General features: G+C 48.4%; 7 protein-coding genes, 1 non-coding gene and 1 pseudogene across 10 annotated transcripts in view; 6 read left to right on the top strand and 3 right to left on the bottom strand.

The window, feature by feature from the left end:
• Positions 1 to 33758: 33758 nt before the first annotated feature.
• SLC2A10 (solute carrier family 2 member 10) lies at positions 33759 to 49498 on the bottom strand. The gene is made up of 5 exons (XM_039249448.1): positions 49433 to 49498; positions 40367 to 41638; positions 39782 to 39904; positions 37386 to 37521; positions 33759 to 35044 (listed from the first exon to the last, which is right to left on the bottom strand). Exons 1-5 carry the CDS (start codon positions 49434 to 49436, stop codon positions 34966 to 34968), a joined length of 1614 nt encoding a protein of 537 aa, XP_039105379.1. The 5' UTR covers positions 49437 to 49498; the 3' UTR covers positions 33759 to 34965.
• TRNAR-UCG lies at positions 46571 to 46655 on the bottom strand. The gene has a single exon. It is a non-coding gene; the product is annotated as a tRNA-Arg (tRNA).
• A 7231-nt stretch (positions 49499 to 56729) lies between the features above and the next one.
• Positions 56730 to 59173, top strand: TP53RK (TP53 regulating kinase). Its single transcript, XM_039249366.1, has 2 exons — positions 56730 to 57040; positions 58584 to 59173. The coding sequence occupies exons 1-2, from the start codon at positions 56755 to 56757 to the stop codon at positions 58967 to 58969; spliced, it is 672 nt and encodes a 223-aa protein (XP_039105297.1). The 5' UTR covers positions 56730 to 56754; the 3' UTR covers positions 58970 to 59173.
• A 14422-nt stretch (positions 59174 to 73595) lies between these two features.
• Positions 73596 to 149288, top strand: SLC13A3 (solute carrier family 13 member 3). 3 transcript variants are annotated; one of them, XM_039249384.1, is made up of 13 exons: positions 73596 to 73735; positions 99570 to 99835; positions 102344 to 102504; positions 112547 to 112613; positions 116580 to 116762; positions 119422 to 119547; positions 122596 to 122691; positions 123560 to 123664; positions 127822 to 127919; positions 133252 to 133364; positions 141265 to 141426; positions 144599 to 144736; positions 147554 to 149288. In XM_039249384.1, exons 1-13 carry the CDS (start codon positions 73625 to 73627, stop codon positions 147728 to 147730), a joined length of 1803 nt encoding a protein of 600 aa, XP_039105315.1. In that variant the 5' UTR covers positions 73596 to 73624; the 3' UTR covers positions 147731 to 149288. The 3 variants fall into 3 exon arrangements, with proteins under 3 accessions (XP_039105315.1, XP_039105316.1, XP_039105317.1); XM_039249385.1 differs by lacking the exon at positions 119422 to 119547; XM_039249386.1 differs by lacking the exons at positions 144599 to 144736; positions 147554 to 149288 and adding an exon at positions 142696 to 143500.
• A 5644-nt stretch (positions 149289 to 154932) lies between these two features.
• Positions 154933 to 163729, top strand: LOC120243309 (osteoclast stimulatory transmembrane protein). The gene is given in 6 exon segments (XM_039249439.1): positions 154933 to 155007; positions 155854 to 155910; positions 156638 to 156774; positions 158442 to 159435; positions 162904 to 163283; positions 163285 to 163729. Coding segments are annotated over 6 exon segments (1836 nt in total). The 3' UTR covers positions 163478 to 163729.
• Positions 163730 to 174292: 10563 nt separating this feature from the next.
• On the top strand, positions 174293 to 178826 carry LOC120243308 (thyrotropin-releasing hormone receptor-like). The gene is given in 4 exon segments (XM_039249438.1): positions 174293 to 174680; positions 174683 to 174712; positions 174715 to 175061; positions 178512 to 178826. Coding segments are annotated over 4 exon segments (1080 nt in total).
• A 71843-nt stretch (positions 178827 to 250669) lies between these two features.
• On the bottom strand, positions 250670 to 251806 carry LOC120243307 (annotated as a pseudogene).
• Positions 251807 to 277445: 25639 nt separating this feature from the next.
• Positions 277446 to 277601, top strand: LOC120243274 (60S ribosomal protein L39-like). The gene has a single exon (XM_039249367.1). The coding sequence runs from the start codon at positions 277446 to 277448 to the stop codon at positions 277599 to 277601; it is 156 nt and encodes a 51-aa protein (XP_039105298.1).
• Positions 277602 to 284728: 7127 nt separating this feature from the next.
• The window catches only part of ELMO2 (engulfment and cell motility 2), a 41482-nt gene continuing 40172 nt past the window's right edge, over positions 284729 to 286038 (top strand). Inside the window, exon 1 of the mRNA XM_039249398.1 lies at positions 284729 to 284779. The gene's annotated coding sequence lies outside the window, so the exon portion shown is untranslated. The remainder of the gene's footprint in view (positions 284780 to 286038) is intronic.

The following is a 286038-nucleotide window of genomic DNA, read 5'->3' as shown; positions in this document are numbered from 1 at the left end:
TGCCGGTCCATTGGTGCCTGGCTTATTCCACTCAGCATGACGTCCTCAAGGCTCATCCAGGTTGCAGCCCTGGTCAGCGTCTCCTTCCTTTCTTTTTTTAATGTTTTTTTTTCTTTTATTTTTGAGAGAGAGAGCTGGGGAGGGGCGGAGAGTGAGGGGGAACAGAGGATCAGAAGTGGGCTCCGCGCTGACAACAGAGAGCCGGATGTGGGGCTTCAACGTACCAATTATGAGATCGTGACCTGAGCCGAAGTCGGACGTTTCAACTGACCGAGCCACCCAGGGGCCCCAGGATTGCCTTCCTTTTTAGGCTGAGTAATATTCCATCGCATGGATAAACCACATTTTGTTTATTTATCTATGACGGACACTTAAAAAAATCTTGCTCTTCTTACATAGAAAGCACCGCTCTACCCACAGCACATTACCAGACACGCAGTATATACAGTATTGTCGTGTGTTAAAATTTCATTTGGGGAGCAGTTAGAAAGACTGTCTAAAAGGCTTCCTTGAGGGACAAAAACAGCTCTGGACATTCATACCAGATGATTCTCTGTTGTTAGGGCCACACCACACACTGTAGTGGGCTACGCAGCGTCCTGGCCTCCACCTGGTAGAGGCCAGTAGCACAACCGCACTTGTGACAATCAAAAATGTCTCCAGACATTGCCGAGTGTCCACTTTGGGGGGCGAGACTGTCCTGGCTGAGAACCACTGCTCCGGGCTCTGGCCCGGGGAGCCGATGTCCGTGTCTCAGAGCACACACACAGGTACTTTGTCCTGGCACTGCTCGGTCGCTCTCCGTGTGGCCACCCTCCAGCCAGGGTGCCCAAGGATCACTGTTTCGGAGAAAGCTTTGTGGAGGAGCCTGGGCCTAAGCATGCGGCAGCCCCGGAGTCTGGAGGGCAGGAGCCTTGCCAGGTTTGGCACAAAACACTAGGATCTAGTGGCACAGAGTTCCTGTGAACTCTGGGTCACCTCACCTAGCTGTGTGATCAGAGACGGCCAGGACTGTGGTCCCATCCCGCTCCTGGGCATCAGGCTCCAGACGGTGCCTGGAATGGGCGAACGTCAAGTGTTTGCTTCTAACAATACCCAGCACCCCTCCCCTGATACATTCTGGCCCTTTCGCAGCCCCAAGTCTTTGTGTTCTGTCATTCTTTCAACTGACAAGTATTTATTGAGCACCTAATAGGTGCCAAGTACAGTGCCAGGTTCTGAGATATGACCATGAACTAGACCAGCCAGTTCCCCACCCCACCCAACCCCACCTAAGAGCTTTCAGGAAGCTGTGGGTGCTCAGAAGGCTGTCCTCCCCTCTGGCCCGGGCAGCCAAGAAACTAATTCTGGAGAAGGAACATCGAAACTGAAATCCCAAGGGTGAGCCCAGGCTGTTTGCACAACCTCTGAATAATGGCAACTGTAACAACCACAACAGTCATCATCCGGGTTGAATATTTACCATGTGCCGCCAGCTCTTACGCCACCTGCCCAGGGGGGCCGGGCTCACTGGAGGAGAAGCCAGGGTCCTCACTAACCTCTCTCCCAGCTCATCTACACTTTCCCTTCGCTCTGTCCTTCCCAGCCACGCCGGCCTCCGTGCCCAGAGCGCATCGGGCCTGCGTCTGCGGCTGGGCTTCTGCACGTGCTTTTCAGGTCGACTGGAATGTACCTTTCCTCTTCTCCATCAGGCCGTTGCTCAAATGCCACCCATTTGTCATTCAACTGCTGTCATAACTGTTCCTTCAGTTCCCACGTTGGGGCGCCGCTTTAGTTTTCTCCTCTCGTCCTTACCACTAGCACGTCCATATTTTGTGGAGTTGTCTTACCTAGTTTCCCCATCAGAAGGCCGATCGTACCACGGCCGGGGTTGTTCGATCATGTTCGCAGCTGTACTCCCAGCATTTGCCATGGAGCCTGGCACATAGTAAGTGCTCAGTAAATATGTGTCAACTCAATGATTTGCACAAAGTCCTCAAGCCCGGGGTGGGGTGGGGGGAGATCTGATTGATACTTCTCAAAATGTAACACATACACGAATCACTTGAAGATCTTGCCAAGACACATGTTCCGGGTCACTGGGTCTGGGGCCACATCTGAGAGTCTGCGTTTCCCTAAGTCCCAGAGGAGGCCGATGTGCTGGTCGTGGCCACACTCCGAGCAGCCAGGACTCGGCTTCAATGACCAGCATCCACTTTACAGATAAGTAAAACCAGGCTCAGAAAGGTTAACGAAATGGCTAAAGGCCCAGCTTCGGGGGACGGGCGGGGTCTGATACCTGTCACACTCCCAGAACCAATGTCGATGCTAATGACCCCTCTACCTCATTGCAGACCCCAGGGCTGAAAGCTGTCTCCCAGGTGGCTTGCAAAGCCAAGCTTTTCCTGAACTTTCCACATGAGAATAGAGTGGGTGCGACTGAGGACCAGCACCGGGAGGCCCACCCGGGGTGGAGCGCTGTCCCCAGCCCTGACCGAGATGCTTTGCCCTAACCCTTTGCATGCTCTCTTGAAGCTCTGTCTTGTGCTGAGACTTGGGGAGAGGGTGTTGAGAACCTTCCAGATGGCTTTCTTGGCTCATTGATGAAGAAGGGAGCTTTCCAGGCTGAACCTTGCACTTGGTAAGTATGAGCTGGTAAACTTGGTGAGTAGATCCGGGGGAAATTGACAGCATCATCTCATTAGAAGGTCAAGGGCCTTGATCTCCTCCACATTATCTGCTCCCAGAGCTCCATCGGGGGCCTCCGGAGAGGAAGGCAAAGGTGGCCATTTTACCCAGAGCCTTCGGATCCTTAGGTTCTGTTTGAACTTGATATCATAGAGAGACACTTTTCAATGAGAGGCTCTCACATTCCCTCTCAGCTCTTACCACCGGCTAATTACCCAGGCCGCTATTCCCAAATCGAACTAGCTTTGCCCACGATCAAAGCCGAGTCTCCCAGTCAGGCAGATCTATCGCTCAGCCTGCGTGCTTCTCTCCCCACCCCTGCGCTTACCGCAGTTGCTGAGCTCACGGGCCACCACTGCTTTTCCCTTTCGCCGACTGGCCCCCGAGCTATTCCCCAGAGCCCGAGTTCTGGGTTCTTCTCCAAGCAGCCCCATAGTTAAAATAAGCAGGGAAAGTCTGGAAGACTCGATAGGTCACAGGTCGTAAACACAATGCCTAAAGAGGACAGGCAGGTAATAGAAATAAGAAAGGGGGACTGGGGGACCCAGTGTGGCTTCTTTTCTTTTTTTTTTTTTTTTAATTTTTATTTATTTCTAGGAGAGAGAGAGATAGACAGTGTGAACAAGGGTGGGTCAGAGAGAGAGGGAGACACAGACTCTGAAACAGGCTCCAGGTTCTGAGCTGGCAGTCAGCACAGAGCCCGACGCGGGGCTCGAACCCACTAACTGCGAGATCACGACCTAAGCGAAAGCCGGATGCTTAACCGACTAAGCCACCCAGGCGCCCCCCCAGTGTGGCTTCTTAAAGGTAGTGGAGGGACAGCTCCTCTGGGCCGGCTGACAGTAGCCACCAGGGATGGCCCTGTGGGGCCAGATCTGAACTTCCAACGTGAGTACCTAGTTACAGGATCTCTCCCGGTGGGCAAGGGTTGCAAACTAAGCTGAAAGAGTCTTCTAGCCCCTCGTGGACTGATTCAGCAGATGCCGCAGCCGCGTTCAACCCACAGGGGCCGTCAGTTTGCCCCTGTGGCTTAGAGAGCCAAGGAAAGAGTAAATGTGAATGACCGGAGTTCTTGATCATTCAGGCTCCAAGGACCAAAGGGGACACAATGAGAGGGGCCGTTTGAAGGGAGCTTTTAACTCACAAAGGGCGGGCAAGGGAGGGGGGAACAGAAGCCCTGGCATAGGGCTCTGTCATCATCCCAAGGCCCGGATGCTGGAGAGGAAGAGAAGCAACTGGAACATGGTGAGGAGAGCCAGCACAGGTGGCCGCAGGGCTGGGAGGTACGCGTCCTGACCCCGCCCTCACCTGCCCTACTGCTCGAGCCCCCCACTGGGCGCCAACGTGAATTCGGCCAGCCAGGGGGCTCCTGGGCAGACAGCAAGGTGGAGGAAGGGAGGGAGGGAAATGTAGCACAGGACCCCCAGCTGTGGCCACACCTGGCAATCACCGTGGTCGCCAAGGTGACCCCCTCTGTGCAAACGGATGGCGATCGTGGCCTCTGCGTCAATGTCACCTCTCAGCGTTTCTGCATCTCCTCCTGTGTGGTCAGCCTAGTCTTGTCCTTCAGATGTGATACATCCTATGCCTCCTTGGCTCCGACTTTGGATCCTTTTTGACCTGGAGTATGAGTTTTAGGGGCTATAGAGATAGAAGTGAGCCTTGGTGTCCAACGGTCTGAGTTGAACGCTGGCTCTGATGCTCACCAGCTGTGTGATCCTAGGTGATCAGTCAGCCTCTCTGAGCCTCGGTTCCCACTCTGTAACAATAGTGAGGGAGGAGTCCCTCACAGGGATGTTGAAGGCTTGGAGATGGTGGCCGTATGGTGCTGGTACACTGCCTGGAGAGTTATAGTTAAATTTAGATCTTATTATTATTTCATTTTTTTTTAAGTAGGCTCCATGCCCAGAGTGGAGCTCAATGTGGGGTTTGAATTCACAACCCTGAGATCAAGACGCGAGCTGAGATCGAGCGTTAGAAGCTTTACTGACTGACTAAGCCACCCAGGTGCCTCTAGGTTCTATTATTTTAAATAGTATTCTTCCTCATTCTCCTCCTTACCTGCTCCAATTTAGATCTTGGATAATACCAACTCTCTCTAACCCATACTCCCACCCGATCCTCCGAAGTGGTCAAGTTACCTCTCCTTCCAGTTCATCCGGATGCCCTTTCTCCTTCGAGTGTCCTCTTCACCAGAGGGCACGGTGCCCAGCCGCAACCCTCAGCCCCACTTCAAGGACAAACCTCTCTTCCTTGCAACGGCTCATTGCGTCAGATCACTGACACCAATTCCCTGGGCTCCCAGTTGCAGAAATCTCCCTGAAGTTAACCCAGGGAAAGAAGCGACATTCAGTAAGAGTATTTGAACACAAAGCTGTTCACGTCCATGCTACTTACCTCTGTGGAAAATCAGGAACCCTCTCAAATCTACAACAAACCAGGATGGGCTGAGTGGGAACACGATGAGGGTGTAGCCTGCTGGCCGACTGTGTGGTTTTTAGAGATGGTATTTGTGGAGAGTTTGTGAAAACATAGAAAATGCATGTGATATCACTAATGGACAGAGCGGCGTTAAGGTGATCTTACCTGGTGTGGCTGGAGCTGTACACACAGCAGGTTCACGTGTACCCACTACATGCATGTGAACTCACCTGTACTCGCTTAATCGAAAACACTGAAAAGGGAAAAAGAAGAAAAAAAATCATTTAAACAGGGCAGGCAGTTCCTCTAATGGAATGACGGATTTGCCGCTAATGGAGCGTGGGAAGGGACAAGAGTGTGGAAAAGCATCCTCGGGTCCTAACTTCCTGAACCAGCACCACACTCCGCCGCCCCAAGAGATACGTGATCTCCATTGCAACATGCCTCCTAAACACAGGCCTGATGCTCCGGGTGTAGACAAAACCATCTGAGAGCCACTGAGCAGGCTTTTGTGGGCATTTCTGCATTTCTCTCCAGAGGCATTTATGTTTATAACCTGACTTCTGCGGATGGGCGACTTTTCTATAGAAATGAAAACAAAAGCCTATACACATGAAAAGGAGGAGGGAGGGGGGGAGGAGGAGGAGAAAATGTACCAAAATCCTACCAGGGGTTGAACATGAAGAAGTGTGTGTGACTTTCTCTGCCTGCTTCTTTCATTCATTGATAAATATTTATTGAGCATCTATTGTAAGCTGGACGCTATTCTATGCACTGCAGAAGAAGCAGTAAATAAAAGAATTGCAAAACTCCCTGGTGGGTGGAAACGGACAATAAGCACCCGGATAAGTAAGATGGAGGGCAGGTTGGGGACTGCTGTGTGCTCAGGAGAAGCAGATAAAGCCGGGCCAGGGGGCAAGGGAGTGCCGGGTTTGGGGGGCAGGGTTGCAAGTTCAAGTAGGGTGACAGGAAGTCCTCACTGAGAAGCTGACAGCTGAGCAAAGATTGGAAGGAGAGGAGGGAGGGAGCATATCTGGGGGATGAAGTTTTGGGGGAGGGGGATAGCAGTGTAGACATGTGTGCAAAACAGCAAGGCAGCCTCTGGTGCTGAAGCGGAGCGAGCAAGGGGGCAGTGGCTTGCTGCACTTTCTGTACTTGCATACAACCTGTATAATAGAAATCAGAGCCCTTGGGGCCTCCGGGTGGTTCAGTCTGTTAAACGTCCAACTTCAGCTCAGGTCATGATTGCGCTGTCTGTGGGTTCGAGCCCCTCGTTGGGCTCTGTGCTGACAGCTCAGAGCCTGGAGCCTGTTTCAGCTTCTGTGTCTCCCTGTCTCTGTCTGCCCTCCCTGCTCACGCTCTCGTGCTCTCTCTCTGTCTTTCTCAAAAATAAACATGAAGAAGGGGAAGAAGAAGAAGAAGAAGAAGAAGAAGAAGAGGAAGAGGAAGAAGAAGGAGAAATCAGAGCCCTTTATCTTTAAAGGAAGAGACAAGGAGAGAGGGAGGGAGGATGTCTCCCTATTCCTGGCCAGGTGGAGCTAATGGCTTTTCTCCTCGCTCAGGCCTTCTGGAACAACAGAGCACCCCTTCACATCTGCCTTCCCTGGCTTCTCGCAGGGTCAGCTGACAGGTACCACTCCCCAAGGGCTCTGGGCTACAGACGCCCCCTGATTCCCTCAACCCCCTGACTGCCCCCCCCCAACCCCACCAGCTCAAGGAACACAAAGAAGTGTGAGCAAACCTGCTGGCCCCACACCTCCCAAGGGCATCCAGAGGTGATGCCAGCCCTGGGAAGGAGTCACCAGTAAAGATCCGAGGTGCTAATGAGGAGGTGTCAATCCATTAACTTCACCAGAAGGGAAGAAAAAAATTTTCAATTACTGGTAACGGGAAACAAAATAGTGGGAAATCACAAATGACAATCTTTTTAAGACAGCCCTGGGGCCACTTCCAGCTGACCCTGTGCATTAACCTGGCAGGGAAATATTTTACTCAGCTGCTCCCTCCTGTGTCCTTAATAGCATAAAATAAAAAGATTTTAGATAAGATTTCATTCTGTGAATCAATTGGCAAACCACACCAGGCTTCACGGGGCATTCTGGCCTCAGTCTAATGGAAATTATTCGTGTTTTTTTTTTTTTTTAAGAGAATATCAATAGTAAACTGGATCCTATCGCAGAAAGTGTATACAAAGGGTTTTATTTCAAGTAGTGATGTCTAGCTTCTTTGGAGCTTTGCTTAAGCTGCTACCTGCCGGCATCTCAACCAAAAGGGTGGGAAAATTTGGTGAGAGAACAAAATGCGAAAGCCCCTCGGTGACAGCACAGACAGGAAGTTGTTGGTCTTCACTGTTTTTCCACATCCATCTTTGATCCATTCCTCAGACAGACCAGGTGCACCCCTGGCGCTTTGCACTTGCCGTTACCTCTGTCTGCGTCATTTTTTCCTATCGCCCTCCTTTGGTTTCCTTCTCAGCCTTCAACTTCAAAACTCAGTTGTTCAGAGAAGCTCGGCTTAGCCACAGCCCTCCCCCATTATCACGGTCAGACACATCACAACCAGAATTACGTGCAAATTTCTTTCTTTTATGTTTTTATTTTGGAGAGAGGAGGAGAGAGTGCAAGCTGGGGAGAGGGGGCAGGGGGAAAGAGAGAGAGAATTCCAAGCAGACTCCAGGCTCGGCGTGGAGTCCGATGTCGGGCTCGATCCCACCACCCTGGGTGGAAATCAAGAGGCAGACGCTCAACCACCTCGGCCATCCAGGCGCCCCCATGCAAATGCATTTCATGTTTCTGCTACCTCTGCAGAGACGGGGGCACATAAATGCATTAGTTGATTTCGAACTCTTCTTTAGCAGTGGCCGGTTGTTTGAATCAGGAATGTTTTCTCTGGGAGGCCGGATGGTGGGCACGATCCCCTATCAGGTCATCAGAGAGACCACACCCACAGGCAGCGGCCTTGATGGTTCCTCCAGCTTTCTGTTTGGTCAACACCAGAGGCTTGGCTAACTGGCGCGATGAAAGGGACACAGAAGTAGCCACCGGTGAAAGTCACGGCTGAGGATGAGTGGGGGCTGTTAGAAACGCGCTCTCCTCCTCGCTCTTCAAGATAAGGGGAACAGAGAAAGTATTTGAGAGTGGCTCCCTGCTCTTGAATGAGCAGGAACTAATAACCCGGGGCTGTGCTGTCTGATAGAGCTGCCACAAGCCACGTGGCGGCTACTTCAGTTTCATTGTAAATTAACCAAAATTCAAATAAAATGGGTAATTCCGTTCCTCGGTCACACTAGCTACATTTCAATGGTTCCAAAGCCACAGACGGCTAGAGGCCAGAGTACTGGACAGCACAGGATGGAACATTCAGTCCTTGCAGAGTCCTGTAGGGCAGAGCTGCTCTGGGGGCTTACGCCCTCAAACCCGAGGTTTGGTGCCTACACGGCCTGACCCCACGGATGCCGAACAAATCCCGCCGCTAGAATCCTGTTGCCTTTGTTCCAGTGAGTCTTTTCTGCGAAGCATTTTCTGAGCCTCAAAAAGGACAGGGTTGTGGGAATTCGCCGAGTTTCCAGGCAGGCTTGTCTGGTTCTGCTGCCTGGTAATCGGGGTCTGCTTGGGTAAACTGGATGTGGTCTGAGACTTGAGTCCATCAACACCTGGAGGCCAGCTCCTCCCTTTGTTTTCCTATTCTGTCAGTGGAGACTTACTGAGCACCTACGGTGTGCCAGGCACCTTTCTGGGAGTTGGGGGCAGAGCAGAGACAAGGCAGGTAAGTCCCTGGGTTCGTCCCCCCGCTGCGAGCGGGGATGGGAAAGAAATCAAAGAAGTAAGCTCGATCTTCTCAGCAAGCCACAAGCATCACGAACACAATCAGGCGGTGGGGGTGGGGAAGAGCTTCAGAGAGCGGGTCGAGGGAAGGTTTAATGGAGCAGACAGAACATTACAGCGAAATCGTTATAGAATTCCTCCGTTCTACCATGCCCGGACTCCCAGGCTCCCAGACGTCTACACTGGAAGGGAAACCAAAGTTTCTTCACCTGTGCGACCTTAGCAAGATCGTTGGCCTACCTTGGGTCTTCCTCAGTTTCCCCATCTGTAAATCGAAGGCTTTAGGCCTGCTGATTTTCAGGCTGTGAGTGGTGACCCATTAAATGGGCCATGCACAAGTGGGTGGGTGGTGGCCACACTTAAAAAAAAAAGTGAAAATGGGGCGCCTGGGTGGCTTAGTCGGTTAAGCGTCCGACTTTCGCTCAGGTCATGATCTCACGGTTCATGGGTTTGGGCCCCGCGTCGGGCTCTGTGCTGACTGCCAGCTCAGAGCCTGGAGCCTGTTTGTCTGTGACTCCCTCTCTCTCTGACCCTCCCCTGCTCACGCTGTCTCTCTCTCTCTCCTAGAAATAAATAAAACATTAAAAATTTTTTTAAAAAGTGAAATAAAAAGCTTGGAAAGGGGAGCTCGCACGCATGGAGGGGAAGTACAGCCCCGGAATGTGTCCGCGTCCGTCGTGGCGCCTGCGGGCCGTGCTGGCAGAGAACCGGAGGCTCAGCGGCGGGCCACCTCTCTGGGCCATCGAGGCACAGCCCTCCTAACCCGCGGGCCCGCACGACCTCACACCGTGTTGAGCAGCAGAGTGGGAATGGACGCGGGGAGTGCGCTCTGAGCCGACTTCGCCTCGGTTTTCATTGCTCCCCAAACGCAGAAATCACATTAAGGCCACATTTAAAAACCTGTGATATCGCGCGGACGCTGGGTGGTTCCCGGGGCCCTGTTCCTACACTTGCATCCCCCGTGGGGCGAAACTTTGGAAACCGGCTGGGGAGGGCAACTTCTCCAGTCTCCTCCCCACCCACCCCACCCCCACGCCGGCTCTCGCTCCCTGGCTTCTCAGCATTCTCATTCATTCATTCATTCATTCATTCACTCATTCCCTCTTTCCCTCCCATGCTCATTCATTGCATCACTTAGCACCACGGAGTAGAGAGATCCGATTCTCAGGGGTTGCAGCCACCTGGGGCGGGGTGGGGGGGGTGAGGGCAAGACAGATAATCAGGACACACATCAGGGCCTGCTCTCCGGTGTGGTAGGAGGCGTGGAGGGGATCCACAGGATGGTGGCAGAGGCAAGGCGGGGGGAGGGGAGCTACACATTCACCTCAGCTGCCTTCCTGCCTGCATTGCACCCACAGTGAGTCATTCTCAAGACCGAACTCCTCTGTATTCCACGACCTTCGGAACTCCCATTAATCCTCTCAACAACGCTGGGAAGAGGCCCCTCTTATCTTGCCCCATTTTCCAGATGGAGAAACTGAGACTTAGAGAGCCTTGTTGACTTGCCCAGGATCATCCAGCTTACCTAATGGGTTTAACTTGGGCTTCTGGCAAACTCTGATTGAGAAGCCAGTGGACTGGGTTTACGCTGGAGCCTCACTGCGGTTCGACTGCTAAGATTCCTCTTGTTGAATCCCTGCCTCTGGGTTGATCTCCTTTGCCTGTTCTGACTGATCCCTTGGGGCTGCTGGGGACTCACTGCCAATGAGAAATCTGAAGCTGCACCGAGTGCAGACTTCATCCATTCAACAAAGATTTATTAAGCCCCTACTGCATGCCAGACCCTGTTTGAAGCATTTTGCATTCCTTGGCAAGCAAAACAGTCCTCAAATATTCCAATGAAAAGAGACAATAAGTAAAATAAACAGGGAAATCATAAACTATGCTCGAAGGTGAGAAGTGCAGTAAGCATGGAAAGGGAGATGGTCGCAGGTTAAAAGAAATAGTGAAACTCAATTCCTCCCTTGGCCTGCTCCTCCTCATCCATTAAATCCCAACTTAAAGGTCACCTCCTCTAGGAAGCCTTCCTTGACTGCCTAAGGGTCTCTATTCGGTGGGATCATGGAGACTCATTATCCCCTGTTTGGTGCAGATCTGTATTTTACAAATGTTGCCCCAAGGAGTAGTCATTATTTTTGCAATCTTCAAAGTGAAGTGTAAAGGATTCCTTGCCTTGAGCCTTATTATCCTCTGTCAGCACTTTGTCCTTTATTCTCACTATGAAGCCAAAAAGCAGATGCCCTCCTTGGGCGCAGGCTGGTGAGCTCCTGGCTGCAGGGAGACAAGCAGTGAGCAGGGGCGCCTTCCTTCTCTGGAGGTACAGAGAAGCCCAGAGACACCCCTTACTGTCCCTCACATCCCATCCCTCACCGGGCCCCAGGGATCTTTTCCCAAAGCACATCCTAAGTCTGATCACCTCTCTGTCCACTGCTCCGACCTGGTCTGAGCCAGGGTCACTTTAGTCGGAGGACGGCCCCAGCCCCCAGGTTTTCTCCTTCTGCAGCCCCCTTGCCCCAACAGAGTGTGAGGAGCACATCACCAGCGAGCGTCCGGCCCCCAGGCCAGCCCCCACGGCTCTTACAGTGAAGACCTCTGTCCCCGCCGCTGCCGCCCCCAGGGCCGGCCTGGCCCAGCTGCTGCCCGCACTGCCCTCCCTTCCCTGGCCTCCAGCCGGGTGCCTCCTGCCCAGCCTATTTATTCTTCAAACATGCCAGGCGTGTCCCTGGTGAAAGGGATGAAGTTTTGAGGTGGGCTGGTCCGGAGCCAACAGCCAAGAAAGAATTCTAGAAGACGTCTTTGGTCCAAAATGGTGATTTTATTAAAGCCCGGGGACAGGAGCCGTGGGCAGAAAGAGCTGCACGGGGTTGCCATGGGCAACTGATTTTATACCCTCGGTGGGGGGGGTGGTCAGGGATAGAGCAAGTCTCTAAGGTATTTTGGAAGCAAGATTTCCAGGACCTTGAGGGGCCAGCTGTATAAGAAAATGCCATTTATTACCGTTTAGTAAAACCTTAGTCATGAGTCCCTTCAGGTGTCTATCAGGGGGCCACACGCTTCGAGTATGATTGCCGGCAAGGATCTTGGGGGAATTGAGATAAAGAAAGTTTCCGAAGGAATTTTTATATGTTAAAGTAGCCTTACAGGTTCCGGTGGGGGGGGGGGGGGGGCAGGTCAGGATAATGTGGAGCCAAGATCCTCTGGTGCTCCTGGCCAAGTGTCATCATCGAGGCAGCTGAGCTCCCAGAGGGACGTCACTGCCGCTTTCATGGACTTGGCAATGGGCCGTAGGCAGTAAGGGAATTTAATCTTTCATTTGCCTCAGTTCCCCACACCACCATGGCAAGCACCTAAACTCCTTTCCTTAGTTCTTGGGTATCTGGGAGCATCCGAGGAGCATCACACAGATCCCACCTTGGGGGTGGGGGGTGCTGTTACCCTGTCCTTTGCCCTCAGCTTGCTCCCCACTCCCTCATCAAAAGCACCCCCAGCAGCTCCTTCTTCTCCGAGCTGACTCCTTGTCACCATCCAGGTCCCAGTTCAGATGTCCCCTTCTCTGAAAGACTGTCCCGCGGGCCACCTCCCAGGGGCTCCCCAACACATCGCCCTGGTGATGTGCTCCAGATCTGAAATGCCCTGGGTGTTGTCTGTCTCCACTGACCTCACTCTCCTTGCTGCTTACGACCCCGCCTACAGAGCCTGGTACACAGTGGCTAAAAACACCCCGCTCCGTGGCCGTCACTCAGCGACTCTGGGTGGTTTGAAGAGCTGGTTAGACGATGCAAACGTCTTCTGATATAACACGCTGTGAGAATCCAGGCTACAATTTCACGTGTGCGGGGTGAGCACACCTGTGCCAGAAGGCTAACAAAACAGAAAGCGTAAACAACTTTGCCTCGGAAAAAGGAAGGAAAACGCTCACTATTTAAACGTCTAGCTGCCCCTGGAGGGGAAAACGTGGGCAACGTCGATCTCTTTGTTCTGCCTTTTTTGTATTTTCCGCATTTTCTCCGAGGCAGACCTATTTCCTTTACAACGAAAGAGAGCAATGGAAGGGCAGCGAAGGAACTCTCGCGCCCTCTGCTGCTCATTATCTGGTACTGCAGGGAAGCTCCCAGGAGAGGCCCGCAGCGGAGCATTTGGGGGTGACCGGAAGGTGTCCCGCCAAAGTACGGAAGCGGGATTTCCGTGCATTCGAAGTGAGCGAGACTATGGATCATGACAGACTCCCTCATCCCCCTGGGAATCTTTCCAAACTCCCCTGCCCTCATCCTCTGTGGAAAGCCCCCCGGAAATCCAACGCCCTCCCCCCACCCCCCACCCCCCACCCAGCTCTGAATGAGCCCCTCCCTCCCAGCGCCCTCACCTTCCACGCCCGTGAACTCTAATAGTGGGAGGCACAGGCTTTCTGAGTTCAAAGAGCCCCGACCTTTCATGCCTGTGTGTCCCTGGTCATGTTACTTGGCTGCTCTGGACCTCAGTATCTTCTTCTCACGCAATGGGATGGTGAGAAATCGGGGTTCTTCAGCCTCAGCACTGCCGACATTCTGGGCCAGAACCTCCTTGTGAGGGGCTGTCCTGTGGCTGTAGGAAGGCTGGCGGCAGCCCTGGCCCCCGCCCCTAGATGCCGCGGCACCCTGCCCCTGGTCCTGACAACCCAGAGGGTCTCCAGGTATGACCGGGTGTCCCCTGGAGGGCACGGTCGCCCGGCTGAGAGCCACCGCCCTCTCCGTGTCTATTCTCGCACCCCCGCAGTCGCTACAGGTTTCTGCTGTCAGAAGGGGCTCGGAAATGCCAACGTGAATTATTGAAGAATAATTTAGGAATTATTTGCTCTGATAAGAAAGGCAGGAGGGAGAAAGAAGAGCAGAGAGAGGTGGAAAGCAAGCCGACGACTCCCGCGGGCCCGCGTCCTCACTGCGGCCGCTGCTGCCCCACGCCGGTTAGTTCGCATTCCTGCCCCGCACGTGCGCTGTGCAGCTCTGCCCGGACAGGCCCGGCCCCTGCGCTGGGCCTGTGGCGCTAGGGGCCGTCCGCAGGCCAGGATTGGACAGTGTGTCCGATTAACCTGGAAAAACAATAGCAGAAAGGGTCCGGGTCACAGGGAAAAAGCAAAGGTAGGGAGAAGACTCTGCAAACAGGTCCCCCCCCCCCGGGGGTGGGGGTGGTGAGCGAGGCCCAACAGCCGAGCCAACCCGGGAGAAACTGCCACAGACGCAGGTGGGGGGGTGGGGGGGCATTGGTGGCCCCTCAGAGGGACAGGGCGAGCTGGGAAAGCAGGGGTGCTCCGCTCCTTGCCTGTGGACCTGCTGGTGTGGAGGTAAGGAAAATACAGGGGGACCCAAGGCCCCCTGGGCTTCACCGTGGCTGGAGCAGAGAGAGCCAGATTCAGGACGTGCTTGCGGGCGTGGGGGTCCTGTGGGGGGGGGGGGCTCTTACCTCCAGTTCTTGGGGAGAGAAGATCTTTCTATCCCCAAAGCCTGGAGCTCAGGGAGCCAGAGATCAGAACAGAGGAGGTGGGTGACCTGGGGACCTTGTCCTGTGGAGCTGGGGACTCTGCCCCTGGGGACAACAGTGACCTTCAGGTCCTGAGCGCATGTAAGGGCCAGGCGCCTTGCCCCGCGCTTTACAAACCTTACCCACTAGATCCTGATAACCACCCGGTGTGACGGTTTCCGGCTCAGCCATTTATCATTCATTCAGCAGATACTCGTGGAGCACCTACTGTGTGCATGCTCGTAGAGCGCCTACTGTGCGCCAGCCTCTGTGCCGGGTAGTGGAGACACAACGGTGAGAACTTAACAGGTGTGGGGACGCAGAGCGGCCACTGGCCCCCTGCCGTGCTGGTGGGGGTGGGAGGTGGTGCAGGCACTCTGGACGGCGGTCTGCAGTCTCTTCCGAGGCTAAACCCACACTTACCATACGACCCAGCGATCCCACTATGGGTGTTTAACCTGCAGAAATGACAGCCCTACGTTCGTGACTGCGGAGGGAAACTTATTCACCATCATCCTAAACGCGAACCAGCCCAGATGCCCTCACCTGGAGAAGCTGCAAACAGCAGCTGTTTGCCTGGGCCGAAGTTCAACAACACGAAAGGAATAGACCACAGATGAAAGCAACGACACGCATGAATCTCAAAGGCATGATGCTGAGTGAAAGCAGCCCGTCTCAAAAGGCCACAGACTGTACGGCTCCTTTCTGTGGGCTTCTAGAAAAGGCAAGATTTGAGGGGCAGAGAACAGGTCGGTGATTTCCAGTGGGTGGGGTGGAAGGAGGAGTTGGCCAAGCACAGATGTTTCTGGAGGTGATGGAACAGCTTTGCAGCTGGATTGGAGTGGTGGTTATACGACTGTATGCAGCAAAACTCGTAGGATTCTACCACCAAAGGAGTGAATTTTACTGTATGTGAAAATAAATAAAACAACAGGTATGGACCCTGCTGTTGTAGAGATTGCCTCTTAATAGTGACAGAGAAAAGAAACAAACAGGCCACAAATATACACCCAGCGGGACAGGATATGGGGCAGGAGAAGGCAATGTCGGGGGAGCAGAAGTTAGAGGGGGCAGGTTATTAGGTGAGCAATCAGGGCGGGCCTCACTGAGGAGGTGACCTTTGAGCAGAAGCCAGGAGGAGGTGAGGGAGGCAGCTAGGTGACTATCTGGAGAAGACGGTTCCAAGTAGATGGGAGGAGCCTGCTTGGTGCACTCGAGGAAGAGGAAGGAGGCCAGTGTGGCTTGAGCAGAGTATGTGCAGCGTAGGGTGAGCTGAGGTCAGATTTCCACGAGCCATGAAGGCCACTGCAGGATTCAGCTCTTCCTCTTCCTCTGAGGTAGGAGCAGTTGGGGGAGGGGGGGTTTCTGAGCGGAGGAAGGACACGATGCTTCTTTGTTTGACTGCACGGAGCATTAGGGGTGAGGATGGACGCGGGGACCGGTGGGGAGGTGGCCGCCATGGTCCAGGAAGGAAATGACGCTAGCCTGGACCGGGGTGTCGGCAACGGAGGTGGTGGGAAGTGGTCCGATTCTGGGCGCACCTTCAAAGCAGAGCCAACAGATTTTTCTGATGGACTGAGTGTGAGGTGTGGGTGAACAAGAGCCCACACGGGTGATTCAAGTCCTGGGGGCCGACCTTCTGGAAGATTGGAGCTGTCACATATGGGGGGGGGCTGTGGAGAAGCAGTTTTGAGGGGAAAGCCGGGAGTTCTTTTCTCTTTTTTTAAATGTTTTATTTATTTCTAGGAGAGAGAGAGAGAGAGAGAGAGAGACAGCGTGAGCAGGGGAGGGTCAGAGAGAGAGGGAGTCACAGACTGAAACAGGCTCCAGGCTCTGAGCTGGCAGTCAGCACAGAGCCCGACGCGGGGCCCGAACCCACGAACTGCGAGATCATGACCTAAGCAAAAGTCGGACGCTCAACCGACTAAGCCACCCAGGCGCCCCCAGGAGTTCTTTTATCAGATTCGGAAGTCGTGCAAAGAGACCGACTCACTGGCCTGAGGTCACATGGCCAGCACGGGACCGAGATGAGACTAGAAACACATCTGCCTCCCTCCTGGGCTTTCCTCGGCCTGCAGGCTCCCCTTCCAGCTAAGACTCAGCTGAGATAAATGTTGCACAAAATGGGGTTCTCCGAGCTCGTTCGAAATGCAAAGTCTTGCATCCTGCCCAAGAAGGCATTTGGCATCACCTGAGTCTGTTCATAATGAGCTTTGTATCATCAGAGGTGATTTTGGCTGCAAGTAACATAGCATCCACAAGAGGTTTGGGCTATATGTTTTCTAGAAAGCATATCATATAACAAGAAGTCCTGAATCAGATGGTCCCAGGGTTGGTGGATTCAACAGCCCCATTTTGTCGGACACGAGGATACAGGCTTCTGCAATTCTCTTGATCTTTTCCTCATGGTCATAAGATGGCTGCTGCAGCTCCGGATATTTCTGACAATGTCCAAAGACAGGACAGACAGAAGAGAACTTTCTCAAGGCCTTTGTCTTATCACACAGGAGAATCTCTCCCAGAAGCCTCCAGGAGACACCCACTTACTTCTCATTGGCCAGAACCAGAACATATGCCCAATAATAAAGCTGTTGCCAGCAAAAGGGAATGGTTTAGATCCATTTCAGCTCACCCCCTGGGACTGGGGGTAACTCATCTCTCCACTGAGCACACTGCCATCTGCTCCGTGCTGGAGCAAAGCGATAAGGGCAGAAAGGGAGGGCAGCTGTCGAGCAGAGAAGCAATCTGTCTGCCACAGGCATTGGAGAAGGATTTTATGTGTTATCTTTAAATAAGGTTCTCCCCAAGTCACAGAGGAGCGCCGCCAGCACTGAATTGATAGCAGAAGAAATCAGAGAAAATCATTAACCTTGGGTCCCCTGTCAGACCTCATCAGTGACTATTTTTAAATGAATCCCACCGTCTCTGCCTCTACCTAACATTATTGAGTGTGTGTGTGTGTGTGTGTGTGTATTAAAGGCATGAGTTTTAAAATCTGATCTTATAAAAATGACTTCACTTTTGGTGACTCTGTTTTGGGCATTTTTTTCTTTCTTACTTCTGTGTTTTTTTTTTCTTTCCAGTTTTTTCAGTACCAAGAGTCTCTGAAAGTTCCTGCTCAATCCTCACAGCAGCCCAGCAAGGTGGGTTTTATTACCCGTCCTGCGTAGATGAGAACACTAAGGTCTGGGTGTAGGAGGACCTCTCCAGGGCTGCTCCAGCTACAGTAGCTCCCCTCCCCGTGACCATGGACAGTGGACTCTCCCCCTGGCTCCCCTCCCCGTGACCATGGACAGTGGACTCTCCCCCTGGCTCCCCTCCCCGTGACCATGGACAGTGGACTCTCCCCCTGGCTCCCCTCCCCGTGACCATGGACAGTGGACTCTCCCCCTGGCTCCCCTCCCCGTGACCATGGACATGGACAGTGGACTCTCCCCCTGGCTCCCAGCAGGGAAGCACTCAGGAAATGAGCCCTGGCATTGCACTGACAAGGCTGGCCCACTGAACCAAGATGGAGCCAAGAATCACCCTTGTCGTAGGAGACTCCCAGGATTTTCTCCCCCACCCCTGCACTCTCCGAATTATAGCCTTTGTAGCCTCCAGCAGGTAACTGATGCTACGAAACCCTTCAATAGATGCCTGGCGCGCCCTCGTGTGTCTCTGTCGTGTAATAACATGTAGCGTTTTCTTTTAAAACAGTTAACAAGGATAATAATTCAGAATGGCCGATGTGCCAAGCAATGCATTAAGAAATTTAAACACCACCTCAATTCTCATATAAAGTTTTCCTTCAGAATAAGTTATGTATGACTATGCTAAAAAAAAAAAAAAAAGAATTGACACAGCACACAAAGGTAGACAGTGAAAAGCGATCTCCCTCTTCCACCATCTCCCATGGTGTGAAAGCTGTCTCTCAGTGTTGGGCAGTGCACAACCTGCCCAACCTTGTGATGCAGCCTTGATAGGAGTCTATGTGAAAATGTATCTGCAGGGTAGATTCTTAGACATAGAACTGCATGTGCATGCTGTCCTTTCCAGGGGACGATCTGCACCGTTTGAGTCATAGCACTGGCACCGGTTGCTGGGCAGACATTTTCCCCATTATTTCCTTCACTCAGTAAACTCTGATCGAGCGCCTCCTGGATATGAGGCATTGTGTTAAGCCACGTGAGAGACTCCAGGGTAAGTCAGACTCACTGGACCGCAAAGCCATGATTTCAAGGGTCCCTAGGAGGCAGAGGGGCTGCTGCCCACCCTGCCTTGACAGGTCTTGCCAACCTGCTGCGGGTGGTACAGCTTGTGCCCTGCTGCTCTGGGAGCTCGTTCCCGGGATGTGATCCAGCAAGCAAGCAGGCATTGGCTGGCAGCGCCCGCACCTCTCGGAGCAGTCAGTACAGCCTGATGGGAAAACAGGGCTTGCAGTCAGACGCACACGGTGGCAAAGCTCCAGCTCTGACATTCCAGCGTGTGACATTGCACGGGTCTCGTGTCCTTGCCGAAATCTGACCTTCCTTCCTTATACCATCTGAATGGTAACAGTTACTTGGGGGTGTCGGGTAAACTGAGGTGCTTCAGAGATATTTGCTGACTGCATAAATTAATGAAAAATTTTTAAATGTTTATTTTATTTTTGAGAGTGAGAGAGAGAGAGAGCAATAGCGAGGGAGGGGCAGAGAGAGGGGGAGAGACAGAATCCAAAGCAGGCTCCAGGCTCTGAGCTGTCAGGAGAGCTTGGGACTTGAACTCACCATCTGTGAGATCATGACCTGAGCGGGAGTCTGGCCCCCAACCGACTGAGCCACCCAGGCTTAATGAAATTCTTGATGGGAGTTAAGCTAGGAGATACTTAATTCCATTTATTTTTTTTAAGTTAATTTATTTATTTTGAGAGAGAGCACATGAGAGTGGGAGTGGGGAAGGGGCGGGGCAGGGGGTGGGTAGGAGAGAATCCCAAGCAGGCAGGCTCCAGGGTGTCAGCACCAAGCCTGATGTGGGGCTTGAACTCGGGAACCATGAGATCATGACCTGAGCCGAAGTCCAAAGCTTCACCGACTGAGCCGCCCAGGCGCCCCCGTTAGGAGACATTTAAGACTAGGGCTGTTTCAGACGAAATGCTTAATCATGTTTCCTCCTGGGATGTGATGCTTCCTCTTTCTGAATCAGCCGGGTCCCCGGATTGCAAGTGAAAGAAAAAGAGAACATGAACTGGCTTAAATGAACACAAAGAGATTCGTGGGCTCATGGCTAAAATGCTTTCTCTTCACCCGGCCTTCCGCGATGGCCGCATTCGCAGCCAGGCCCTCCCTGGGTCTCAGGAAGCCAAGACCCGGCTCTAGGCTCCATCCTATCCGCTCAGCAATCGAGTGAGAAACGCGGTCTCGGGAGACTTGAGAGTCATTCCCAGCGGGCAGTACCTTGGCTCTGATTGGTTTAGCCTTGGCCACGCCCCCACTCTGGAGCCAATCGCTGTAGCTGGGGAGGTAGGGGCTGCAATGCCCTCATTGGCCAGGCAAGATGGGCCCCAATGAGAACAGGAGGGTGAATAGAAGTGGGCGGTGTCCGAACCACCCCCACTCCCTCCTGCGACTCCGTCCTTCGCAGAACAGCGTGGGCTCCGCGTTGTAGGAGTGGGGCTGTCAGCAGGGTCAAGGGAACGAAAAGAAAATGTAGCTGTTTTCCATACTGGAGTTGATCCGGGCGGGAGATGACAGCTGAAAACAAGTGTTGAAAGAAATAAAAGCGAGGCGGGTGTGAGAAGGGGACTCTTCCTGCCTTCAGTCTGGCGGAAACCCCAGAGGCCAGGAGTCACCCGGTGGGTAGCAAGTGCCCTTCCCTCCGCCTGGGCCGGAATTGCAAAGAGGATGCTGGAAATCGGCTTTGAGACCCCCGAGCTCAGGGCCGACCTCGAGGAGGTGGGAGAAGCTGAAAGAGAGGACCGACCCGGGGAGATGCTGCTTTGGACACTGCTGTGCACCTCCAGTCTCCTGAAGTGCCAGATCCAGGCCTAGAGAAGTCTAGGAGACGGAGATGGCGGGCGCTCAGCCTCTGCAGGGAGATGGATTACCGCCAGCCGCAACCGGAAGTAGCCCTCGAGTGGGTCAAAGGTGTGAGTTTTTTCCAGGAACCGGTTCTGAGTCCCGCGGAGGCAGCTGGGCTGGGGTCCCTTGGGAGGCCCAGTGGATGCCCACCTGGAAATGGGAAGGGAAGGCGCCGGACCCCAGGATGCCAAGGGTCTGCGGGCCAAATGGAAAGTGGCCAGTCAGAGGAGACACATCCCCTGCTTTTAAGGAGGCTCATTCAGAGGCTCCCAGTGGGTGGCGCTGCCAAGAACCACACACACGTGTACACAAACACACACACACGCACGCATACAGACACAGAGACACACAGACACATACAGACACACACACAGAGACACACAGACACACACACACTAATAACAAAAGAAATCCACTGCAGACACCACCGAGTCCAGAAAGCACGATGCCACATCCTAACAGCACCGGCCACTGGAGGCTTTCATGCCCCTTAACTTCCTCGCGGCCAGGTGGGGGGTGGGGAGGATAAGAAGGAAGAGTGGGGTAGGGGAGAGGTGTGACACGAATGAAATTCAGAACCTGCATGTAAGGTGACATGTTCATTGCTGAGTCTAGATGGTCGTTACACTTGACTGTTCTCACCGTCATATTGCTGTCTACCATTATCTAGAAGTGAGCAGAAAGCCACGGGAATGGCCCCGCACATCCTGCAGACCAGGAGTGTGGGTGGGTGGGCAGGGGGAGGGAAAGGAGAGCTGCCGATGCACCTGCTGACCTCCGCTCTTTCCGTGGCCGGTGACACAAGCGCCGAGAGCAAGCTCGAAGATGCAGTGACACTTGGAGGCTTCAGATCCGTACAGAAAGGCCTGGAAGCCTGGAAATCTCAGGTGCTGACGTGGGGGGTACATTGCGATTGTCTTCAACAATTAACCCACGGTGGGATCAGAGAAGTTAATCTGGCCATTGGTGTCACACGGTCAGAAAGCCTTAAGTGCAGGTCAGATCGGAGGATGTTGGTAAAAAGGGCAGTGCATTGGGAGCGAATCTGTCACATCTCTTGCCAAGAGCTACCTGATCTGGTTTCCACCGTCAAGGACCTAGTGGGAACTTACTTTGTGCCCAACACCGTGCAGGTACATTTCAGGCAGAAGGCAGTGAACTCTGGCTTCCAAATTCAGTGCTAAGTGCCAAATTCTCACCTCATGGGTTGTCCTCTGATTGGCAGACGGCCTCCAAGAAAGTTTTTTGGTTCATATCTCAGAAACCGCCGACCCAGCCTGTCAAACCCAAAGATTTAGGATGGCATTGGACCCTAAATCTGGAAGAACTTAGCAGCCTCACGGTGCCAAATCCAGAGGGGAAATATGCACACAGAGAAACCAGAAAAGCTTGGAACGATGGGGAGAGAGAAGGAAAATGAAAACACTCTGTTTCCACTGGCAGGCTAGGTCTTTGCCAGGAAAACTGGAATGTTGACTTGGTACGCGCATAATTCAATTTTCTACACACTCAGAAGTCGAGAAAAAGCCAGATGCTGGGAGAAATTGCTGATACAGTTTTTAACATTGGCAAAGGCAATATGTATATGAATTCAGCCTCATGTGAAATCCTCAGCAGTCTAAAATGGCAAATGTCACAATGTTTTATACACAGTGTGGTCTCAATGATGTGGAAATATCCACCTATCCAGATGTCTGTCTTTGTTTCTAACCAGCCTGATTTATCACAATAGATAAAAGATTAGGTGAAAATATACCAAAATGCTGTTGGTAACTGGCAGGGCACAGGCAGTTTTTATTCTTGATCTTTATATTTTTCAGTCCTTTGCCATTTTTCTAAAGTAAAACAAAATGTATTTTTCAGTAGTTTTTAAAACCTAATTGGTGCCTTCATTATACAAACAAGGCACGTGTACCTGACTTCGTATATAAATGCTCTCCGAGCGTACAAAGTTCTAAATGAGCTACTCATCTTTCCCATCTTTTCAATGCTCCTAGGCCCTACTGATTTGAGAGAACTACTGTTAGAATTGCTTGCTTCTATTTTTCTTAGTTTCTTACCGTTAAATATTTACACCAGGAATGAAAAACCCGGAGAATCTACAGCAAATTAAGGATTCAAGCCGCATGTAATGGGAGGGGCTGCTACTCTGCGCCACCTGGTGGCTGGACTCCAGAATCAGGCCCAGCGTAGCCAGATCTTTTTTTAAGAGAAACAGAGCTCTTCTATATATGAAATATCCCAAATTTCAAAACTTGGCAACTAATTCGAAAATTTTTAAAGCAATGTCTGAACTGTGTAGAGTACAACTGAGGGCCTCTGCTTTAAGGAATAAATGTAGAGTGCTGTTTCTTAAATTATTGACCCCAAAAAAGTTCCAGTGACAAGAGAGATAAGGAATTCTCTTCTCAATACATTCTCTCCACTACCGCTTCTTCCTTTAACCTCCTTGCTTTTAGTGATTATATTATTGTTTGTTCTACCAGTGGCCTTTATTACTTTGTACATTTACCTTCCATTTAAAAAGTTTTTTGTTTTAGGGGCGCCTGGGTGGCTTAGTCGGTTAAGCGTACGACTTTCGCTTAGGTCATGATCTCGCGGTTCGTGGGTTCGAGCCCCGCGTCGGGCTCTGTGCTGACTGCCAGCTCAGAGCCTGGAGCCTGTTTCAGAGTCTGTGTCTCCCTCTCTCTCTGACCCTCCCCTGTCCACGCTGTCTATCTCTCTCTCTCCTAGAAATAAAGAAAAATTTTAAAAAAAGTTTTTTGTTTTATTATTATTTTTTTAATGTTTATTTTTGAGAGACAGAGCATGAGTGGGAGAGGAGCAGAGAGAGAGGGAGACACAGAATCTGAAGTAGGCTCCAGGCTCTGTGCTGGCAGCACAGAGCCCTCTGTGGGGCTCAAACCCACGGACCATGAGATCATGACCTGAGCCAAAGTGAGACGCTTAACCGACTGAGCCACCCAGGCGCCCCACCCCCTTTAAAAAGATTTATCAACTTTTTCTAGTGTATACAAATTCTTTAACCTCTGTGGTGCTGTTCCCTCTATTATGTCTCTGAAACATTCTACATACTTTCACCATTCACTCATTTAGTCACTCATTCAACAAATATTCACTGAGCGTCTACTTATGTGCCAGGCACTGTTCTAGACACGGAATCTCCGGTGGTAAATGAAACAAAGAGGCCTGCTCTTGTGGGGCCTACTTTCTAGCAGGGGGTGTGGTTAAGATATGAATGAGTACGTGAGAACTCAGGTATATGGTATCTCGGACAGTAAAGCAGGGAAGGAGGAATGTGAAGTATCAGTGTGTGCGTGTGTACGTGTGTGTGCGGGTGTGTGTGTGTGTGTGTGCGTGTGCGTGTGTAAGTACAGAGCCAGGGAAGGCTTTCCTGAGAAAGTGACTTTTGAATCTCAGACACGGGGAAGCAAGGGGGTGGGCCACGCAAGTACCCGCCCTGTGTACATTCCCAATGAACGGTATGGAGAGAGCCAAGGACGGGAGGCTGAGTGTGTACTCTAGGTGACAGGTGGCGGTGGTGGTGATGGTGACAGAGGGGACAAAGAGAAAGGCCGAGCTCTGTAGGGCCTATAGGATTTGCGGGCAGATTGGACGGAGGAGACAAAAAGAGCTGTCAGGGATGCTCCCAAGGTTCTCATCCGAACCATTCAAAGGACAAGGTTGCTTTTTATGTATCTTCCTAATCTAACTGGCGTCATTTGTCTTCAGAGATAAGAGATTGAATGCATGTGCACCAAGATGCTGTTACTGGCTATACTTGAGTGGTAGGTATGGGTTGTTTTTTGTTTTCTCCATATTTTTCAAGATTTTCTTTTTCTTTTTTTCCTTTAAGAGAGAGAGAACATGAGTGGGGGAGAGGGGCAGAGGGAGAGGCAGAGAGAATCATAAGCAAGCTCTACTGCCCAGTGCAGAGCCCATCTCAGGGCTTGATCTCACAACCCTGAGATCATGACCTGAGCTGAATTCAAGAGCTGGTCGCTTAACTGACCGAGCCACCTGGGTGCCCCAAGGATTTTCTATTTTGGAGAACAACGGCTATATTATTATTTTATCTTAGGGCTTTTGGGCATGGCCAGGGTAGACTCAGTGAGTGACGTAAAAACACTTGCTACCTGTTTGGACTCTGTATTAGTCAGTACTTGCTGCATAACAAACAATCCCAGAAATCTTAATGTTTCTTTTTTGCTTTCAGATGTTTGAGTCGGCTGGCACAGCCTTGCCTCAGGTCAGGTGCAGGTCTGTAACAGGTTTCTCATTCTGCAATCAAGCAAGATGGGCTGGAACAAGCCCATTATGAGAGAGAGGAAACACCCAATACCTCTCAATCCCTAGGCTGAGAACTGGTGCCTTGTGGCTTCAGCTCACCTCCTTTTGGCCAGAGCACATCACATGACCAAACCCAACCTCCCAGAGCATTAGGCTGAAAAACACACAGCACTGAGAGTGGGCAGGGAGTGAATGTTTGCCAAGCATAAACTGAATCTACCATGGCTTCACTTTGATCTTAGAATTTGTAGTATTTTGAGTTTCTTTTACATTTTTATTACAAATTTTCATATGGTTATTTTTGAAGTGTCTGACAATGCAGAGAAGCATAATTAGCCATATTAAAATCCCCTCTTATTCTACTATCTAGGGAGATAAACATTGTGAGTATTGTGGTGAATTCCATGAACAATAGAGAATTTGTGCGCACAGCGTGGCTGCAGCGTTCAGACAAGAGTGGGCATTTGGCATCAAGTTCGCCTTTGTCTTTTGGAAAGTTGAAGAGACAAATGCCCACTTTATAGTCATTTTTGGCATCCCTAAAGCTGTGTCACCAATGGTTCTGTAACTGGGTAGGTGTCCATCCATCTAATCGAGGAAGCACATAACACGTTGTATTTATCTTCTACGTGTGATTGGAGGCTTTAAAAGTCTCTCTGTTGCTTTGGATATTAACATTGTATTGATCACTTTAGAAATAGATGTCATATTTATTGCTGCGCGAATAACAACAGGGCTGAGCAAACTTTGGGGATCATATCTTAGTAACCACCAATCCAGTGTGTCCAGTCAGGAAAGCTGAGATGGCATCGTCGGGAAGACCTGAGCCAGTTGGTACAAAGTGCCCAATCCAGTGGGAAACTCACATTCACAGACTGTGGAAGGTATGGACTCTATGTGCAACATTGTTAAAGATTATCAAGTGTCATAATAAAAAAGAAAGATTCCCATGAATATAACTTTTTGTATAATATTCTGGGGTGCCTCCCTTCATACCACTAAATAAAATAATTCTTAAAAACTAAATTTAATTATGGGGAGCCTGGGTGGTTCAGTCGGTTAAGCGTCCCACTTCGGCTCAGGTCATGATCTCACGGTTCGTGGGTTCGAGCCCCACATCGAGTTCTGTGCTGACAGCTCAGAGCCTGGAGCCTGGTTTGGATTCTGTGTCTCCCTCTCTCTCTGACCCTCCCCTGCTCACGCTGTCTTCCTCTCTCAGAAATAAATAAAACATTTTTTAAAAAAACTAAATTTAATTAACGTTGTTTTATTTAAAATATGAAACTTTCAACGTAATAACCTACCCGGGACTCTTCACACCTTGGGAAGATCAGTTAAAAGCAAAATGTCAGCTTTTCCACTTCAAAAGTTCACCAGGTGGAAAAACTCCAAAACCGCATACCAAGCCATCCATGATTATTCTTTTGTTCCCTGGACAGGACCCAGCACGTGACGGTTTGGAAACACTCTCAAAGCACGACTCTGTGAAAGTTGTGTGTCTCGTCGAAATCCCAGCCTCCTCCTACGCCGCTTGGAAAAGTTATTTGTGCTGGAGAGCAAAGTGAACCATCATGGAAACTGAGTCTGGCCCTGGGTCAGAGCGGGAGCTGGGGGCACCCTTGGGTGGGGCAGGACACCCCGCCCACTTCTGAGGGGAAAGCTTTGCAGGATCCCCACTTTGTGTGGGTGCCCAGACCTTCACAGCTTGGAAAGTAACTTCCTATCTGGCATTTCTGTTTGTCCAGCAAGCCTCTGAGCCACCTCCATTTTACAGATGTGGAAACTGAGGCTCACAGAGGCAAAAATCACTTGTCCAAGGTCACAAAACTGGCGAGGAGCTGACGCAGAACCTCAAACCTGGGCCTCTTGCCTCACACATTGTCCACTTTGTGGGCCCCCCTCTTGACCAGGTCACCTCTTTTCTATGTACCTCATTGGCACCCCCGCCCCTCCCCTCTGCAACTTCTTTAGATCAGCTTTGTGCCAGGGAAGCCCCTGATCCTTGATCAAATAAAAACCAAGGTGGTAAATAAAAGCTATGGTGAACACCAGGGCAGGTCACCCCCGAAGATCACCTACGTGTGCAACAGACTACCTGATTCAGCAGTGATCCCCCCATCCGCCGGGGTGTGTAAGTAGGACTGGACACACACGTGGCTGGCATGGCATGGAGAAGCGTGCTAAGTGGTAACCAGCATCGAGTCCTCTTCTCACGCCAGGGGGACCCTGATTTTCCTTTGAGGTGTTCACCTTGTCCCCTCTCAGCCTTAGGGTTTGGGGTGATTAACTCCTTGACTGGGTTGAATAGCATCCCCTCAAAACTCATGTCCACCCAGGACCTGTGAATGGGACTTTATTTGGAAATAGGTCTTTGCTGGGGCCCCAGGGTGGCTTAGTTGGTGGAGCATCCAACTCTCGATTTCAGCTCAGGTCGTGATTCCAGGGTCTTGGAATCAAGCCCTGCATTGGACTCCATGCTGAGCATGGAGCCTGCTTGGGATTCTCTCTCTGTCTCTCTGTCTCTGTCTCTGTCTCTCTCTCTAAAAATAAAACAACCTTTATAAAAGAAAGAGAGAAGTATATCTTTGCTGAAATAATCAAGGTAAGATGAGGTCATGCTTCATTTAGGTAGACTTTCAATCCACCGACTATGGCCTTCTAAGAAGAGGGAAATTTATTTTTTAATTTTTTTTTTAAATTTTAAATGTTTATTTATTTTTGAGAGAGACAGAGCTTGAGCAGAGGAGGGGCAGAGAGAGGAGGAGACACAGAATCCGAAGCAGATTCCAGGCTCCGAGCTGTCAGCACAGAGCCCGATGCGGAGCTCGAACTTGCAAACCGAGAGACCATGACCTGAGCTGAAGTCTGACAAGGCTCACCTCCTAAGAACTAAGAAGAGGGAAATTTAAAACAGAGACAGAGCGGCGGGGAGGCAGGGAGGGGAGGACGCAGCGACAGGGACCGCCAGGCCTCAGGGACAGCCAGCAGGCGCTGGGAGAGGCAAGGAAGGGTTGTTCTGAGACCCTTCAGAGGGAACTCGGCCCTGCTGACCCTTGCTTTCAGACTTCCAGCCTCCACAAATTCCAGTTGTTTGAAGTCACCAGTCTGTGGTACTTTATAAGGGCAGCCCTGGAACATTAATACGCCCTCATGTCCAGCTCCTGCCTGATGTAAGCTAACTTGTGCTTATACTCGCCGCCCACCAGGACTTGCTCAGAAATGGACACTTAACCCAATGGGAACCAGCAAAATGCTAGAATGTGTTTGCTAACGTTCCCAGCGCCTGTGAACCTGGACGTGGCAGCCAGAGTCACTGCTGGAAGGAGAGCCTCCAGCCAGACCGACCTGTGACCTTCCGAGCACAAATCCCCTTGTCGCTTATGCCTGGTCAGTTTCAGCTTCTGTGTAAAAGCTTTCCAACCGCTGCGGGGAGTAAGAAAGCATTGAATGGCGATATGAGTGAGAAAGCATTGAATGGCGATGTGGCCCAAACAGCCCCGACGATCTGGGTGGTGGTGTTTGTTTGCTTGTTTGTTTGTTTCTTCTCTTGACCGTCTCCTTTAATGAGCCTAGAAATGAATTCTGGATTCTTCTGGCCATTCCCCAACCCTACTCCTAAAGAGGGCAAATAATTGAGAAGGCAATGTCACAAACATAGATACAAGACTTACCGGTTAGCCTTAGCTCACCCTGGCCCCAGAAACCAGGGCTGGGGGTGAAATGGAGGAGTCATTTGCTGGAGGAAAATGTAAGGGGCTCTCTGATGCATGGACACGACTATAGACACGTTTTGGAGGAAATCTCCCTGCCGGCCTGGTGAACCACAGATTGTCACCAGAGCCTCCTGTGACTGCCACTTCTGAGCTCCAGGGTGTGGCCATTTCTGTGGGACCCTGGGGGCAGCTGGTGGAGGGGGGAAGGGCCAGGGGAGGTTCTCAAACTGCAGCTCCAGGGACCTGAGGACACTGAGCTCGAAACTCCTCTCCTATCCCAGGTTGATCCAATTTCAGGGACTCTTATTTGAACCAACCAACCAACCAACAGATAACAGTTTTATAAACTATGGTTCCAAAACTAAATAATATTTAGTTTTGGGGGCGCCTGGGTGGCTTAGTTGGTTAAGCGTCCGACTTTTGCTTGGGTCATGATCTCGCGGTTCGTGGGTTCAGGCCCCACGTCGGGCTCTGTGCTGACTGCCAGCTCAGAGCCTGGAGCCTGTTTCAGTCTGTGACTCCCTCTCTCTCTGACCCTCCCCTGCTCACGCTGTCTCTCTCTCTCTCCTAGGAAAAAAAAAAAAAGAATATTTAGTTTTGGAGAATATTTCTTTTTTTTTTAAATTTTTAATGTTTTTAAATTTATTTCTGAGAGAGAGAGAGACAATGTGAGCAGGGGAGGGTCAGAGAGAGAGGGAGACACAGAATCCGAAACAGGCGCCAGATTCTGAACTACTGGTCAGCACAGGGCCCAATGCGGGGCTCGAACCCATGAACTGTGAGATCATGACCTGAGCCAAAGTCAGACGCTTAACCAACTGAGCCACCCAGGCACCCCAAGAATATTTTTTTAAAGCAAAGAGATCGCCATAAAACAGGCATGTTAAAAAAAGCTGGCAGATGCACAAATACCCCCCACTCTGGAAGAACAACTCGTTATCAGTCGTGTTGCTATTATCTGCCGGACCCTTCTCTGTTCTCCTTGTTTTACCACATTTTTGATACATGGTCTTTTCTTATGACAATAATTTCACAGGATCCTTTTCTCTAGAGACAATACAAAGATAATGAGATCTTCTCCTTAGCATGGTGGCTTGAAATTTGTTTTGTTATTATTGATGTTACAGAACAGTTCTTTGAGATTCACAACTTACTGAGATGCCAGGCCCGTGGCTTCCCCCGCTGGGCTCGGGTGCTCCCCTCCCGGGGCGCGTGCAAGGGAACTGGGGCCCCTTGACCTCCATGTTGTTCCTCTCTCTTCTTGCACCATCCAACTCCCTCCAGCCCTGGCTCCATCTCCCTCCTGGCTGGTCTGGGGGATAGGGCATGGGTGGACTGGCCATGACGACCTTGACAGAGGGGCCCGTTGGCCGGAATTTAGTCACATGACCCCTTCCCTTGTAAGGGAAGCCGGGAAATGTCATCATTAGCTGAATGGCCATGTATCCAGCTAAAACAAAGGAATTTCTGCTGCTAAAATGAAGAAAGACAGGGTGGATTGGGGGGAACAGTTAGTCTCCTCTGCCACAGGGCTTGCTCGGATATTGTACCCCTCTCTTCTGGCCACTCACAGTGACCTGCACTCGGTCACTTGGCCACGTCTGGCCAACAAGCGTGTTGTTTTGGTTTTGAGGGGTCTTTTTACTTTATTGAGAAATAATTGACAATCGTCGTACATGTTTAAAGTGTACAGTGTGGTAGGCTGATCTACATACATGCTGTGGAATGAAAACCAGGATCGAGGTTATTACACACGCATCACTCACAGTCAACTCTCTCATGTATGTGTAAGGACAACGCCTAAGGTCTACTCTCAGAAACTTTTTTTTTTTTAATTTTTAAAAATGTTTATTTATTTATTTTGAGAGAAAGAGAGAGAACGAGCAGGGGAGGGGCAGAGAGAGAGGGAGAGAGAGAGAGAATCCCAAGCAGGCTCCACACTGTCAGTGCAGAGCCCAACGCAGGGCTCGAACTCAAGAACCATGAGATCATGACCTGAGGCGAAATCAAGAGTTGGGTGCTTCACCGACGGAGCCCCCAGGTGCGCCTCTGGGCAACTTTCAACCACACGATACCACATTATTAGCTCTAGGCACCAGGATGTAAATAAAACCTCAGAACTTACTCTTCTTATAACTGAAAGTTTGTACCTTTTGACCTCCACCTCCTTATTCCCCTTCCCCACTCCTGGTGACCACCATTCCACTCTCTGCTTTCATGAAATGGGCATTTATTTATTTTTTTTTAAGATTGCACATATAAGTGACACCGTACAGTATTTGTCATTCTCCATCTGGCTTCCTGCACTTAGCATCGCGCCCTCCAGATTATCTGCCTTGTTGCACGTGGCAGGATTTCCTCAGTTTTCATGACTGAATAAGATCCCCTTATATATATACCTACACCACCCCGTCCACTGAAGGTAGGTTGTTCCCATATCTCAGCTACTGTGAATGATGCTACCTTGTCTCTCAGAGATTTCATTTCCTTCGTGTGTGTACCCAGGAGTAGGGTTGGAGGACCCCATGGTAGTGCTACTCTTAATACCCTGAGGAACTTCCGGACTGTTTCCCTGGCGGCTGCACCAATTTACATTCCCACTAACAGCACACGAGGCTTCCTGTTTCTCCACCTCCTCGCCAACACATGTTCTCTCTTGCCTTTCTTAGCATAGCCGCCCTAACAAGTGTGAGGCGTTATCCCAGTCTGGTTTAGACTAGCATTTCCCTGATGATGCTGGGCGCCTTTTCATATACTACTGGCCATCTGTATGTCTTTGGAAAAGTGTGTACTCAGGTCCTTTGCCTATTTTTCTTTCTTTTTTTATTTAATGTTTTATTTATTTTCGAGAGACAGACAGAGAGTGAGCAGGGGAGGGCAGAGAAAAGGAGAGACACAGAATCTGAAACAGGCTCCAGACTCTGAGCTAGTGGTCAGCACAGAGCCCAACGCGGGGCTCGAACTCATGAACAGTGAGATCATGACCTGAGCCAAAATCAACCACTTAACCAGCTGAGCCACCCAGGTGCCCCACCTTCGCCTATTTTTCAGTTGGAGAATTTGCTCATTGGTTTCTAGGAGTTCTTTATGTAGTTTGGTGGTTAACCCTTTTCCAGATTTATTGTTTGCAAATATTTCCTCCCAATCTGTAAATTGCCTTTTAAAACTATTGAGTGTTTGCTGTGAAGAGGAAGCACTGGGAGGGCGAGCGAGGTTTGCGCTCAGGAATTTCAAGTGAAACCTCTTTGTCAGGTTGTGAGTCTCCTCCTACGGCATTCTCTGCCCAGGTACAAGCAGAGGGAGGACGGGATTAGCGTGACTGAGTCTGCGAAGGGCGCGGGCGGGGGTTGATAAGGTGGGGACACGGGATCCAGGCTGGACAAGTCAGACAGTGAACCCTGGGAGCCTCCCCATGGATGCCAAAAAAGCAGTAGGGTTGGGGACTGGCATGTAGGGGTCAAAGTCTCAGTGAGGTCAGAGAACTGTTGCCTTTGGGAACATTAGAATATTAGCAGAAATGGGGGCGCCTGGGTGGCTCAGTCGGTTAAGTGTCCGACTTCGGCTCAGGTCGTGATCTCACAGTTCGTGATCTCACAGTTTGTGGGTTCGAGCCCCGCGACAGGCTCTGTGCTGACAGCTCAGAGCCTGGAGCCTGTTTCGGATTCTGTGTCTCCCTCTCTCTCTCTGCCCTCCCCCCTTGCTGGCACTCTGTCTCTGTCTCTGTCTGTCTCTCAAAAATACATACACGTTAAAAAAAGAATATTAGCAGAAATGTTAGGATATGGTGATCAGGAAGTGGGACATTTGAAATAAAACGTTTAAAGTATGGGTACTGTTGGGGCACCTGGGTAGCTCAGTCGGTTAAGTGTTCGACTCCTGAAATGAGCTCAGGTCATGATCTCAAGGTTGTGGGATCCAGCCCTGCGTCGGGGCGTTTACGACCCTGACCAAAATGGGGGGAATCCAGTCGAAGACTAGAAAAGCATTTTCTATGCTGACAGGAAAAGGGAGCTGAGATGAAGTTGTAGAGAGATTTGGATCTGAATGGCCCAGAAGGACAGATAGAAGGTGTGGTGTGCTCTGAAACGTTTAACGACTGCTCTCCAGGAAAACAAGTGTGTGTGTGTGGGTGGGTGGGTGTGTGTGTATGTGTGTGTACAGATTTTACTGGGCGAAAGGATGGGTTTGTTGCACCGAAGTCACAAATAATAACAACACTTGGTTGTAAAGATCCTTTATTACAAATTCCACGTAGCCAACTCCTTCCCACAGACGGATGCCACAGATTGTTTGCCAAATTCTCGTCTCCAAAGCCAACTACTGCTGCAATTTAGCCCCGAACTGACAACATCGCCCTAATAAGCGCCCGGGGACAAAGGGGACCCCACGTCCCCGAAGAACGAGTGTAGTTTCGGCATGAAATGCTGGTTGAAATTTTTGTCTACGTTCGTAAGACGACAGTGAAAACGCGGGTCAGAGCGCCTTCATCAGCGGCACCAGCCCCGGTCTGCCGCGTGCGGGGCTTGAACACTGGAAGAAGGGCCCCTCGGCTCAGCGCCTCTCACGCGTCGGCCGCAGACGCGGCAGGCACGCCTGCAAAGTGCGTTCCTCGCGTTTCCCCCATCGCGTTCGTAAGGCTGGGACATCAAGGGGGCAGGCGGTCAAGCCCCGCCCCGCGGCGCCCCCCCAACCTGCCGGCGACAAGACACCCCGCGTGCGCGGTTTCACGTGACCACGTGGCGTCGGGTACGCGGAATCGGGAGGGGGCTGGGGTCGCCCCGAGTCTCTGCTAGTAAGATACGTAAGGAACCTCTAGAGCGGGGTGAGATGTAGCGAGACAAGGAAGTGACGGGTTTTTAGTATTTACTTTGGTTTTTAATAGAATTTATCGAATTTAATAGCGTTTAATAGAATTTATCGAAGTCTGAGCTTAAATAATTTCTCTAAATGGCCATGTTTAACAACCGGCTGGCAAAAGTCCTGAAAGCGTAGGGCTCTCACAAGCTAGGATGAGGGGGATCCTGCACAGCACTAGGTACGAGGGAAGCATCTAGAACGAGAGGCCAGAGTCCTGTGGGTGTGGAGCAGGCACAGGTGACCAGGATCGTCCCGTATCAGCGCCCTGGGTCTGCTTCAGCTCTTCATTTTCCTCACATCCAGGAACCCATATTTCAATTATTTAATTTATTATTTTTGAGAGAGGCAGCGAGCATGCGTGTGAGCGGAGAAGGGGCAGAGAGAGAGGGGACAGAGGGTCCAAAGTGGGCTCTTTGCTGACAGCAGAGGGCTTGACGTGGGGCTCGAACTCACGAACCGTGAGATCATGACCTGAGCTAAAGCCCCAAGCCCCACAGTTAACCAACAAAGCCACCCAGATGCCCCAGAACCCACTCTTGCCAGGCCCTTCCTCTGGTGACCTCTGGACTGAGCTTCTAGCTTCATATCTGACTCACCCCCTCGGGGACTGACCCCAAACGGTGCCTCAAAGTGGGTAAAATGAGGGTGAGCAGAAACCCACCCCCCCCAGGCCCTGACTAGCTGGATGGGACCAGCTGAAGACCCTCCTGCAGTCAGACAGAGGTTAAATACACCCCCAGGGGCCCAATCATCCCCATTTAGTAGATGTGAAAACTGAGGCTAAAGGGAGTTGTTACCCAAGGTCAACAGCTGCCAAGAGACAGAGGCAACACCAGCGTTCAGGCTCGTCAGCCCCCAAACCCATCTCCTTTCTGTAGAGTGTCCGGCACCATCCTAGAAACTGCTCGCAGGGCTTGCTTCACGCACCGCGGCAGCTCTTGGATTTTAGTGCATACGATTCCAGAATTATAATTAAAACTTACATCCCCTAAAGAGACGGCCAGCAACTTGAGAGCAGGGCTGTGTTGTATTCGCAGCATTTAGAACTCCAGCTCATGGGCATCAGGTGTGACCTTGAAGAACTCCTTGCTCCAGGTCTCCCATGGTACATATCGGGGAAACTGAGCCCCATGGCCATGTAGCAATGACACAGAGAAGCAGGACTAGAACCCAGGCCTCCTATCAAGCAGTCTGAGTTGTGGGTGAATGATAGAGGCAGGCTTCCCTCTCGCCAGAAAGGCCCAGCCAGACGGAAAAAGCGAGCTGAGCATATCGTATATCCTCATCTGGATTTGGGGGTGATGCCAGAAGAGACTTCCTTCCAGGACTGGCTCCCTAGAGGCTCTTTGAGAAAGCCCCCCGAGCAACGGAGGCTCCATGGGATGTTGTCAATATAGGTCCTGCAGGGATGTGCAGAGACATCGGGGAAACTGAGGCAAGAAGGCAAATCTTCAGGGACCCTCAGAACCTGAGATCCGAAACAAAGACTTCTAGGTTCTCAAACTCTCTCCTCTTTCACCCGGGCCAGACAGAGCTCTTCTAAAGCAGGAGTGACTCTTACAGAACTACCTAGAACTTGTGAATCCAGGGGCCAGGCAAGCAGGAAGCTGGAGACTGTCTGCTAAAGTCGTGGTTCCAGCACCTTCCAGGCAGATGGAGTCCTCAGGAGGCTGCAGAGACCTCGATGCGGGTATACGGGATACCAGCAGAGCTCTGCTGGTGGCCAAAGCTCAGGGTGAACCTGTCAGGCAGAGAGTGGGGGGGGGGGTCTCTGTCTCTCTCTGTCTCTGATGTCAGGGACTGAAGTGGTGACTACCAGACCCTGTGAAAGCCCCACATTGACATGTCTCTTCCTGAGACATTTCAGGGCAGACCCAGCTTCCTCCCCCGCCCCTGCAATGTGACCCCAAGTTGCCGGCCTGTGCCCGCCTCCTCCCTCAGCTGCAGTTACGTCCTGCTTGACCCAAAGCTGCCTTCTCCTGCCTTTCTTTTTTTTTTTTTTTTTTTTTTTATTTTTATTTATTTCTAGGAGAGAGAGAGAGAGACAGCGTGAGCAGGGGAGGGTCAGAGAGAGAGGGAGTCACAGACTGAAACAGGCTCCAGGCTCTGAGCTGGCAGTCAGCACAGAGCCCGACGCGGGGCTTGAACCCACGAACCGCGAGATCATGACCTAAGTGAAAGTCGGACGCTCAACCGACTAAGCCACCCAGGCGCCCCTCTCCTGCCTTTCTGCCTCCTTAGCTCCTCATCCCAGAGGAGGGGTCTGGAATCTTCTCCCAAGAAAGCCCGTGCGGTAGAGATTCCATGGCTTCTACTATCTGTACCTCCCTTAAGCCCCGTACGAGTGGCCTTGATTCTTAGCTGGGGACGTGGCTCCCCAGATTCAAGCTCGTTTCTTTCTTTTTTTCTGTAATCTTTTTTTTTTCTATGTTTGTTTATTTTTGAGAGAGAGAGAAAGAGAGCGCGAGCGGGGAGAGGCAGAGAGAGACACAGGATCCGAAGCGGGCTCTGCGCTGACGGTCGTGGGGCTGGAACTCACCAACCGTGAGCTCATGACCTGAGCTGAAGTCGGACACTCAACCAACAGAGGCCCCCAGGCGGCCCTAAAGCCTGTTTCTCAGCCTCCCCTGCAGGCGGGCGGAGCCAGGCTCTGTACACAAGATGCAGGTGGGGGCTCACCACCCAGGCTGGGTGGGAAAGGTGATCTCGAGAGATGGCAGAGCAGAGAGAGGAACGGGGACCCTGGATGGCCTCTGGGGGCACGGCGGCCTCCCCAGCCCTGTTCCAAGCAGCCAAGTCTGTTTCCTAACCTATAGGGCGGGGCTGCTGAGGGCTCATCCAGCAAACGGGGGGTGCTCGGTGGGCAGAGAACATCAGGGCTGGAGTGGAGCAGGTGGGAAGCTTTTACACTGGACTAGGTGTGCGTCCCTTCCGGGAACCAGGTCGGGTGGCACCTGGCAGGCCAGGCAGCTGTAGGAGGCAAATTCTAACTCAATTTAGAATGACTTATATTTTTGAATCATTTAGGGCTTCCCAGGAATAGAATGGCCAGTCAGATGTTGGGGACTCCCTTTACTACAAGGAGTAGACAGGGGCATTTGCCAAGGATATGTAGGATGATAGTGTTTTCCGGTCCCTTCTGATGCCCCTGTTCCTCGCTTCCCTTATTTGAATGGCCCAAGGCCCCGTGATGCTAGGATTCTCAACTCCTCTCTATGATCTAAAGACCTTAGGTGATCAAGCTCCTATACACTGGGATGATGTCATCTTCTACCCATCCTGCCCCCTCCCGCCCACTGTTCCAGCCACCCTGGTTTCCTTGTGCGCTTCCAGATACACTCCCAACCTCAGGGCCTTTGCACTTGCTGTTCTCGCTACCCAGAATGCTCCTCCCCCTCATCTTTACATGGCTGTGTCCTTCCCACCAACTGAAATTACACCTGCTCAGAGAGGCCTCCCCTCTCTGACCACCCGCTCTACTTTGGCCACAATGCCTTGCCCCTCTGTCCCCCTCTCTGCCAGTCAGGCCTTCTCAACAGATTTCACTCTGTTTCATATTCTTCCAGCCACATACCACTAACCAAAATGCTCTTGCCGGTGCATTGATTGGCTTGCTGATTTTCTGTCCCCTCTTCTCCCCTCGAACAGACCTAGGACCTTTCCCATTTTACTCTCGGCCACTTGTGTCTGTTTCTGAAGGCCCACACACTGCCTGGCACGTAGTAGGGGCTTAATAAACATCCACTGAATGAGCCCACAGTCCTTTGTGTGTGACTTTAAAAGCCACAGTTATAAAATTTTTCTCTGCGTTTCTACGAGTCTAAGATTCTGGGGCATTAGGACTCTACTATTCTAACCTCATGTGATTCCATAATGGCACGGTTTTAAAACTCCCTTGAGCCGGGCCTTAAAGTCAGATGAAATTCTGCTGTAGAAAGAGACCAACTGACAGCATCCAGGCATTTAGAGTGTCAGGAAGAGGAGAAAAACTCTCCTGCAAAGGGAGAGTGTGACAACTGGATCCTGAACAGACTTGCTCCGAGTCTGATGTGACTCTTTCCCGAGGCCCAGGCCCCTCTTACCGTCTCCTCTGGAACTGCTGGTCTATCTCTGCCAGTGACTGGCCTTTCGTTTCGGGGACAAATAAATAGATGAAGGCTAGGCCGAGGACGGCGGCCAGCCCGTAGAGCAAGAAGGTCCAGGACAAGCCGATGGTGCCTGGGAACAAGAGAGCGAGAGCGTGGGCAGGGGCCCGGCCCGGCCAGTCCACCCGAAGCGAATTCTCCAGATGTTTGAGTTGTGTTTATCTGACACAGGCTGTCAGACCAACCCCTCAAGGTGGGAGTAGGCCCGGTTGTCTCAGAGGCGGGGGCCCCGGTCCACAAACACAGAGAGTGCATCTTGTGTGTTCCGGAAGGCCCACCCACCCACAGGTAAAACGCAGAGCCCAGCACCCACCCCCCAAATGCTCAGAAATTCCACAAACCGGTTATTGGGAGAATGAATTGAGCATCTAGGGAATGGAGTCTCGGCTCATGTGACCTGTGTCTAATTCCCAGACTGCCCCCCTGTCCCAGCCTCTTCCGAGCCTCACCCAGGCCTCCAGGGAGGGCCAGGGTCTCAGGGCCAGCAGCCGGGACCTCCGAGGTGACCCTTGTTCCTTTGAAGTGTGTCAGCCCAAGCCGGGGAAAGGAGACCATGAGGGAAGGGCCGTGTGGAGACAGAAACACAAATTATATTCCAAAACCATTGCCGTCCTCACCTCAGAGGCCATGACCTCTGGGCAACCTCCCCGAACAGCTTGGCCTCCACTTAATCGTCATCCGAGCAGCGAGGGAGCCGGCCTGGGAGTCAGGAGGGCTCGGCGCCCTCCCTACCTGCTGGCCTCGGGAAGGACGCATTGCCCCATATGTGAAATGGGGATGGTGAGAATATGATACAATTTCGATAACTCCCTCCCTCCTCTCCCCTCCTCTCTTCCTCCTTCCCTCCCTTCCCTTTCTGTCTCTCCCTTTCTCTCTCATTTATTCCACAGAAAGGGGATGCTTGAAGGCTGAGGCAATAGTTAGCAGCCTGGCTTCCCTAAGACCGGGGCTGGGGGGCAGGCACAGCGGTGGATTCTTCTACCAGCCTCTCCCACAGGCCCCAGGGTGGCTGTGCCTTTGAGGAGGAAATGCTTGGCGGCAGAAAACGGGAAAATAACTGAGCCCTAAGAACTGTGCCTCGGGGCTCACGGTGATGGAGTCCTTCCCACTTTGGCCCTGGTGACCAGTGGCCTTGGGCCAGGAGCACCTCAGCAACTCAGAGTTCCCTTCTGGATGTTCTGGGCCCAGAACATTCTCCCCACCCCCCATTGGCTCAGGCTGGGTTTGAAGGCCAGGTAGGAAGAGATAGTGTCACTCAAACTAGCGGAAGAGCTTCCTGCTGGACGGTGGGCACGAGCCTGTTTGAGCACAACTCCTATACCCGTGGGTCTCAGACGCATTCCCACTAGTGTGGGTGTAGACTGACACCTTTTATTGGGCCTGGAGAACTTTACATTCTGCACTAAGCTTGATTTAAAGAATAGTTCTGTTGCTACAAGTAGGAAACTTTTTTAAGAAACTCCCCTGCTTTAACGTTAAGGGCCTTTGGGCTACAGTGAAGGAAATGGACTTGCTGTGGGGGGTATCGGAGTCCCACACTCAGACTCCTCCATTTCCCCACCGGAAGCTTGTTCCTTACCCACCCCACCCACCCCGGCCTTCACATGGGTTCCAGACTTAGGACTGGCTGCTTCAGCTCTTCCCTCCCTCAGCCCCAACTCCCACCTGTCAATCAAGCCGGCCTACTCATTGATGGGACCTGGAATGGGGCAGAAGCTTCCAAGGTCATGTCTCCTCTTGTCTTTGTCTGCCAGCCTCTCCTCCCCCCCATGGCTGATACCTGATACTAGCACCCTGATACCTAGCATCCTTTGACGAACCTTCCTCCACCCAACCTCTGTCCAGGCGGTTGGGTGAAGTGGTGCCCCACCCACCCCGGCTGCAGTGGGAGGTATACACCCCTGGCCTGGGCATCAGAAGCTTGCAGCTGTCCAGGCGGGGATGGGTACGCCACCTCGCTGAGCCAGCAGGAGCCCATCCCACGACCTGGGTAGGAACACCGGGAAAGAATCGCTCTCTTTCGGTTGGGGGTGCCCGGCTGCGCCACTTGCAGGTGGCCGCCTCTGCCACCAAGAGGCGGGGCTGCCTGAGAAGCTCTGGGCCAGCAGAGCAGAAAGAGGGGGAGAGCTGGTGACAGCCTGGTGGCAACCGGTGGGTCAGGGGTGCCTGAAGCCTGCCACCCTCTTCTCTGTGATTTAAGACAAAAATCCTCCCTTTGGTTCATAAGCTGGTTTGCACTGGTTTTCCTGACACTTGGGCCCCGACAGATACGGAAGCCCCGGCTTCCCGGATCTAGAAGGAACAGGACCTCGGAGTTAGGTCACAGGACTCACCGATGAGGTCGAGGAAGGAGAGGCTGACGAGGAGGTTGCTGGCCCAGTTGAAGCTGTTGCAGAAGGCGAAGGCTCTGCCTCGAATCTCCACTGGGTAGATCTCACTGAGGACGAGCCAGGTCACTGGGACAGGAGAGCAGGGCGGCGGGGCGGCAGCGGCGGGGACAGAGCCCCGCACCACGGCCAGCGGGCAGCCCCCCAACAACAGAGTGTCAGGCCACGGCGCCCCCTCCTCCCTCCTCCCCCCTCCTCCCGCCCCCTCCCCACTCTTACCACGGCCTCCCCCTCGGACAGCAGTAAGAGCCCCTTTCGAGTAAACCCCGAGTGATCTATCCAGGGGCAACCCTCGGGTTTTCTGAGGCCTGATGCTTAAATAATTTGGGGGCCTTTGTAAAAAAACAAAACAAAACTGCGAGCAGAAAATCAGGCCCCGTCCTCGGAAGGAGGGCCTGCAAGGAGGCAAGGCCGGCGGACACTTCCCTGGCCTCAGCGCTCAAGCCACCTCTGGCGTCCCTCCGAGACCCTGACGGACACGGTCCCCAACCTTTCCGCTGCACAGTCACCTGCAAGAGAACCGTCCCCTACCTGGTCCAAATCCGAAGGAGAAGCCAGTCACAAAGACCATCATACAGGCGAGCGCGGCCCAGCGCAGCAGGCCTCGCCCTGGGGCAGAAGGGGGTGTCGGGGAGGCGGGGCTCAGGGCGGGCAGGGCAGGGGCCGGGGGGTCCCCAGCTCGGGCGTGAGGCTGGATCGTCTCAACGGTCCACGAGACTGGCCTCCCCGGGCTCTCACTGGCCGTGGGCAGCGGAGGCGGAGTCCCTGGCCTTGGCAGCCCTGAGTCCCCAGCGAGGCGGGTGGCGTTGGGCCCTGTCAGGCAGCGTGGGCCGGGGGCTGGGGGCGTTGCAAAGCTGACCAAGCCTATGCCGCTGACCGACAGGGCCATGAGGCCGCAGCCTGCCAGCAGCAGGGCCCGGCGGCCCGCCCGCTCCACCAGCCCCATGGCAGTCAGGGTGGCCAGCACCTTCACAGCGCCGAGTCCCACAGAGGCCAGCACAGCCGAGGAGCCTCCACAGAAGCCCACCGCCCGGAAGATGGTGGAGGCGTAGCTCAGCACATTGGGCTGCCCCGTTAGCTGCTGGAAAAGCACCAGCCCCAGCCCCACCGCCGTCCGGGCCCGCATGTTGCCCCGCGCCCTGAAGAGGTCCAGAAGGGAGTATCCGGGCCTCCCCAGGCCTGGCTTGGCGGCCTCTCCTCCCTGGAGGGGAATGAGGTCCTTGAGCGCTGTGGTGTCGTTAGCAGCCGCCGGGAGCCAGAGGAGGCCGACGGACTGCAGGAGGGCAGGGGCAGCCGCCCAGCCGAACATGTGCCTCCACCCCCGGGGGGCGCCAGCCAGGGCGTAGTTGAGCGCATAGGAGAGCAGGATGCCCACGGTGATGCCTGCCTCGTACAGGGACACCAGCACTCCCCGCTGCCGCGGCCCCGCCAGCTCGGACACATAAATGCAGCAGGCCATGGAGGACAGGGAGATGGCGAATCCAGCTGCCACGCGCCCCAGGACCAGCCAGGCCAGCGAGCCAGCCAGGCCCAGGCACAGGCTGCCGGCCAAGAGCACCACGTTGCTCCCAAGGATGGCTTCCTTCCTGCCATAGCGATCGATGAGGATGCCGCCCAGCAGGGAGGCGAGGAGAGCCCCCAGGAGCAGGCTGCCCACCACCAGCTCCTGCTCCGAGCACGACAGCCCGAGGTCGAGCTGCAGTGGCAGCAGGGTGCCTGATACGACCGCCAGTTCATAGCCGAAGGTCAGGCCGCCCAGCGAGGACACAGAGGCGCACAGGGGCACGAGCAGGTGGGGACGGCCTGGAAAACAAAAGTGACAGGAGCAGAATTCAGGAAGGCTCCGTGCCGGAGCAGCCATCCACCCAGCTTTCATAAGCTCCGTCTGTCATCCTCTCCACCTGTCCATCCAGCCGCTCTGTCACTCACCTGTGCATCCATCCACCCATCCATTCAGTTATTAATCCATCCATCCTTCACCCATTCATCCACTCCTTCCTTCACCCACCCACCCCTCCATCCATCTACCGTCATTCTCTTATCTATCCATTTGCTGTTCCATCTATCCATCCTCCAATTCATTCATCTGTCCATCCTTCATCCATCCATCCACTCTTCCTTCATCTTTCCCTCCATCCCTCCACTCATCCATCCATCCACTCATCCATCTACTCACATATGCATTTATGTATCCATCCATCCATCATCCATCCATCCAGCATGCATCCATCCACTTCATTCTTCATCCATCTCTCCTTCACCCCCATCATCCATCATCTGCCCATCTGTCTACTTCATCTGTTCACCCATCTATTTATTAATCAATCTATTCATCCATCCTTCATCATCTACTCCTCCATCCATCCATTTGCTCCCTCTACCACATATTCATCCATCCATTTGTCCATTCATATATCCCTTAATTCACCGTCCATGTATTTACTGATGCATTTATCCACAAATACAGCCATGCATCCATCCATCTTTGTATTCCATCCCTTCTGTACCCATTCACACCCTTACCCATCCATCCATGCATCCAGCCAGCCAGCCATTCAAAAATGTATTTGGCATCTACCACATGCCAGACAGTGTTCTTGGGGCTGGCAGTACAATGGTCTTGTCAAGCACCTGACATTCTAGTAGTATTCTTCTAGTAAAGAAAGGAAGATGTCACATTTATAGTTATATACATATGATAGATGGTGCTCAGAAAGGTGCATAAGAAAAAGCAGGGAAAGTAGGTTGAATGTGATGGAAGAATTTGGTTTTAAATAGGCAGTTGGTTAAGGCTTCTCTGAAGAGGGAAGATTTGAGCAGAGATCTGAATTAAGTGAGGGTGAAAGCCACGTAAAATCTGGGAGAAGAACACTCTACAGTGGGAACAGCAAAAACAAAGACACCGAGGCAAGGCAGTTTTTGGTATGTTTAAACTATAACCATTAATACTAATAGCTAGTGCTTATATGGCACTAAGTGTGTTTTAAGAACGTTACGTGCACTACTCATTTAATTCTTACCGCAATCCTATAACATATTGTTATTAGCATCACCCTCCAAGGCTCAGTGAGGTTAAGAAACTTTCTCATGGTCACACAGCAAGTGGTGGCAGTTGCAGTCAGAGAGGACAGGCTTTTTTTTTTTTTTTTTTTTTTTAAATTTATTTCTAGGAGAGAGAGAGACAGCGTGAGCAGGGGAGGGTCAGAGAGAGAGGGAGTCACAGACTGAAACAGGCTCCAGGCTCTGAGCTGGCAGTCAGCACAGAGCCCGACGCGGGGCTCGAACCCACGAACCGCGAGATCATGACCTAAGTGAAAGTCGGACGCTTAACCGACTAAGCCACCCAGGCGCCCCAGAGAGGACAGGCTTTTAATCACTGTGCTATCAGCAGAGAGAGAGGGAGACACAGAATCTGAAGCAGGCTCCAGGCTCTGAGCTAACTGTCAACACAGAGCCCGATCCGGGGCTCAAACCCATGAACTGAGATCATGACCTGAGCCGAAGTTGGACATTCAACCGGCTGAGTCACCAAGGTGCTCCAAGGAACCGCATTTTTAATTTTATTTGATTTTAATTAATTTAAATGTAAAAATTTATGGCTAGCAGCCACCATATTGGCCGTGCAGTTACAGGTTACTCTTAATTCTTTAAAAAGATTTTTTTTTAATGTTTATTTATTTTTGAAAGAGAGAGAAAGAGAGTGCAAACAGGGGAGGGGCAGAGAGAGAGGGAAACACAGAATCTGAAGCAGGCTCAGGCTCCAAGCTGTCAGCACAGAGCCCAAAATGGGGCTCAGATTCACAAACCGTAAGATCATGGCCTGATTTGAAGTCAGATGCTTAACCGACTGAGCCACTCAGGTGCCCCAGTTACTCTTAATTCTTAATTCACATACTTACACTTAGATATTTCTAGATGCATCTAGACTATTCCAGCAGCATCCATCTCACCCACGCCCACCCTGGACCTGACTAGAACACTGACAATACAACAGCCAGATTCGCTGAGTGTTTTCTCTGGACCAGGCACTGCTTTGAGCACTTTCAGGGCAATAACACATTTGACTCAATATAACTTCACGTGGTGGGCTTTTAGATGATTTATGAATGAATAAACTGATCACCAGAGGTGAGGTGACTTGTCTCAGGTCCAAAGTGGCTGAGCCTGGATTCAAAGCCAGGCAGGCGGTCTGACTCCACACTCCGCGCCCTTAATCACTCCATTACAAAACGTTGGTAGATGATGATTTTTCTCTCTTTTCTCCTACGTCTACCTCTCCCCATCTCTGTTAGGCAATTTTTGTGCAGGGGGAGGAGTTTCATAGGTGAAAGGCTCATCCCTCATTTCTGTTCCCCCTTCTCCCTCACACCCCGCCCCCTGGGAGATAACCCCTACCTCTCCCTGCCTGGCCCTGCGTTTCCTGCTCATGACCGTCCACAGACCCCCTAGCAAGATTATGCTACCCAGGTCCCACCCCGTCTTCACCTCCTTTTGCCCCATCTCCCTCGGTTCCTGGAGTTTACTGGCGGGAGGGAAGGTTCTTCTAGGCCATGTGAAGCAATCAAGTGAAAACAGAATTTATTTGCCATTTCCTCACTTCCTCTTGAGTTGAAAGGGAACCCAGCCAAGGGACTCAGAGGCAAAGTTGACTGTCTACAGGTTCCGCTGGAAAAGGCATCAGGGCGGATTGGGGTCACGGTGATAAGAGCAGAACAGCAACAAAATAGCGATACTGACAGGTGTCATTGACCGAACATCACCCCTGTGCAAAGACTTCAGCGCCTTCTCTTAACTCATCTTCATAACCGCCCTGGGTGGTGCAGGTGCAATCGTCCCCACTTTACAGATGGGCAAATAAGGCTCGGACTCTTCTCACAGCTGGCAAGCCACGGGATCAGGCCTCAGACACTCATCCATCCGACTCCCAAACCCATATACTTAACAGCTCTGCTGAACCGACTTCGAGCAAGAAGGACAGTCAAAGGGAGGTGGGGGGTGAGGAAGAGCAGGGGTGCAGGGTCGGGGGGGTGCAATACAGATGCGTTAGCTCTCAGGGAAACCCAAGTCACGGGCATAGTGAAACAAGAGCGCCCGAGGGAGCCACGAAGGAGAGGCCCCAAGGAGTCAGGGCCTTGGAAAGACTAAGGAAGCACATTCCCTCCGTAGGGGCTCCCATTGCCTGTCACTCCTTAGCAGGTCATCCCAGGCCCTACCTGAGCTGGCGGCCCCTCCCCCCTCCCCAGTCACTTTCCCTCCCGGCTCTGTCCCCGGCTTCCCACCGGCCTCCCACCAGCCCTGCACAAAGGGTTCGCAGCACACACCACCCAGTTTCACGCCCGCCTGCTCTTCCTGCCCCGCCTGGGTCCCCTACAGGCCCACGTAGCCTCTGTCGGCCCGGCTCACGGTCACCTCCCGGAGGGGGGTTGAGTTGCACGGGTCTGGTATTAGGCCCGCCCTCCCCCTCCTCTGCTGGGGCTCTGCCCTTCCCTGCCCTTTGTCTCTCAGGCTCCTGGCTGGGGCAGAAATGACCACCCCCACCCTCACTGCCTAGTCCAGGGCGGTGGCCGTGACCTCGATCTGACCAACCAGCAAGTTCCCAGGCCCTGGGCAGTGATGAAAGGCACTTGGCTGGGTCTGGGCCAGTGTATTTGCTTACTGAGGGTGTTAAGCTGGCAGTTTACCTGCCTGGAGCAGCTGGGGGCCATCTTCCCACTTGGTGGGTCCCGAGCCTGAGGCCATGGAGTTTTTATTTTTCTCTTCCTTTTCTTTCTCTTTTTCTTTCTTTCTTTCTTTTTCTTTCTTTCTTTCTTTCTTTCTTTCTTTCTTTCTTTCTTTCTTTCTTTCTTTCTTTCTTTCTTTCTTTCTTTCTTCCTTCCTTCCTTCCTTCCTTCCTTCCTTCCTTCCTTTCTTTCTCCCTCTCTCTCTCTCTCTCTCTTTCTTTCTTCTTTTGCTTAAGCTAGTTCAGGGGAGGCCCTGGCTAATTCCTATACCTCTTCCTCAACTTTCTAAGCCACGTTTTTCACTCCCAACCAACTCTGTGTTCCCCCTTCCTTTGCTTACACCCTCTCGAGGTTGTTGGTGGGTCTTCCTTTATTAAACTGGGAAGGGCAGGGACAGAGACTTCCTGTCTGTGCCTCCTGAGCCCCAGCCCCACGCTGCCAGCCAAGAGGGGCTCCGTAGGATTTCTGCCGAGTGAACCAGTGACGAAGCTGGGGACTAGGGAGGTGCCATGTGGTGGGGCTGTGTCACATACGTGTGAGCCTAGGATAACACTCTGTGACAGCCGCAGGGGTCCTGTGAAAGCCTCAGCCATTCCGCTCAGAGCCCTCAAGGCTCCCACCCTATTCTGAAAAGAGCCCAAGTTCTGATGGTGGCCTTCAAGGCCCTGTATGATCCGCCCACTCTCTTGGCTCCATGCCAGCTTCCTTGTTCTTCCTCCTCATTCCTGTGTGACTCACCGCAAGGCCTTCTACCAGCTGTCACTCTGCTGGGTGAGCGCTCCCCCTCCATCCCTTCCCTCTTTCCCTCTGGTCTTTGCTCAAACACCACCTTCTCATGAGGCCTTCCCTGGGCCTCTGCTTAAAACTGCAACCTCCCCATTGCATCCAGCACTTTTTTTTTTTATGCTTATTTATTTTTGAGAGACAGAGAGACAGAGTATGAGCAGGGGAGGGGCAGAGAGAGAGGGATACACAGAATTCGAAGCAGGGTCCAGGCTCCGAGCTGTCAGCACAGAGCCCGATGCGGGGCTTGAACCCACGAGCCGTGAAATCACGACCTGAGCCGAAGTCAGACACTCAACCGACTGAGCCATCCAGGCGCCCCTCACATCTAGCACTTCTAATGCCCTTCCCTGTTAATTTCTCTCCCTGGTACTTCTCACCCTCTGAAAGAACTATATATTGTACATATTTATTGTTCTTCCCCAACCAGAATATTGGCCCCAAAGGAACAGGAATTGTTTGTTTGTCCTTAGCTGCTGATGCCGAGGACAGTTCCCGGCATTCAGCAAATCTTGTTGAATAAATAGATGATCGAATGAAGGAATTCTGGGTCGCTTAGGGAACCCAGAGAGAAAGGATCTTGGCTCTCGGGTATTTGGAGAGGTCTAGGGTCCGGAAAGGGCCACACTCCACAGAAAGTAGAGTCGACTCTGGCCCCCAAGTCAGAGCCCAGCCTGGGTTTGGGAACTGCTCTCCCTGCTATGAATGATCTCTCTAAATATAGGCTGTCTACGAGGCTGTCCCACACGGGAGGAAACCCCTTCATCCCCGAGGCCCCTCCCTGTGGAGGACTGGGTTTCCCAGGGAGAGAAGCAGGGAGCAGCGGAAGGCAAACGAAGTCAGGTATGGGGGGGGTGCCTGTATCACCCGCTGCAGGTCCCAGGGAGCCTCGGGTGGGTGACACGGAAACAGCATCTCAGCCAGAAGTCACAATGCACAGGGTCCCTCTCATATCTGCCCTGGCTTTCCGGGAAGCTCCAGGGAGAAGGCAGAGCAAACTTGAACTATGCAAATACCCTCATCCGGGAGGCGGGCCTCCGAACGTCCCAGCACAGCTAATAAATACATAAGGCACACTCACACAGCCCGCCGGAGAGCCACATCTGGAAGCTCTGTGTGTATCCGCTGACTTAATCCCTACGGCAAGCCTATGTGAGCCCTGCTGTTGTTCCCATTTTACAGATGAAGCAACCGAGGCACAGAGAGGGGAAGACATTTTGCCCAAGGTGGCAGTTTTGTAAGTGACAGCGCAGAGGGTCACCTTGGCCAGTCTTGACTCCAGAGTCCCAACACTGAGTGTGATGAAAAAGAAAAGCTCACACTGAGTGGCCATTCACCATGTGCAGGTGGGGAGCTGAGCACTTTTTGTTCATTCGCTCGTCATTCTCGCGGCTGCCTTGTGATTCGCATCTGGTGCGTGGGTCGTTTCATAGATGAGGAAGCCGGGGGGCAGGGAGGTGGACGAGGTGATGGACCCAGAAGTTCGGGAAGGGGGGCTGGAACCCAGGTCTACACACAGGACCCAACCCCTGAGAAAGCGAGCCAAGGAAAGCAGCCCCAGGACCTCTGGGGAGGACGGAGCCTGGTGCCAGCTAGTTTGTACCTCCCTCCTCCCCACTCCCACTCGGCCCCAGTTCTGTCCTTAGGAGAGGCTTAGTCAACAGCTGTTGGACTCACTTAGGAGGCAGCAAAGGGATAGGAGGGCCGGGTGCAAGGGACCAGGGTCAAGCTGAGTGTTCTTGGGAGGACCTCTCTGGGCCTAGGCTTCCCTCAGGCTCTGGGGCAGTATGCCTTGACGGTTAAGCACACGGACTCTGGAGTCAGAGCTGGAATTGGTGACCAGTTGTGCCATTAGCTCTGCATGAGAGGCTGGGTGGTACAGTGGTTCGGGATGCAGACCGGAGCCCGAGTGTTGGGGTTCCATCCCAGCTTTTCTACTCCACAGCTGTGTGACCTTGGGCAGCTCACTTTACCTCTCTGAGCTTCCCTATCTACAAATCTGGATAATAGTCCTATCTGCCTTGCACACCTGCCTGGCTTATAGCCACTGTTAGCTATTAGGATTCTTCATAGAATGATCCAGCGTGAGTTTTTAAAACACAATTGGGGTCGCATTCCACCCCAGCTTAAAACCCTTCTCCAGCTTCCCTTGTCATTTGGAATAAAATCCAAACTTCTCACCACGGTCTACAAAGTCCTACACAGTCTAGCCCCTGCCTAACTCTGAACTCCCCCCACACCCCACACCCCCGTTCCCCTTGCCCACTGTGCTCCAGCTACACTGGCCTGAACATACCTGCTCACTCATGCCTCAGGACCTTTGCACTTGCTATCCCTCCCCCTAGCAGCTCTTCTTACAAATCTTAGCAAACCTGTTTGTTCTGAGGATGTCTCAGCTCCAGTGTTATCTAGCCGCTGCTATCTACTGACCTAAAGAAGTTCCCTCCCTCGCCATTATCACACGACCTCATCTTTTGTGTCCACAGCTTCTTAACCTCTCTTGCAGATTATTTTGTTCATTTACTTGCTTGTCCAGCTTCTCAACTGGACTGTCAGCTCCGTAGAAGAGAGGGCTACCGTCTACTTTGTTCATCCCTGAGTCCCCAGCCCCTGAGTGGCCCCTGAGTGGCCACAGGAGGCTCTGGATCCAGCCACCCCCAGGGCGGGATTCCTGCCTCCTTCTCCCTCATGGAGTATCCGGGAAGCAGAGGTGTTGCCCATGTTGTTCGCAGCGGCGTCGGGAGGCCTGGCCACAGAAGTGTTCAGCAAACTGATGGATGAATTTGCTCCTCTCGGAACCTCTATTTCTCTATCTGCGGAATAGGCGCGCTCTCCCTTGCGGGCGGCGGATGTAAGGCTGGGAGCGGCCGGAGGGGGCCTGCCCGGGGTCCGCAGCCCAGTGTCGAGTAAAGATCACTCTCGGGTCACTTTTCGTCTGGGCAGAAAGGAGCCTGGAAGGAAGTGCGCCCGCGTCGCGTCCCAGCGCCGGGCCAGGCCCGCTGTCCCCACCCGGGTGGGTGCTGGGGGGCATGGGGGGTGCGCACGGATGGGGTCGCCGGGGCTCCCCCGCGGGCAGCGCCCCATCTCCACTTACCCATGGCGAGCTCGACTCCCGTGCGAGCGGGGGCGCCGCAGCCGGGCGCGCATCCCCCGCCGGAGTCCCCGCCTCTGTCGCCCGACAAACTTTCCCGGCCGCCTCGGCCTCCCTCCTCCCGCCTCCGGCCCTCCTCCCCGCCCTCCTCCCGGCCCGCCTGCTGCTGCGCGGCCGCCACGTCTTCGGCCTGGCCCCCCCCGTCCAGGGAGGAGGGACCGAGGGGCGCCGGGGACGCCCTGGGCCTGGCTGGGGTCCCCGCCCCCGGCGCTCCTCCTGGATCCCGCCCACTGTCGTCCCTGTTGGGGGGGACCCCCCCCCCCGCACGCTCCCCTCCCTTGTGCTCCCTGCAGCCCCCATATTACTAGTCTGGCCTCTCCAGCGTGTGTGTACTACACACACACACACACACACACACACACACTCAGGTGCCCACACCGACACAGACACTCACATACGCGGTTCGGCCGCTCAGCCCCTCCCTGGATTCCCGGTCCATTCATTGGACATTTGGGTCGGGACCCCCCTCCCCCCAAGTACCCACAGGCACATGCGCCTTAGCCAAGGGCTAGAAGAACAGGACAGAGTTATTTTGTGTTTTGGTAATTATTTTTTTAAGTTTTTTTTTGTTTTGAGAGAGAGAGAGCGCGCGAGCGAGAGAGGCTGATCATGACCTGAGCTGAAGTCAGACGCTTAACCAACTGAGCCACCCAGGTGCCCAAACAAGACAGGGGTGTGTGTGTGTGTGTGTGTGTGTGTGTTCTTGTGGAGTTTGCTTCCTAGTGGGGAGGAGGCGAAACTCGAGGGAGCCAGAGATGAAGTGGTGAAGGCTGGGCAGGGAAGGAAGCCAGGCCGCCAGGTCGCAGGCACAGGTGGCTGTTCCATCGTGGGGTCCCCAGCCCACGGACGGCTGCCCTCAGGGGGGATATGTGGGCTGAGACCTTGGTTTCCAGGCAAAAGGCGGAGCAAAGGGAAAGGCCTCCAGGGAGGGCGCTGGCAGAGGATAAAGAACAAGGGAAGTGTCTGGAACACAGGGGCTGGTGGGGAGAGTGGAGGGAGATGGAGCCCAAGGGAGGGGTTGGCAAAGGCCAGATCCTTTAAGGCCTCGGCAGGTCAGGGTAGGGAATGTGGATTTCATTCCAAGGGACACAAGAAAGAATTGGAGAGGTCTTGTAGGTTACAGGGAGCAAGGCAGAAACGGGAACCGAGGGATGGAGGCTGTTGGGAGGTGGGAGAGAGGCTGCTTTGGGATAAGGGAGTGGAGGGAAGTTGGCAGATGGCAGATAGACTCAAGAGGGACTTACCAACTGGGAGAGGAGCAGCTTGGGGCAGAGCTCGGGTCTGGCTGTGTGTCAGTCAAGGTCCTCTTTAGGCATCCATGTGGAAATAGGCCGGCAATTCCATCTATGAGCTTGGAGCTCTGGAAAGGAGCCAGGCAGCGGACACCCCACTAATTCTCCCTCTCAAGCAAAAGTGCACGTATAAGGTCAGCACTCACATGGCCACAGGCTTGTCCAGACTCTCAGTCGTGTTCACACAAACACACTCACCCATGGGCATCTGAAGCCACACTCTCCCCCAGCAGGGATGGTGCGTGCGCCCCCCACCCCCACCCCCACCCCCACGCAGGCCATCTCAGCAAAAAAGAAGTATTGACAACTACTTCTGGGCCAGGGGACCCTTGTTCAGTTCTGAAAATAATAATGGCTGGGGCAGCTTGAGAATGTGGCCCCCAAAATTCTTTGTTCCCTCCTTTGAAATCTAAGTGGGCTTGTGAGGGCTTCAACCAGTAGGTGGCTCAGAGTGGCCCTGTGTGATTCCTGAGGCTGGGTCACCGGGACACGGACACTTGGAGCCCTGAGCCTCTAAAAGTGCAACTACCCTGCTTGCTGTGAAAAAGCCCCAGGCACACAGAGAGACTGTGTGGACACCCCAGGGGGCAGTCTTCTCCTTGAAGTTGTCCAGCACCTGTTTCTGGAACGCGCCTTTAGATGATCCCAGCCCCTGGGCGCCTGGGTGGTTCAGTCAGTTAAGCGTCCGACTTTGGCTCAGGTCATGATCTCACGGTTCGTGGGTTTGAGCCCCGCATCGGGCTCTGTGCTGACAGCTAGCTCACAGCCTGGAGCCTGCTTCAGATTCTGTGTCTCCCTCTCCCTCTGACCCTCCCCTGCTCACGCTGTCTCTCTCTCTCAGAAATAAACATTAAAAAAAAATTTAGATGATCCCAGCCCCTAGCCACCAGATCTTTCCAACTGAGGCTCTGGACGCTGCAGAGCAGAGACAGGCCATCCCTTCTGTCTCCAAGTCTAGATTCTGGACTCCCAAATTCCATGAGTATAATAAATGGGTATTTTTAAGGTGCAAAGCTCTGGATAAATTATTATGCCCAATAATAATATGAACAATCGATGAAACTATTGACAATTATATACTTTGCATGCATTAGCTCACTGTTAACCTTCACAACTGCTTCATGAGATAGTAACTGTTACAATGTACTCCCATTTTCTGACTAGGAAACTGAGGCAAAGGGAGGTAAAGTAAGTTGCTTACACAATAGACAAATAAGTAAGATATGCTGTGCTCAAGGACTCACACCAGTATACAGTTGAGCCGGGAGTCAAGCCCACTTACGGGGAAATCGGGTCTTATCCTCACACTCTACTGCCTTTCTGGCATGGAGAAGGGACCAAGGAGGTCACACAGCCATGGTCACGTGACAACTGCTCCTTCATCTGCGAGTACCTAGGATTGTCACCGGGCTGTCAGCGAGCCCTCTTGCTCAACTACGCACCCCAACAGTTAAAACCAGAAATAGACAAGACCCCTTGACTCATGCTCAACCTGAAACCCACTGTTATTTCTTATTGCACTTTTTTGCACTGATGAAGTTTTGCAATGACCGGAACATTCCAATCTCCAGGCCAGAAAAGCCAAGGGATACCTAGAAGACCACATCCCCTTCTCTGCCCATGACCTCGTGCTGAACACATGCCAACCCCCTCTCAGGATCACACATTCTCTGTCTGCTGGGTCAGTACTTCCCTGAACCCTTCCCTAAGCATCTCCAGGTGTCCAGCTTGTCGGGGGAGGGGTCAGTCGTGAAGGCCTGAGCCTACCGCCTCCCCTCTCTCTTTTCCAAACCCTCGTCTCTTGAGTTTTTGGCTTCTCTTATGACAAGTTAGTCTGAGTTTGTTTGGCAACGGTGCCGGCAGACCCAGCCAGGAGCTCTGCTTCCATTTGTCCAGCCCCCACGGGATTCCTGGGAGGGAGCTGTCGGCGGGGGTAATGCTCACCCCTTTGTTTCCTGACTTAGTGGCTATGATAGATTGGTGACATGGGGGCCTAGTATGGCAAGGCCTGAGCTGTTCCATTCCCATGAGATAACCTATAGAAGTCGTATGAGAGAAAGGGCACACCTGGGTGGCGAGGTCGGTTGAGCATCCAACCTCGGCTCGGGTCATGGTCTCACGGCTAGTGAGTTTGAGCCCCGTGTCGGGCTGTGCGCTGACAGCTCAGAGCCTGGAACCTGCTTCTGATTCTGTGTCTCGCTCCCTCTCTGCCCCTCCCTCACTCACACTCTGTCTCTCTCTCAAAAATAAATAAACATTAAAAAAATTTTTTTAAAAAGGGCATGAAGTCCCTAGATGATCTCTGTGGCTTGCATTAAAGTCATGAGGGTGAGTGTGTGCTTGCTGTTGGCCTCTACCTACCCTAGAGAACAGAGACTCTCTCTTCATTTGTTGCCCCAAATGAGAAAGGAAATTATCTAATTGGTCCTTTGGGTAAGGGTCTTCAAAAATGGCTTCCCTTGAAGGTGGGCAGGAGCTACTAATTCATTTCCTTTACAGCAAATGATGAATGTCATCTTAGAGATTAGGTTAGAAGAGATGGTGATTTCCTTCTTGCTCACCCTGTCCCGATCTCTCACTCACTCTCTCTGATGAAGCCACCTGCCTGTGAGGAACTAAATCCCGCCACAAATTAAATAGTCATACAAACGAACAAAAAAGGAAAGTCTGTGACAATGCAAAAAAGAGGCACCGGAACTTATAAAAGTTGGATTTTTCTCTGCTCTGAGAAGTCAGGGAGGGCCTCCCTGAGGGAGTGACATTTGAGCTGAGCATTGAAAGATGTCTGGATGGGTCGAGGCAACAAAGGGAGGGAAGAGCATTTGTGGCACAGGAAACAGCAGTGCAAAGGCCCTGGTGCACGAGGGAGCCTGATAAGAATGAGAGACTGAGAGAAAGCAAATGTGTTTGGAGATCAGAGAGCAAACGTGAACTTGGTGGGAGATGAGCCTGGAAGAGGTACAGAGGGTCCCACGCAGGACCTTGTGAGTTTTTAATCCTAAACACAATAGGGGACGGATGAAAGGTTTTAAGCTGGTTTTCCTACCATAGGAGCCAGAACCATTCTGACCATAGCAAGCCTGGGACTTGTAACTATGTTTGCACAGTGGATTTTCCAAAGGAGGGGTTCAGACAGACTTGGTAACCATGGAGATGGCGATGTGGATGCTAACAATTATGATAATGAAGCCACAAGCTCGGGAGACTGGACATTATAAACAGAATTTGTTCTGGGTGAGCTTTGAGTAGTCTGGGCTGATGACAGGTGCTGGAAACCACATTGTGCCAACATAAAGGGTCTGATGTCTGAAAAGGTGGCTTGCCCTGTGTGTGAATGGCACACACGGACCGCAGAGCTGAGGGTTGGTGCCACGGCAACCCTCAGACATAAGGGTTCTTCCCCAGCATTTCAAACAGGGTCCTAATGACGGGAGAAGGACAGTGACCATATGCAGAGTGTGTGCTAACCACGCCCTCATAAGAAACATCTTATTTACTGTCAATCAGCAATTGCCACAATACAACCAATTATCTCCCTCCCAGGATGAGGAATCTGCACCTCAGAGAAACGATGTCTGTGCCTAGTTCCCTGCCTCCTTGTTTCTAGAGCAGGCCTCTGTCTGTACAGGCCAAAAATGCCAGATCCTGGGGCACCTGGGTGGCTCAGTCAGTTAAGCATCTGACTTCAGCTCAGGTCATGATTTGGCAGTTCATAAATTCGAGCCCAGCGTTGGCTGCTGTGCTGTCAGCTCAGAGCCTGGAGCTGCTTCAGATTCTGTGTCTCCCTCTCTCTCTGACCCTCTCTCTCTCTGTGTCTCAAAAATAAATAAATGTTAAAAAAAATTTTTTTAATGCCAGATCTTTACTTTTCCCGCTTCCTCTGCAGCTAAAGCAAAGACACATGGGCCAATGGTGGCCAATGTCCTGTAGAGGAAGGCTGGTGTGAGAGGAGGGACTTCCAGCAAAGGGTTTTCTCTCAAATTAAGAGAAGTGTAGAGGACACAGCACCTCTCTTCTTTAGACAGACGTGTTTGTGTTCTCATATCGCGTGTGGAACTTTGGTGGCCAGCTTGGGGACCATAAGATGACAAATGCAGGGACCAAAGCTGAAGCTGGCCAAGGGCATGGGGATAGAAAGATGGAAAGACCTTGGGTCCCTACAATAAAAAAGTGACTGAAGGGGGTGCCTGGGTGGCTCAGTCAATTAAGCATCCGACTTTGGCTCAGGTCACCATCTGGCAGTTCATGGGTTCGAGCCCTGCATCGGGCTCTGTGCTGACACCTCAGAGCCTGGAGCCTGCTTCAGAATCTGTCTCCTTCCCTCTCTGCTCCTCCCCTGCTTGCACTTTGTCTCTCTCTCTCTCAAAAATAAATAAACATTTAAAAAATAATAATAAATTTTTAAAAAGTGACTGAAGGATGCTTGGGACCCCTTACTGCCTAAAACTGTGTTCCGTCAGATAATAAATGAGCTTATTGTTTACCCTAAGTAAGCTATTTAGTTGACTAATCTGCTATTTGCAGCTTAAAATATCAAAACTACAGCAGTCTACTAATCATACTCTGTTCTAATTCCTCCCCTGCTTCCTTTTAGTAATAATCTCTCAATGTTTTAGCTGAGTTCATGGCCACTCTGCTACAGGAGATGTTTTCCAGCTTCCTTTTCAGCTTCAGGCACCCATGTGACTGAGTTCTGGCCAATAGGATGTGAGTGGAAGTAATTTGGGAGCCATTATTTTTAGGTCACTGTGTCAGTGACTCACCTTGGTCCCTAACAATAACCAAAACATAAAGTCATTCAGCGGCGGGACAAGTCAGGGTTCTGGCTGGAAGCCACACAAGCCACCTCATCCTGTGTTCGAGCACTGGACATGGCGTAACAGAGGGTCTTCCACAGTGCAATGTGGGCCTGACGTCCCCGCGGGACACAACACAATAGGGAGCCACTTTCCCTCTGAGTAGTGGTTGGATGCTGGGAGTCAACTTACAATAGCTATTGTACTAAGCCCTCCGTAAATAATAACAGCTTTTATCTACCAAATGCTTATCATATGCCTGGTATAGTTCTGTGCGTTTCACCTCTCGTTACTCATCGAATCTTCACAAAACCCTCTGTGACGGATAGAATTTACAATCTTATTTTGTAGATGAGAAACTAAAGCACAGAGTAAGTTAAATAACTCGCTCTTGCGCAAACATGCCAAGTACTCTTCTCCCCCAGGGCCTTTGCACTTCCTATTCCCTCTGCCCAGAATGCTCTTCTCCCAGGCATCCATTCACAGGCTCCGACATCACCTGTTCATAGAGGCCTTCTTTTTTTGCATAGAAGTCTTCTTAACTACCTTATTTTAAGAAAAAAAATTTTAATTTATGAGAAAGAGACAGAGCACCAGCGGAGGCGGGGCAGAGAGCGAGGGAGACACAGAATCTGAAGCAGGATCCATGCTGGGAGCTGTCAGCACAGAGCCCTACGCGGGGCTCGAACTCGTGAGCCTGAGATCATGGCTGAGCCGAAATCCGATGCTTGACCGACTGCTCTTTAACTATCTTGTTTAAAATCTTACCACTCCCCGCCACCCTCCACTCCACTACCCCTTCGGTGACCATATAACTGATCACCCAAACCAGCACGCTTTTAAGAGTAAAGAGGGGACACCATTGCTAGTTACACTATTTCCGGAAAGAGCCGAAGAACCCGCGGGAGCTCTTCGATTCCCCACTGGGAGGCGGGGCCACCGAGGCCCTTTGGAGGCTCACTGCGCGCGCTTCAGGAGAGAGTCCGGGAGGCCGAAGAGCTGCTTACCGAGAGCGGCCGAGGGCTGACGGAGACAGCCGAAGACGAGGGAGGCGGGGCCACCTCCGCCGGCCGGAGCGTGGCCGAAGAGGGCCGCCGGCTTACGGGACTGGCCGAGAGGCGCCGGCAGTTTCCGGAAAGAGCCGACGGGCTCCGAGCGGCGGCGCCGGGGCGCAGTCATGGCGGCCGCCTGCTCCGCGGCGGCGGCCGCGCGGGGCGAGGGTGCGTCGCCGGAGGCCGAGGCGCTGGCCGCGGCCCGGGAGCGGAGCAGCCGCTTCCTGAGCGGCCTGGAGCTGGTGAAGCAGGGCGCCGAGGCGCGCGTGTTCCGCGGCCGCTTCCAGGGCCGCGCGGCCATGGTGAAGCACCGCTTCCCCAAGGGCTACCGGCACCCGGCCCTGGAAGCGCGGCTCGGCCGGCGGCGGACGGTGCAGGAGGCCCGGGCGCTGCTCCGCTGCCGCCGCGCAGGTGAGGCGGCCCGACCCGGGGCCCTGGGAGGCCTGGCGCCGCGGGCGAGGGTCCCCTGAGCGCCGCGCCCCGCTTAGCCTCTCCCTTTGCACCTTCTGCGGGAACTTCTGGTGGGAAACGGCACCCGTTCATCCCTGTCTTCATTCGTTCTTAAAGGAGCCGCTTTGGCCTTGCACCCGCGACGGGCATGTGTCGCGGACCCATTGCTCCTGGTTCAGTTCCCGGCTCTAACTGTGGCTCGACGCCGAGCATGCTGTTTGACTGTCCCGAGCCTCGGTTTCCCCATTTGTACCATCTCAGTGTTCGATCGTTACCTTTACATTCATTACTTTTAAGAAGAGGGCGCCACTACAAATACTTGCTGGGGAGGCTTTTCGGGTTCAAATCCCGCCACCCTTGCTTTAAATGTAGCCTTGCAACGGATGATTTACGCTCAGTTTCCTACCTGTAGAGGGAAGTCTTAGTATGTTTGAGTGTGTGATTGGTACGTAGCACTCGGTAAGTTTTAGACTCCCAGAAATTGTTAATTTACTTTTTCATTTCACCCTCATCCCGCCACCAGGTACCCCTTGCCCTCATGAGAAACTGAGGCTCAGGCAGGAGAAGTAACTCGCCCACGGTGACACAGCTAGTGAGTGACCCAGCCAGGCCCTGACTCAGGAACATGGGCTTTTCACTTTCACACATCTTTTCTTTTGTTAATAGGTTGCTTTACCCCGGACACTGCTAGGTGCTGGGTGCTAGGTGCTGGATGCTAGGTGCTGGGGGCGGGCGGGACTCAGCAGCACATAAGCTGACAGACCTCTTGCCCTTGCTTGGCTGTCATGAAGCTATTTGTGTGTTCCCGTCTTCTGTGTTCATCTGCTCTAGCATGTAAGGTCCACTAAGCAGGGACATTGACTACTTTCTTCTCTGCCTGTCCCCACTGATAAGTCTCCTGCATCTAGAAAAGAGTCCTGGGCCTGATTGTCATTCAGGAAACATTCATTGAAACTCGAATTCAGTGAATTCCTATTGGAGGTATCAGGTCTTCTGTTACAGAAATAGAAACAGAGGCTTGGAGAATTGATGTGACTTTTAGGTTATAAAACTAGTAAGGAGTCAAACCAGGATTTGAACCTGGCCTTTGCGACTACTAAGACGAATCTCTGAGCCAGCACACTGCTTGGCCTGTTTGTGTCCAGGTCGGGTGAAACTGCTCTGACTGGGTGATGCTCACCCTTCTGGCTCTTTGTTTCATTTTGTTTTTAGGGAGTAAGCACGACAAATGCAATCCAGTCATAAAGGGTGGAAAGGAGGAGGGGGTTTTCCCACTACGGGACTCAGCTGTGGGGTGGCTGAAGGCACAGCCCTCCAGGGCACAATCGGGGGAAATTTCCAGATGCGTTACACTGTACTATTTTTCAGTATTCTTAAATCTTTTCTCTTTTTTTCTTCCTGAATAAGCAGATATGCATCGTGAAAGCCTGGCTCCGTCTTTTGAAAATTAAGCTCAACATTAAGAAAAAATCTAATCCCATAACCATTTGCATCTTGATTGCAGGGATAGCTGTGCCAGTTGTCTTTTTCGTCGACTATGCTTCTAACTGCTTATACATGGAAGAGATCGAAGGTTCTGTGACTGTCCGAGATTATATTCAGTCCACTATGGAGACTGAGAAAACGCCCCAAAGTCTCCTGGGCTTAGCCAAGACAGTCGGGCAGGTTTTGGCTCGAATGCACGACGAAGACCTCATTCACGGTGATCTCACCACCTCAAACATGCTGCTCAAACCCCCTGTGGAACAGCTGAACATCGTGCTCATAGACTTTGGGCTGAGTTTCGTTTCAGCGCTTCCGGAAGATAAGGGCGTTGACCTTTACGTGCTAGAGAAGGCCTTCCTCAGCACCCATCCCAACACCGAGGCTGTGTTTGAAGCCTTCTTGTAGAGCTACTCCACCTTCTCCAAAAAGTCCAAGCCGGTGCTGAAAAAGCTCGATGAAGTGCGTCTGAGAGGAAGAAAGAGGTCCATGGTCGGGTAGCCGAGTCTGTCTGCCAAGTACCGATGTTTAGGCCATTTATGTCAAAGGGAATTTGCAGGAAGGGCCCGAACATGAGATTAGACCTAAATAAAGGTGTTGAGATTCTTTTAAGGGCTGGCTGTGATCGTGCTTGTTAAGCGTCGTTATCACCTGCGGCTGGCTACCACTTCCTGCAACAGAAGACAAGTCATAGGCAGAACTGGGTATTTAACAGAACTCTAGAACAGGCCTCCTCTTCAGCTGTGCCGCGTGTACGTTGGGTACTTGGGCACAGCACCGCAGAACGTTGAACCACGCGATGAGAACATTACTCTTTGGTCTTTTTTTTTTTTTTTAATGTTTTATTTACTCCTGAGAGAGAGAGAGAGAGTGTGAGCAGGGGAGGGGCAGAGAGAGAGGGAGACACAGAATCTGAAACTGGCTTCAGGCTCTGAGCTGTCAGCACAGAGCCCGACGGGGGACCCAAACCCACAAACTGTGAGATCATGACCTGAGCCAGAGTTGGGCGCTTAACCAACTGAGCCACCCAGGCGCCCTGACTCTTCAGTCTTCTGGGTGAGGTGAGGACAGAGTCTCAGCTGGTGACAAATGTCTTTATCAGCCTGCTACTCCAGCCTTCTGTTGCTGTTGTGTACATATTCCACTTGAAACCAATGTAATGGGATGCAGCCAGCATTTTAAAAATGAACTAGAGGGGCGCCTGGGGGGCTCAGTCGGTTAAGTGTCAGACTTCGGCTCAGGTCATAATCTCACGGTCTGTGAGTTTGAGCCGCGTGTCAGGCTCCGGGCTGACAGCTCAGAGCCTTGGGCCTGCTTCAGATTCTGTGTCTCCCTCTCTCTCTGCCCCTCGTCTGCTTGTGCTCTGTCTCTCGGAAATAAACATGTAAAAAATAAAAACGAAGTAGAATCATAGGCTAGAAAATATCAGAGTGCCTTACATGTAAGTATTGTTTAATAAAACTTGTTTCAAATATATGTATAGACGAAGGTATCTACTGGATTTTGATGTAAGATATATTTCCTTTTGAGGGTCATGGCAGAAAAGATGACAAATACTGCGTAACTCCAGTTAGTCTAGTTTAAAAAAAATGCAGGCTCGGGGCACCTGGGGGACTCAGTCGGTTGAGTGTCAGACTTCTCAGGTCATGATCTCACAGTTCATGAATTTGAGCCCCGCGTCGGGCTCTGTGCTGACTGCTTGCAGCCTGGAGCCTGCTTCGGATTCTGTGTCTCCCTCTCTCCCTGCCCCTACTCTGCCTGTGCTCTTTCTCCATCTCTCAAAAATAAATAAATGTTAAAAAATTTTAAAAAAAAACAAAATAAGCTCATAGCTTTCAGGGAACTGGAATTCACGTAATTTTATGCACTGTTGTTTTTACTTTTGTTGCTCTGTATTTTCATGGGTACCCTTCTAACCAACAGGTGAATGATCTAAGGTTGCTTTTAGTTTATAGGGGCAAAAAAAGGTGAGTTGATCTATATCACAGATGGTAAGCACATAGAACAAAAGAAGTGAAATGACGTGGGAATGACTATAGTTTGATGAAGCCCGATTTAAGGGAAGGGCAGGAAAGCTGAGCTAAGGTGCAAAATGCCACTAATTCGCTTGCACCTAAAACCCTCCCCAGCCTCAGTTTCTTCCCCAGAGACGTGTGTCTGTGGGAAGGGAGGTATAATAAAGTACCTTTCCTCCTTGTCCGCACCAGCTCATATTTTGAGTGCCTTCTCCGTGCCGGCTTTCACACTGGGTACCGGGTACCTGGAGTGAGCATTGCCGTGGGTCCCGGACTGTGTGTTTCACTCACCACCGTCAGCCCTGTGCCTGTGGCGCGTTCCCAGGGAGGGATGATCACTTCCCTTCCTGGGTCCTGGTGACCTGTTGGAAGGAGAGTTAATACCGTTGCCTGCTCATCGCTCGTCAGAAACTGTCCCGGGGGTGTTCATATTGGATCTAAAACAACTCTCAGGTATTGTCCCCAGTTTGTAGATGGAGAAATGGGCCCCCAAAGGGGGGAACTTGTCCAAGATGTCACAGGTAGCAAGGGATACTGTTACCTGGGTCCAAGCCCTGGTCCTTCCGCTGATTGTATAAGAAACCAAGATGCTGGAAAGGATACATTTTTGATATATCTTGACATTGTGTAACATTATTTTCAAAGAATTTCAAGGGCCACGGGGCAATAATTTTTTCAAGGAATATGTTCAACATGACCGAGCTGTCTGCCTCCCAGTGAGAACGACTGGCGGGCTCGCTGTGGGCCGGGCCCTGGAGATGCTGAGGGGACAGAAGGCTGTCCTTCCTCTCCTGGGAAACAATGTCGTTGGAACTGGTATGTGAAGGAGAAACAGGGGGCCCCTAGGTGGCTCAGTCAGTTGAGCGTCTGACTTCCGCTCAGGTCATGATCTCACGGTTCACAAGTTGGAGCCCCGCGTTGGGCTCTGTGCTGACAGCTCTGAACATGGAGCCTGCTTCAGACTCTGTGTCTCCCACTCTCTGCCCTTACCCTGCTCACGTTCTGTCTCAATAAACATTAAAAAAAAAAAAAAGATCTGGGGCAGGGGGGGGGGTGGGTGTGGAGCATGTCCCAGGCCAAAACCCCATCAGGGGCAAAGTTGGTGAAGGAGGAGCATCTGTGGGCGGCAAGGCCAGGGTGGCCGGTTTGCAGCGAGCAGAGCAGAGGAGGAGCAGGGCATGAGATCAGAGAGGTGGGTAAGGACCAGCTCGGGCCGGGCCTTGTAACAATCCTGGGGTTTGTTCTCAATGCAACTCAGGGTTTTGAACAGGGAGACGTCTCATTTAGATTTTGAAAGGATCACATTGGTAGAAAATGGGGTAAAGGGGGCCTAGAGGGGAAAGGAAAAGGCTTCACAAGTGGCCAGGGCAGCAATAGCAGTAGCCTGGGGTGGAGTGTGCAGTGACCCACCCCTACCCCCACTCCACCCCCACTCCCCATTGGTGTGTGTGACACGGTGGCCGGAGCAGCGGGGGCAGCGGCAGCAGCAGCAGGGAAGCCACACCAACCTTTGCAGGCACTGAGGGAGAGGGAGACCCTGCAGCAACCACAAGTGTTCCCGGGAGAAGTGTCCATCTATGTGCTCAGCCCGTGTTCCTCGAAGAGCTGCGGATTCCGTCCCGAGTTCAGCGTCTCCCAAAGGACTAAACAACCCTCTGCAATCCCAGCTTCCTCCAAGTCGACGTGGGGACAGCTGGCCCTCTGCAGCCGGGAACTGATGGCACTAGCAGCTCTGTGTGAATAACCACTGGAACCCTCCCAGATGGGGCTTAAAAAACGTCATTCTACAGATGACGAAAGATGCTCCACGATGCCAAGTATCATGTCTTAGGGTCACACAATTGGCAGAGCTGGGATTCAAACCTACGTTTTTAGCAGCAGCTGTTCACTGTCGAGCAGTTACTAAGTTCTTTGTGTGCATTAACCTATTTTACAGAGGAGGCGATTGAAGCACTGAGAAATTGAGCCTCGCCCAAGGTCACACAGCTAGTAAGTGGCAGAGCTGGGGAAATGTGATGTGATACTGAGGTGCGTCCAACACTGAAAAGGACACATGCCCACATCTTCTAGAACATTAAAAAGAGCTCTTGTGGGGCGCCTGGGTGGCTCAGTGGGTTAAGCATCTGACTTCGGCTCGGGTCATGATCTCACGGTTCGTGTGTTCGAGCCCCGTGTCGGGCTCTGCACCGACAGCTCAGAGCCTGGAGCCTACTTTGGGTTGTGTGTGTCTCTCTCTCTGCCTCTCCTCTGTTCATACTCTCTCTCTCTCTCTCAAAAAGTAAATAAAAACATTTAAAAATTTTTTAAAAGAGCTCTCGTGACTGGCCCATGGGCCACAGAATGGAGTCACCTACGCTGGGCACAGTGAATACTTCTTATGTAGGCGAGCTGACCACGCTCACAGCGGGTGCCGGGCGAGGGGATCCGGGCACACCTGCACTCGTGAAGGGCTGTGCGTGTAATCTCAGGTGTGGCCCAGAAAGGAAACCCGGTTCTAAAAAAAATGTGTTGACAAAACCAGGCAGGCAGCTTGCGGGCCATCCTTTGCCAAGTTGAGTTTTTAAAATATTGCATTAAAATATTTGTCTTGATTACTGAGATTTTAGGTGTCCCCTTGAATCAGCGCCCTAGCGAGAGCCTCACTCACCCCATCCTGGTCCTCACCCCGCTGCCACTGTCCGCTAGCAGCCCTGGCTGTGGGAGCCCAGCGGACAGGGCCCTGGGAACTTGCTCCTTGTGTCCTGAATGCAGAGGACCCAATTCCCCTTCCCTGAGCCCAGACGAGTGGCCGTCTTTGCCAGTAGAGGTCGCAAGTTACCGTCATCATCTGTGCAGAGAAGCTTCCTTCCCCTTCCTTCTTCTTCCCTTCCTCTTCTTTCTCCCTTCCCTCCCTCCCCCTCATTTCTTTTCTTCTTCCCTCTTTTCTTCCTACCTCCCTACCTTGAACTTGGCTCATTTATCCACTCAACACCTAAGCGTCCCTATATGGCGAGCAGTGTGCAAATCACTCAGGCTATAGTGAGCGAAGACTGCGATGTCTGGGTTCCTCCTGCCTTAATTTGGTCATGCATTCTCTCCCTTCTTTGCTCGCTCATTCACTGGGTATTTACTGAGCACTAGGCCTCTGTCTGGCTCTGTGCTGGATCCCAAAGAAGCTACGGGGATGAGAAAGCCCAGCCGCCACCTGGAGCCCCTCGCCCTCTCCCCACGCTGCTGCGGTCAGTGGTTTCCCCACTGTGCTCCTCTGTTTCCGCCCTGCCCACCCCACCCCCGCCCCATGTTCTTCCCCACTCAGCAGCCAGAGGCACCCGTGTAAAGCCAGCTTCTGCCACTTCTGACCAGAACCTTGATGGCTTCCCGTCCCAGGCCTCCTTGCTTACTGGCTGCATGATGAGGGTCCCCTCACCGCAGCGCTCTGAGCCTCAGCGTCCTCATCTGTAAGATGGACTGACAGTGGTGCCTACCTCGTGGAGCTGGTGTGAGCGCTTTCAGGGGTCGGATGCCCAGGAAGCAGACTCTGAGATGCGGTGTGGCTCAGTGGATGTTTACCGAGGCGTACCCTCAGGGGCCGCCCTCCACGGAAGGGAAGGGGAGAAGGCAGCCGAGGGCAGGGGGAGAGTGGGAGCTAAAGGCAGGCCCAACAGCAGCCTCGGCTGACCCCGTGGGGAGGGAGCTCCTTGCCTACCGTGGCCCCGCAGGGATGCCCCAAGCTGGGCTGAGATGAACAGGCCCTCATAATCCCACATCACAGAGTCATCGGCAGGCCAGCCCCGGAAGGACACGAGTGTGGGGGAGGCTGCCCGCTGATGGCTGCCCCCTGACCACACTTCCTGCATTTGGGACAATCGGCCTTTCCTCCAAGGGGATCTGGGTTGCACATCAATGCCCACAGCGAGCATCAGTGAAATAATGCATGTAGGGTGCGTGGTACATTGTAACCACTGGCAATAGTTATTGTTATACAACAAGTTCCCAGGTGACCAGGGACTGGAGGCTACTGTTCTGAGAACCCTCGCCCTAAAGAAAATCAAGGTGTTCATGAGAAGGGCAGGAAATAGATGCTGAGAAGACAGAAACACTAGTTATTCACTAGACCCATTTTATGGAGGAGGAAGCTGAGTCTCAGAGATGCTAAGCGACTTGTCTAGTCATCAGCCTGTAAATGACAGAGAGTGTGCCGGGCACTGTCTGTCGCCTACCAAGAGCCACACTCTTTATTCCTTTTGGGCAGAGCCTCTGTTCGTCCTGGTGTTTATTAGGTGAGAATGGGTTCATCTCAGGGAAGGTCAGACTGGTCCCTGATCTACAGGTGGGCGGGTGATCCTTCCTGGCCAATAAGCCAGAAAAGCGGATCTGCGGAAGCTGCTTCTGGGGAAGATTTTCTTTCTTATGGAAAACCAGACGGTTGTGAGAATTCTCTCCATGCTCGGACTCCAACACACCCGCATCAGCAATTCCTGCCTTTAAGTGCAGCGGTGATAAGTGGAGTTTCAGCAGCCATTTTGAGACCAGGAGGCTGATGGTAAAGCACCAGTGAGGGGAAGACAAAGGAGTGAAGACCAGGCAGGGTGTGAGTCTGTCCTTAGCGACGCCAGAACTCGAGACCTCTTTTCCCTGACTTATCACTTGGATAAGTAAACATCTTCAAAGCTGAAGCTGCTTTAGGCAGGTTTTCTATCACTTGAAGTGAAGACCCTTCTAACCAGAACGGATACAGATCCCCACGTCCTTGAGCCGTGCTTGTTCACTGACCGCTTGCTGCCTTCCCGGGTCGGGTTGGCATACTGGGCGGGACAGGCCTCTCGCCTGAGATCAAGGTGAAGGAGCAACGGCAGGCAGTTTCCAGCCCCTTCTCTTCCAGGGCTGGAAGGTGAGAGCACCAGACTGAGATTCTGAGCAAGACCTGAGGTGCCGGCACCTTCCTCTGTGTGCCTGGCCCCTCCTGCTGTTACTTTACCCCGCCTGCCACGCTGTTCTCACAACAGACGCTCCTGCTGCTAGCTCAGGGGTCTTTGTACTTGCTGTTCCCTAGGCCTGCAACACTGTTCCCCGCAGACCTTTAGGTGGCTTTCTCTCTCACTTCCTTTAGGTCTCTGCCAGATACCACTGTCAGAGGTCCCCTAGGAGCACCCCCTCTAAAAGGTGATCCCCCATCCCCAGCCCTCCCTGTCCGTCCCCAGCTCCATTTCCATGCCATCCGTGAGCACCTGCTATCTTTCAGAGTCACCTGCTCATTTGCATCCTGCTCCCTCCGTGGGCAGGGGGCCCGGTTGTCCACTGCTCCAGCCGTGGTTTCTGTAATGGTGCCTGGAAGGGAGTAAGTCCTCCGTAAACATTCACCGATTCGAACTGAATTCCCTCGTGCACACGTGTAGCCTGCTTGTGGCAAAGAAAATCAGGGAGCCACGTGAGCCTTCCTTCCACCCCCCCCCACCACCTCACCCCCACATGCCAACTACCCACAGTCTTCCCTGCTGGAGGCAAAGCAGAGTATGCTCCTGGCCTGCGGCTCAGAACAGAAAACATTCAGAACCCTGGGGTTTGGTGCTGATCAAAGCGCCCTCGTGTTTGTAAACCGTCACTCTCTGCCCAGGATACAGAAGGTTAGGGGGCGGCCCGGAACCTGGCCAGGGGCCCCCGGGCCTGCCCCTTCCCCAGAGTGAGGAAAGGCCCCCAGGGCCTAGCTGCCTGAACCCAGCCAGGGAGCTAAAAGGGGCAGCGAATCCTGATCGCAGCCTGAGGCCCACCTGCCGGCCCTTGGCTTCAAAGCAAATATTACCCTTGGAGCTAGAGGCCTGACCAAAATGTCATGCTGAAAGATGCTGATGGTGGCCCTGCTCCACGGGGGGGGAGGCAGGAGGGAGGGCTCTGAGTGCTTCCCTTCCATGGAGGGGGGTGGAAAGCTGGTGCCAACACTCCCTACATACTCTCCCCTCCCCCAGCTTTATCTTTCTTCACAGCGCTAAGCACTACGGGACATGGGATATATTTCACTCACTTAACTTATTACGGAGCAAATAAAAGGGACAGTCTGTGAGACCAGAGACCTTCATCCTGTTTGGTCACTACTGGAGCCCCAACGCCCAGAATGACACCTGGTATACAGTAGGTGCTCCATCAATACTTGTGAATGTGAGCTGCCTGGGTGGCTCAGTCCCTTAAGCATCTGACTCTTGATTTCAGCTCAGGCCATGATCTCACGGTTTCTTGGGTTTGAGCCCCACATCGGGCTCTATGATGGCAGGGTGGAGCCTGCTTGAGATTCTCTTTCCTTCTCTCTCTCTCTCTCTCTCTCCCCCCTCCCCTCCCCCACTCAAACTCTGTCTCCAAATAAATAAGTTAACTTAAAAAGAATAGTTGTAAGTGATAGTCATGATTTTGGTTGATGTTCACCTTAATAAAGTACAACGATTTACAACACGTTCCATTTTTCAGTACTTACCGAACCTCTGCTGTATTCCAGGTGCTGTTCCAGGCACTGAGGGTGTGGTGAGGAATAATGTGGACTCCTTGTTCTCAGGAGTTTAATCGAGTGGGGAGTGGTTTCAAACGCTGAGTCATGCTGTGAAGGAAAGCCCTTGGGGCAGACTTGATACAGTGTGTGATGTAGAGTTGAGGAAGGTTACATTTCAGTAGGATTAGGTGGTTGGGGGGGGGGGGGTCCTTGGAGGAGGTGACGTTTGAGTGAAGACCTGAGTGAGAAGGAAGCAGCCACTGAGGGGGGGGGGGGGGGGGGGGGGGGGGGGGGGGGGGGGGGGGGGGCGTCCAGGCAGAGGGAGCAGTCCATGCGAAGAACTTGACAAGTTCAAGGAGCAGAAAGGAGGTCAATGAGGGTGGCATGCAGTGGTTGAGGGGAAAGCAGGTAGGACATCGGGTCCAAGAGCGAGGCATGGCTCGGTCATCCAAGTCAGTGCCCAGCTCAGCGCGTGGCACACAGCAAGCCCTGAAGAGCTGGGCTGGTGGCTGTAATCAGTATGTACGCACGTCACATAGATGGTTATTTTCCTGTTAGAAATGGGGAGGGGCAGTGGCGGTGTGTATCATTGGAATTTCAGCTCTGCCATACACTAGCCATGTGACCGCGAGCAAATGTCTTAATCTCTCTGAGCCTCAGTTTCCATCTAACAGACACGCCTAGGAGAGAATGAAAATAAATGGTAGTCACACCATCCACCAACTGTGGGACTTGTTCAAGAATTCTCCCACATTAGGTGGCACCTGGGTGGCTCAGTTGGTTAAACATCTGTCTTTGGCTCAGGTCATGGTCTCGCGGTTTGTGAGTTCGAGCCCCACGTGGGGCTCTGGGCTGACAGCTCAGAGCCTGGAGCCTGCTTCGGAGTCTGTGTCTCCCTCTCTCTCTGCCCCTCCCTGCCTCCTCTCTCTCTCTTAAAAATAAATAATAAATTAAAAACTTAAAAAAAAAAAAGAATTTCCTCCCACATTCTACTTCTTTCGCAGCGTAAAGGGGGAAGAAACAAAGAAAGGGAGTGCCTGGATCCAGCCTTGGAGCCCATGCAGGGGCTAAGGTCCAAGCCATCCAATGAGGGGCCTCGTGCTGTGTGGCCTCTCCTTCCCAGTAGAAGCTCTTCTTAGAGGACTCAGCCTATTCAAGTCCTGGTCAGTCTCTGCCACCAGCTTCCTCTGTGAGCTTGGCCACTTCTTCTGTGACTCTACCCCCACTTGCTCATGCTGGCTGAGAAAAAGAATAGTGGTTATCGATTGCCGTGTAACAAATTGCTCCAAAACTTAATGACGTAAACTCACTGTTTGTTGTGCTCATGGATCCGGTGGGTCAGAACTTTGGACAGGGCAGCGTGGGGATGTCTGCTTTCTGTTCCACCACGTCTGGGACATCAGCTGAAAGATTCAAAGGCTGGGGGCTGGGATCACCCGGAGGCTCCTGCGCTCACAGGCCCGTTACTTGTTGCTGGCTGCTCATTAGAAGCCTTGCTCTCTCTCTGTGGTCTTCCTGCTTGGTCTAGTTTGAAATTCAAATATGATGGCCGGTTTCAAGGATGAGAGTCCCAAGAGCGAGGGAAGCAAGCAGAGGCTGTACCCCCGTTGTGGCCTCGGAGATCACATTGCATCAGTTCTGCCGTGTCCTATGGGTTGGCTCGGTGCAAGCCCGCACCCGCTTTCGAGAGGTGGGAACATGGACCGCCGAGCCTCAGTGGAAAGAGTGTCAATCATGCTGAAGAGGAGCAGACGGGAAGCACATGTAGGATGGAAGAGAGAGATGGGTGCCATCCTGGGAAAGTAAAATCTGCCACAAGCTAAATGATAATCGCTGTTGTCGCCTGCTGAGCGCTGACTATGTGCAGCTACCGCACCACGGCCTTGCTTATGAATTCTGCCAATGTCCTTGTGAGCCACGTACCATTTCAGACAAGGAAACAGGCCCATAGGAGTTAAAGCTCTTGTCTAGGGTTGCATAAGAGGTGAGCGGTACAGCTGGAATTTGAACATAGCTTTGTCTCATGCAGGGCGACAGACTCAGAAGGGAATGCAAACAGATTACTGTACAGATTAAATGATTAAATGAGTTAAAATATGTAAAGTGCTAAAAACAGTGCCTGGCACAAAGTGAGTACAGTATAGTGCCATTATTATTATTATTATTATTATTATTATTATTAATTCCATTTAAGCCACTGGATTGAAACTTCTGCCCTAATACTAAGTAGTTACTGTCCTTTTAATCTCTTAGCTCCCTCCAGAACAAGGGGGCCAGTCCAGGGGTCCTGGCTGCGATATACCCTGGTCCCAACCGCCTCCACCCAGGCTTTGGGGAGCCGACCACGGTTTCTATGATGTCAGCTGGACTGAGTCCCCAGGAGTGGTTTTTCGGGACTGAGAACTGTGTCCTCCTGTACCGGCTGTGAATGTCCAGAGCATTCCCCGCAGGGCCTCACCCTCCACCCGAGGTTGTCTGACACTAACCTGGCTGGAACCTTTGATGAAGCCGGCTCTCGGGCTGCCTCAAGGTCAGGTACGCGATCTGAAAGGACGTGAGGGAAAGTTTCATCACAGCCAGCAAAGGGTCCATTGGGAAATAACTTGGCCTAAGGGCTTACGGGAAGTATGGCAGCGTGTGACCCACATAGCAAGGGGCGCTGCCCCTCTTTCTGGTCCACATCACTATCTTTTAATGAAAAGCATTTACATTTTATTTATTTTTTATTTGTTTATTTAGAGAGAGAGACAGCACGAATGGGGAGAGGGCCAGAGAAGGAGAGAGAGAGAGAGAGAGAGAGAGAGAGACTTAAGCAGTCTCCATGCTCCATGCAGAGCCCAAAGTAGGCTTCGAGCCCATGACCCTCAGATCATGACCTTAGCAGAAATCAAGAGCGGGACATTCAACTGACTGAGTCACCCAGGCGCCCCAAACCATTTAAATTTTAAGTGAAAAGGATGCTCATTAGAATGGCCGTAATAACAATAAAAAAAAAAAAAAAACTTGGTTAATAATAAGTGTTGGCAAAGATGTGGCAAATTTAGAACCCTCCTCCATTCTTCATGAGAACTGTAAAAGTATGGACTCTTGGGGAAATGGTCCAGTAATTCTTCAAAAGGTTAAATATAGAGTTAACAAGTGACTCAGCAATTCTACTCCTAGGTGTGGACCCAAGGGAATGGAAAACATGCCCGTACAAAAATACATACAGGAATGTTCGCAGCTGCAATTACTCGTAAGAGCCAAAAAACGGAAACAACTCAAATGCCCACCAGCTGATGACTGGATAAATAAAATGTGGTTATTCATACCATGGAATATTATTTGCTCATAAAAAGGAGTAAAGCACTGATCCGACACACTAAGTCAAAGAAGGCAAACACAAAGGACCATGTATTGTATGAATCCATTTACGTGAATTGTCCAGAACAGGCAAATCTCTCCAGATAGAAAGTAGATTCATGGGACATTGGGGTGACTGTTAATGGGTATGGGGTTTCTTTTGGGGGTGATGAAATTCTCTGCAATTGACTGTAGTCACGAGTGCATGTGTGAGTATACTAAACACCATTGAACTGAGCACTTTGGTTGGGGGAGCTGTATGCTATTAAGTTGTTATTTTAAAAATGAGGGGCTCCTGGGTGGCTCAGTCAGTTGAGTGTCTGACTTCGGCTTAGGTCATGACCTCACAGTCTGTGAGTTCGAGCCCTCTTTGCTGACAGCTCAGAGCCTGGAGCCTGCTTCAGATTCTGTGTCTCCCTCTCTCTCTGCCCCTCCCCCGCTCACACTCTGTGTGTGTCTCTCTCTCAAAAATAAATAAACATTTAAAAATTTTTTAAAAATTAAAAAAAAATGAGAACAGAACCTGCCCCTTTGCCTAAATCCCTACAGTGGCTGCCTTGTCATCTCAGCGCAGGTTTACCAGCCTTCTAGGCTTTCTAGACCCCTTGTCTAGCTGCTGGCCATCCTTCTGACCACACCTCTGCATCTGGGTTCTGGATCATTCTAAGTCACATGGTTTATTCCTGCCTCGGAGCCATGACACTCGGCTTTTCCTTCTTCCTGGAATGCTCTCATTTCGCTCCAGTAAATATGGTGCCGATTGTGATTACTGAATTGTACAAGAGATGAATGTTTCTAAGATACTGATGTATTGTTTTCCAAAGTGGTCAGATAAGTGATCATGTCCCATAGGCATCTGCGAGACTTCCGGTTGCCTAGAGTCCTGCCCACACTTCATGTTAGCATCTGTTTAACTTTGCTATTCCAGTGGGTTTATATCACACTGAGCTTCCAGTTTGTATTTCCCTGATGACTTGTAATGCCGAGTGTCTTTGTATGTGCTGAACGGCTACCTGGCTATTTGTATGTCTTTCTTTCTTCTTCTTTTTTGTTTTTTTTGGTGATATGTCTTCAAATATCTTGCCTATTTTGAAGTTGGTCTGTTTGAGTTCGGATTGTTGAGTTGTAATAGATTTTAGAATAGAGGTACACGTTCTTTGTCAGATACAGTTTTGAAAATATTTTTCCCAGATTATATGAAATTTATATTTCAAATGCTCATCTTAGGAAAGGGGAAAGGTATACAATAAATGATTTCTAGCTTAAGAAGCTAGAAAAAAAAAAGAGAGAGAGAGAGAGAGAGAGAGAGGAGAGACGAGCCCAAACTAAGTAGAAAGGAGGAAATAATAAAATGAGAAGAGAAGGGCTTCCACTTCTGGGGAGACAGTGTAGACCTAGTTCTTTCTATCCCTCCTGCTGCTTACAGTGGGAACCCTGTAGAGCACACATGAGACAAACAAGAATACTTTAGAGAGTGGAGAGATGAAGGCAGGGACTTGGGACCCCAGGAACCACCTGGCGGTGGGTTTTCTTTTTGGCGACTCTGTCTCAGACTTGGAAGAAGCAGGCAACTTGGCAACACCAGCAGAAGCTGCTAAGCCCTGATGGAAGCTGCACTCTGTGGCCAAAGGTCCAGGAAAGATCAGCCAAGTGAGACCATTTTTAGACAAAACGGACTCTACTCCAGCTGCACACCATGGAAAAAAATGTGACCTCGCTCCCGGCAGCATAGGCTGAGCGAGGAGCCCTGACTTCCATCCTCATCAGGCTACTGTGTGCCCGCTTCCTTCCCAGGGTGGTGTCAGGGGCAGTGGAGGAGGGGGCTGGGACTTTTGTGCTCCCGGGCTAGTAAGTAAGGACCCTCCTCTCCGGGTACCCTATAGCCGTGTTTGCTGGTTTTGTTGAAAGGACGGAAAGAGAAGCGATAGCCGGGGAGGAAATACCTGCAAGACACGTATGGTCCCTAGCATATATAAATCACTCTCGAACCTTCATAGCTTAAGGCAAACAGTCCAGTTAGATCGGGAGCCAGCAGCGGGAAAAGAGGATTTCTCAAAGAGGGCGTGCAAGTTTAAAAAATAAGCACAGGAAAAGATGTTAAACCTCTTCAATCACGAGGAAAACACAAGCTAAAACCACCACGAGATATGGCGACACCTCTATCAAAATGGCTAAAATACAAAACAGGGACCACACCAAATGCTGGCAAAGATGTGGAGAAAGTGGATCACTTATTGCCAGTGGAAATGTAAAATGGTGCCAACGCTCTGGAAAATAGTTTAGCAGTTTCTTTAAAAAAAAAAAAAAAAAAAAACTAAGGGGGCGCCTGGGTGGCTTAGTCGGTTAAGCGTCCGACTTTTCGCTTAGGTCATGATCTCGCGGTTTGTGGGTTCGAGCCCCGCGTTGGGCTCTGTGCTGACTGCCGGTTCAGAGCCTGGAGCCTGTTTCAGCCTGTGACTCCCTCTCTCTCTGACCCTCCCCTGCTCACACTGTCTCTCTCTCTCTCCTAGAAATAAATAAAAATATTAAAAAAAATTTAAAAAAAATAAAAAAAAAAAAAACAACTAAGGATTCAGCTACCATATCACTCAGCAGTTGCACTCCTGCGCCTTTATCCGGGAGGAAGAAAGAGATTCCTCCAAGCTCCCATCTACAGATGGGTCACCCACCCTGGGAGAGAGTAGAAAGTAAATCCACAGCAGGTTGATCAACAGGTGCGCGCTCGCTCTGTGCTGGGCATTGAGCTAAGCATCAGAGGGTCATCTCACTTAACCTTCCCCACGGACCTCTTGTTTGGTGGAGACCATGATCATCATCGCCCCCACTTTCTGGATGAGTAAACTGAGGCTCCAAGGCCGCTGCTCAAGGCCAGACAGCTAGAATGTGCAGAGCGAGGAGGATTCGAACCCAGGGGAATGAGACCAAGCGCTTTATTCCTCACATGGTCATTACCGCCTGGTCGTATAGAAAGAGAAGCGAGGAAAGGTTCGGTGGCCGCAGGTTAGACCCGAGGTCGCCCTGCCTCGAGGGCTGGAGTCCGCCTGCCAGGTCTGGCGCCTAACTGCCCTTGAATTTGCCGGGCCTCCCGCCCCCAGTGCCGGGGGGCGCAGGCACCACCCCGCCGGAGCGGGGGCAGGGCGGGCCCCCGGCGCAGTCCCCTCCCCGGGCCCTCCCCCGGGCTTTAAGCCGGCGCGGGGGAGCGCGGCGCGGGCAGTCCCGGGCCGGCTGTGTCTCCGCCCGGCGATCGCGCAGATGGCGGCGCTGGCGACCGTGGCCAAGAAGGTGTGGAGCGCGCGGCGGCTGCTGGTGCTGCTCTTCGCGCCGCTCGCGCTGCTGCCGGTGGTCTTCGCCCTCCCGCCCCAGGTAACGCCGCGTCCGCAGGGGCCCCGCCGAGGGCCCAGCCGCGCCGGTTCCACCAGCTCGCCCCCATCGACCCTTCCCCGCCCCCCCTCCCCACCCCCGGGCCCTGCCTCCAGCCCTTTCCCTGCCGCTTCTTGGGGTCCGGCGCAGCCTTCGGGATGGTCTCCCTTCCACGGGAGCGAGTTCTCTGCTGGGCTCTGTGTTGGGGCGAACGTTCCCCTCGTTGATCACAATGAGCTGTGAAGGAACGCCGAGCCGTAGGGCCTGGGGCCAGTCACTTCCCTCCTCTGGGCCTCGCTGTACTTCTTGCGGCATACGTTAAAGAGCGCCATCTATGTAAACCTCTCCGCGCTGAGCCTGGGACGCAGCAAGTGCCCCCGACCACCCGCGGGTCATCCCAGGCCCCTCACCTGATGGGAGCAGCCAAGGTGTGAAGGGCCCTGTGCCGGGGCCAGGCGCGGTGCTAAGCCTTAAGCGCGTCATTTTATGTAATCCTTTTCGGTGACCCCCCCCCCCCCGATCCTTTTGGTGACCCTAGGAGGGTGACGATTATTTATGTTATTTTCTAGAGAAGGAAAGCGAGGTCAGATCAAGTGACTTGCTCAGAATCACACAGCAAGCCGCTGGGCAGGGATCCATTCCCGGGCTTGTCAGAAGCCACAGCTCTCAAAGAAAGTAAGCCTTCGACCAAAGGCTGCGGGTGGAGGTCAGGAATGTCACGAGGAAAGTCGACACCAGTGGGGGCTGGGTGAAGACGGTGTGGCAGGTCCCTGTTGCGTCTGTCACTGGTACCCAGCCCTTGTGGGGCATCATGGGAAGGCATAGGACAAGGCTCCTACCTCCATTCTAGAAGTTGCTTCACTGTCTCTCAATGTGATGTTAAATGTTCATAAAAAAAAATAAATAAATAAAAGCAGAGAGAGTGTGATTTAGTTCTACATTACCTAGCACCCCCCGGCAGAGGCCAGAGGAGCTGGGAGAGGTATTCAGAGAGGGCTGCCTGGAGGAAGGGGCCCTCCTTGGGCACAGGGAGAGAGGAGGTGATACCAGCTGGTGCCGAAGAGACCCAGAGCTAATGTACAAACAAGTTCTTTAGTGTGGAATTACCTCAACTCTTAGACTTTTTGGACACGGAAGAAAGAAAAGCAACGAATGCCGGAATAAGGATGAGGTCACTTTCAAAAACCATCCCATTCCCAGCCAGGTGCCGACCTCAGGACCTCGGACCAACTTCCTTTCTTCTTGGGGGTCTCACTTTCCTAGTCTGTAAAACGGGGCCATCAGGGTGCTGGCTTCTGAGAATTGATGTGAAAGGTTGAGCGAGGAGGTTGCCTCACTTGATGGAGCCTTCTCAGGGGAACGTGGCTGGGTCTGTGATGTCCCCAGCGGAGCCGCAGGGAAGAAAAGACAAAACACACAGGGTCAGGGGGCTCTGCAATCTTCTCTCTGCTCTGCCCTCTAGCAATATCTGTGAGCTCCGGGGCAGATTCAAAGGTTGTGGGGCCAGAAGCAAACAGTATTTGACAAGTGCCTTTTAAGAAAAACTACACAGGTAGCAACACGGATGGACCTTGAGGGTGTTATGCTGAGCGAAATAAGTCAGGCAGAGAGGGACAGATACCATATGTTTGCACGTATAGGTGGATTAGGAGAAACTTAACGGAGGACCGTGGGGGAGAAGAAGGGGGGAAACAGAGGGGGAGAAGGAGGGAGGCAAACCATGAGAGACTCTTGAGTGCCGAGAACAAACTGAGGACTGCTGGGTATAGGGGGGAGGGGAAGGGGGGTGATGGGCATGGAGGAGGGCACTTGTGGGCATGAGCACTGGGTGTTATATGGAAACCAACTTGACAATAAACTATTAAAAAAGAAGAAAAGAAAAATGACACAGATTTACACAAAGAGAATTCAGTATACGGCTTGGGGGGGGGGGGCTCTAAACCTTAAACTTCATAAGCTTCATGGTGAATGTGCTTCCCTGTGAATCCTCACGTGCCCAGGGGGAGAGCGTTCCCTGTAGCCTTCTGCAGGGTGGTAAGCCTGATAAGGAAGGTGTTTTATTGAATGCTTAGTTCTTAGTACGAGCCAAGCACCGTGTCAAGGGCTTCTCAGGGATCGTCCTCTGTAAATGCACACACCTGGGGAAACACCTACTTTTAGCATCCCTACTGATCAGTTGAGGGAATGGACGTCCGCAAGGTTAGGTGACCTGCCCAAGGTCACACAGCCTGTATAGAGCCAGGGGAGCTGGGAGAGGTATTCCGAGAGGGCTGCCTGGAGGAAGGGGCAGTCATCATTGCACTGTATACTCTTTCCTCAGTTAAAATTGAACAAGAACCTTTCCTGTTCCCTGCAGATCCTGGCGGGGATGCTTTGGGTGACCCTAGATGTCACTGCCTCTTTAAGTGGCTGATAAATGAAGGCCTCCTCCCAGGAGGCAGGTCTGGCTTTTGGGGGGATCTTAGCCTCCCTCAAAAATTTGTATCAGCATACTCAAAGCCTCACCCCAGATAATGATATATATATCATTATTTTATTCTTGGGTAGTTGGATACTGGTAACTGACATGCTTCTAAGTCTGCTGTGCCAAGCGAATTACAGCATCCTTAGAGAACATTGAACAGACAACATTGCTGATTTTATTGATCTGGGACAGACATTTAAAGCAAAGAGTGGGTGTGCTATGCAAACACGGCTTCCAGACAATTTCTGTAGTAATCTTAACCAGTTTCAACCCTGGGCTAACTTCCCCAAACAAAGCTTTGGCAGGGGGTTGGCGGGGAAGGCTAACAAAAACTTTATGTTTGCTGTGCAAATGCGGCTTGGAGGCAAGTATCCTGAGTGTCCTCTCCCACCCCCAACGTCACATCATCACTTCTAAGCCTCTCCCCATAGAAATTCTGGAACCGGGGCGCCTGGGCGGCTCAGTCGGTTGAACGTCCGACTTTGGCTCGGGTCATGATGTTGCAATTTGTGGGTTCGAGCCCCGTGTCGGGCTCTGTGCTGACAGCCCAGAGCCTGGAGCCTGTTTCAGTTTCTGTGTCTCCCCTTCTCTCGGCCCCTCCCCTGCTCATGCTCAGTCTCTCTGTTTCTCAATAATACACATTAAAAAAATTTTTTTTTAAATTCTGGGACCACCACCAGGGCAGGGTATGTTGTATGTATGGGTTCCCCAAGCTTTGCAGAGATCAGATCAGGAAAAACAATGGCGATGCTTGGCATTTGCCGTTTGCCCGTCTTTGGGTGTTGATGGTGTCTCCCGGCCACCACTCCTCTGATGTTCTCGGAGTCTGTGGCGGGCAGCGTTGGCCCTCAGGCACCTGTCCCCTGGCTGCTGGTGAGCCTGTCTGCGGGGAGGTCAGGGTTAATCTGAAGAGTGGACAGGAGGGGGGAACAATTCCCCCATTATGTCCTCCCGGCTTGGGAACGGAATGCTACCAGCAGGGATGAACGGAGTGGGATGCCCTTCTGGAATGCGGTGGTTGCAATTCCCAGTTCCACCAGAGAGCAAGTCTGCCCCTTGCTACGAGAGAGCGCCGGAGACTTAGGAAGTCAGGATGCTGCTGGAGGGACCGCCTCGACATCTTCCAGGAGTGGCCGTTCCGGGACGGGGAAGTTTAGGGACTGGCCTTGGGCAGCTGGTGGGGATGGATGAGGCTGTCAGAGCGGCTTGTGAGTGAGAGCTAGCTCCATTTGCTTGCAGGGGAGTCTTGCCCCCTTTCCTACCTTACACCCGCACCCGCTGAAAGCAAACGTAGCCAGACTGAGCAGGTGGCGGGATGAGCTCTTGCAGTGGGTACTCACATGTGACTCTTTCTAACAATGCTTTGAAGAGGAGGGGTTTGGGGATATTCTAGGCAGCGCTGCTACAAGGCGTTGCACAGGCTGTGCACTGCAAAAGAGGCCTTGAGTTGACAGTGAGATTGGACCAACCTGCATTCTACCTGCCAAACTATGTATCCTGGTGCAGTGCTAGATCTGCCTGAGGAAGAACCTCCCCCACCCTCCCCACTCCCCTGCCGCCATCCTAATTTGCACAAAGGTATCAAGTCTGGCCAGCAGCAGACTTGTTCTGGGGTGCTGGATCTCTTTAGGGGATGGTAGTGCACCCCTAAGGTCAGAGGCCCTTTGGCATTTTCCTAATTCTTGTGGGTGGACTTTAGGTGGGTGATGACGAAAATGGTCATTTCGTTCCCAGTTTTGAGTCCTTGGAATCAGAACTGGAATTCTCATTCCACATATTTGCTCTGTGACCCTGGGCAAGTCATTTTACTTCTCTGGGCTTCAGTTTCTTCACTGAGAGTGTGGCCACAAGATCACCTTCCACCCTGGTTATTTTTTGGGCCCAGTGAAATCATATATTGTGGCTGTGCCTTAACTTTCTACTTGTAAATTCAGTGCGCAAGGTAGGTCTCCCTCCCTCATGCTTTAGCTGAAGAAACAGAGACCCAGAGAAGTCAAATGAGGGGTAGAGCACCAGCCTAACGACCAAGAAGACCTGTGATTGGGTCCTGGCTCTGAAACTCTGAGACCAGAGGCTTTGTATCTCCGAGCCGTGGTTTCGTCACTTGTGAAGTGAGGACTCACACCCTTCCAAGGGCTTTACAAGGCTTAATTAAGAGAATATACAGAAATTGTCCTGTGCACCACGAAACGTAGTATGTTTATCATAACTGTCAAAATGTTTCCCCATTTATCCTATGCTGACTTACACGCCTTTCAAATTTTTTTATTTGATATATATATCAAGTTTATTTACTCTTCGTATCACCTTAAGAAGAGGAAACAATGATTATCCCCATTAGTACAGAGGAGGAAAACAAAGCACAGAGAAGTTAGGTCATGTTCCTGAGGTCACACAGCTACTAAACATTATTTTGGTCACTTGTGTTGGTCCTGGGTTTTGGAAGATAGGTTGGCTGGGGTTCTTAAAGACCCCGAGTCGTCCCTTAAGAGAGGCTTCCCAGAAACTTCCACGGAGTCAGCACTGTGGGTCGATGAACTTCTCTGGCCAGATACTGCCCTAATATTTTTAACTTATATCATCTCATTGAACTAAGAGAGCTTGGACAGGGAACCCCCCAAATAGACTAAGGTCTGATTTTGTTTTCAGTGTCCAAATACCACCCACAACACTTTGGCCAGATCCCCTTACCTCGCTCAGTGTTACTATATTCTTATCACCCCTCTCTTCTTTTTTACATTATTACTGGGTTACTCCCCTCCCCTCCTTTTCAAAAAAACTTATATACAATGACTTCAAAAGAAAATTTAATGCCGAGACCATGTAATGAAAACCAGGATCGCAAATGACTCATAGAAGAAACGTCGCAATAGATATCCAACGTTGGTGACTTCTGACTGTCCACTGCCGCCTGCTTGAAGCCAAGGGCCTGAGACTTGCCTTTTCTGTGTTGCGCAAGCGACTGGTCAAGGAGGTGGTACAGACAAGCGAGTATGAAGCTGAGACTCTGTTCCGGAAGGAACGAGAGAGAGGAAAGACTGAAGAGTGTCTTCACCTCTGAAATGGTTCCCCATCCGATAGATGGATTTACTCATAGTCCTTTCCTCCCCGGATTTTGTGATGAAGAATAGGTTTATGTGCAAAAACTACATCTCAGATACACCTGAATTTTGTTTCTTTTGCGTTCTGTCTTTTACATGTTTTTTTCTTTTTTTTTTTTCCCTTGGAGGGATCTTTGGAGCTAATGGGGGGTGGGGGAGATGCTTCTGGTGTTTGGCTGAATGAGCTACATTGGAATGGTCAGTCCTAAGCCTCAGTTTACTCATATGGAGATTGGGTCTAATAATACTGAAATGGGTTCATATGCTTGAGGCACTTCATGTTTTATCTAGCAATATTTCCTTCAATCTCTGAAGCTACCTTCTGGATAAGGGGTTGGGGACATTGGAGGTCAAGCTCCCTTACTTGTGTTCAGATCATGTGGGCCCTCAACAAAGAATAAGGACAGCTAATACTTATTGAACACTCACTAGGGGCTCTGGTCCTCTCTCTCCATCCGCTCCCACATTGACCTTGCTGTTTCTTAAATTTCTCAAAACTGCTCCCACCCCAGGGCCTTTGCACTTACAAAGACCCTCTGTCTGAACTGCTCTTTCCCCAGCTATCTGCAAGGCTTGCTTTCTCGCTTCATTCACCTCTGCTCAGAAATGAACCTCCTCGAAGGTCTTCCTTGACCTCCCTACCTAACATAGGAAACAAAAAATCCTTTACGCTCCATTCTCTTCCCTGCCTTACCTTTCATCAAGGTCTTTAGCGCTGTCTGGCAGTATATTATGTATTTAAGGAATGGGCAAGTCAGAGTAAGCGGGTTTGGCATTATCTAAATAATTTAGGATTGGCTAAATAATTGGCTAATAATTGCCACGCGCTCTGGGTCATAGGCTGTCGCTAGCTGTCTGGTATCTGGCCCTTGGTGACTAAGGCAGGTGGATAGTTAGAGGCCTGGAGTGAGGAAGCCCAATAAAAGAGGTGAGTGGGCTCTGGACTGGTTGATTTACATTTGAAAAACACGTGAGTTGTTTACTCTCTCTAGGAATTAGCTAGCCCTGATAGGTGCTGAACTTCCAGAGTTAACAAGGTCCGAAGATGTCAGAGGATCAAATTCAGAAACTAGAAAACACGCTTGTTTCAGTCTCCCGTTCCCTCACTGTAATCCAGCCTCACAGGCCTTCATTTGGTTCTTCAAACTACCAAGCTTGTTCCTGCTTCAGGACCTTTGCACTTGCTGTTTTCTCTACCTGGTGTGCCCTTGCCCCTGATCTTCCTGATCCTTCTGCATCCTTCTGGTCATGCAAGTCTTAGCTCTAATAACACCTCTTCTGAGGCGTCCTCCTTGATTACTCCTTCTCAAGAACACTTGTCTTCCTTACCCCACAAAACACTCTCTAAAGCAGCCTCGTATTTTATTTCCTTCATGGAATTCATCCCAGTCTGAAATGGTCATTATGCGTCCCTGTCTGCCTCCCCAGTGGGGCTGTGGGCAATGCAAGGGTATGGCCTGTTCTCTACAGCATCCCTGGTGCCTGGGACAGCATCTGACACACAGTAGGTACTCAGTAAACAAGTGCATGACTGCATTTGGATTTAAACCTAGCTATCTCTGATTTCAGAAAACATGCACTTTGGGTTTTTTTTAATTTTTATAAAATTTTAAATGTTTATTTGTATTTGAGGTGAGGGGGAGAGGGGCAGAGAGACAGAAACAGAGTCCAAAGCAGGCTCCGGGCTCTGAGCTGTCAGCACAGAGCCTGACGCAGGGCTTGAACCCATGAACCGTGAGATCATGACCTGAGCCAAAGTCAGACGCTTAACCGAGGGAGCCACTCAGGCGTCCCAGAAAACATGCACTTTGGACAATCCCAGAATGCTGCCCATTTCTGAAAGGTTGGAGCTGGAATCCATATTCCCAGCTCCGCCCCCCCCCCCCCCCCCCCCCCCCCCCCCCCTTTGCGCAGGGCTGAGGGTCCAGTCACCAGGGTCGGGTCAGGGAGAGGAGGTGAGTCGGGGGCTGAAAGCGCAGCAAGCTGACCCCCCCCCCCCCCCCCGTTTTTTCATTTGGGAAGGCTGAGGCCTGGAGAGGGCCTGGAGGGGCTTTCCCAGCCTGTCCCAGCCAGGTGGCCCCAGGACCGCCATCTGCGCCCTTCCTCGCTCTCCTGGTGGGTCTGACCCGTGGTGCACACAGACCCCTGGGCCTCGGAACCGCTCCTCTGAGGCCCGGCCAACTTTCCACTTTGCTGGAGCTCCAGCCAGGTGTGTAAACAGGCCGATGCGAATCCCAGTGATGCAGCAGGGAGCACACTCGTTTCCTGACCAGACTCAACGGGACAGTGCCCTTGGACCGACAGGCAGGATTTTCTGATACCCCCAGATCTCGAAGACACAAAGTCAGCACCTTAGCAAGGCCGGAGCCGGCGGGCCTGCAACAAGTCACATGCCACTCCCTCCAGCTAAGATGCATCAGGGAAGAGACCACAAGGCCACCGTCCAGAGCACCCCCTGGCCAGGCCCTTCCCTTCCCTGAGCCTCAATTTCTTCATCTGCAAAGTGAGCATAAGGACCTCCAACCTGCTGGGAAGACTTGAAACTTCTGACGCATAGTAGGTGCTCAATAAAGGAGCCTGGCTGCTACTGTTATCTGCATAATAGGGGGGCCAGGCTCCTGGCTCTGCTACTTGTCCCTGAAGTTTATAGGGTGAGGGGCAACCGAGGGGAATGAGCCTCTGTTATCGGGTTGGGGGAAGCATAACACACAGGACCCCACAGTGATCCCCAGTCGATAAAGAGGTCAGAAAAGGGCCGGGGACAGATTTGATTTCAGTCATATCAAGCTCTCCTACAGAAATGTGCTGGTCCCCAGGAGGCTGCAGGAAATGAGTTCAAGTTTGTTGACGTCCTGGGCCATGTGCCTTATTCATGCCCTCTTCACTGTTCCCCGAGAGGCTCCTGAGAGTCATAGCCAACACCTCCCCAGCACAGCCCATTTGTGCTTACTGTGGCTCTGGGGGGCGGGCGCTGTGATTGTCTGCATTTACAGATGAGGAAACTGAGGCACCGAATGGGTTAACCTCTTGCCCGAGCCCCCAAGGCTTGGCAGTGGTAGAGCTGGGATTCACACCCCGGCACTCTAATGCTGGAGTCTCTGCTCTTAGCCACGATGCGGGACACAGGCGATAGACCCATGCGTTAAGTGGGGAGGTCGAGGCTGAGAAGTGAAGCAACTTGCCAGCACCTCACAGTCACTGGATGGGGTGTGGGGCTGGCATTTGAGCCTTGGTCTGTCTGGTTGAAAGCCCACACTCCGTGGTTCGTGGAGGCCAGAGGCCAGGGGGGAAGGAAGGGACTGTGCTGGATTCGCTGGGACATCAGGAAAAGCTTCTCAGCTTGGAAATCTGAGCTCTCTGAAGACGGGAACGAACACGGGAGTCCAGCATGATGGGTAGGAGCTTGGGTTTGGCTGCTTAAGTTCAAATCCTGGCTTTTTAATATGCTGTGTATTCTTAGGCCAGTTACTTAGCCTCTCTGTGCCTCCGTTTTCTCTATAAACAGATATGATAATAATCGATGATGTCTGTGAAGATTGCAACAGATGTTGGCCGACTTCACGGACAAATCACCTACTATGTTCTAGACTCTGGGAAGTGCTTTGAATCGGCGATTCCCAAGCATTTTGCTCCCTGGGAGACGATCGACAAAGTCTGGAGACACTATGGGTTGTCACAACTTGCTGGAGGTGCTACTGGCATCTAGCAGGCGGGGATGCCAGGGATGCAGGGAAGCACCCACAGCGCGCAGGACGCTGCCACCACTAAGTCCTCAGGCTCGAGAACCCGGCCTTCAATGTGTTCATTATTTTGCTCCCCGCTGCCCCCCTCCCCCAGCCTGTGAGGCAGGCACAGTCGAGTCCCAAGGTCGTAAGGGGCCGTGCTGGCCTGTGGGCACCCAGCCTGGCTGCAGACGGCCTCACGGGGCCCAGAGGATTTGGAAACGGAGGCAGCTTTGGGCAGGACAAAGCCCAGGCCACCCAGCCCAGCTCAGAGACCAGCTCCAGGCGGACGGAGCTGGCCCGCTGGCCCCTCTGGCCTCCGGGCTCTCGGCGGTGCGGGAACAGCCACCTTTCCCTCGGTCGGGAGGAACAAGGGAAGCTCTTGTTCACTGCCACCCACAGCCTCAATTGTCCCCAAGCTTTCACAGGCTGCTCGTACCTTCCTCCCCTGATGAGTCGCTTTCCCAGCTGGCCGGGGGCCTGGAGGCGAGGGAGAAAGCGCCTCTGGCCCCTGCCCCTCCCCGCGGCCCCTCTCTTTGAAGAGCTGGGACTTAGCAACACTTGGTGGTGCCTGAGCGGGCCGTGTGCCCGCAGAGCCCCAAACACGGCCGTGGAGTCGGTGGGCCGGGGAGTCTCTGCGGGGGGGCGCCGAGGCCTGGGACTAGGGTGGGGGGTGTGGGGGCCCAGGGAGCCCGGCAGAGGTGCGGGACCCTGCCCACGGGCCGGCTCCCAGCTCTTGTAGGGGGCCGGGGGGCTGAGTCCTGTTCCGAGCGCACCTCCTCACCCCTGCTCAACTGACCGCCAACCTGGCAGGCCTGGCTCCGCTTCCTGCTCCTGACCGTTTTCTTCTGTGGGACCTGGGCTTCCTCCAGACCTCGGCTTTCATCCCCTGGAAAAGGGGTCCGCCCACAGTCACTGGGCTGGGGTGCTTGCCCCCAGACTCACTTTCTGAGCGGGAGAGGGCAGAGTCCTAAGAGTATGAACCCTGGAACCAGACCTCCTGGGTTCCCCTTGCTCTACCTCTTCCTGGCTGTGTGACCCTGGACACGTGACTTGGCTTCTCTGTGCATCAGTTCCTCCTCGATAAAACGAGGACGCTGATAAGACCTACCTCATGGGGGCCTTGTGAAGATTGGCTCATAAACCTTAAAGACTTCGGACTGCGCCCAGAACAGAAGAGGTCCTAGGTTAATGTCTGCTAGTTGGGTATTAGTAGCAGTGGTATTTGCATTTACAAAGGAGCACTTGAATCCAGAGGGCTGGAAGAGCTTTATGGGAGGTGAGGCTTGCTCCGGGACCCCCTTGGCCTCCTCCCTTTACTCGTGCGGGTTCTTGGGTTTTCTGAGCCTCTGTTTCCTCCCTTACAAAATGGAGTAAGTCCCTCTCCTAGGGGCTGCTGAGAATATTAAGTGAGCAAGTGCTTATGAGAGAAAAACTTCTTTTCTTATTCTTGGCCTGAAACCTGGAACCCTAGAGGCCTGAGAAGTGAGGGATCGTGGGCAGTGGAGGCTCATTGTCAAAAGGGGCTTGGAAACTCCACCGGTCAGGCCTCAGCGGCAGGGGCCGGCTTCCCCCCATCACGCACCACATGGACTCCCGGGGTGCCTGGAGCGGCCAGCTGGCCGGAGTCGGGGGTGATGGGGGGAAGCAGACCTGAGAATGTTAGGAGCAGGGCAGTCCCCGCCCCCCCCCCCCCCAGGGCCGGAGGGAGGTTAGGCAAAGTAGCGGTTGTCGAGAACATGACCTTAGCCGACCCGGGATGGATGCCAGCACGGCCCAGAACTTGATCTGGGAGTGGGGGGAGCAGAGCCCTCGCCAGCCTCAGTTTCCTGATCTGTTTTGTGGGCCACGGTGAGGATCCAGGGACACCAAGGGCTTTGTAAACAGTAAAGTGCCCTGCAGATCATAAAATACAAGCAGGGACCCTGTCTGTCTTGTTCACCCACGCACCTTCCAACACCTGGCACACAGTAGGTGCTTAATAAATATGTCCGCAATAAATATGGGATCAAAATGGGTATTTCTTCAGCGTTTCCTGTGTGCCAGGCACTGTCCACAGCAATTAATACATTCAGTCGAAAACTATTAATTGAGTGCCCACTGCATGCCGGCTGCTATTTTAGAGGAACATGGCAGTGAACCAAAGAGTCACAAGTCATGACTTATGGAACTGACCTTCTAGAGAGGGAGACGTTGAAAAACCCCCACAACAGATAAATAAGTAAGTTCTATGATATGCCAGATAATAAGAAGTACTCTGGAGAATGAAAGCAGGGAAGGGGAGTGGGAGTTGACCATGGGGGGTGGTGCAGTTTTAGAGGCGGGAGGGCTGCATGGAGAAGGGATGTTTGAATAAATACCAGAGATGACGTCTGAGCAGAGCTGAGCACATATAAAGGAAGAGTAAGGGATCAGCAGGTGCAAAGGCACTGAGGCAGAGTGCAGCAGGCGTGCAGGAAACATCAATGATCTTCCTGGGTCCTCAAGACAGTCCTTCCCAGGAGACAGACCCCTGTCCCCCTGATCACGGAGAAACTAAGTTCAAGGGCCGAGCTGGGATTTAGAGTCAGATCCTACTCCAGTGCCTTCAGGCTGGATTTCACTTCAGCCAGAGAAAGGGCTTCTGTTTGTGTGGGCCCCCAAAGACATGAAAGGGACTCTGAGGGAGAAGGGTGAAATAAGAAGCTTTAGGTGTACCCCTACCTCATGATGGGGACAGAAGGGCCCTCTGGACAGATAGGGAGACAGGCCCAGAAAGGGAAAGAAGCTGCCCAAGGGCACGCAGTGGTGTTGCCCTCTTTTTCTGGAACAATGTGTTCTATCCTTCTTGGGCGGAGTCAGGCCCCTGGGGCCTCGTGGGTAACAGTGGGGGCTCCCCCCCCACCTGTCTTGCTCATGAATGATTAGTGAAGCTTGGGCAGCTGTGTTGTGTGAGTTGCCCCGGGAACACTTTTAATGAATGGCTCCAAAAACTTGAACTTGTTAGAACATCTGCTAATGAGTCCAGGGGTCTAATCCACTCTGGTCCGGAGGAAGGGATGGAGGATGGGTGGCTGTGGCCTCACAGGTCTCCCGAGGTAAGTCACCCCTCCACTTGTTCCTCTTCTACCCTTTGCATCTTGGCTCCCGATGGACACAAGTGACTCCTAACGGCTTTCTTGGGTGTTTTCGGGCATAGGAGAGGGGAGGCGGGAGCCCTGGCTGGAAACTAGAGACTAGACTTCAGGGCTGCCTCCATTCTTTCCCCCTGGGCTAGTGTCTGGCTTAACCTTCCATGCCTTGGTCTCCTCCGGAAAATGGGCATGCTAAAGTCAGCTCTGATTATCCTCAAGACTGAACGGACCCAGAGAGGATGTGAAAGGGCTTGCAAAGTGCCTTTCTGTTGAGTATCCCTTCGTTTTCTTGAATAGAACCTTCCAGACTGTGTGTGGACCACAGTCACAGTAAGCGTAAGGAGCTCAGCCTGGCACTCGCGTGGAGTAAGCTGCTTAGTAAGTGCTAGCTGTACTGTCACTGTTATTCTCAGGGCTGAGCCTGGGTCAAGGGCATGGGCTCGGACCATGTGGTGGGAGTCACACTTCCTCTGTGGCTGGAAGCGTACACGTGGATGAAAGAGTCACGGAACCTTTATGGGTCTGTTTTCTCCTTTCTAAACAGGGTCATGTGCCAGGCAGGTGGGTTAGTGCGTGTCAAAGGCGTGCTTGGTGGCTGGCCAGGGTAGGCCCTCTGTAAGCCGTGGCTGCCTCAGCCTCATCCACCGCTCACATTGAGACAGTCTGACCTTGGGCAAGTCACTCAAGCTCTCTGAGCCGTGGTAGTCTGGGGATAGCAGTTGCGGCTGCCTCAGGGAGCTGTGGGTAGTTCCCGTCCGCGGGAACCCGTCTGGCGTGGAACAGCGCTCAGTGCATGTGGCTGTGTCTAGGAGCAGCGGTATTGCTCTGAGGCAATGAGGGAGAGTCCCTCAAGACTGGGGGCTGGGGGGTGAGGGGGGACATGCTCAGGGCATTGCAGGGCTTTCAAAGAAGGGCCACGGCCACGTTCCCTTTGCTCTCTCTCCCAGCTCTCTCGGGATGGCATAATATGCCTCCCCGTTTACAAATGAAGACCCAGAGCTCAGAAAGGACACCTGCCCGTCCAGGGCTTACAGCCTGGTGAGTGGTGGGCCAGGGTCTGCTCCCAGGCCCGCGTGACTCCCGGCAGCCTGTGCCCCTGAGCCTCTGCTGGCTTCATTTACCTCCCTCTTTTCCAGGGAGGCCCCATGCCTGGTGCTTCTTGGCCTCTCTCGGGTTCTCTCTCGTCTTGCTGGGCTGGGCCTTTTCCCTGGGCCTGTTGTGTGTGTGCCCCACACTCCTTCCCCTTTGGGGTCCATATCTGTGTCCCACTTAGAATCACTGTTCGTCCTTACATGGCAGACGGAAGGACCTTACGCACCATTGGGATGAAATCTCAAATTTCAAAGGGCAAGAACATGAAAGAAAAGCAAAGACGGCAAGAAACGTGCTCAAGACACGGAGCTCGTCAGTAACGGGCCACGTTTTGTGAAATGCTGACAGAGAGCCGTCCGTTCCTCCCAGCACTTCCCTGATATTAACCTACTTTATCCTCGAGATAAGAGCTATGAGTTGAAATCCTTCTCATTGCCGCCATCCCTATTTTACAGATGAGGAGACTGAGGCAGAAAGTTAAGTCGCTTGCTCCAGAAAGCAAGGGAGGCAGGATTCGAACCCAAGCACCCTGGCTCGGGATGCCAACAGCATAGCTTGTAGGGCCTTCTGCTTTGGGGGAGACCAGGCCCCAATTTCAGCCCCCAAGTCCTAGCTCCCTGTCCGTGTCTTGTTCTAACTGATCCCATCGGCTCCTGCCTCTGGGGGGCTGGCCTTCCTCCATGTGCTGGACCATCCTGGTGACTGTGAAGCTGTCGCTCTCACGTCATCCGTGAGGACACTGAGGCCCTGAGTGGGGAGGCGGCCTGCCCACCAGTAGCGAGTGCCTGAGCTGTGAAGCTTCAAACCCTCAGTGGCTCCGGTGGCTCTGGTCACTTCACGGGCCCTGAGCTGGGGGTCGTGAGAGAATGCCGGGAGGTTTAAGGCATGGCTTTTGCGCCTTGCTGGACTTCAGGCTTCCCACAGTCGGCCCAGCACACTCCTGGCCAAGGGAAGGCACCACCGCGGGCAGCTGGCCCCAGTCCTGCTCCCTGCAGGGCTTGCCGAGCAGCTCTCTGCCGGGCGGGAAGCCAGAATCAGTGCCCGCTGAGCCTGGCCATGGCTCAACGCCCCGCCGAAAATGCCTGCTGCAAGCAGGGAGAGCGGGCGCGGGAGGGATGGTGGCCGTGGACGCGGCTTCTGGACAGCTCCTGACCCCGCCCTCAGAGAACAGACCATTTGCTGAGCGAGACGGTCAAGCCTGGGGGGTCCTGGGGCGAAAGTGGCCTTGTGTCTGCCTGGAAATCGTTCCTCAGCTCAAAAATTAACTGCCTGACACGGCATTTTCTTCTTTCTCCCCCACTCCTGTCTGGGTTTTTTGTCTGCAGACTTTAATCCCTGTAGTAACGGACTGGCTAACCCCGAGAGGCTGGGATTCTTCCGGGGGGGCGGGCGGGGTTGTAAGGCTTCCTGTAAGAAACACCTGGGTTGGATTGGTGTGACTAGGTCAAGGTCAGGGACCATGGTGACCAAGCCCCCTCCTCCCCAGCATCCTTGCTCCCACCCAGGGCCAGGAGGGGTGTAAGCCAGTTGAGGCATCTGTGGAGCAGAGTTTAAGCGGGGCTCCCCTCATCCAGCCCTGCCCCTGACTCATCTGCCTGGCAAAGCTCAAGGCATGACAGTCTCTCAGTGAAGCAAGGTACAAGTCCTTACTTCTCACTTGCTGTGTGACCTCAGGCAAGTCACCTTCCTTCTCTGGGCGACCATTGCACTAGGGGATAGTGTAGAACAAGGTTTCTCAGCCTTGACACCAATGGGCACAAGTAATTCTGTATCGTGGGACCCGCCTGTGCATGGTGAGAGGCCAGCATCCTGGCCTCTACCCACTAGATACCAGTAATGCCCTCCCCGTCATGGCAACCTCAAGTTTTCCCAGATAAGTGCCCCCCCCCCCCCCACGGACAAGATCCTCCCTGTGGAGAACCATTGAATTAAATGATCTCAGGGGCCACCTGGGGGGCTCAGTCGGTTAGGGATCCGGCTTCGGCTCAGGTCGTGATCTCACGGTTCATGGGTTCAAGCCCCGTGTCGGGCTTTGTGCTGACAGCTCGGAGCCTGGAGCCTGTTTCAGATTCTGTGTCTCCCTCTCTCTCTGCCCCTTCCCTGCTTGTGCTCTCTCTCTCTCTCTTTTTGTCTTTCTCTCTCTTAAAAATAAACATTAAAAATTTGTTTTATAAAATGATCTCAGGTTCATCCCAGCTCTCATCTTTTAAGATTTATTTTGAGAATTAAGAACAGCATTTTTGAAGGCTTCAAGAAATTAAACTTGTATCCTTAAAAACATAGTAACATTACTCTATGCTTACTACTAATAAATAAAACATAACAACTCATGTGTATTGAATATTCTCACATAACTCTTGCTGGGTCAGTGCTTATATTACATAAAATAAATCACTTTTTGAGGCAGGAACTAATATTTTAAAAAATTTTTTTAACATTTTTATTTATTTCTGAGAGAGAGAGAGAGACAGCATGAGAGGGGATGGTCAGAGAGAGAGGGAGATAAAGAATCTGAAGCAGGCTCCAGCCTCTGAGCTGTCAGCACAGAGCCCGACACGGGGCTCGAACCCATGAGCCGTGAGATCATGACCTGAGCCAAAGTCAGACGCTCAACCGACAGAGCCCCGCCCCGGGCGCCCTGGCAGGAGCTAATATTATGGGCCTACAGCAGATAAGGCAGCTGAGGCTGAGGCCAGTTACGTGACCAGATCACACAGCCACCGTGTGGAAGGGTTGCGTTTCTAATGTAGGCTGGCCCCATCCCCACGACCATGCAATCCTTCTACTGCATAGAAAGATTAGAAAATACAGATTAACGGATGGCAAGACAGTAGTTTCTGAGAACAAGATTCCTAGGTGGAGAGCACTTCCTGGTTAAGTTGGTGGGACCCAGGCTATTCTATTTCATCCCCCTTTCTGGAACAGTCTGCAGCAGCAGCAAAAAGCGGCAGAGGGAGAACAGGCCACCCTGAGGAAAGACGGAAAGACAGCAGACGCCACCGCTGCACTGATGGTGGCAGTGGGGTTTGGGCCACACCGCAGGGGGCCACGAGTGAGGCGAGCCTTCGCGGTTCCCGGGCAGAGTACACACGCTCCCCAAGTATCTTCCAACTCCCCCAGCCCTTCCGAATGCTGGCGAAGCCTGGGACACGTGCGATGGGGAGGCTGAGTCCCCGAGACGCAGGCGACATTGCAGATGAACTGGATAAGGAGGCTGGAAGACCCTTGGCAGGAAGTAGGATGTTGTAAGGATGCAGGAGGAAGCCACAGGGTGGATGGTGCCCAGCTGTACGGTGGTCACCGGTCTCGTGGCCTCAGCCAAAGAGACCCCAAAGAACTGGGACGTCCTTGCGGCTTCACATTTAGTCCCCACACTGAGCCCACTACTTCGAGTAGAGACGTACTTCAGGGCAGTGCTGGTGAGACAGGGTTCCGAGAAAATTCGCAGAAAAATGCCTAGACACCCGCTGCCTGAGCTGCCCCCACCCTCCCCTCCCCCCACGCTTGCCTTTCTCAAAGAACTCTTCTGAAAAGAATGGTCCCCACTCTGTGATGATGTTGAGGAGCCAGCATGAGAAGTAAGGCAGCGTGAGAAATAAGGCAGAGGACTTCCATTAAAAAGTAATCAATAAATACCGGAGTGGCTGTGGTACCACGTAGGAGAAACTACTGAACAGACATTTCTCTGTGAAGCACGACACATTAGAGGAATGATGGCCCTCCTACAATAATCCCAAGGGCATGAAATAAAAGGGTCAGAGAAGAGACCTTTGAAAAGTAGAAGGGGGTGAAAAAAAAGCCAAGTTCCGGAAGTGTGTGGAAGAGAAAAAAATGAAGCTGTTGTGTTCTAAAAGCCATATCAGAAACCAAAAGGTGGGGAAAGATTAAAAACATCATCAGGGACATGATACAGAGGCTGAAGAAGATTGAACAAAGTGAGGAGGAAAAGAAAGCAAGAAAGGATGAGAGAAAAACGATCAAGACGGGATCCAAAGGAAATCTGACTTCTGCCTAATTGGTGGGGTTCAAGGCAAAGTAAAGAAACAGACAAATGAGGCAGAAAACAGCGCAGCTCTTCTCCACTTACATCCCGATGAGCCCCTTGTAAATTGAAAATATCGAGAGTCGAAAACGCATTTCCTACACTTCACCTACGGAAGGGCGCCGCTTAGCCCACCTGCGCTCGGAACACCTACATCAGCCTCCAGTTGGGCGAAGTCACGGGACACGAAGCCTATTTTGTAATAACGTGCTGAATATCTCCTGGGGTTTATTGAACACCTTTGTGAACGTGCAAAGCAGAATGGCCGTCCGGATGCGTGGAGGTTGCAAGTACGTGAGGTCGCTGACCCTCGGGATGGCGGTGGCCGAATGGCAGTTGGGCTCACGGCCTCTGTGAAGCATGACGAGAGAGCTGTGCAACATCTATGGCTAGTGGTGCCGGGAAAAGATCAACATTCAGCGCTCAAAGTACTGTCTCTGCCAAGCGTGTGTTGTTTTTGCACAATCCTAACCTAGAAAAATCTTAAGTCAAACCGTCGGAAGTTGGGGACCATCAGCATTAGAATCTCTAAGTAGAAAAGTGCTCTGAAACTAAAGTTAAACATATACATATTTTCTGCCTCCCAGAAAAAAAAAAACACTTAGACTCACCAACACTGAGATGTATATATCATGGTAACATTAAGGGACTGGAAGGTTAAACAACAAATCTTATGGATACACAGGCAACAAATTCTGCTGAGCCATAAGGAGGAAGAAATCAGGTTGGCCTCACATTTTTGCACTAGAACAGTGAAATATCTAGTAATCTTCAGAGAGAGGAGCACAACCCCAGTGTGTTGCAGAGCTATTACTTGTGTGTGTTTAGAGATTGTCTTCTTTAGGAAGAAACCACAGGAGCCTGGGTGGCTCAGTAGGTGAAGCATCCGACTTCGGCTCAGGTCATGATCTCGTGGTCCATGAGTTCATGCCCTGCGTCGGGCTCTGTGCTGACAGCTCAGAGCCTGGAGCCTGCTTCAGGCTGTGTCTCCCTCTCTCTCTGCCCCTCCCCTGCTCGCACTCTGTGTCTCTGTCAAAAATAAATAAACATTAAAAAAAGGAAAAAGAAAAGAAAAACCATATTTGTAGTTGAAATTTGGAAAGTAGGGCAAATAATGAAGAAATAGAAATGTATTTATAACCTCATTCTGAAAACAGCCTTCCTGTCAAGTGCATATTCCAGATGCTTTCACACACGTTCATTCTGATGGGATCCTCTCTGATGTAAGATCCCAGTGGGCAGGTGGAGGAGCTCAGGCTCAGGGCGTTCAGAATTCTGTAGTCACGCCCAGGCTTCCTGGCCTCAAGTCCAAGAGCAGCTCTGTCCAACAGAGCTCTCTGTGATGATGGACACATTTGAGCTGCTCTGTCCAGAACGGTAGATACTAGTCTCAAGCAGTGAGATGTGCACTTGAAACGTGGCTCACATGACCAAGATACTGGAATTCTAGATTTCATTCCATTTTAATAAATTCAAACTTGTGTAATAGCAACGTATGGCCTAAAGCTCTGTATTTGGCCAGCCCAGCTCTAGAGATTTCGGTGGCATTCTTTTCCCTTCCAGGAAAAAAGCTGACCACTTTCCATTTCAGCATCTCCCCCAACCCACATCAAGTACGTCCAAAATCTGGCCCGTGCGTCAACCGTGATAATCAGGACCTGCAAGGGCTTCTGGCACCTGTCTTACTGGGCCGCCGCCTCCTTCAAGGAGGCTTCAGCTGAGTTGTGCCAACTTCTAAGTGCTGAGGGGACAGGCCAGGTGTCGCTGAGAGATATTTCACCTGAGGCCTGATCCCATCTACCCCAGGCCACCTTAGAGAGATGACCCCTCCTGAACAAAGTGGCAAGGAGGCAAATTGCTGACTCTGAGATGACCCTGAAAGTGAGTCTACAGGATCTGACACCCGCCCCAACCAGAAGTTAAAATTCAAAGGAATGAGTCCTTGGGATCACGTGACTCTATGCTTCGACCTGAGTCTGCCCTTGAGGGATCAAGGGAAGTCTCTGTTTGCAGACCTGCAGACTAAACCTCGTGCGGCCTGGTGGCTGGTCTGAGTGGAGGGCCCAGAGGCAGAGGTGGGACAGATGTGCTGTGCACTGCAGTAAAATTGTGGATCCGCCCGGACCCCACTCCCTGGTCCACTATTTAAATGGTAACCAGACCTGGGTGTGGTGAGATCTGCTCTTGTGTTCTGCCTGGTCCTCAAGAGATCACTGCTCCTCACCAGACCTCAGCTTCCCTGTAAACTAGGAATTTTTAAAGGGAGCAGAGATTTTGGGGCACCTGGGTGGCTCAGTTTGGTAAGCATCTGACTTCGGTTCAGGCCATGATCTCACAGTTCGTGAGTTTGAGCCCCGCTTCAGGCTCTGTGCTGACAGCTCTGAGCCTGGAGCCTGCTTTAGATTCTGTATCTCCCTCCCTCTCTGTCCCTCCTCCACTCGCACTCTGCCTCTCTCTCTGTCTCTCTCTTTCTCTCAAAAATAAAACAATTTATATAAAAGAGAGCAGAGATTTTAAATATAGCATTCTATGATCCCTAGTACTCTGTGAACAACGTGACATTAGATTCGGAATTGGGTCTGTGAGCACTTTCTGGAATTTTACACCAATGAAAACGGTTTAAACTAGAGATCATAGACTGGTGACTATGCGTTTACTACTGTTTGCAGATATGGGCTTTTTGTTTTTGTTTTATTTTGCTTTGCCTACACTTTACTCTTACTAAGCAAATCTTCTAAAACTGGGAGATTTCACATAACAGCACAGTTTCAAGCTTCCTTTGAAGCAGGAGATCCGGCATCATGGGGCTCATGTTCTCATGAACTGGGCAGCAGTGGGTGTTCTTAGATGGGCCTGTGCTCCCCATTTGTTGCAGTCCCCAACTCCTCCCTGCTGTGCTCAAGACGCTGAAGCCCCTCGCCAGCCCTAATTTATCCCCAAGCTTGGGCTTTTCCGCTCCCCCTACCGAAGGGATGGTTTTCTGTTCCCACAGCACTGTCAGAAGTGCAAGTCAGACTTGAGAAAACGACGCGACTTTTCTTATGCCAGCCCACTTCCCTCACTCACTTGTCCCCTGCACTTGAGTTTGAACCGTCTGATTTGGATCGTCTCTTCATTCATTTACCAGATATCCACTGAGGCCCTGGAGATAGATGTGAACAAGTAAAGGCAAGGTTCCTGTTTCTTTGGAGCTTATGGTCTGGTTGGGGGAAGAGAGAACAGAAAGTGAGCCAACAAGAAATACTCGAGCTATTGAGAAGCGTTTGACGAGAGCAAGGCCGAACAATATGGAACCAGACCGTCATCAATAACATGGTCGGAGTGGGGATCCCTGAAGAGGCGACCTTTGAGAGGAGGGCCAAACGACAAGCAGGAGCCGGCTGCACCGAGGTCAGGGTCGAGGGGACCAGGCAGAGAGAATAGCAGGTGCGAGAGCTGGAGGTGGGAACTGGCTCAGTCTGCTTGGTCTCTGAGAGCCCACAAAAATCTGGGAGATTTTTGCTCTCCGGGAGTCAGTTCTGTCCTCAAGGCCTGGCAGGGCTTGGGGGGTGAAGGTCAGTAGTACATGTTCATTCCCCACCAGATGGAGGTCTGAGATCCAGCTGGCAAGGGTGAATCCATTTGCCCACAGGAAGCCCAGCTGGGGCAGGCAAGCTATTTGGGGTCACCTCGGCCCTGCTCCAATCCCTAACCAACCCGCAAGGTAATGAAACACACTCTTGGCCCACTTACTGGCAAAGGCCCGTGCCGGCCAAGGATCAACTTCCCAATTCCTGCTGTTTGCCTCGGGTCACCTCCCCCGCTGACATGTGCTGCATCTGGAGCAGTCCCTCTGCAAGGGACTATTGTTGACATCTTGGCAAGGGCACCCAGGGAGGGGGGAGGGAGAGAGAGGGAGCGAGTAGAAGCAGGAGAGAGAATGAAACAGAGGGAGAACAGGGGAGAGGAGGAGAGGGAGAGGGAGAAGACGGACCTGGGACTCGGAGCCATTGAAAGCCTCCCCTTATGGCCAGAATTTACCTCCGCCACATGCTATGTGGTATTTGTACGCTGCACAAAAGGGCCTACAATATGTCACCCCCAAAGCAGGTGTGTTTGAATGTTCACGGAGGCTTTACTCATAATTGCCCTGATCTGGAAACAACGCAAATCAGCAGGAAGATGTACAGATAAGCGGTGGTGTGTGCACGGGATGGAATAGTACTCAGCAGTAACAAAGAATAGACCGCTGATATACACAACCACGTGGATGAGTCTCTTGGGCACTGTATGGGGCAAAAAGCATAAAAGCACATCCTGTATGATTCCGTTTAAGTCAAGAAGAGGCGAAAACAATCCATAGCAATGGAAATCACAGCAGCATTTTGGGGAGGGCCGTGAGGATTGACTTGAAAGGGGCAAAAGGTGACGGAAGCGTTCTGTATCTTGAAGGGGATGTGATACGGGTATTAAACCTCACAGTGTGCACACAACAATGGATGCATTTGGGGCACCTGGGCTGCTCTGTGGGTTGAGCGCTCGACTCTTGATTTGGGCTCAGGTCATGATCTCCCCGTTGGTGAGATTGAGCCCCGCCTTGGGCTCTGCGTTGACGGTGCAGAGCCTGCTTGGGATTCTCTCTCTCTCCCTCTTTCTCTGCCCCTCCCTGCTCGCTCTTTCTCTCTCTCTCAAAAAATAAACTAAAAGACTTTAAATAAAAACAACGGATGTATTTGATGGTAGGTAAGTTATAGCTCATAAAGCTGATTTTTGAAAACCTATTTTTTTTCTCTCCTGCTGTTGCTCTAAAATATGTTCAGCAGAGGATGTTCTTCCCCCGTAACTGGAGTAAAACCCCCTGCAGACCTCGTGACTTCTCCTATCACTGCCGAGAAGGAATTAAAGTCCTCCAGTTACTTTAATACACAAGCACAGTCTCAATTCTGAGATCAGAATGGGCAGTGTCAGGTGACGGTTGAAACAATGAGCTTGGTCTGAAGTGAGGCCTTTTCCGGCCCCCCACCTGGGAGCTGGGTGAGAGGGTCACAGCCTTCCCTCCCATGCTCTCCCTTAGGGTTGATCCCCTTCCTTTATCTTGGAGTTTCTAGGTCTCTGACAGGCCCTGTGAGAGAAGCCGGGGGGGCTGGAAGAAGCAGGGTGTCAGGCGGGCACCTGACTGCTTCTCTGCCCTGCTGGCCAGCCTTCTGGGCCAGGGCCTGGCACATTCTTTGACAACTTCTCTTGTGAGCATCACAGGGGGTGGAGGTGAGAGGGGTACCCACCCCCTCCACCCGCCAGAACACTCCCCTTCGGGGGGATGCTTTTCCCTGCTAGCAGAGAATCCCTGATTTCCGTGGGTCTGCTGCAGGTGAGCTCTTTGGGGTCCCTACAGCACTTGGAAGCAGACCCCCTTGGCAGGGTTTAGGTGCTGGTGGACTTCTCCACTCACGACCCACCTCCGGCCCTCCAAGAACACGGGAGCTTTACCCTCCTCACGTCTTTGGAGTAGGGGCCCAGCTCGGATTGCCAGACAAAACACAGTTGCAAAAGAAAATAAAATTCACTTTGAATTTCAGAGAAACAATGGATCATTGTTTTCAGTATAAGTCTGTCCCAAATATTACATGGGCTATACTTATGCTAAAAAAGTATTCATTGTGATCTGTCCTGGCACTGACTGGACATTTGGGAACAGCCTCCTCGCCTCCTGCCTCCCCCTCCTGCACGAGCTTCATGCTTAGGGGAGGCCCCGGGGCCAGCAGGCCTGGTTCTTACCCTGTGATCATGCTCAGCTTAATCACTCTGTGCCTCAGTTTCCTTATCTGTAAAATGGAGATCATCATGGGACCAACTTCAAACCGCCGTTCTGACAAACACAACTCAGCTGACATAATGCAGGTACAGCAGTCGGAATGGCGTCTAACACATAGAAAGTTCCCGGTACGTGAAGGTATTATTAGTACTGATTTGGTGGTGGTGGCGGCGATATCATGCCGAGGGAGTGCTATAGCCTCCAGGTAGCTCATGCTCTGGAGAAAAGAAGCCGTAATGGAACGACGGGGCTCCTGGGATCAGGCGTTGGGAGGGGACAGGGTGGTTATTAAGAGCGTGCTCTTCACAAGCAGTGGGGCGGTTAATACGAAGCAATGGCAGACACACATGGCAAGACCAGGCCAGTGAGCTCGAGGAATGGGAGACGCTCCAGGGATGCCCGAGAGCCAGAGGATGCAGGAATTGAACAAGCATAGAGTGGATTATGCAGGGTGGCCCGGAGGCACACGCTTTGGAGCCAGATCGCCTGGGTTCAAGTTCTGTCCCTATCTCAGCAACCTGGGGCAAGTTACCCAACCCAGTTGTCCCACCAGTAGCGTAGAGAACGTAGCACCTGCCTCCCAGTGGCTGCAGGATGGAATGAGTTAAGGCGTGTAAATTACTCGGAAGAGCACATGGGCAGTAGTAAGTACACTTGGTCGTTGTTAGCTCTCGTTATACTTGGAATCCCTTAAATGCTTAAAGAAAAGAGGTTAAAATTAGAATTCCTGTCTAGACTATTCGTTTGTGTGCCGCAACAGTACCCTGAGACTGAATGACTTTGGTCACAGCCTCATATACATCGCTGAGTCGATGTCCTTTTCGGTCCTCCCCTAAAAAGCAGGGGATAGTCCCACTGAGTGAGTTCATACATGCAAAATGTTGGAACTTAATAAACACTCAAAAATATTGGTGGTTTCTGGGGCGCCTGGGTGGCTTAGTCAGTTAAGCGTCCGACTTTCGCTTAGGTCATGATCTCGCGGTTTGTGGGTTTGAGCCCTGCGTCGGGCTCTGTGCTGACTGCCAGCTCAGAGCCTGGAGCCTGTTTCAGTCTGTGACTCCCTCTCTCTCTGACCCTTCCCTGCTCACTTTGTCTCTCTCTCTCTCTCTCTCCTAGAAATAAATAAAAGATTAAAAAAATTAAAAAATATATATTGGTGGTTTCTGTTGTCATATAATTCTTTTGCGTCATAATGCAAGGCAGGCTAGAGGTGTCCCATCAATGCTCAACCGTTAGAACATTCTCTTTTCTTTCCTCTTGATGCCCTTGTCAGGATGACCCAGTAAGAGGGTTATCCCGGCCTTATAACCTGAAGTGGGAAGTACTCCCCTCTCTCTCTCTTCTCTGGAAGCGTTTGTGTCAGATGTGTGTTCCTTATGTGTTAAATGTTTGGTAGAATTACCATTGAAGCCAGCAAGCCTTAGAGGAAGTTTTTCTGCAAGAAGGTTTTTAATGATTGATTCCATTTCTTGAATAGATACTGAAACATTCAGCTTTTCTCTTTCCTTTTCTGATAGTTGGAGATGTTGTGCTTTCCGAGGAGCTTTCCTGTTTCCTCTAAGTTATCAAACTTATTGATATAAAATCGTTCATACAATCCCTTTATTATCCTTTGGAAACTGTAAGATTGGATTAGTTTATGAGGCAGGGGGGCCCATGATGGGACTATAGCCTGTGGAAAAGGCAAGCTTTCTGCACGCACGCATCCAGCATGCACCAGGTGAGGACACAAGGAGATGGCCATCTGTAAGCTGGGAGGAGAGTTGTCACCAGGACCCACATTTCCTGGCACCTTGATCTTCAATTTTCTAGCTTCCAGGAGAAAGTCCGTTAGGATGTGTAAGGATTAGAATGTGCACAGCCATCTCCACTGGCGCTCACCATTCTTCACGTGCCAGTAGCCTCTTACTGAGCCTGGGAAGCTCTGCACCAGTGCGTTCCCTCACTGTACGTGGGGCAGGCTGGACGTGCTGGCGAGTTACCGCTCCAGGAGCAGCCTTCAACCAGCGACGGCCAGGACTTGGCAGGTGAAAAGCTAGCTTCCTTGCCTCCCAGGAAGGCAGCTCTAAAGCATGAGCTGCACTCTCTCCCACGATCCCCCATCAAGATCGAGCCCCAACTGCCCACAGGGTTCATCTTCTCATTAAAACACTGTCTGTATTGGCTTCCTTCTGTTTCACTTCCCGGTTGCCTTTCCAGAACTTTCTGGGATCCTCTGCCAAGTAAACTATCTTCAGTCTCATGCTCACTTCAGGGTCTACTTCTAAAACCATGGAGTATTTCATTTCATCCTCAGCAATCCTATAAAATGGACAGACATTGCTTCCCCATTGCATAGTTGAGCCATATGAGGCTCAGGTGATGTTATCCGCTCAAGGTCAAAGCTCTGGGCACTCACCCTCTGCACAGACTCCCCGCGGAACGTGCCCGGATGGGCGCTGCCCCAGGATCTCTTCTCGCCCTGCGGCCTGGGGCTCCGCTGACCCTCCTGACCTGCGTCTCCCCCCTGCAGGAAGGCCGCTGCCTGTTTGTCATCCTGCTCATGGCAGTGTACTGGTGCACGGAGGCCCTGCCCCTCTCGGTGACGGCCCTCTTGCCCATCGTCCTCTTCCCCTTCTTGGGCATCCTGCCCTCCAACAAGGTGTGCCCCCAGTACTTCCTGGACACCAACTTCCTCTTCCTCAGCGGTCTGATCATGGCCACCGCCATTGAGGAGTGGAACCTGCACCGGAGAATCGCCCTCAAGGTCCTGATGCTCGTTGGGGTCCAGCCAGCCAGGTAAGAGGAACCATATTCTTTGGAGCCCAAACCCACCCTTCCCGGTCCGGTCTGGTCACCCGGGTCAACGAGCTCATCGTGTCCCACCTTCCATTTACTCTTTCATTCCCCGGACATTCTGTAAGCCAGACACAGGGCTAGTCCCCGGGTCGGGCAGGCCTCAAGAGTGCATGAGCATCACCTGGGGAGGCCGGGTGCAATGCCTGTCCCGGGCCCCACCGCAGGGACTGGAGTCCAGTAGTGTTAGAGATGGCCATTTTAGCGGTGTGGCTCAGACTGCTCGGGGCTGAGTCCCGCCTTTCCTGCTCTGGGAAACGACTTCACTTCTCTCTCTTTGCCTTTAAAGTGAAGATATAATAGCTTAGACAGTAAATCTTGGCCACCGTCATCCTACTTTGCTATGTAATAGCCCAGATGCCAAGGCTGGTGGGGAATGGGGCACAAGATGGTCTTGGAGACGTAGGGTGGCAGGGCCTCAGCCTCCCAGGCTAGGGTTTGAACTTTCATTCTCAGAGAATTAAGTGACCTTTAAAATGGGTGGCTCTGTTGGTTAAGTGTCCAGCTTGGGCTCAGGTCATGATGTCACAGTTCGTGAGTTCGAGCCCCGTGTCGGGCTCTGTGCTGACAGCTCGGAGCCTGGAGCCTGCTTCCGATTCTGTGTCTCCCTGTCTGTCTGCCCCTCCCCCACTCTCATTCTGTCTCTCTCTCTCTCTCTCTCTCTCTCTCAAAAATAAATAAATAAATAGATAGATAAATAATAAATAAATATTAAAATGTTTTAAAATAGGGTTTCACTGTTCTTTTAATCTTTGTTTTTCTTTGCAATTTATCCCATCTTAAGGACCCCTTGCTAGAATAATATTTTGAAATGTATAAATTACACAACACATAGGATTGAAAAACACAACAACCACAGCAAAGTGCAGTTATCCAAATAGAGTTTTAAAAACACACACATTTGTGAAATAGTCCCATATGCACTCCTTTACAGTAAGTAATAAGACCTAGGAACTGACCTAATACCAACTAAGGTTTTGAGACTGTGTTGAGTGTCAGTTATATTCCAAGATGTTTGCGACTGGTATTGCATGATATGCAAATAACCTGTGATCTTTATTGGTTACCAAGTCCCAGGCACTTTCAACACTATTGAACTTTGTTGCCTTTGTCTATCCCCAAAGGAAATACTTAATTACTAATAGATATTAATAAAATCAAAATGCACTCCCCCCCATTTCTATCCTGAATTATATCCACGCTGGTTATGAATCTCTGCTTTAAGGAGTTCTACGGTGGGGAATGACATGACCAGATTTGCATTAAAAAACAAAACTAAACAGTTCCTCTAGGCTGCCGTGTGGAGAGCAGAAAAGGAGTGAGAAATGGATGCAGCCTAGTTAGGAGAGCGTTCTGGGTGTCCAGACGAAGCATGGTGACAGCTTTGACTGGGGGGATGGCAGTGGAGATGAGTTTTGAGAACGCTGGTTGATAAAATCAATGGGGGTAGTGGTTAGGGTAAAGAAGGTTCTAGATAGGTCCTAGGTTTCTAGTATCGACTCTGTGTCAAGCACTCTGTCCCACTCTAGCTGTGTTTCCTCCTGCCTGTGGGAGAGAGTCTATCTATAGAAGTGATACCAATGTGAAGTGCAATTCCAACCCAAGGGGCACACATGTGGGAGCCCACAGGAGAGGTAAGGGGTAGACTTCTTCATGGAGCAGGTTACATTTGACCTTGCAAATGGGTAGGGCTGCTATCAAGCATATGATAAAGTCAGAACAATGAAAACGGTATGACCCTAGTCCAAAAATAGATTTTTAAATGCTGGATAAGTATTCTAGAAAGTCTAAATCAGTAGAAGAAGGAAAGGATTATTCAATAAATGGTGAAGGTTGGAATAATTGGCTTATTCTTTGAAGGAAAAAAATGACTTAGATCTTACTTTATACTATCCATCTAAACAAATTCCAGGTGGATTAAGAGTTCAGGGTAAAGAAAAAAGATCATGGACCTTGGATTCCTGTTGGTGGGAGGGGCCAAGCAATGGCAGGCAGGCTGGAGATCAGGGCCTGTCTGGGTGTGCTAGTGAGTTCAGGGCGGTCTAGCAGGTGCCTTGTAGGAGCGGGAGGGGAAGAGGGAGAGGAGGCTGGGGAAGACGGTTTGGGGGGATGTGGTGGATGCTCTTGGTGCCAAACCAAGGCAATTTTATTCTGCAATGGAAGCCATCAAGGACTGGGGGACAAAGGAGAGAATATTTCAAGGCTGGGGTGTCGTTGGACCATTTTGCCTTACGTTCCCCTGGCCAGTTCACTTAAACGTGTGGAATCAGTTTCCTTAGACCCGAGATAAGGCTGGCAAATGGATCTGGCCCCCGCTTGGTCGCCTGACTTGTCCTTACTGGGACTTAGCTTTCCATCTGTAAAACAAGCAGGCAGGACTCCTCCCAACGTGGGACCAGAGGACCTCCTGGGCCCCCTTCTGGATGTGTCTCTAACTCCGTCTGTCCCCAGGCTCATCCTGGGAATGATGGTGACCACCTCCTTCCTGTCCATGTGGCTGAGCAACACCGCCTCCACTGCCATGATGCTGCCCATCGCCAGCGCCATCCTGAAAAGCCTCTTTGGCCAGGAGACTCGGAGGGACCTCAGCCAGCAGGGTGAAGAGAACTCAGGTGAGGCTGTGCAAAGGCACAGGGGCAGCCCCCACCAGCGTGCAAGAGGGGGAGCAGAGTGTCCAAAAGTTGCAGGGGACAGTGACGTGAATGCACTTACTGAGCATATACTATATGCCAAGTGTTTAAATAATAATAATAATGACTGAGAATTAGCTACGTCAAACCTTGATACCTTGTTTTTGTAATTGCATTTATTGAGTGCTTACTATGGACTGAGTGATGAGTTCAACACATTGCCTACCTTATCTCTTTTATCTCTCAAATAGCCTTATGAAGTAGGTAGTATACTTAAGCCTGGCTTTAGAACATTTGAAGAGATGCTCAGTATCACTGATACCCAGAGAAATGCAAATTGAAATAACAACAAGGTATACTTCAATGAGACTGACAAAAATAAGAAAGCTAGTCTCCACATAACACCCAGTGCTCATCCCCACAAGTGCCCTCCTCCATGCCCATCTCCCCCCTCCTCCCCCCACACCCATGAGTCCTCAGTTTGTTCTCAGCATTCAAGAGTCTCTCACGGTTTGCCTCTCTCCCTCTCCCCCACTATTTCCCCCCTACTTCTCCCCCACGGTCCTCCGTTAAGTTCCTCCTAATCCTCCTATACATGCAAACATATGGTATCTGTCCTTCTCTGCCTGACTTATTTCGCTCAGCATAACACCCTCAAGGTCCATCCGTGTTGCTACACATGGCCAGATTTCATTCTTTCTCATTGCCATGTAGTATTCCATTGTATAGATAAACCACATCTTCTTGATCCATTCGTCTGTTGATGGACACTTAGGCTCTTTCCATGTTTTGGCTATTGTTGAGAGTGCTGCTGTGAACATTGGGGTACATGTGCCCCTATGCATCAGCACTCCTGGATCCCTTGGGTAAATTCCCAGCAGTGCTAGTGCTGGGTCATAGGGGGGTTCTAGTGTTAATTTTTTGAGGAACCTCCACCCTGTTTTCCAGAGGGGCTGCACCCGTTTACATTCCCACCAACAGTGTAGGAGGGTGCTCGTTTCTCCACATCCTCACCAGCATCTAGAGTCCTCTGATGTGCTCTGGGTCAGCCTTTCTTAAAGGAATTCTGCAAATAGACAATTGGGTTAAATGTGCACAGATCCTGTAACCCAGTGGTTTTGCTCCTGGAGGCACGTGCCAAAGGAATTCTGATGCAGGTCCCTGAAGGGGACAGTGTTGACGGCGTTCACTGCTGCGTTCTCCGTGGTGGGGTGAGTTAGTAGCCATGTGAACGCAATCCCCAGTGAGGGGGAAGGTAAAGTGTGTCCTGTTGAGCACCATGCTGCTTTTAGAAGCAAAAAAATGAGTTCTAGAAATGGATCTCACAAAAACACAGTTGTGATTGAGAGAAGCCACAATGAGATCTAGAAGGCAGTACCATTATGTAAATTAAAACGTCACGCAAGGGGCCAGTTTGTAAGAACAGAAGTGAACGAGAAACCACAGATGAAACGCATCAGCGTGGTTGCTCTGGGAAGGATAGGAGTGGAAAATGGGAACCAAAGGGACTAAATAAGGAAATAAATAGGGGCGCCTGGGGGGCTCCGTTGGTTAAGCATCCGACTTCAGCTCAGGTCAAGATCTCACAGTTCATGGATTCAAGCCCCTCACTGGGCTCTGTGCTGACAGCTCAGAGCCTGAAGCCTGTTTCAGATTCTCTGTCTCCCTCTTTCTCTCTCTGCTCCCCCCACCCCCGCTTGTGCTCTGTGTGTGTGTCTCTCTCTCAAAAATAAACATTTTTAAATGTTTTAAATAAATTTTTAAAAAAAGAAAACTTATTCTGTAAGTGACCAGATAGTAAATATTTTAGGCTTTGCTGGCCACACCATCACAGCTACTCAAACCTCTGTCCTTGCAGAGAGAAAGCATCCACAGATAATATGTAAATAAGTGGGCGTGGCTGGTTTCCGATGAAATTTTATTTATGGGTGCTGAAATTACAATTTTATGTAATTTTTATATCACGAAGTATTATGCTTCTACTGACTTTCTCCAGCCATTTTAAAATGTAAAAACCATCCTCGGGGCACCTAGGTGGCTCAGTTGGTTAAGCGTCTGACTTCGGCTCAGGTCACAATCTCGCTGTTTGTGAGTTTGAGCCCCGGGTCCAGCTCTGAGCCTGGAGCCTGCTTCAGATTCTGGGTCTCCCTTTCTCTCTGTGCTCCCTACCCCCACCCCGGTGCTCTGTCTCTCTCAGTCTCTGAAAAATAAATAAACGTTAAAACAAATTTTTTTAATGTAAAACCCATTCACAGTTGGCAGGCAGCGGGCCAGAGTCAGCCCACAGGCCATAGTCTGCTCACCTCCACAGCTTCATTGGTTTTCAGACTGTTTCCTTTGGATGTTGGGGCTTCAAGAGAACCGCCTCAGGGTCACCCTGGAATGGCAACAAGCCGTGGAGACCCGGCTCCTTCTTCCACTTCCGTCCTGGCTTCCCCACTTTATCTGTTTTATACACTTGGCTTCCAAGGAACAATCACCGACATTTACTGAGCACTTACTTCATGTCAGGGCTCTCCTTGGGGGCCTTACCGCTGGATAAGGTAGAGCCAGCATTGACCCCATTTAGAAGATCGGAAATTGAGGAAAAAATGTAAGAAAATAGGATAAAGGAGCCTTTCATGGTCACACAGTTGCAAAACAGCGGCTCTGGTATTTTGAATCTAGACTGGCTGACTTCAGAGCCTGGACTCTTACCCTCTGCTATTCTGTCTTGTACACAAGATTTTTTTTTTCCAAGAGTTTAGTGGCCAGGAAAAAAAAGTTTGAGAGCCATATCCTTCATTATAAAGATGAAAAAAACCTGAGACCCAGGAAAGGGAAAGGACTGGCCTAGAGTCACACACAGTGTTGAGTACAAGGCAAAATCCAGAACCTTCTCCCATATGCTGCAGGATGTCGGGAGGTAGGAGACCCTGGGAAGCTGGGCCAGATGCCTCCTTTCACAAGCGGTAGGATCAGAGAGCAGGATTGATTAATGATCAGCCCTAAGTCCTAGAACAAGGCTAATTCCAGGGCAAAGAGAGATGTTCCCTTTCACCTAGTCTCTGTCCACTGTGCTGGTGACCGGATGTGAGGACAGTGGGGGAGGGAGTGGAGACCATTAGTGGCCCAGGGCAGGGGTGAGGAGGCTTCTGGGAGATCTGGGTCCATGAGGGACCCCAGAGCAACGATGATGATAATATGAGCTCTCACTTCTGAAGACCCACCATATGCCAGACATGGTGCTATATTCTTCATACCCGTTTGCTCATTTAATGTTTATAACATTTTACAGACGAAGACACTGAGGCTCAGGGAGGCAAAATGATTTGCTCCAAGCAATGTGGTGAGTTAGTTGCTGAGCTCTGTCTGGATCTAGAATCTATGATTGTAGGCACCAATGAAGAGCAGGACGGGCCTGGGGCGGAGCTCACTGGACAAGACCCAGTGGGTCCTCGGTCTTGGAGGGCAGCCCTGATGCTTCCTTTCAGTTTCTTTACCCAGTTCAGCTTCCTGCACTGGCTGAGGGACCAAGGGGCCACATGCGTGGTGACTTCTCCAACACCTAATACATGTGTTCTCATTAGACCCGCTGCTACAGCCCCCCAGGGCTGGCCCTATCATCATACCCATTTTACAGAGGGGAAAACTGATGCGCAAAGTAATGAAGTATTTGCCCAGTGTCCCTCAGCCAGGAGGGGGTCCCTCTGACTTTGGAATCTAAACCCCACCACTTTTTCCTTCCTTTTCTCTGCCCCAATATTTGGCTAGCTTGCCATCCTTCAAGGTAACATCGTTCAAAAAGCAACCTTTTAGGCTGGGCTAAGCATCGCCCTCCTCCTTCACTCCGCATCCACGAGACCTGGAGCGGGGAGAGGCCTTTCTGAAGCTCTTTTCTCGTCTGTGAAATGAGGACACCTCCCATTTCGTACGGATCGTTGTGAGGCTGGCATGAGATATGAGAGCCTGGCGCGTAGGATGTGGTTAATACATGGGACTTGTATAAAAACCATTGTAAGATTTCCAGGAATACGGAGAAGCAGGTGATAAGACCCTACATATTGGTGCACCTTTAAGTTTCCTTGAACCTCTAGTGGGGAGGGATTTGTCTGGACTCCGAGCTCCATGGCAGCTTGCGTCAACCTTTCCCATTGCTATGAACGACCTATGCTGGTAGAGTCTTGTTCACCTAGAACACTGTATAGTACATAGTAGGTGTTCAGTAAAGGTGTGGAATTGATGAATAAATGACTGAATGGATCTGTTACGTCACTGTCCTTTTTAAGTTTTTATTTACTTATTTTGGGAAAGAGAGAGAGAGCATGCAGAAGGGGGCAGAGAGAGAGAGAGACAGAGAAAGAGAATCCCAAGCAGGCTCTACACTCTCAGCGCAGAGCCCAGTGCGGAACTCGATCTCACCAACTGTGAGATCGTGACCTGAGCTGAAGTCAAGAGTTGGATGCTTAACCGACCGAGCCACCCAGGCGCCCCAGTTACATCGCTGTTCCAGACCTCAGTTTCTTCCTCCATAAAATGGGGTCTTAAAACCTATGACCCAGACTGTTGCAAGTGCTAAATGAATTAATGGATGCCAACCTGCTCTAGCTTGGGGGGCTTTGCTAAAGGTACCAGATTAGATACAAGAAGTATTTCCTGAGTGTCCCAAACTCCAAGAACATGCCATTCACACCATTTGCAGTGCCAGGTCAGACCTGCTGAGAGCCAGGTGGGTGCTGTTGGAGATGGAGGGATAGATTCAAGAGGCCAGGAATCAGCGGTCCCAGGAACAAGCCCGACTCTGCCACGGACCCATTGGTTCGTCTTGACCCAGGCTGTAACCTGCCTTCCTGGGCCTCAGTTTCCCTGGATGTAAAGAGGAGGGGAGCAACGGCCAGGCTCTCCCAGGCTTTTCTGAGGCTGCTCCCAGGATTACAAGCTGGAGACTTCTCTGTGTGCCTCAGGGATTGGTGTTATTTCAACAAGACCTTACATAAGCGCCAAGCTCCTGACCAGCCGGCCACTTTGGAGACTTTGTCCCACTGGCCCGTTTTTTCGTGGTCACCTAGATCACTGTGGTCACAGGTAGCACCAGAGTGGACTCTGGGAAATAGTAAAGAACATTCAACATCTTGGGTTTTTTTGTTGCTGTTGTTTTGTTTTTTATCAACTGCATCTTCATTATGTTTTTGATCATCGTGATTATGAGGGAAATGACGCCTGGCATACAATTCTTGCATCCTACTAACTTGTATAAAGAAGTAAAACTCCTTCCTCATCTTACAGGCTACTGACAATTGCAGTTTACTGTTGTATGTGCGCAGCTTTCCCTCCCATTGGGGGCCCCCTCCCCAGCTCCGTTGCTGATAGCAACCAGCTTCTGTAGATGAGTGACAGGGGCCAGGTGGGGACTGGGGCAAACTTGTGGACACAGGGCGTGGGCCGCCTCTGGGGCCGCAGTTTCCCCACCTATGACTTTAGGTGAGGGTTTTCAACCCTGGCTGAGCCAAAGAATGAACTGCTGAGCTTTTAAAATGTACTGAATGGGGCGCCTCGGTGGCTCAGTCGGTTAAGCGTCTGACTTCGGCTCAGGTCATGATCCCATCATTCTTGGGTTCGAGCCCCGCGTCGGGCTCTATGCTGATCGCTAGCTCAGAGCCTGGAGCCTGTTTCGGATTCTGTGTCTCCCTCTGTCTCTGACCCTCCCATGCTCACTCTGTCTCTCTCTCTCTCTCAGAAATAAATAAAACATTAAAAAAAAAAATCATTCCCTATCTTAAAAAAAAATGTACTGAAGCCCCGGCCCCGCTTCCAAGCCGCTAAATCAGGGCAGGGGCCTGGACACTTCTAGGAAATTCTGCCATTCCTCCACGGGTGCCCAGAGCTGCCTTGGGTTGTACTTTAGATGTTAGCGAGTTCTGCTGAGGTCTGATGCCGTGTGACAGCTGTGGTCCCAACCTGGGTGGGAAGTGAAGGGTACAGAGGAAGGCAGAGGTGAGTTGGGGCTGGGGAGTGTCCTGGGTCCAAGTTCTTCATGTCTGGTCTTCCACGGGGGAGCGACTTTGGCCACCAGCATCGATGTCCTAATAATAGCCTTCACTTCCTGCTTCAATGCTGTGGCCTCTGGCCTCGCTCATTGGATGTGAGCGGTTTTTCCATCAGAGCAGCCCTGGAACCCTCATCCTGGGTCCCAGGGTGAGCCTATCCACATTCAGCTGGCGATCAGCAGGACCAGCCTTAGTAAAATGGCAGCTCCCATGGACCCCACACCTTCTAAATACCAACAGGGAAAGAACAGCCTGGAGCGGAGAGGGGAAGGGACTTCTTCCCCATGCCACTTAGTGAAACAGGGAAGGAGCTGGGACTGGAGTCCACACCCTTCCTCCCAAACACACATCTGCAGTTAAACAGCTGGAGTTTATTCTTGTGGCCACAGTGAGAGAGAGCCCATGCCACCGGCAGCCACGATGACATCCGTCAGTGGCATTAGAAAGGACCTCTCAGGGGCTGTGGGCTTTGGCTGAAGCATCTGTGGGGATCTAAGGAACCTTGCTCTAGATCAAATAACGTCAGAAATCAGGGGCAATTCTACGGGTAAAGAAGTGGCAAGAGAGGGTATGCATGGCATCTTGTGGTGGCAAGTGGCTCTGTGCTAAGAAGTGTCCTTACTTTGTCTCATTTCATCAAGTCTCAGAGAGCGAGTCTGTCTGATGTTGGCGAATGTATAAGATTATGTAGCTCCAACCTGAGAACTCAAGGCAAATCTGGGCCAGACCAGTTCCTGATGACAGGGGCCGCTTTCTTACTCTTTCTCAAGAGGAACCCACATTAACTAAATCCTTGCTAGGGCTCAGATTCCCGTTACATTCTTCCAGTTGGGGTCTGGTAAACTTTGGCTCACTGAATCTAGCCCACTGTCTGGTGTGTGTGTGTGTGTGTGTGTGTGTGTGTGTGTGCGCAACCTATATGAGCTGAGCATAGACTTTATATTTTTAAATGGTTGAATAAATCAAAAGAATATTTTGTGACATGTGAGCATTATGTGAACTTCAAATTTCCAGGGTCTAAAAATGAAGGTTTAGCCATACGTGTTCATTTATGTATTGTCTACGGCCATTTCATGGCAGAGTTGAGTACCACAGAGACTGTATGGTCCCCCAAAACTAAGATATTTACTATCTGGTCCTTTACAGAAGAAATTTATCAATCCCTGCTTTATTTATTTGTTTTTTTTATGTTTATTTATTTTTGAGAGAGAGAGAGAAAGAGAGTGAGCTGGGGAGGAGCAGAGAGAGAGAGGGAGACACAGAATCCGAAGCAGGCTCCAGGCTCTGAGCTGTCAGCACAGAGCTCTATGCAGGGCTCAAACCCACGAGCCATGAGATCATGACCTGAGCCCAAATCAGACGCTTAACTGACTGAGCCACCCAGGCGCCCTGCCAATCCCTGCTTTAAATGGTGCCTTAGTGCCTTCAGTCTGCTATAACAAAACTACCATGGGCTGGGTATTTATTTCTCATAGTTCTGGAGGCTGGGAAGTCCAAGATCAAGGTGCCAGCAAATTTGTCTGGTGAGGGACTGTTTCTTGATTTATACATGCCCATCTTCTTTCTGTGTCCACACACAGTGGAAGAGACAAGGGAACTCTGTGGGGCATCTTTTATCTTTTTATTATTTTAAAGTTGTTTTTAATGTTTATGTAGTTTTGAGAGATAGAGAGAGCATGAGCAGGGGAGGGTCAGAGAGAGGGGGAGACACAGAATCTGAAGCAGGCTCCAGGCTCTGAGCCGTCAGCACAGAGCACGATGCAGGGCTCAAACTCGGGATGGCGAGATCATGACCCAGACTGAAATCAGATGCTCACCCACTGAGCTACCCAGGCGCCCAGGCATCTTTAAGGGCACTAATCCCATTCATGAGGACTCTGTGCTTATTATATAATCACCTCCCAAAGGTCCCACCTCCTAATACCATCTCAGTGGGGATCAAGTTTCAACGTATGAATCTGTGGGAGATGCAAGCACTCCGTCTATAGCAAATGGGTCAATTCCTTAATCCTCTTGACAATTCCAGAATTACTACTCACATTTTGTGAATTAAAGAACTGAGGCACAGCCAGATTCAGAGGTTTATGTAAACCAAGGTTTCTCGACTTCAGCACTATGACATTTTGGGTAGGATGCATGACTTTGCTGGGGGGCGGGGCTGACTTGTCCGTAGTAGGATGTTTAGCAGCGCTCCTGGCCTCTACCCACTAAATGCCAGCAACACTCCCCCACCCCTACTTCCACTCCCAGTTATGACAACCGAAAATGTCTCCAGACATTGCCCAATGTCTCCTGGAGGCAGAATCGGCCTCAGCTGGGAACCGCTGATATAAGGTTACATAGTTAAGTGATGGATTTGTGATTTGAACCCAGAACCCAGTGCTCAGCTATGGTCACACCCTCAATGCCCAGGGATAGGTTCTTTTGTTCTTGGTGACAGTTTCAGCTGCAGAAAGTTTTAACTCCTTCAATTGTTCTTGTCTCCAAAACACTATTGAAGGCTTCTGGGGAGACTGACCTATTAGGCAAGAAATGTCTTTAAAAGGAAGTCAGATCCTGTCCTGACTCCCTTCTGCTCAAACCCTCCCCTGGCTCTGCTCACATCTGACTCTGAGTAAAAGCCAAAGTCCTTACTGAGAGTCCCAAGACCTCTGCATGACCCAGCCCACCTCCTGACCCCCTCACCCCTGCCCCTTCTCTCACCTCACCTCCTGCCACCCTCTTCCTTACTCATGCCCCTCCAGCCCCAGCTCCACTGCTCTCCCTTCTTCTCCACATACCAGATACATTCTCCCTCAGGGCCTTTGCACTTGCTTCTGCTGTTGCTTAGAGTTCTCTTTCCATGGCTCTTCCTTTGGCTCCTTTTGTTCTTTTTCTTTTTTTTTTCTTTTTTCCTCTTGGCTCCTTTCATCCTTGAAGTCTCAAATCGGCTGCCATCAGCTCATGGTGTCTGCTCGGCTGACCTGATCACAGTAGCTCACCTCCTCCCCTCCGGACTCTGCAATCACTCTCCATCACATCACCCACTTTTCTTTCCTCCATCTCTGCCTGAGATATTCTGTATTCACTGATTGTCTCCCCTTCTAGAATATAACCTTCATGGGAACCGAGGGCTTGTCCTATATTATTCACTGTGTACTGCAAACTCATAGCACATAGTAGGTGCTCAGGAAACACTGAATGAATCAATGAATGAATGGGAGAGCGGTGTGACTGATCCACTACTTATAGCTAGTCTTTCCCAAACATCCCATTGCCAATGGCAGCTCAGGTGAGTCTAGACTTGGGTCACTGGTTGTCTAGGGGACTTGCAGCTTAACACCTGCCCACAGGCCGGGGCCATCTCCAAATATGAACAGGTGGGAAAGAAGGATGGAATTTCGAGTGCCTTTTTAAAAAGTGCAATTACAGGGCGCCTGGGTGGCTCCATTGGTTAAGCGTCTGACTTCGGCTCAGGTCATGATCTCATTGTTCATGGGTTTGAGCCCTGTGTCGGGCTCTGTGCTGACAGCCAGCTCAGAGCCTGGAGCCTGTTTCAGATTCTGTGTCTCCCTCTCCCTCTGACCCTCCCCTGTTCATGCTGCCTCTCTCTCTGTCTCTAAGAAATAAATAAATTTTTAAAAAATTTTTAAATAAAAAAATAAAAAGTGCAATTATGGGGCGCCTCGGTGGCTCAGTCGGTTAACCGTCTGACTTCGGCTCAGGTCATGATCTCATTGTTTGTGGGTTCGAGCCCTGTGTCGGGCTCTGTGCAGACAGCTCAGAGCCTGGAGCCTGCTTCAGATTCTGTGCCTCCCTCTCTCTCTGACCCTCCCCTGCTCACGCTGTCTCTCTCTCTCAGAAATAAATAAAACATTAAAAAAAATTTTTTTTTAAAAAGTGCAATTACTAGTATCGGAGGGGGACCCGAAGAAGCCCTTTTCACTGCCTATGCAAGAATAAGAATACTCCTCTCTGCTCATCACTGTCACTAAAGACGCCCTGTTTTTCCGTCCTAGCCGCCGTGCGGAGAAACGGTCTGCATGCTCTGCCCACGGAGGTGCAATTTCTTGCCGGCACAGAAGAGTGAGTTCCCGGTGTGGTCGAGTGATAGAGGAGCCAGTGCTTGGTCCAATGAGACGATGGACAAGAATTCAGTGCTGCCAGCCAAACTCCCCCTTCCCCTCATTTTCTCCAAATGACCTAATGCCCGAGCTTCTACCATTCATCCCTTGGGCTTAGACAAGAAAAATGCAAATGTGGGTGGAAAGGGCAGGGGAGCACGTTAAGTCCCTAGAGGTCTGCTGAAGCGGAGCATCTGAAAGGGGGGGCCGGCCGAGCAGATGCACACAAACTATAGGGCAGGCGAGGAGGAGGAGCATGCCGGCAGGGATCAAGGGGCTCTAAAGGCAAAAGGATCCTGAGAAACAATCACGGTCCTTCACAACCGTGCGGCTTAGGAAGCACCTTCACGTCGACAGCACGTTTCAGTGGCCGGTGTCCTTGGTATTTGGCAGCGTGGTTAAGACCTGGGGGGTTGGAGCCCTGCAGACCTGCCTTTGATTCGGGCTCTGCGGCTCACCGGCTGTGTGATTTGGACAAGTCCCTTAACCTCTCTGAGCCTCATTTAGCTTCATCCACCAGCTGGACCTGACATTGGTACCCGCCTTGGAGGGTTCTTTTGAGGTTAAATGAGATAATATTGATCAAGCAGGTTGCTGGGCCCTACGTGCACGGATAGGAGTGCTTGTTATTCCTGGCATTGTTAACTCGGTTTCTCGGTGATGAAAGAGCAGGAAGTAAAGTCACTTGCTCAAGGCATCGCTTGGCATCAGTCAGGTCTGTTTTATTCATTCGACAAATATTTATAGACAGCTTAACCACGCGCCAGGCACTGCCACGGATGCAGCCACAGACGGAACTGTAGCCCTCATGGAGTTTACATCCCGGTGACAAGAAACAAACACATGAGTGAAATTCATAGGGTGTCAGATGGTTGGTGAGAGCTATGCAGGGGACAAGCAGGAGAGATGAGCAGGGGGGGCCTTTGGGGGGTGAAAAGGCAGTTTTATTATTTTTTTTTAAATATTTTTATTTATTTCTAGGAGAGAGAGACAGACAGACAGACAGCGTGAGCAAGGGAGGGTCAGAGAGAGAGGGAGTCATAGGCTGAAACAGGCTCCAGGCTCTGAGCTGTCAGCACAGAGCCCGACGCGGGGCTCGAACCCACGAACCGCGAGTTCATGACCTAAGCGAAAGTCGGACGCTTAACCGACTAAGCCACCCAGGCGCCCTGAAAAGGCAGTTTTAAACTGGGTGGTCAGGGATGGTCTCTCTAAGAAGGTCACACTTAAGCAAAATGACCCCTTGGGAAGAGTGTTCTCAGCGGAGGGGCCAGCAGGTGCAAAGGTCCTGAGAGTCCAGAGCAGCCAGGAAGCCAGTATGGCTGGAGTAGGGTGAGTGGATGGCGGCAGTTGGGGGTCAGAGAGATTGATTGTGCGGTGGGGGTGGTGGTGGAGGGATGGAGCATGAGGGACCTCATAGGCTAACGGTAGAGTCTTGACTTTGAATGAGATGGGAGTCAGTGGAGGCTTTTAGCAGAAGAGAGACGTGATCTTATGTCTGATTGTCTCATTCTACGGCCTCCACTCCTTCCTGGCACTGTATCTGGGGGCTTTGAGTCCAGCTTTGAGATGCGGTTTCTGCGACTGGCCCAGCCACTCACTACCATGCATCCCAGGAATCTGTTTGGGCCATCTGTCCATGCAGAGCTTGTACTGAATCTGTTGGAAAAACTCAGACCTCATTCTCTGGAACTCCCTGTGTCCACCGAGTGAAAACCTCATCCATTGGACGGGAGCTCCATGCCCATTGGTATGGAAGTCCCCTCTCTGGGACTTAGTTTCCCCAACTGAACAAAGGAATGCTTGCACTAGATGAACCCCAGGCCCCTCTGCTCTCTCATTCTCATTGGGAGGCTGAGTGTGGTCTCCTAGACCCGGGGACCCACATTTCCTGCCAGGACTTTCACCCCGAGAAGTCAGGCCATGACATCAGTCTCCAGCTGCCTCTAGTCTTCCCTTCCTTTTAGACCCCAAGTCCTCTCCCAGCGCCTTCCAGATAAGAGGCTACTCTTAGCAATTCAGGCCAGAAGATACTTGAGGTATTTTTGATTCCTTAAAAAAATTGATTTGTCGGGGCGCCTGAGTGGCTTAGTCGGTTGAGCGTCCGACTTTCGCTTAGGTCATGATCTCGTGGTTCGTGGGTTCGAGCCCCGCATTGGGCTCTGTGCTGACTGCCAGCTCAGAGCCTGGAGCCTTTTTCAGATTCTGTTTCTCCCTCTCTCTCTGACCCTCCCCTTCTCACGCTGTCTCTCTCTCTCTTAGAAATAAATAAAAATTTTAAAAAAAAATTGATTTGTCATATAGGGACAACTCTTAATTTCATTCATTTATGAAAATTTTATAATTGCACAATGAAAAAGAAAACTCTTAAACAAAAAGGAAGATGTATCCAGCACCCCACTCCCAAAGACGGATGAAAATAGTTAAGGGAATACTATTCTAGACTATTTCTGGATACCTCTCTAAGTACATAAATGAGTTTTTTTTTTTAAAAAAAAACGACATTGATAGTGCTCTAGTATATGCTCTTTTGTAACCTGCTGTCTTACTTAGGAGCATAGTGAGCATCTTTTCAACTCAATACATTTATGGCAGCATCATTATCTTTTAATTATATAATTAACAATTCTTAAATTCATTCGTTCCCAATACTCTTTTAAAATTTTTTTTTGTTTTATTTATTCTTGAGAGAAAGAGAGAACATGAGCAGAGAAGAGTCAGAGAGAGAGGGAGACACAGAATCCAAAGACAGGCTCCAGGCTCTGAGCTAGCTGTCAGTACAGAGCCCGTCACAGTGCTCGAGCCCACGAACCGTGAGATCATGACCTGAGCCAAAGTCGGACGCTTGACCGACGGAGCCACCCAGGCGCCCTGTCTTTCCCAATACCCTTAACCACACCAGAAAAGCAACCAGAAAATACAAAGAATGAAAGAGGGGGAAAAAATCCATAATTTCATCCCCGAGAAAGGCACCAAAATAACTTTGTCTATACCATTCTAAATTTTTCTTAATACTCAGATATTCACGAAATATATGAATATTTTTTAAATAAAAAAATTAAGCAGCGCAGTTACAATACCCTTTTTCACTTCATATAATGGACATATTTTATCTTAATAAACGTCTGTCTAGGTCTTGTGTTTTGTTTTTGTTTTTGAGAGAAAGAGAGCACTAGCCGGGGAGAGGGGCAGAGAGAGAGAGAGAGAATGAGAGAGAGAGAGAGAGAGAGAGAATCTTAAGCAGGCTCCACCGTGATGTGGGACTCGATCTCACGACCCTGGGATCATGACCTGAGCTGAAATCAAAAGTAGCGCTCTCGACTGACTGAGCCACCCAGGCGCCCCTAGATCATCATTTTTAATAGCTGCATTGGTGTTCCATCCAGAAAGAGGATCATTATAATCTATCCAACACCCTTTTGATGGAGATTAAGGTTGTTTTTAATATAAACTATATTTAGTGCCATGGCGAACTCACACCCACACCTGAGGCACCTGCCCAATTCTTTCTTTCTTCTTTTTTTTTTTAGTGTTTATTTTTGAGACAGAGAGAGACAGAGTGTGAGTGGGGGAGGGGCAGAGAGAGAGGGAGACACAGAATCCAAAGCAGGCCCCAGGCTCTGCGCTGTCAGCACAGAGCCCGACGCAGGGCTCGAACTCATGATCTGTGAGATCATGACCTGAGCCAAAGTCAGACGCTTAACTGACTGAGCCCCCCAGGCGCCCCCCAATTATTTCTTTAGGATAAATTCCATGAGTAGAACACTTGAGCTGAAGGGTTGCATGTCTTTAGAGGTTTTCCCTGCCTGTGCCCAGCTGCCTTCTAGGAAGACCACTCAGTTCTCCCAACCCAGGCACTGCTCCCCCACTACTAGGCCAGGAATTCTGAACTGTGTTCTGAATGCCTTCTTTCTGGGTTTGTTTAAAGCAAAGACTGCCCTGAGGCGGAAGCTCCCTTGGATCTCCTGGCAGACTGCAAGAAGGAAGGGGAGTACCGCAGAAACATCTGGAAGGGCTTCCTCATCTCCATCCCCTACTCGGCCAGCATTGGGGGCACTGCCACCCTCACGGGCACGGCCCCCAACCTCATCCTGCTTGGCCAGCTCAAAAGGTAAAGGCAGGTGCGCTCCACGGGTCACTGGGGTCTCTGCTCCTCCCACCCCTCCTCCTCTCCTTCATTCAACATCTGGGGAGATAGGTACTGAATGCCTTCGACTGGCCAGGCTCTGGGGACCCAGCAGCGCGAAGGGCCCTCACTGGGGAACTTCCATTTTGGTGGTGGAGACAAGCGATAAAAGAAAAGGCAGATGGATATATACGCGTTGGTGTGATAAGCTATGGAATAAAAGAAAGCATGATGAGGGTGTGGAAGGGACAGGAGTGGGTGCTGTTTTACATAGGCAACCTCTCTGACGGGGACATCTGAGATCTAGAAGTTATGTGAGCACAGGAGGGAGACGCATTCCAGACAGGGGACAGCCTGTGTAAAGGTGAACGGCACAGAGACCAGTGACGCTGGAGGGCAGAAGGCAGAGGGGAGTGGGGGAGGAGAGAAGGTAAGTTGTTAGGACACCAGCTTTTCCCGCTAGCGAGATGGGGAGCCCAGTGCAAAGCTGAGGGCAAAGGGATGACATGATGTGACATCGGCTTTAAAAAACCAACCCCACTGAAGGTGTTGGTCCGTGGCCGCAAGGCCCCAGGAGAAGCTTTGCAAACCAAGCACCAGGCCAGCAGGAGCGAGTCTCCCCATCGCCGAAGCTGTTCCCAGAGTGGCTGGGTGGCCATCTGCCAGGCTGGAGAGGGAAAGGATTCTCAGGTGGCATGACTTGACACTTCCATCATCCCAAGCCTCTCAGTTTGAAGATCTAAGCAAGCCCAGGTGTTTCAAGATTCCATTCCTCAGATGCCCAGATTCGAGGATTCTGAGATTTCTCTGCCGTGGGAGGAACACCCTATGTTCACTTAATCCACGTGAACGCGAGTGTAAGCATTTGGCAAACAAACACAACTGAAGTATTTAATATTCAACACGGCCCCAGATGCAGGCCGACTCCCTTACCCGGAACTCGATCAAAGAATCACGGACTTCCTGAGATGATGCGGGAAAGTCTGTGATGTCTGTGATGTCTTCCTGAGTGTAGGTTTGCTGTCACTTCCAATCAAAGTGATTTTCATGAGATATTCTAAATATACCCGTCTTTTAACCCCCTAAGCCAATTTTATTTTTTAAGTTTATTTATTCATTTTGAGAGAGACCGAGACAGTGTGAGTGGGGGAGAGGCAGAGAGAGACAGACAGACAGAGAGACAGACAGAGAATCCCCGGCAGGCTCCATACAGTCAGCAAGGAGACCAACGCAAGGCTCAAACCGATAAAGCTGCGAGATCATGACCTGAGCCGAAACCAAGAGTCAGACACTTAATCGACTGAGTCACCTAGGGGCCCCCTGAGCCAATTTTATTTTATTAATTTTTTTAATGTTTATTTACTTTTGAGAGAGACAGAGTGCAAGTGGGGGAGGGGCAGAGAGAGAGGGAGACACAGAGTCCAAAGCAGGCTCCAGGCTCTGAACTGTCAGCACAGAGCTCGATGTGGGGCTCGAACCCACGAACCGTGAGATCGTGACCTGAGCCAAAGTCAGACGCTCCACCGACCGAGCCATCCAGGTGCCCCGCCCAGGCCAATTTTAAAACCTTAACCTTCCACTGTATTCTCAGGCTCTGAAATCTTTTGATTTTCAGAGCTGATGATGGAAACAAGTAATTCTCAGCCATGGGTGTGTATTAGAGTCACACCCTCTCCCCCCTCAGGGTGCCTGGGTCTCTGCTGCAGAGATTCTGACTCATAAGGTGTGAGACGGGTGAGGTCGCTCAGCGCTTTCCCAGCTGACCAAGCCCACTGCACAACTCTGGTGTCTTTTGACCTTTGAGCAAGGCCTGGCTGTGCCTTGTGGGTTTTGGTTTGTTGGTTGGTTTGTTTTGCTTTGTTTTTAAGGACTGCGAAACCAGAGGCCAAGACGGTCCTGCTCGCAAAGTGGGGACCAGCTGAGTTTGGCTCTTTAGTGTCCTCAGTTAGAAGGAAGTACCGGCAAAGGGCCTGCGGGCCGGGCCGGGAGGACAAAGCCGAGCACTTCCCCGGGCTGGACAGGAAAGCTGTGGGCTCTGGGGCTCCCCCGGGGCAGATGCTGAGTTGCGGGATGGGGAGGAACGGGGCAGGTGGGGGCAGTTGCTGTCAGAGCGTTATGAGGCTGCCCGCCCACCCTGATACGAGCAGGAATTGGTTCCATCTTGAAAAGAAATTAAGGGAAAAAATGCTGGAGGTATAAATAAAAATATCAAATGTGCAGGAATTTGAGTAAATTACATGTAAATCACATGCAAATCATACACACCGTTTAATTGCATAAGCTTGGACCTTTGGGTCTAGAAGGAGGGGATTTAACATGAATGCCAATTAATGTGAGGTTCTGACTCTCCAGCCAGGGGCGTGAGGAGGTAGGGAAATGGCTGCCATGAGTGTCCCTCCTTGGCTTTGCTCCCCAAATACATTCGATTACTTTACTCTGATTATATTACAGAACGCTCAGAGAAGGTAGAAAATTGTTTGAAACACTTTCAATCGCACCTTAATATCGTGCTTAATATTAAGCACACTGCTGTGTGTCCCTCTGAACTTCCGTGTTCTAGCTGAGAAATAGCCGCCTGTATGTACACCGTGTACATCCACGTGGCGGACCTTGGCTGCCTCTCACCCCCGCCCTGTTTCTCCAGTTTCTTCCCACAGTGCGATGTGGTGAATTTCGGCTCCTGGTTCATTTTCGCCTTCCCTCTCATGCTGCTCTTCCTGCTGGTGGGCTGGCTGTGGATCTCCTTCCTGTACGGGGGAATGACCCTGAGGTACCCTCACGCCTACCTTGCACTTTGAGCCTGACTGGAGTCCCGGCTTCCCTCTCGTTGGGTAGACAGGCGTCTTCTGCAGTCTCGTTTCCTCCTAAACTAAGGATACCGTCACTGTAACCTCATGTCACCTCCCGGGGTGACTGTAGGGACTTCACCTCCCGGGGGTATGAGGATTATGTGGTGTGAGCTGTCTGCGAGGCCCAGACCCTCAGCTCACGGGCTCCCATCGTCAGTAATTACCGAGAGCATCGTCCTTTAGGTACTCGCATTTTATGGGGCTCTGGTACAGGAGATAATTTGGGGTGGCACGGGGCATTCACTAACATCGACTCTTATAGTGAGAAAAAGAATCCCTTTATCACCTCCCGTAGAAGGAAGCAAGTCTCCGCTGGGTGATGAGGACACGGTCATACCTCTCTAACATTTCCATATCAGCCTTTCAAACGGAGCAACTGCCAGCTCCAGAGGCATCAGCCAGCGATAGTACCTGGGCAGAATGTAATGAGGGCTCTGCTTTCATGTGTTTATTTTTATGATTACATTTTTAACGGCAAGCGATTCTTGTTTTCCATTTATGGGAGCGATATAAAATGTTCTGTTTACATACATAATTAAAGACTGAAATGATGAATCTATCTGGAGGAAAATATTAAGCAAATATGAGCCAGGTGGTATGTGGATACAGGAACAGCATTGAGGGTAGGTTAGGAGTTTGCCTGGAGTTTGGGAAATCCTAACATAGGAGCTGGGGGTAGCAGGTATGTCGTAAAGTCATTCTCTGACTCTGCCCCCTCACCTCTCTGAGCCTTAGTTTGCTCATCTGTAAAATGGAACCAGTAGAAGCAACTCTAGATCAAAGAGACATGAAAACGCTTGAGAACAGCAAGGCTCTGATCATGGTGTTCCTTGACCCATGTGCTCTCCAGAACAACTCATAGCAGAGACGCAGGTTTCCAAGCCCACATTCTCCTGGAGAAGCATGTCCTGACTTTGAACTCAGATGGACCAGAGTTCAAACCACCCTTCCATGAGATCTTGAGCAATTTTGTAACCTCCCTGAGCTTTTCATTTCTTCACTTGTGGATTAAGGCTAAAAATGAGCTAAAGCAAAAGTAAAGGTTGGATGAAGGAGGGTGTGTCGACTGCCCAGGACTGAGCCTCAAATAGAGCCCTTTTCTCCAGTCCACTTGTTTGAATCTAACAAGCATCTGCGGAACTCGGCCACAAGAGGCTGTGATGGAGGAAGTGCAGTGTTCAGTGACAGGTGTTTCTGGGTAACAGAGAAGTCTCAGGCCAATGACATGACAACATCCTCACTCAGCAAATATCTGCTTAGTACCTACTACGCGCCCACCACTGTTGCAGGTATTGAGTGTGTAGCGGTAGGCAAGGCAGAGACCATCCCTGCCCCTGGGGGCTGGTGCGCCAGGTGGGGCAGACGACAGGGAGCAGCCAAATGCAGCAGGAATGCCAGTCCTAAGTGCCGTGAAGGAAGAGACAGCGAGATATGGAGGTGAGCCCTGGAGGGCTCACACCGAACTGGGAGGTCAGGAGAGCCTCCTTGGGGAAAGGACTTCTTTTTTTTAATGTTGTTTTTTTTTTTTTTATTTTTGAGAGAGAAAGAGATAGAGACAAAGCATGAGCAGGGGAGGAACAGAGAGAGGGGGAGACACAGAATCCAAAGCAGGCTTCAGGCTGTGAGCTGTCAGCACAGAGCCCGACATGGGGCTTGAACCCACTGACAGGAGATTGTGACCTGAGCCGAAGTCGGACGCTTACCCGACTGAACCACCCAGATGCCTAAGAAAAAATTTATGTAGGTGAATTTCTCAATCCTTCTCATGTGGCTCCTGAATTTTCAATTACAGTTAGAAAGATTTTCCCACTATAGAGGTTGTTAAAAAAAAAAAAAAAGAAAAGAAAAAAACCAAACATATTTTTATTTAGTTTTCTAGGGTTTTTAGTTTTTTGTTTTTTCTTATTTTACACTGAACTCTTTGACTTGTTTGGGTTTATCCTTAGGGTGCAATGAAGGTTCCAAGTACATTTTTGTTCCCAGTGGCCACCCAGATGTCCGCTGTTCATTCACTGACCCACAAAAGTTTTAAAATTTGATAAAGTCTGATTTATTTATCTTTGCTTGCTTGAGCTTTTGGCGTTATATCTAAGAAATAGTTGCCTAATCGAAGGCCAGAAAAGTTTCCCCCTGTGTTTTCTTCTAAGAAGTTTATATATCTAGCTCTTATATTTAGGTCTGATCCATTTTGAGTTAGGTTTTTTTTTTTTAATTTTTTAATGTTTTTTAAAATTTATTTCTGAGAGAGAGAGAGAGAGACAGTGTGAGCAGGGGAGGGTCAGAGAGAGAGGGAGGCACAGAATCTGAAACAGGCTCCAGACTCTGAGCTGGCTGTCAGCACAGAGCCCGACGCGGGGCTCGAACCCACGAACCGTGAGATCATGCCCTGAGCCGAAGTCAGACGCTCAACCGACTGAGCCACCTAGGCGCCCCGAGTTAATTTTTTTACACACGCTGTGAGTTGAGGTCCACATTTGTTCTGTCTCCTGTGGGTCTCTCCCCACCAAATGGTCATGGTGCTCTTGCCAAATGCCAATTAGGCCAGGAAGTAGGGGGTTATTTCCGCACTCCCAGTTCTATCCCGTTGATCCGTATATCTAACACCACTGACTGTATCGCCCGTCTTTTCTACACCGGTCTGAGACACCAACTCTGTCGTAGACCCAATCCCCAGTCTGTTTCTGGGCTTTCTGTTTTGTTTCATTGGTTTATTCACGTGACTGACCCCCCACAAGATTGTAAGCCTGGGAGGCCTCTGATCAGATTCACATTCTTCTAAGACCATCCAGGCTGTAGAGGGGAGAACAGATTTTGGGAAAAGGAAGAGGGAGGCAGGGAGGCCACTCGGCACAGGCTGGTCAGTCTCCAGAACAGAGGTACCGAGGCTCGGCCAGGGTGTGGCGGGGTAGTTGAGAAGCTAGTCATATGTTTGCCGTGTCTGCTCCTAACCTCCCTGCTCTCTGTCTCAGGGGCTGGAGGAAGAAGAAATCCGGGATCAAAACTGATGCAGAAAACAGGGCTCGAGCCCTGATTCGGGAGGAGTTCGAGAACCTGGGGCCCATCAAGTGCGTGGTATGGGGTTCCTGGGGTGGAGAGAGAGCCCAGCATAGACCACTTTCAGGAGAGTTACCTCCTGGCCTGACCACTGGACCCCCTAGGGGCTGAGTCCCGGGCTGGGGTGGGAGAGGGGGAGTTTCAGGACAATGGGAGCCTAGAGGAGGGTAGGAAGGTGGTTTACACAGTCAGCCTCTTGCCCTGGTGCCATGCAAACACCCTGAGTTCCAGGGAGCCCCTTGGCTTTTAGTTGGGGGGGATCTGCTGCCATTCCAGCTAAAGCACCCCTTCCCTTCCGGCATACGGGGTCCCCAACACTGCCTCGGGCAGCTACTGGGACCTTTTTGAATGCACGTTTCCCATGTGGTGAAAATGCCTAGGAGTCAGGGAGCCTGCACCCCACAGTGACTCTTTCACCAACTTCCTGTGCAGCCCGGGGCAAGGCACTAACCCACTCTGAGCCCCACTCCCCAGTCCATTGCGTAGACATGCACGTCTGACTGTTCCGCTCTTGCTCACCTATTGGCTCTTTCCTGCTTTTCTGCCTCTGCCTCTGTTTTGCTCTTTCTTTCTTGCTGATGATTCTCCTGCTCCCCCAACCTCGGGAAGTCCCCAGTGGGAATGATATAAATAGCTTGGAGGGTGGTGGTGTTTGATGCTCAGGATGGACCCTGGGAGAGTGTGGAAGCCCCTGGGCAGGAATCCCTTACACCCCAGGGTAGCCTTCCCCTCACTCTGGGGAGTGAATGATCTCCTGCAGCTTCTTGGAGGCAGGGCCTGGGCCCATCACAGCCAGCAGGCACCTGCCGAAGGCCCTCCCAATGCTGTGCTCCCCCCAAAGCCCACCATCACCGTGGCGCCTGCCTGTCTGTGCCACAGGTTTGCTGAGCAGGCCGTGTTCGCCCTTTTCTGCATGTTCGCCATCCTCCTCTTCTCGCGGGATCCGAAGTTCATCCCCGGCTGGGCCAGCTTCTTCGCCCCTGGGTGAGACTCGGGGGACCCTGGGGTGGAGAGCAGTGCCGTGGGGGGCGAGGAGGGGCCTGGGCTGGGTGTGGGCCCTTCGTCCCACGTAACTATACACAGCTCCGTCCTGTGCCCTCAAAAGACTTTAGGTTCTGATGATAAGACATTTGAAGCTCTCAAAGGAACTTTGCCTTTGGAATCAGACAAAATTGGTTCAAACGCCAGCCCGGCCACTTACAAACTACACAACCCTGAGATCACCGTTCGCTCATGCATTCACCCACTAGTTTGTTCGTTCAGTGAGTCAACATTTATTGGGCACCTGTTATGTGCCAGACATGATGCTGGCAGCGTCAGACGGGACCAAGTGGGTAGATGATCGAACCCTGCAGACTGTGTTGGGTGCCGAGGAAGAAAGAGCCAGAAGAAGCAGGGGGTGGAGGTATTGACATCATGTAGTTCTGGGCGGACGCAAAGGTTAAGAAGAGCACAGGTTAGAACCAGAGACATGCTGGGATTGTCTACTGAGAGCCTGAGGTGGGAACTAAGCGTGTCTGAAGGACCGAAAGAAGCCCGGTGTGACGCAGCTCTGATGGGCAGGGGGGAAAGTTGGCCAGACATGGCAGAAAGGGCGGGCGAGAGCCAGGTCACAGAGAGTCTCGTGGGACATGTAAAACATTTAGGTCTTTTCTGTGTGCGAGAGAGCAGTGGGAGGCTCAGTGCCTCAGTTTTGTCATCCGTAAAATGGTATTCTAATAGTGCTGTTCTCATTGGACTGCCCCAAGGATAAATGAGTTAGTGCATGTCAAATGATTAGAATGGCACATGGAAAGACCTCAATAAAATATTAGCTCTACTTATAGGGGATGGATAGAGGGGGACAGTGAGGGGCTCTAACACCCTCTGGATGATCCCCGTCATCTAGGACGGGGACAGGAAACAAAGACTCATGGGCCAAGGCTGGCCTGCCACTTGGTTTTGAATGGCTTTTACATTTTTAAATGGTTAAAAATCAAAATACAAATGATATCTGTGACACATGAAAACTATGACATTTAAACGTCGGTGTCTGCAAATAACGTTTCACTGGGACACAGCCACACCTGTTCATTTACGTGTCGTCTGCGACTGCTTTCACACTGCAGCGTCCAAGCTGAGTCGGGACAGAGACTGTGTGGCCTGCAAAGTCAAGGGTATTTACTGTGTGGCCCTTTACAGATGCCACCCCCGAGCCCTGGTCTGGGGAAAGGCCCAGACGGCACATGTACACGTGGTAGCGTTGGAAATGCAGCAATCAAGATCCATTTCGAAGTTAGAAATGGTAGCACCTGCTGCCGAGTCGGATTTGGGGACCCAAGGGAAGGAGCGTCTGTATAGGTGGTGGTTAGTTGGAGAAGAGGCCGCAGGTGGCTTCTCAAGGATTCTATCTTGAACTTGGGTTACACTTGTCATCAAGTCGAATATGTCTTTCAAATACTGCAACAGGCCGTTGGAGGCATAAGCCCAGAAGTTCAGAGGAGGTGTTGGGTTGCAGATATAAATCTGGGAGTCATCATATAAATTTGGAATTTAAGTCCATAGGAATTGATGGGCCCAGCTAGGGAAAGAGTTAGGAGCTGGGTGGAGGAGAGAAAAGGGGGAAGCAGTCAGGGGGGTAAGGTGGAAAACTTGGAGCAACCAACCAGCAAAGGCCAAGAGAGGAAGACATTGTAATGGAGAGTGAGTCAGATTCTGGTATGTCGGAACATGATTGCATAGGAAGTACCTCCTCCGGACTTGGTGAGATCTGACGATTTCCATCAGCACCATCCAGTAGAAATATAACGTGAGCCTCCTACATAATATTATATATTATGTAACTTTTCAAGTTTTAGTAGCCACATTTAAAAAGCCAGGAGAAACAATGAAATCAATTTTAGCAAGCTCTTTCACTTAAACCAGTACGTTATTTCAACATGCAATCTATACATGAAATTATTGACATAGTTTACCTTTTTTTCCATACTAAGTCTTCAAAATCTGTGTATTATAGTTGCAGCCCATCTAAGTTTGGTCAAGCATCCACTAGCCACGTGTGGCTGGTGGCTACCATTTGGATAGAGCAGCTCTACACATTAGTGTTGAAGCCTCAGACTGCCCCTTGGTGAAATGGGCGATACAAAGTTCTGACCTCGTGTGGGTTGTTATAAGGAAGAAATGATGTCATTTCATGGAGCCGAGAGGAGCCATTGTCTTATGTTTCCAAAATGTAGATGCTTTGCTATTTTTCTCAGATGAAAAATGGGTGTTGTAAACATTCCAACAACACAAAGAAAATGAAAATCACCTAAGACCCAGTCTCCAATTCCAATACACATCTTTCCTGACTTAAAAATGCCTGTCCGAGAACCGTTCTACATCTTAACCACATGGGTAGTTACAGCACCGTACACATCAGCCCAAACTCAAAAGTATACTATTCTTTAGATGGGCGCATTTGATTGCATGTTAATTATACTTCAGTAGAGCTAATTATAAAAATATATGCAAACTAGCTCAAAAGAAACGTATCGAAACAAGATTTTTTTTTAACAGAAACGTGAGTACAGTGGACATATCATTTGTGATCTGCTTTGTTTCTTTTTTGTCTAACCATAAAAGTTATGCATACTTACAAAAAATTCAAACAATGCTGAATTGAAGAAGGAAAAGTGACTCTTCAGTTCACCTCTGTAAATGAAGAGAGTATCACAATTAAAATTTGGTGTCTGTCATATCTGATATGTACACGCACTTACCCACGAGAGTGTGTACACGCAGACATGTATGTATACATATTACAAAACTGGGAGAGTACAGTAATAAGATCCTGACCTACTTCATTCTTTTTCAACGCTCCATAGTATTCTATAGAAGGAGAACATCTTAATTTATTTAATCAATTCCTTTTGGATTGTGTCTAATACTGCAAATAAAAACTTTTCATTTTATTTGCAAGATACCTTTATTGTACTTCGATGTCAATGCCTAAAGGTTGATATTATCTTATATCTTTAAAAAAATGGGCATTTCACTACAGACATGCTATTATATACACATTATTGTACACAGTTTAGTTACACGTGTCTGTACTAAAAAAATCACATGTCTTTTTTTTTTACTCTTACCCATAATGAACATCCCTCTACATAATTTGTGTATAAGAGTCCAGTTTCCCTGAGGATAAATTCCTAGAATTACAATCGTTGGATCAAGGGGCATTTACATGTATTGAAGCATGTCACCAGCTGCCCTCCAGAAGGTTAAACCGATTTATTTTCACACCCCCAGTATATGCTTTCCAGCGTCCGCATTAGATATTATCATCAGCCTTTCAAGTTCTGCCTGTTAGCAGAAAAATGATACTCCATCAGCATTTTGGTTTATATTTCTCAAATACAGTGGTAGTGGCCATCCTTTCCAGTTTCTTGGTCACTTGAATGCTCTCCAAATGTGTGGCCTAAAAGGGCTTTTGTTGGCATTTGGCTCTGTGCTTCAGAGCTTGGAGCCAGATGCCTCTGGGCTCAGGGCCTGTCTGCGGCCCGGGCCACGGCCTGGCCTCGAGCATGCTGCTGCTGCTGCTCTCTGAGCCTCAGGTTTTCTTATCTGAGATAGAAGCTGTCTGCCCCCGAGAGACCTCTGTGAGCTTGATGTGTCCCCAAGAGGCGATGTGGATCCTTGAGAGGCAGTAATTAGATTTTGCGGTGCTCTGAGGCACCCCCATCTGGTTTCCACTGGTGCGAATGGGCCGCACCTCTGAGTAGTGAGCTCCCCATCCCGGGAGGAATGCCGGCAGAAGCTGAAGACATACACAGCACACTCTCAGAGAAGCCCTGGTCACGGGACCCATAGGAATTCCTCAGATCCGGTATTCGGTGCTGCTCAGATCCGTCTTTGGCCAGGGCTCTCTTCCCGGCAGGATAAACATTGGGCTCAGCCGGCATCTGAGGATCCGGGGAGCCGTGCATAGTGGGCTTTTGCCCCACGGACAGTTGGTCCCTGCCGGGCACAGGGAAGACGGTATCCCGAGGCCTGGAACAAGGTCCCCCTCACGGCGAGCTCCCAGTTCCCTCCCACAAATCCTCAGTGGCAGATCTGCTGAACTCTGGGCCTGCTGCGATGCCCCCGGGGTCACATGCTTTGGGGCCTTGTCATTGTAGGTTTCTTTCTGATGCTGTCACTGGAGTGGCCATTGTCACCATCTTGTTCTTCTTCCCGTCCCAAAGGCCCTCTCTCAAGTGGTGGTTTGACTTGAAAGGTAAGGCGTCAAGGCTGGGGTCTCAGTGGGTTCAGTGACGGCCGAGGCTCCAAGTGTGGTAATCAGTGGCCCGGAGGCAGGGCCCACGCCTGGGACCCAAGCCCCGTCGTACTAACCTGCTTCTTCCCTTCCCTCCGAGCTGTTCCCTTGTCTGGGCGTGGGGGCTGCCGCGGGTGATGGGCCGGGGCGGGAGGTAGCAAGTGCAGCCGGTCCGGTCCAGCTGGCCGGCCGCTTTGTGCAGCCCACGAGCGAAGAACAGCTTTGACGTTTTTTAATGGTTGAAAAGAATCAAAAGAAAACTATTTCATGACACGGGAACATCACATGGACTCCAAAGTTCAGTGTCCATAAATAAAGTTTATTTCTTCAATAAGAAATTTGCGGACATTTATTCTCCTTAGTTATATACAAAGTAACCTAGATTTGGCCTCTTGGCTCACAAAACCCAAAATATTCACTTTCTGGCCCTTTTATAGGAAAACTGTGCTGCCCGCGGGCCCGAGGCTGGAGCTGTGGCTCAGTTGCCCATGGGGCAAAGCTCTCCAGCCAGGTTTCAATGGTAGGAAGTGCTAGAGATGGAGGCACGTCTACCTAACGGCATCTCGGGTCAGTTTAAAAGGACACTGAGGGGCGCCTGGGTGGTTTAGTCGGTTAAGCGTCCGACTTCCGCTTAGGTCATGATCTCACGGTTCGTGGGTTCGAGCCCCGCGTCGGGCTCTGTGCTGACTGCCAGCTCAGAGCCTGGAGCCTGTTTCAGAGTCTGTCACTCCCTCTCTCTCTGACCCTCCCCCGCTCACGCTGTCTCTCTCTCTCTCCTAGAAATAAATAAAACATTTAAAAAAAATTAAAAAAAAAAGAAAAGGACACTGAACCCTCCGAACGGGCCTTCAGATGGCCAATTTGTGACCCTGCTGGGTTGGTCCCCAGCAGGCTACCCCCTGTGACAGAGGCCACTTCACTGGGGCCAGTGGGATGAGCTCCCCACCAGGAGTCAGGAAATAGGGTCGTCATTTATTGTCTATCGTTGAAAAAATAGTAGAGTAATAGGTGGGTTAGCTCCTCTTTCGGGGGCCGGGGTCTGAGGGTGCCGCATCACGTAAGGAGCAGTAGAGAGCCGATTTCACGGGGCCCCAGAAATGGTTATAGCAACAGAGCAAACACTGGGTCCAAGGAGCCTCCACGAATCGTGGACTTTCGGACCCCGCGAACGGGCAGGATTCGTCTCTGCTCCTTTGTCTTGCTTCCCACTGGCTTTCCCCATCACCCCCTCCGGGTACCACGTGCTGACCTCTCCAGAGTTCTCCTGCTTCTGCGCTTTGGACTCTTTACAGCCTCCGCTTCTTTATAGTTCCTGCTTTTTATATAGATATATACCTTCGGCTCCCTTAGGGTGTCTCCTCCCTCGTAATGCCCACCTTTGCGGGGCGTCAACAACCACAGCTTCCTGCCTCCTCCCTCCCGGCGCACTCACGTCCCCCCTGCCTGCGCCTGCCACTGTCACTTCTGCGCACCCACTGTCCCTCCCCGCCCTGTGGATCCCCCTCCGGGAGTAAGAAGCTGGTTGGTGTGGCTTGTTCTTGCTCGGGCAGCTCTCCCGCGGGGCCACTGCTTGGCTCCTAGGTAGCTGGCCGGCCTGTGAACTGGCTGCCCTTGATCCAGCCCCATCCAGGGCTCTGTCACCTGGGGTGGGGGGGGGTTGCTGGAAAAGCCCAGAGCTTCCTGTCAGCGGGGGCTGTGGGGAGGGCACTGGGGCATTGGGATGTGGGTGTCTGGTATCCCAGCTCTGCTACTGGTTTGCTGGGTCACCTGAGTAAGTTCCTAGGATGCCTGGGCCTTCCTTTTCTTTCTTCCTTTTTTTTTTTTTTCTTTTTTCAAAATTTTTAAAATGTTTATTTATTTTTGAGAGAGAGAGAGATGAAGAGAGAATGGGAGTGGGGGAGGGGCAGAGAGAGAGAGAGAGAGCGAGACACAGAATCCAAAGCAGGCTCCAGCCTCTGAGCTGTCAGCACAGAGCCCAGTGCGGGGCTCAAACTCATGGACTTGGAGATCATGACTCGAGCCGAAGTTGAACACTCAACCAACTCAGCCACCCAGGTGCCCCTGGGCCTTCCTTTTCAACTTAGAGAATGAACATGTCCCCTAGACACCTTTCACCTCTGGCTTTGGTGTCTTTCTAGAACAGGGGATGCAAACCAAATGCCCACAGGGAGGTAAACATTTTGGATGCAGCAGATCAGGGGCAGGAAAACGGATTCCATGAAACCCGGCCCTCCCTGTCCATCTTCCCTTTTGCATTTTTGAAAGAGACCAATATTGGGGCGCCTGGGTGGCTTAGTCAGTTAAGCGTCTGACTTTCGCTTAGGTCATGATCTCGCGGTTCGTGGGTTCGAGCCCCGTGTCAGGCTCTGTGCTGACTGCCAGCTCAGAGCCTGGAGCCTGTTTCAGTCTGTGACTCCCTCCCTCTGACCCTCCCCTGCTCGCGCTATCTCTCTCTCTCTCCTAGAAATAAATAAAACATTAAAAAAAAGAAAAGAAAAGAAAGAAAGAGACCAATATCTGTATCATGGGGAAAACAGCAACTGAGGATGGTCGTCAGTGGCAAGACCCTCCACATCAGGGCACTGCGGGCTCTGTGGAAACCTGGCAAGCCAGTACCTTTGAAATAAAGGGGCAGCTGTGACTCAGTTTCCACCAAGCATCACCATGCAGGAGAGCAGGACTGGTTTCCCCAGATTTGCTGACCTTTCAAGGGAAGCACAAAATTTTATGCAATGTCCCTGATTTTAAATGTCGGCAACTAATTTCAGTGGGAAAACATGGTGTGGGCCGACAGTAATCCTCAAACGCATCTGGGAGTTGGGTCTGGTCCTTGGAGGGTACTTTGGGCTGGAGTGTCCGGGGCTGCCTGCTGGGTGGGGAGAGGGGACTCCGTGAGCACTACCCGTCCTGGGGCTGCTGGTGGCCCCGTGCAGACTTGGCTGACGTGATACAGTCCAGCACTCAGGACTTCCGCGGAGCCTGAGAGAGGGGCCAGTTTCCATGGAGGGCAAGTGACTTGATCAAGGTCACATGGCTAGCTACACAGAGACAGTAGGTAGAACCCAGGCATCCGGGCCAACTGTGATTTTCTGATGATACCTGCTGTCTTCCATTCTTCCCTGGGTCGGAGTTGCCCTTGTATTTCTGACCCTTTATGGTCACTCAGCAAGTACAGATGTGATGCCTACTGTGCGCTGGGCGCTGTGCTTGTGGATGGCGATGAGGATGATGGCAGTGGTGACTTCCGTTTCCTCTCTGCCCACCAAGCTCTTCCTCCAGATATCGCATGACTCATTCCCATCACTCCACTCAGACTCCGTCTAAATGTCACCTCCCCAGAGAAGTCTTCCCTGACTACACTGTCCAGAAGAACTTCCCTCCCTTGTCACTCTCCACCTCTCTACCCTATTTTCTTGCCTTCATAAGACGTTACATATCCTAACATGGTATATTGACTGGTTTCTCACCACCTCCCTTCCTGGAATGTTAAGTTCTCCAAGGAGAGGGATTTTTTTTTTTCTGTTTTGGCTGCTTCTGAGTCCTCAGTGTCTAGAAGAGTGCTCAACACATGACACGTCCTCAATAAACATGTGTTATTGCTCGGGGCCACACCCGGAGCTGAACCCTTTGTACACGTGAGCCCATTTCCTCTCCCCAGTGGGTCTCTGAAGAGGTGCCATTGCTGCCGTTTGCAGCTGAGGACACTGAGGCTCAGAGACGTAGAGTCACTAGCCCAAATCACACAGCCGAACAGCAGAGCTAGGATTCAAATCTAGTTCAGATCGGGAGCCTGCTCCAGAGAACTCGCAGGCATAGAACGGGGCTGGGAGTGTGAGAGTCACATAGCTGGAGGCTGTGCTTTTAAGAAACAGCAGCAAGGTCATGATTGGAAGGGAAAATAACGAAGACAATCATAGAAGGTCCAGTGCAGCAGGTGGCCTCGTTTGCACTAACCACGCACCTCATTTAATCTGCATGATGTTAAACCCTTGGTCAAGGCCCACTAGACCCACCCTTTCCTCCCATGTGGGGAGGTGCCTTTGCTTTTTCAGACCTTGCCTGCCTCTTTAATGAAATTATACTTCATTGCCTAAAGGCAGAGGACTGAGTCACCCAAGATCTCCAGCTCTCGTCTTAGATAATCACAGTGTATAATTTGGAAAAGGCCAAAAAAGAAGAAACAAAATGTCAATGCTCATGTGACTCAGGAATTGTCCTGGGAAGGTGGGTGGGAACCACCATGCACGTCCTCGCGCCTCCCTGGCAGCCACCCGCACGGACAGTTTCGTTTCTAGAGTGTTCACTCTGCACCAGGCACGGGACTAAGCAAGTCACACACCATCAGCTGACGAGCATTTTGGAGTCCACGCCAGGTGCCAGGCAGCGACGCTGGGACTTGGCCGTGAACTAAACAGGACCCTCTCTGTCTCCACCAGCAGCTGAGCATTACCTCCTCAGTGTTCACGAGGGCCCCTCCAAGGGACTGTCTCCGCGCCACGTGTCAGCTGAGGAAATGGGCGCTCAGACGGGCGAGGTCACGTTCAAGGGCGTGCAGTGAGCCAACGTTCAGAAGGGTCCGTCTCCAGGCCCTTGCTCCCACCACAGGGCTGGCAAACCTCAGCCCACGGGCCAGATGCACCCCTGCCCTTTCTAAGTAGGACTTCCTGGGGACATCGCCCTGCCTGCTCGCCGATGTTCTCGTCTGTGTCTGCTCACACGCCGACCCTTTACAGAAGTTTGCTGTTCCCCGTTCTAACCAGTACATGCAGACACTGCCGCTTTTATAAAGATAAAAGTCATCCCGTAATTCCATGAACCGAGGAGACCCTTAGTTTCTCGGTTCTTGAGGTTCCTTCCACTTTTTCCCTCTCCGTACACATTCACTTACAAAAAAGAGCCTTTTCTCTTGCAGATGAGGATGAAAGCAGCACGTCTGCAGAAGAGGTTCTGGGAAATTGAAAGGATGTCTGGCATGTATAGAGTTGGGTGGGAGGGGACTGCTTCCAGAAGGTTCTCAGGCCGTGGGAGCTGTGACAATTATTTTCCATCTGAATAGAGCAGATGCCGGGCACAGTGTTCGTGGGGTTTTCCCCTAAAGCTCCAAAATCAGATGCTGGAGCCAGACTGTGGCTCCTTGGGGACCCCCCCCCGGCACCAGGGTCCCCACAAAGATAGGACTGCAGGGGACCCTGACCCTTCCTCAGGCTTAGCATCCTGAGTATGTGTCAGGCCCCCCTCTGCCCAGCGGAGACCCGTGTCCCCCCTTCAGCCTGAGTGTCTTGTCTCCACGCAGCTTCGAACACAGAGCCAGAGCCCCTGCTGACATGGAAGAAGGTCCAGGACACGGTGCCCTGGAACATCGTCCTTCTCCTGGGAGGGGGCTTCGCCATGGCCAAGGGCTGTGAGGTAAGAGCCGCAGGTGGGCTGCAGGCCTGGGGAGGGGGCGCAGGTCCTAGCCGCAGCTGCAGCCGCAGGGTCAGGGCACTGGGGCCACGCAGCTGCCCCAGATTCCTCGTTTACCAGCCTGGGGTAATCGTGGCTCCTACCTCCCAGCACCTTACTCAGTGCTGGGTGCTGTGCAAAAAAAGAGGAACAAGGTGTGATCCGGATTCTCAAAGAGCTCACGACGAGCACACTACTCCTAACTACTGCTGCTGCTGCTGCTACTATCATGGCGGGGGGGGGGGGGGGGGGGGGGGGGGGGGGGGGGGGGGNGGGGGGGGGGGGGGGGGGGGGGGGGGGGGGGGGTGTGGGGGTGTGGGGTGGCGGGGAGCTGGTTCCGCGAGCGCAGAGGAATCACACCGTCTTGGGCTCACCCCCGGCCAGGCACCGCTCCACGTGCTTTACACACATGAACTCACGTAAACTTCCCAACAAGACTCGGGGGTGGATGTCATTATCATCCCCATTCTATAGATTAAGAAACTGAGGCACAGAGAAGGAAAGTAACTTGCCTCAAGTCACACAGCTGTGTACTCAGGATTAGAATCCAGGTAGTTTGATGCCACAGCTTATGCTCTTAACCAGTGTGTTATGAATGCTAGATATCATTCATATTGATTAGTGTTATTACGAATGTCATTCTAGAGGGCTCTGGGAGCAGGGACTGTGGCGGGGGGAGCGTAGAATTTCAGGAGACGCTTGCTCTCAGAACGTGCAGGTGCCGTGTCAGCAGGCCCCACTCAGAGGAAGCGCCGGCCAGTGCTGTCTCATCAAACACTCACCCTGACCCTAGGGGCGAGATAATAGTTGTATCCCCATTTTACAGGCAGGAAAACCGAGGCATGGAAAAATTAAGCAACTTTCTTAAGGTCACACAATTGCATTCTGCACAAAAGGGAGGGTTCCAACTCCAGTCAGTCCCCCTTCAGAGTCCCTCCTCCTAATGGCTCGTTTTGAAGAACTCCCAAGAACGGGTTTTGCTTCAAGCACTTTGCAAATAAGGACTCCGTTAACCTTCATCAACGCCACTGAAGTAGATGCGATTGCTTGTCCCCATTTCATAGATGAGGCAACAGAGGTAACACGAGGCTAAACAGCTAGCCTGTGTCTGTGCACCCAGGAGATTTTTGGAGCCGGGATTTGAACCCCCAGCTCATGTGCTGGGTCCCACCCCACCCCTAAATCTCTCCTTGTAAGCTGAGGCATTTAAAACCACAACCAGTTAAGGGCTGATCTGAAATTAAGATGAAGGAAACCTGAAATTGCCTCTCTGATTGCTTTCTTTCTTTTTTTTTTTAATGTTTTATTTATTATTGAGAGAAAGAGAGAGACAGAGTGTGAGCAGGGGAGGGGCAGAGAGAGAGGGAGACACAGAATCTGAAGCAGGGTCCAGGCTCTGAGCTGTCAGCACAGACCCCGATGCGGGGCTTGAACTCATGAACCTCGAGATCATGACCTGAGTGTAAGTCGGACGCCTAACCGACTGAGCTACCCAGGCGCCCCCCCCCTTTTTGTTTCTTAATGTTTTATTTGCTTTCTTTCTTTAATTCAATCTTAATTTTCAGTTTCAAACAGTGATTCGATCTATGACATCCATAAGGTATACACTAGTAAGAAGCCTCAGCTTGAGAATCCAAGTATCTGGATTCCAATCCCAGCTCTTCCACTCCGTGCTGCTGCACTTTGGGCAAGTTTCTAAACCTCTCTGGGCACCATCCATCTATGAATTGGATGACAGTGCGTACTGTCTGGGGTTGTTGGAAGCATGAACTACCCCGGAGCTCTCTCTGAATCCCCGTTCCATGGCTGTGGTGGGCTGTGCTCCAGGGAGCAGACTCCGAGATGGAGATGAGTGAGCAGGGGTATTAGCTTGTGCCCTCAGGGTGCCCCCCCACCCCGTGGAAAGGGGAGGAAGGAAGCAGGAGAGGGCAGGGGGATGCACAACTGTGAGGCAGACCCCACAGGGAGCACGGAGCTGAGCTGGCCCCTCAGAGACGCGCCGATTGGTCCGAGATGGCCAGGCCATATCCCGGCATCCCTCCGTCAGTCCGCGCCCGTGAGCGTGACCTTGGGCAAGACGACTCCTCGGCCTCAGCCAGCCCCTCAGGGGATGACGGTGAAGGCGGCTTCAGCTCGCTGTCCCTGTGCTGGGGCAATGGGGCCTCCGGAGTCCGGAGTGCTAAACCATCACACCGTGGCACCCACAAGGCTGACGGTCAGCTGAGTGGCATATTCAGGTTCTTCTTTTTATGGCACATATTTTTATTTTACCCATTTTCCCCCAACAAATAACACGCACAAATACAATAGTATAGACTCCAAAAGGAGCAAATGGACGGTTGAGCAAAAGTACTGTTTTTGTCTCCAATGTAGGAATCTTGAGGACCAGAGAGGTTAATTGACTGATCCGAGGTAACACAGCTTGTGGGTAGCATAGCTGGGATTTGAACTCCTGTCTTGACTTTTCTCACTGCCTCATTACTGCCTCCTACTGGGGAATGCATCAGGGAAGGCTTCCTGGAGGAAGTGGCAAGTCATCCGGGTCCTGAAGAGGCCATGCAATGCAATGGGAAAAAGCAAGGGCTGTCACACCAGACTGTCTGGGGTGGAGATGCTGGTCTTGGACCTCAGCTGTGTGTTTCAGTTTCCTCATCTGTAGAATGGGAATAATAATGGGGCCATGCCACAGACCTGTTACAATTATTAAATGGGTCGATGCCTGTGGAGAACTTAAAACACAGCCAACACAGTTGGTTATGATCGTTGAATGTGGGGGGAAAGGGGAAACAGAGTCAGGGGTTTCACAGAGGTTCTTGCCTGAGCAGCTCGGTGGAAATGGTGCCATTTACCGAGGGGACGTGAACCTTGCCTGACCCTGAGGTCATCTCTGCCCCAGAGGCTTCTCTGAGCTTGGGATGTGCTGGGAAAAGTCCCGGCTCCCAGTGGGGGCTGGGCTGTGGGGCCGCTGGCCGCGCTGGGAGGTCAGTCTGGCTCCTGGCTCGGCCCGGGGCAGCCGCTGGCCTTTCTGTTCAACAAGGCCTTTGTGTGGCAACCTCCCGTGTCCTCCATCCCCAGCCGGTACCATCCCCTGCCAGGCCAGCGCGGCCTCTGCCCCAGGAGGGACCGCAGCGCTCATGGCACACCCTGCTTCCTGGCCCCTGCCCTGTGCCCTCTCCAGGCCACAGCCAGGCCTCCTGGGCTTACAGGTCCTCCGATGGGGTCCAGGGTGAGCCTGGGTCAGAAGGGCTGGATGCAGACCCCAGCGCTTGCTTTGAGCCTGAGCAACTCACTTAAACCTGCTTAGTGTCCTTACTGCACTTTTCTGCTGTAAAACTGCCCACGACTCCCCATTTTTATTTAGACGCTAGTCTGAAGGTTTCTTCGGCCTACACACAGAGCCCAGCACGGCCCGGCGCCCCCCTGCCTCCCCGCCGTCGGCTCCTACCTCTCCCCCCTGATTGGCTTCCCTCCAATCCCGCTGGCCCCTTCATGTTCCTCAGCAACGCTAGACTCATTTACACCCCTGGACCTTTGCACCTGCTTTCTTTCTGCCTAATGCTCTTCCCTGAGATTCCTGAGTCCTGGTCCTTTGGGTAATTTCCAAGGTCACCAATTCAGATCCCACCCCCCACCCCGCCGGTACTCCATCTAAAGCAGTCTCCCTATTATCAACCCACCTATTTCCTTCCCATCCCCTTCCCCCAAATTATCCTGTTCATGTGTTGGTTGCTGTCTCTCTTACTAGAATGTAAGCGCCATGAGGGCAGGGATCAGATATGTCTTATTCGCTACTGTCCTGGCATCTAGAAGAGTCCTGGTACATAACATGCTCAATACATATTTGTTGGACATGACCCGTAAGACGGGCTGCTTTGAGCACTGCTGATGTGATGTGTGAAAAGTGCTGGAAAGTGCACAGGGCTGATGCATACTAGGTGCTAAAACCAGGGCCGCCTTCAACCTTAGTACTTTCATTGTGAATACAGTTTTACTAGCTCATGGATTGAAAAATTGGTCTTCTTCTGGCACCTTTAAGCGTATCTCATTTAATCTCCATCAAAATAAACATATCTACAAATATATTGAGGTTATAGGAGCTTGAGAGTAAGTCAGAATGGAGCAAACCCTGTGGGCAGACAGCGGTGCATATATTCTCCCTGGCCCTCGTTTTCTGCTGGAGAGTCACCTTGATGATGATGATGATTGTGATGATGGTGATGGTGATGGTTATTGTGATGATGGTGATGGTGGTGATGGTGATGGTGGTGATAGTGATGATGGTGATGATGGTGGTGATGGTGATGGTGATGATGGTGGTGATGATGGTGATGGTGGTGATGATGGTGGTGATGGTGGTGATGATGGTGATGATGGTGATGATGATGATGATGGTGATGGTGATGGTGATGATGGTGGTGATGATGGTGAAGATGGTGATGATGGTGATGGTGATGGTGGTGATGGTGGTGATGATGGTGGTGATGATGGTGATGGTGGTGGTGATGGTGATGGTGATGATGGTGGTGATGGTGGTGATGGTGGTGATGATGGTGGTAATGGTGGTAATGATGGTGATGATGATGGTGATGGTGATGATGATGGTGATGATGGTGATGGTGGTGATGATGGTGAAGATGGTGATGGTGATGGTGGTGATGGTGGTGATGATGGTGATGATGGTGGTGATGATGGTGGTGATTATGATGATAATGATGATGATGACCGGCACTATCATTTTATTGAAGTTAGCGCTAGGGTCTAAGCTCAAAATCCCAACCCTAGGGCAAATTATTTCACTTACTCAGGCAAATTACCACCTCTGTGAGCCTCAGTGTCTTTAGCCATAAAATGGAGATAATTATGCCACTTACCTCAAGAAGCTACTATGGGAATTGAATGAGATAATATTAGTCAAGCCTTTAGAAGAGTGCCTGACGCAGAGCACACTCCATGTTAAGTGCTTGTTAAGTTAGATAAGTAGTAACAAATCACATCCAGTGCTTACTATGTAGAGGAACTGTGTTGTGCATGGCTGTCTAATCCTTACCACAAGTCCTTGAAAAGAGCAAGGAACAGAGATGTTCATCATTGTGCCTGATGTCACCCGGCTTGTAAGCAGTACAGTGGTCTGAATGTTCACAGCTGTGCATGTAGGCTTCTCGTCTTCCTTTCCTTGAGTCAAGCTCACTGGTTCTCTCTTAGGAATTATTACGCAGAGTCCTATTCACACAGCTGAGCCTCGTGTGTTTTAGGAGGCTCTTAAAGATTGTCAAGTCTCTCCCTTCCCGTCCTGCAACATGGCCTCAGGCACCTCTTGACATCTTTGGAGGCCATAAGGAACACAGTTTGACAACCACTGCACTGGGCAATTTCTGAGTGTTTCCCCTTGTGACCTGAAGCTACTAATGACAGCTGGCATGTGTCAGGCACTCACCAGGTACCCAGGCATTCTCCAAGCGCCTTGTAGATTAGCTCCTTTCCTCCCCACAGTCACCTTCTGGGACAGGCACTGTTATACCCTCATTTACAGATTTTTTTTAAAAATTAAGGCACAGAGAGGTTGAGTTGCTTGCCTGGGACAACACAGCTAGGAAGGGATAAGGTGGGGAACAAGCTCAGTGTGATTCCAGAGCTCTTTCTCCTCATCCTCTGGCCGTACAGCCTCCAACCTTGTTTGTTGCATGATGCCCCCCTGGAATGGAACACCATGGGGCTGCGTGTTTCCAAGGAAACAGAGCTTCGATGCTTAAGGGATTGGGGAAAGGCAAGTGAAGCCCTTTGGAGTCCCCAAGAGAACCCCAGACAGCAGGGGGTCCTGTCGCGGAACCTCCCGGCTGCAGAAACTGAGCCAAGGGCCCCTACGAGCTGGGACCTTGGCCGGAAGCCCGCCACCCAGAGGCCCAGACACTGGGAAGCTTTGGGCTTCTCATTCATCCAAGTCATTAATATTCCCTCTCTCCAGCCTCTCTCCCCGAAATCGCACACACAGCCATCAGTCTCCTAGGAGTGGCCTCTGGGAAAAACCAGTGGCCCCATTTTTTCCTTGCAGGATTCCGCGGGCCAGGAGACGGCTAGGGCCTTGACTCTGCCACTCGCCGTGATTTCTAGGCTATCAAACAGTGCCGAGGTACAGATGTAAAAGAAGTGTGTTAATTTTACAGTCTCTTCTAGAGAAAAATATCTTTAAGCATTTATTATTTGTTCCTTGAAGATAACTTTTAAGTCAAATTCTGGGGACAAGAATTTTATTTAGTATTTTATTTATGAAAAGACATGGGGCGCCTGGGTGGCTCAGTCTCTTAAAGCGTCCAGCTTCGGCTCAGGACATGATCTCGTGGTTCATGAGTTCAAGCCCCGTGTTGGGCTTTGTGCTGACAGCTCAGAGCCTGGGAGCCTGCTTCAGATTCTGTGTCTCCCCCTCTCTCTCTCTCTGCCTCTCTCCTGCTCACACTCTGTCTCTGTCTCTCTCTCTCAAAAATAAACATTAAAAATTTTTAAAAAACAGTATGCTGTATTCTAGAATTCATTATGAAATTCTAAGTTCAAGAGTAAATTTTCAAGAAATATGTAGAGTTTCTTTGAAAAAACTGAAGTGTATTGGTATCAAAGGATACTGGGTTGTGAAAAGGGTTATGGTAAACATTCACTTGATTAAGTATTTGAATACTCCTAAATCCTGGAGAAGTCAGCAGAGAGAGCATGGAGATAATCCTGTAGCACTGATGAGAGGGTAGAGTCTGGAGCCAGGGAGGGGACAATCTAACCCGTCCCTTCTCTGCCCTGGAGGGCTGTCATCAGCTCTGGGCATTACCTTTCATTAAGACGAGAAGTGATGGACGGGTGTATCCAGAGGGTGGTGCCCAAGTGACAGAGAGCTTTGCAGGGCCGTATTAGCTTGCGGAAGTACATGGCCCTGAATGTGAACTACATCTCAGTCGTTACTTTTGGGGACGGCGAGCAAGCCACAGAATCTTTGCCAGGCTCCGTTTCCTCCTCCATAACGCAGGGGCAAAGGGGTCGAGGAGGTACTGCATGCAGGTGCCCAGCAACCTATAAAGCCTTAGTGACAATGACTGTTATGATAATGAGTAACAATAGAGTGTTGTGTTATCATTGTAATAATCATCCTTATCGTTAATCATAGATACTTTGTTATTGATCATCATATTGATAGTGTTGTATTTAATATGTATCTGATACATGTTTTATATATGATATAGTTATAGTATATCTTGTATATATTATTCAACAATAATTGTAGGATTAGTAATGAATATTTCGTATACATAGTTGTGTTAATATTTTTGTTACTAGTAACCATCCACAGAGGGTCCAGTTTCCCTCTCCCACTCAAGTAGGAGCTTAGTGCTAGAGCTAAATGGATTATTTGGGGATCCAGGAGTTTGGGTCCTGGGCCTACAGAGTTGGAGTAGAGAGTAGTTCAAGAAACAAAGAAGTTGGGGCCGCCTGGGAGGCTCAGTTGGTGAGGCGTCCAACTTCGGCTCAGGTCCTGACCTCACAGGTCGTGGGTTCAAGCCCCTCATTTGGCTCTGTGCTGACCGCTGGGAGCCCGGAGCCTGCTTCCGATTCTGTGTCTCTCTGGCCCTCCCCCGCCCACACACCCAAGAATAAATAAACGTTAAAAAAGAAGCAGAAGCAGAGAAGCCGATGCTGGTGGGCTCAAATGTGTGGCCTTGGACGTGTTACTCACCCTCTCTGAACCTCGGTTCCCCCCAGCAGCGAAGGGGCATAGTGGTCACTGCTGCCACCCTGTGGCCCATCCTAACCCCCTTCCTGGGCCCAGCCCCCAGGGGCAGTGGCTGGGGTGGGCCAGGGTGTGACCTGGTGTCCCTCACCCCCGCAGGAGTCAGGGCTGTCTGCGTGGATCGGCGGGCAGCTGCACCCTCTGGAGAACGTGCCGCCCGCACTGGCTGTGCTGCTCATCACTGTCGTCATCGCCTTCTTCACCGAGTTTGCTAGTAACACGGCCACCATCATCATCTTCCTGCCCGTCCTGGCGGAGCTGGTGAGAGTCCTGGGGGGTGGGGGGGGAGGGGACGTGCTTCAGAATTTTCTCTCCCCTGCCACCGGGAGCTGTGGGTGCCATTGCCCTCTTCCAAAATGCGTGAATGTGTTAGACCTTGACTTTTTTATGTTTTTAAAAATTTTTTTATGTTTTGCATTTATTTTTTGAGAGTAAGAGAGACAGAGTGTGAGCAGGGGAGGGGCAGAGAGAGGGAGACACAGAATCCGAAGCAGGCTCCAGACTCTGAGCTGTCAGCACAGAGCCCGATGCCGGGCTTGAACTCACAGACCGTGACGTCATGACCCGAACCGAAGTCGGTCGCTTCACCGACTGAGCCACCCAGGCGCCCCTGATTATTTTTTTTCTATTGATTTTTTTCTTTAAGAAATACATAAATATTTTCCGAAGTGCACCACATTTCTTCCTTTGGAGAGTTTTCTAGGAAATTACAAATTGTCAAATTTGGATTAAGACGTAGAAAATCTGAGCAGACAAAAAAGGGCAGAAGAGAGTCTAACAGCAGGCAAAGTTCTAACCTCCCTCTAAAGAAGGGTTTCTCAGCACTACCGATATTTGGGGCCAAAGAGCTGCCTGTGGTGTGGGGCTGTCCCGGACACCGTAGGGTGTTCGGTGGCATTCCTGCCCCCCTCCCCCCGCTCTGTGCCAGCCAGTAGTATCCTCTAAACCATGACAATCAAAAATGTGCCCAGACATTGCCAAACGTCCCCTGGTCGGGGCTGGGGGACAAAACCATCCCTGGCTGAGAACCACCGCCCTAAAATTCACCAGCCAGCCCTCAGAGGCTTAGCTAGGTGAAAGCTAGCAAACCTTCAAAGGGCAGATAGCTCCCACCTTATTCAAACTATTTCAGAGCACAGAGATGGAGAATGTCATTCCACCCAGGGATGAGGGTAGCAAATCCCAGACACTAAAACCAAAGGACAGCAGGGGCAGGTGGCGGGGGTGTGGGGGGATCATAAATCAACCTCACATGTAAACAGAGATGCAAATAGCAAAATAAATCTGGGATCCTACAGAAAGAACAATGCATCATGATCAAACAGAGTGTATATTAGGACTTTCAAAACTGACTAGCATTAGAAACAATCGGCTTGGTTCTGTGTTTAAATAGATTAAAGAAGACTTAGCCAAACGATTATCTCAATAGAATCCAAAATTGATCAGATTAAATCAGTGCTGCAACTACACACTTTGTATGCAGACGGCGATCTACCAGACACACTTATCATGTGTTTTTGGCTTTTGTAGGCTCATTTCAGTTTGTCATGGGGTTCACACCTGCATTAGCATCCGGAGATGTACTTTATCCTGTTTCGGGGAATCGAGGACACTCTGTTACCGGTGGGTGGCGGTGGGTTTATTTCAGATCTCTAGTGATGGACGCACAGGTTTGCGTCCAGCCTTTGCTGTGACCCGGCAGTGCTTCCCGGACCTTTCCTTCTCTGTGCACCTCTGATTCCTTCCAGATCTATTTCTAGATGAGATCTCCGGGTGGAAGAGCACATGCGTGTATACTTTTGTTAGATGTGGGCAACCTGCCCTCCAGAATAGGCGTGCTTTTTTTACACTTCCCAGTAGTGTGGGGAGGAGGGGTCCCCAAACCTCGCCAAGTGCGATTGGACTTAATCACACCCTTGACCAGGTTCTGAGGGAGATGACTGAGGGACATGGGGGCGTGAGGGGCTGATGCCGGAGGAGAAGCAGGGGCCCAGCCAGGTCCAACTTTTGCTGGAGACACTAGTAAATAACACAGTCTTCTAAATGTTGCTTATCATCAAAACCCAAAGGTTTTACATGTAAGGGGGTGCATTTAGCACTTTCAGAGAAAAGTTATATGCTTTGGGTTATAAAAATTCGCTAGAGCAGCCAAAAATGTCCTATCTTAAGTACAGTAGTGGAGAAGAAACCAACATGAATTGTAGATGAATATGTCCTTTGGGGGAGGTCGAACCAGTGGCCCACGGGGTGAGGCCAACACACAGATACATTTGATTCACACAGTCTCAGAAATTGGGAAATGCTGGGGCGCCTGGATTGGTTAAGCAGCCGACTTCAGCTCAGGGCATGATCTCGAAGTTTGTGAGTTCAAGCCCCATGTTGGGCTTTGTGCTGACAGCTCAGAACCTGGAGCCTGCTTCGGATTCTGTGTCTCCCCCTCTCTCTCTCTCTCTCTTTGTTGTTCCCCCACTCATGCTCTCTCTCTCTCTCTCTCTCTCTCAAAAATAAATAAACCTTAAAAAAAAAAAGAAAAGAAATTGGGAAATGCTTATCAGCAGATGTGTCAAGCTCTCTGTGTCTCTGAAATCTGGGGAGGCCCCCAAGTAAAGGTGCCCAGGGACCTGCTGTGTGGACTGTTTGGCTGAGGGACAGACCAGGCAGGGGACTTGTCATTTTATTTTACTATTTTTTTTTAATTTTAAATGCTTATTTATTTATTTTGAGAGAGAGAAAGAGGGAGAGAGAGAATCCCAAGCAGGCTCCGCACTGTCAGTGCAGAGCGTGACTCGGGACTCAATCTCATGAATTAAGATCATTACCTAAGCCGAAATCAAGAGTCAGACACTCAACCCACTGAGCCACCCAGGCTCCCCTGGGACTTGTGATTTTAGAGCCATGGTTCTCTGGATCCACAGTGTCAGCAGCTGCTGGGAACTCGCTACGAATGCAGGCTCTTGAGGCCACCCCAGACCTGCTGACTCAGAACCTGGGTGAAGCAGGGTCAGCACGCTGTGTTGTAGCAAGCCTTCTGGGCGTGATGGTGCACTCTCAGGCTGGAGCAGGTGCTTTCTAGAGAAACCTCCCCAGTCCATCCTCGCCAGCGAACACGCAGTGGGGTCCCGGGATGTCACTAACCTTAGGAATGTCCTCTCCACGTGTCCTTTGATTTGGGTTCTCTCCTTGTCTGTCTCTCCTTCTGTGTGTGGATCTGCGTATCGGGCCGTATTTCCCTTCGCGTCCCTCTAAACCTGCCTTCTCGTCTGCTGCCGTCGCTCTGCACCAACCTCTGTCTCTGCACCAAACTCTGTCTCTGCGCCAACCTCTGTCTCTGCGTCTCTTCCTGTGTCTTATCTGCTGTGACCTCCGACCGTCTCCATCTGTCATTGTCGCTTCTCCCTGTTTCCCGTGGTGGTCGTCCCCCGCCCCGGCCCAGGCCATCCGCCTGCGAGTGCACCCCCTCTATTTGATGGTCCCCGGCACGGTCGGCTGCTCCTACGCCTTCATGCTCCCCGTCTCAACGCCCCCCAACTCGATTGCCTTCGCCTCTGGACACTTGATGGTCAAAGACATGGTGAGTCCTGGCATGTCCCAACAGAGGCCTGCGACGGGGGTGGACGGCATGTGTGGGGCAAGACGTCTGGGCGGGACCCCTGCTCCCACTTCTCCAACCCCCAGTTTCTGAATAAGCCATTCGGAGCGGGGCCAGGAGTATCCACTTTAGCAGACACTCCGGGATGATTCTAACGCTCAATTTCAGGAAACTGCTTCGTGATGACTTTCCAGAGTCTGCTTCAGGGACCAGGGACTTCCTCCTCTCTCTGCGCGCTGCTCTCTTTTCTTATTCGTTCAGCCCACTGCTCTGTGCCTGGAATCTTTAGGAGCAGCAGGCTATACCCGGGGGCGAGGCAGAAGCGGGTATGAGCAGGGGGAGACCCACCAGTGTGCTCCCTGGCCCCTCGCTCCCCTGCTGAGCCCCCTCCTCCCTCCCTCCCTCCGCCTCCCTGGCACTTCCCCTCCACTGGCTGCCAGGCGCACTCAGGGAATGCAAATCTGAAGCAAACCCACTGAGAAGGGCGGTATTCCCAGTACAGGCTCTCCAGGCACAGAAACCCGTCAGGGAGGGAGAGAGAAAAGGGGGTGGACAAGAGTGAGAGACAGAAAGAGGTCACAGAGTAAACCGAGAGAAGGAGGAGCCTGGTGTGCCTGGAATTGGGGGGTGGGGGTGGGTGCACACCATGCAGGGCACAGACTCGGGATATTATTCAGTGCCCAGTGGGTGGACTTTAAAGGGATTTAATTAAGCAGGGCAATCAATGCAAGCAGGCTGGGTCCGAGAGGCCAAGGGAAGGTCCCACAAGACCAGCCAAAAGGGTCCTTGGCTTCACGCAGGATAGTAATAAACGTGAGCCGGAGAGAGTGAAAACAGAGTTTATTGAAGAGTGTGAGTGACCAAATAGCAGAGCAGGAGACCCTCAGAGAGGAGAGAGGAAGGAGCCTCATGGTTGCTCGGGTTTGGGGGTTGATACTGGAAAAGAGCCTAAGGAGCATGTGTGTTCCTTTAAGAATCCACTAGGGTCCAAGCAAAGAGTCAGGTGAGCGGTGGTATTATTCCTGGAACCGCTGAAGGTAGGGGTCCGATGCCCTTGGATCTGATGCCCCGGAACATGTCTGGGATCTGGCCCTTAGGTGTAATCAGGTGTTTGGGGTCTAGGACAAAACTCAGAGGAGGATTCACTTTCTCACGTCCCCCTGGAGTGGGAACAGAGCTTCTTGGCTTATTCAGAGGCAGAGTCTGGAAGATGTTTTCCAGCAGAAAAACAGCAGGGATGGAGCCCGTATAAAATGGAGTCCCTTGGGCTATCCTGCGTCACAAGGACGTGGTTTGACTTGTGCCTTTCTGAGATGGCTTTGGCTGCCGGTGGAGGGGGTCGCTGGGGGCTGGAGGCGAGTGCGGAGAGGGAGGCTGCTTGGGCAAGGCTGCGGGAAGGCAGAAGGGAAGCTATAGCGTCCATCCTGGGAACAGAGAGACATGAGAGAAATGGAGGGGCTCTAAGAGGTAGGCGCTTGCCAAGAGCCATGGAGAGGGCTGGAAGATGCCGAGGGGCACATGGAAGCAGAGAGGGGGGCTCTGCGGGCTGCGGTCCAGACCACGATGATGTACTTAGTTGCAGTGACGAATGTGGGACTGAGCAGGCGTTTTGAGGCAGGCTCCCAGGAGCCCAGCCCCCCTCCTGGTCGCCCCAAAGCTTAGGCCTGTCCCCTTCCCATCCTCCAAAGTTGCCAGGGTTTGAAGACCCCCCATCCCCGCAAGAGCAGAAGCAGGATAGCACAACACAGTTCTACCCTTGTCATTTGGCTCATGCCTTTCCCGGCTTGATGCCCTTTCCATGAACCACTACTTATTTATTGTGGCAACATTTATTTAACAATTTTACTCAATTAACATTCTTAAAATCACTTCAATAAGAGTGTTTGAAAAGGAGGATTTCTGATGCAAAATCTGTGCACGGAAAACTGGAATTATCTGCCACAGATGGGAAGTCTAAAAATAAAGGCGGACCCAAAACAGCAAAATAATTGCATTCGCCCTGATAGCAATTGCCCGGAGAAGGTTCTGGACCCTTCCTTGTCAAAGAGGGCTGTTGGTGAGGAAGAGACAGTGTTAAGGGCATGAAGAGCACCTGAGGGAGGCTTTCTCTGTGAGGAAGAGGATCCTAAAGGGGATTGAAAAGAGAGTTACTTGCTCACTGTGCAGTTCACAGCGGGGCAAGGCTAAGGAGAAACAACCAAAAAACCCAATGAGAAACAGGGATTTTCAGCCCTGGGATGGACGGAACGGCCCCGGAGTTGGGAAGGAGCAAACGTTAGGCTTGTTCTAGCTACTTAAAAAGGTCAAAACTTCCATCAGACAAACCTTCACAGTAAGTAAGTACAGCCTTCAGTAGACCTGTAGAGAGTGTGTGTGTGTGTGTGTGTGTGTGTGTGTGTGTATGTGTTACTGATCAAACCAGATCGTTTTCAAGCTGTGTGATGTGGGCCTGCCAACTTTCTGAACCTCAGTTTCGTCTTCTGTAAAGTGGAAATCATAATGATTACCACCCGTGAAGGGCTGCTTTCAAGGTTACGTGACACATCTACATGACACGGTAGCCAGCACTTAGAAAGCACTCGAGGGCTGGGGACATCTGCGGCTCTTTGAATGACAGCCTAGGGTCATGTGAAGAATGAAGGGTCTTGGGCATCCCGCGGCCTCAATTTGTGAGCTAGTACCATCACCTCCCGACTGGGAGACCTTGAGCGGATGAGCAACTTGACTCTGAGTGTGGGTTTTCCCATCTGTTCGATGGGCCCTGAGCTGACCCCTCCCTTAGTGTGGGCTCCGTTTCAGGTGCGGACAGGCCTCCTGATGAACCTGATGGGCATCCTACTGCTCAGCGTGGCCATGAATACGTGGGCACAGACCATCTTCCAGCTGGGCACCTTCCCGGATTGGGCCGACATCCACTCGGCCAACCTCACATCACTGCCGTCTGCCTCGGCCAACGACACATTTCGGACCCTCTGAGTCCCCCTCCGGGACTCTCTTTGGGCTGGGCCCTCCCAGAAGGCTTTTGCCGTCACCTGCTGCTAAGACTCCACAGGACGATCAAGCGGTTCTTTTCTGTGATCCAGTATGCAGCAAGCAAGGGTGACCTCCAGTGGTCCACTTGGGTCCACAGGCTCGTTATCTAGGACATCCTTTCCTCTTTCATGCAGGTTGGGGGCCCAGATTATCTCCCAGATCTGCCGCCTGAGAAACGGACTCCTTTATCTCTGAGCTGTTCTGTGGCTACGATGTAAGAGAGCCTTCTTCCAGCAATCTGGAACGGCGTTTGTCTTAAACAGCTGGAGCGGGGGCCCCTCGATGTGCATGGGCACAGCTGACATGCCCCCACTGCCTACTTTAGGCTACACCCTGGAGAGATCATCTCGCCTTTAGGGATCACCTGCCTCACAGAGGCTGTTGGGGCTGCACGGGTGACTCCTGTCCGGCCCGGCAGTGCCCGTTCTGTGCCCGCGCCCGTTCTGTGCCCGCTGTTTGAGTTTCACCACTGCTAACCCCCAGCAGCCAAGAACAGATGACTTCCTGAGGCCGCAGAGGCTGTGCAAAGCCTCCCTACGGCTCCTCTGTGTGCCTGAGCACACCAGGAACGTTCTAGAAATCCCAGCTGACACTTCTACCCATGCTGCTTAGGGTTTTCCTGTTAATCAGAGTCAGTCTGACCATAATTCTGGAGTCAGGCCACGCCTGGGCTCTCATGTCCCGCCTGTGGCCCAAGGTCCTTTCAGCAAGGACTGTCCTGCGTGTGTCCCTCAGGGGCCTTTGAGGCCGCCAGCTCCTCCTCGTTCAGCAGCTGGTCTTTACCTCCCCACCCACACCTCGAGGGCTAAGCATATTTAATGAGCCAAGGGCACGTTTTTTTTCGGAGATGAGAGGGGGGAAGAAAAAGTCAGAAGATAAATTGGAGTCTCATAAGAGGCCAGGGTGAAATTTCTCAGGCAGGCAAAATACCACAACCCTCTTCTCCAGACGGGGCCAGCGGAGACTTCCCTGGAGCCAGTGGCTGGTGGGTGGGAGCTATAGGAGAGGATGTGATCCCTCCCCGTTTCCAGCAGAGGCTTCTGGGCATCCCCGGTGAACAGCACGGTATGAAGTCCAGTGGGTGCTCGGGAAGTGGAACGAGGGGCCCAGCATCAGCCTGGCATCGGCAAAGGTACCAGGAAGGGGCCCAGAAGCTTTATGTCCCCGCTTCCTACGCATCCAAGGGATGAGTTTCTTCCGGGCAGCGTGGGCTGGGAAGGTACCACCTGTAGACTGAACTCCGTCCGGTACGAGTGAGTCATGGATGTTTCCCTGGGAGCAATGGAGAGAGGGGAGAGGCCTCCAGTTGGAGAAGGGGCTCCGCCTCTTCCCACATGAGCACTTTAGTATTTAGCCACAGTTACAGCCCATGGCAGGTGGAGGCTGCTCTCCTGGAGAATGGGAGATGGGAGAAACCCATGGGACCTGTAACCTGATGAATCGTGATTTCAAATCCTTCCGATTGAAAACACTATAAAATAAAGAATGTTAATCAACAGTGGACCTAGAGGTTATTTGCTTTCTGGACATAAGAAAGCGTTAAAGCCACAAATGCCTGAGCTGGGAGTTCTACAGAATTGACCTCCCTGACCTAACTTCCTCATTGCTCTCTCCTCTCCACTCTAACCACAGGCCTCAACTGTCCTGCCCCAGGGCCTTTGCACATGCTTTCCCCCCAGCCAAAAACATTTTGCTTCCAAACATGTGCTTGTTTCCTCACTTTATTCAGGTCTCTGCTCAAATGTCACCTCCCCAGGGAAGCTTCACTAACCATCTAGTCTAAAATCTTGCCCTCAACTCTTTACTCTATCTTTTTCTTCATGGTATTTAGTCAGGACACTGTACTGTGTATTTTCTAGAATATCAACTTATCAGAATACAAACTTTATTCTGCTGAGTGCTGTAACTCTGATACCTAGAACAGCTTCTGGCACATAATCGGTGCTCAATAAATATTTGGTAAATGAATCTATACCAGAATTTTTGAGACAGAAACCTTGGCTTCTGATCTGAGGTCTGTTCTGTTACTTTCTTTGTTCACTCCTTCTTCCATCTATTCATTCCATAATATTTCTTTAAAACCCAATTATGTGCTCATTCGCTGCCCCCATCCTTATGGAATTTACATTCTGGCCAAGAAGACAGGCAGTGGGCAGGCAAACAAAGAAAACCACTCTATGTCATGATTCGGGATAAGAAGAAAATGAAACTGGACAATGTGACCAACTGACTCAGAAGCTACATCAGCCAGGGTGGTCAGGGGGGACTTCTCGGAGGAGGCGGCATTGGCCTGGGATCAGGAGTCAGCCCCGTGCTCATGGAGGCATGGGAGGAAGGTGGGTGGCAGGGGTGGTACAGAGTCATGGGAAATACACATGAGGACAAACACAAAACGAAACATCTGTTTTAGGTACCTGTGGCTCCAGAACAGAACTCCGTAACAAATCTGTGGCACCCCAAAACTCGGGCCCTAGGACACAGCCACTGATTGGCATATGTTTCTGCATGTAGACAGAGCTCTGCAGGGACGGGTTGGTCCCTGCTCTAGAAGGCGTGGCCAGGGCGACTCAGCGGGGAGTTCAGCTGGAGCTTGAATGTTCACGAGGACCACGGAGCCTCCAGGGTCATGTGGCTTCCCCAGGAGTCTAGCCCAGACCTCTGAACCTGACAGCGGGCTTCTCAGAAGGCAAAAGCAGTGGCTACACGGCCCCTTAAGGGCTGGGCTTGGCAGTCTAAGAATTCAATTCTGCCACATTCTATTGGTCAAAGCAAGCCAAGGGTTGGCCGGTTCAAGGGGAGGGAAATAGGCTCCACGCCTTCATGAAGGACTGGCATCCACGTCCGGAGAGGGGAGGAGGCTTGGCCACTGTCTTGGGAAGACTCCCACCCTAACAGCCAGAGAGAAACGGCTGTGCTGTTCTGAAGCAGGGCGTCGACACGGCCAGAGCCTGATAAACAGGTGCTCGAGCCGCTTGCAATCAGATACATACAAGTTCAACCGAGATGCAACCACACACCAAACCAACCAGCGGAAACTAGGAAAGGGCACAGTATGTGATGATGACACAGAAGGAGACAGACACCCCCCGGACTGCGGGGGAGACTATAAGCTCCTACCCACAGCCTGGCAAGCAACGCGGCAGTAGTTAGGGGATTTGTTACCTGCGTTCCCTGTGGCCCAGCTTTCCTACTTCCGGGTGCGTATCCCAGCAAAATCACCCCGCGGTTCCTACGGGAGAAGTAGGGGGATATTTGGGCACTGCTGTTTGAGGTACCCAGGAGCTGGAGGCCACCAAGGTGGCCATCGTGGGGGGAGGGGAAGCACACTGTGGCAAACCCAACAGCCCGTGGAAGTGATGAACCCCAAGGATGTGGAAGGATTGAAGACACACACGCATGTTCTGGAGCGCATCTCAAGAAATTACAGAGGCGGGTGGGCAGAAGAACGGAAGCGCTGATGTCAAATGAGAAACAGGATGAATGAAAGTCACTGGATGAGGGATCCAATGAGCCACTTTGGACTCCTGGCTCTACACATAACCTGCGGTGTGACCTTGAGGGGGTCCTTTATGTCTTGGACGTGGGTGTCCTCATCTGAGAGATAAGAGTGCAGAGTCAGAGTTTCAAAAGGAAATACATAAACTAGCTAATTTGGGGAGAGCCTAGAAACGGGTCTAGTTACAAAGTGTGGGCAGAGGGTATGGAAACCATGAGGGAAAGCGCAGATCTTCGGTGGTGGGAGAGAGGGGAGGGAGAGGGCGCGGGCTCCTTCACTCCCTGGACTCATACAGCCCTAAGATGACTCTTCACCCACCCTCGGCTCTCCCGCTGCCGCTCCCCATGAACAAACCCAACTGCATCAGTCAGGATTCTCCAGAGAAACAGAATGCACAGGAAGCATATGCGTGCGTCTGTGTGTATATCCGGGAAAGAGCCCGGGGCAATCGGCTGGCAGAATTCTCTCTTGCTCAGGGGAAGTCAGTCTTTTGTTCTAGTCAGACTCAACTGATTGGATGAGGCCCACCACATCAGGAGGGGGGCAGTGTGGTTTCCTCAAACTCCATTGATCTAAATGTAAATCTCCTCCAAAGACACCCTCACAGAAACATCCAGAGTAATGTTTGGCCAGATCGCCAGAGGCTGTGGCCCAGCCACGTGGACACACAAAGCTCACCATCACACCCACGGAAGCCAGAATGCAGGAAAGCCCTCGGAGGCTGCCCGTCCAGGGGAACTCCAGGGATCGGGGCAGGTAGGAGAGTGGAGACTATTAATTGATGGCTAATATTTTTAATTCAGAAAATGTCACATTAAAACCCAGATTTGTGCTGCTCTTGAAAAAGAAAATACCAGGGGCGCCTGGGTGGCTTAGTCGGTTAAGCGTCCGACTTTCGCTTAGGTCATGATCTCGCGGTTCGTGGGTTCGGGCCCCGCGTCGGGCTCTGTGCTGACTGCCAGCTCAGAGCCTGGAGCCTGTTTCAGTCTGTGACTCCCTCTCTCTCTGACCCTCCCCTGCTCACGCTGTCTCTCTCTCCTGGAAATAAATAAAACATTTAAAAAAAAAAGAAAAAAGAAAAAGAAAATACCAGAAGGTCTGGCAACGTGGGACCCTACTGCTACCTGGCAACGGTAGTTTGGAGCAGGAGTGGTTGTGGGAAAACTCAACCTGAAGGGTAAACTGTCTTGTTTGCCACAGTTCCCACCCTCCTTAATGTCTTATGCTTACTCTCTCCACTTAAAAATTTTGTTTATAGTTTATTTATTTTTGAGACAGAGAGAGAGAGAGAGAGAGCATGAGCAGGGGAGGGGCAGAGAGAGAGGGAGACACAAAATCTGAAACAGGCTCCAGGCTCTGAGCTGGCTGTCAGCACAGAGCCTGATACAGGGATCGAACCCACGAACCGTGGGATCATGACCTGAGTCGAAGTTGGCTGTGCAACCGACTGAGCCACCCAGGCGCCCCTACTCTCTCCTTTTTAAAAACACAGGTTTTTAGGGGCTCAGTCGGTTAAGTGTCTGACTTCGGCTCAGGTCACAATCTCATGGTTCGTGGGTTCGAGCCCCTCGTCGGGCTCACTGCTGTCAGCACAGAGCCTGGAGCCTCCTTTGGATTCTGTGTCTCCCTCTCCCTCTCTCTCTGCGCCTCTCCCCCACTTGTGCTCTGTCTCTCAAAAACAAATATTTTTTAAAAATTAAAAAATAAAATAAAAATACAGGTTTTTAAAACTGAGTACAGAGGTGCCTGGGTGGCTCAGTCGGTTAAGCGTCCGACTTCGGCTCAGGTCATGATCTCACGGTTCATGGGTTCAAGCCCCGTGTCGGGCTCTGTGCTGACAGCCAACTCAGAGACTGGAGCCTGTTTCAGATTCTGTCTCCCTCTCTCTCTGACCCTCCCCTGCTCATGCTGTCTCTCTCTCTCTCAGAAATAAATAAAACATTAAAAAAATTTTTTAATAAAAATAATGATAATAATAAAACAGAGTACAAAAAATGAAGATAATATATCCTCTTAAGAAAAGTTATATTGATTACATTTCGAGAGGATAATGTTTGGGAGATATATATTAGGTTCAATAAAACATTTGGTTAAAATAAACTTCACTTTTTTATGTGGCTACTAGAAAATGCCTAATTATATACACGGCTCGCGTTCTGTTTCTGTAGGAGAGAGTATTGTCTCTGCCCACAGGCTGCAAAATTCAATGACGCCCAAGTTCTATGGGCTTCTGATTCTGATTCTAGATCTGAAGGCTCACCACTTCCTCTTCCTGTTCTGTCTTATGGTTCTGAATCTTCCACCCAGAATTTCCCCTCAACAAAGCTGATTCTATTTTTGATGATTCAAAAGACCCTTCCGGAAGAGGGATTTGGAGCTGGGCCAGCTTTACATAGGCAGAAGTGACTGCCTACATGTGTGAGAAAAGCCAAAAATATCTTCTGCCCCTTCCCTCCCCCCGCCCCTCCCCCCATGCCACCAAACTCCCAAATCTTACACATTCATCGGAGGCCTTCAGGAAATGATTAATATGCCCTTAACCAATCAGTTCCCCGGCACTGGCATAGAAACTGGGCAAATGCTGGTGTCTTCTAGGACCACTCAGCTCGGACCAGCCCAGTGCCCAGAAGTTTCCTGAGCAACGGGGCCCCAGGCTCGGGGTCTGGCCTGTGGGCATCACAAAGGCCTGTATAATCAATGAGGTCTGCGCAGCCCGGGGCTCACTTAGGCTGAGCTGTCAGCCCACATGGGAGAAAGCAGGGCAGGAGTGTTTCTCTATTATGTCCTGGGGGTTCTCTATGTACATTATTTCACTGATTCCTCGAGGAATCCTAAGAAGTAGGTAGTAACATTCTCACGATAGCAGAGTCCACATAAGTTCAGAGAAGGACAGTGTCTTGTCCAAGGTCACACAGCACAGTAAGTGGCAAAGCTGGTGTTCAAGTGCACATCTACTGCCCCCGGCCCAGGGCCCCTGCAGTTCAGAGGCAGAGCTAGACGGCTCCCTGCATGAGGCCTACGGAGGCTTCGTGCAGAGGCTGTGAAGGTAGAAGAACAGGGTAGAAGGTGTCCTTTCTGACAGCTGTCCCCAGGTGCTCTGCTCTGCTCCTTGCTCTAGCTGGCTGGCCTCTGTGGGTGTGTGCGTTTCCTGCGCCGTGACTGCTCCGTGCACTCCATCCTTTGCAGACTCGGTGCCTGGCCTGGCTTCCTGGAGGGGGCTTGCGATCTGGGAAGTGTGTCAGGCCCTCCGAGGGCCACAGGTGTCTCATTCTCTTGTGTGACTATGAGACTGTCACTTCCCCTATCTGGGCCACAGAACAGCCTCCTTCAGACCAGAGCAAGTGGCCGAGGCAACACGTCCTTATAAGGGAAAATGATGGGGAGTCTGGGCCCATCCTGTGGGGGTCGAGTCTGGGGGCACAAAGGAGGCCTCCCCGGAGGAGGCTGCCTGCTGGCAGTGATGGAGCACGGAGATGCTGGGGGCAGGGGGGAGGGCAGGGGCAAAGTGTCTGCCTCCAGGTCAGGATTGGCTCTCAGGACAGCCCAGAAGTGTACCTGCTGTACAATGACTACAGCAGAGCACATATACAGAGACCTCACACTTATTAAGTGCCTACTGTTTGCAGCACCAGGTGCATCTGAGGGAACCATGAGTCCTGTGAATCCTTCCCTCCAGACCAGTGGAGCAGTGGTTGACCAGTACGCTCTGGAGCAGGACCGTTGGGTATAAATCATGGCTCTACCTCTTACTAGCTGAGTGGCTTGTTTACAGGAGTTAATCCTTTGGGTCTCAGTTTTCTGAACTGAAGAATGAATAACTGTACTTAACCAAAGGGTTGTTGGACATAAGGATTCAGGGAATTCAAATAGAACTATTGAGAAGCATGCCTGGTGCCTAGTAAGTGCTCAATAAATGCTAACTGCTACCCTTGTTCCTCTCTTTGAAGAGGAGGAAACTGAAACAGAGAGATGAGGTCACCTGCTCAAGTTGGCACAGGTGGGGAGGGGACAGAGCTGTGACTTGAAGACAGGTCCAAGTGAGGCTGGCGACAGAACACCAGCTGAGAGGCAGCCAGCGCCGCTGCGCCTGGAGGAGAGTCTCAGCAGACGTGCCCGTGTGTTTAGTGGACTCCCACCGCTCAGAGTTGAGGAGCCTGTTCCTCTTGGGACACACAACTGTGGAGGGGGAGGGGCGGGCAAGGCGAAGCCAAGCAGGGTTCAAGTCCTGGCACTTCCACTAAGGAACGGAATGGCTTCCCCGAGCCTCAGTTTCTTCCTGTGTGAAATGGGAGCAGGTCCCCCTCCCTGGTGTCAGGCTCACAGATACTGCTTGGAAAAGGCCCTTTCCTCCCACACCTTCCACCCACGCCCGCACCCCCAGGGTGAGGCAGCTGTCCCAGCCCTCGGGGGGGGGGGGGCCCGGGTGGGGCGGGACAAGGTGACCAGGAGGCCTTAACTAAGGGCCAAAAAGCAGAAGGACCAGGGCTTCCCAAGTTCTAGAGAATGCAGCTCCCCCCGACTTCCTCTCCCCCGGCCGTCACTGCCTGAGGCTGCCTGCCCGGATCCACAGCTACTCAGGAAGCATGAGGGCCGTCTGGGGGACCGCTGGGCCCCTCGCCAGGACCGGGTAGGTCTGGGGGCCCCCCCACACTGGGACCACAGGCAAAGAAACCACAGTCAGGCATGGTGGGTGTGGGCTCGGCCCCCAGCTCTGCCCTTCCCTGGCTGTGTGGCTTTGGGTAAATCTCTGCCTCTCTGGGCCTCGGTTTCCTCATCTGTGAATGAGAGTAGTGATAACATCTGCAAGTTGGTTGTAAGAACTGAATGAGAACGTGCACGCACAGGGCTTGCGATTGTGCTCCGCTCGGGAGTAAGGCCCCCAGCAAGCGAGCAGACGCGTCTGCGTTCTGCACAGCCTCGTTCAGGCCTTGGCCTTCAGTGTGACTTAGAGCGGGCTTCCCTTCCCTTATGGTTTATATCATTTGCTGCCAGGTTCCAAATACTCCTTATACGATAGGAGGAGGTTTAGTCCTAAACCAAAATGCCCTCAGGGGGCGAGAAGGGCGGTAATTTGTCATCTCTGACATCTCTTATGGTCATTCGCACCGTAAGTGGGTCCGCGGTGCTGCCAAGCTTTTATAGCAACTCCCTGGTTCATTGAGTCTCCCCACGGCCCGGACCTCTGTTCTGTACCCTCTCCATCTTCTTCAAGCCTGCACGGCTCGGTCCCGTCCGTCACTCTCTCGGTCAGCGCGGACCTTGCTTTCCCGCTACTTTGAGCAAACAGAATCAGTGATGCTACAGCCGACACCGGCTACACGCCAGATGCTATTCTGACACTTGCAATATATCAGAGACACCAGGAAGCGACCCGCCACCCTGGGGGCGTGGATGGTCCAGTGACAGATAACAGCCAGTGCAGAGTCCTTACTATGTTCCAGACACGGGGTGACACCCTGAGGTCCTACTTCCATGGCACCATTTTACCGAAGTGAGTTCCGTTGTTTATAGAAATGAGAGAACGGAGGCCCAGAGAGATGAAGAAACTTGACCAAGGTCACACGGATGGTGAGGAGTGGGGTGAGGGTGGGAACCCAGGCAGCCTGGAGGCCTCGCCCTCAGTCATTGCTCTTTTCTGTGTCAGAGGAACTGAGATGTACGTGCCCACACTTTGCTTGTCGGTCACGGTCGTCTGTGCCCATTTCCTCTGCCTTCCCATCTGCTACATGGGCCGGCCGGCCTTGCTCTTTTCCGAGACCCTCCTCAGATTTTGTGCTGTCAGTCACAACCCCTGCCACCACCGGGAGCCTCCCTTCGTCCACGCCCCCTCTTGACTGGCTCTGCTGTCTGTCCCCAAACGTGTTGGAGTCTCTTCCATCTATGTCCCCTCCCCACCATCGGCCACGGCACCATTTCTGTGCCCCTTTACTGCAAAGATGAGTCGGCAGATTTGTCGGCACTCATCTCCTTCCAGTCTGTCCCGGGCCCACTCTACTTGGGTTTGGGGCCAAGTGCCACCACGCTACCCTCGGGCACTCACCAGGGACGTCTCCACGTGGCGAAACCCAATGGTTGTTGCTCAGCCCTCAGCCTTGCTGACCCGTCAGCGGCGCCTGACCTACCTGGTCACTCCCCGACGTTACCTCGTTCCTCAGTCTCCTTCTCGCCTCCCAACCTGTTCACCCCGGGGAGCGAGAGCTCGGTCGTTGAGTCTCTGTCCTCCCCACCCAGGCTCGGTCCTGCGGAGTCGCCTCCTGCCCCATGGCTTTAAATGTCATCTATAAATCGATGACTTTATATCTCATGTATTTCCCACCTCTGGAAATGATGCCTCGGTGTTTCAGTTGCTCAGGCACCAAGCCCCATGGTCATCCTCGACTCCCTCCTCCCCCTCCTCCTCCTCCTCCTCCTCCTCACTCCTCCAGCCAATCAGACTGCCTGTTACATTGGCTCTTCCAGCAGAATGTATCCGGAACCCAGCCTCTTCCGACTACACCTCTGCCATCGTCTTTAATGAAGGCTCTATGAGGGTGGCGATTCTCGTCTGTTTCGTTCATTCCTGATTCTCCAGCGGCGAGCACATAGTAGTTGTTTACTGAATACTTTTGAATGAATAAATATAAAGACAACAGAGGAGAAAAGCTCCCGAGTGGCCAACGGATCCACTCTCCCACCCCCTCCAAATTACAGAGGAGATCTTGAGGTCCGTGGAGAAGGGACGTCCAGAGTCACACAGTAACCCAACAAGACTGTGAATTCAAGTAAAATAGTGTGTCTCTCTCCCCATTATTTTTTCTCTTTCTTATTCTCTCTGCTCTGTGCTCGTCTCTCCGTGACTCTTTGACTCCCCGGGGCCAGGCGCCCTCGCACAACTGGAACGGTGGACACAGGCAGCCCAGACGTTCCTCCTTACGTCCCCAGAAACTGCCAGAAACTGGGCGGCTCACTGACAGCTCGGTGGGGGTGATCCGAGGGCGGGCTCTGACCGGTTCAGCATGGGTGGGTGGTGTGGCTTTGGGAGGGAGGCCCCAAGCCCTGCGGCTAAAGTGGGGGAGTCCGTTAGTCACTGAAGGGAGCTGTGGGTCAGGGGCCTTGGGCGGACAGCCAACCCCTCACCCTCCTGAAAGGCGCCCCCCCCCCCGATTTCCTTGTGTGCAGGTGGAGGCTCTGGGGCTTGGGGCTCCGCAAGGCCCTTGCCCCTCTGCAGGCCGCCTGGGTCGCCTTCTCTCAGCCTGTCCCGACCGGCTGCGGCCAGCTGCTGACCCAAGTCCTCCTGTGTGGCTGCCTGGCTGCCGCCGCCGCGTGTCTGACGCACCGCTGGCTGGTGTCCTCGCTGCACTGCAACCTGGGACCCTCGGCCACGGCGGCCACTGTCTGCGGCCTCCTCGTCTTCCTGGTCCTGGGCTTGGTGGCCCCCGCGCGCTGCCTGTTCGCACTCAGCATCCCCACCCTGAGCACGGAGCAGGGCCGCCGCCTGCTCCTGTCCTGGAGCACGGCCACCCTAGCCGTCGCCGTGGTCCCCAACGTCCTGGCCAACGTGGGCGCAGCCGGGCAGGTGCTGAGATGCGTCACGGAGGGCTCCCTGGAGGGTCTGCTCAACACCACTCACCAGCTGCACGTGGCGTCCAGGGCCCTGCGCCGAGCAGGCAGCCAGGCCTTGACCCTGCAGGCCCAGGGCAACGGCTCTGTGCTCCTGCTTCACACGCTCAGGGCCACTCGGCAGGTGCTGGAGGACTTCTCTGGCCTGGAGGCGCTGGCCCGGGCGGCCGTGCTAGGGACCCAGCAGGTGGTGGCGGGGCTCTTCGCGCTGGGGCTGCTCGTGGACTCGGGCCGGTACCTCCACCGCTACCTGACTGACCCGCAGTTTGACAACGTCTATGCCACACGACAGCTGGCGTGGCAGCTGGCGGAGGCCCAGGCCACACATCTGGTGGCCTCCCCGCCAGCCTGGCTGCTCTGGGCCGCCCGGCCGAGGCTGTCCCAGGGCGAGCTGCTGCGCTGTCTCCCGAGGCTGGGGCTGCTCACCCTGATCTTGGTGGCCACAGCTGTGACGGTGGCTACTGACCACGTGGTCTTTCTCCTGGCCCAAGCAGCCGTGGACTGGGCTCAGAAACTGCCTGCTGTGCCCATCACGCTCACGGTCAAGTACGATGTAAGTGGGATGATGGGAGGAGGGGGCTAGAGTCATTTCCTCGTAGGAAGGGCTGGGGTGTGTTAACCATCGGATTCGCAATTGAGTTTTATTTGCCTTCAAGTCCCAGCCCTTGGAGAAGCTCTGGGAGCCTGGGGCACTCACAGACTCCTGCTAATTCCCACCACAGCCTGAAGCATTGGGTTCTACACCCCCCCCCCCCCCCCCCCGCCCCAGTACAGGTGAGGACACAGGTATCCAGAGACTTTAGAATAATTCGATCCCTGGGCCGCCTGGGTGGTTCAAATGGTTGGGCATCTGACTTCGGCTCAGGTCATGATCTCATGGCTGGTGGGTTCGAGCCCCGTGTCGGGCTCTGTGCTGACAGCTCAGAGCCTAGAGCTTGTTTCAGATGCAGTGTCTCCTTCTCTCTCTGCCCCTGTCCTGCTTGCAGTCTCTCTCTCCCTCTCAAAAGTAAATAAACATTAAAAATTTTTTTTAATAGAGGCTATCATTAAGAGCTGACATTTGTCTATATCAGACTGAATGATCCAGGTCAGGAGTCCACCAACTTTGGCCCACGGGCCAAACCCTGCTGGCTTCCTGTTTTTGTAAATTAAGTTTTATTGGAACATAACGATGCCATTTGTTTATGTGTTTGCCATGGCTTTTCAACAAAGTTGATAGTTGAACCAAGGATTGTATGATCTGTGAAGCCTAAAATATTTACCATTTTAATAGTAACATATAAAATATTTACTATCTATGTACCATTGGGTATATTTATTATCTGATCAAGATTTGTGGTTTTCAATCTTTTGCCAGAAATCTTTTTTTTTTTTATGATGAGATCTCACACACACACACAAAAACTCCACTGCATGAAACCCAAGTTCAGACTCTGAGTGAATAATATTAATGGCTAATATTTGTTAGGTACTTATGATATACTAAGAAAGTGCTTTCTCAAACTGCATGAAATCAATTTCATCAACTTGGGAAGTTATGGCCAGCTATTTTTTTTTTTTAATGAAATCAAATAGTCTAGAAATTTATGAGAGTATATTGTAAATGCTAAGGTTATGTCTTGCTTCATGACATTTTTCTTGATCACAATACAATTTGTGCTTGGAAGGTGCTATGAAACTCATTTCATATGGGGGCGAGGGGTCTCGGCAAAGAAATGTATCAGGCAAGGTCCTGAGGGTGGTTCCTAATTTGCAGTATTTCATCAAATCCAGGATGTCATTGATTGCAAGTCACATCATCATTTTTATGTGTCTTTAGGACAGAAAATGCTGCCACCCAAACCAAGACACAATGCCTTCTTATCACTTAGAATTTAAAAATATATGTTTCTTATTTATTTTTAGAGAGATTGAGAGTGGGGGTGGGGCAGAGAGAGAGAATCCCAAGCAGGCTCTGTGCTGTCAGTGCAGAGCCTGACGCGGGGCCTGATCCCAAGCACCATGAGATCATGACCTAAGCCAAAATCAAGAGTTGGATGCTTAACCGACTGAGCCACCCCGGCGCCTTTTATCACTTAAAATTTTAATTGTGTTCACATAAAATAGCTTACTTTTTATTTCATATACACCTATCTTATCTTTCTCAGGTATGGATAAAAAGAAAAACGGTGGAGTAATTTTGAGATGGTTTTCCTAAAACGTCCTTCCATTCAAGCCTGGTTTCTCTGAACGACCCTGCTTGAGTTGTCAGTGTCTGTGGCCTTTCACCCAGTACTATTGGCCTCTGTGCCTTCCAGAGCACTGGTGATGCTCCACTATCATTTCCAGCATTTTCCTCCAAGCTGCAGACACCCACCCTGCAAGTTTTGTTGCCAGCACCCTCTGACCCTCTCAGAAAGCATGAATGAGCACAACTGCGGGATGTGGTTACAAGTCCGATTGCTTTAGGGGCGCCTGGGTGGCTTAGTCGGTTAAGCGGCTGACTTTTGCTTAGGTCATGATCTTACGGTTCATGGGTTCGAGCCCCACATCGGGCTCCGTGCTGACTGCCAGTTCAGAGCCTGGAGCCTATTTCAGATTCTGTGTCTCCCTCTCTCTCTGACCCTCCCCTGCTCATGCTGTCTCTCTCTCTCTCTCCTAGGGGAAAAAAAAAAAAAAAAAAAAAAGTCCGATTGCTTTAAATACACGTTTTCATCTCAAAGATGTTAAAATGTGGGGGGGGGGGGGGTGAATCCCCAAACTGATGAAATATGATAGCTCATTTGTCCCTGTGACCCTGTAAGATAGGAATTACTAGTACTGCCATTTTACGGAAGAAGATAGTGAGGTTCAGAGAAGCCAGGGAGCTTGCCCAAATTCATCTAGCCCATATGCAGCAGAACCCAGGACTTCATTGTGGTTTCGGTGGGTCCTAGCCATGTTTACCTTCAAGGGCTCCTTTCTCCATAAAAGATATTAATGGTCTAATATCTAATGGCCTAATTGGTCTAATGGCAAATACATTGATATTATAGTGAATCATATTCTGCAACTTAAAAGTTCATTTGTTTATTCTGATTTTATTTTATTTTTTATTTTTTTATTTTTTACAAATGGTTTATTGTCAAATTGGTTTCCATATAACACCCAGTGCTCATCCCCATTATTCTGATTTTAAAAGAGAATAAAATCCTTCCGTAGCCCCCAGCACTGTGGCTGGTGGAAAAGTTGGCCCTGGGCAAAACCAAGGTAAAACCCAAGAAGTCTGGCTCCAAAGGTCAAATGGTTGACCTTTTACCTCCCTGCCTTCCTACCTGTGCTCCAACATGCCCCGATTGTAAACCCTAATTCCTAGGACCAGGAAGACCATGAGGTTGGAATCCCCCTCAGCTGGGACTGGTCCCTGAGCTGGCCACCTATAACACTATTTGACCTTAGATTGCCCATCTTTTCTTTTCTTTTTTCTTTCTTAATGTTTATTTATTTTTGAGAGAGAGTATGTGAGCAGAGAGGGGCAGAGAGAGGGAGACACAGAATCCAAAGCAGGCTCCAGGCTCTGAGCCGTCAGCACAGAGCCCTACACGGGGTTTGAACTCACCAACCGTAAAATCATGACCTGAGCTAAAGTCTGACGCTTAACCGACTGAGCCACCCAGGTGCCCCAGGTTCCCTGTCTTTTTAGAGAGGCTCACTCTGGGCTCAAGCTCGTAGGATTCTGCATATTTGATGGAAAAGACATCTAAAGTATTCACTAAAGAGCTTAGCAAAGAGTGAATGGCCAGAGCACCCGTTTGGTTTTCTTTAAAGGATTCTGCTCAGAACGTAATACTAAAAACGGCATTTGTACAGTGCTCGCAGTTTGTCAGAAGGCCTGCTTCAGCCTGCTGATCTCATCTGGCTGTTCTCAGCCCCTAGGAGGCGGCGCTACTTCTGCGCCCATTTTGCAGATGCGGGCAAGCCTGCGCCAGTGGCCGGGGACCGGGGAGTGGGGAGGTGGCTGCAGGGCCTGTCTGTTGACTTGGCCTTTTTCTCCTCTTTGAAGGCCTCGTACACGGTCCTGGGCTTCGTCCCCTTTCTCTTCAACCAGCCGCCTCCGGAGAGCCCCTTCCTCTCCGCTCACAACTCGTTCCAGTGGGAGCTCCGCCTCACCTCCGCGGGCTGCCGGCTGCTGCCGGCACAGCGCCCCCAGGCGGCCGCCCCGCTGGTTGCCGGCGCCTTGCAGTTGGCAGCCTGCGCAACCGTCCTGCTGGAGACCTACGCCCGGCGCCTGCGGCACACCATCGCTGCTGCCTTCTTCTCGGCCCAGGAGGCCAGGAGGGTCCGCCACCTTCACGCCCGGCTGCAGCGCAGGTACGACAGGCACCGAGGCCAGTCGCTGCCCCTGGAGACTCCCTCCTGCTCCCCACCCCCGGGCCGGCCAGCAGCCGCCGCTCATGGATAGACAGGCCTGCACACATTGGACGCTGGAAAGGACAGAGAGCAGGAAGGCAGAGGGGGAAGAGCTTGGGAGCCTCACAGACCGTGGTCCTTGCTGTGTGACCTTCGGTAGATTGCTTCACCTCTCTGAGCCTCAGTTTCTATACCGGCATAATGACTGCATAATAACAACCCAGTGACCTACTTTTCACATGGGCATGTGGGAAGGAAGTCGATATTGAACATAAAAGTCCTCAAGAAGCAGTAAAGGACTCTGTACGGTGAAGACAGGAAGTGCAGAGACAGCTCCAGTTTCCTCCGGACCGGCTGGGGGTCAGTCCAGGCTCTCATCGGCATCAACCGCCTCCAACTGGTAGGTGGAAGCCTCGCCTAGTGAAATGTGCCTGAATGCTCCCAGAACCTATTTCTCTGAATCCCCTGAATCTTCTGAGATTTAGCAATCTAACATTCTCTTGATTTTATAAATGAACTATTTATTAAATCCTAAATTAGATTATGTTACTCCTTTGTTTCAAAATCCTTTGGGGATTTCCCATCCAGGGTGGCCACGGTTTAGCAAATAAAAATACCTGACATCCGGGTCCATTTAAATTCCAGATAAGTAACAAATACAGGTTTAGTACAAGTACGTCCCTGGGCCATTCTTGTAGTGAACATACTTATACTAAACCTGTATCGGTTGCTTATCTGAAATTCAACTTGACCTGAGTTGTCCATAGTTTATCTGGCAAATGTATCCCCATCAGAGTTCTCGTGAAACCCCAGCTCCCTCGCCTATGGGCGTGGTGGTCCCTGCTTTTCCCCTCCAGATCATTCTCCGCCCTTCTCTTTCTTGGGAATCAAAAATCCGTGAATTGCATCAGCCTGGCTCCCTTGGCCTCTGACTTCTAGTCAGGCTCAGCCAGTGGGAGTCACTGGCAGGCGATCCAACGGGGGAGCGGAGAGAGGTGCCAGGGTATTTGTTCCCACAGTTCTCTAGGCTATTTGGCAGAGACCGCATTCATTCTGTTACCAGCAGCCACAGCTCCTGTCTGGCTGGGCTGCCTCTTGCCCGTGGCTAGCACTCTCCCTGGGTTCTAGAGGGTTATAGCTTCCATGGTTGCTTGTCTGAAGGCCTCATCATCCTTCTTTCCTTTACCAACCCCCCCCACCCCGCCCCGCCCCATACTTTAATCAAACTCTTTAGTTTCCCCCTTTGAGACCATCCTCTCTTTCCTGCCAAGGAATTGATGTGCCCTGGGTGGCAAAGTCCTTCTCAAGCCAGCCTCTCCCTCCCTCACTATGCCCCCCCCCTCCCCGCCTGCATGGGCTTCAGCTCCTGAGACTCACTAGGCTGATTTGCACCTCGGGGCAATGCTCTAGCTGTTCCCACATCCTGGAACACACTTCCTTCAAGTCCTGGCATGGACCGCTTCTTTGCATCCTTTGGGGATTGGCTCAAATGTCATCTCCTCCGAAAAGCCCTCCCTGACCACTCTACCTAACATTGTGCTATCCCAGCCAGGTCCCCTCCATCACAGGAGTGGATGAGCTACCCTCTGTGAGCCAAATCTGGCCTGCTGCCTGGTTTGGTGGACGGGATTTTCTTGGAACATTGTCACACCCATTAGTGTGAGTGTTGTCGGCTCTGATGGCAGATTTGAGTGGTCAAGTTGGGACTGAGTGGTCAAGTCGAGACTGAGTGGCCCACAAAGTCTGAAATATGTGCCGTCTGGCTCTTTAAAAGGTTTGCCGACCCCCAATCAATTGTATCAAATTTTTTTCTCCATAAATACCCTGATTGATATTCTTTATTATCTTACATAAGCATTTAGAGACTTAGCTGCCTCCTTGTTTGTTACTTGCTGTGTATTTCATGTCATCCCCACAAGAACGTAAACTCCGTACTGTGTGTCTGGTCCTCCATGGTATTTCCAGTACCTAAAGCCGTGCCTGGTACAAAGTAGGGATGCAGTAAAAATCAGTTCAATGACCAGATTTCTGGAGGTGGGATTGCACTGGCCACATCTTTTCCTGAAGATTTGGGGCTGGCAGAAGGGAATGGTCAGGCACTGGAGGTGGCTGTGCTGGGCCAAAATCTGTGGCCAAAGGGAAGAGGTACAAAGCAGTTAAGAGATAGTTCCCCATGCGAGTGTTTTGACTTAAAGAGCCAGTGTGCCCTGTGAGTCACCAACTGCGGTGAGAGCTGAGCCACAGCTCGCCCCTTTGCCACCCACTCCCCAAAGGTGTCTGTGCTCTTCACTGAGGGCCTTCACCGGCCTCACATGGCACCCTCTGCCCCAACACAGCTCCATTCCCACAGAGCTGCCTTGTGGCTTATTTAGGTGGTGACTCACCCACACATTTTTTTTTTAATTGCACGACCAATCCATGCATCCTTGTCCTTACAAAAATTAGAGCAGTGCAGATAATAATAGCTAGTGTTTGTTGGGTGCTTACGATGTGCTGGGAGTGGGGGCAGAGACGCCCACAGCCCACGCTCAGGCCATTAAATGTGCCCAAAACTCTGTGAAAAGCTCTAGGTACATCATCTTAGTTAAACCTCACAAAAGTATAGGAGATAGATGGTGTTATTCTTATCCTTCTTTCAGAGGTGGAGAAACTGACATTCAGAAAGGTTAAGTGATTTGCCCAAAGTCACACAGCTAGTAAACTGCAGAGTCAGAATTTAAATCTGGGCAACCTGGGGGCGCCTGGGTGGCTCAGTCGGTTAAGCGTTCAACTTCGGCTCGGGTCGTGATCTCACTGTTCGTGGGTTCGAGCCCCGTGTCGGGCTCTGTGCTGACAGCTAGCTCAGAGCCTGGAGCCTGTTTCAGATTCTGTGTCTCCCTCTCTCTCTGACCCTCCCCTGCTCATGCTGCCTCTCTCTCTCTCAGAAATAAATAAAACGTTAAAAAAAAGATTAAAAAATTTTAATAAAAAAATTAATCTGGGTAATCTGGCTTCTGGAGCGCCCTTTCTAATCCAAAAGCTCTCTGAGGCAGGCAAAGGGATCATTATTGTGCCCATTTTACAGATAAGAAACCTGAGGTTCAGCGAGGATTATGGGATTTTCACTGAGTCATCAATGTTAATGTTGACCTTTCTCCTACCCAAGAAAGAATCCACAACTTCCAAGAGGAGAGTTGGGGGGGGGGGGATGTTAATTTCCCTTGACCCAGACAGGTAGTGGGGACCCCTGGGATCTCATGTTGGAAACTTGGCAGTATCAGATGCCCTCTGCTGGCTGCCACAGGCCCAGCTTTGGAGATGAGCCATCAGGAGGGAAAGGCTCCAGGCCAGAAGTCCAAGCCCCCCTCTGCAACCCTCTCACCGCCCACCCAGAAATACCCATGTGACCCTGGAAATGAGTTCAAGTACTGACTTCCACAGTCAGAGAAAGACAGATGCCATATATTTTCACTCATACGTGGATCTTGAGAAACTTAATAGAAGACCATGGGGGAGGGAGGCGGGTGGGGGGGGGAGGTAGAGGGAGGGAGGGAGGAAAACCATAAGAGGCTCTTAAATACTGAGAATGAACTGAGGGTTGATAGGGGTGGGGGAGAGGGGAAAGTGGGTGATGGGCACAGAGGAGGGCATTTGTTGGGATGAACACTGTGTGTTCTATGGAAACCAATTTGACAACAAATTATATTAAAAATAATTAAAAAATAAATAAAAGACTGTGACTTGTAAGAAAAAAAAAAGTGCTGACTTCCAATCCCCACTCTGGCACTTGATGGCTCTGTTATTAAGAGGAAGGAAAACAAAATCAAAATCTCTCTAACCTGGGGGACAGGGTCCCTGAGCTCTGATCTCCTCTATTACATCCGCCTTGTTGTAGGGCAGGTGTTCTTGCCTATTTATGGTGGTGGAGCAAAGTACCCCCAAAGCTAGGGACCTAAAACAAAGATTTATTATCTCACAAAGTCCTGGGGGTTGACTGCGCTCAGCTGGGTGGCTCTTGCCTGCAGTCTCTTGTGTGGGTGCAGGTGGAGGGGGACAGGGGCTGGGGCCACTTCTAGTGGCCTCTCCACTCAGCGTCTGGGGCCACAGTGCTCCTTATGTGTCCTGGACAGAGCATCTTAAACGTCTTACTGGAAAAGTGGGGCTCTGAGGGGCCCCGGAAGCAGAATCTGCCAGGCCAGTTAGGGACCGCAGCCAGAACTGGTCAGCGTCACTTCCACCAAAAGAGTCCCAGACTAGAGGGAGCGGAGAAATGGACCCCACCTCTGACTCTGGCCGAAGAGCACGTGGGAACCCCCTTGGAAACCCAACCTGACAGGTGACCCCTTGGCTTTCAAAGAGCAGGAGCTTTTCTGAAGTCTGCTGGGAAGGAGGCTGTCATCCGCTCGCTTTCTCCAGATGCTGCTCCGGGAGAGAAGGGAAGGACAAACAGCGATAATTTATATAACATGGCAACGTTATTTCAAGTCAGCCAGAGCTACATGCGGATCTCAGCTCCCAGTGAGGACTGGGTGATTTTGCGACCCCCATCAGCTCTTAGGGACTCTGTCTCTCCACTCTCCGTGTGTAGAAGCCAAGGTGGTGGAAGCAGTCTGTGAAGCTACAGGACCACAGACCCACGCCAGGTCCTGAGTGGGGGGCTGCCTTAGGCAGTGAAATCCAGGAGAGAAGGGCTTCCTCTTGGTAACAGCACTGCCACCATCTGGCTGCAGAGGGCGCTGGTGTGCACCACCAAGGACTCATGGGAGGCGGCCACAGCGGTGGGCATCCAGCACCCGCTCTCAGGCACCTGGGGACAAAGTCACCCAACCTGCTTCCTCTGTAGCTTTGCCTGAGGTCTCTGGAGCAGACTTCATCTGGGAGCCCTTCCCTGAGAGTGGTGTGGATGGGTGTTCCCCACCTCCTCCACCCAAGGTGGGACGGAGGCAGATGAGGTGAGAAAGCAGCTAGAGCACAAAATTTAAGGAGGCACTGGCTGAGGGTCACATGTGTGTAGCATCTCTCTGTCTCTCTCCTTCTGTCTCTTTCCCTCTCTCCCTCTCCCTCCCTCTAGGACTGGTTACAGAAGAATACAACCTTCCCAGAAGCCCCCAGCCACAGCCATTCATGACTCATTAACCAGAATTAGCCACTTGCTTATTACCAGTAAAGGGCTGGGATCACCAAGACAGGGTGAGATGTTTTGCAAATGGTGGGTCACCAACTGTGGATCAGGAACCAGATTAGCAGGTTGTAACCAGTATTAAAAAAAAAAAAAAAGAGGGGCGCCTGGGTGGCTTAGTCGGTTAAGCGTCCGACTTTCGCTTAGGTCATGATCTCGCGGTTCGTGGGTTCGAGCCCCGCGTCGGGCTCTGTGCTGACTGCCAGCTCAGAGCCTGGACCCTGTTTCAGCCTGTGACTCCCTCTCTCTCTGACCCTCCCCTGCTCACGCTGTCTCTCTCTCTCTCTCCTGGAAATAAATAAAACATTAAAAAAAAAAAGAAAAGAAAAGAAAGAAAGAAAGAAAGAAATAGACTAGGAAAAACCTGCATACTTTGTTCATAGTCTAAGCATAATTTTGTAAACCTTGTTTCAGCTGTGTGTGTGTGTGTGTGTGTGTGTGTGTGTGTTGTGTGTGTGTGTACTGGGATGCTATTATGAAATGTATTTTTTGTGGGTACTGGGCAAAAAAGAAAACTGGTATCTTACACTGTTTGGAATGGGATTGATGATGAAACAGAATGACCATCCCAGTAGCTGTGCTGACTTGTCATTTTCTTGGGGACGCATTCCCTGAATCCTGAATCCAAGCCTCACTGCAGACTAGACATGGCCAACACACATTGGCATAATGCCTTCAAAACGCTCGTGGTGGGGCGCGTGGGTGGCTCAGTCAGTGAAGCATCTGACTTCGGCTCAGGTCATGATCTCACAGTCCATGGGTTCGAGCCCCACGTAGGGCTCTGTGCTGACAGCTCAGAGCCTGGAGCCTGCTTTGCATTCTGTGTCTCCCTCTCTCTCTGCCCCTCCCTCACTCATGCTCTATCTCTCTCTCAAAAATAAATAAACATTAAAAAAAATTTAACTCGTATGGCAAGTCTAGTGATCTATTTGTTTGCTGTCTTCCTCCATCACTGGACCATATGTGCTGGAAGACCAGGGACAAGACTGTGTTCACGGCTGCCTCCTGCCCAAAGTGCCATCAGAGGGACAGGGTCTCATGGAGGTTTAGATGCGGCTCCAGTGCCTACTGCATCCCCTGTTGTCCATGTGACACCAAGTAGGTCACTTTATCTCTCTTTGCCACTTCACCTCAGTTTCCTCATCTTCAAAATGGGAGCATTCATGCCCACTCTGCCTAATTTCCAGAGCTAAACTAATCGTCTCAGTGACCCAGATTGGTCCCTATAAAACCAGTGAACATGTGTTCAATTACTGAATGGGTTTCCCTTCCCACGGTGACAATCTTTGCTCCCTGGCAATTGGCGACAGTCCGATTCACATGTGTCCTGCTACTTCCTATTGTGATGTAGCAACCACCCTGAACTTACTGACATAAACCAACAACCCATGTTTCGATGTTCGTGGATTGGGTTAGGAATCAGAACAGGACAGCGGTGGTGGCTTGTTTTTGCTCCGTGATGCCTTGGGCCTCAGCTGGAGTGACTCAAAGGGCTGGGGGCTTGTATCTGGGGGCTTCTTCACTGACCTGTCTGAGCTGGGATGTCACATCTGGGCTGTGGACCAAGTACCTATATGTGGCTGCTTCCGTGGCTTGGGCCTCTCATAGCATCTGGGTTCCAAGAAGGAGCATCCCAAAAGCAAGCATCCAAGAACGAGTGTTTCAGGAGAATCAAGTGGAAGCTGGTGTCCTTTTGTGACCTGTTCTCAAAGTCACACAGCACTGCTGCTGTCGTGCCCTATCTGTTGAAGAAGTCACAAGTCCGCCTACACCCCAAGGGAAGGAAACAGAAACCCCACCTCTCATGGAAGCAATGAGAAACAATCTGGACCATTATTAAAGACCTCTACAGTGGGGGCACTGGGGTGGCTCAGTGGGTTAAGTGTCTGACTCTTGATTTCAACTCAGGTCCATGATCTCTCAGTTTGTGAGCTTGAGCCCCGCATCGGGCTCTGGGGTGACAACACAGAGCCTGCTTGGGATTCTCTCTCTTCTTCCCTCTCTGCCCCTATCCCACCCCCAAATAAATATATAAACTTTAAAAAATTATTTCTAAAAAATAATGTCTACAATGTGTCTAGGCCCCCAGCGATATATGTTGAAAGAATGAATGCATGAGCAGCAAGCAAATGAATGTATGAATGCACAAGTCAGCGAATATCTTGTCTACTGCACTAGCCCCCAGCCTGGAGGAGGAGCTCTGTGAGTGTTTGTTGAATGACTGAGTGAATGGAGCCTCTATTTCCCCATCGGTTGGCATGACCTTCACCCCCACCCTAGGAATCACATGCCCACGACCGGGGGCATCTGAGCTGGGCACTGGGAAATCGTGCACAAAGAGGCTCTAAGACAGGTAGGCACTTCCCTTGTGCTTCAGCTTTCCAGGGCTGCTGTCACAAAGCTCCTCGAACTGAGGGGCTTAAAATAACAGAAACTTCTTCTCTCACAGTTTCTGGAGGCTGGGAGTCTGCAGTCTAGGTGTCAACAGGCCGTGTCCCCACTGAAGGTCAAGGGCAGAATCTTTTCTTGCCTCTTCCTAGCTTCTTCCTTGGCTTGTAGCCACAGTGCTGCAGTCTCCGCCTCTGTCTTTGTGTGGCTTCTCCCATGTGGATGTCTCTGCTTCTGACTCTCCCTCTCCTTTCTGCCACGAAGGCCTCGTATGTTGGATTTAGGACCACCCTAGTCCAGGATGGCCTCCACTTAACCAATGATATGTGCAAAGGCCCTATTTCCAAATAAGGGCACATTCTGCGGTTCTGGGTAGACAAACGATGGGGGGACACTATTCAGCCATCACACCTTGTAAGCCGGACAGAAAGACGGAGGCTCTGGCTGAGGCATCACGAGTAAGAGGGCGAGGTGGGGAGAGGCCCCTACATGCAGGGCATTCTAGGATTGGCGGAAGGCGCTTGGATTCATTTTAAGTGCAAAAGGATGTCATTGAAGGGTGTAAGCAGGGGAATGGCTTACATTTTTAAGAGATCACTTGATTCTGTATGAAGAGGCTGTAGAGTGAGGGGCGAGAAGGTGGCGGAGACCCACTGGGAGCAATCACACTTGTCTCATCAAGAGGTTAGGGACGGAGGAAAGTGCTGGAAGAGGACACGGTGGCGAAAGGTGGATTGATGAGAAGTGTGATTTGGAGGTAGAATTGAGGGATTCGCTTAAGTGTTGGATGTCAGCAGTGAGGGAGAGAGAGAAATAATTCCCGAATATTTGGTTCCAGCAACTGGTGCCTTTACTAAGATGCCTTTACTAAGAGAAGACTCGAGATGGAAAAGGTAGGGTATGGGAAAATAAAGAGTTTCACGTGAGATGTATTTAGTTCATTGTCAAGGACTGCGCTTTGCTGCCAGCAACTGAACGGCTCAGTTAGGAGGAGAGAGAGCTGGGCTGGGAGGCTTAGAGGGAGAGACGCCCAAGGAGCCACTTGCATTTAATATGGTGAAAACGATTGCTCTGTCCACATCCCGGAGGACTGCCACCTTGTGGACTGGGAAGGAGGAACCCTGGGGGTAACTGGCATTTGGGACCCTGGAAAGAGCCGAGCAGGGGACAGCTGGGGTTGGGGTGGGGACAAGGAGAGTGGGTTCTGCTTCCTGCTTGGCCCCTGATCGTGTGACATTGGAGGCCATTCCTCTCTGGACCTCAATGTCCTCATCTATAAAATGGGACTACTAATCCCTGCTTACACAGGGCTGTGGCAAATAAAGATAATGAATATAAGATACATAGCACCATGTTTGGCTCTGAGTAGGATGCTTTGCTATTGTTGTTGCTGAAAATCCCAGAGAAGAGTATAGTGCTGAGAGGTAGAGCGTGTGTGTGTGTGTGTGTGTGTGTGTGTGTGTGTGTGTGTGTTGGGTGAGGGGGTGTGTGTAAGAAGGGAGACTCTACAGCCAAACCACTGGGCTAAAATGCTAGTAGCCCCCCACCTTACTAATCTGTGTATCCTTGAGCAAGTCATTTAACTGCTCTAAACCTCAGTTTCTTTGTCTGCAAAGTGAGTATCTAATAATAATGTCCCCATAGGATGTTGTGATTGTAGAATGAATTAATACCTATAAGGCACACAGAGCATCGCCCGGCAATAGGAGGTGCTTCATACACACTAGCATCATTCCCTATAGAGACTGACAGCAGGGGGTGTCCTGGACCCTGGCTGGCACTCCCAAGATACCGCCCTGCCAAGTTCCCCATCATTCATTTCTTGTCCATTTATCAGATCAGTAGACTGAGAGTCTGGGGTCATACATAAGGGGAGGGGGGATACGTGTTAACTGTCATCGCTAATAAATTCACCCCTTGCCACAGTCGAGCACAGCTAAGCACTTTGCATGGATTTTTTTCCTCTGTCACTCATGGAAGGCTCCCAGATGAAGAATCATTTTTATTTTTATTTATTTATTTTATTTATTTCTGAGAGAGAGAGAGAGCGTGAACAGGGGAGGATCAGAGAGAGAGGGAGTCACAGGCTCTGAAACAGGCTCCAGGCCCTGAGCTGGCTGTCAGCACAGAGCCCGACGCGGGGCTCGAACCCACGAACCGCGAGATCATGACCTGAGCGAAAGTAGGACGCTTAACTGACTAAGCCACCCAGGCGCCCCTGAAGAATCATTTTTAAAGAGCATAATTGATGGGTCAGAAGCAGCAGGCAAGCCCACGGCATCTGCTATGTTCAGACACCGAGCTCAGCTCCCAGGAAAGCAACCCCTTCACGAAGCTTAGTGGGTTCTGCCCTCAGGAAGAAACAAGTTCTTTCTTTCATTCAGCTGCCATTATGCACCTTTTCCATAACAGACAGAGCTAAGGATTCCTAACTGGTGGGTGCCTTGTGAGTGGCACAGCGCTAGAGGCGGGAGAGATCCCAGTGAGGGTGACGCACACCCACCAAGAATTTCCAAATCTTCTGCAGGAGGAAGAAAAGAAGGCTGGTAAAGGGTCGCAGGAGAAAGTGAAAAGTAACAAGTTTAGGAGGAGGCAGGGCCAACCCAAGTCTAGATGGGCAAATACCTTCCCTTCCCCGCAGCTCTGGGTCTCCATTCGCCATTTGTCAATAGCAGGGCTGAGGTTTCTGCCAGTGAAAACAAGGTAGGATTTCTGGATTGAGTCCAGAAGCCGATGGGTGGCCGCCTCCTCCCCCCTGCATTGCCCAGTGGAGCTGCCCCTGTAGAGGAGAGGAAGAGGCGAGGCAGCTAGAGCCCAGTGCAAAGGCTCAGGAGCAGGGTGCTGCTTTAAGCACCCTTTCCCCGCCGCACCTCTCATCCCCCAGCGACTCCGAGTGTCCGGGGTGCGGGGCCAGGAGCCAGTGGAAAGAACGGGTGCTGAGCTGAGTCAACCAGAATCAGCCCAGCGGCACCCGTGGAGCGAGCCGGCTCGGGGTGGTCGCGGAAAGCCGAGCAAAGAGAATGCCTAGCGAGGCGGGGACCCAACACCCCACACCGCGCCTCGTTGACGGGACACCCCAGATCAGGGTCCTGGGACCCGCGAACCGAGAGAGCGAAGGAATAACCTGAGCCGGCTGCAGCAGTCGGTCCTGTAGGAGGCGGCATCTGGGCGCCCCGTGCCCTCCTGGAGTGCCACCCTACGGCCTGCGACGCCCCCCCGCAGTAAACCTCACGCCGGGAAAGATCGCGCCAATTCAGATAAAAGTCGTCTTGGAAGCTGAACGGCACGCGCCTATCTCCAAGTTCCTGCTCCTGACTCCTCCGAGTCCTCGGCTTCCTGAGCAGCGACAGTGAGCCCCTGCACGGAGCTGGAGAGACAGCTGCCGGAGACCCATCTACCGCTAGGAGAGCGTCCAGATCTCCGGAGGGCGCCCTAGCAGCGGGGGTAATTCCCCCAACTCGCCACTGCCTCCGGGGTGCAGGGCGGTCCCGTGCGCATGGAGAACCACACGGAGCACCCTGAGCGCGCAAACGCGTCGAGCCCGGGCACCATGCCCCAGTCTCCGCTGGCTGTACACGCGGTGACCTTGACCCTGGTGCCTCTCCTGTGCGCCATGGGTGTGGCGGGCAACGCCGTGGTGGTCCTGGTGGTGCTCCGGAGCCGTCACATGGTCACACCCACCAACTGTTACTTGGTGAGCCTGGCTGCAGCGGACCTGCGGGTGCTCCGGGCGGCCGGTGTGCCCACCATAGCCGAGGCGGTGTCTGCCCGGCTTTGGGTCTCCGGCCACGCAGGCTGCCTGGGTGTCACCTACCTGCAGTACGTGGGCATCAACACGTTCACGATGGAGCGCTACCTCGCCATCTGCCACCCGCTGCGAGCCCAAAACTGTGCACCGTGGCGCGCGCCAAGCGCATCGCGGCTTTGGTTGGCTGGGCACCAGCGCCTACTGCGTGCTCTGGCTCTTCCTGGTGGACACACGCGAGACCGCGTACGCCGATGGCGTGCAGGTGCAGTGCGGCTGTCGCAGGTCGCGCGCTCTCTACCTGCCCGTCTACTTCCTGGACTCCGCGCTCTTCTATGCGCTGCCGCTGAGCCTGGCCACCGCGTTCTACGTGCTCATAGCGCGCGTCATCTTCGTGGGGCCGAGGCCTCCTGCCCCCCCCCCCGCTGGGCGCTTGGGCTCCGCGCACCAGGGCAGCCCCGCGGGCCACCAGCGCTTCTCCTCCAGGGGCAGGAAAGGCTCCCTCAACTCCCGGAAGCAGGTGGGGACCTCCGTCTTCATTGAAACCCTTGTTCTGAGCCAGCAGATGGAATGGATGGAATCTTGGGCCCTTTTGGAGTCAAATTCCTCACGTATAACCCCTTGCTGTACCACTTACCAGACTTGATTTTGAAGCTATCACTTCTGCCTTTCTGAGCCTCACTTCCCTCGTCTGTCATATGGGGTAATGACAGCGCCAACCACATTGGAGTGTCCCAAGAAATGGGACGAACCATGTGAAGCCTATAGCCCATATGAAGCCATATCACAAAGTAAATGCTCAAAATGTTGGCTATTATTTTTTTTAATATTTTTATTTATTTCTAGGAGAGAGAGAGACAGCGTGAGCAGGGGAGGGTCAGAGAGAGAGGGAGTCACAGACTGAAACAGATTCCAGGCTCCGAGCTGGCAGTCAGCACAGAGCCCGACGCGGGGCTCGAACCCACGAACCGCGAGATCATGACCTAAGCGAAAGTCGGACGCTTAACCGACTAAGCCACCCAGGCGCCCCAAATGTTGGCTATTATTAAACGCTCACAACCAGAGGCTTACCCTCCACAGTGGTATTCTAAGGATGGGGAGACTGAGACTCAGACAGGGGAAGTGGCTTTCCCAAGTCCATACCACAGCGGACACTAAAGCTGCCTGGATGGCTGTGGAGAGCCAGACAGCCCGAGATGGGGATGGATTGCGGTGAGGTCAGGAGAGACCCAGCACTTACGGAGTGCCTACTGTGTGCCTGGTTCTATGATCATTCCTGATATTACTCCTGTTTGGGATGCTTAACGCCTATTGTTATCAATAAGGAAACGGGCTCAGAGGGGACAAGGGAGTGAGAAGGTGACACCTGGAGGGACCTGGGGTGAGAACCCAAGTGTCCGGGCTCCTTATATCCTCCACAGGGACTCCAACAGTGTGGCCTCCCAAGAGTATTCAAGGACTGCAGGCGGGAGGAAGGCCCCCCAAAGCCCAACTGGTCTTTATCCTTAGTCTTCCGCCCATACCCTCAGCTTGCGGAGGAGAGCGGAGGACACCTCACCCGCTGAGTCACTCCTGAGCCTGGCGAGAACCATCTGTGCCATCTCCCTGCCTCCCAGGAGGTGGGTGCACTGTGGGGGGCTCTTCCAGCCGCCTCAAACAAGGTGGTCGTTAGAGGAAAGGGGCTCACAGACTAAGCAGATGTGGACCTTTAGCTCCGGCTGTAGGCCCCTTGCAACCTTAGGCTCCAGAGAGAGGCTCCTCCTTCCCTCCCCCCCACTTGTCTACATCTCTGTTCACTACTTTCCTGCTCACCTAAAAGGGCTGGGTTCAAGTTCCCCGCTGGTCTCTCCTTTAGGCGAAACTTTTGCTGGTGAAAATAGTACTGCAGACCTGGGTGGGTTCTTTCTGGCCCCTAGCTTTGTTAACATCTTGCTGTGTGGCCTTGGGTAAGTCACTTCACCTCTCTAAGCCTTGATTTTCACCTCTATAAAATGATTTTAATTATCATAGTGCATGTTATGAATCTGGCACATCGTAAGTATTCAATATAAGGTACCTGTTATTATTGTTGTTGGCACATTAATGTCTTTTTTGACAGCGGGCAATCTAAGGACTGAGCATTCTTTGATGCCCGAGAGAGCCCTTGCAGAGTGCTATGTACAACGGCGACAGGGAAGAGGCATCCCATGAAAGCAGGATGTTTATGCTAGCAGGGTGGGGAAGGCCATTGCTAATAATAATAACTATATTATTATTATTGTATATAACCCCAGTTATTGGGGATTTGCTGTGTGCCGGGCACTGGGCTCAGTGCTTTACACAACTTAGCATGTTGAGTTTTTTTGTAACAACTCCAAGATATAATAGGTACTGTTACCCTCTCGGTTTGACAGATGAGGAAACTGAGTCACAGAGGGGCAGTCCCAGGATACAGAACTGGTAAGTGCTAGAACCAAGATTTGAACCCAGGCAGCCTGGCTCTGGAGCCCACACACTGGTGTCCAGTATTTATCACCCACATGAACCCAAAATGGAACAGAATTAAATCTGAATCTGGTAAAATAGGGAGTTAAGACTGTCTAGGGAATTGTGGTTCCTGGAGACTGTCACAGCCCTGAAGTTCACTGATTTCGCCAGGGCCGGGGCTTCTTGGGGAGGTCGCTCATAGGGACTAAATTCCTGGGCTCTGAGAAGCAAGCTTGTGCAGGAACATTCCAGGCCAGCTTCCTCCGTGATGAGAACTAGTCTCTCCCGCATTCCCGGGAGCGGATTCAATGTGTCCAGGCCTTCCTGGGCAGAACCCGGGGTAGGAACTATTTGGGCTACTTAAGCTCTCGTAAGCGAACTTTTGCCACCCAAGGTTTGGCCTCTGAAGGACTCACTGACGGTTTCAGGGATGTGGGCAGCCTGGGTGCACCGCTCTCCTCCCCGGTATTAGGGCTGCCCCTGTCTCCCATTGACAGATGCCCCGTTGTGGCCTTTTCATTCAGGATTTCTTTTTTTTTTAATATTTTTATTTATTTCTAGGAGAGAGAGAGAGACAGCGTGGGCAGGGGAGGGTCAGAGAGAGAGGGAGATACAGACTCTGAAACAGGCTCCAGGCTCTGAGCTGGCAGTCAGCACAGAGCCCGACGCGGGGCTCGAACCCACGAACCGCGAGATCATGACCCAAGCGAAAGTCGGACGCTTAACCGACTAAGCCACCCAGGCGCCCCCATTCAGGAATTTTCAAATGAAGCATCTGAAACACCTTCCAGCCCACCTCTGGGAGGCTTGATTTAGTTTTTGCTGTCAGGGAAGTGCTGGCCTGTGGATGAGTGGGGGTGGGGTGGGGTGTGGGCTGTGGAGGAGGGCATGACAGGCAGTCAAGGGCAGAGGTAGGAAGGAGAGTCGGGAGGGAGAGTTGGGGCGGGGGTGCAGCGAAAGTACGCCAAGTGAGCACGTGGCTGGGATGTTGGGGAGAAGGGGTTGAGCTGAACAGAGAGCTGCGTCCAAGCTCAACCGCTGGATGGCGGTGAAGCCAGGATCGTAACCCAGCTGTGCCTGGCTCAGAACCGCAGCCACTTGCACTAGTAGTAGTAGAGCCTGTGTTCACAGCAGCAATCGCCCACAGGGCACGTACTGCCTGCCCGGCACCGCTCTGCCCTCCTTACCTGAGTTCCCTCCTGTAATCGTCACCTGTGATGAAGGCAGTGGATTCATGAAACTTGCTGCCAGTAAAGATGGTGGCCCACCCAAGGGCTTTGGAGGGGGTTTGGGGTGGTGGCTCCCCAGTGAAAAGGACTTGAGCAGGGCCTGCAAGGAGGCACAGCAGCTTCCTGGCTGGGGATGCGATGGAGGGGGGGCCTGGCTTGGCAAAGGGGCGGATGCTCCTTTGGCTTTCTCGTCTTGCGAGTGTGCAGAGAGGCCTGGAACTGGGGGTTCTCTCTCGGCACTTCTGCTCCCCTTTCTCTCCTGTCGTACCTGGCAGGCCACCAAGATGCCGGCTGTGGTGGTGGTGGTGTTTGCTCTGCTGTGGCTGCCCTGCTGCGCCCTGGTGGTGGGGGGTTCCTTCCCGAGCCCGCCCTACCTCAGCCTCGGCTTCCTTCTCTTCCTCCAGCTTTGCATGTACCTGAACAGCGCGGTCAACCCCGTCATCCACACCCTTATGTCCCAGCGCTTCTGGGAGGCCTTCCATGGGTTATTTCAGTGCCCCCTGGCCCGGCCCAAACCCCCGCCCCAGGAGGCCACCGCTGTGTACTACAGTGTCATCAAAGACTGTCCCCAGATCAGACCGGGCTCTTAGAGGAAACTAGAGAGCAGACAGGGAGGGGATCCCGGCACCTGAGGGCAAGGCCCACTACTTTATTTCTACAGAGGAGGGAATGGTGGAGGAGGGGGTGGTGTCCAGGGCTGCTTAGTAGAGGTGTGCAGGTTGCGCACCATACAACCCTAGGGGTCACCGTTCACATCACAGCTTAGATTTGTATATTTAGTAAAACAATTTTCCAGTTTAATAAATATGCAAATCTAAGAGGGAGGCACCTTTTTATAATTCACACACAAGCACTCTAGGGCGTAAAGGCAGCCTGGCTGGGTGAACATCTGCAGAGACTGAGTAGGGTAGGAGCTATTGCCAGGGGTCTCTTGGGAATCTGTGGACCCTCTTCCTGAAAATTCAGAGCCTTCCCCCGCCCCAACCCAGGATAAATGCCAAATACTTCCTCCCTCTGAAAGGTGACAGGTGACTTTGCCAGGGTCCATACAGGGGGCCTGCTGGGCACTGCAGACACTACAGCAGCGATAAGGGCAGCAAGACCAGCCTGACAGGGAGGGAGCGAGGACGCGCCCTTCCCGGCACTGGAATCCTGGTCCCTGCACCCAGGGAGGCCGCCAGGTGGGTGCCGGAGGCATCGGCCTTGTTTAAACCAGGCCTGAGCCTTCAGGTCTGAGGCCTGGGTCCAGGCTTCTGGGACCACCCAACCTGATCGTGCAGAAAAGGAGGACAGTAAAAGGCTTCTAGAACCAGCCTTACCTACAGGCAGGGCCCCCAGGTTTTTTCTTTTTCTTTCTTTTTCTTTTTTTTAATGTTTTATTTATTTCTGAGAGAGAGAGACAGCATGAGCAGGGGAGGGGCAGAGAGAGATGGAGACACAGAATCCTAATCAGGCTCCAGGCTCTGAGCTGTCAGCACAGAGCCCGACGCGGGGCTCGAACCCACGACCCGTGAGATCATGACCTGAGCTGAAGTCGGACACTTAACCGACTGAGCCCCCCAGGCGCCCCCTCTAGGTTTTCATTTGAGGGAAAATGGGACATTCCCTCCCCCTCTCCAGATCCACTTATATTTTTTCTCTGAAGGTGCCACCAGCCCACTGTCGGTGCTTATTTGAAGTTGTTGAGTGTTGTCTTTCCCAGAAGGCACATTTCCTCGGTAGAAGGAGTTAACTGAGTCCCTGAAACTTCAGTGTGGATGGGAAGTTCTTGAAAGCTTTGCGTCTGGAAAGGATTTCAGGTGCCACAGGATGCAGAGCCAAGAAGATAGCACTGACAGGTAGGAAGACAGGGTAGAGATGGAAATTAGGGCAGGGAGGACAGGAAGGTTCTAGAAACCGGCAAAGCATTGTTAGGATGAGGTGATCCCTTTGGGGTCCTCACGTATCAGGCTCAGGAAAAATTCAAAGACATGTCCTAGAATGGGTTAAGCTAAGATTTACTGTGTAGGGAGTAAAGTTCAAGTCGAGGGTCAGGGAGAGAAGAAAATGTGCAGGTCCCCCCCACACCCCAACCTACTGTCATCCCACAGAAAGGAATGAGGGCACAACGATTTACTGGAATCTCGGTGTGACTGCTTGTGTCGTAGTGGAGGGAACCCCACGCCGATTACTCTCCCTTCTTATGGGGGAGCATGTGAAAGCAGCCTCATCAATGAAGGGAAGCAACAACCCGCCTGGGCACCAGGAAGAAGGGATTGGGGTGACCTGGGTTCACAGTCACCCTACCTGCCTGAGGGGACACTACCTGCCTTTGGGGACACTGGGAACCAGGGGAAAGTACAGCCTCTTCTGCTGAGGAAAGGGCCGCTGGTCTACTGGAAGCTCAGAAGGAGGCACTCCTCCTCGATGACCCAGCTGCCTCAATGCCCCGGCAAGCCCGTGAGAACTTTTGGGGGCCCCTTTTGGATGACTCTGTCCATTGCAGGATTTTCTTTGAACATCACCTACACAATGGCATGGGTGCATACGACGGCCACAGACGTATTTTATTATCATTTTATTATCACTCACTTGTTTGGGTTCTTTGACTCCTGAATATCCTTTCTGTACATGGGAAGTCATTACCCATGTGTAAATCTTGCTAGAAAGCAGAGCACTAGGTCCCACTGTGGAAATCTGGAAAGCCAGACACTTGCTCTCCTTGCTCCTGGCATGTGGCTCGTGAGCCATGTGACCTGGGTGCAGCGAATCAGAAGCCCAGGACTTGAATCTTCAGCAACTGATACCAATGCACAGGGAGAGCATTTTATTTACGATGTTGCGACAGTAACAGTGGTATCCATCATTCAGCGGCTGTGGTGACAGCCAACGCCTGGGAGCAGTGGCGGCAGTGGCGTCCCCACCAGACGTAGTTGATTCCTGCCATTCAGCCCACCCTAATTCCCACCGTATTCTAACTCGGTTCTATGAGCCTCCTGACACCCTCATTAAAAAGTCCCCCTTTTGGGGAGCCCGGGTGGCTTAGTCGGTTAAGCGTCCGACTTTCGCTCAGGTCATGATCTCGTGGTTCGTGGGTTCAAGCCCCACATCGGGCTCTGTGCTGACTGCCAGCTCAGAGACTGGAGCCTGTTTCAGTCTGTGACTCCCTCTTTCTCTGACCCTCCCCTGCTCACGCTCTCTCTCTCTCTCCTAGAAATAAATAAAAAACATTAAAAAAATTTAAAAAAAAAAAAAGTCCCCCTTTTTTTGCTGATCTGAGTCAATGTCTGTTGCTTGCAACCAGATTTCCTGGCGGATCCTGAGGCATTAATCTTTAACTTGTCTCTGGGCTCTGACAAGCTAAGGCAAGTGGATTCCCCAATTCTAAGATTCTTCTCCAACTGTGTGCTAGCATTTCTACCTGGATAGCACACCTACTATGGCCAATTGGAATCGTCCTCTTCCACCCGATCGCTTCCACCCCACTCCTGAGCCAAAGCCCCCGAGTCACGCCACTTCTGCCCCCTCCCCTCTTCCTATCCAAACAGTAACTGACGGTTCAAAGCTTCTGATCATCTCCACTCCCATCTCTTGGTGGACCTCAGCCTCATCGCTGATCTGCCTTCAGCCTCTCCTCCTCGCCCCCATTTCTTCACAGGCTGTGCACATCCAAGGGCACCAGTGGGATGATCACTATCTACATGAGTATTGGGGTCAAACTAGATCTGGAGTTCGCATGCGCCCCACCACTCCCTAAAGTGGGACCTTAGCCAAGTTACTTGTTTGAATGACAAGTTGTCTACGTTTGCCCAGGACAGCCCCAGTTTTAGTATTGAAGGTCCCTGGAAAAACCCCATTTATATTTACATTTATATTTATAAATTATTAATGATATCTATTTCTATTTAATGTAGGCTCTGTTATCACGCCTGTGAAATAAGACCTACAGTTGTATTTAATCTGCAGCATTGTTCTGGTAATTGCTTTGGGGCCCAGAAAGTGCTTGCACTTAGCAAGCCTAAAATAAATGCTATCTACTTAAAACTATCTTCCACATAGCATTCCATTCCTTTCCCTCACAAAGCTGCTCGCACCTTGGGATTATATAGCTATTTGAAATGCTATAGCTGGTTGTGGCAAATAAATTTTGTGGTCTCCCTTGCCAGTTTGAATTGATTCCAAGAAGGCAGGGGCCATGTCTGGTTTTCTCACCGTTGTTTCCAAGCCTAGAACGGAGCCTGGCATGTAGCAGGTATCCAGAAATATTTGTTAGATGCATCAGTGATGGATAATGAACAAAGACTAGCTTAACCTTAATACTCAAGCCACTTTGCTGTGATTTGGACAATTTGAAGTGTAGATTGTGGCTTATTATTTGTTGGCAACAGGAAGTATCTTTGAATTAAAAAAGGAGTTTCTTTGGGGCGTCTGGGTGGCTCAGTCAGGTAAGTGTCTGACTTTGGCTCAGGTCATAATGTCGCAGTCTGTGAGTTCAAGCCTGGCGTTGGGCTGGGTGCTGACAGCTCAGAGCCTGGAACCTGCTTTGGATTCTGTGTCTCCCTCTCTCCGCTTCCCCTACCCCCTCCCTCTCACATTCTGTCTTTCTCTCTCAAAAATAAACATTAAAAATTTTTTTAAAGGAATTTGTTGGAGTTGGAAAGAACCAGAAACAGGATAACTCCAGAGACCTACATAACAGAACTAACGGGCAGTTGCTTCAAGGCATTCATATCAGAATGACTCAGCTCCACCTAGGCCAGGAGCAGGATGGACAACTTACTGGACTATCATTCAGTGACTGCCATTAACAGTTGTATAGGTCTGGCACTGCTCAATTCCAGCACGTACCACTCAGCAATCTAAATGAATGAATCCAGGGCATCTGGGGGAACTCAGTCAGTTAAGCATCCGACTTCGGCTCAGGTCATGATCTCATGGCTCGTGGGTTCAAGCCCTGTGTCAGGCTCTGTGCTGACAGCTTAGAGCCTGGACCCTGCTTCAGATTCTGTGTCGCCTCCCTCTCTCCCCTTCATCCTCCCCCACCTCTCAAAAATAATAAACATTAAAACAAACAAATCCTCTGGAGTTGAGCAGTGTGCCTATGCAAATATATATGGCAGACCTTAACAGAAGGGTGGTAGTTTCCTCGAAGAAAGTTGAACTGATGTTACCAGAAAAAGGCAGTATGGATGTGAGGAGGAACCAAAAAAACCAACAGATATCCGCCATAGATGAGTTGACTAGCCTGACATCAGTAAGGAGCCTCGGTCATCCTGGTCAAGGACAGCTGGTCCTTGCTAATACTGTCACCTGGTGGCCGTTAAGGAAACAGCATTATCTGCTTTTCTGGCCTCCCTTTTGATTTATTTTCTTCCTCTTCCCCAGCCTCCCTCTTTCCGTCCCTTCCTCCCGCTTTCTGGCTTTCTCTCCTCTGTCCTCTCTACCGTCCCAATCTCTCAGCTTCCCTCCCAATCCCTAGGCTCCACTCCCCTCCCTGTCTCTTCCTCCCCCAAGATTCACCATCATGACAAATTCAGCAGCTCTAGAGAGAGTCCCTGAGTGTTGTACTGGCCAGACTGAGCCCCAGAGTTGGGGACCCGGCAAGCTAGAGAACTCATACCCTATCTCCTCTCATCACTTTCCCTGTTTTCCTCTTCCTTCTTGCAACATCTTCTTTCTTTTGTAAACCATACATTCAGCAAATGTTTGATAGCTGGAGCGCCACCTGTATGCCAGAATCAGCCTGAGATTCACGAACTCTGCTGGAGATTGAGCGCGTGGCTTTCTACTCTTCCAAGACCCACTTATGTCGTATTGCCCAAATACCTCTGAGGAGAGATGCCCATACACATATCAAAGAAAATATGACACCATATTTCATTTTGTTCTACTATAGCTATCAGAAAAATTGCTGGATGGTCATTCTATCCCCCAAAAGGATGTTGAAGTTTTAACCCCCAGTATCTGTCAATGTGAGCTTATTTGGAAATAGGATCTTTGCAGATAACCAAGTGAAGTTGAGGTCATTTGGGTGAGCCTTAATCTAATATGACTGTGTCCTTACAGAAAAGGGAGGTGGGAGAATTTGGAGACAGACACGGGCAGGGGGAAAATCATATGAAAACACAGAAAGACCACACCACCTACAATACAAGGAAGGAATGCCTGAGGCTCCAAAAAGCAGGGAGAGGAGCAAGGAACGATCTCCCCAAAGTGATCAATACAAACCAACTCTGTTCACACCTTGATTTCACACTTCCAGCCTTCAGGACTGTGAGACGATAAATTTCTGTTGTTTAAGCCACCCTGTGGTGATACCTTTTTACAGTCTTCAGCACACTGATACAGATGCTGAGACGGTGAGATACAGAAAGAATGGTTTAAGGGTAGACAGAAGTTACTGAGACATCAAGGATACTTTTGAAAAGAAAAACCCTTAATATCAAAAATAAAATTTCCTGGGGCACCTGGGCGGCTCAGTTGGTTGAGCATCTGACTTTGGCTCAGGTGATCTCGCAGCTCATGAGTTCATGCATTGCTTCAGGCTCTGTGATGACAGCTCAGATTCTGTGTCTCCCGCTCTCTGCCCTTCCCCTGCTCTCTCGCTCTCTCTCTCAAAAAATTAAACCTTAAATAAATAAATAAATAATCCCTATAAACCTGTACCTATAAGTGATGAACATTTAACATTTTCAGTTCCAGTGCTTATTTCAACAAGGATTTGTGTGTATGTGTGTATTCTATTTTCTCTCTTTACACAGACACACACATTTGAAATTCAAATTAATAGGCCAAGGATCCCCTGATATTTTTCTTTCATTTTGTGTATCTTTCATACACAGAATGGAAACATCATCCATTTTCCTTCTGCATAGAAAAATTATGCAGATGCATAAGGGAAAGTCCATTTTCCTCCTAACTAACCTCATCTCCCATGGATTACCATTGTTAATTTGGGAGCATATTTTTCCAAATTTGATCTAAGTTAATACCTATTTAAATGTGCATATCTTTATCCAAACATGTATATGCAAATATAAAATTATGCTTTTTAGATTTGTTTGCCTACTGTTTTACTTAAGAGTATATCATACTTTCTTTTTGTGACTGCACTCCCCACTGATCGATTTTATTTCAGCATAAATTCTTGGATAATGTTTGAATTCTACCACATTTCACACATTCAAGATGTTTCTATGAACCCACCACAGTAGGTGAAGGCTTTACTGTACCGGTCACATTCTTCTCACATTGCTCCCCCATAACGAAGAATTTATCACACTTAGAATATTCGTAGGGTCATTCCCCAGTGTGGTTTCTGATGCTCAGTGGGAAAAACAATCTAAAGAATAAGACAAACGGCGTAAAGAATAAGATAAGTTTAGGAGGAAAATACAGATTTTGGAATCATTAACGTTTGGGTGGACATTTCCTGGGCTGTAATCTTCGCTTCTCAGCTATAGTTTTCGATAAAGTTAATAAGCAACTTTTCTCCTTGTATTAATGGTTCATAAGCAACCAACCGACCCGCCTGGAGGAATCCTACATCTGGGGGCGGGGCCGCGGCGCCTTATGGGGACTGTAGTTCCGAAGGGAACAGGCGCCCCTTGGGTAACCCTGGGAAGGGCCTCCCGGAGGCTTCTTCTGCGCATGTGCAGGATCCTGGCGCTCTACCTCGGCTCTCCTTCCGGTTCCCCAGGTCCTTCCGGGGGCGGGTGCTGCAGTCTTTTAGCGGCTCGGATTCCGCCTTTAATAGCTGTGCTCTGTGCGGAGCGGAAGCGAAGCAGGTGCACCCGGGATATCCAGGAAGGGCTGGCGGGGGCCTCCGGACCCTCGGGGTTTCGGAGGGAAGGGTGGGCCGGGCTGGCTTAGGTCCGAGGAGGGGGACGCGCCCTCTCCCCGCATCCCTCGGCAGGGAGGCCCCGAAGCGGGTTTCCACTTGTCCCGGAGATAGGCGGAGGGAGCCGGGCTGAGCTCCTGACCCACAGGCCTCAGGGTGGGCGCCCCCCAGCAGCCCTTCTTTGCCTGAAGAAGGTGCTCTGTGAGGGTGAACATTTGTTCATCCAAATGCACAGACTAAAGTCTGATTCCAGAAGTTTCTGTGATGCACTTGGCTTTGCAGGCCGTCGTGCTGGGTTGAAAAGTGCTAGAGGGCAGCAGGGAAGGGAAAAAATACTCGTTATGAGAAATAACTACTATTCTTATTAGGTGAGCTATTTTACACTAACGATTTGTTGGGAGACAGATGCGAGCTGCAGTTGAAGGGAACGGCCAGGGTGCAGAATTGTCTGGAGGAGAGTTCGGTGTGGAGGGACTGGAGGGTCGGAGCAGGGATGTTGGCAGCACTGCGTAAGGTTTTAAGAGCCTGATTCAGATCAGGTCCTGTCACAAAACAGCTCTGCATTCCTGGGCATGTTATTTAGACTAATCCTGTTTCCTCATCTGCAAAATGAGCTTAGGAATAGTACTTGCCTCACAGGGTTGTTCAGAGGGAACACAGATAGCACCTGTGAAGATCAAGCCCAAAATAGAATACGTCCTGGATAAGTACACCCTGCTGTCGGTGTTACAAAGATTTTGAGAGATTTAACTCAATCCTCCCAACCAGGCTGTAGGGTCAGCCTTATGTCCACTGCTGGAGCACATTTTATTTTATTTTTTTTTTAAATATTTTTTTATTTATTTCTAGGAGAGAGAGAGAGAGAGACAGCGTGAGCAGGGGAGGGTCAGAGAGAGAGGGAGTCACAGACTGAAACAGGCTCCAGGCTCTGAGCTGGCAGTCAGCTCAGAGCCTGACGCGGGGCTCGAACCCACGAACCGTGAGATCATGACCTAAGCGAAAGTTGGACGCTTAACCGACTAAGCCACCCAGGCGCCCCTGGAGCACATTTTAAAATCTCATTGCAGAGAGCTAAAGTGAGTGGATTGAGTTGTTGTTTGTTTTAATGTTTATTTATTTTTGAGAGACAGACAGAGCATGAGCGGGGGAGGGACAGAGAGAGAGAGGGAGACACAGAATTTGAAGCCAGCTCTGGGCTCCGAGCTCTCAGCACATAGCCAGCTCCCACCCCGATGTGGGGCTTGAACTCACAAACTGCGAGATCATGACCTGATCTGAAGTCGGACGCTTAACCACCCAGGCGCCCCAAATGAGTTGGGTTTTTTTTTTAATGTTTTATTTTATTTTATTTATTTCTGAGAGAGAGAGAGAGAGAGAGAGAGAGACAGCGTGAGCAGGGGAGGGTCAGAGAGAGAGGGAGACACAGAATCTGAAACAGGCTCCAGACCCTGAGCCGGCAGTCAGTACAGAGCCCGACGCAGGGCTCAAACCCACGAACTGTGAGATCATGACCTGAGCTGAAGTCAGACGCTTAACCACCCAGGCGCCCCAAATGGGTTGAGTTTTAAAACTAGGTCTATTTTACTCCTAGTCTAATGATCTTTGTCATGTACATTCCCCTCCACCTACACCCACTGGGTTTTCTCTGACGTGATCACTTCCCTCTGTATGCCCTAGGAAGCAATGATGCAGTATATCTTGAGAGACTGTTTCACCTTTTTTCCTTGGGTCACAAGGCATAATTGAGGTTTCTTGGCTTTCCCTGCTCCTGAAGTATTGTCTCACTCTTTGGAAGCCCTGATTAGATTTTAGGAAAGGTCCAGCTCAGCAGGCACTTGACCTTTGGGACTCCCAACTGTATGGGTTGAGGGAAGGGAGGGAATGGGGACCATCTATGGCTAAGGAAATAGTTTCCCATCACTTTACAAGCACATCTGTGTCATTCCCTGTATCCTCCACTCTCTGTTTATTCTGAGTTGCTCAAACCATGTCCCACCACACTTAGGATTCACTGAATGGCCCCCTTATAGAATCACAGTGGCAGTAATTAGAAGGTTTTTATTTTATTTTTTAATGTTTTCTTTTTTTTAATTTCTGAGAGAGAGACAGTGTGAGTAGGAGAGGATCAGAGAGAAAGGGAGACACAGAATCTGAAAGAGTCTCCAGGTTGTAAGCTGGCTGTCAGCACAGAGCCCGATGCAGGGCTCGAACCCATGAACCATGATATCATGACCTGAGCTGAAGTAGGACACTTAACTGACTGAGCCACCCAGGCACCCCGAGAAGGTTTTTAAAACTATGTAACTTAGCCTTGTTTTTTTAACCTTGCATGCTTATTTATTTATTTTGAGAGATACAGAGAATGCAGGCAGGGCAGGGGCAGAGAGATGGGGAGAATCCCAAGTAGGCTCCACACCATCAGCACAGAGCCCACGTGGGGCTCGAACTCATGAAACCATGAGATCATGACTCGAGCCAAAATCAAGAGTCAGATGCTCAAACGACTGAGCCACCCAGGCACCTCACTTTGCCTTATTTATAGTTAGAACTCAGAAAATAAATGTCCAGTTACACAGTTTGCTGGTAGCAGCCAAGAAGTGAATTCATGTCTCAATTTCCAGGTCAGGACTCTGGCTTCTCCCACATTTAAGTTAAAACAAGTTTCTTAGCAAAAGCTCCTCTTGTGAAACTGCATCTAAGAGAGGCTAGACAAAAAGCAAAGCTCATAAAGCACTTGCTCTCCTTTCTGAGCTTCTGGATTCTCTACTCTCAAGAAGCTAAAAAAATATTAGGAAAATAAGTAAGTGACATAATTTCAACATTTCCAGTGCCAATTAGTATTGTAATCCTAGTATTTTTAATGCTGGAATAATGTTCCAAACTTTGTATATACTAAATTTTATTGATCCAATCTGTTATTGCACACAGGTTATTTTTAATTTTTTCAAAGCCTAAATTGATGGTAATTCCATACAAAACCATGATTTATGTATTCACTCGGTAAGAAAAGTTCTCTGTGATCATTTGAGAATTATAAATGGACAAGTGGAGGGGATTCTGACTTCAGCTCAGGTCTTATCTCATGCTTCATGAATTCGAGCCCCGCATTGGGCTCTGTGCTGACAGCTCAGAGCCTGAAGCCTCCCTCAGATTCTGTGTCTCCCTCTCTCTGCCCCTTGCCTGCTCACACACTCTCTTTCTCCCTCAAAAATAAATAAACATTTAAAAAAAAAAAGTTAAGTAAATGGACAAGTGGATAATCACTCACCAGATTGGTCAAAGGACCATTCTCTTGCTAAGTAATCCGAAGAGCTGCTGAGTTAGCCAGACCTCTCATGATCCCATTTCTCGTTCTTCCTTACCCAGCTCTGGTATCACCACTCTTGGCCCTTTCTCAAGAGCATCCGAAAATGAACAAATCCCAGGTAAGTTGTTTAGGGCTTTTCTTCCCACATTTTAGAGTGGATTTCGAGGAGGTTTATAGTAATTTGTACATGCACATGAAATTGTATAAATAGGTAAAATAAAACATGAGAGCTCCACCAGAAAAGTTGGCATAAATATACAGCAATCATATGTTCCTATGGACTTATTCAAGTTGTACCAGAAAGGCCCAGACAACATCAGCTAGGTTTTACACTGGACTGGCTGTTTGAATGGTTTTCTTGTCATTTCTATCTAAACGTTTCCTTAGATCATTTCCGAATGACAGACACAGAGGCCAGTCTTGCCAAGGCAGTGGGTTTTCTGTGACTTTTATACTCAGTAATTAGAGGGGACTGAGTCATTGTCATCTGAATAGACACCGTACAAATGATTCCCTATGATCCAGGGATAAAAACTGGAATAATGGATTGCATATTCCTCAGATGGTGCCCTATAACTATTTCTTTCAGCTCTGTCTTTGAAACAGGCCTAGAGGGAACAATGCAGTGTTCTATTCTGTGGCTAAAACGTCCTCACTTGATGGTCTCATTTCGACTCACTTTATGTGGTCTTGTATCTCTTCCCGCCACTCACATGGATCTGTTCTGGTCGAAGTTGGCAGTAGCCTAAATATTTTCAAACCCAGTGGGTATTTTCCAGTCCATGCTTTACTGAATGTGTTGCATATGACAGTATATAATATAGATTTTAATATCATCTAGGTGAGTCATTTTTAAATTATTTTAGACCTCCCCCCAGGTCATCTAAGAGATATCCATTGATTTCATGCAGCTATCAAACAGTGCTTGTATGTGTACACCTGATTACAGTATGCTGTGTGCTTACTCCCACTTTGCATTCTATGGAAGATGAATTGTCTTCACAGAGATAATGTAATCTTTATTATTTTTTAATATTGAAAAAAGTTTATTTTGAGAGAGAGAAAGTGAATGAGTGGGGGAGGGGGCACAGAGAGGGAGAGAGAATCCCAAACAAGCTCTGCACTGTCAGCGCAGAGCCTGACCCGTGGCTCAGTTTCACAAACAAGGAGATAATGATGTGAGCCAAGATCAAGAGTTGGATGCTCCACCAACTGAGACACCCAGGTGCCCCGATAATTAATCTTTAATAAAATTAAAACATTCATCCAATAGCAGTTATTTTGTGTTTAGGCTCATGAGGACATCATTGATTGGCTTTTGACCTCATCTTGGTTATATCTGCAAAGGTTCTATTTCTAAATAAGGTCGCATTTGCAGGTACCAGGGTGTGAGATGATAGAAAATATACACATTGATTTCTGCTCCTACTTCCTGGCACAGAGCTCCTCAATGCCTTAGAATTTCATGGCTGACTGTGGTGTCTTTTCTTGTAATGAGTTGACTCTTGGTGGCCTGGATGGGAGACAGTCACCAGAAAGACTAAGCCATTATTAGAAGCTTGAAATTTTCAGCCCACCCCCCATTTTCCAGAGAGGGGAGAGGGGCTAACCACGGAGTTAATGGTCTATCATGCCTACACGATGAGGCCTCCGTAAAAAATCCCAATAGCATGGGCTTCAGAGACCTTCCAGGTTGGTGAACACATGGAGGTGCTGGGAGAGTGGCGGCCCCGGAAAGGACGCGGAAGCTCCGTGCCCCTTCCCGCATACCACGTCCTGCCCAGCTCTTCCACTAGGGTGCTCAACCTTACCCTTTGTCATATATTTTTTTATAACAAACTGGTGAACAGCAAGGACACTTTTCCGGGGTTTTGTGAGCCGCTCTAACAAAGTCACCAAACTCTAGAGGGGGTTCATAATACCCCTGATTTGTAGCTGACAGGTCAACACACATGACAACCTGTGCTGTGATTGACGTGGGGGGGTGGGGGACGTCTGGTGGGACTGAGCCCTTAACCAGTGGGATCTGACACGGTCTCCAAGTACATAAGATCGGAATTGAGTTAAACTGTAGGGCTCCCGGCTCGTGTCCAGAGTTGTTTGGTGTGGAAACACCCACACAGCTAGTGGGGTCACCACGTGAGGGTAAAGGGGAAACAAGAGGACGGAGTCTCTGCACACGGAGGTTAAGACTTCAGCTCAACCCACAAACACCCTGTTAGATTATACTCTCAAATGTGTGACAACAAAAACAATGTAAATAAGAATTTTAGTGATTAAAAGCAAAAGAAACAAAAGTTGTGTACACTAGGTTAGTGTTCAGATGACATTTCAAGTTTAAGCATTTAGGCACCTAGGGGGCTCAGTCGGCTAAGTATCTGACTTCAGCTCAGGTCGTGATCTCACAGTAGGTGAATTCAAGCCCTGCATCGGGCTCTGTGCTGCCAGTGTGGAGCCTGCTTGGGATTCTTGCTCTCTCCTCTCTCTCTGCCCCTCCCCACTTGTGGTTTGTCTCACTCTCAAAATAGATAAACTTAAAAAAAAAAAAAAAGGCATTTATAACTTTGCTCTCTATTATTTATCATACTAACAACTTCAGTTACTTATTTAAACAATGTAGACATCTTATGTGATTTTAATATTAAAATCCAACTGGAGGGGCACCTGGGTGGCTCAGTCAGTTAAGCGTCCGACTTTGGCTCAGGTCACGATCTCATGGTTCGTTGGCTCGAGCCTCACATCGGGCTCTGTGCTGACAGCCAGCTCAGAGCCTGGAGCCTGCCTCAGATTCTGTGTCTTGAATAGCCTAACTTTCGTATGAGGACTGTCTTTTTTTTTTCTTTTTCTTATAATTGGGGATTGCGGTTTGTAATTAGTGATAGCCCCCAGGAAATGTGGCAGATCTAAAAAAATATATGATGAGAATTTTTTATGGAGATCTTAATTTCTATCAAGCCTAGTGATGTCAAGTTTGGAGGACAAGACTTTTCAGAAGATGCTCTATTCTATTAAACTTCTTTTCTTATAATATGGACTTTATAATTAGCAGTTTGACCCTGATAGGAGCCATGTTGGAAATCTTAATGGATTTGAAACACAATAAATAGTTCTGGTTTAATTTTAACTCTAACCTAGAATTTTAAGAACCAAATTTAGGAGTAAGGAGTCCACTGCATAATTTTTTTTCTCTTTATCCCAATAACCATTTCTATCTCTATAGTTGATAAAAAAAAACAAAACAAAAAACTTCCATACTCTTTAAGAGACAATGAAAGAGCAAGTGAGCACGAGCAGGGGAGGGGCAGAGGGAGAAGATAGAGAAACCCAATAATATACTGGTGAACAGCAAGGACACTTCCTGGGTTTTGTGAGCTGCTGTAATAAATTCATCAAATTCTAGAAGGGGGTCATAGGACCACGTTAGGCATAGAGCCTGACATGGGGCTCAAAGTCACAACCGTAAGATCGTGACCTGAGCCAAAAATCGAGTCGAACACTTAATGGACTGAGCCACCCAGGTGCCCCAATTCTGTACTCATTTTAAGACTTATTTCAGTTGTATTTTCAGCTTATATATAACTTAACCTATAAAATTATAAGGTGTCTTATTTGTAAAAGGTAAGCCATATATATGTATGTACATATATGTATGTGTATACACACATACACACAAGGTTTCTCAGAGTTGAACACATAAGGAATAAGAAGAGGAGGGGCCACATCTGGACATTACACAGTTTAGCTCTGTGACAGCCACTGCATCATCTAGCAAAGCAGAAAGATATGGGAATGTCCCCTAAGGGAGAAACGGGATGTGGTCTTCCCATCACTTCCTGTGGAGTGAGGCCAGTCCTTAAACAGACTTGTTAGACCACACCTGGCCCACCTGGCCCAACAGGATAAGTTGCTTCCAATGGTTGACAGGAACAGATTCGGGGAAGTATAATTAGATTTCTGACCCAAGGCCTGAAAGGGTCCAGCATTACACACCCATGTTAGCATAACTGGAAGACTTAGCATTTATTTGTTAACCCATACAGGAAACCAACTTATTTCAAATAACACCACAAGTAATAGATTCTCCGTGTCCTGAATCTAACTAGGATTGTTGTGATTCGTCCGTCTCTCTTTGGTTCTCTAGATACATCTAAGCTCGGTGCTAACTACTCAGGGAGGCTGAATGTTCCGGAGTCCTATCCGATTTGACGAGAGGCAGAAGCCATTACCACCCTCCCCAACAATCAGTGACTGTCTGCTCTTAACTTTTTAGCCTTTACATCATGATCAGCTGGGGTGCCTGGGTGGCTCAGTCTGTTAAGCGTCCAACTTCAGCTCAGATCATGATCTCACAGTCATAGACTGTGAGAAATTTTAAATTGTGATCAGCTTTTCCTTTTCATGCTCTACTGGCAAAGTTTCTTCTTTTTTGGCAGTTCTAATTCCAAAGAGAGGGCACTTCCCCCCCCCCCCCCCCCGCCGCCTTATTTATGCTTAGATTCAGGTTGGATCATCTCCCTATAAAAATTTACATCTTTAGAGAGCTGCCTCCATTAAAAATATGCTTTTTAGAACTGATCCATGAATTCAGCAAAGTCGCAGGGTACAAAAATCAACATACACAAATCGGTTGCATTTTTATACACCAACAATGAAGCAACAGAAAGTCAAACTGATCCCATTCACAATTGCACACACACAAAAAAAAACCCATAAAATACCCAGGAATAAACCTAACCGAAGATATAAGGGATCTGTATAATGAAAACTATAGAAAACTTATGAAGGAAATTGAAGAAGACACAAAGAAATGGAAAAACATTCCATGCTCATGGATTGGAAGAATATTGTCAAAATGTCATTACTACCCAAAGCAATCTACACATTCAATGCAGTCCCAATCAAAATTGCACTAGCATTCCTCTCAAAACTAGAACTATCCTAAAATTTGTATGGAACCACTAAAGACCCTGAATAGCTAAAGTAATATTGAAGAAGAAAACCATAATGGGAGGCATCACCATCCCAGACTTTAGCCTCTACTACAAAGCTGTAATCGAGACAGTATGGTATTGGCACAGAAACAGACACATAAACCAATGGAATAGAGAACTCAGGATTGGACCCACAAATGTACAGCCAACTAATCTTTGACAAAGCAGGAAAGAGTATCCAATCGAAAAAGACAGTCTCTTTAGCAAATGGTGCTGGGAGAACTGGATAGCAACATGCAGAAGAATGAAACTAGATCATTTTCTCACACCATACACAAAAATAAACTCAAAATGGATAAAGGACCTGAATGTGAGACAGGAAACCATCCAAACCCTAGAGGAGAAAGCAGGAAACAACCTCCTTGACCTCCACTGCAGCAGTTTCTTACTTGACACATCCCCAAAGGCAAGGGAATCAAGAGCAAAAATGAACTATTGGGACCTCATCAAGATTAAAAGCTTCTGCACAGCAAAGGAAACAGTCCATAAAACTAATAGGCAATGGATAAAATGGGAAAAGATAGTTGCAAATGACATATCAGATAAAGGGCTAGTATCCAAAATCTATAAGGAACTCACCAAACTCCACACCCAAAAAACAAACAATCCAGTGAAGAAATGGGCAGAAGACATGAACAGACACTTCTCCAAAGAGGACATCCAGATGGCCAACAGTCACATGAAATGATGCTCAGCATCCCTCATCAGTGAAATACAAATCAAAACCACACTGAGATACCACCTCATGCCAGTCAGAGTGGCTAAAATGAGCAAATCAGAGGACTCTAGATGCTGGTGAGGATGTGGAGAAATGGGCACCCTCCTACACTGTTGGTGGGAATGTAAGCTGGTGCAGCCCCTCTGGAAAACAGTGTGGAAGTTCCTCAAAAAATGAACAATAGAACTCCCCTATGACCCAGCAATAGCACTGCTAGGAATTTACCCAAGGGATACAGGAGTGCTGATGCATAGGGGCATATGGACCCCAATGTTCATAGCAGCACTCTCAACAATAGCCAAAACATGGAAAGAGCCTAAGTGTCCATCAATGGACGAATGGATCAAGAAGATGTGGTTTATACAATGGACTACTACATGGCAATGAGAAACAATGAAAGCTGTCCATGTGTAGCAACGTGGATGGACCTTGAGGGTGTTATGCTGAGCAAAATAAATCAGGCAGAGAAGGACAGATGCCATATGTTTGCATGTATAGGAGGATTAGGAGGAACTTAACGGAGGACCATGGGGGAGAAGGGGAAAAATAGTGGGGGAGAGGGAGGGAGGCAAACCATGAGACACTCTTGAATGCTGAGAACAAACTGAGGGCTGGGGGGTGGTGGGGAGGGGGAAGATGGGCATGGAGGAGGGCACTTGGGATGAGCACTGGGTGTTATATGGAAACCAACTTGACAGTAAACTATTTAAAAAATAGCCTTTTTATTCACCCAGTGAAAATAGATTACAAACAAGCAACCAAACCATGTTCTTTTCACTCTACCCTTCCAACCACCTCCTAGCCTACTTTTCATGATAGGAGCAGCCGTCTACAATTAAGTTCGGTGAACATATATAGCCATTTTTCTCAAAAAAAAAAATCTAGTCAATGCAATATATAAAGTACATTTCTAATCCCATCTCCATTTCTTCAACAACGTATTTCTATTTCTCAAATATTTTACACTGAATTGGGCTTTCCACATTGACCTCTTTTGCTAGACTTGGGAATTGAACCCAAAAGGTAAGTGCTTTTGAAATGCCTCTCTGCTGCTTTATGGCTTTTTAGGGTTTCTCTTTATCATGAGTTTTCTGATGTCGGTTAAGTTTGGAGTTTAAGCTAAAAGCTTTTCCACACTGGTCACATACAAAAGGTTTCTTTCCAGTATGGATTTTCTTGTGTTTGTTAAGATTTGAATTATTGTTAAAAGCCTTTTGACATTCACTACATTTATAGAGTTTCTCTTTGGTGTGAGTGTTTTTATGTCGGTTAAAATCCGAGCAAAAGCGAAAGGTCTTTTGGCATTCGGGACACGTTAAGGGCCGCTCTTCAGAATGAGTTTTCTGATGTTTAATAACATTTGACTGAAATTTAAAGGTTTTGTCACAAACATTACACTTGTATGGCCTCTCTCCAGTATGAGTTCTTTGATGTTGAGTTAGGTCTGAGAAACGGACAAAGGTCTTTTTACAGCTACTACACATGTACTGTTTCTCTCCAGTATGAACGTGTTGGTGACGCTGAAGATCGATGAGCTGGGTAAAGGTCTTTTCACATTCATCACAGGAGAAGGACTTCTCTCCAGTATGAATTTTCTGATGTTTTTTAAGATTGGAGCTGCTTTTATAGGATTTTTCACAATCATTACATTTGTAGGGTCTCTCTCCAGTATGGACTCTCTGATGTAGGACAAATTGGGAGTATGGGCTGAAGTCCTTTTTGCAATAGTTACATGTGTAGGATTGCTTTCTAACATGAATTTTTTGGTGCTGCATTTTTTCTGCAAAACTCTCAAAGGTCCTTCCACAAGACTTACAGGCAAAGACTTTCTTTTGAGGATGAGGTTTTTGATGGAGAATCAGGTTTGGTCTCTTGCCGGCGTGGAGCCTCTGGTGTATGTTAAAGGAGGAGAGAAACCTGAAGGCTTTCTGGCATATGCCACACTGGTAGGCCTTCAGCCCGCCTTGTGCATTCTGGTGCTGAATAAACTTGGAAGCCCGGGTAAAGGTTTTGCCACACAGGTTACACTCCAAGTGCTTGTCCAGAATATAGATTCTTTGAAGTGTTGTAAATGATGAGTGATGTCTAAAGGCCTTTGTGTTTTGGCCCCGTTTGTGGGCTCTCTGTACGGTGTGAATTCTCTGATGCCCCGTAAGATGGGAGATGTGGCTGAAAGCCATACCACAGCCCTCACAGTTGTGAGGCTGGACGAAAGTACCAAACTTTTGATATTTTGCATGGTGAGAGCTTGGTCTGCTGATACTCGCAGATTCACTCAGGGCATGATAACTCCCCAGCACTGGTTGACATGCTATGCGAACACAATAGGAGGGAAGCAAAATTAAATTCCGGCTCTGCCACAAACATCAAGATTAGTTTAAGTGGGGTGTGGGGGAGGGAACGTCATGTGATTGGGGACTTTAGAGAGGTTGGAGGAAGGAGAGACCTGTTCTCCAAGGTTAAGAATAACTTAAGCAATCAACACGTGGCCCATGAAAAATTTCTGTAAACTTGAAATACGTGTGACTGTAAAAAAAAAAAAGTAGTTTAATTTTAAATGCAAATCAGAAAAGCTTAAAGAATCTAAAAAGAATCACATGAAATTCTAGCAGGGATTTATTTTCATTAGGATCCCTTAAAATAGCTCTGCTATATAGATATAGCAATTTGTAAAAGGGATTAGATGTTAAATATTTTCCTTTAAACAATAAAATTGGGCATCTTTATGAGTAAACATAAATCTGGTGGGGCACATGGGTGCCTCAGTCAGTTGAGCGTCCGACTTTGGCTCGGGTCATGATCTCACAGTTTGTGGGTTCGAGCCCCGTGTTGGGCTCTGTGCTGACAGCTCAGAGCCTGGAGCCTGCTTCGGATTCTGTGTCCCCCTCTCTCTGCCCTTCCCCCACTCATGCTGTGTTTCTGTCTCAATAATGAATAAACATAAATCTGGCTTATTAATTTTACTGATATACATATATTTTATATATTTTAATATAGGACAGAGTCAATATTGACTGGGCCAGCACTCTACTTGGATATTTGAGTTGTATTTTTGTTACCTCAAAGAACACCAAGAACATCTTGTATATCCATCTTTGTTAATTTTTTTCTGAGATGAATTCTAGGCATAGATCCTTCAAAAGGAGAGGGAGTCCCAAATCCTGATATATACACACACTGCACTCAAGTTTTATAATGCACAAGCACATCATTTTCTAGTATCTTGATAACCCACTCTGTCAAACTTAACTTTTTTGGTCAAACTGTGAGGTTAGAAGTTCTAACTTTTTTTTGTAATAAGTCTAAATTAAAATTGGTTAATTGCTAGGAAAAAAATAATTTTGGGCATTGCTACAGAACATAGAAAGTATTATATAGATTAATAAATTGAAAAAAATGTCACCGTTGCTACAATGAAGAACTAGTATGGGCTCCTATGATCTTCTTTCTTCTAAAGCTTGAGAGGCTACTGAAGTGATTGAAAATGGATGGGTACAGAGGAATAGTTTAAAACAGATGAGAGTAATATTTTCTAAAAGATAAAGGTCATTATAACCTAAGACAGAATCAGGTGAGAATTAAAAAGAACAAAGTAGAAATCATTGCTTTGAAGGTATAATGTTCAAATAAACTTCATAGTTCACATTTATAGCAAAATTATACAAAGACAAAGCAGGAACATGGAGACCCTAGTTGGAGAACTTGAGGAAAAGGGGCTGAAGAAGTGGAATTAGGACTCAGAAGCTGGAATAGAAGGATTAAAAGAGAAGTATCACATCCATTAATAGAAGTCCTCAAGAGGGGGGGTGATCAAAGGAAAAAAAAAAAGTTGAGAAGATTTACCAAGATCACATGGCTGAGTACATGGGCAGCTGGAAGAGAGAAGGAAAGACCAGGAAAAAAATATTTGGGGGGAATAATGACCACAGACTTTCCAAACACAATGAGAACTATAAACCCACACAGTCAAGAAGCCCTGCAAATCCAAGCACGAGACACATGGAGAGAATTGTACCACGGCACATGTAGGTCAAATCGTTCAAGATCGGCAATAAAGAGAAAACCACTTTTTAAAAAAGACATTCTGCTCATTGAACAAAGATCAGTACAATGGATGACATCAGATTTTCCACTGGAAACACTGCAAGCAAAACAATAACAAAAAGGGGAGTAAAGCAAAAATTTTAATATCCTGAAAACAAACAAAAATCACCCTACCAAGCAGAATTCTTACGCCCAGCAAAAACTTTCAGAAATGAAGATGGGCGCCTGGGTGGCTCAGTCAGTTAAGTGTAACTTTGACTCAGGTCATAATCTCGCAGTCCATGGGTGTAAGCCCCGCATTGGGCTCTGTGCTGACAGCTCAGAGCCTGGACCCTGCTTCAGATTCTATGTCTCTCTCTCTCTCTCTCTCTCTCTCTCTCTCTCTGTCCCTCCCCTGCTTGCTCTCTCTCAAAAATAAACTTAAAAAAAAAAAAAAAAGTAACTGTGTTGTGTGGCTTGTAACAGATGGAAAAGTAAAATGTGTAACAACAGCATAAAGGCCAGGTGGAGATAAATGGAAGAACTCTTGTATTAAAGATGGATACTATAGACACAGACCTTAATGCAATCACTACTATAACAGAGTTACAGCTAATAAGCCAACAAAGGAGATGAAGTAGAGTTCTAAACACTCAACGCAAAAGAGGGCCATAAAGGAGACAAAGGGGAATAAAGAGCAGATGTGAGAATTCAATAACAAGTTATGTTCAGACCTATAACCTATGAGTAATCACATTGAATGTAAATGGTAATAAACTACATTTCTCAGTCTGGGCATTATTGACAGTTTGTACCAGATAATTATTTGTTGTACAGACCGTCTCCTGCACATAGGATGTCAGTAGCACACTTTCATCCCCAGCTGTGACCACCAAAAAGGTCGGCAGACATTGCCAGATATCCTGAAGGGACAAAATCTCCTCCCCCCACCCCCATACACATTCAGAACTACTGGTGTAAACATCCCAGTTAAAAAGGTAGAGATTATCAAGATTGGATAAACAAAGCCGAATTATATATTCTCTAAAGAATCTCACTTTAAGTATTTAAAGACACAATTAGGTTAAAAGAAAGAAGATGGAAAATATGTATACCATGTTACCAGGCACTCAAGCTTTCTTTTGACTACCTATACTAATAGTAGACAAAACAGATCTCAGAGCAAATATTTCTAGGAATAAAAATATTTCATAATAAAGTGATGAATAGCATTGCAGTCTTGATGTTTATACACCACAGAGCTTCAAAACACATGACAGAGAAATAGACAAACTCACAATTATAGTTAGAGATTTCAATACCCTTTTCTCAATTGACTAAAGAAGCAGAATATCAACAAATAAATGATAGCTTTGAACAACACTATCAACCAACTAGATCTAACTACCATTTATGGAACATTCCACTCAAGAACAGAATACACTTCAAGTGCATAAGGAAACATTTCCCAAATTGGACCACATTCTGGCCATAACAATTAGTCTTAAAAGGATTCAAGTAATGCAAATTAGTTTCTCTCACTGTAATAGAGTTTTTAAAATTTAGCAGAAAAATCTCTCAATATTTTCAAACTAAGCAATATACTTAGTAATATACTTCTAATTATGTAAACAAGAAATGAAAAAGAAGAGTTTTAACTGAAGGAAAATGAAGACATGTAAGAATTTGTGAGCTGTGAGCTGCAACTAAACAGTATTTGGGTAAAATTCATAGCACTAAGTGCCTATATTAGGAAGAAGGAAGGTCTCAAATCAATGACCTTAGTTTCCACTTTAAGAAAAAAAATTTTAAAGGAGCAAATTAAACCAAAGTAAGCCGAAAAAAAAGGAAATTAAGAAAGTCAAAGAGGTCGTCAATGACCTAGAAAATAAGAAACTGATATAGACAAGAACAGGAAGACAAAAAGATGATCAAGAAAATTGATAGACCTGGGGTGCCTGGGTAGCTCAGTCGGTTAAGCGTCTGACTTCGGCTTAGGTCATGATCTTGTGGCTCATTAGTTCAAGTCCCACATCAGGCCCTGTGCTGACAGCTCAGAGCCTGGAGCCTTCTTAAGATACTGTGTCTCCCTTTCTCTGTCTCTCTCCCACTCATGCTCGGTCTCTCAAAAGTAAACAAACATTTAAAAAAATTGACACTATATTGCACTACAAAATAAGGCATGTATATATGTGTATACATAGAGCTACACACATGTATGTGTATATATACACACTACAGGCACACACACAGGACATGTAAACATATCAGGAATAGAGATAAATGGAAAGAGGAGAGGACACTTCACAGCATGCCACATAAGTTGCATTCATATATGAAACAGTATTTTATGTCTGGTATGTGCATAATTAACAGAAATACATCAGGCTGGCTGTGGGTAGAGAGAACAAGATCATGGACTACAGAGGAAGGGAATATAAAATAATGGGGGCGTCTCGAATTGAGGGACAGTGATCACTAGCTCTAAACTGAACAATCTGACTGAATTCTCCATACCTTACTGCCATCCTGCATTACCAGGCATACAGTTTAACCGGTCATATTCAAATAGGTATGTGTGCATGTGTGCACGCGCAAGTGGTGAAAGCAAACAGATTTTTTTCTAAAACCACAAGTCCGTGAAAAGAGGAAAAAATACTGTAGTCAATGTAAAAGTGACTACAACTTGATAGAGAAGTATGCAGCAGTGCACAAAGAATGAAAAAGTAAGAAGAAAGGCACAACATTAATGGAATATGAGAAAGTCCAGAGAGGACCCCTCTGGTTAAATGAACGAGCTGGCATTGGAGCCAGTCAGGAAGTTTTTAAAGAATAAGAAGGCCCAATGTTACTTGGAATTCTTGTGAACAATCTCATAAAAGCTTTGAATTTCTTCCTGGGTTCCATGCCCTCTTCCCCAAATGCCCATTACAGCTTATCTGCATTTTGGGATTTTAGTCCACCCTTCGGATCTAATAATGTCCCAATCCAATTCATCATCTGTCCCAGCTTTTAGGTTTCTATCCCTGGACTTTCAGGAGTCAGGCTGCCTTCTGTATTGTACCTTGAAACCAACACATTTCTCTGAAATCCCTAGTGATCTTGCTTTCCAGCAGTTTCTACCTTCTGTTGGTGATGGTGTGTCCTCACTCTCCATTAGATGGTGAATTTGATGGTTTTTCTGGGGATGGTACATCTGATGGACCTATTAGCTTAATCTAGGGATTTAAAAAAATCCCTCTCCAGAACTCTTTCTTGGAGAGAAAAAAAAAAAAAAAAAAGACTTTTCATGACACTTTGCTGAGCTAAGGCACTCATTCATTCTAATCACTGATCAATTGTTTGACCAGTTCATCTATTCATACTTCTAGCCCTTCATGTGGTAATTTTAGCCTCGGGATTTTACCAGCATGCCAGTTAGTGTCCTGAGACTAGAGGTATAACAAAAGGAGTCCAAGGGGAGTAACAAACAGGGAGAGGAAAAATAAGAGTTCTTTGGAAGCCTGTGGGGGAGCTCTTCTCCTATCACTTCAGGGGCAGGTTACTCTGACCAGTTGGGATAGGAGCTCTAGCAGCTTCCATCTGCTTGGGGCTGGTCAGTTACCTGGACACGGAGCACCCGTCACTTCTCTCTCTACCATCGAAAGGTCCTTCCCTTGCTTCAAAGAGGAGATCACTTCTGCCTTATAAGTCCAGTGTCCTAAGAGAAACAAATCACCTTGATCATACGGTGGTCAGTACAGAATTTAGACCCACACTTTCGGTAATAATGAATCTCCTCACCACCTTAAAAATCTCCCAGCAACCTCTAAAGTCGTATTGTCATTCCCCCTTTTTTTTTTTTTTTTTTAAGAGGACCAACCAGGAGCCCCTGAGTGGCCCAATTGGTTCTGTGTCCAACTTCAGCCCAGGTCATGATCTGGTGGTTTGGGAATTCGAACCCTGCATGGGGCTGTCTGCTGTCAGCACAGGGCCTGCTTCAGATCTCCTGTCCCNAAAAAAAAAAAAAAAAAAAAAACCGTCTACATTTTTAACAGTTCCCCAGCTGTTTCTGAGGCTCACAGTAGCCTGAGAAGCATGGTTTTTAAGGCAAAAGTGATGGTTTGGAAGATGGTGGAGAATGTGAAGCTTGGGTCATCACAAGATGAAAATGTCCTTTCCTAGCATCCCATGACTCCTGTCCTTTGCTGAAGGATGTCAATTTGGAATTCAGTCAAGCATTCTCAGGGGCTTTGCAGATACTCACACAGAAGGAAAAATTCTTCCACACGCAGTTTTAAACCAGCAAGGAAAGATCTCCTTACCCAAAGATACAAGGTAATCACAGTTATCCAGCATCACATCCTTATACAGTTGTCTCTCTTCAGGGCTCAGATAAGCCCACTGGTCTGGAGAAAAGCTCACAGCCACATCTCTAAATTTCACGGACTCCTGAAATAACAGTTTATACTTTATATGTATGCCAACTTCCAGGTGGTTCTTGGTAGTAGATAGTTTTCAAGTTGGGCATAAGAGGGAGACAGACAGTACAGAAGTATAGGTAAGGGGGCACCTGGGTGGCTCAGTCAGTTAAGCATCTGACTCTTGATTTCAGCTCAGGTCATGATCCCAGGGTTTGTGAGATGGAGCCCCACATCAGGCTCTGGGCAGACAGCATGGAGCCTGCTTAGGATGCTCTCTCACTCCCTCTCTGTCTGCCCCTCCCTCACGCATGCTCCCTCTCTCTGTCAAAATAAACAAACATTAAAAAAAGAAAAAAGGATAGGTAAGAATGTGTGGCCAAAAGCTATAATGGGAAGTGGAAACTGTAAAAAATATACTTTGCCCTTGTAGGGTTTGAGGAGGCAAAGTTACCCATCCTCATGAAAAAGGAACAGCTAAAGAAATATCTTTGGTGCGTGTGCTGGAATTTCAAGCCTGCCAGATTTCCAACTGGCACTTACACCGTCGACTTTCCTAGATCTTGGGCTAGAATTACACCATCAGCCGTCCTGGGTCTCCAGCTCACTGACTACAGATCTGGGGACTTAGCCTTCATAAACACACGAGTCCTTATAATAAGTCCTATATAGCTCTTGTTGGAGAATCCTGATGAATACAATTACTTGTTAAATGCCATGCACTGTGGATTGATAAAGAGTACAATGATAGAACTGTCTAGAACAGCTCTTGGGATACAGGGCCCGACAGAAGTTTTGGAGGTCACTAAGTAATCCTATTTTCTTGAGTAAGGATGTAGGATTCCACACTATTCCAGTGCCCAGGGAGAACAGGGAGACTGAGCATTTAGTAGAAGTCATATACCTAGAGCTTTTTTTTTTTTTTAAGCTTGTTTACTTATTTATTTACCTATTTATTTAGCTCTCAGAGAGAGCTCAAGTGAGGAAGGGGCAGAGAGAGATAGAGGGAGACAGAGAATCCCAAGCAGGTTCTGTGCTGTCAGTGCAGAGTCCAACATGGGGTTCGAACTGGTGAAACCAGGAGATTATGACCTGAGCCAAAACCAAGAGTTGGACCCTTAACCAACTGAGCCACCCAGGCACTCCCTAGATTTCCATACCCAGTAAAGATATCCTTCGAAAACAAAGGCAGATATAAACTTATCAGTTTGGATTTGAAAATCTGAATAACCAGTAACTACAAAACAAAGGAAAGTTCTCTCCCAGAAGAAATAAGTTTTGATAATTTTTTGTTCTGCCTGTTATGGACTCCTAATAGTTCCTCCCAAAAAAGTTACATTGAAGTCCTAGTCCTCTTAGAAGGTAACCGGACTTGAAAATAGGGCTTTTACAGAAGTTAAGTTAAAATGAGATTAGGGTGGGTCTTAACTCCAATACGACTTACAAAGGGGAAATTTGGACCCAGAGATAGACACAGAGGGACAGTGCATGAGGAGACACGGTGAGAATGCAATGTAAAGATAAATCCAGAGACTGGGACCATGTGTCTACAAGGAATGCCCAAGATTGCCGAAACCAGCAGAAGCTGGTTCGAGGCCCGGAACAGATTCTCCCTTACAGCCCCAAGCAGCAAAATGTTTTTAGGCCCTATAAATTCGTATTTTAGGAAAGAAATCAGAAGAAACTGATTCACCTGTGATATAACCTTGAGAAATGAAAGAGCCATTTTCCCCTTCTTCCTCCTCCTCTTCTCAGGAGAAAGCAGACTCCCAGGAAGTCACACCTTCAAATTGAGGGCAGAAGCATGTGAAACCAGGCACCACAACCCCCATCCCCACCCCAAGTCACTACCAACTCAACCACACAGAGGAAGCCAGGAATACACAACAGCCTCCCAACCTTGATCTGCAGTCTCTCCTCTTCTCCTGGGCCCTACAAGGAGCCCACGTGTGATGCTACAGCAGCTGCAATTTGGGGTCTGTGGGGCCTCCCCCCATGTTCCAAAATGTGTGGCTCTGCTTTCCAGATCTACCTTGAACAAAGCTCCCCCCGTGTCCCAATGGAAGAGAACATGAACTCACCCTCTCAGAGAGGTTGGCTCCAACACAGCCACCAAGCCGGGCACGCACCTGAGCCTGTTTATGTAGAGCCCAGGTCATCACACCCAGAAACTTCTCGTTTACCAATCAAGGCCAGTAACTTCCTGCAGGCCTCGAGGCCCTAATGGTGCTGACTATAGTATGAATAAGAAGGAGCAGGGAATACAGGAGTGTCTGGTAAGGGTTTAGGCTGAAAATTTCCAAGTGCTCTTTATTCATACCCACTGTGTACCCCAATCATGATGTCATATAACACATGTATGTGTGGGCTTGTGACACACTTCCCCCTTGAATCTTTGAGGCGGGGGGATCCCACCCGATGCCCCCTACCTATATGAAGCAGCTGCATGGAGGAGAAGAAGCAATTAGGTGCCTTGAGCAGGGTGATGGTGTAAAATAGCACCTCCTCTTTCCCTTAGCCCATGAGTGCCTTGGGGGAATGCAGTATGTGCTGTTCACCCCAGCAGGGGCTGTGAATGATGGAAGGGTATGGTGGGCAGAAAATGACCCCACCACCACCACCCGAAGAGGACCACATCCTAATTCCCAAAACCTGTGACTATGTTACCTTGCATAGCAAAAGGGACATCACAGGTGTGATTAAGTTAAGCTTCCTGAGATGGGGAGAGGATTCTAGAGTATCCAGGTGGACCTGATATAATCAAAAGGGCCCTTATGATAAGGAGGCAGAGGCATCAGGCGATGAAAGGGGGCTAAGAGTTAAGGACCCCTCTAGGTACTAGAAGAGCTAGGGAAATGGGTCCTCCCTAGAGCCTCCTGAAGGAATGCAGTCTTGTCAGTACCTTGATTTTAGCCCCATGAGCCCATTTCTGACTTCTGGCCTCCAGAACTATAAGGTAATTTGTGCCATGTTAAGCCGTGCTCTGTGTTTGTGAGACTTTATGAGAGCAGCAGTGGAAACTGACGCAGGGGCCAGAGGCCAGAGGGCCAGGGTTGGGACGAGATGGGCACGGAGTACAGGTGGCTGGAGCAGAGGCCATGAAAGAGCAGGTCAGGTCGAGATGCTCACTCCCTGCCCCCTGCCCCCTGCCCCCAAAGGCTAGGGTGACCCCATGCAGCAGCAGAACAGAAGTCCAAGCAGGGTAAGATGCCCCACACAGAAGCCAGCTGGGCCCAGCGGACACACCAGCCCTGAGACACAGCCCCCTGTTCCTTTGCCTCTCATTTAGCCTTCATGCAGGGGAACATTTACCTCCAAGGCAAAACAGGAGGACAGGGAGCAGAGAGCATCTGTGAAATTTATGAGAACTTAATTTCTTTCTTTTTCTTTTAATGTTTTCTTTATTTCTGAAAGAGAGACAGCATGAGCAGGGGAGGGTCAGAGAGAGTGAGAGAGGGAGACACAGAATCAGAAACAGGCTCCAGGCTCTGAGCTGTCAGCACAGAGTCCAATGCGTGGCTCGAACCCACGAACCGTGAAATCATGCCCTGAGCCAAAGTCGGACGCTTAACGGACTGAGCCACCCAGGTGCCCCAACGAGAACTTAATTTCTCGATCTATGAATTCAGAAGGCCCTGTGTTGAACGCTAAGATGTGAGATTACCTTAGAGTGGTATGAATACAAAAGATGTGTTTTATCATCATTTGTGGCTGAGCAAGTAGCTGAGTTATCCAGAAAGTAAAGGTGGTGGCATTTTTGCACACATGGTAGGGTTTTCTCGGGCTGCTGGGAGATCCTGAGAACTTGTCAGGTGCCTTATAAGCATTTCCATGCTCGTGATCTCATTTACCATAGAGACGTCCTGTAAGGAGATTATTCTATTAGTATTTTGGAGATGAGGAAAGGGAGGATTTTGAGAAATGGACAATTTGCCCCAGGCCTCCTAGCAGCGAGGGGGCCCCCGGGGCTTCAGCTCCCCAGCTGTCTGATGCTGAAGGACTAGGCTCTTTGGCAATACCCTCCAGGGCATAAACCTGAGCAGAGGTCAGATGCCTGACTTCGCACCTGGCCACAGTTTACTTAGCAGGCTTGTGAAACGATCCCTTCTACCCACAACTCTCTCCCGCTTCATGCTTCTGAGTTTTTTTTAATATTATTCTCTTGTCCTAGGCTTTGGTCATAGGGCAGGTGCTATAACTTTTATGTCTTTTCTGTACACAGCCTTCAGCTCTAGGGTCTAGCACTTCATATTGGTAAAGAGGCACTCTTTCAAGAACCTCCCACCACCGACCCGCTGTACTAACTAGCATGAGTTATTTCAGCATCTTGAAATCCCATTGGTGTAGGTACTATTGTTCTCCTATTATTATAAAAATGCAAACGTTATTTTTCTAAGATCACATGGCCAGACAGTTGTGGTCCTAAAGGGACATGTCCCAGAGCTATTTGCATCCAGGGCTGGAGGGCTTGACAGTTGCCATAAAGTGCTCCTTTACAAATCTACAAAGGCAGAAATTGTGATGAGCTGCTTGATACTAACCAGTTTTAGGGGCTTGAGTAGGTACTTAACCTTGATATGCCTCTGTTTTCTCATCTTTAAAATGAAGGCCTTGGGCTTTTCCACAATTTATTGTAAGGATGATGCAAGCCTATCTGTGATTCTGCAGGTATAACCTGAGACTGCAGGGAAAAAACTTTCTTTTGGGTCTGACTTTTTTTTTTTTTTTTTTGAGATTTTTGAGATTATTGTAGATTCACATACCATTATAAGAAATACTAGAATCCATATGCCATTTACCTGGTTTTCCCCAATGGCAACATCTTGTAAAATGATGGTATAGTATCAAAACCAGGATATTAACATTGATAAAAGTCTCTATTCTTTTTCAGATTCCCCCAGTGTGCTTTTGTATGTTCTATACAGGGTTATTACATGTGCAAGTTTGTGTATCTGCCACCACAGTCATGTTCTAGACATTTCCACCACCACCAGGATTTCTGGGGTTGCCCTTTTATAACCACACCCACTTCTGTCCCACCCCCTTCCCAAACCTGGGAACCATTATTCTCCATTGCTAAAATTTTATAATTTAGAAAGTACTATATAAATGGAATCATAGAGTGTATGACCTTTGGGATTGGCTCTTTTTTTTTTAACATTTTTTTTTTGAAAGACAGAGACGGAGCATGAGTGGGGGAGGAACAAAGAGAAAGGGAGACACAGAATCTGAAGCAGGTTTTGGTGCTGTTCAGCCTACTTTTATTTTATTTTATTTTTTAAATATTTTATTTATTTCTGACAGAGAGACAGCATGAGCAGGGGAGGGTCAGAGAGAGAGGGAGACACAGAATCTGAAGCAGGCTCCAAGCTCCGAGCTAGCTGTCAGCATAGAGCCCAATGCGGGGCTCGAACCCACAAACTATGAGATCATGACCTGAGCCGAAGTCGGACGCTCAACCGACTGAGCCACCCAGGCGCCCCAGTAGGCTCCAGGCTCTCTGCTCAGAGCCTGATGTGGGGCTCGAACTCACAAACTGCAAGATCATGACCTGGGTCAAAGACAGATGCTTAACCAACTGAGCCATCCAGGCGCCCCTCAGCCTCCTTTTAAAAACTTAACGAAACCGGGGTGCCTGAGTGGCTCAGTCAGTTAAGCGTCCGACTTCGGCTCAGGTCATGATCTCACCATTCGTTGGTTTGAGCCCCACATCAGGCTCTGTGCTGGCGGCTAGCTCAGAACCTGGAGCCTGCTTCAGATTCTATGTCTCCCTCTCTCTGACCCTCCCCTACTCATGCTGCCTCTCTCTCTCAGAAATAAATAAAACATTAAAAAAAAAAACTTAATGAAATCCCATTACCTCCTCTAAGCTGTCCACTGCCGTTAAGAAAAGATCCAATTTGCAGGGCACCCTGGGTGGCTCAGGTGGCTAAGCATCTGACTTCAGTTCAGGTCGTGATCTTGTAGTCCGTGAGTTTGAGCCCCGCATCAGGCTCTGTGCTGACAGCTCAGAGCCTGGAGCCTGCTTCAGATTCTGTGTCTCCCTTGCCCCCTCGCTCTCACTGTCTTTAAAATGAATAAATATTTTTTGAAAATTTAAGTAGGTTCTCCAGTTTCTGAATGGAAGCCAACAGCCCTCTGTTGCAAAAAGTCAATATCCTCATTTTTCTTTAAATAGATTGGAGACTAATGATAATTCCATGAAGCCAGAGGACACAGATATCAATGTTTGTCAGCCCCAACATTTTTATTTATATTACAAATGTCAATACCCATCAGCAATCATTCTTTAAGTTCTGGTTTCAAAATTAGAGAAAAATCAGGGTGCCTGGGTGGCTCAGTCGATTAAGGATCCGACTTTGGCTCAGGTCATGATCTCATGGTTCATTGGTTCAAGCCCCGCATTGAGCTCTGTGTTGACAGCTCAGCCTGGAGCCTGCTTCAGATTCTGTGTCTCCCTCTCTCTCTGACCCTCCCCTGTTCATTCTCTCTTTCTCTCTCTCTCTCTCTCTCTCAGAAACAAATAAAGCATAAAAAATTTAAAAAAAAACAAAATTAGAGAAAAATTAAAGGATTTTTCGTTTGTTTCTGCTGATAGGATTTTTTTTTCAATAGTTTTTATCCCAGAAACAGAGTTCCTATCACTGATTCATGTCTACTTTGATTGGGTGTCAAGTTTTCCACATGAAATCTTTTAATCATTTACCATATCACCTCTATATCTAAAAAGTATTTATGATCTATTATCTTCAAAGAGTAACCTAAAAAAAATATTCTTCCTGATTACATTCTTCTTCTTAGCTTCCTACTTTCAATATAGGGAATATTATAAAGGCAATGCCTTGGCATATTTCACATCCTAGGCTGAATCCTCTCATTTTTGTGGTGGATATTTCAAAGAACCATGGTCAAAGGAAGATAAAAAATACATCCATAATCATATAATGCTCTTTCCATGCTGAGTATTTCTTAAGTTTCATACATGAGTTTTATATTCCAAAATTTTTCCAAGAAGTGTGAATTCTGATGAACAAGAGTTGAATATTCACCACAGAAAGCTATTGAGCTATAGATAGGGCATCGCTGGATGAATTGTACAGTGTTTAGTAAAGACGTGGCTTTTAGAAATGGTTTCCCATGAGATTTCTGATGTTGAACAAGGTATGGCCTTCTTTTAAAAGCTTTTCAACACTGGATACAAATAAAGGGTTTCCCTTCTGAATGAGTTCTTTTATGACAGCTGAGATTAGATGCAATTCTGAAGGTTATCACGCTGGCTCCAGCCACATGGCTTTTCTCCAGTATGAGTTCTTTTATGCTGGGTAAGATCATAGCTAGTGCTAAAAGCATGTCCACACTTGGACAATAAAAAAAGTTTCTCTCCAGTGTGATTTTTTTTTTTTAATGCCATTTCAGGGCTCCTTAACTAAAAATCTTTCCACATAGATTATGCATGAAGGGTTTCTCTCCAGTATGAGTTCTCTGAGGTCTGACTGGGAGTAAAACTTAAAGCATTTTTCACATTTATCACATTTGTATATTGTGGGTTCAGTAGGAGTTGTCCAGTGTTCAGTGAGCTTTGAAACTCTGTCAAAGTTACCTCCATATCCATTATATTAAAAGAGTTGCCCTGGGGTATGAATTCTTTCATGTCATTTCAAGGTCACCTGTTGGCTCAATATTCATCACACTGAAGGGGTTTTTCTCCAGTGTGAACTCTCTGATGTTCAATAAGGGGGGAATATAATCAGAACCTTGTTATAAGCATTCACATTTGTGTAGTTTGGTCCTGTCTACTTTTTCTGATATTGTATAAACTTTGAAGCTCTGATTAAAAGGGTTTCCACAATCATTACATTCAAAGAGTTGCCCAAATGCACGGGTATTTTGGTGAGTAGAAAATGACAAACAATACCTTTAAAGGCCTTAGTGCCACATTGTGTTTGTGTGGCTTCTCTACTGTGTGAGTTTTCTTATGTCGAGTAAAGGGAGGGAGAGGACTGAATGTCATTCCGTGGCCCGCACAGTCCTGGTTCTGCATTACAGTGTAGAGTCTTCACTGCACAGTCAAGGGTGAGCACTTCCTGAAGGCACTCATGAATTCATTAAGTTCAGAAGAAAAATCCAAAGTTGGTTGGCATGCGGATGGGGAGGCAATAAGGGAAGAAAATAAGATTAGACTCTCACAACACAATGTAAGTCACAGTGACTTACACTGGCAGGGGGGAGTGTGCAGAGGCTACAATGATATGCTGATTGCAGGTTAGGAAGTAGCAATGTGTCAGGGTGAAGAATGAGGGGTGTAGCTATGCAATTTGAAGGTCTCAGTTAAAAGCAGCACTGGGACAGCCGAGTGGCTCAGTTGGTTGGGTGTCTGACTCTTGATTTTGGCTCAGGTCAGGATTCCAGGGCCATGGGATCAAGTCCCACATAAGGCTCTACACCAAGCCTGGAACCTGCTTGAGATTCTCTCTTGGCCCCTTTTCCCTCTCCCTTACTCACTCTCTCTTTCTCTCTATCTCTCTCTCAAATTAAAAAAAAAAAAAGCAACACCAATATTTCTTAAACAGTAAAAAGGCACTGACATTATTCTTTAGACTGACAGTCTTTTTTCTGTAAGAATTACCTATTAAAAATTTTACACTCAAAAATTTGACACTTAATAGATATGGTGCTAATTGGATTTTACTGTCAAGTTTTTCTTTTAGCCACAAATTTTAATGAGTTAATATGTGACTAAATATAAATACAGTACATTGATTTCTTACTTCAACACTAACAACCAGAGTGCCACACTAGACCTCCCATTGATTTATTACATGGAATTTACATTGTGTCCATTTGTTAATATAAAGAGTGGTCCACTAACTTGTAGGTAGGTCTTTATGGATTTAATCACCAGTATATTATATTTAAAGTTCTAGAATTAGACTTTTTCAAAGAGGAATCTCCACTGTATGCTTTTAAAGCACAAAACTCAAGTTCTGGTCAGGTTGCACTTAAACTCTAATGCATGTGTATTTCATTGCTATCGCAATTTCTACAAACCCAGGTTCTACCAATATTTTATGTTTTTGCCAATCAGATATGAAGTTTTATCACTGATCTTTGTATTTGGATTTATTCAGTTACTAGGAAATGGTTGGTTTTTTGCTTCATGAGATAAAACAAAATAAATTACAAAAATATGACGTAGCAAATATAAGACTCTGCCACTGACAGAAAACGTAATTAAGTAGAATGTCCTATTACTTGCCTGCATCCGAACTGTGGGAAATGCATCTCTGGTCTCAAAATGATCACTAAGGTATCGTTAACATGAAGCAGGACCAGAAAGTAATTTTAAAAACAAAGTAGAACTGGGGCACCTGGGTGGCTCAGTCAGTTAAGCGTCCTACTTCAGCTCAGGTCATGATCTCACAGTTCATGAGTTCGAGCCCCACGTCAGGCTCTGTGCTAAGAGCTAGCTCAGAGCCTGGAGCCTGCTTCAGATTCTGTGTCTCCCTCTCTCTCTTACCCTCCCCTGCTCATGCTGTCTCTCTCTCTCTCTCTCAGAAATAAATAAAAACATTTAAAAAATTTAAAAAACTAAAGCAGAACTATTGAGAATGAATACAATGGATGGTATAAATAGAATGATACAGGCAAGGACAAAGTAGTAAAATGCGAAGTTTATTGAAGAATTTAGTAAAATCCACATTGGATTTAAAGGAACATTAAAATAAAGACAAATATAAAATAAAGAACTACTGTTACTAACGAGAAGCCTCAGAATAAAAGAAAAAATTAAATTTGGAGGAGAAAAATAATCTAGAATCTCTGAATACTCCTCCAGAAATAATAGGAGTCTTAGTGGATGGCATTGGACTCCTTCCTTCAACATCATGAAAGTTTCATCTCACTGCCTCTACCTTCTACTGTTTTTGAAAAGCCAGCTGCTAATTACACTGTTGTTATATACGACAGGTCAGTTTTCTCTTGCCAATTTCAAGATTTTTTTTCCTTGTCTTTGGCTTTTAACAGTTTGATCATGATGGAGATAGTTGTGGAATTCTCAATTTTCTCTGTATGGAGTTTGTTGACCTTCGAGGATATGTAGATTACTGTTTTTCACCAAATTTGAGATCTTTCTGGCCAATATTCAAATATTTTTTTCTTTCTCTCTCTCTCTTCTCCTTCTAAGACTTCTACTATGCATATTTTGGTATGCTTGAGGGCATTCTACCGGTCTTTGATCCTCTTGTCATTTTTATTTATTCTTGTTCTTTCTGTTCTTCAGATTAGGTAATTTCTATTGATATATCTTCAAGTTTGCCCTATGCCAGATTCTCTTCTGCCAGCTCAAATCTACTGTTGAGCCCTCCAGTGAAATATTCATTTCAGTTATGGTGCTTTTAAACTCCGAATCTCCAGTTTTCATAAATCCTCTTTACTGATATTCCTTAGTTGAATCATTGGCATACCTGCAGTGGTTTCCTTTAGTTCTTCAAACATATTTACAATAATGGTTTTGAAGTCTGACTGCTAAGTCCAGCATCTGCCCCCTACCCTCCACCCAAAATTTCGAACTGTCTGTTGGCTGCTTTTCTCCGTGTAGGTCACAATTTCCACTTTCTTTACATGGCTTGTAATTTTTTTTAAGTTTTTTAATGTTTTTTTTTTTTTTTTTTAAATTTCTGAGAGAGACAGACAGATAGACAGCATGAGCAAGAGAGGGAGATACAGAATCTGAAGCAGGCTGCAGGCTCTGAGCTAGCTGTCAGCACAGAGCCCGATGCGGGGCTCGAACCCACACACCCTGAGGTCACGACCTGAGCTGAAGTCAGCCTCTTAAACAACTGAGCTACCCAGACGCCCTTTAATTTTTTTTTTCTTAAAAATAGGACATTCTAGATCATATTGTGGCAACTCTGGATTCTGATTTCTACCACAGGAGGGCATTACTGTTGCAGATTTTATTTGGCGACTTGTCTGAACTAATTCTTTGGAGTGTGTCTCTCCTATACAACCACTGTTGTCTCTGCTCAGTATTTTAAATGTTTTCTTTATTTTTGAGAGAGAGAACGTGCATACAGGAGGGGCAGAGAGGGGGACAGAGGATCCAAAGCAGGCTCTGCACTGGCAACAGCGACCCCAACGTGGGGCTTGATCCCACGAACCATGAGATCATAACCTAAACTGAAACCAAGAGTTGGACGCTTAACCAACTGAACCACCCAGGCGCCCCAGACAGAATTTCTGCTTTTAGAATCTGTGGAGATTTTCTTTATTCCTAATACACTGCCAAACTCAAAGGGATGGCTATTAACTAGCTGTTGGGTATTTAGTAACTTTGTAACACTTAGGTCAAGTTTAATTGCGACCCTCTTCTTCTTTACTCCATTTGCCCAAGTGAACTGTTTTCTGAGACCGATGTAAAATTCCCTGTGGTTTTCTTTTTGTTCCTATTAAGATTTACTTGATTTAAAGCATACAGCATTGGTGCATAAAGATTAATGCAGAATCTGAATAAGACTAATGTTTATTGAGGTACAATTCTTCTTTGTCTCTTTGATACAGAACATTTGGATGTTAATTTAACTTTCTGTGTTCTTCCTGTCACTACATAGGCACTGAAAGGGGGGGGGGAACTGTGACAGGGTAGGACTTAACGGTGCCAGAGGAATTATTTTGGCACAAACACATCTATTGTTTCCAAATTAAGTGTAATAGAGAAAAGTCGTTCCTTGAGCATAATGAATTTCTCCTATACACGCTGTGACTTATTTACACTATTTTATTTACTCTGCGTGGGCCATCTAACCTTTTAGTGATTTTTCTGGTCTGGCAATTTTAAGTGTGAATGTTCTGATTATTCTCAGTCCTGAATACTTTATCTGCCCCAAAAGGAATGTTCAAAAAGATGTATTTCCAGAATAACCTTCTTTCCCTAACACAATTGTGTCTGTTACTCCAGGCTCAAGAATTGGATTCATTCCTCAGTCAACCAAAAAGTCCTGAACAACCTTGCTGCTATTAAAATAATACTTTAAAGAAAAAAAGTTCCTATTCAGCAGAAAAGTTGAAAGTATGGATTACAAAGAAAATACATCTATATGACCACATCTCACACTGCCACTGCTTGTAATCTTTCCTAAGAACAGTATTTTTTTTTTTTTTCAAAGTCACACTATAGCGGCTCCTCGGTGGCTCACTCAGTTGGGTGTCCGACTTTGGCTCAGGTCATGATTTCACGGGTTGTGGGTTCAAGCCCCGTGTTGGGCTCTGTGCTGACAGCTCAGAGCCTGGAGCCTGCTTTGGATTCTGTGTCTCCCTCTCTCTCTGACCCGCCCCTGCTCACACTGTCTGTCTCTGTCTCTAAAAAATAAATAGAACATTAAAAAAAATTTTTAAAAACAAAATCACACTATAAAAAATTATATCAGTTTAGCATAAATTCTACAAGCCATTATATATTACCAGTGGCATATTATAATTTAAACTTGACTTTAATAGTTTCTTTGTAGTATATCCATGAATAGGTATAATTTGACTAATCCCTCAATGTAGGCAATTTTCTGCTGTTTTCACTGTTATAAAACAGTAGTATAGACCTATTTCTAGTTAACTTTTGTATATTTCTCTTAGGATGCATTTCTGGGAATATCTTTGTTTAACCCTGCTCATTTTTTATTTGTGACATAATCTAAATTTACCTTCTCTTTGAAGTTATCATTCCTATACAAATTGTGATCTCATTTTTTGATATCCTTTGGCCAATGTAACAGCATTCAGCACTACCTGTTGTAAGAATAATTTTCTAATGAAAATAAGTAATTCACCTTCTCCAAACCTTAAATTCTATGAGAGCAAAATGCTCCACACAGCGTTCAGTCTGTGTCACCATTTGACAAGCAAGGGGCATATGTGCTACCCAATAACCCGACGTGGATGACTCAAGATTCCTCCCACTACATCTTCTTTAAGCCTTTATTTTAAATTACAGATTTATGGGAGCTAAGATGACGTTATTGAAGGGCTTTCTTACCCTTCACCCCGTTTCTACCATTGGTTATAACTCATATGACCATAGAACTGATATTGGTAAACTTGTCCTATGTCATAGGCGTAGAATAGTAGAACCACCATTGCATTCAGGACTCAGAACTACTCCATCGCTATAAAAACTTCATCTACTCCTTTATAAGCACACTCAGCCCCTCCCCACTCCATCCCTAACTTTGGGCAACCACTAACCTGCTCTCCATTTCTATAATTTTTTAAAAATCATGACTTCAGTTTCCTTCTTATTTTGGGGGATATTTATTTCATGCTGGGCGGGTTATAATAGTGTATACTTTTTGAGGAACTGGTCCCTTCATGCTATCAAAGTGTGTGGGTAGAGTTGTTCATAACATTCCCTTATCTTTTTGATGTCTGGAGGGCCTGCGGTGATGGCTGGCTACTATTTCATTCCTGATGTTCATTTGTCTTCTCTTTCTTCTTAGTCCACTTGCTATCTAAGTTTATGCTTAGACTTCTAGGACTGTTTGACTATATGGGCAGTTGGAGAATCAAAGTATTTGTTATCTCAGAAGTCAATAAAATTTGGGGATGTGTTCATTGACTTATCTCGGAAGCAGTGGGACTATCGAGATGCTACACAAGAAGGTGATGTTGGAAAACTGCAAACATCTGCTGACTTTGGGCAAGAGTATCCTTCCCATTTGTTGATATGGTGACTACTTTGAGATTTTTCTTCCTATTGTACAAATGTCTACCGAATTCTTGAAATGCTTCCCTAAATTTCAGGGTAGCTCTAAATAATCTATGAGAGCTTCTGAAGGAAGGGATGGGCACATTCATGCTGTGAACACCCCAGGTTCGTGTATCATAGTCTCCTCAAATCTTCATGCCTTTCTCAAAGACAACAGCGCGAATGCTAAATTCTCTGATACTCAAAGCATTGAAGAGAGCATTGTATTATCCTCTGTGCGGGGCAATGGGCTTTTAAAGCAAAAGTGAGGTCTTACTTGAAGCTAGACGGCGACCCTTGGAGGATGGTGAGAGAGGACAGGTACTCCATGCTCAGGTGGTTGACACAGGGAGCAGGTGAAAGCCGTCACAACTCCCACCTTAACTGGTCAGAGTAACCTGGGTCCTTGAGGTGAGGAGGCCTGAGCTCTTTGCATGGGTTTCCCTACAGGGGAGAAAAGGATATGCAAATGGATCTTCTTACCCATCATTATTCCTCTAGAGTCCCTCTTGCCACACCCCTCTTCTTAAAGAGGTAAATACCCTTTCTTAAAAAAATTTTTTTCAAAAAAATATTGAGAGAGGGAGGGAGAACATGAGCAAGAGAGGGGCAGAGAGAGAGGGAGACACAGAATCTGAAGCAGGCTCCAGGCTCTGAGCTGTCAGCCCAGAGCCAGATATGGGGCTCGAACTCAGGAACCATGAGATCATGACCTGAGCTGAAGTCGGACACTTAGCCAACTGAGCCACCCAGGTGCCCCAAAGAGTTAGATACTCTTGCCTGTCTTTGTGGTTGGGCACCTGCGTGGCTCTGTCGGTTAAGCCTCAAACTCTTGATTTTGGCTCAGGTCGTGATCTGAGGTGCCTGGGTTCGAGCCTTGCATGGGGCTCTGCACTCACCGTGCCCAGCTTACTCCTCTCCCTCTCTGCTCCTCCCCTGTTCATATGCATGCTCTCTCAAAATAAACAAACTTAAAAAAAATAAAAATAAATTAAAATGTTTATGATAAGGCAACAACCAAACCAGGAAAGAAAACAAACCTCAAATGATCAAGAAGTTTATTCTAACTGGGGAGAGATGCTGTGACCTTAAATATCAATACAGAAACCACCAGGAGTTCAAATCACATAGAACAGAAGTTCAATAGAGTTAAGTTGTGTTTTAAGTTTTATAATAGCATTTTGAAAGAAGTCACTGTCCATTAGCTGATGTCTAAAAATTAAGGAGAGAATATGACGGGAATATTATTTCTGCTTTGGGTCATAATTAAACTCAAAGAATAGGAAATAGATCAAACGTAGAGAAGCTGTAGCCATTTTTAATGTGCACTGGAAGCCCAAAAGTAAGTTTAAAATATATATTTCTGAGAATCAGTCCTAGGAATCACAAGTGTTTAGTTTCCTGGGTTAAAAGTTGCTCCTTCAAGGAAACCTTAATATGCTTCCATGTAGAATAGCCATAGTATGAACTTGACCACAAGATAGCATAACCTGAGTTGTGATCACTCATGTAAAACGTAAGAAAACATTCTTTCCTTGAGTTACATTTTCAAAAATATAAATTGATATATCATCAAATGCCAATCTATAAAGTTTTAGGAAACATAAGAAATGACCCCCATCTACCATGCTGTGAGAACTGAATTCCCATTTAGTTCTGACATTTACAATTATCAACGGAACATTTACTAAGATCTAACCATTATTGGATCATTTCTATGTTAGTTTACGGTAGTCACACACCAATGCCCCTGTTTCATTTAGCTAGTTTCCAGTACTTTTTTTTAATGTTAATTTATTTTTGAGAGGGTAGAGGGGGAGGGGCAGAGGATCCAAAGCGGGCTCTGCACTGACAGCACAGAGCCCAATGCGGGGCTTGAACTCACAAACTGAGATCATGACCTGAGCTGAGGTCAAACACTTACCCCACTGAACCACGCAGGCGCCCTGGTAATATATGTATTTTAATGCCAGCTGCCAGTACTTTGGTACTTAAGTGACCTCCTAGGACACAGAGAGCAGTAGAATGAGAAGCTTAGCAAAGTCCTCTCCCCAAAAGCCCTGATAAAACTGAACAGGACTTTGGTAGTGGACAAAGGCATACAACCAATTGAGAAGTATTTCTTCAAGGAAGCCACTGGCCTATAGGTACGAACACCAAGATTCTTGGTGTTTTAGCCCAGCTCTCTCAGGCCAGTGGCCTCGTGGCAAGCTAGAAAACTAGACTCTTTGCTGCAGGAGAGGCCTGACTGACTTTGGAAGCCTGGAAGCTGGGAAAAATCCCACATGTTTGGGTACTTTTGTAAACAGTAGTGATCTTGGTACAGATGGGTGAGGAAGGTCAGGGTTACAGTTAGCCTGAGGTTGTGATCCTCATTGGGGCCAGTGACAAAGTGGCAAACTAGCCAAAACTTTTAATCAGAAATCCAAGAAATGAGATAGGTATAGTTAGCGTTGATGAGATCCCCATATCCCTGGTGATCTGGAATTCTGAGCAAGGGCGGGTACAAGCTTAGGAGAGAAGAGACAAGATCCTATTTACCTTTTCCCAGATACCTGGGAGACCATGCCCATGGAGACACAGGGCGTGCCGTGGAGAATAAAACCGGGAGCAGACTTATAAACAGATTCAACTTTTAATTCAATACCCAACCTTCACATAGGTTCACTGGCAAAGGGGAGAAGCCTTATTGGCTTAAGATGTTGGAGCAGAGTCTCTAGCTAGTTGGCTACCTAGGCTCAGGTCATGATCTCACAGTTTGTGGGTTCGAGCCCTGCGTCAGGCTCTGTACTGACAGCTTAGAGTCCGGTGTCTGCTTCAAATTCTGTGTCTCCCTCGCTCTCTGCCCTTCCCCAACTCGTGCTCTGTCTCCCTGGCTCGCTCTCTCTCAAAATAAACACTAAAAATTTTTTTAATTAAAAAAAATTGTATGTCTGATTTTTCTGCCCAAACTGTGTTAAAAGCCAGAGAATAAAATAATAAAATATTATCTGAAAATTTTTTTCTTCCCAGTTTTTATGTAAACTCAATTTAGTTAACATATAGTATAATATTAGTTCTAGGAGTAGGCTTTAGTGAGGCATCACCTATATATAGCAGTGCTCAGCACAACAAGTGCCCTCAGTGCCCATTGCCCATCTAGCCCATCCCCCACCCACCTCCCGCCATCAACCTTCAGTTTGTTCTCTGTCATTAAGAGTCTCTTATGGTTTGCCTCCCTCTCCATTTTTATCTTATTTTATTTTTCCTTCCCTTCCCCTGTGTTCATCTGTTTTGCTTCTTAAATTCTACATAGGAGTGAAATCATATGGTATTTATCTTTCTCTGATTAGTTTCACTTTTCATAATACCCTCTAGCTCCATCCATGTCATTGCAAATCGCAATATTTCATTCTTGTTGATGCCTGAGTAATATTCCATTATATATGTATACACATATTACATATGTGTACATATGTACACACCACATCTTCTTTATCCATTCATCAGTCAATGGACATTTGGACTCTTTCCATACTTTGGCTATTGTTGATAGTCCTGTTATAAACATTGGGGTGCATGTGCCCCTTTGAATCTGTATTCATATCCCTCTGGTAAATACCTAGTAGTGCAATTGCTGGGTCGTAGAGTAGCTCTATTTTTAGGTGTTTGAGGAAACTTCACACTGTTTTCTGTAGTGGCTGCACCAGTTTGTGTACCACCAACAGTATAAGAGGTTGTCCTGAAAAAATATATATATTTTTTTAATTTTATAGTGTAAGCAGGGGAGAAGGGCAGAGAGAGAAAGAGAATCTTAAGCAAGCTTCATGCTCAGCGCAGAGCCTGACACGGGGTTCAGTCTCACAACTGTGAGATCATGACCTGAGCTGAAATCAAAAATCAGATGCTTTACTGACTGAGCCACCCAGGTGCCCCTAGCCTGAAAATGTTTGAATTATGAAACACTACAGCAAAAGAATTATTAATTCAGATTTTAAGCTATTTAGAAAATATAGCTATTTAGGAATCGAAACTAAATCTAACCTATATATATCAATACCTGTAGGATGTGGCCAAAGAGCTATCTGAAGAAATGTGTAGCCTCACCTGGTGGAATACTCTTAAATAAGTGCAATGCAATGAAAGCTACTAGCGTGAACAGGACATTAAGCCAAAACCAGAGATTGCCATACCAGCCCCTTTCTACCGTAAAGAAAAGTCACATGTCTGTAAAAATCAAATATGATTCTTTAAACAAAATCATTTCTTTAAAAAGCCAATCAAAACTTCAAAGGAGTCTGGTTGGCTCAGTCAGTTAAGTGTCCAACTCTTGATTTTGGCTCAGGTCATGATCTTGCAGTTTGTGGTTTCAAGAGCCACATCGGGCTCTGAGCTAACAGTGCAGACTGCTTGGGGTTCTCTCTCTCTCTCTCTCTCTCTGCCCTCCCCACTCTCTCACTCTCTCTCTTTCTCTCTCAAATAAATTAAAAAAAAAAAAAACTTCAAAGGATAGGCATGCCTGGCTGGCTCAATCAGTAGAGCATGTGACTCTTGATCTCAGAGTTGTGAGTTTGAGCCCCACCTTGAGGGTAGAGTTTACTTAATTTTTTTAATTCTTTTTTAATTTTTTTTTTATTTATTTCTAGGAGAGAGAGAGAGAGAGACAGCGTGAGCAGGGGAGGGTCAGAGAGAGAGGGAGTCACAGATTGAAACAGGCTCCAGGCTCTGAGCCGGCAGTCAGCACAGAGCCCGACACGGGGCTCGAACCCACGAACCGCGAGATCATGACCTAAGTGAAAGTCGGACGCTTAACCGACTAAGCCACCCAGGCACCCGTACTTAATTTTTTTTTAATAAAAAAAATTAATAAATCAAACTTCGAAGAACACATTTCCTTCTTATACAAAGCAGAAGAAAGAAAATAGATATGGGAAACTTTACCACCTTATTCTAGGAGACAAAGACACCTCCAAAATAAACAGGGCAAACATAGCCACAAAAGAATAAACTAATTTCTATTTTAAACAGATATAAATTCTAAAGGTAACAAAATTGTTCTGCTATATAGTTAATAAATTTTGTTCCTGGATGAACATAAAGGTTGATTGTTGATTATAAAGATCCTGTTATTAAAATTTGGTACATTAAGAGAGAAAAGAAAAACTCCCAGTGGGCTTCAAATTATGAATTTGATAATATTGAGCCAATTAAAAAAAAAATACTATCTGCAAATAAGTCACAGAGATGAAAAATACAGCATAGAGAATGTAGTTCATAAGGTAACGTATGGTGACAACACTTACCGTTGTGAGAACTGAATAATATATAGAATTATTGTTAAATCACTATGTTCTACACCTGAAACTCCTATAGCATTGTATGTCAACTATACTTCAATGATAGTTTTTCTAATGCAAAAACTGAAAAAAAATGCTCTTGGGAATCAAGGAAGAAAGGAAAATCACTTAGAGAACAAACATTGCTACTCAAAACCCATTGCAAATAAACATCTGAAATAATGAAACAGTGGGAACATTTTCATTATAACAAAAATTTCTAGGATGCTCCTATTGTTTAGCTTTCCTTGAAAAAATTGACAAGGGCAATAAAAAAAATATATAAATATATATATATATATATATACAGACAAAGAATTAACAAAATGCAAAAAACAAAATATCAGGAGATTTCCCATACAGGAAAAATGAAACAGCAGAGAAAAACATTGCAGTCTCAGTGGCAAAACACCCCTAATTAAATACTTGATAATTCAGAAAGAACTGTGTAAAACCTTTGGAGAAAGAAAAAGTAAAATCTGAAGGGAATACTGGATGATCAGAATATATTAATGTGTCAAGAATTCTTGGAAGGAAATATTAACACCAGAAACATCAGTTCTTGAAAGTTGGTCCATAAATTTAATAAAGTACCAATAAAAACAGCACCAGGGTTTTTTTTAAACTTTATTTATTTTTGAGAGAGAAAGTTGAGTGGGGAAGGGGCAGAGAGAGAGAGAGAGAGAGAATCCCAAACAGGCTTCACACTGGCAGCATGGAGCCCAATGCAGGGCTCGAACCCATGAACCAGGAGATCATGACCTGAGCCAAAGACGGATGCTCAACCGACTGAGCCACCCAGCACCCCTCAACAGGTTTTTTTTTAATGGAACTTGGTAAATTGATGCTAAAATTCAAATGGAGGGGAGTGTGGGAGATGAATCCATTTTTTTAAGAGAATAAGGAAGGGGTTCCCGTATCTACAGAATATAAAGCTGTAGTAGTCAATTATAGAATAATAATTGGCATAGGAACAGGTGAGCAGAACAATGGAACTGAGTAACAAGCCCAGAAATCCGCATATCGGCTGTAAAATGATTGAATGAACAACAAGTAGATAAATGAACATTCTCTGGGTGAGGACGAAGAGAAGAAGAAAGTCTGTATTTGGAGCTGTCCACAGAAGTAAATCCCAGACGAGACAGATGCTAACATGGAAAGGGCATACCATTGTTTATATAGTTTTAATAGTTTAGAGTCACAAAGGAGAGGAGGTCTTAAGCAAAACTTAAGGTTCAAGAAACAAAATGGAAATGAGTAATAAAATCAATGACCCCGCATTAAAGATAGAAAATCTACCGGAAGCAAAGTGATAGGCAACAGATCTGGAGACATCTGCATAGGGCAGAGCCGGAATTACTATTCAGAATCTAGGTGCAGCTTAATAACTAAGAAAAGGAGAAGCTGCTTGTTATTGAATGAGATCCATGAAAATTCATTGTTCAAATGAAGACAAAGGGCCAATAAAGGTGAAAGATAGTCAGATCCAGTAGGAATCAGGGAAATGCAATTAAATTACTCATGAGCTCTAATTTCTTGGCAAGAAAGTTCCAATAACCTAAATTGGTCCATGTTTTTCAAACTTGGTAATACTTCTGAAAACAACAATAGCTCTAATCTTTTAATGAACTAGGTTTTAATAGAAAAATATTTGCACATCCACAGTACATTTACAGAAGAGTATTGCAACAGTAAAATACGTGGGCACTGTATGGGTATATAGTTAGAGGAATGGTTTATGGGATAATCTGACTATGGTATTGCATGCAGAAGTTGTAAGAATTAGAGAGCTCTCTTTGGACATCCATAGAATTATCTATAGAGGGGGCACCTGGGTGGCTCAGTTGGTTGACTCTTGATTTCGGCTCAGGTCATGATCCCAGGGTCGTGGGATTCAGCCCCATGTCAGGCTCCATGCTGAGTGTGGAGCCTGCTTGGGACTCTCTCTCCCTCTCTCCATCTTGTGTGCTCTCTCTCTCTCTGTCTCTCTCTCAAAAAAAAAAAAAAATATATATATATATATAATACTGTGAAGTTTTAAAAGAAGCATTTATAGGTTATTACATAGGTTATCCCATTTTTATACAAAATCAGAAAATGTTAATTATATGCATAATTACTGTATGTGTATGCAGCACACATATCAATGCCTAAAGATTCACAGTCTATAAAAACTGGGGGAAATGAGATAGGGTTGGGGATCAGTGAAGGATTTCACCTTTTATTCTTCAGTTTTTCATTAATATGAGAATCTACAGGGGTGCCTAGGTGGCTCAGTTAAGTGTCTGACTTCTGTTCCGGTCATGATCTCACGATCTGTGAGTTCGAGCCCCATATGGGGCTCGGTGCTGACAGCTCAAAGCCTGGAGCCTACTTTGGCTTCTGTTTTGGTCCCTCTCTCTCCGCCCCTCCCCTGCTTGTGTTCTGTCTCAAAAATAAACAGACATTAAAAAAAATTTTTTTAAATATGAAACGTTGTAAGCTTTGTATAGTTTGAAAGAAGAGAAGCGTAATACGCCAGGACAAACACAGAATTCAATTTAGCTTTGTTTGATTCTCAGGGTCCAGCCTAATAACCACTACACTTTATTCAATGATGTCATGTATATTATATTCATGAAAATCCCTTAAACATTTTAAGAAATGTTTTCATCAAATTAAGTGTGATTAAATTAAGTATACTTCAAAGTCCTATTTTGTATACGTGGGTGTTTGGCTTGTCTCCAATTCTTTGATGTCATGCATTGACTAAGCTTTGTCCTTTTATGTTAAATGCTGCAAAAAATCATGAGTCACCTAACCTTTCTGTCTACATTGACTTGTTTCTGAACGTTTGCTGTCACTGTGCTTAACCTCTTAACATTAAGGCCAATTTCATGCTCCTTTCAACATTGTACCTCGGTGAGACTAATAAAAGAATTCGGTAAGGGTGCCCGGGTGGCTTAGTCAGTTAAGCATCCGACTTCAGCTCGGGTCATGATCTTACAACTAGTGAGTTCAAGCCCCGTGTCGGGATCTGTGCTGACAGCTCAGGTCCTAGATCCTGCTTCAGATTCTCTGCCTCCCTCTCTCTCTCTGTTCCTTCCCTGGTCACATTCCTCCCTGATTCCTACAGGATCTGCTAGAATTCCTAGCAAATCCCCTGGTGCTGCTCATAGTAGACTGTCTGCTGATACCCTTGAGGCGTTTGTTGAGTGAATATGTGGAATTTGGAAGAGAACTTCCTCTTTCTGACTGGTTTCATCTGGAAAGACAGACGTGGAAAACTTGCCACTAGACATGAGAGCATGAAAACCTGGGATGCACAGCAGCTGGTGTGTTAGGAACTGCATATCGGCATTTCAGAAAGAGACAAGCAGTTAATTTGCCTGGGACAGGATTTTTTTTTTTTTAATGAAAGAACCATTTTCTCCTCCCCCTTCTCCTCTTCTTCATTCCCTCATTAGAAAAGATCAGACTCAGAGAAGCCACACCTTGGAACTGAAAACAAGCAAGAGAGACCAGGAATCCTACAGCCCCACCCCCCACCACAGAGGGGGGACAGATTAGACTGTGTCAGACTCCCTAACTTGGGCCCTCTGATCCCTGCTTTACCCAGTGCTAATGGCCCCTCATGGTGGTGATAGCAGCCAGGACCTGAGGGAGAGCAGAGGCTGAGACTGCCCTCCCTCCCCAGATCAGTGCTGGAAATGAAATTCCCTTTAGCACCCACCAGACAGGTAGTGAACTCCCCTTCTGCAAGAAGGAAATCCCACTACCACAGCGGACCTGGCCTACACCCAAACCCACTTATACGGAGCTCAGATAAGCACACTGGGGACCTCGTGGTGTCTCAGTCAGGGCCAGTCACCTGCCTATATATCGCCCAGCCCAGGTAATGAGGAGAGGATTAGAGCAGTGATCCCCAAACTTGAGCTTGTACCACAGTCACTTGTTAAAACATCCATTGGCAAGCCCCACCCCCAGGCTCTCTGAATCAGGACGTCTGGGGCACAGGGCCCAAGAGTTTGCATTTCTAATAAGCTGCTGGTGCTGCTGGTTGAGGACCATACTTTGAAAACCAATGGACTAAGGAATAAACAAAGTTTAGACTGAAAAATTGTGAGTGTTCTTTAGTAATGCCTGCCATGTGCCTCAGCTGTGATGTTTGTAGGACACAGACCCAAGGCCTTGTGACCCATTTCCCACTTGAAACTTTGAGATGAAGGGTGTCACCTGGTCACCCTCGCCTTTACAAGGTAGCTGCAGTGGAGGAGCAGAGGCGACCTGGCACCTTTAGGCAGAGAGATGGTGTAGAATAGCACCTCCCCTTCCCGTGGGCCTTCACCGACAAGGTGCCCTCCGCAAGCAGCAGCTCTTACCCTAAAGCGAGGCCTGGGTGTGGGATCAAGTGGCCCCAAGTGTGAGTACCTAGACCAGAGGCCCCAGAAGGGGCACCAGATCCAGACACACACTTGTACCCAAAGGCAAGAGACACCAGCAACAGATGCAGTGGAACAGAGGCCAAAACCAAAGACCAGGCAGGATCGGTGACCCTGCCAGAGGCAAGCAGGACCCAGTGGACGCCACCCATGACCTTGTCCCAGTCATGGGGTGAAGAGTCCTCTGCATGAAGACTGGATGCTGAGGCCAGAAAGGGAGACATGGAGAGCCCTTGAGCAAGAACATGCTGAATATTGTTTTGGAAGTAGGAAGTGGAAAAGAATTCCTTAATTAAGAAATGGTAAAATATCAAGAGCTGTTGCCTTGAATGGGATTAAAAGATGAATTTTTATTTCATCTCCTCAGGAGTGAGTGAGAGCATGCCTGCTACCACCACTTCTGTTCAACATTGTAATGATCTGAGTGCAAAGGAAAAAAAGAGAAATCAAGACATAAGGATTGGGAATGAAACTATTTGCAGAAGACACGATTATGTCTACAGGGGCGCCTGGGTGGTTCAGTCGGTGAAACCATTCGACTCTTGATTTCTGCTCAGGTCATGATCTCACAGTTCGTGAGTTCAAGCCCCGCATCAGGCTTGGCGCTGACAGTGCAGAGCCTGCTTGGGATCCTCTCTCTACCTCTATCTCTCTGTCCCCCTCCCCCACTTGCACACTCTCTCCCAAATAAATAACAAAAAAATAAAATAAAATAAAAGGAGTTAGAAATTATTTCAGGTTAATGAATTTAGCAGGTGCCTAGATACGAAGTAAATATTAAGTCAGCGGTTTTTCTATATGCCAACAACAAACAGATAATGAAGGAAAAATTTTAAGTATCATTCATTTGCTTAGTATCAAAGTCATTTCATACAGATAAATCTAGTTGAAGCTATATTACACCTCAATGCTGAAAACAACACATAATATTGAGAATATTTTTAAAGGTTCCGAATTAAAGAAAGAATGTACCACCTTGCTCCTGGACTTGAAGATCCCCCCCCCGCCCATATCATAAAGATCTCAATTTTCCCTAATTTGCCTGTAGGTTTAATGCACTGTCAATCAAAATCCCAGCAGGTTTTACTGTTGAACATGTCAAGTTGACTCTTAACTGTACATGAAAATGCAAAGGTCCAGTAACAGCCATGGTCAAATCAAAGAAAAATGGCCAAGCTGAAGGATTCCCTAACAAGTGACCCTTCCCTTCTTCTATAAAAAGCCCCTGTCAAGAACTCTCTGATTTGGCTTGCCCATCTCCATCACTTTTTCCTTTGTGACTGGTCTGGGAGTAAACTTTTCTAAGAAGTTGTTTTAATAGCACTAAGAAAGAGAAATGAGAGGCCCTTGGTTGGCTCAGTCAGTAGAGCACATGACTCTTGATCTCAGTGTTATGAGTTTGAGCCCCACATTGGGTGTAGAACTTACTTTAAAAAAGAGAGAGAGAGACAAGTGTCATCAATTCTGCTACTTCAGGCTGGATTGGATAAGAAGAATATGCCTGTCTATGCACATTGGCATTAGATAGAGGGCTAGGTATGGAATGTTTGGGATATGAGTGGGTCTTGTACTTGATTTTTGTGTAACAGCCTTTCTACTATGCCGAGAGTTACTACTGCATTCACAGCACGTGTGAATCAGTATTTTGTAATGAGTGGAGTATGTTTGCATCTGCCGAAGGAAGTGCTGTGTATTTTGTGACTGTATTTGCATAATCTCTTGAGTGGGGATCTCAGTCTTTCTTTAAAGATATAGATTATGCAAAGAATATTGCTATGTAAGACTATCTGTTTAGATATATGGCTTTCACAAACTCAGTAATGGTAAATAAGCCACCAGAAATGTCTTCTTGATACTTCACACCCATCAATTTCTAATCAGTTTGCATCTGATTGCCAAAATATTTCTCAAACCCATTCCCTTCTATCCTTTGCCAGATGCAGTCCTAGCCCAGGTGCCTATTACAGCCCATGGGGAGCTGAGGGTCCTCAGTCCCTCAAGCTGCCCCTGCTCTTCCACCCTTTCCTGCTCTGGGAGGTAAGTGGGGGATCCCCAGGGTGCGAATGCTCCATCCCTGCCTGTCTTTCAACAGAAGACTGTCTGGAGCCACTCCTGAGCCATTCTGATTATTAAAATATTACTCTGCTGTTCTAAAAACAAAAAAACAAACAAAAAAAAAAAACTGCCTGGTCTCGTAATTATTTTCCTTTCAGATGAACTTTTAGAAATGTCTGTTGGGGCACCTAGGTGGCCCAGTGGGTTGGGCGTCCAATTTGGGCTCAGATCATTATCTCACGGTTCTTGAGTTCGAGCCCCGTGTTGGGCTCTGTGCTGACAGCTCAGGGCCTGGAGCCTGCTTTGGATTCCATGTCTCCCTCTCTCTGCCCCTCTCCTGCTCACACTCTGTCTCTCTCTCTCAAAAATAAACAAAAAGAAGAAATGTCTGTCAAATAAAACAGCAAAAATAAACAAATCCAATTTTGGTTGGGACTTTATTAAACCATGACAAGCTTCCTTGTGTGCAGTTTTCTTCGTGTGGCTTCTTCACATTTGTTTTTTCTTTCTCTTTACTTTTTTTCTTCTTTCCAAGGCAGTTTTTGGCAAAAAGCGGTAGCAGGATTGGCCTCCGTGGGCTGGAGGCAAAGCTTCCAGGTCACCCCATCCATGCCAGCAAGGACCTTAAATTCTTTGTTTCTCAGTCTGCCTTAAAGTCTCCTCCGTCTGCCGGAGAAAAGGAGACCGAGGTGGACCTCAGCCAAAGAGCTGCTTTCCAGGGCTGGACGAAGCCGATTTCTTTCTCAGTAAATGAACCCTGAGTGTTAGTCATGGCTGTGGAAATGTACAAGAATTCTTTCTCATCCTGGTGTGGTTACACTGGTTTTCGCATTACAGTAATTTGGTAAGCTGTATATTTGTTTTACACACTTCTCCACAAGTGTTTCATATTTCACAAATTTTAAAAGTAAAGAACAAAACGAATTACCATAATTGATTCCATAAATGCAAGGTACCTGATGGTGAAGTCCTTGAAGGCAGCTGGTAGGATCACTGACTTGTTGCTGTCATTGCTGTCGTTGCTGTTGTTGTTGTTTTAGTTTCCCTGATAAGGGATGGTCTGTAGTGCTTGTGTGTTTGCCTGGCTTCAAATCCCAGATCTGCCCCTGAGATGCTCTCTGACCTTGAGCAAGTTATTTAATCTGTGTGATTCTGTTTCCTCTTTTGGAAAATGAAGATGCTGTCATGAGGACTGAACGAGATTAGAAAGGAAAAGTTTTAGCCCCTTGCTACTCAAAATGTGATGGGCTGGGGGCACCTGGGTAGCTCAGTCAGTTGAGTGTCTGACTCTTGGTTTAAGCTCAGGTCATGATCTCACCATCATGAGACTGAGCCCTACATTGGGCTCCATCCTCACAGTGCATGGGGCCTGCTTGGGATTCTCTCTTGCTCGCTCTCTCTCTGCCCCTGTCCCACCCCTCAAATAAGTAAACTTAAAAGAAAACGTGATAGAGGACCAGCAGCTTGGGCATCACTGGGGACTGTCAGGAATGCAGAATTTTGTGCCCCACCCCACATCCCCCACATCGGCTGAATAGGACAGCTGCATTTCAACAAGATTCTGAAGTGATTCTATGCACATCACCTGGTACCTAATAGGCACATAGGCATCAGATCAGTGTTGTTATTACAAACCTCTTTTTTTTTAAGTTGTTAACTATCTCCACCTTCACAATCATGAGGTTAGGATTTTTTTTAATTTTTAAAAATATTTCTTGATTTTTGAGAGAGACAGAGAGAGAGAGTGCAAGGCGGGGGAGGGAGGGGAGGCAGAGAGAGGAGACACAGAATCCAATGCAGGCTCCAGGCTCTGTCTGAGCTGTCAGCACAGAAATTAATTTCAATTTAATTTAACTTTAATTTCAAAAATTAAAAATGTATGCATCATTTTATCCTTAATATGAAAAGGCTATAAAATATCTGTAATATCCTGTGTCCCACATGCCAAGTAATTATGGAGAAAATATTGAATTGATCTTACTGTTGTGGCGATTGCATTTCAAAGGGTCAGACAGTGAGGATTGTGAGCCTCTGCTGGCCTCTCGAGTCTGGCTCCGTACTCAGTAGCCCAAGTTAGAGTTTATAGCCCAGGCTGAGGTTCTAGATCAACCCAGACCATTTGACACCTAGGCGCATGCATGTCCAAGCTCCAGAGGAACACGAACAAGCTCAAAAGAAAGAAGAAGGGAATGGTTTGAGGAGCACCTTGGAGAGCACCCTCCATAACCTGAGACCTTTTAGGGCAGAGTAAAAGAATCCCCAGAAGGTGTGGGTCTTAGATAGCTGGGCTCGAAACAATTCCTGATCCTCCTGCTTATAGTGAGCAAAACTGAGATAACAGCACCACACCCATGGGCTTATCCATGACAGTGTGACAGTGGAAGTTGTGAGCAAACTTGGAAAGGAGAGAGGTAAGGCAGGGCGAAAGGGATTGGAAAGGGACAGGGTCTGAGGGGGAAGTAAACATTACTGTAGGGTGTTTGAGGGGTTGGCCTTGGAATAAGAGCTCACCAACCCCAGCAGATGAAATGTTCTCCACTCTTCCCTGAACTACACTCCAATTTTATTTTCTGCTTCCTCTTTCCAGATCCTGGGCTGGTTTTACACCATATGCATTACCATACAGATGGTAACTAATTGATTTTTTCCCCCCTCGATCCTGGCCAAGGTGAAGAAAAGCTTTTCCTCTTAGCTCGAGAAGCACTGAAAGGTAGTACTGGGGTGAGCTTTGCAAGTTACCTAAATCTTGCTCCTTGTTTAAAATAGCAATAACATTAGGGTAGAATGAGTAATTCACCCAAGATCACATATATCGTTAGTGACAGAATTAAACTAGAAATTGAGAGGAATCTCCTAGCACTGTTTTTAGATGAAATGGATGAATGTCTAGAAAAACTTCAAGTACCAAAACTGAAAACAGAAGAAATAGAAAATATGCATAATTCTTTAACTACTTAAAATTCTTTTAAAAAATAATTCCATAACTTAAAATTTAAGGACCCAGATATTCTCACCAATTAATTGTACCAAATATATAACACAGAAGTAACACAATCTTATAGGAATTGTTCTAGAGAATAGAAAAAGAGGAAATATTCCTCAACTTATTTTATTGGCCAACATAATCTTAGTATCAAACCAAATTAAGGATATTATAGGAATGAAACATTAAAAGTCAATCTCTTTCATGAAGTAGAAGAATTCTAAACAAGATATTAGTAAAGTGGGCAATATTTTTTCCAGTCCTATTGAGATATAATTGACATATGGTACTGTGTAAGTTTAAGGTGTACAGCATAATGACTTGACTTTTTTTGTAAATATTTTTTAAGTCATCTTTACACCCAATGTGAGGCTCAAATTCACAACCCTGAGATCAAGAGTCATACATTCCACCTACTGAGAGAGTGACTCACTCCTGACTTGGCTTTCACATTTTATGAAATGGTTACCACAATGAGTTTAGTTAATGTCCATTGTCTCACATAGATATCAAAAAAAGCAATATTTTTAAAAGGTGAGATTTCACAATCAAGTTGGATTTAGTCCAGGAATATAGTATTTATTCACCTCTAAAAATTAACCAGTGAAACAAAAATGTATTAGTGACATAAAGGCCACAGCAATAATATGGAAAGTGCTTTTGTTAAAATTCAAAGTCTAGTCATATTTTTTTTAACTTATAATTTTAAAAATCCTGATAGCAAACTAGGAGTAGAAGGAAATTTCCTAATAGAAGGAAATGCCCATTGATAATGGACATTTCTAAGAAACCAGCAGCAAGTATACTAATGCTTCACATTAGGTACAAATTTCAATATAATACAAGCCTTTTGGAGTTCCCAAATTGTAAGGAACCACATAAATTATAAGTAAAAAAGAGCGCTAATTGCGAGTTTTGTTTATATTACTGAGATTTGGCTATGTCATTTTAGCAAACAAACTAAAATTCACCCATTTAACAATCAAGCTCAGGATTGCTAATGTCTTTGAATAAGCACACTGCCATTAATGCTTTAGGATATTTTGAGTGATTTTGTTACTTTGGCAGTTATTTTAACATTCACTGTTATTAAAATTTAAAATATTTTAATTACTACACCAGTCTCATCCAAATATTCATTAAATGGTAGTGCTCTTAGGGGGCTTAAAAATTCATGAAGACCAATTACTTTGAAGTGAAAATTAGATGTTATAATATCCTACAAAGACACTTAAACAAACACCATAATGCTGCACAGTTAAGTTAGTGGAGAGCACTCAGTACAACATCAGAGCCAATGCCAAGAAAACAAAAAAGGCGGTGTTAAAGCAGACACATTCCACAGTGAGTATGAGTTTATGCTCCCTGAGAATGTGTTCTGTGTCTCTTCCTGTTGGGACAGAGTATTGAATAATGCAGGTTTAAAATTTTTCCAGGTCTTACAAACAAAATCCTGGCATAGACTGTTTCATTGTTATGTATGAAATAAAGTAATTTTTAATTTTTTGGTTCAGTTTTGCTCTGTATTCGGTTTTTACATGTATTTTTATACCCTTATACCATTTATGATTTTTATATAAAAAAAGATTGATACCTTATATTTTTGTGTAATATATATATTTATTTAACATTTATTTTTTGAGAAACAGAGAAAGTGTGAGCAGGGGAGGGACACAGAGAGAGGGAGTCACAAATTCTGAAGCAGGCTCCAGGCTCTGAGTTGTCAGGCACAGAGCCTGATGCAGGCCTTGAACCCACGAACTGCAACATCATGACCTGAGCCAAAGTTGGATGCTTAACTGACTGAAACACCCAGGCACCCTGAGAAGTATATTATTTTTAAAATACTGTGAATTCTCCCCATGTCAGTTAATATATCTCTTCCTTATGATCTTTCGTGGTTATCTGATGTATTTTCCCACCTAATGGATTCCTACAACCTGTTTTCCTTTTTTTCCCGTTTTTCTGGGTTTATTTTTAAATTTACATTCTTTTTTTTAATGTTTCATTATTTTTAAGAGAGAGAGAGAAGTGTTGGGGCGGGCTCGGGAGGGAAGACGGAGAGAGAGACAGAGGATCCAAAAAGGGCTCTCTGCTGTCAGCACAGATGCAGGGCTCAAACTCACAAACTATGAGATCATGACCTGAGCCGAAGTTGGATGCTTAACCACCCAGGTGCCCCTAGATTTAGATTTTTGACAATGTGGTGCTGTTAACATAAATTGCATGAAAACTACTCATATATGTATCTTTAGACAATTATTTCCTTAGGTTGTATTTCTAACAGTAGAATTGCTACATTAAAGTACATACTCCTTTAAATCTTGTTACAGAGTAGCCTCCAAATTGTTCTATAAATTATATTCCAAATAGAAATTTATGAGAATGAACATTTCCCCAAACTTCTGCCCACCCTGTATATCATTTTTCCTTATAATCTTTGCCAACTGTAAAGGCCAAAAAATGTATTTAAACATTTGCATTTTTTATTTGTAGTTTATCGACTGCCTTCACGTATTTATTCCTCATTTGCATTTTCCCTTTTATTACTTTCCCCTTCATATCCATATATCATTTTTATGGTAGTGTGATCTCCTTATAAATGTGTAAGAGATAATTAAATGAAGTCCATAAACCATTGCTTTCATATATTTAACAAATATGTTGTCCAAGTGTGTTTTTACTTGATTTTTTTTTTCTGAAAGTCAGGTTTTAAATTTTTCTAGAGTAAAATTCACTCATTTCTTTTATGGTCTGACAGCTTGCTGTCCCTGCCTTCCTCCCGCTGTGCCCTGCTTGAAAATTCTACCTTTATTGTGCTCTCGATTCTTATGAGGTCTTGGGCACCTGCTCTTCTCAGGAGCCAGAGGCATCTATTTGAATATCACATTTATATCATACATATGCATGTCTGATAGGAAATACTCCAATTTTTTTTAAGTCTTGGCTTTTTTCTCTGGGTTTTTTGTTTATTTGTTCTGATGAAATTTAGATGTGTCTGTTAAGTAAAGTAAGAAAGAAAGAGAGAGAGAAAGAGAGAAGGAGAGAGAGAGAGGAAGGAAGGAAGGAAGGAAGGAAGGAAGGAAGGAAGGAAGGAAGGAAGGAAGGAAGAAAGAAAAAGTTTCTTTTGTGTAATGCTGCCAAATTCTTGGGGCTTTTTATTGAGTATAGTTAATATGCAATGGTATATTCATTTCAAGTGTACAACATAGTGATTCCACAGGTTTACACATTATGTTATGCTAACCACAAATGTAGCTAAATTCTTATTAACCTAGTCCTAGATGCTGAATGCTACTGTCAATGGATCTCACTTCCTATTACTATCATTGGCATAAGAGATACAATTGATATAAGAGCATACTGAGCTTCATACCATCTTAATCATGGGATAAAGATAATATTACCAAAAATGGAACAAACACACATCATGTACATGAATCTGATCTGATGTGATTCACTAAGAAGAACATATCCCTTATGTAGAATTTCTGCCAAGAAATGTAGGTCCTGAATCTTATTGTGAGGAACAGACAAACCCAAATAAAAGAATATTCTTGAAAAGAGCTGGTCTGTCTGCTTGAAAACTGACAGTTCCATGAAAGATAGAGGAAGGCTGAGGAACTAGATGAAAGGAGTATGAACAGTGTGACTACTGGATCTAATGAATGATTCTGAATTGGATCCTGGATTAGAATAAAGAAAGTTATAGAGACAATTATTGAAACAGTGGGTGAAATGTAATATGGTCTACATGTTGGATAACATTTCAGTGTTCGACTCCTTGGCTCTGATCATTGTGTGGTAGTTACACAAACAAATGCTCTTGTTCTTAGGAGATATATGCTAAAGTTTTAGGGGTGACAGTTCATGTTTGCAACTGACCTTCAAATAGCAAGGAGGATGAGAAGAGAGAAGGAAAGAGAAATTGAAAGTGCAAATGTGGCAAAATATTAACAACTGGTGAATCTAAGTAAATGCAGAATGAATCATTCCTGAGCTTTTCTGTAAGTTTCAAAATTTTTTCAAAATACAAAGGTTAAAAGGGCCAGAAAATTATTAACCAGGTATTTAATGAAAAGATCAAAATAACACATTGAACTTTTAGGGTCCCGTTTTAACAAAAGGATTGCCTAACATGGTCATCTCTGGGAGGGGAGATTATGAGAGCTATCCTTGATCAAATCTTCCTTTGATTTTTTTTTTGTATGTCTGCCATTTTATCTACAATTTCAATGTATTTTGAAATCTCATTTTGAGTGGAGGCGCTGTTTGCCTTCCTGGGAAAAAACTTGATGGTGGATATCAATCTTTTACTATATTGCTGGGCTTTATTTTCTAGTACTTTAGTTAAATTCTTATGTTTCCATGTGTGCAGTTGACATACTCAAGGTCCATTTCTCAAGGTAGCTTTGAGTCTAAAGGGACCCTGGTTGTAGGCGGAGCCGGGTTCAGAGCCCTAATCCAGAGGGTTATGGAGGAACCAGGGCTCTAAACAAAAGTAAAGATGACTTTAGACAAATAACCCAGCTCACCAGATAAGGCAAGGACTCTTCTGACATTCCCTAAGGGGGCGCGGAGACTTATGGGAAACGGAGTCCCGAATTTGATGGATGACCAGGAGCCGAGCCCAGAGAACTGGTCCCTCGCACCTCCTTCTGCGCATGTGCAGTTTTTCCTCATTGTTCGCCCCGCTCCCTGGTCTCCAGCTTCGCAGACGCGGGAGTCCTGCCGGCAGAAGTCGCTCTACAGGTGAGAACCTAGTTTGGAGAGGGTTGCTTTTCCGGGTGTGGGATAGGTTTGTTCCCACACGTGTTGGAAGCAAAAACTTGAGTGCATCCCACGCGGACCGAGCCCCTAAAGAAAACCAGACACAGAGCAGCTTGGCTGCAGACCTGCGGGTCCCACGGATAGGATAAGGGCTCGGGCTTCTTGGTCAGAATAAGGTGCGCTGAGAAAAGGCATCTGAGTGTTAAAGAGCTGTTTCCAGAAGCTCCTTAAATTCGCACGTGCCCTGGTCATCTATTCATCAGCGAGTCAAATCCGTGACAGCAGTGGGGATGAGAGTAAATTCTACATTTATTATGTGCCTGCAAGCTAAGGACAGGTGGTGGGTCTGCAATCCAGCAGACTGATAGAGGGGCCTAAGTCTGAACTCAGACGAGTTTAAATGCTAGCTCAGCGTCTTGAGTCTCCACGGGCAACATGATGAGCCTCTAAGACTCAGTTTCCCCATCTGTAAAATGAACTTATTCCTAAAACCTGTCTCAAGGGTGTTCTGAGGATCAAGTAGGAGAGCACCGGGTCCTCACAAAGTAACTGGGAAATGTTAATTACTTTTATCAGTGTCCTTTTCTTTAAGAATATTTATTTTCCAAACACCCCCCGTAAAGTTGGTATTAATCCCATTTTAACCAAGAAGAAAACTGAGACTCTGGAGGTGAAGTCTCATGGACAGTAATTGAAGGAGCTGGGATGCAAACCTCAGTTTTATGTCTAAATCCCATGTCGGGTGTCCTCCAGCAGCACACCCTTTACAGCACATAGCAGAGAGGCAGGTCCCTAAGAGCCACGAGGAACAACCCGGAGTGTGTGTACCAGGCTGTGTTCTCTGCAGTTCTTGGGGGATTTCATGGCATCTGTTCAGAACCCTTGGGTCACTGCATAATGGAGGCTTCTAGACTCCAACGGGCTTCAAGCCCCTTGAGGGTTTGTTAAAACCCAAAAGCTCTCTGGGCCCTACCTCCAGAGTCTCTGGTCCAGAGGGGCCCCCAAATCTGCATTTCTATCAAGTTCCCAAGTGATGCTAATACTGCTAGCTGGGAGCCACAGGGAGAAGGTTGTACGGGGTGAAGTCCAAGAGACCGTTGTGACCTGGGCTCCTGATTCCAGTTGTTTGAATTTACCCCCCTCCAGCCAAGTTCACATTTCCTTGGATCACAGAGCTCTTGTGAGGAAAGAAGGTGGGGCCACCAGAAGCAGGACCCCCACCTGGGAGATCCCCATCCTCCCCAGAGATAGCGCACCTCCGCTGCGGGGCACACAGCCCAGAAACAAGCTCGTTGTAGCCTGGCTTGCTCAGCAGCAATTCCTGCTCCTCAGGCCCTGAGGAACGTCACCACACCGCAGGTTGTCGAGAGCTGTCGATCGGTGAAGATGTGAGCTGAGCTGAGGGTGCTGGGCAAGAGAAAGGCTCCCTGGGATGAGGAAATCCTGTGGATGGTTGGTAAGGATGTGGCATAGGGTTAAGTTCAAGGTTTCTGGAGACAACCGAGGTTCAAAGCCTGGCTCTACCTTGCTGTGTGCCCTTCTTCCCCTCGATTTCCTCATCTATAAACTGGGACTAATAATACTACCTACATTTTGCTTTATTTTAAGGAATAAATGAGGTAATATATGTGAAGTACTTAGAATAGCGCCTGTCACATAGTACGTACTACCCAAGTGTTGTCAGTATCATCAATATTATTATAATCCCAGTTTACATTATTTGTTAGTCCCAGAACCTAAAGGAGCTTTGGGGCCTCTGACTCCCAAACTCCATCCTATCTACTGTGTCTCAGTTAAATCAAAATGAGTTTCTTAATAAAAAAAAAAAAAAATCCTTTGGAGGGGCGCCTGGGCGGCTCAGTCAGTCGAGCATCCAACTCTTGATTTAGGTTCAGGTCATGAACTGACAGTTGTGGGATCGAGCCCCATGTCCCACTGAGCATGAAGCCTGCATGGGATTCTCTGTCTCCCTCTCTGCCCCTCCCCACTCATGTGCATTCTCTCTCTTTCTTTCTCTTTCTCTCTCTCTCAAATTAAATAAATACACCTTTGAAAAACATCCTTTGGAGACACTGAAACCAAAGGAGAATAAATCCTTAAAAAAAAAGGACTCCCTTAAAGCACTCCTGTCCCTCTCGTCAGAGGTTCTTATTAAGTCTTTAACTTGAAGGAGTTAAAAATATAAGTAGGAAAGTAAGTGAGCAGATCTCTGCCAGGTTTTTGTTGTTTGCTGCATCCCTTTTTACACTTTTTTGATGGAAATATTCAAGACATACAAAAGTAAAGAAAATAGCCTAGTGACTCCTGTATATTTGTCACAGCTTCGGTCATTGCCAGCGTATGAGCACTCTGTTCCGTCTGTCCCTGCTCGCAGCTCACACACGTACACCTTCTCCCTTCCACCTTCTGCCACTAGGTTATTGTAAAGGAAGCCCCGGACCACAAAGACCTCAGCATGTACCATGTTTAATAATGGCCAGAGGCACGGCTGTCATCCTTGCTAGGGTTTGTTTAACCGGGTCTTTCGTACTCGGACTTTGTCTGGCTTTATATTTTTCTGTTATAAATCAAAGAAAGCTTTAAATTGTAAGAAACCAAAAAGATTTGAAAAATATTTACTCTCGGGACGCCTGGGTGGCTGTCGGCTAAGCGTCCGACTTCGGCTCAGGTCATGATCACAGAGTTTGTGGGTTCGAGTCCCACGTCGGACTCTGTGTTGACAGTTCAGAGCCTGGAGCCTGTTTCAGATTCTGTGTCTCCCTCTCTCTCTGACCCTCCCCTGCTCACACTGCCTCTCTCTCTCTCTCTCTCTCTCTCTCAGAAATAAATAAAACATTAAAAATAAATAAATAAATAAAAATATTTACTCTCCCCAATGAAAAGAATGCTTCTCTGGGCTCCGCACGGTTATGCCAGGGCTACCAGAGTCTCCTCAGCACACCCGCCCCTTCTGAAGGGTCAGAGACGCTCTCCCACCCTGTGGGTGTTTGTCACCCACTACCTGTGGATTCTAGGCAAGTGCTACAGAGACCGTCAGGACCGACCGCTTTTCTCATGATTTATCTGCTTCTTCCCCTTCCTCCAGCTCTGCCCTCACACTTCTTGAAGCTTTTCCTGGAGCAGAAGAAAATAAACATATCCCAGGTGAGTCATTTACCTATTACTCAAAATTTTCAAGGAAATCTATGAATTAAATTTACAATTTTAGTAACCATGCTTTCTCTCTCTCTTTTTTTAAATGTGTATTTATTTATTTTGAGAGAGAGAGGGAGCATGCAAGTGAGTTGGGGAGGGGCAGAGAGACGGGGAGAGAGAATCCCAAGCAGGCTCTGTGCTGTCAGTGCAGAGCCCAGTGCAGGGCTCTGTATCCGGAACCACGAGATCAAGACCTGAGCGGAAATCCAGAGTCAGATGCTTAACCGACTGAGCCACCCAGATGCCCCAGTAACCACGCTTTCTTATCAATTGTTTTTCTTCTTCTTTTTGTCTTTCATTTTTTTACTTTTTTTCCTGTAATATCATCTTACTTTCCTTTTTTTCCTCCTCCTATGGTTTTGAAGGTCCACATTTGATTTGTATTTTATTATCGATTACTTTTGATGTCTGTAACACATATGTAAACATATTTTTCTATCGACATCGGGATTTGTTTTCACCCACAGTACCATCTAAATATGATATACTCCTCCTTTATCTTCAGTTTTATGGAAATCCTTTAAATGCTTTTCCTTTCCCATTTTCTCTTTTTTCTTTACATAATAAATATTATTTTTTGAATTCTTTGTTAACAATAGCATGACACCTTCTAACTACTTGAACGATAATTATTTCTTTTTTAAATGTTTGTTTATTTACTTTGAAAGAGAGAGAGAGCACACGGTGGTGGGGGTTCAGAGAGACAGGGAGAGAGAGAATCCCAAGCAGGCTCCCCACTGTCAGCGCAGAGCCTGATGTGGGGCTTCATCCTACAACCATGAGATCATGACCTGAGCCAAAATCAAGAGTAGGATGCTTACCCAACTGAGCCACCCAGGCACCCCCAATAATTATTGCAATTCTAGTATACATTTCTGGTTATTTTTGCTGCCCCAAGTTTGAAGATAAAGAGATGAAACTACAATAGATATAATGTTATCTACAATTTAGGATTGCTTATAATATTCCAGTCACTGTCAGGGCACTGGAGGGCTCAGTCGGTTGAGCGTCCAGCTCTTGGTTTCAGCTCAGGTCATGATCTCACAGGTTCATAGGTTTGAGCCCTGCGTCAGGCTCCACACTGACAGCATTTAGCCTGCTTGGGTTTCTCTCTCTCTCTCTCTCTCTCTCTCTCTCTCTGCCCCTCCTAGGTGCTTGCATTCTCTCTCTCTCTCTCTGTGTCTCTCTTTTATGTTTTATTAAACGTAAAAAATTAAAAAAATATTCTAATCACTGTTAAATTCCTTACCTTGCTTAGCTCTTAGAATTACAACAACAACATTATGAGGTAGGTACGTTTATTATGCCCTTTTTACTGAAAGCATAAATAAAAGATTTAAGTGCTTGTAGTTGGAATGGTTTGAAGGATACATCATGAGAAATGTGGCCAGATAGGGGGCGGCTGGCTGACTCAGTTGGTGGATCATGTGCCTCTTGATCTCAGAGTCATGAGTTCAAGTCCCACGTTGGGTACAGTGATTGCTGAAAATTAATAAATAAAAGGAATTTGGCCAGATAGGTCAAGGTTGTCCTAGAGCCCAAATCCACAAGCTTTCCACCCATTCTGGGGAGAAAGATATCATCTGCTTCCATTCCAACCTGTCCGAAACTTTGGAATAGGAGATCTCTTAAGCCTGGTGTTGCCAGATAAGACACAGGACACATAAAGGGACATACTTATACTAAAGTTAAGTATTCATGGGACACACTTATACTAAAAATCAATTTGTTGTTTAACTGGGTGCCCTATGTTTTTATTTACTCAATCTGGGAACCGTACTTCACTAGAAAGAAGGTGTGAGGTACCCTTTGCTGACCGTTAGCTCTGACAGTCCTAGCCCATCCAGAGGACCAGTCAGTCTCTATTTTCAGTGGCTGATTTTATCACCGTATTCCAGGCGCCCTGTTGCTGAACAGGGCCAGCCTACCTCAGCTTCTCTGTACATCTCTGCAGCAGCTCCTCTCCCAAAGTTTCAAGAATTCTCAGGCTTCATGCCCACCATGTGTAGCCTTGTCCAAAGATAAATTTTGCCTACTTAACACTTTATAAATATTTTTCAAAGTTTCCTTTTTAAAAAAACTTTTTAATGTTTATTTTTGAGAGAGAGACAGAGCGTGAACAGGGAAGGGGCAGAGAGAGAAGGAGACACAGAATCTGAAGCAGGCTCCAGGCTCCGAGCTGTCAGCACAGAGCCCAGTGCAGAGCTCAAACCCACGAGATCATGACCCGAGCAGAAGTCGGACTCTTAACCGACTGAGCCCCCCCGCCTGGCACCCCTCCTTTTAAGTGCCCTGTGCTCCTTCCCTTGCAAGGTCTATAGGTCTCCATCGCTTCCCTGGCTTCACCAGACACCGGTCCTTCCTGTCCTTCTGACTGTTCACCACGCTGTCCAGTGGCTGTGCTCCTTCTCCCACTGCTGAGTCCCCATGGAAGCCTCTAGAGTGTTTTACAGAATGGCTGTGTGGTGACTTGCCTCCTGAGTCCAAAAGTACCGTCATTCCACCCTGTTATGTGAATGACCGGCTACAGAATTTGGGTTCGGACTCCTTTTCCTTCAGGGTGTTCTGGGAGAGCAGGATCTCCCTTACCTGCCAGCGCCTGGAGAGACTGAGAAGTCGTGTGCCGGTTCAGTTCTCACGTCTGAATAGGTGGCCCGTCCTATTCTCTCTTCTTGCAAGTTTTCCTTTCTCCTGGGGTGCGAGCTATTCCGCCAGGCACCGTCTGCCAGGATGCCTGCTTGCCAACCGGATGGTTCCCGCCGGTGAAGACCCGCGTGCTCCCGGACACTTTCAGTGATTTCCAGGACTATTTCCCTCTCTTCCTCCTCTTCGTTCTTGCCACGCAGGCTTCCTGCGAGGACTCACCTCTCGCCTGCAGTCTGTCTGGGCTTCTTTACTTTTCTGCCATCTTTTCCATTTTCCTGTGCTTTTGTTCTATGCGTTAAAAGATCGGCTCATTTATGTCACCCACGTCATTCTGTTTTCAAGCCTTCTTTAGAGAGTTTTAGGTGTTTTTTTTGTTTTGTTTTGTTTTCCTAAGTTGGCACCAAAATACTTACTGGGGGGAGGAGGGGGCGCACCTGGTTGCATTCCCACCAGCAGTGCAAAAGGGTTCCTCTTTCTCCGCACCCTCACCAACATCTGTTGTTGCCTGAGTTGTTAATGTTAGCCATTCTGACAGGGGTGAGGTGGTATCTCATGGTGGTTTTGATTTGTATTTCCCTGATGATGAGTGATGTTGTGCATTTTTTCATGTGTCAGTTGGCCATCTGGATGTCTTCTTTGGAAAAGTGTCTATTCATGTCTTTTGCCCATTTCTTCACTGGATATGGGTGTTTTTTGGGTGTTGAGTTTGGTAAGTTCTTTATAGATTCTGGATACTAGCCCTTTATCTGATATGTCATTTGCAAATATCTTCTCCCATTCGGTCAGTCGCCTTTTAGCTTTGTTGATTGTTTCCTCCACTGTGCAGATCTTTATCTTGATAAGGTCCCATTAGTTCAGTTTTGCTTTTATTTCCCTTGCTTCCAGAGACATGTCAAATAAGAAGTTGCTGCAGCCAAGGTCAAAGAGGTTGTTGCCTATGTTCTCTTCTAGGATTTTTATGGCTTCCTGTCTTACCTTTAGGTCTTTCATCCATTTTGAGTTTATTTTTGTGTGTGGTGTAAGAAAGTGGTCCAGGTTCATTCTTCTGCATGTCACTGTGCAGTTTTCCCAACACCATTTGCTAAAGAGACTGCATTTTTTCCTTTGGATATTCTTTCCTGCTTTGTCAAAGGTTAATCGGCCATACGTTTGTGGGTCCATTTCTGTGTTCTCAATTCTATTCTATTGATCTATGTGTCTGGTTTTGTGCCAACACTATAATGTCTTGATGATGACAGCTTTGTAATACAGCCTGAAGTCCGGAATTGTGATGCCCCTAGTTTTGGTTTTCTTTTTCAGGATTGCTTTGGCTGTTCAGAGTCTTCTCTGGTTCCATACAAACTTTAAGATTGTTTGTTCTAGCTCTGTGAAGAATGCTGGTGTTATTTTGATGGGGATTGCATTAAATATGTAGATCGCTCTGGGCAGTATTGACATTTTAACAGTATTTGTTCTTCCAATCCATGAGCATGGAATGTTTTTTCCATTTTTTTTAGTCTTCTTCAATTTCTTTCATAAGCTTTCTATTGTGTATAGATTTTTCACCTCTTTGGTTAGGTTTATTCCTAGGTATTCCTTGATTTCTCTTTCTGCTGCTTCATTATTGGTGTATAGAAATGCAACCAGTCAACTTTTGTCATTTCACGGAGGTAAGACTCTCACATCCATCTGGGAACACCAATTTGAAGTCTTAAAAATTTTTGTCTTCAATATCAAAGTTGATTTTGTTTTCCTAGGCATCAATCTATTCATCTTGGTGCTTATCTTTTAAGATGTTGGTTTCTATTTACATAAAATAATAATTTGCTAAGCAGTTTTACTTGTGAATGCCTATTTTTCCGATGATTGCTTTTCTTTCAGCGTCTGGGCCCTTTTCAGTTTGCTGTGTAAATGGAAAGGGGCAGAAACCTCATTCGATCCAGGCAGCTGATGTGCGTTCACTCGGCAGCACCGGAATGTGTCACCTTGGTGAGCTTTCCCCTTGAATGAAAGGGCGGATTTGGGGGCCTTTTATATGGATGGGCAGGAGGTGTGTACAGACGGGCCTCTCTGGAGGCTGTTTAGAAGGAGGCAGAGCTCAAGGGGACCCTCACTTCCCCCTGCCAAAGCCAGCAGTGCCTTACCTGATGGCAGAACACATTGGTCTATTTCCCTAGAGTTGCCGTAAACAAAAAGCTGTGACCGGTTCAGGGCACCCAGCATAACACTTCACTTCCCTCTTGGGTCCATGCAGGGACCCCTGGAGGTGGTTCTCCTTCGTTTTATAGGAAACACTCTCCTGAGTGTTAACCCTTAGGCAACCCCTCCGGGGGTAAGAACCACCCAGGAAGTGTGGCTGTCCTTTCTCACATCCCCACTCACTCTCCTGGTTCTTCAGCCCGGAGCCCACTTCCTCTTCCTGCTGCGGCTGCTTCTGAGCCGGGAGATCCCTCCCGGCTCTGGACAGAACCCGAGACTCTCGCACGGTCTGCGTTTGCATCGGGATGAGCACACCGCCCCCAGTGTGTGCCTCCTACTCTGTATCTTACAGAAGCCAGTCGGAATCTGTCAGTTGCCAACAGCCCTCTTCCCTGTACTCCTCTGCTCTGATAATGTATTGGTGTTTTTATGCCTCTCCCTGCTGTAGTTTTGGAAGCAGAAGAGATAAATCTGGAGATAAATCCAGCCCATCGTGTGGAGTTGAAAGCGTCACTTACTCTTGAAGTTGTCATCACCGGTGGCTTTATTCATTTGATGGCTGTTTACCGAGCACCACCGTGGACCTGCTCTGCTCCAGACGCTGCAGATTCTGGACTGAGCCTGGATGGCTCAGTTCGTGAAGCGTCTGACTCTTGATTTCTTTGGCTCGGGTCATGATCTCACGGTTGATGGATTCGAGCCCTGCATCGGGCTCCACGCTGGCAGTGTGGAGCCTACTTGGGATTCTCCCCCTCCCTCTGTTTCTGTCCCTCCTGCACACGCACACATGGTTTCCTCTCTCCAAATCAATCAATTAAAAAAAAAAAAACATTTTAGATGCTGCAGGTAGAACTGCCAACTCCCGGTTTTGGTTCCCGCTGGGTTGCCGGGGCCTCTCTCCCTCCTCTGCTCCCTCAAGCTCTGAATGCCCAGTCTCCATGTTGTGCGCAAGTTCCCTGTTTGGATGGCTTCAGCTACCCCTGAGGTACTGCTGATTTCCAAAATTTGTCTTAATCCTAGACCTCCCCCTGAGCCCTAAGATCTTATATCCAACTGCCACCGACCTCTCCACCCATAGGTCACCGACGCCTTACATAGCACATGTCCAAGATCTACCTCTCTCTCTCTCACTCTCTCTCTCTCTTTCCTGCCCAACCAATTCTCTCTCCCAGGTTGTTAGTCTCATATAAGCCACCAGCATCGACCTGGCTGCTCTTGCATATAACCTCGGAGTAGTGTTCCATTTCCCTGCTTTCCCTGACCAGTTGCTGATGAATTCCATTTATAATTCGCTGCACTTTTTTTTATTATTAAATTTTTTTTAACACTTTTATTTATTTTTGAGAGACAGAGCACGAGCAGGGAAGGGGCAGAGAGAGGGGAGACACAGAATCCAAAGCAGGTTCCAGGCTCTGACTGGTCAGCACAGAGCTCGACGCAGGGCTTGAACCCCACGAACCTCGAGTTCATGACCTGAGCCGAAGCTGGATGGTTAACCGACCGAGCCCCACAGGTGCCCCAGAATCTGCTGCACTTCTAAATGCCCCTGTTACTGCATTAAAATCTTCTCTTATAATAGTTATTACCTTCCTCCCTGACTTCCCTTTACAATAGGCTTTCTCAGCCTCAACGCGATCTGTATTGGGGGCCAGAGAGTCCGTTGTTGTGGAGGCTGTCCTGGGATCACAGGACATTCAACAGCATCTCTGGGCTCCACCCACTATACACCAGAAGCACCTTTTCCTCAGCTGGGACAACGACAAGTGTCTCCAGACATTACCAGGTGCTCCCCAGCAGGCAAAATCATGTTGATTGAGAAACTGCTGCTTCCAAACACTCTCCCCATCTGCTTCTAGGTCATTGCTTTCAAAATAGGAATCTGATCGTGTTACTTATTTATGTGTCCCCATTGTCCATGGAAGTCGTCTCCAAAGTTCGGCATCCACCCCCAAGAACTGCATGAGACAATCAAGTAGTGTATGGTATGCAAAGTAAGTATTAGAATACCCTTTTATGTTTCTTTTGTGTCTAAAAAAGTTAAAAAAGAAAGCTTTACTTTTGGTGGGTAGCTGGAAAGTCATAGACCTATATCATTTATGAGTTAATGCACCAAGGGAGGCTTAGGAGCTCTTACTGCTGGGGTTGCTGCATATCTGGAGGCCGCTGGTCTCCAGAGAGAGTCCAAGCGTTCTCTGTGTCTGACCACTAAGTGCCTCTACTGCTCTGAGTCTCATCAAAGCCACCGGCCTTATCCCGTCACACTGCACTACCTACCACTCCCTTAATTTAATGTGTTTTTGACGTTTCTACACCTTTGCTTAGCTGTTGCCCATATGCGCATGAAACTCACATTGATTGGTGTGCAGTCAATTCTTGATCCCCTCAGTTGAACGTAACCTGAGAAAACAAGGAGATTGAGCCCCCCGCCCCTTGTGATTTCACTCCACCTTATACATAACGTTTTTTCACAGCACTTGTAATTTATTATTGCGCATGTATGTGTTTTGTAGAAAGTTTCCTTGTTGGTCTATAAACACCTTAAAAAAGGGACCGGTGTCTCCTTGGCCTTCCCATCCTCTACAACTAGAAGAGTTCTAGGCATATAAAGGGACTCAAATGTTTATCATGTTATGAATTAATAAATAAATAGGGAGGCAGAGTACTTCTATTACGATTTCTGTTCCTCCCACAAAGTATAACATGAAGGAAGGCCAGCGGTTGACAGCCTTCGTAACATTTTCCGGTAAATTCTTAACAGTGAACACAGCAAGAATTCACCCTGTATGTATTGCCCGTGTTGTCTGGTCTGGGGCACTTCAAAGCGAGCAGCATTGGCCATTACAGGGATCAGTGTTATTCGAGGATGTGTCCATGGACTTCACCCAGAAGAACGGCAGCTGCTGGACCCCGCCCAGGGGCCCCTGTACGGGGATGTGATGCTGGAGAACTGCAGGCACCAGGTGTCCCTGGGTAAGCACAGCTCCCCATGCAACCCCCGCCGGCATCCATTTCCTCCCTGAGGAACCAAACCAGTGTAAGATGTGACGAGTAATAGACTTGAGGCTAGGGATTTAAAGACCCTTTTAGGGAACTTGAAAGTATGTTATATCCTCACCTCTATGGTGAAAAGATATTCTTTGATGAAGGCTCCACCATTGTACAGCTTCTAAAGCTTCTCCCTTCTGCTTCTTTAAAGGGCCTGAAACTTAAGCAACTTTGCCAACCTCCATGTCATTACCCATAACAGGGCACTGTGTCACCAAACCCGAGCTGATATCCAACTTGGAGCAAGGAGAGGAGCCATGAGTACCAAAGAGAGAACTCCCCAGTCAGAGAACCTCAGGTGAGTTTACGAAGGCAGCTGGTGGAAACCGGATCCCAAGTGGCCAGTTCAGGGTGTTTTTCTTTTTTTCCTTTTTTTATGTTTTATTTTTTATTATTGAGACAGAGAGAAACAGCAGGAGCAGGGGAGGGTCAAAAGAGAAGGAGACACAGAATCCAAAGCAGGTTCCAGGCTCTGAGCTGTCAGTACAGAGCCCGACATGGGGCTCAAACTCAGGAACCGTGAGATTGTGACCTGAGCTGAAGTTGGCTGCTTAACCGATTGAGCCACCCAGGCACCCCTCAGGGTGTTTTTCAAAATGTTTTAGAAATTTCTTTTTTTTAAGTTTATTTACTTATTTTGAGAGAGAGAGAGAGCATGCAAGGGGAGGACAGGGAAAGAGTGAGGTGGAGAGAAGGATCCCAAGCAGGCTCCACACTGTCAGCACACAGCCCAATGTGGGACTCGATCTCACAAAGCATGAGATCATGACCTGAGCCAAAATCAAGAGTCAGGTACTTAACCGACTGAGCCATCCAGGTGCCCCTCAACAAATATTTATTAAGCACCTGCTATGCAGCAGTCACACTCCAAGAAGAGGGGATACAAGGTCGCTACTCCTATCAGTAGACCCATTTGGCAATTGGCAAATTTAGTGCGCGCACACACACACACACACAAATGGCAATTAGCAAAAAAAAAAAAAAAAAAATATCTATATCTATCTATATATATATATATATGTCGGTAGTAATCAGCAGTATGAAAAACTGAAATCAGATGAAGGGCATAGGGACTGACATGGAGTGCTGTTTTGGAAAGGAAGTCAGGGAAGGTCTCTTTGCATAGGTGAACATTGAGCAGGAACAGTAGAATAGAATTTTGAATGGAAGGATGGAGAGAGCCACTGGTTATCTGAGAGATTTCCAGACGGAGGGAGCAGCAGGCACAAAGCCTCTGAGATGGGAGCATGCTTGGTGTCATCAGGAAACAGCAAGCAGCCTGTGGGACCAGAGGGGGTCAGAAGAAAGTCACAGCTAATGTCAGAGTCAGCAGGAACAGAGCTCTCTGGCCCGTGTGAGACTGACTTCTACTCTGAGTGAGACATCAGAGAGGAGGTCAAGGGCTGCACCTGTAAGCACTACGTTTGGAGGTCAGGAAGGCGCATGACTCTAGCAAGGGAGACTGAGAAGAAGCACCCAGTATGGAGGGAAGAGAACCAGATGACAGTGGTGTCCCAGAAACCACACGAACCAAGTGTTTTGAGGAGGAAGGAGTGAATCCAGCCTGCAGATTGATGTGTAAAGTCAGCATTTGCCTCCTCTTTTCCTGCAAGTTATCCAAAGGCCACAAGGAAAATAAAAACAAAATGTCAGCTCCATTTTCACTAGAGGTCAGAGGCAGCTGAAACCCCAAACTTAAAGCAATGGAAATTAGGCTTGATCATGGAAGTAGAAGTAGAGAAAAACACCATGCAAACCTGTCATGGGAAATGGTGTCAGAACACATTGTACAGAGAAAGATAGAATATGTGCTAACCTAGTAAGAACATGAGAGTGGATTTGTATCTAGAAATTTCCAGCTTACGGAATTAAACACCCTGGTCTGATATGATCTGACAATACTGTAGAATTGAGGGCTGATCACTTAAATGTGTATTGTGATTTTACGTATAAGAACCTAGCATAGGCTCTAGGTATAAAAATCCAATATCAAATTTTCCTTGCTAGCATATTGGCTTCTATTTGTTTTATCTGCTATGGAAAAGTCATATATTTTTAGGCATATGATGGATATTACTGCATTAAATGAGAACAGCAGAGGATAATAATAATCACCCATAGCTAAAAAAAATTTTAAGGCAAAGATTACTAAAGGTTCTTGGACCAGGTTGGATAGCCAGCTGCTTGAGTTTTCACAGAAAAGAGAAATCAGAAAGGAAGAAAACATGATATAAAGGTGGAATTAAAAATTAGTATTGTGACAGGATACAATCGGTTGGTAAAGTAAATCAGCAGATTGGAAGAGGGAAAAGTAGAAGTGTCAGTCAGGACACATAACTGGTGACCAGTTCTGATAGAATCAAATGATAGCCCCAACAACCAGAATACAGAGGTGAATTGGACCCTGTTGCAAGCATATTCTCTCCTGTATTTTAACAGTCTCTTTGGACATTGTTTTACCATATCACAGCTCTATGAAGAGATGGGGATAAACAATAGGACTGACCTTTAGACCCAAGGAACTTCGTAATTTCATAAGTTTAACTGGCGTTGGTGTACAGAATGGGAAAGAGGAAGAGATTAGGAGCATGGAGGATGCAGTAAGGATTCCACTGCAGGTGTTAAAGTATGGGTGAGGGGAGGCTATGGCTCTCGTCTCTGACCTGCTGTAAACCTGACCTTGGCTCTGACACTTCCCTTATCACCCTCCAGTCTGCCTTGTGTCCCTCCTCAGTGTCCCTTGCCTTTGTCCGGCCTTTGAATGTCCTCCATCCTTGGATCAGTTGTTTTCCTGGCATCCTTTTTGCTCAGTTCACCATTCTTTGTCTTACTTCAAACTATCCATTCCTTTTGACAGAACTCTAATACAATGTATTGGTTTTCTTTGATTGCTCCTGGTCCAGCTTTGGAAGGACTCTCTGGGTTCTTCTGGCCTTCTGGGCTGCCGCTGCTGCAGATCTTAAGGCCCTTTTTTGTTCCTTCAGCTTGTGTACTTCCTGGAAAATCTTCATGCACAGGGCCTTCTTGGTCGCCCGGCGGTGGTGGGCTTTCCGGTGGTTCAGAGGGGGAAAGGTGTACTGAATTCCCAGGTTCTTGCAGACCTTCTCAAAGACCCGATGGTTGGTCTTATGAAGGTTTTGAGCACCTTGCTCCTCTGGTCGATGCTCATCAGCAGGTGACACCTGTGCATTTTGTCCTTTTGGTATTTCTGCACGTGTTCCTCATAATCACGGATCTTGACAGTCAAGGCAACAATCCAAGCCTCCAGGAAGCTGGTATCCTCAGGGTTTGCCACAATCTTCTTCATCAGCTGCTCTTGCTTGACTTTTAGCTTCTCCTTCTGGTTGGCCATTTCCAAAGACAAGAGTCTTCTGATGACCTCGTCGAACTTCTCAGTTGCAAGAATGTTCTGGTAGTCTTTGAGCAGCGTGGAAGGGGTCAGGTCATCTTCTTGGCTGGGCTGGGCTGGTTTCTGGGTAGCATATCTGCGAACGGCCAGGAGGGTGACACCTCTAGGAGGGGAGGGAAGGCCCTGCTGGTGGGAGGGAGGCCTGGCACACACTCCACCCGGCAGCCCACGGACGGGAGCCTGGGCCACTGCCTGTGTCTGAAGTGACCTCAGCGCCCTCCACGCCATTCTCAGCCTGCTTATTTGTGACCCTGAGGGGCCAGCGCCACAGCCACCGTCCCTTTGGCGGCATGGACTGTGTTACAAGGATGCCGCCATGCTGGCTCAGCCTCTCTGTCCATTCTGATAGTGTATTTGTAACAAACCAAAGCCACTTGTATTAATTTTCAGCTGTCTCTCCTTTTTCTACTTTTTCTACTACAGTGTGTTTTTGTCTTTGTTTTCATGTTACCAAACCAAAAGACTAGAATAAGTATTTGCTCAGGACTTCTTTCATCCCAGAAGATTATGTCTAAAAACTTAAGAATCAGCTTTACACAGTCCACTTGTGTACATGCCATGTCTTAAGAAGTGTGTTAAGATTTATCATGTGCATCAGTGTTTCATATTTCTAGAACTCCAGAAAGCCAATAACGTGAAAGAAAGAAGCCAAGAAAAGGAAGATACATATTTGAGGCAAGGTTTATTCTTCAACAGCAGAATATTGACTATGGAGAGAAGCAAGACCTTGGGAGAAGCATTTAATATGGCCACAAACCCAGTGCCCTCAAGAAAAATATCCCATAAATGTGACTCATCTGGAGCAAGCTTGAAAAGTGTTTCAGAATTATTAGTAATAGAAACCATATAAGAAAAAAGTCTAATGATCTCAATGGATGTGGATTCCTGGATACTATACATGATAAAACGCATCCAGCGAACAAGCCCTGTGAAGATGATCAGAAGAAGAAATCCCACAGACATAATGAGGACTCTGTACAACATCTGAAGAATTCTGCTTTGAAGAAGGTTCTTGAATATAATAATTGTGGGAAAGCCTTTCACAAAAAGACTGCCTTTGTTACACATAAGAGAGCTCACAAAGGAGAGAAACCCTCTGAAGGTAATGAATACAGACAAGCCTTCCCCCAAAAGTTAAAGCTCAGGGCTCATTCAAGAACCCTTAGGGAAAGGAAATTGCATGAATCCCAGAAAAATGGAAAACCTTCATGCATGAAGCCAAAATGTGCACATCAGAAGCTCACATAGAGGAGACACACTATGATTGTAATAAACTGAGGAAATCCTTCAGCAAGAAGTCTAACGTAACAACATCAGAGGGTGTACAGAGGAGGAAAACCCAAGAAGTATAATGAAAGTGAGGAGACCTTGTGGAAGTCACACCACATTCAAAGTGAGAGAACTCTTGGAAGAAAATCCATTACAGTGATGAATGTGGGAAATCCTTCCAGGAAAAGCCATGCCTCACTCAACATCAGAGAATTCATATAACAGAAAACCATAGTGAGTGTAATGATAGTGAGACAGCTGTAAAGAAGGAGTCACATCTCACTCTAAATCAGAGAATTAACACAAGAAAGAAAAGCTTTAAAGGTAATAAATGTGAGAAATCCTCCTGTGAGAAGCCAAAACTCAAGCAACATCAGAGAGCTCACAATGGAAAGAGAGCCTATGACTGTAATAAATGTGGGAAGAGCTTTCATAAGAAAACCGACCTTGCTCAACATCAGAGCACACACACAGGGGAAAAAACCCTATGAGTGTAATGAATGTGGAAGTCCTTCTTTGTGAAGTCCAACCTCACCAAACATCAGAGAGATGTTCTCTCACACAGGAGAAAAAACGTATGAATGTAATCAGTGTGAGAAGTCCGTCTGCCAGAAGTCAGCCCTCACACCTCACAGTGCATCAGAGAACTCACACAGGAGAGAAACCCTACAAATGTAAGGAATGTGGGAAAACCTTCAGCCAGAGGTCAGCCCTCACCAAGCCTTAAAGAAAAATGCACAAGAAGCAAACTCCCATCAACATCGCCTGCAGGCAGAAGCCTGTATCTGCAAGTCAGACTCATTGAACATCAGCAAAATCACAGGGCAAAAAAGATGTCAACACATGTAGGAAAGTCATCATCAGTCAGTTGTAGCTATTGGAACTAGAGGATTAATATAGGAGTGAAACCTCAGGAATGCTTTGAACATGGGAAATCTTCAGACAAGTATTCAAAGATACTGAGGGGAAATGAACCATTTTAAGGAATATGGATAAAAACGTTCTTGTGGAAATATTAACTAGAAGTCCCATTTCAGATGTGATACCAAACTTGCTATAGAAAAGAGAACAGAAAATATTCTGTTAATAGATTGTGAAATGTGGAGCTCTTATAAAAGCATGAATAAATTAAGTCATTGATACAACAGCATTAAATATATGTGGGAAGACTTCTGAGGCATATGGACTATAGGCATATAGTACGTGAATCATGTGCATGTTGGATTTGTGTGTAGGAACCCACCATTGTTTCTGAATCTCAACAGCACAGCGTACATAGACTAAGTGGAAATGGAGCCATTACCTAACCCATGACCCAACAATTCCACTTCTAGATGCTACCCTAAAACAGTAGTTCTCAACTGCATATCCCAAAAGGGTGTTTGGAAATACTGGGCTGGTTTGGCTGTCATTCTGACAGGATGCTGTCGGCAGTTAGTATGTGGGAGTGCCACAGATTCCAAATGTCCTACAATGTGTCAGTGAAAGGACAGGAAGAAGACCCTCATCCACAACAATGTAGCTTCATCACAGAAAAACACTCTGACCTGGAGAAACTCCTACACATCTGCACCCACACACATGTTGCAATGTTCATGGCGAGACTGCAATATTTTTTAATGACTTTTTTAAAAAATGGAAAGTAAAAAATGTCCGTTAATGACAGACTAGATAAATAAATGTTGGCTATGGTCATACCATGGAGATAATATATAACAATGAAAATGAATTCATGAGTTAGACACCTCAAGATTATTATACCTTAAAGCAAGAACGTTGAATGAAAAAATGTATATATCATCTTACTGCATTTCAAAAACAAAGTTCAGAAAACAAAGAATCCATGGGCGCCTGGATGGCTCAGTCGGTTAAGTGTCTGACTTCAGCTCTGGTCATGATCTCGCGGTTCGTGGGTTTGAGCCCCCATGTCAGGCTCTGTGCTGACAGCTCAGAGCCTGGAGCCTGCTTCAGATTCTGTGTCTTCCTCTCTCTCTGCCCCTCCCCCACTCATTCTGTCTCTATCTCTCTCTCTCTCTCTCAAAAAGAACATTAAAATTTTTTTTAAAAAACCATGCAGGAGTACACTGGGAATATAGATAGATCTTTATGTAGATACAGACATAGAAGTATATACGTGAGCCATAAAACTACAAAGGAAAGCAAGTGTATGATTAACAAAATCCAGGATAACAGTTACATCTGTGGAGGAAGAACATTTAGAGAGAGAAAGCTCCATGTTTCTCAAATGGCTCATGAGTATACAGGTATTGCTTTTAATATGTTATACCATATCTATGCATACATAACTATTTCTGTTTATAGACTCAGATTTTCAAGAAACAGGCTTCAAGATCATTGCATTAGAACGTTTGCAGAAGTGGTACTTTGGCAAGTACCCATTTTATTAATCTTTAAAACAAAGAAAGAACAGATTTAGACAATATTATGGTCTTAGTCTATTTGAGCCACTATAATAATACCACAGATTGAGGGTTTAAGAAAGAACAGAAATTTATTCCTCCTAGTGCTGGTGGATGGGAAGTCTGAGATCATGGCAGTGTCTAGGGAGGGCTCACTTCCTGCTGCACTGTGTCCTCACGGAGGGGTGAGGGAGCTCTGTAGGGTCTCTTATAAGGGTGCCAATCCCATTAAAAGAGCTCCAGCTCATGACCCAAGCACCTCTCAAAGCCTCCACCTCCTAATACCATCACAGCTGGGGGATTAGAATTTCGACATATGAATTTTGGAGGGGTACGAACAGGCCATAACAGCTCTAATCTGTTTCCGGTATTATAATCCTAAACTTTGCATGTCAATTTACAGAGCCATCAGCGCATCCTTAGAGGCCAAAGGTGATGATCTGGAAAGAACGAGTGGAGAATAAAGAAAGCATGGGATGTGGGTGTCCTCAGCTGAGCCTGACGATGCCCTCCTACCTAGATTATACCCGTGAAGACACAGTAATAGTCTTTCTCTGGTGGAATCTGTTTCCTTCCAGTCTCCTCAGTTCAGTTCACTGGTTTTATGTTTATTTTTGAGAGAGAGAGGAGAGAGGGAGAGAGAGAGCACATGGACAGGAGGGGCAGAGAGAGAAGGAGACAACAAATCCCAAGCAGACTCTGCACTGTCAGTGCAGAGCCCGATGTGGGGCTTGAGCTCACGAGATCATGACCTGAGCTGAAATCAAGAGTCGGAGGCTTAAACCACTGAGCCAACCAGGCGCCCCTCAGTTCACTTTCTGAAAGGAGCCCCAAGCCTTCCATTGTCACTCGGTCCTGCCAGTCTCTGCAGGGGATAGCACTGTGCAGGAAGATCAAGAATTACATCCGAGCTGGCTTCCTGGCGGGGGCCCTCCTGCCTCTTCCCAGAGCATTGGTAAGAAGTCTCAGTTCAGGATGAGTCCCCTTACTAGAATTATTCCTGGGGTCTCCGAACACACAAAAGCTGGTGTATTTATGGGGAGTCGGTATCTGGGCCCCAAGCACAAGTTCACTTTAGATGGATTCCCCCACTCCAGTAACCAGTATCTCTCTCTCTGACGGTACCTGCCGCCCTCTAGAATCTCAAACTTGGCTTCTGGTAAACTCAAAACTGGCCCATTAAGAAAAATAGGCTAGGGGCGCTTGGGTGGCTTGGTTGGTTAAGTGTCTGACTTCGACTCAGGCCATCATCTCATGGTTCATGAGTTCGAGCCCCACGTCAGGCTTGATGCTGACAGCTCAGGACCTGGAGCCTGCTTCACATTCTATGTCTCCCTCTCTTTCTGCCCCTCCCCAACTCATGCTCTGTCTCTCTCTCTCTCTCTCTCTCTCTCTCTCTCTCAAAAACAAACATTTAGAAAGAAAGAGAGAGAGGGGCGCCTGGGTGGCTTAGTCGGTTAAGCATCCGACTTTCGCTTAGGTCATGATCTCACGGTTCGTGGGTTCGAGCCCCGCGTCGGGCTCTGTGCTGACTGCCAGCTCAGAGCCTGGAGCCTATTTCAGAGTCTGTGTCTCCCTCTCTCTCTGACTCTCCCCTGCTCACGCTGTCTCTCTCTCTCTGTCTCCTAGAAATAAATAAAAAAATATTTAAAAAAAAAGAGAGAGAAAAAGAAAAAAGAAAGAAAAAATAGGCTAGAGAGTCCACGAGCCATCCTGAAGTTCCAGAGATTCAATTTGGCCTCAAACTCCAAAGAAACACCAAGAAATTCATTGACTGGAAGGCAGGAGTTGATTTTAATTCAACATGTGTTTCCTGGGGTCACTTGAGGGCATTTTACTGGACTGAGTGCTCTGAAGAACTCAAAGATGATTAAAGTCCAAGTCTGGGTTTTAAGCCATGGGGTGTATTGGGAAAACGCGAAATTTGAAGTAAAGTTGTTCTAGGATTTAATCCCAGAACTTCCACCAGATTGAAGGATTTATTTCACATCTTTGAGCATCAATTTATTTGTTAAAATAAGGATGGCAGTACCAACTGTATAGTAGAGTTCCTGGAGCTGCTTAATTAAAAGAACCTAGCAAAGTGGGGTGCCTGGATGGCTCAGTCAGTGAAGCGTCCGACTTTGGCTCAGGTCATGATCTCACGGTTCGTGGGTTCGAGCCCCACGTCGGGCTCTGTGCTGACAGCCAGCTCAGAGCCTGGAGCCTGTTTCTGATTCTGTGTCTCCCTCTATCTCTGACCCTCCCCTTCTCATGCTGTCTCTCTCTCAAAAAAAAAAAAAAAAGAAAAAAAAAAGAACCTAGCAAAGTGCCTGTCGTAAGTGGTGGTGGTGGTGGTGGTACTGCCGAATGCCCGCTTCAGCAGGTCCAGAGGTCCCTGAAGGATGGACGGTGTCGGCAAGAGAGAGTGAGAGAGCCCCGAGATCCTTTCTGATCACCAGGCAGGCATCTCTGCACTGTCGGTTTCGGTGTCTTTATTTATAGGTCAAATGATAACATGACATCAGAAAAAGGAATTTTTACAGTGGAAAACTCTTTGTGATAAGATGCTTTGAAAAGTGTACAAAAACAAGTTTTTTGGAAGTATTCTTGCAGAATTACCCCAATCATAGTGAGGTTGAGTAAATCTTACAACTAAGGAAATAACAGAATGTTCTTAGTGAAAAGCAGGATAACATACATATTTGTTCTAAGTTAATAATGTGAGGATTAGGTCATAGGTTAAGTGTATGGATAGGCCAGGAGTCATTCTGTCTGGCTCTCAAGAGGAGGAATGTTTTTGAGCTGGTTAGTGAGTTGTTTGTGGAAACTTTTTTGACTTGATGCTGAATGTGTAAACACCACGGAGGCCCTAAATGTGTTGGCCTTTGTTTTTGGATTATGTTTTAGCTACTCTTATCTATCCTCATCCCAGCCGCCAGTGTAAGGGAGGGTGTTTATGGAAAGTAGTAGGCCTTAGGGAAGGGACTGCCATACACCACCAGTTAAAAAAGGTATAAGTATTAACTTAAGTTCTGCCCTTATCTGTTCCTTAACTCTAAATTAGGCTCTTTGTCTCCGGGCCAGGCTCAGTTGTAACTCCTGTGTTCTTAACCCCCTTTATTATCTAAGTCTTGGATCTGCAAGGCCCATAGGAAGAGCCTTTTGACAATCATCCACGGTGCTTTCATCTAAAATCTCTTTTGAAGAGGCAGGAATATGCTTTTCCTTATGAGGAATCTGTGTGGGGAATATCGGTCTGATCTGGAATATTGTGAGGCCTGGTCAATACCAGCAGCCTCATTTCCAACATGAGCCAGTAGTTGCAGAAGGAGATACCAGTTTTCATTTCTCATGGCAGGAGCTGTGCAAACGCTGCCATTTCCTCGCTGTGACTGTCATCCAGAGAGGCCGGTGCGGCTCCCAGAAGTGGTAGTAGTGGTGGTGGTAGTAATGGCTTTTAATAGGATTTTGTTATGCAACAAGCAATGAGGCAAGTGTATATGTGCCATTTCACATTTAATCTTTAAAACAGGCTTATGAGGGGCGCCTGGGGGGCTCAGTCAGTTAAGCATCCAACTTTGGCTCAGGTCATGATCTCGAGGTTTGTGAGTTCGAGCCCCATGCCAGGCTCTGGGCTGACAGCTCAGAGCCTGGAGCCTGTTTTGGATTCTGTGTCTCCCTCTCTGCCCCTACCCCTGCCCCACTTGCTCTCTCTCTCTCTCTCTCTCAAAAATAAACATTAAAAAAATTTTAAGTAAATAAAACAGGCTTATGAGATAAGTTCTCTTTCCAAGACCACTTTAGAGATGAGGAAAACAAGTGTTATAAATCCCCCTGAAAATTACTGGTGTTATAGGGAAGCCAAGACCCTGGAGTTGAACCCAGGTCTCTCTGGCTCCAATATTTTTGTCTTTTTTTCATATGAATTTGCACTATTGATGCCTTTTTCAGATAAGCACATAATATTCATTCTCTTCCTTGATGCTCTCAAAGAACTTCCTTTTTTTTTTTTTTAATGTTTATTTATTTTTGAGAGACAGAGACAGAGCATGGGCAGGGGAGGGGCAGAGAGAGGGAGACACAGAATCCAAAGCAGGCTGCAGGCCCTGAGCTGTCAGCACAGAGCCCAATGTGGGGCTCAAACTCATGAACTGTGAGATCATGCCCTGAGCTGAAGCCAGACATTTAACCAGTTGAGCCACCCAGGTGCCCCTCGAGGAACTTACTTGTTACAGTACCAGCCTGTATGTTGGCTAGGCCACACTTGCCAAAGCACAGTTTCCAGAATCTTCTTGTGCCCTTTGATTCACATCCTGGGCTCCTATCCAGCACCCTACTCAAGAGAAGGAATCAAATGCAAACTTCGCCCATTCCACCCTTGCTCACTCTCTGACTCAAAATCACTATAGATAAATAAAAATAGATTTCTAAAAACTCCCAACAAACACAGAAGACAGGAAGAAGAAAATAGAGAAATGAAAAACAGTGATAATAAATAGAAATAAAAAACCAAGTGGCAGACTTAGCTCTGACTTGTCAATAATTACATTAAATATAAGTGATCTAAACACCTCAATTAAAAGATTGACAGTGTGAACTACAAAACATGCCCCCACTCTATGCTGTCTACAAGAAACTCATCTGAAATGAAATTACATAGGCTAGTTAAAAGGATGGGAAAAGGTGCACCATAAAAACATGCATTAAAACAAAGTGATTTTATATAATTTTTTTTTCTTTTTTTGACTGGACTAAGTGGCTTCATTGGGGAAAGCCAGGATTACAATGGCCTTAGGAATTGGCATTGGGGCCCTTCATCTTGCCAAAGGTGGCCACAACTTTGACAAAGTAATGGTTGTACTGCATCTGCCGCTTGGCTCGGTCTGTCTTCTTTTTCTCCTGTTTGGCCACCTTGGGAGCCTGCCTTCTTACTTTCCCAGCACGGGCCAGGGAATGATGGGCTTTACCTCCACGCATGGGGCTGGCTACTTCAGAGTGGTCAGAGCCTCCATGCCAAACTGACCTCAGGTAGCCTCATCCTCCAGGGGTGTGCCTGCCAGGAGCACTACTTGATCTTCCAGAGCGATGCCCTCCAGCGGGGCTACATGAGCCTTGATCTGGGCAACAGCCTCCTGGCCAGTCACCTTGAGGGTGTGTAGCTCCAGGGCACAGACAGAGAGCTGCGTGTCAGTGACTGAACTGTGACCCCTGGAGCCACAACCGAGAAGATGGGGTCGAGAAAGAGCCAGGAGTGGTCATATTAATATCAAATAAAATAAGCATCTAAGAAAAAAGTTAACAGAGACACAAAGAGACTTTACATGATACTAAAAGTAAACACAGAAATCCTACTGTGTATGTACCAAAACAACAACTAACCAGATCTGCCAATAGGTAAAGCAGAAACGGATGGAATTAAGGAGAAAGAAACAAATCCACAGTTAGTAGTTAGAGACTTGAGCACCCTGTCTTAATAATTGATAGGAACATAAAATTGTCAAAGATATAGAATTCAGGAGTGCCTGGCTGGTTAAGTGTCCTGCTCTTAATTTTGGCTCAGGTCATGATCTCATGGTTTGTGGGTTTGAGCCCCACCTAGGGCTCTGTGTTGACAGTGTGGAGCCTGCTTGGGATTCTCTCTCTCCCTCTCTCTTTACCCCTCCCCGCTCGTGCGCTCTCTCTCCATCTCAAAATAAACATTTTTTAAAAGATATAGAATTTAATTAACACCATCAAACAATAGGATCTATTTGACAGTAGACCATAACATAAACCTCAAATTTTAAAAATCATATAGGCTGTTTTCTCCGGTCACGGTGGAATCAAATCAGTAGAAAAAATTTAACATGAACATCTCCTAACACTTGGTAACTAAGCAGCATGTGTCTAAATAATCCATAAACCAAAGAGGAGGTCTCAAGAGAATTAATAAAAGTACACTGAACAAAATGAAAATAAAAATACAACACACCAAAATATGTGGGATACACAAAAAAACATACTTTAAAAGAAAAACATAGGGGCGCCTGGCTGCCTCAGTCAGAGGAACAAGCTACTCTTGATCTCTGGGTTGTGAGTTCGAACCCCATGTTGGGTGCAGAGATTACTTAAGCAGATGAAACTTAAAAAAAAAAATAAAAGAGAGACATAATCTAAGATCACAATCCAAGAATCTAGAAAAAGAAGACTGAAATAAACCCAAAGCAAGCAAGGAAAGACATAATAGAAGATACCAATGACATTAAAAAAAAAAAATAGTAAAAAAAGCAAAGGAGGTTAAGAACTGGTTCTTTAAAAAGATCGATAATATTGACAAGCCTGTAGAAAGATTGATACAGAAAAAGAGAGAAAACACAAGCTACCAATATCAGTAATGAAATGTGATATCATGACACACCCTACAGACATCAAAATAACAGAGCAATCAATGAACAGCTTTATACCCATAAATGTGATAAATTAAATAAGCCCATTCCAGTAAAAAAAAAAAAAAAAAGAACCTCTACAAAGTACCACAACTCACACAATATCAAATAGAATTGAAGAAATTGAATTTGTAATGTAAAAACTCCCCAAAAGGGGACACTTGGGTGGCTCAGTTGGTTGAGCTTTGGCCTCTTGATTTCGGCTCACATTGTTGTGGGATCAAGCCCAGTGTTGGGCTGTGTGCTAAGTGTGGAGCCTGCTGAGGGTTCTCTCCTCTCCCTCTGCCTCTCCCCAGCTTGCACTCACTCCTCTAAAAATGAAATGAAATAATTAAATGAAGTGAAGTGAAGTGAAATATAAAAATTCCCCAAGGAAATCTCCAGGCCCAAATGATTTCACCAGAGAATTCTACATATGTTTAATGAAGAATTGACACCAATTATACACATTTTCTTCCAAAAAAATCAAAGAAAACACTTCCCAGTTTAGTTTGTGACGCTAATATTCACTGATACCAAAACCCGAAAAGTAAAAATATATATACAATCCAAAAAAATTACAGACTAATATTCCTTTGACTATAAGGACATAAATCTTCAACAAAAAATTAGTAAATAGAAGTATTCATTAATTATATGAAAAGACATGAATATATGAAAGAATTATATACCATGGGTTTTATTGCAAGGATGCAAGACTGGTTTAATATTCAAAATCAGTGTAATCCCTCATCTTAAGAAACTAAAAATAAATCACATTGTATCAACCAATGGAGAAAAATTATTTGACAAAAAGCATTTTAAATTCATGACAAAAACTCTCAGAAAAGTAAGAATAGATGGCAGCTTGATAAAGAGCATCTACTAAAACCCACAACCAATGTTGAGACTTAATAGTGAGAGACTTCCCTCCCAAGATTAGGAACAAAGCAAGGATATCTGCTCTCACCACCCTTATTCAACATAGTGCTGGAAGTTCTAGCCAGTCTAGGAAGGCAATAAAAGGAAATTTAAAAGCACAGATCAGAAAAGAAGAAATTAAAACTGCCCTTATTTGCAGATGGCATGATTGTCTAAGTAGAAGACCCAAGGAATCTTCCAGTAAAGAAAAGGAAAATAAACCCGCCTAGAACTAGTGAGTTCAATAAGGCCACACGTAAACGCACGACACTCAGCTGTATTTCAGTATGCCAACAGTGAACACATGGTCGCCAAAATTTTAAATACAATACCATTTTAAACTGCTTCCCAAAAAAGTATATGGGTAGGTGTAAATCTAACAAAATGTGCAGAACTTGCATGCTGAAAAGTAGAAAGTGCTAATCAAAGATGATCTAAATAAATAAATGGATAAACATACCTTGTTTGTGGATTGGAAAACTCAACCACAGTAAAGATGTCATTTCTCCCCATACTGATATACAGGTTTAATGCAGTTGATATTAAAATCCTAACAGGAGGGGCACCTGGGTGGCTCAGCCAGTTAAGTGACCAACTCCAGCTCAGGCCATGATCTCTTAATTCATGAGTTCAAGCCCCTGTGTCAGGTTCTGTGCTGACAGCTCAGAGCCTGGAGCCTGCTTCGGATTCTGTGTCTCCCTGTCTCTTTCTGCGCCTCCCCTGCTTTTGCTTGGGGTGTGTGTCTCTCTCTTAAAAATAAATAAACATTTTTAAATTTTTTTTAGAAATCCTAACAAGAGGGTTTTTTTGTAGATATAGGAAGATTATTCTAAAGTTTATATGGAAAGAGAAAGGAACTAGAAGAGCTAAAACAATTTTGAAAAGGAAGCATAAAATGGAAGGCGATCTACTGAAGATTTATGATGAAGCTAGAATAATCAAGACTGTGTGGTATTGGTGAATGTAGACACATAGATCAATGGAACAAAATGGAGAATCCAGAAATAGACCCATACAAATATCCCCAACTGATTTTTTTTATAAATGTGGAAAAAAAAGCAGTAAAGGAAGAGTAGACTTTTGGACAAATTAGACATTTATAGATGGAGAAATGAAGCTCGACCTCCAGAGGAGGAGACTATGGGCTATGGATTCAGGCAAACCTGGCTTTTAATTCTAGTTTTGCCCCTTACCGCTGTGTGATTATGACTCATTAAACCTTACTAAACCTCGAACCCAAGACTGGATCTCATCAAGGACATCTTATGGATACTGAAAAAATACCAGGTGAATGAATGAGCTACATTTAATTTACTGGGGGACATTCCCGGAATGGCCAGCAGAGGGCTCTAATTGCACATGAAAGACCACAACGTGTCTGAAAGCTGGTCTGCCTTGCAAATCCGGCCTTGGCATTTTGTGCTTCATTAAAGCACAGTGCTGGGGGAACATTTTTCACAGCTATGCATGTCACTATGTTTCTGTCAAAGAACCAAATCGATCATTGTAATTATAATACCTCCTTTTCCTTGCTTATTTTAATTATTTTCATACAGGAATAGGCATGCATTCTCAACGGGAGCAATATTGCCCGCAAGGGGGTGAGAATTGGTTCTTGGGTCCAACCCAAAATCTTAGATATTGCAGTGGCTTGTGGCCTTAAGAGGACCACAGTACATAAACAGATATACAGTATATCTATGGTATTAAATTTCAGGGGGAAAGGGACAATTAGAGGAAAAAATATCTAAAAAGGCTTTTCAGGGCAGAGGGGAGCCATAACTTAAAAAAATAAAGGTTGAGAAACACTGCAGTAAGGGAAGATGAATCAAGAAAATACCCCATCATTGCCCCACATCTGATGTTAGGACAATCCAGGGTCTCCTGGATCATCCAACTCTCTTTTTTTTTTTTTATTTTTAATCCTTATTTATTTTTGAGAGGGAGAGACAGAGTGCAAGTGGGGGAGGGGCAGACAACGGGAGACACAGAATCTGAAGCAGGCTCCAGGCTCTGAGCTGTAAGCACAGAGCCCGACACGGGGCTTGAACCCAAGGACCTTAAGATCATGACCTGATCCAAAGTCAGAGGCTTAACGACTGAGCCACCCAGGTGCCCCCAAATTTTTTAACGTTCTTTTTTTTTTTTAATTTAATTTAATTTTGGCAGAGAGAGAGACAGAGCCTGAGCAGGAGAGGGGCAGAGAGAGAGAGAGACACACACACACACAGAATCCAAAGCAGGCTCCAGGCTCTGAGCTGTCAGCACAGAATCCGACACGTCAAACTCATGGACCATGAGATCATGACCTGAGCCAAAATCGCCGCTTAACCAACTGAGCCACCCAGGCGACGCTGGAAGCTGGGAACCTTTGTATTTATGCTTGGCCTTCAGTCGCTTTTTCGGGACATGCCTAGAGGTGAGCTTTATTTTTTTCTAAGTTCTGTTTGGAATTCAGTGAACCCTTCAAATCTTCAGATCAAGTATTTATTGGAAAACTTTCAAGGAAAACTCCCTCCTTTAAGCTGTTTAATTATTGCTTGCCTTCCATTTCCTCCATTTTCTGAATTTCCATTATTCCAATAATAATACTTCCAATATCCAAGTATTTGGTTTCCTGCATTGTTCCCTCAACCCTCTTTCATTTCACTGTATAATTTCCATCTCATTCCATTGAATTTTTGATTTGTGTTTTGTGTTAATTTTCCATCGGTATTTATTCCATATCAGACTCCAATGGTGACCACCCTCCTCGGACTCCTCTCCTGAGGCGTCTGGTGTGGACGCGAGAGTGTCCCTCCACCCAGGACGCGCGTGTGTCGGTGAGTGTGAGTGAGCGTACTGCCCTGTGTGTGTAGCTCCTCACTGATTTCCCTGCAGGGGGCCCTCTCTCTCCTCCAGTAGGTCTGTGCCTGCTGTTCTCTGTGATGTTCCAGTTCTTTCTCTTGCTCGCTTCTAGGTCCCCATCTGTATGTTGGTATTTTCCTTTGCTGGCTCATCAGGGCACACGGTCAGCCGCTGGGGCTTCGGCAGGACCGGCCCCTCAGGTGGTGGGTGGCCCAGCGGCCTTTGCCCTGCTGGCTCAGTGGCCCTTTAGCTGGCGAGTCATGGTGCCCAGAAGGACTTCCTCTGCTCTCCAGTCTCCTCAGCTGACATTTTCCTGGGGCAGAGGGGATTCGGCACAGTGTTTACACCCTGACAGCATTGTTTGTTTGTTTGCTTGTTTGTTTTTTAAGGAGGCTCCGTGCCCAACATGTGGCTTGAACTCACAATCCTGAGATCAAGAGACTGGGCCAGCCAGGCACCCCTCCCCACATAGTATTTTAAGTGCCCCAGAATAGTGATCCCAAAGCACCCTCGTGGGGGTGGGTGCAGCCTCTCCCTCAGGACACACTTGGATTCCTGTAGATCAAATGTTCCCAGATTTCACCACTTTCCTTCTGACCATGACTCTTGGGCTCTGTGCTTCTAGTCCCCAGGCCCTCACTGGACAAGAAGTGGAAAGTTTCTCTGCCAGCTCCTTTCTTCTGGACCCCAGAGAAGCAAGGTCTTGCGTCCACCCTAAAACTCACAGGCTTCTTACATCAGAGAATGTTCTGTAGCTAGTTTTAAGTTGAAGGATGATGGCAGAAAGATTGTCTTCAAGAACCATCTCCCTGGAATTCCTAGAGGAAAATTCACCACATTCCAAAATACAACATAGAGCACAGTGCAATAAAACCAGAAACCATCAGCCAAAAAAACCCCAAAAACTTCACCAACAAAACCTGATAGACTCAAATACCAAAATTCACTCTTTGAACTCTCTAGTGGGTTAAAGAGAAAATCAAGCTGGAACTTATTAATGATTTCTAATGCATAACAATGAGAACAGAAAAATATAAAAATCCATGAGATGTGGCCAAAGGAGAATTCGAAGGAAGACATACAGATTTATAGAACTACATTAGAAAAACAAATGAAAGATTAAAAATAATGAAGAGCCCCCAGGTAAAGTTAGTGCATTGCACATGCAAGTCTAATTTTGCTTCCACTGAGACGCCTAACAAAAATAGAGTCAAGAGATTTTATTTTCACCTTTCTATTTTGTAGAATTTCAAATCCCCCCCGAAGAGCAGAAGAACACTACAAGAAACATCTCTGCATGAACTATCTCCAGGCACCCATTGTTATGATTTGGGCCGTATTAGCTTCTCTCTCAGTCTCTCTTTTTATACACACACACACACACACACACACACACACACACACACATTTTTTTCCTGATTCATTGACAAATAGTAACTAATATTATGACACCTCACTCTTCAGCACGCATCCCAGGAGAGTAAAGAAACTCTCCTCTTGTCACAGCTGGGTTTCTTAGAAGAAAGACTCAAGCAGAGATTTGCATGTGGGGCGCTCTGGGGCTGGGCGTCCGTGAAAGGGAAGGAAGGGCTGGGCAGAGTGAAGAGGGGGGCTGTTCCATAGATTCAAAAAAAGCAGATGCGAGCTCCTTGAAGAGCTTTGACGCTATAGGGATGCTTCAGAGTCGTCCTGAATTGCTGGGAGGGGCTCTGGGCCCTTGCATACACCCCTGTCAACCAGTAATTGGACTCAGGCTGCCCTGGGAAAGGGCATGACCTTGGGTGAGGCAGTTCTGTTCAGCCCAACACCCCACCCTGAGAAAGCTAACAACTAATGACTCTGTGATGCCAGCACTTCCAGCAGCCATGGGAATAAGTCCTTTGCTCCCGAAGGGGGGCCTGGGCAGGGTCTGGCCCTGTCGGCCACTGCCACTAAGTGCCACTTCCTCATTTCAGTTCCAGAAGCTACTCCTCCAGGATGCCAATGGGACTCCAGGACTCCTGTTTCCTGGAGGACACATATTAGAGGAAGGTTAAAGAGGCAAAGCACGACCCCAGCCACTGCACCTGGGCTCAGGGCCACGCTGATGTCTTGCTGTGTCAGCGTGTTCAGGACCCAGAAACTGGCTTTGATCTGCAAACAAACAAAAAAGGCCAGAAGAACAATATTCTCACCAGACAAGTTGGGTTTTAAGGTTAAAATTCCCAATTGGATAAAGAAGGACACTATTACTGCACAATTTATGAACAGGATGTAATGGGCAGAAAACTTTCTGCACCAAACAACACAGTAGGTGAATGTAGAAAGCAAAAGTTATCAGAAATACAAAGAGAATCTCATGAAAAGACAGTTTCAGCAGGAGACTTCAACCTATCTCTTTCAAAATCAATAGATCTGATAGAGGAAAATAGGTGCATAGAAGAATTACTAATATAATTCACAAGTCCAAACAATATATCTTCATTGCAGAACATATATTTTTGTGGTTTTTTAAAATGTCTACCCATTTATTTTGAGAGAGAGTGCGTGTGTGCTCTCTCGTGAGCAGAAGAGGGGCAGAAAGAGGGAGAGAGAGACCTCCAAGCAGGCTCCAAGCTGTCAGCACCCGACTTGGGGCTCAAACTCACAAACAGTGAGATCACACCTGAGCCAAAATCAAGCGTCAGACGCTTAACCAATTAAGCACACAGGCACCCCTCTCTTTTGGTGTTTTTAACCACAAATTTACCAAATGAGCATTTACCAAAATTTATCATCTACTGGGTAATAGAAAAATCTTGAAGAATTCAAGAAATTAGATATTTCATCGACTATCTTCTCTGCTTGTCACTCAGTTAAAAAAAAAAACAAGAAGTAAATAATTTCAAAAGTTACCAAAACATACTAACTACTTGGAAATTAAGTGTAAGAAGCACACTGTTTAGTAACACTTGGGTCCAAGAAAAGCAAAAGTATAGTTACAAATTATCTAGAAAACAAAGAAAAGGAGACCTCTTCACCAGACAACTTATGGAGACAGAAAAAGTTACACTTCAAGGGAATCTGATAGCCTTAAGTAACTCCATGAATAAGCAAAGAGAACTTATACTTGTATCTGATTCAGTTTAAACATTGCTTCAGATCTGGAGCCACACCCACAACTCCCTCATCTTCCCTGCCTGTCACCCCTCACTGCCCGTGTCCCCAGGCACTGTCCTGCTTCGGTGAACATGATTTATCGGTCTTACTTTGTACACCAATTCTCAAACTTCAACGTGCAGGCACATCACCAAGGACTCTTGTTAAAATGCAGATTCTTGGGACCATGATCTCACGGTTCGTGAGTTTGAGCCCCTTGTCGGGCTCCGTGCTGACAGTGTGGAGCCTGCTTCAGGTCCTCTGTCTCCTCTCTCTGCTCCTCCCAGGCTTGCACTCTCTCTCTCTCTCTCTCAAAAAGTAAATAAACCAGAGTGCCTGGGTGGCTCAGTCGGTTAAGCATCCGACTTCGGCTCAGGTCGTGATCTTGCGGTTTGTGAGTTCAAGCCCCGCGTTGGGCTCTGTGCTGATGGCCTAGAGCCTGCTTGGGATTCTGTGTCTTCCCCTCTCTCTGCCCCTCCTGTGCTCATGCTCAGTCTCTCTCTGTCTCTCAATAATAAAGAAATGTTTTTTTAAAAATGTTTTAAAGTAAATAAACATTGAAAAATAAATTAATTAAATAATAAAATGTAGATTCTGTTTCAGTAGTTCTGGGGTGGGGCCCAGGAATCTGCATTTCTAACAAGCTCCCATGTAATACTGAGGCTGCTAATCCTGTCCCCACACACATACTTTTAAGTAGCAAGCATGTACACCATCACCGAAAGCAATTAGCCTGATAGAATGGTGGAGTGCCCTGTCCAAGGTTTGGTTAAGGCACCAGCTCAGCTACAACACGTTTTGGGGTTGGGATGTTGTCCCCCAGAATATGGCGTATGCCCTGAGCCAATGGCCTGCGTATGGCGGGCGTGGAATCCCCAGGAACAAATGAGTAGAGGAGGTAAGCTTAGCCTCCCACCATCTCCTGGCAATGTTGGAGTCTTCATGCCAGTGGAGTCGGAAGCAAAGTAAGAAATGACTACTGGCTGGGCTGGGAACCCAGCAGCGCAAGGAACTAACCTAGCTGCTATCCGGGGACTGAGCCCAGGGAATCATGGGGCATCTCTTGGGGCTTCCAGGAAATTCTGGGTGATTGTACCAACCACAGTTCGACAAAGATGAGGCAAAGGAGGAAGCTCTGAGTCACCCCACCAGGCAAGCAGCACATGCCAGTTGAAGTAATGGCCACAGGGCAGGAAAATCTAGAATGGGTGACGGAGAAAGAAGATGATGAGTACAGATTACTACCCTGGAATGAGCTGTAGCTGCAGAACTGTACGTTGGTTTGCTAACCCTCTTGAGAATTGTTTAGGAGCTGGAACAGGCTACCACCTTGAAGGACTGACTTGCTTGCATCCCCTCTTGGGGAAGAAGTGAAGGCGTCTCATTCTTACATGTGCTCCAGATGTTACAAGAGGGTGAAAGAGGGTCTGAATGGTGCAAGGGCCGGAATGTGTTAGACTTAGTTTATGCAGTGCCACAGATCTCTGGCGTTCTCCCTGCAACCTCCCTGCACACTCACCTCACACCTCAATCGCCGGCCTCGATTCTGAGATGGAGGGCTGTGGGGACAGTGGGCGGTTTCCTGCTCCATAAGCCTGATGGTTGTCTCTGCCTTTGACGACATAGCAGGTTAAGGAGCCCCACAGTAGCACTGACGGAAAGGGAGAGACAGACCATGATGTGCACTGTTTAGACTGGTCCCAGGGGCTCTCGACGGGGGATAGGAAGGAGCCTGTGGATAAACTCTGCTCACCGTCTCCTCCAGTGGGGTGGTCCGGGCCAGAGTAGTTCGTGCAACTAACTATGCTAGTTACAAAACTCTCAGTAATGCCCCGGCTCGCCCTGGCTCTCCTCCTCCCTGACTCGCTTTTTCCCTCAGCCTGGTTTCCTCCAGGAAGTGTTAGCATGTAAACTTTTGCCCTGGGCTCTGAATTCTGGGGAGCCCAGGCTGAGGCAGTGCGGTCCTTGAGAAATAGAAAAAGAATTAGAAAATAAACTGGAAACAAAAATTAAGAAGAGAGAATTCATGGGGCGCCTGGGTGGCTCAGTCGGTTAAGCGTCCGACTTCGGCTCAGGTCATGATCTCATGGTTCGTGGGTTCGAGCCCCATGTCGGGCTCTGTGCTGACAGCTAGCTCAGAGCCTGGGGCCTGTTTCAGATTCTGTGTCTCCCTCTCTCTCTGCTCCTCCCCTGCTCACGCTCTCTCGCTCTCTCTCTCTCTCAGAAATAAATAAAACATTAAAAAATTTTAAAAAAAGAAGAGAGAATTCATTTAGACAGAAGATGGTATTTTAGGAATAGTAGGGGGAATCAAAAATCGCTTTCTTCGAAGAAAACAATCCCAGTATATCAGCAAAATTCCACGTTGTCAGGGATACAAGCCAATTCTGGTGATTAAGTAGCAAGCATATTTGTTAAAGAGATAATGAGCAGCTCATGCTATTGTTATGAAGGCTGAAAAGCCAGATTCAAGGCCAAGTAATGCCCCCAACTATACCTGTTCTGTATGATGATAAAGAACTTCATTCCTGTCACCGCCCCTCCCCGACGACAAGACCTTGACCTTGGAACCACTGCTGGCACTACCACCTCCAAAGCCCTGGAGCTGCCTGGAGGAGGCCTCCAAAGCCTGTGCCACCCAGGCCTATGGAAAAGGCAATCCCACGCAGAACCTGAAGCTAGCGCACTTCTCATTCATCCCACGAAGGCCCAATGCCTACATCCCAATGATGAGGGAGGCTCGGAACCTGAGTTCCGATCCAAGCCTGGTGAGACAGGACTCATGATTATGAATCTCTCCAAATCTAAGACCACTGTTCCAAAGATGATAGGAAGTGGCAAATATAAGGCCGAGGTCTACTAGAAGCGATAAAACACATACACCCCTCATGAGGCCGACTGGAAATAAGTAAAACAGAACAAACATGTTTAAGAAATAGTTCTGGGGGCGCCTGGGTGGCTTAGTCGGTTAAGCGTCCGACTTTCACTTAGGTCATGATCTCGCGGTTCGTGGGTTCGAGCCCCGCGTCGGGCTCTGTGCTGACTGCCGGCTCAGAGCCTGGAGCCTGTTTCAATCTGTGACTCCCTCTCTCTCTGACCCTCCCCTGCTCAAGCTGTCTCTCTCTCTCTCCTAGAAATAAAACATTAAAAAAAAAAAAAAGAAAGAAATAGTTCTGGCGGGGCATCGAGCTCAGTGGGTAGACCATCCCAGTCAGGGTTGTGAGTTCAAGCCCCGGTTGCACATGGAGCCTACTTTAAAGAAGAGAGAGAGAGAGAGAGTTCTGGCAAACAGATTATGTGGAGTAGTGCCGCCCAATAGAAATATAATGGAAGCTGTGTATGTCATTAATTTATTTTCTAACAGCCACATTAAAAAGAGTGAAAAAGAAATATGTGAAGTTAGGGGCACCTGTGTGGCTCATTTGGTTAAGCACCTGACTCTCGACTTTGGCTCAGGTCATGATCTCAGGGTTCATGAGTTTGCGCCCCTCATCAGGCTCCATGCTGACAGTGCAGAGCCTGCTTGGGATTCTCTCTGTCTCTCTCTCTCTCTCTCTCTCTCTCAAAATAAATAAATACTCTTTAAAAAACATATTTAAGAAATACGTGAAATTAGTTTTAATACTTAATCCAACATATACAAAATAGTATGATTTCAGTGTGCAATCAATATAAGTTAGTAATGAGGCATTTTACATTCCTCTTTTTTCCCATTAAGTCTTAGAAATTGGTGTATATTTTAAACTTTCAGTTCATTTCAGTTGTACTGGTCACATTTCAAGTGCCCAAAAGGCCCATGTGGTTCGTGGCTGTATTAGACAGCACAGGGATAGTAGAGATAAAATCAGAACGTTGTTTCACACATCATTTAAACAAAAATAAATTCCAACTGCATTAAAGACTTAAATCTAAGAAGTAAAATAATTAAAATCTTAGAAGAAAGCATCCAATGCTCTACCTAGCTAGCCTTTGTAAGACCTTTCTATCCATCTGCAGTGAAGGTGACAGATAAGGTTCATGTGTATATCCACAAGGAGCTTTGGCAAATCAGTATCAGAATAACAATGGTCAGAAGCTCTCACAGAACAAACCCAAATGGTGAATAAACCTAAGAAGATACTCAGCTTCCCTGAGAGTCAGGAAAATGCACATTAAATAATGAAACAGTGTTTTTACTCACATCAGACTAGCAAATCGGGAGCATGGTAACACCTAGTAGAGGCTGGGAAGGGACTGTCTTCACCACATCACAGTGGCTATGACCTTGGTGGAGAGCAGTCTGGCAATAACTATCCAAATAAAACAACTCCGCATATTCTTTGACCGACAACCCCATGCCTGGGAATCCATGCCAGAGAAATAGAGATGCGGACATTCCCACCCGCAGTGACCATCAGCATAGGCAGAGGAGTGGTTGAATAAAGTGTGATATACTTGTATCATGGCAGGTTACGCAACTGCTAAAAAAAAATTTCTTGACTCGAGGGCATTTCCACCCTCCATCTCTGCAAGATGCAGAGAAATGTATAAACTATGGTTCCATTTCTGTAAGAGCTGGGGAGAGAAATCTACGTAGGCATATATATTTACATCTGATTTCATGAGCATGAAGAGAGTATTAGAAGGATATAATCACTCTGCTAGCAAGGTTACCTGGGAGAAGGAGGAGAAGCAGGGGGTACAGATAAAAACAAACACGGGGAGACAAGAAAGAAAAATACGAAAATGGAGAAAAGGAGGGGGCAGATTAAAAGAAAAAAAAACCCTATCATTTCAAAGAAGGACAATTTCTGTAAAGTTACCATATGTGTTTGAAAAGGGCAAACATTTATCTCCACATAAATCTATTCGATGAAGCTTGTGAAGCCTGGTATTCAAATCTTCCATGTGTTTTTCTCGATGTTTTGACTGCTTGTTCTGCAAATTTCTAAGTTTCCCACTGAGCTGGAGATTATTTGTTTCTCCTCGTAATTCCATCAGTTTTAGGATTTTATATTTCAATCCTGTGTCACTAGACACAAGCACAAGGGCTAAACTTACTGGCAGGTTGACTGTTTATCGATACAGAGTTTGGTCTTTTCAAATAAGACTGATCATTGTGTGAAATCCATTTTTGCCTAATTCTATCATTGTCACTTGCTTTTCCCACTCAGTATTTCCAGTGCTACCCTGCTTTTGCTGTTTCTAATAAAACAGCATACAGTTTGCCTTTTTTTTTTTTTTTTTTAGTCAAGAGCATCTGTCCTTTCACAGTGAATTTAATATATTATTGATGGATTTGTATATTTCTACCAATTTACCTGGTGCTTTCTACTATACATGCTGTGTTCAAGTTTCTTTTTCATCTCTGCTCTTCAGTTTGTTGATAGCATTTTATTTGCTGCCAATTAACTTTTCTTCTAATGACTTAGAAAGTATAGGGGCACCTTGCTGGTTCACTAGGTACAACATGTGGATCTTGCTCTTGGGGTCGTGAGTTCAACCCCCACGTTGAGTGGTGTGGAGATGACTTAAATAAATAAACTTTAGGGGAACTTCGGTGGCTCAGTGGGTTAAGCATATGACTCTTGATTTCAGCTCAGGGCATGATGTCACGGTCCGTGGGTTCGAGCCCCACACTGGGCTCTGTGCTGACAGCTTGGAGCCTGCTTGGGGTTTTGTCTCTCCCTCTCTCTCTGCCTCTCCCCTACACATGTTCTCTCTCTCTCTCTCTCTCTAAGTAAATAAACATTAAAAATGTAGTAATAAAAGACTTTTAAAAAGAAAGTATACATTCTGTTTCTATTTATTTTTTGGCACAAGTTGTTAAGCATATTAATTCATACCTGCATCTTCATACCAAATAAAATGAGAACCTTAGCATGCTTTTACTTTTCTCTCCTACCTCCTTCCCAGTCTTCATACCTCCCCATCCGGTGTCGTCATCTCAGATTTTAGCTAATTATTACAAGTAACAATTTTTGTTTTGTCTTACATTTTGCTGGCTTTTTGCTTACCTCTGCTTTGCATATCCCACATTTTCGTCTTGGATCCATTTTCTCTTCATTGGACTATAACTCCTATACCAGTGGGTTCTCAGGCAGAGGCTGTAGCACACCCCTTCCCTATGTGGGGCATTTTGTGCCATCACAGTGGCTAAGGAGGAATTCCACTGTCAAGGACACCATGCAACCTGCAGTGGATAGGTCAGGTTTACATGATGAAGAATTGTTCCATTCAAATGCCAATGATACCCTGCGGAGGGATGCTATGAGTGTGAGTTGTAAGCATTTTTAGTCCATCTGTGTCTTAAAAGTGTCTGTGATGCCCCCACATTTGCTTGATAGGTTAGTTGAGTAAACATTCCTAAACTTGATAGTTGAGTAAACCAGAGAACTTTGAGGACATCATTCTACTGTTTTCTTGCTTACAAAGTTGCAAATGAGAAGGACTAATGTCAATTATATCCTCATTCCCTTCCAGGTGTGTTTTTGTTGTTTTTTTTTTTTTCACTCTGGAAACATTCAGGGTTTCCTTTTCATCCTTAGTGTCCTGACAGTTCAGGATGAGGTACTTAGATGTAAGCTTTTCCACGTTCTTCCTATAAATATTCACTAGATCCTCTTAGCATAAGCACTCATTTATTTCTTAAGTTCTAAGAAAATGTCTTGAATGATTATGTTGCTTCAGGGAATTTCCTTCTTCTGTTTCCTTCTCTTATTCTGTAACTCGCATGAAGCAGACAATGGACATTTGCAGCTGCCCTTCATGTCTCCATGCTTCGTTCCCACTTTCCATCTGTTTATTTCTTTGGCACTGCATTCTGGGAGAATGCCTTAGCTCAGCCTTCTGGTTCACTGCTTCACTCTTTAATCCATTTTGCTATTCAATCCATCTATTACGATTTTATCTTTAAATTTTTTTAATGTTTTATTTCTGAGAGAGACAGACAGACAGACAGAGAGCGTGAGCAGGGAAGGGTCAGAGAGAGAGGGAGACACAGAATCCGAGCCAGGCTCCAGGCTCTGAGCTAGCTGTCAGCACAGAACCTGACACGGGGCTCCAACCTACGAACTGTGAGATCATGACCTGAGCCAAAGTCGGACGCTTAACCGACTGAGCCACCCAGGTGCCCCTATTACGATTTTATCTTTAAAAGAATTATTATTTTTAGGGGCATCTGGGTGGCTCAGTTGGTTGAAGGTCCAACTCCTGATTTCGGCTCAGGTCATGCTCCCAGGGTCATGGGATTGAGCCCTGGGTTAGGCTCCACACTGAGCATGGAGTGTGCTCAAGATTCTCTCTCACAGTGCCTGGATGGCTCAGTCCATTAAGCGTCCAACTCTTGATTTCGGCTCAGGTCATGATCTCACGGTTCATGAGTTGGAGGCCCCACATCAGGTTCCATGCTGACAGTGCAGAGCCTGCTTGGGATTCTCTCTCCCTCTCTCTCTGCCCCTACTCCACTTGTGCTCTCTTTCTATCTCTCTCTCTCTCTCTCTCAAAAGTAAATAAATAAGGTTAAAAAAAAGATTCTCGGGGCACCTGGGTGGCTCAATCGGTTTAGCGTCCAATTTCAGCTCAGGTCATGATCTCACCGCTCATGGGTTCATGCCCCACATCGGGCTCTGTGCTGACAGCTAGCTCAGAGCCTGGAGCCTGTTTCAGATTCTGTGTCTCCCTCTCTCTCTGACCCTCCCCACTCACATTCTCTCTCTCTCTCAAAAATGAATAAATGTTAAAAACAATTTCTTAAAGACTTTCTCTCTACCCCTCCTCACTTTTGCTCTCTCTCTAAAATAAAATAAATAAAAAGAATTATTTTTATTTTAAGAAGAATCAAACTTTTTGATTCATAAAGCTGTTGTATGCTTTTTGAATGCTTTTTTTTTTTTTTAAGTAAACTCAACATGGGGCTTGAACTCACAATCCCACATCAAGAATCACATGCTCTACTGACTCAGCCAGCCAGGCAGCCCTTGTTGTATGCTTTAAAAAAAATTGATGCAATAGACTCTTTCATTTGTCCAAGATATTAATGATCCTTATTCTGTAGTCTGGCTCTACTTGCTCTCCTAACTCAGTTTCATCCTCTGTGAAGCAGGAATAATAAGTCCTACCACTGAGTTTTCATGGTGATTATTAGAATTAACATAAAACGATGGCTGGCATGTAGTGCATTAAATACCGAACTGATGAATAGAAAAAGCAAAATAGTAAGTGTAAAATACCCGGCACATACATAGTAGGTACTCATTAAATGAAAGTGTCTGATCATTATCCTCACTGATAGTATCTGCTGAGACAATGACATTCAAGATTTTACCCTCTTAGTTTTGACTCTGTCATAATACCACCACCCCTTCCACCCCCAGATCCGGGGCATGGACTGCTTCCTAACTTTGCCGAGGCGTGAATTTGAACTGTAAGCTGCAAGCCTGGTGAGTGGGAGTGAGAATGTGTCCAGAATCTGTCTCCCAAAATGGCTCTATGTTTTCATTTAATGTATGAAGCCAGCTAACCCTCACCACCACCCTGAAAGGCAGATGTCATTATCCCAGTTTCATGGGATGATAAACCTGAAGAAAGTACAAGCGGTGGTCCACAAGGCAGCAGTTTAGGAATCTGTGCGAGGCAGTCAGAGTTCTTTCTGACTCAAGAAATGGACTCTCTGAGCCTTAGTTTATTCTTCTGTAAAATGGGTCTGACAGTGGCTCTTTTGTCAATTCTGCTGGAATTCTACTCATCACTTGGCCTTTGATGTCAGGACCAATGAGTATGGTCCCTTCTGAGGATCAGAACCATTCAGGCTGAACTCCACCACATTCTCCCACTTCCTCTGAGCCTCCATTCCCCTAAAGCATCACACTCTGCAGGTAGTTAGCTAGCTGCCTATGCCTCTGCCCCCCCTCCAGACAGGGAGCAATTAGAAAGAAGTACAGGAGGCCACAATGATGTGATTTCCCCAAATCTTAGAAACAGGGCTGCCCTCTGATGACTACATAAGATAAATCAGAGGCCAAATTGGTGAGATGAGTTGCCATTGACCTAGGGGGCAAGTTGAAGACCAGCTCCGGTGGTGACGTGTTGCTAGGGCCATAGGAAAACATCACTCTTTTCCTAGGCATGTGCAGACTTTGTAATAGTTACAGCCCTCTTTTGTCTTGATCACAGGGACCGATGGGATCTTTCTTCAAAATTCAAATCACCTCTCTCCTTCACTTTGCCCTCATGGGGTGTGTGGTTCACTGTCCCTTGCCATGTCTTCTCACAAGATATTCAGGGTCGAGCAATTCCTGACCAAGAAACAAAAGCAGAATGGTCCCATTCCCCAGTGGATTTGGATGCAAACTGGTAAGAAAGTCAGGTTCAACTCCGAGAGAGGGCACTGGAGGAGAACGAGGCTGGACCTGTAAAGGATCGCACATGAGACGGCACGCGTATTTATGCTGCACAGAGGTCACGTGCTTCGATCCCACTGCTCTGTAAACATCACTGCTTCCCAAACAATAGATGTGGTTTTTAATGTTTATTTATTTATTTTGACAGAGAGAGAGAGAGAGAGAGAGAGAGGCAGAAGGAGGGGCAGAGAGACAGGGGGAGAGAGAATCTCAATCAGGTTCTGCACTGTCAGAGCAGAGCCTGACCTGGGGCTCGATCTTACATACCATGAGATCGTGACCTGAGTCGAAATCCAGAGGTGGGTGCTTAACCCGCCAGGTCACCCAGGCGCCCCCAATAGACATGTTGTATATGGGAGATTATTTTTCTCGGTTACTATGCTTTTGCAGCAGTAGGTTGGTTTGGTCATAAATACGTAAGATGTTTTGTTTGAAAAAAAGTCAAATCAGACAGTGCTATTACCCTGCTTACAAGCCTCGAGTACATTCCCATTGCGCATCGAACAAAACCTAGACTCTTCACAGCAGAGGTGACAGGCCTGCATTAGCTGGCTTCTCTCTACCCTCCTCTTCCCTTTGCTTTGATAATACAACCACCCAGTTCAAGTCAGGATCTTCCCTACTTCCAGGTCTTCCCACATCATGCTGTTCCTTCCACCTGGAACATTCAGCCTTTTACCCTCCACCTTTCACCCTTCACCTGGAAACCTCCTGTTCGTTTGTGAAGTCTCTATGCAATTATCACCTCCTCAGAGAGGACCTCTGTAACCAGGTATGTAACTCACCTGTTGGAAGGCAGGGAAGTGAACCTAAGCATTCTCCTATCACATGCACCACAGTGTAGAACAGACTTTATCTGTTTGCTGTCCCTGCTGTGGGGGGGCTGTGAACGCTCTGGGGACGGGCACCACGCTCTGGCTCGGCACACGGAACCAGCGGCCGGCATGCACTGAGCACTCAGCAAACATATGTGGAGAACACAGATGAATTCTCAGGTCGGGAAGTCTTCCTACAGCAGATAGGAGCCTCTCCACAGTTTCCTCCCGGGCCCAGAGCTCCAAGGTCAGGCCCACTGGCAAGAGTGGGCCCTTTGTTTCTTCTACGACAGCTGCCTCAGTTTCTCAATAGCTGTGCTGGACGAACCAGGTCAGTTCAATAAAACTTGTGACAGAGTCTATTGGAGCAAAGGAAATACTGACCAGGAAAGGAACCCCCATACGTCCTGGGGCTCCGAGCTCTAGCAGCAGGCTTACAGTCAAAGGCGGAGGGGTGAAGGCAAGGGACAGTGTGACAGAGGGACTCTGGTCAACAGGACCACCCCAATCTTACACACACACACACACACACACACACACACACACATAAACAACCCCCATTGACTGAATGCCTACTGTGAGCTAGAAGCTGGAACTTAACTTATTTTACCCCGTGTAAGTCCCTCACCAGCCCCATGAGTCAGTTTCTATTGTCCCTATGAAGATAAGGAATTTCAGAGAGGTCAGGCCAATTGCCTCCGAACCCACAGTAAAGATGACGATATTCAGCCAGTATAGCCATACCTGTTGTTAAAGTAGTGAAATTCTTCCATAGTTGTTGGTAAATAGTAGCTGCCTCAGCCCCGTGAGTGGCCCGCAGCCCTGACCTCTCCCTCCACCACTAACCTCTTCACTTCCCCACATTCCAATAACTCCTGGACACAGGAAGTAGAGGCAGAGAAATTCCCCTAGGGAATCTTCTCCAGGAGCTGTCCAGATCTTTCAGTGCTGAACTCATTCCCCAATGGCTGCTAAATACTTTACATCTATTGTTTAGCATTCTCTCTGCTTCTGCCGTAACCAAGATGCTAGGGAAGAGGATCCAAAGAGCCATGCTTATCACTGGCTGGGGGCTTATCTCCCATCCAGACAGATGGAGCAGTTGCAAGACCAGTCACCCAGAAGAATCTACAACTTCCCCCAACCGCCTCCACTTGGTTCCAGAAGGAGCAGACTCACCACGAAATCCTAGGATGCCTACCATTTTCTAAGAAATTATTGAGCCATTGCTGTGAGTCTGCTCTGAGTAAGGTTCTTTTTTTAAAACAGGAGAAAATCTAATCTGTGGGGGATCCACACAGACTTGGAAATTCTAAAGACATTCAGGCAACATGATACTTATACATATGAGCTAAGGCGAGGCGTAGGGGTCTGAGGATCCCAAGGGGAGAAAGACCTTTAGCAGGAAGGTGAATAGAGATGTTTGGAAAACAAATGTTGCCCTATTGTGCAGAGAAGTTCCTTGAGCCAAGACAAATCTCTGAATCTCTGTTAATAGCTCTCTTCCTGGTAAAGCAGGCAGTTGCAGGGGGAGGTAAAGAGCTTTCTCTGAATCCACTCAGTTTGGATTGCTTTTAACTCAAAATAATGTCCCTGCCAAAGTGGTCCATCTTGGGGCAGCCTGCCCTTGGCCCCCACGGTTCCCTCCTCTAAAACTTCCTTGAAATTTCATGCATTAAAAATTGATCTGGTAAATTGTTCTCATGGAACCATGTTCTCCATGGTCGCATGGAACCAGTCTTAGTCCTGACAAATAGGTCAGTTCAGTTAACTCATTTCAGGAGGTAGTGAAGCAAATGTGTTTTCAAAGTTGGGCTCCTGGTTCAAGAAATCAGATATTAAACAAGAGGCATTTCTATGGAAACAAAAGAAAACCAATGGTTAAAGATTAAGTCAAAATATAAATCCATTTGGGGTTCTCAGGATAGCCAGTGGAGCTTTCTAGAGGTCGAGCTCGAAGCATCTTCAGAGAGAGTAAGAGGAGGCCCTGGCATTCCAACAGATTTTCCTGGTTTGTGGTTCAAAGGTCTCTGGTGATCTGTGAATGGCCCACACAGCAACAGGCTTGAAGATTGTCTGTATATGAATCAGAGCGTTGGGGGGGTGGGGGTGGGGTCTGGAGCCGACAGCCAAGAAAGAACTCTTGAGACCTCTTTGGTGCAAAAAAGGTGATTTTATTAAAGCACAGGGACAGGACCCGTGGGCAGAAAGAGCTTCACTGGGGTTGTAAGAAGTGTGACCAGTTATATGCTGTGGAGTTGGAGGAGGTAAAGACAAAATGGAGGTTTCCAAAAGGACTTTCTAGGCTAAAGAGGACTCAAAGGATACCGGAGGCCTAGCTATTGTCAAGCTAAGGTTGTTTTTCCCTCCAGCCAGGTATTAACATTAAGACAGTAGGGAGTTTCCTGGAGAAGTGTTATACTCTTGTACTTGCCTCAAGTATTTGTCAATGGGCTGCAGGTTATAAAGAGATTTAGGCTTATTTACATTTCCTTCTTGCCTTTGTTCCCCACATCACTATGGAGGGGAGGATGATGTTAGGGCTCCAAGAAACTGAGTCTATGGGTTTCTGGAGGTTAGGCTATTGATAAGATTCTTTTTCTTGTGATTTACTAAGACATTTGTAAACTGATGAAGACCCATGTCCTGCAGGACTGTGATCTCTCCATCAGTTAACCATTTGCTTTCTCCTTTTCTTAGCTCTAGGGGAGCCAGCAGTGCCTGGGCAATGCCACAGGTATCCCACCCAAGGGGAGGAGGGGGTTTGTGGGGTCTCAGCTCGCCTAATGCTCCCTCATCAGTGTCCATTGAGTTAAAGTATCCTGCTGACTATACCAACTGTTCGGGAGGAGGAATTTCCTCTGCCTTTCAAAGTCCTTCTGGCTGGGGCGCCTGGGTTTCTTAGTCGGTTAAGCGTCCGACTTTCGCTTGGGTCACGATCTCGTGGTTCGTGGGTTTGAGCCCCGCGTCGGGCTCTGTGCTGACTGCCAGCTCAGAGCCTGGAGCCTGTTTCAGTCTGTGACTCCCTCTCTCTCTGACCCTCCCCTGCTCACGCTGTCTCTCTCTCTCTCTCTCTCTCTCTCTCTCTCCTAGAAATAAATTTTTAAAAAAAAGTCCTTCTGGCTGGACTTAGAATCAAATTCATATGAGGCAGATTAGCAGGAGAAAATCAAATTTAATAGCATAAGTACAGGAAATCCAGACATGGAAATTCCTGAGTAAGGGTCTTTACAAGGGGACTTGCCAGGGGGTGCCCCAGACATAAAGAATGGCCAGCGAGTGGTTTCCAGAGCGTGGGCATGAAGCTTTGAGTCTACTGTTCAAGCCCCAGATATGCCACGTAATAGCCATATTATAAATGACTTAACCACCCTGCGCTTCAGGCTTCTCTCGTGAAAAATGGAAGTGAAAATAATAATTTCTACTTCAGAGGATTGGGGTGAGAGTTCAATTAGATGTAGTATGTAAAGTCCCAGGAGTAAATAAAATTAATGTGAAATCTATAAAACAGTGCCTGCCCACTACTCTGTTATATTGGTAAGTGGTAGCTATTATTTTTATATACTGGGTGTGCTAGACATTTCTCAAATCTCATTGAATATGCTTCCCAATGACCTCCTGCCCTGCCACACACACACACACACACACACACACACACACACACACACACAGCTGTAGATGTTGAACACGACCTCCTACGCCAGCAGGGGGAGCTGGCCTCACACAAGAGGCTGCTGCACTCTCCTGCTGGGGCGGTCACCTGACTGCTCACCCCAATCTCCAAGATACCCTCCAGTCTCTTCACTTGCCCTCGCAAAAAATACACGATAAGCCCCAGTTCCTGGAAGAATGATCTTTGCAAATTAAATTATCGTGAGTTATGTGAACCCCCAACCTGCCGGAGCTGATGCTAGACTGGCTGTCTGCCTCTTGCCCTTTGCTTCCCACTTAAAAAACCAAGTCACCATGAATTTTCGTAATGATGCTTTATTCGTCTGCGTTAGTCATTTTTCTTCTCTTCCTATCTGAGGCAGAGAGTTGTCTTAAGGGAGATAGCACAATGCTGCAGAAAAGACTCAGGACTTGAAATTAGACAGACTGGATTTGAATGTTGACTTCACTACTTCATCAAACAACCCTGGGCCAATATCCCCACCGCTCTATGCCTCAGCTTCCTCCTTTGTAGAATAGAGGCAGCAATATATGTACCTCATAGGAATGTGAGGAGCAAATGAGATAAATACTATACAGAACTTATCTCATATGTATCCAGGCTTCATAATTATTTGAAAAATAGAGCAAATTAAAGAATGAAATGCCCACATACTATATCGTCCTCAGGGATTAGTATAAAGAGAAGGACTTGGACTTTGAAGTCTGACTGACTTAGGTACCAAAGGAGCTGTGTGGCCTTAGCAAGTTTCTTTGCACCGCTAAATCTTAGTCTTCCTCATCTGTAAAAGGGGCACTCTGATACTCCGCAGAAATTGGTAACTTTGAATGAGATCATGTTATAATAATCCCCAACACAAGACATAGACCCACAGCAAATACTGGCTCTCTTTCTTTAAGCAGATAAACGTAGGTTTTGACCCTTATGAGCCACCCTATCAGAAATCTTTCCAGTGTGGTTGCAGGGATTGTATTTCAACAATAATTTATATAAAGGGCTATGCTTGGCTTATGAATGTTTAGGAAGATTCAAATAGAACATGAGCCAAATTCGTAGAGACCCTCCATTTGCCCATGGTTTGTTTTTCTTTGTTTATTCAGTGCTGCAATAAATAAAATATTGACCGCGTATTGTGTGCCAGATAAGCTCTAGGCGCTGGGGATACAGCTAGGGACAAGGCGGTCACCATTCCCGCCATGGAACTTAGGACTAATGCAGAGGCCAGACAACACGAAAGTAGTGATGCTGAGTACCTTGAAGGAAATTAGAGCATGTTAAGGGAGCAGAGTGGGATTGGGAGGGGAGGGGTCAGGGAAGCTCTGTCTGAGGAGGTTTTAGAGGAGACCTGGATAAAGTGAAGTAAGCATGTGATGATCGGAGGGAAGAGCACTCCAGGAGAGGGAACAGCACATGCAAAAGCACAGAGGTGAGAGGAAACTGTGTGTTCAAGGAATGGGCAATCAGGCCGTAAGACTGCAGCTGGGTGAGGACAGGGAGACTGGACATAGATTAAGTCAAAGTAGCCAAATGACAGATTATCTGGGGTTCTGTAGACCGAGGTGAAGCCCCTGCCATTCTAAAGATGGGTCATCTTACAGCTTAGGCGGATGCTGGGGGGCGTGACGGGACACCAGTGGTGCTGGAGACATGACGGGATGCCTGCAGAAGCAAAACCTGAGTGACAAGAGTCAACCCCTAGGGACACCTGCAGGGTAGCCCTTGTGGGGGTCAGAGAAGGTGACTTCATGGTAACAGGACAAAAGGCGGGGCTCTCTGGGACTCAGGCAGATAGGCTGGTGGATTTGCCGGTGAGAAAATAAGAGTTTTCTCCTTATTGTTTCTTTCCTTCTTTTTTGTTTTGTTTTGTTAGAGAGACAAGTATGAAGACAGAGAGTCTGTGGGGGAGGAGAACCGACAGGCCATGGAAATACAGGGCTGTGTGGTTACCCCACAGCGGGGCAGACGGACCCACTTGGGCCACAAAGGGTCTGCATTTCTCTCTGGCCTCGTCAATTGCTGGGGGCACAGGCGAGGAATGAGGAACTGGTGATGAGCCTTGTTTAAGCAGAGTCGGGATTTTCCAGGTGAGTCGATGGAGAGAGAAGGGAGTACGGGAGGGGAGCATGAACACGGGGACTCATTGTAGTGGAGACCAGAGCTCAAAGCTGGGAAGCGCTGTGGCAGAGGGGATGCCAGACTATCGGAATGTGGAAGGTGTGTGGATCAGAGAGCTGGGAAGGGTATTTCGATACCGTCTGGTTTCAGACATGGTTTCAGAAGAACTGAAAACATGATCGATAATTCATTCACACAATAAATACATATCGAAGGCCTACTACAGTTTTTAAAACTACCTACAATTTGGAGAGTCAGGGTGGCTCAGCTGGTTAAGGGTGCGACTCTTGGTTTCAGCTCAGGTCATGATCTTGTAGTTTGTGGGGTCAAGCCCCTCCCTGCTTGGGATCCTCTCTCTCTCTCTCTCTCTCTTGCTCAAAATAAGTAAACTTAAAAAATTTTTTAAAAACTACCTACAATCTAATGAGCACTTAGTATGTCAGGCACTGTGCCAAGCATTGTTCATTTACCGCATATCATTTAATTCTCAGGACAGCCTATTACAGACATTGCTGTTATTATCCCCATTGTACAGATGAGGAGACCGAGGCTCACTGAGATCTAGTAATTTACACAAGAACACCCAGCTGGTAAGTAACAGATTGCTCTGTATGATTGACAAGGCACAGGGGTTGTAACTAGAATGTTCTACCATGTGCCAGTTATGGGTCGGGTTTCTGTCATTGTGACATTCAGCTTCAGGCTCTTCCCCTACTTGATCCCATCCTGCAATCAGGGCACCTCAGCTGCACCCAGGGTAGCAGCTGGGGTAGAGGTGGAGGAATGTGGAATTCTTCCCTTGTTTACGGTCTTGATGGGACTCTCAGTCAGGGAGCCTGACCTCCTTAGCTGAAGGGAGAGGACACATTACCTGAGCTCAGCCAACCAGACTCTTGCTCCAGAGGCTTTGATTCTTTTTTTTTTTTTAATTCTTAAAATGTTTTACTTATTTTTGAGGGGGTGGAGGGGCAGACAGAGAGGGAGACACGGAATCCGAAGCAGGCTCCAGGCTCTGAGCTGTCAGCATAGAGCCCGACGTGGGGCTCGAACCCACGAACCATGAGATCATGACCTGAGCCGACATCGGATACTTCACTGACTGAGCCAGCCAGGCATCCCTCAGGGACTTTGATTCTGATCAAAGGTCTGTTCTATTAAGGGTGGGGGGGAGCACGGAGCTAATGCATTTTGACTAACTCAACACTTACAGCATCTCCAGTCTCTGTCTTTTCCTTGCCTGGCTCTCAGCTTCCTGTCACTCCTGTGAGTTTCCCCCAGCCTGCCAATAAACTTCTTCTCTGCTGAAGTTAGCCAGAAGTGGCTCCTGAAACTTGCAGTTAAACCTGCACTGGCATATCAGGAAAGAAGGACAAAGTAGTATAAAGCTAAAATGAGTGACCTGTTCCTTGGACACATGTGTCCTGAGCAGGGCCAGAACTAGGGCAAGGCAAGTGAGGCACCAGGGCACTAAATTAAGGCGATGTCACCTTTAGACCATGTAAGTGCAGGGCTCACTCTAAAAGATGCCCCTCTCCCCCCTTCTCACCCCTCCCAGAAGTTAATGGCCTAGAGAACAAAGATTAATTCACTTTTACATCAGAGTATGAAGTGACCGGAAGTATTCAGGTGGCTTTCTGCTCCGCGTGCCCCTCTGGGGACGCTGGCACCTTCGGTGTTGTGGCGCTGTCATCCCCCAGCACATCATCATCATGACAAGGTCAAGGCTGGGGCCAGCTGGTGAGAAGGACAAAGAGCAGGGAGGATGCAGGCCTACCGAGTAAAGGCCTAGCTTGAAGTTTCATACATCACTTCCGTTGACAAGAGCCTGGTTACTCAGCTGTTCTTAACT

The sequence above is a fragment of the Hyaena hyaena genome, unplaced genomic scaffold, assembly GCF_003009895.1.
Source record: "Hyaena hyaena isolate Hyena2069 unplaced genomic scaffold, ASM300989v1 scaffold_335, whole genome shotgun sequence".
Lineage (NCBI taxonomy): Eukaryota > Metazoa > Chordata > Mammalia > Carnivora > Hyaenidae > Hyaena > Hyaena hyaena.
Note: the sequence above shows the minus strand (reverse complement) of the source record. Positions and strands in the feature narration are given on the sequence as shown.

Bases quoted from the DNA above. Each gene is read 5' to 3' on its own strand.
- SLC2A10 (XM_039249448.1), bottom strand. The intron at 39,905-40,366 runs GTAGGGGACGGT...CTCCTGTCCCAG, and splicing joins CTCCTTCGGATTTGGACCAG to TGACCTGGCTCGTCCTCAGT. The intron at 35,045-37,385 runs GTAAGAGGGGCC...TCTGCCTGACAG, and splicing joins CAGCAGTTCCAGAGGAGACG to GTTCACCCTGAGCTTTGGCC.
- LOC120243274 (XM_039249367.1), top strand. From the start codon at position 277,446: ATGTCTTCTCACAAGATATTCAGGGTCGAGCAATTCCTGACCAAGAAA.
- SLC13A3 (XM_039249384.1), top strand. From the start codon at position 73,625: ATGGCGGCGCTGGCGACCGTGGCCAAGAAGGTGTGGAGCGCGCGGCGG. The intron at 141,427-144,598 runs GTGAGAGTCCTG...GCCCCGGCCCAG, and splicing joins TGCCCGTCCTGGCGGAGCTG to GCCATCCGCCTGCGAGTGCA. The intron at 144,737-147,553 runs GTGAGTCCTGGC...GCTCCGTTTCAG, and splicing joins ACTTGATGGTCAAAGACATG to GTGCGGACAGGCCTCCTGAT.
- TP53RK (XM_039249366.1), top strand. From the start codon at position 56,755: ATGGCGGCCGCCTGCTCCGCGGCGGCGGCCGCGCGGGGCGAGGGTGCG. The intron at 57,041-58,583 runs GTGAGGCGGCCC...TCTTGATTGCAG, and splicing joins GCTCCGCTGCCGCCGCGCAG to GGATAGCTGTGCCAGTTGTC.